At 44.5% G+C, this 288,358-nt stretch overlaps 1 protein-coding gene across 3 annotated transcripts; it reads right to left on the minus strand.

Moving 5' to 3' along the window:
* Positions 1 to 64,571: 64,571 nt before the first annotated feature.
* SLAIN1 (SLAIN motif family member 1) lies at positions 64,572 to 225,221 on the minus strand. 3 transcript variants are annotated; one of them, XM_069205224.1, is made up of 8 exons: positions 224,495 to 225,221; positions 202,912 to 203,051; positions 141,657 to 141,806; positions 124,318 to 124,467; positions 112,048 to 112,392; positions 107,686 to 107,862; positions 104,915 to 105,191; positions 64,572 to 67,436 (listed from the first exon to the last, which is right to left on the minus strand). In XM_069205224.1, exons 1-8 carry the CDS (start codon positions 224,974 to 224,976, stop codon positions 67,361 to 67,363), a joined length of 1,797 nt encoding a protein of 598 aa, XP_069061325.1. In that variant the 5' UTR covers positions 224,977 to 225,221; the 3' UTR covers positions 64,572 to 67,360. The 3 variants fall into 3 exon arrangements, with proteins under 3 accessions (XP_069061325.1, XP_069061328.1, XP_069061326.1); XM_069205227.1 differs by lacking the exon at positions 224,495 to 225,221 and adding an exon at positions 223,850 to 223,998; XM_069205225.1 differs by lacking the exon at positions 141,657 to 141,806 and having other exon boundaries at positions 66,311 to 67,436; positions 224,495 to 225,153.
* Between the last annotated feature and the right edge of the window lie 63,137 nt (positions 225,222 to 288,358).

The following is a 288,358-nucleotide window of genomic DNA, read 5'->3' on the forward strand; positions in this document are numbered from 1 at the left end:
ACCTGTGGTGGACTGCCCAAACCCATGTACAGCTGTCCAAAGCTTCTTGGCTGTCCTTGATGTTTGAAAGTATTTGTTGCCTGTCCACCCCCCCCACTCAGGCACAGGTGTAGGGTTATGAAAAGTGTACCTAGGACTGATGATCCAAGTTTAATACAAAGCCATGTAAATATGTAAGTCACTTGTCGAAACCTAGGCTAACCACTCATGATTAGCAACTGCATTCTATCCTGGCAATTCCATTTACAACTCGCAGATCTGGTGGCCCTTGATTGTCATCCAGAAGATAGTCATTAGTTGGCCTGTCACTGGTGAAGGACTTGCAGCATTTTTTTCACGTGACAAATGGCTGAACAATGATGCATAGGTCATTCAAGTTGTTACCCATCTTTAAGAGTATTGCTGTGCTGTTTGATAGGACATGTGTAGGCTGCATTGGCATGTACTTCCTCAGGGACAACCAGTGATCTGTATGATCATATAGGCTGTTTCTGGTACATTAGGCGTATTGTCTGATTTACTTCTGGAGCTATATCACACAATGAAGTACCTAATGTTTGGTTTTATATTTGTGCCAATATGAATCCCATCCAGATTCGGGAGTTTCAGCACAGGGCGATGCGTTACCGCCACATTCTGGATGTGGAGTCTGGCTTCCGAACATGCAAGGCGTTATCGCCATGAAAGAGCCTCCGGAGTGTGGAAGGCATTTGCCCAAGGGGGCCCTTCGATGTCCACCACAGCCACCAGCACCACCACTACCACCCAGGTGGCACCAACTATAGCAGGCACCTTTGCTGGACCATCAACCTCCACTGCTCCAGGACCTGTCACAGCACCACCTGCACCTCCTCCTACAGGCATGGCACCGACAAGTGGACATACATCTTCAACTGGCACCCAGACCACCCCTGCAGTCATTGACCCAGCAGATTTTCTGCAGATGCCACGGAACATTGACCGTATGTTGAGGAGAATGACCAGGCTGCAGCAGGAGGTGGTACAAGTTAATAGGAGGGTAAGTGCCATAAGGAAGACCCTGCAGAGGGTGATCTTGTAAACATTTTACCCTCAGCCATGATTCTCTCCCTCCTCTTTCCTGGTTCTTTTCATTAGTGGGTTTAGGGGGCTTAGTGTTAGGTTAGAATAGGCTGTCAGTTTAGTTAGTAGTAGTGGGTCGGGGAATGGGGGTATGATACTTTTAATATCTGTTTTATTATGTGTGTGGGTGCGTAGGTGGGGGTTGGTGTTTTAAAAAAAATATATATATATATATATAAAATATAAATATATATATATTTGTTTAGTATAAGATAGTATGTGTTTAGGTTAGTATATGTTGTCCTCCATGTGTCCCGTCTTATAAAGGGGGTGGGGAGTTGATGTTTAGAGTGTTTAGTTAAATGTGATAAGTAAGCTTAGCTTAGGTTAGTTAGGGCCAGTTGTGGGTAATGTGTAGTTAGGATAGGTTAGGTTAGGTAAGGTGTTTCCCCTGGTTTTAGCTTCTGTTTTTACTGTTAAATAAATATTTAGGTAACCCTTTACAGTATGTGTCACATGCTTGGGGATCAGGGCCTTGGCATAGTTGAATAGTGTCTCTTTAGTATTAGCTTTTGTGTCCCATCCTGCAACCAAATCCCAATTGAGGTGTTACATTGTCAGCTACACCAAAGCTACTTTGCTAAGATTTTACCATTCATTGCACCCACCACTCAAGGTTGCTATGCATCCCAAAGTGTTGTTAATTGTTGATGTATGTTTTCAATCTCACATACTTTGCGACCAGAATTGGTATTGAGGACACTGTGTTAAGTCTGCCTGCAGCCTGATGTCCAAGCGAAGTCTTATAAGGTGAGTGGTAGTATGCTCTCATGTAGTTTGGTATACATAACTCACACCTATCATTTGTTACAATGTTCAGCCAGGTTACATATTTGTATGTACACTCATACACATCTATTCATGCAGTATAGTATGTGTTAGGTACAATTTGGGTCAAATGTCACATACGTAAGGTTTGGCTTGAAGACAAAGTTGAAGGCAATAATATTTGGCGTAGACATCCCTTGAGGAAGCGTTATTCTGTCCAACACAGCATTATGGTGTATAGTTTCTATTTTCCTCAGAATTAACCCTCAGGAAGAGCAGATGATGGTACAATCCAGACCTCAGTGCATAGTTATCAGCCAACATTCTTTCAGGTCAGTTGTATTGACAATCTATAATAAATGACCTGAGGTAAACATTACTGATGGCTATACGGTTGATATGTCACATTACACTGAGACAAAGTTGTTGTGTAAGTGCTATTTATTTGAAAGTGTTGTAGTGCTATATGTACATTGTTCATGATTGTGAGTCCATTAGTGTGACACCTTCCATTGAGATCCTACACAAGTACAAAAGGACATGTCATTGGACATGATGGGATGAAGGTTCAGACAGTGCAGAGGGACAGGATTTGCCAATGAGTTAGTGAGAGACAATCACAGGGCAGGGTGACAAGATAAACACTGGGCTGAAGAACAGTGCTTGAGTGCAGTTGTTGCAAGACTGGCATGTTACAAAGCACAAGACCTTGGTCATAGGTGGCCATGTGGCAGGGACTAGTGCTACCGGGTACTCTTACGGGTGAAGGTGATCTGTTCCATGTCTTCATCTTCTGATGTGTGTGTAGTGTCCTCTGCCCTTGGAGGTGGTGGTTGTGAAGGGACAATACACACCTCAGTGTTTGAAGACGTGGAATCAGACATCCCGGTAGCTGCCAACTGTGGGGCTATTAAGGGCAGTACTGCAGCAAGGAGGAGCTGCTGGTTCCTAAGCATAGCAGCCACTTCACTGTGGTAGGCAGCCAGGTCGGCCCTGAGGGTGTCAATATTGCATTCTTACACGGGTTGACAGGATTGTTGTTGTAGGTGTAGTGTCAACTCTCTTACAGCTGTGCTGATTTCCTTCAACCTTTTTTCAAGTTCCTGCAAGACTGATGTTCGCCCTTGCATGGCTGCTGCCTGTTCTGCAGTTGACATCATGCACGAACGCACCCCCTCTAGGCAGGCTTCCATATTTTCCATCCTCACCCGCACCTCCTTGGCCAGCTCCCACTGTACTCCAACTACAGTCCTCTCAAAGCCGGTGCCAGTGTCGTCAGAGTCCTCAGCTGGGTTGGAGCTGGCAGGTCGTACAATTGGGGTGGTGGGTAGGTCCTCTGTGATGGCTGCTACTTCTGTGCTCCTCCTTGTGACTGAAGGTGGGGTCTGGAGGGTCCCAAGGACATCTTGGAGGGTCTGCTGGCTTATGTTTGTCAGCTCATCATCCATGTCATCATGGAAGTCCAGGACAGGCATATCCGCAGGAGAGCCATCGTCCTCTGCAATGAAATATGGTACAACTAGTGTGTCTGTGTTGTGGGATTTGTAATGTGACGTGCCTGCCTTCCTATTAGTTGCACATTGTGATCTTGGTTCCTGTTCATTGTTCCTGTCTTTCATATTAGCATTCTCCCAGGCCTATGTCCCACCTGCAGGTCACATGTATTGTGGTCAGTTTGGGGACTTGTCAGCATCACATCCTCTAGGTGTTTGTTCTGGCCAATTTGTGAAGTGCCACCTTCTTGTCCTACTCAACCCTCCGTCTACTTCCATTCTCATGGTGAGGCCTTTCACTGGCTGTGGGTGTTCTGATGGCACTTGCACCACACTTAACATTCTGAAACTGACCCACTATCTGATATTTCACATCCACCTATATGTTGCTGAGACCTAGCATATACTATGTATTGCATTGGCATAGCATGATACGGGTGTCAGCATTGGTAGTGTGTACTGCTGATGTTGATGTTGTGAAATGTGTGGTACATTGGAATGCACTGGTAGTCCTAGCAGTGTTCCAGTTCCTCCTCTGACTGTGCGGGTGTATTTCACTAACCAGTTACATATGTCCTCCCCCTCAATGCTGTTGTCTGAGCAGTATGACATTTGGGATGTTGCATGGTGTCATTGGAGCTATTGTGACCCTGGCATAGGGTGGACCCTGACATATGCAGCATGGGTATGACATTAGTGCTGTGTACCTCATAATGTTTATGACAATGGCTGATGTTTGTAGCAACTATGGACAATCACATTTGACAGGATTGGAACATTAGTATTGATTTCAGGGGATTGATAACATTGTCATCCTGAACCCTCCAATTTGGGTGTGTTTGATCCATGGGGACGTTACTGCCATTAGCTACTTGACCTGCACACACAGCAGAGGTGGTAGTGGAAACTGTTGTCAATGTTACATTCCACTTTTAGATATGGCCTGAGACTGTTAATTGAGCCCTAGTTCATGTAGGGAGAATACCAGCTGACATGTGACAGGAGGCCAGTTTAATGTTGTACCTTACCCTCCTGGCGTGGCTTTACCTTTCCAACATCCTTGGCATGGCAGCATACCCCCATGGAAAGGTTGTTGGTGTAGTGTAGTACTGTGCCCCAGGTTTCCTCTGAACGGGCCATGCCCCGTGCTGTGTCCCTTTACCCATGCCACTCCCTGAATATCATGATTTACAGGCATTGTGTAGTAGGTATGCCCCCCCCGCTTGCAGTTAACATTTGTGCATTTTAGTTTCCCATGCGACTTACCCTGCATCTCTGTTGTCTCCTGGTAGTCTGCGCTGTCCTGTCCTTGAATCCCTGAGACGATCTCCTCAGGGATGACGGCTGCTAACATCTCCTCCATGTGGTCCAGGGCCTCCTGTGGTGCTGGACTCCTACCTCCAGTCTGCAGTGCTGCCTTCCTGTTCCTGGCCATCTTTTCCTTGGTCCTGCGCTTGCAGTCATGCCAGCGTTTCTTGCACTTGATGACTGTTCTCCATACTTCTGCCACACTGTTTATCCTGTCACAAATTTGTTGTCATATTGCCTCTCTCCTACTGATTGGCAACTTTGAGGTGACAAACAGTTGGTGCTGGTGTTCTGTCACCTCTTTCACCAGAATTTCCTGGTCCTCTGCCCTGAAGCAAAACTTTATTTTCTTCTTTTCCCTGTCCTGGGTATTCTGTGGGTCCTCCTGGCTGGTTCCTGGTCTGTTGTCATCTTCCTGTGGTCTGTGCAAGCATCTGGGATCCATTTTGGCTCTCCTTAGCACATTTTGCTGTGTTTGCGCCGCTTTTTGACACAATTGCGTCAAAAAACAGCGCGTATCCGGTTTGTGACGTCGTAAACCGGCTCACAGTAATTTTCGCCGCGTTAACATAGTTTTTCTTTACGACGTGACGCATTGGTTTGAGTAAAAAAAATGACTCACACCAGTGGTTTGCGCCGCCGTGTGTTGAAGTATAAATTTGACGCCTCAGCGGCGCAAATAAATGGCGTTAGCCGGCGGTAAAAGTTTTGACGCAAAACTGCATTGGCGCAGTTTTACGTCAAAAAGTATAAATATATTCTATGTGAGCAAGATTGAAGTTTAAAGTTTCGTACTGAGTTGGAGAGGGATGTAGTGAGCCACCTGGCCTGATGCCGGTGTTCTAGTGACCCAGATTTGAATCGCACCCACCCGCTGGCCTTGTGTGGCCAGAGGTTATAAATAAAAGGGTCATAGACTGCTTGGGGTTCTTATACCCATAACGTATCTGAGTGTCCTGCGTGTCATTAGTAATTGAAACTATAGGCCATTCCACACTCAGGACTAATTTGGATATGGACATTACCAGAGTGGACAATAAAAGGATACACAGGAATGTGGACCAGAGTAATTATCTGTTCCAGGAAGCATTCCACTCACCATTGTTTATCCTCAATGACGACAGCATTGCTTGCTGTTGTTTTTCTGACTATTCTGGCAGTTACTGAGGTAATTGTTCTTGCTGGGGTGACAACAATTGTTGCTGGTGTGGTTACGGCTATAGTGGCAGTTGTTCTTGCTATTGTCCTTGCTGTGCTGTGGTTATAATCTTGGCTAATGCTGTTGTACCTTATTGACAGATGTTGCTGCTATTGTTGTCTGTGCTACAGAGTCAGATATGATGGTTGCTGGATCTATGCTGTGGTCACTGCTGATGCAACAGCTTTGGTATCTCTTGTTGTGTTGTGACAGTTGTAGCTGATTTTGTCTTTCTGTGGTAATAGCTACGGTTGCTGCTGGATGCTTGCTGGAGTTATGGCTTTGGTGTATGCTGCTGTGGCACCTGCTGCGGCATTGGTGGCATCATTTGTTACTGCTGGGGTACTGGTTTTGTGAAAGTGGTTGCTGTTGTTCTTGCTTAGGTGGCAGCGCCAGGCTTTGATGTTGTTCTACCTATAGGTGCTGCTTTTATCAGTGCTGCAATTACAGCTATGGTTATTGCTTTGGTCTTTGACATAGTTGTAGGTATGGTCCTTGTCATTACAGCTATGGTCCCTGATATGCTTGCAGTTATTGCTGTTGCTCTGGTAGTGGCTAATGGGACAGCTATTGTGGCTGCTGTGCTGACAGCTAACTGTAGATCGGTGTTGTGGCAGCTCTTGTTGCTCTTGTCCCTGCTGTGGTTACAATGTGATCACTACCTTGGTCCCTGACTTGCTGGCTGTGGTCTCTGCCGTTATGGTAACTATTGTTGCTGCTGCTGTGCTGGCACATGTGGTTGACGCCACAGTGATTACTGCTGTTGTTGTCTATCCCATGGTGGCAGCTGTGTTCTCTTTTGCTTCTTCTCTGGCGATTGCTGTTCCAAATATTCTCTCCCCTTCAGTTAGTACTGTGGGCCTTGTTATGGTTACACCTGTGATGGAAGCTGTTATCGCTGCTATGGTCTGTTCTGTGCTTGTGACTATTGTGACACAGTTGTTGCTAAAGTGGCAGTGGCTGTGGGCACAGCTGTTGTGGGCAGTGTTATGGATCTTTTCTCCTCCTTTTCCCCTGCTCTTGCTGTAGCTACTGTGGTTGGTTCTGCCATGGTAGCAGCCCGTTGATGCTGTAGTCCCTGCTATGGTTACTGCTGTGATCAAGGTCATACTTGTATCAGTTTTCACTGTTTGAGCAATTTCTGCAGCAGTGGAGCTGTTGTGGCAGATGCAGTGCACTCCATGGTAGCAGTGTTTGTCATCACTCTGGCTTCTGTTTTTGGGGGCAGCTGTTACCCTTTCCTTGCTGGAAGCGGTTGTTGCTGCAGTTTTTCTTGGCATTGTGGCACATGTGGTTGAGTTTCTATGACTGTTGGCAACTTATGTAAAAGGAGTTCTTATTCTAGGAGAAGGTTGACCTGTAGCTGGAGTGCCAGAGGGGAGGCATAATGTCAAAATGTATTGTGCCGTCCACAGTACTTGGAGATTCAGCCTACCCAGAATATACAGTGCCTATTCTTTAATTGTAAACTACGAACCCCTACATGTTAAGCATTCCCATGAGCATGTTCTATTTTTTTTATCAGCAAGCACTGGAGCTCTCCTACGGGACACTCCTCATATTCAAAGTTTTTTTTTCTTTTGAGGTATTTTCCTATATGCTCTAGATACCTGGAGTTTAGCCTTTTGCCCTCCTGTTTTGACTTGCATTGTGGATGATGATCCTCCCATGGTTTTTGGCATCCTGATTTTAGACCTGCCCCAGATCTAGCTACTTTGGTTCAGGTCAGTTGAGATTCGGACCTGGGCTGTTCTGGAACACAGGTTCTACCTGCTTAACTGGTTACTTTAAACTTGTTATTCTCGGCAATTGTGCACTATGTATATTCTTGTGGAGCTCTTGAATGTACACCTGTGACACGCCTCTTTCTGAGATTTAAAATGGACTGGACATAGGATTTCCTTATAAACCTTCTGAGAGGTATAATTACTTTTGAATTTACCATTACCGAAATCTTGCTTTACTGCAGCCTGGGGTGGTACATGTCCTGTGTTTCCTGCACGGTGGGAAGTTGTTTTGAAATAGTATGGGTCAGTCTCTGTAAATTCTGCCTGAACAATTTTAAAGAAGACGGAGAAGACGGTGCCAGCGACCTGACACAAACCCATAACTAATTTAGGGCAACTATATCTCATGGTGAGAACAATATAGCAAAGTCTTGTAAACATATGTTGAAGATAGTTTCTAGAACGTTTTTTATTCATGGGAAAAGAATAGTGCAATGCAGTATTTAAATCCTATATGTACAGGGAATATGTAGCAAATATTGAAAAATAACGACTTCTAACAAAACTCAAAAGTGTTTGTTCCACACTAAGGCCCAGATTTAAAAAGTTCTAGCACCACATTAGCATAATTGTTTTGACACTAATGTGGCATTAGGCTTCAAAAATTGCTGTGTCATATTTACAAAGTGGTGAAATGATTGCATTGCACCACTTTGTAACCCCTTGCATCACATTATGCCTGCACCAGTTAGGGGGGCTGAAAAAGATTTCTCTGTGCCATTTTTTGCTGCATTAAAAGGAGGCATATCATTATTTATAATGGGCCTCAATGGGCTTTTCAGGGTTAGTTCCCTAGCTACCGCCATGGTGCACCATATGTTAATTACGGCACACACATTTTGGCGTTAATGGGGCGGTAAGGGGCGCAAGAAAAGTGTTGCTACATTGGATGCAGCGCCACTTTTCTTAAATCTGCCCCCAATTTTTTAAACATTTGTGGGTACAGGCTTTCCCCAGTGATGTTATTATAGATGTTTGTAAGATCCCACTACAATCAACATGCCTATCCCCAACTCTGCATAGCAGACTCACACTTTTGTTCAATGTGCCTCTTTTTATTAGAAGTTGGTACTTTTTGTCTTAAATAACCGCTACATTGAAACATTTCTTATTTTTGAGGTCCTGTGAAGTGTAGAAAGCCTTTTTATCTGGCCACCGAACCTGCCACATCAGAATATGACAGTACCTTTATCACTGTGGTATGTGTTCTCTCATGTGACTAGATAACAATCAGCTACTTGCTGTCGAAATAGAAATGTGGGAGTGTATGGGGTGGGGGGGGGGTGGAGTGGTCACCATAGTTACCATAGTTGGGCAGAAAGAAAATAGTCTGCTAATCATGAAAGGGGAGTATAGTGCTTGTTGAAGGAAAGAAAAATAAAGTTATCTTTTCCAGGGTAGCATTGCTGCTGATAGATGATGGTCTACTTTCGTGCTGGGAGATGTTACAGAATGTGTACTATTTGTACTTAGGCTGCTATTTATGGTGATTAATTTTACTATATGATAAAAACGTTTTTTAAGGGAGCATTATTGGTAATACTTTGTATTGTTTCTTTTATCTAATTCACATGATTAGTCTGTATATTTATTGGTATTTGTTTACGTGTGTCTTTCTCGTTATCGGTATTCTTGTTTAGGTCTTTGCCCAAGTTTGGCTGTATCTAAAAAAACTTTGTTTTGTTCTTGTGACTCCACAGTCTATGAAATGTTTCGAAGTTCAGCATTTTTCTGAAATTCAGGAATATTATTGACTTCTTTCCTAGCATGTTTCTTGAAAAATCGAAAATGTAGTTACCTTTGTAATGACCTTTGCAAAATGTTAATGTTTCAATTCTAATTTGCACTGCAGCCCAAGTACGTATTAATTACTACATGATTTTGATGTCCTAAGGAGGACTGCTATGCCTATCAGTTATATTATAGCCTTATTCCCCAGTGTAGCCGGCTATTCCAGCTATTAAAGGCCTACTTTAGCGTTATGGGCTTGAGCTGATGGGGAGGAACTATTTCATCCGGGCTATAAGACTACTAGAACATTCCGCTCCAGGAGGGTGGAATCTTCTAATTATAAACTAATATCTCTCTGGAGACACATGGGCCCATATTAATACTGCATCGGTGCAGTTTTGCGTCAAAAATATCACCGCCGGCTAACGCCATTACTGTGTGCCGTACAGGCGGCAAATTTATACTTTGACGCACGGCGGCGCAAACCACAGGTGTAAGTCATTTTTTTTTAGGCACACCGCAGCGTCACGTCGTAAAGGAAAATAACCTTAACGGGCGGAAATGACTGTGAGATGATTTACGACACCGCAAACCGGATATGTGGCATTTTTGGACCCAGTAGCATCAAAATTCCCCGCAAAAACAGCCATTTCAGCATAGGAGAGCCAAAATGGATTCCAGATGCCTGTACAGACCCCAGGAAGATGACAACAGACCAGGGACCAGCCAGGAGGACCCACACAAGAACCAGGACAGGGAGAAGAAGAAAAGAAAGTGTCGCTTCAGTGCAGAGGAGCAGAAAATCCTGGTAAAAGAGGTGACGGAACACCAGCACTAACTGTTTGTCACCTCAATGTTGCCAATCAGTAGGAGAGAGGCAATATGGCAACAAATTGTTGACAAGATTAACAGTATGGCAGAAGTACGCAGAACAGTCATTGAGTGCAAGAAACGCTGGCATGACTGCAAGTGCAGGACCAAGGAAAAGATGGCCAGGAACAGGAAGGCAGCACTGCAGACTGGAGGTGGGAGTCCAGCACACCAGGAGCCCCTGGACCACATGGAGGAGATGGTCGCAGCCGTCATTCCTGAGGAGATTTTCACAGGGATTCAAGGACAGGACAGCGCAGACTACCAGGAAACAACCCACATGCAGGGTAAGTCGCATGGGAAACTAAAATGCACTAATGTTAACTGCAACCGGGGGGGGGGAATACCGACTACACAATGCATGGAAGTCATCATATACATGGACTGGCATGGGTAAAGGGGTACGGCACGGGGCATGGCCTGTACAGAGAAAATCTGGGGCACACCATAACACAACACCAACAACAGTTCCATGGGGGTATGCTGCCATGCCAATGATGTAGCAAAGGTAAAGCCACGGCAGGAGGGAAGGGCACAACGTCATACTGACATCCCGTCACACGTCAGCCACTATACCCCCTACATGAACTAGGGCCCAATTAACAACCTCTAGCCATACCGACAACTGGAATGTAACATTGACAACAGTTGCCACTACCACCTCCGCTGTGTGTGCAGCACACCCATGCTGCATATGTCAGGGTCCACCCTGTGCCTGGGTCACAATGCAACATCGCAAATGTCATACTGCTCAGACAACAGCATAGAGGGGGAGGACACGTAACAGGTCATTGAAATACACATGCACAGTCAGAGGAGGAAATAGGACACAGCGACGACTATCAGGGCAATCCAATGTACCACACGTTCTCCTACATCAGCGGTACACATTACCAATGCTGACATCCATATTGTGCCATAACAATGCTATGTATAGCATACGCTACATTTCAACTACATACAAGTGGATGTGAAAGATCAGAGACTGGGACAGCTCCAGATTGTTAAGTGTGCTGCTAGTGCCATCAGAGCACACACAGCCAGTGAAAGGTCTCACCATGAGAATGGATGTAGACGGAGGGTTGAGTAGGACAAGAAGGTGGCAATTTACTGTTTGGCCAAAACCAACACCTAGAGGAGATGATGCCGACAAGTCTAATAACTGACCACAATACATGTGACATGCAGGTGAGGCATAGGCCTGGGAGAATGCTAATATGAAAGGCAGGAACAATGAACAGGAACCAAAATCACAATGTGAAATCATCACAAGGCAGGCATGTCACATCACAAATGCCACAACACAGACACACTAATTGTACCCTATTTCATTGCAAAAGACGATGGAACTCCTGCGGATATGCCTGTCCAGGACTACCCTGATGACATGGATGACGAGCTGACAAACATCAGCCACCAGACCCTCCAAGATGTCCTTGGAACCCTCCAGACCTCACCTTCAGTCACAAGGAGGAGCACAGAACAAGCAGCCATCACAGAGGACCCACTCACCACCCCAGTTGTAAGACCTGCCAGCTCCAATACAGCTGAGGACTCAGACGACACAGGCACCAGCTTTGAGAGAACTGTAGTCAAAGTACAGCAGGAGCTGGCCAAGGAGGTGCGGGTGGGGATGCAAAATATGGCAGCCAGCCTTGAGGGGGTGCGTTCGTGCATGATGTCATCTGCAGATCAGGCAGCAGCCATGCAAGCACTAACATCCATCCTGCAAGGTCTACAACAAACCAAACTGTAAAGGAATTCACCACTGCAGTAAGGGAGTTGCTACAGCACCTCGCACCCCAAACCTTCCACTGTATGCACAAATGCAATCATGACCCCCTCAGGGCCGACTTGGCTGTCTACCATCGTAATGTGGCTGCTATTCTTAAGAACCAGCCGATCCTCCTTGCAGCAGTACTGCCCTTAAGACCCCCACAGGTAGCAGCTACCGGGATGTCTGACTCCACATTTACGCACACGGAGGTGTGTGTTGACCCTTCACAACCACCACCACCAAGGACAGAGGAGGCAACACACACATCAGAAGATGAAGACATGGAACAGATCACCTTCACACGTAAAAGTACCCGGAAGCTCTAGTCCCTGCCACATGGCCACCTATTACCAAGGTCCTGCGCTTCGTAACATGCCAATCTTGCAACAACTGTACTCAAGCACTGTTCTGCAAACCACTGTCTATCTTGTCAGCCTGCCTTGTGATTGTCTCTCACTAACTCATTGGCAAATCCTGTCCTTCTGCACTGTCTGACACATCACCCCAGCATGTCCAATGAATTGTCCTTTAGCACTTGTGTAGGATCACAATGGAAGATGTCGCTATAATGGATTCACAATCATGGACAATGTACATATAGCACTACAGCACTTTTCAATAAATAGCACTTACACAACCACTTTGTCTCTGTGTAATGTGACACATCAACCATGCATTAGACCACTGAATTTTGCCTCCTGTCAAATTACATAGCTTGTCAATACAACTGTCCTGAAATAATGTAGTCTGATAACTATGCACACTGGCCTGGATACATGGAGGACAACAGATACTAACCTAAACACATGCTATCCTACACTAAACAAATATATATTTTTTGTATTTTTGTTTTTAATTTTTTTATATATATTTTTTATTGTTTTTTTTAAACACACAAGAACCCCAACATTGCCCCCCACCCATCCACCCACACACTCAAAAAGAAACAGTAGAAATATTCAGGACCCCCCACCCACTAACACTAACTAAACTAACATCCTATACTAACCTAACACTAAGCCCCCTAAACCCACAAAGTATAAGAATCAGGAAAGAGGAGGGAGGGGAGGGAATCATGTCCGTCAACACTGCTACAGGTTGGCCCTCCGGAGGGTCCTCTTGATTGACCGCACCCTCCGGTTTACATGTCGCACCTCCTGCTGCAGTCGACTCATTTTACGCAGGACACGGTCCAATTTACGCTGCATCTGTACAAAAGCAGCAGGGTCAATAGCTGCAGCTGTGGTGGTCTGAGTGCCAGCTGAGGAAGTGTGGGGCCGTGTAGTGTCCATGGCTGTGGGCTGCCCTGCAGGTGGTGCTGTGCTAGGGCCTGGAGCACTTGCTGAGGTGGTTGCCGCAATGGTCCCAGCTGCTGGTGGTGCCACCTGGGTGGTAGTGGTGGTGGTGCTGGTGGTGGCTATGGTGAGAAAAGAAGGGCCACCTTGTGGGAATGCCCTCCAGGCTCCGGAGGCCCGTTCATGCCGGTATCTGTGGGCCATTCTTCGGTACCCAGACTCTACTTGAAGTATGTGCTGATACCTCATTGTCCGCCGTTGAAACTCCCTGACCTGGATGGGTGTCATATTTGCAGCTGTGAGGACAAATAGAAAAACTAACATTAGGAACTGCATTGTGTGAAATGGCACAAGAAGTAAATCAGACAATACATTTATTGTACTTCTAATAGCTCATATCATCATACAGATCATTGATTGTCCCTGAGGAAGTACATGGCAAGCCAGCCTACAAAGGTTCTATCACACATAGCACATCCAAACCCTACAAGATGGATGACAACTGGCATGATTTTGACATCATAGTTCTGCCAGTTGTCAGGTAACAATCATGCAGCACATCCTCCGCCAATGCCAGGGATACAAATGTCATTGTACAGGTTGGAAATCTAGGGCCACATGATCTGCAAGTTGTAAATGGACTTGCTAGTATAGTACTCATGTGGGAAAAATTAGTGTGTATACTAGGTTCAGACAAAAGATTCACTGATTTACATGTCTGTGTACCAAACTTGTATCATCAGTCCTAGATACACTGTTCACAAACTCATGCCTGTTTTTGAGGGTGGGGGGTGTACTAACAACTAACAATTTCAAACAACATGGACACCCAGGAAGCTTAGGAAAGCTGGACATGTGTTTGGCTCAACACACACACCACAGGTAAGGAGTATCTACAAATAGGAGACAGCAAACCCTTGACCAATCCCAGCACCACACATGTCTGGAAATGCAGACCTTTGCCCACATCATATACTTCCAGTAAGCAATGACTTACAACAAACACAGAGATGCAAGAACACCCCTGGCCATGAGTTGCATGCACACCTAGGCCATTGCACTCAAGTGCCCCATACTTGTAGCACTACATGTGGAGCTACATGCTACTAGGAAGTTCAACCTACAGTTTAATAAGTACATTAGTGAATTGGGAAGCGGAAGTCTGTGGGTAAGCATTTAGCAGCCCCATTCTGGGAGAATGTGGGTCTGACAGGCTGACTAAATCACAAATTAGGTCCAGTGCGACTCTTTCTGATACAAGTGTTATCCACATGACTCATCCCTATTCACATTGCGGGGCCTACAGGACTGACCTAGAATTCCTAAATAAGACAATAGGATAAGGATTGGCCCACTCAAAGATGGTGATAAAATGAACTTCCACTCATGGAACAAAACAAATGATTGGCCAGCACATCACACCTTGCTATGTGTTCAATACACAGGAGTCGATGACACATCACCAGCAAACACAACACATAACAGACATATCAACACTTACTGGAGTTGTCTGGGTCCTCGAGTCTAGCCACCTCACCAACAGTGTAGGGTGTGGTCCACCTGTAAGGCATGGAAGGGAGAAATGTGCTCAATTTCTGTGCACTGTCCAACTATTCCAAAGACAAATACTATGTGTAAGATTACATAAGTAAGTAAAGCCACTCAGACATGATGATACTGCATCCGATATAGCACGGCTAACATGTACATACCATGGGTCTCCAGTGAGTGTTACACACACATATCTGCACACATGCAGTGGCCCTAACTATCATGTGGTGGCAAACATGCTCCTTCATTAGTGAGCAGACATAAAATGTAGTGTATTCGTCTCATCATGTGCATCCAAGAGAGACATCCAAAGCCACTTTCCTTGAAAAGTGCATTACCAGTCAACAGGCCATTGTGCCCATGACAAATTTATGACACACAGGTACAATGTACAGAGGGGCAGGGACAGTTGTTAGCCCTCATGTTGTTACAGTTTCTTCATTTGATGTGGCCCAGCTATGATGAGTTGCACCAACCATAGAGATATGAACCCATGTGCATACCTTTGGCCAGCCATCCCTAAACGAAAGGTGGAACAACAAACACCAAATACCAGTCTAAGATGTTAGCTAAGGGCAGCTAGAACTTGTTCCCTATGTCTCCAAATCCAGATCTGACATGTATCCGAAATGAAGAAGGGCCACAATAATCCCTAAGATTTTGGGAATTTCCGTGATCGCTTTCCTTACACACAGAACCAGACACACATGAGACATATGTTTGGGCCACATTGCTATCATCAATTGACGTGAAGACTGCACTCATTTTCAGCCTCATGTAGTGTTTCAAAAGTCAGTCTAGCTGTTGCGTCAACAAATGTTGGCAATGAATTTTAAATTTCTATACCAAACAGGCAAATGTGACCTATATCTATACATAATTGGCTCCTGATTTGTGTTGCTGTTTGACACAAAGGCTGCACCAACTTACATAAAGCAAAAGTATTCAGTAAGTTTGCAGAGCTCTTGCTTCCTAACAGCTAGCAATTGTGATCCTTAACATAGTACATAAATGACCCTGTATGTTTCCAAAGCATTCCACACACTCAACAACATTGCCAACAGATATTGTACAAATCATCTGATCTCACTACAGAGCATTTAATCGTGCACATTTACATGATTTGTACTCACCAACAGGGCCACCAATCACAATCCCCAGGTGGTCCAGCAGATCTTGCTCTCTGGAGATGAGGTCAGCCCAGCCGTGCTTCACCTGATGGTCATTCCTTGGTGTCCAATAAATGTGTTGCAGGTGATGCAAGACCTTTGCCCACCGGAGCCTCCGTGCATCAGTGTGGTACCCCTGTATCACCCGCCCACCTACCTCAATCATAAGTGGGAGGAAATGGCACACCAGCCATATAAAACCACCCAGCTCCTCCTCACCCATCTTGCCAAGACGAGGCCTACCCAACATCTTAGCAGCAAAAGATAAATAGGGGATAAAGGGGAACAAAGGAGAATAGGGGGAAAGTAGTATATGAAAAACTTAAACTAAACAACTAAAACAGCCCAACTAGACACAAACTAACACTACCCACAAAAGGCTCCCAACAAAACAAAGACAATACTAAACAACACAATTGTACACAAGAAACACTCAGACAGTATACAACAACAATTTTGTATTCACAAAATGACAAGAAATGGACCACACAGGAGACAAAAGCACAATTTGACCAGACAAAACTCTCAACACAGCCACACAGTCAGGAAGTATCACAGACTGCAAAGTGAAAGTGAAAGTCAACCCACTGTACATAATCTGTGGACAGGATATCCTATTACATCACTTCCTGTCTAAAATGGCGTCCGTTTTTATCGTTATGCGTAAAAAAGAATTGACGCATACAGTCTTGGCATCATTTTTTTTGACGCACAGGAGTAGCAATGAGCCCCCATCCATATGTTTGGAAATAGTGTAACACTTAACCAATTTTCTGAGGTACAGTGTGGAAGAGTCAATGGTGTTTTCAGGGCATTATGCGTCATTTTTCGGGCATAAGTGTCATTTTTTTACGCGTATGTGTCAAACTTTCAGATCATTAACTGGGTTTGGGTCATATTACCATTTTAATGTTATGTTACATTTGTGACACAACTGAGATAGGCTGATTGCACCCACTTTGGTCACGACGGTGTATGGGCACATGTGAGACATCATACTACTGCGGACCATTATCCGCTACTTCATTTACAGGATTTTCATTCTTGACTGATGCACTAGATGGCCATATGTGTAGCCTACATATATGTATTGCACAAATTGGGCAAGTTTGGCGTCAGGAGAGGATAGCGATGTGATGCACATAAGTCCATTACCTCAATGCTATGGCTCAATGTGTGTGCATTGGCTACTAATGTAGTTGTTGACCCAGTGTGTGTGCATCACAAGATGCATTATTGCAAACATGCTTGTATGAATGTGAAGTCAATGTGTCCAACCTTCAGATGGAAGTCAGTGTGGAAATGAGAGATGACATGTGTTAGTCATGCATGTAGCAACATCTGTTGTATGCACTTCCTAGTTTTTGGTTAACGTAAACACCACAAATGACAAAACATGCCCCAGATAGATGGCAGATGTTGTTCATGTCAATGGTCCCAAACTTGCCCATCACATGTCCTGGAATTTTGGATACTGCTTCCTAGGCACTTGTTGGTGAACCCACTGTGAGTCAGGCACATGTACAGACTAAGTGGGTACCATGTTATTGACATGGAAAGCCAAAGGTGAACCACAAATTAAATATCATGCCACAGTTGTGGTCATATGACTGAGCCACAACTCTCCTGTGGCAGTGGTGGACCAGCAGATGAAGCAGCACGTGGCCCCAAATTTCCAGTGATCAATTGCACAGAGGTGCCTGGTTCATGTGTGTGGTCCAATGTTGATCCTGTATATTTTTAGGGGTCTATGTTGTCACAGTTACGTCCAGGTCTCATCATGAGTCAGTGGTGGCTATTCCTGTATCTACTGAGTATCCTTCGGAGATCAATGGAAGCAAAGCCAATGAGGACATAAGAACCTACATGGGGATGGTCCCACCCCGTCACTGCAGATGTGTTATGAGACTGTCAACAGGGCAATCTTGGTGTACTGAGTGAGATCATATCTCAGGAGTCATGTTCCGGCTGGTGTCATTACAACATTTGTACACAGGTTGGCCTGTAAAGTTCCCACTGCATCTGGGAACATCTTAGCCTCTGTGTTGATTAATCTTGCAGCTATTCAGCACGCACAGGCTATGAATATGTTGTGAGCAATGTGATTCAGCGTGTGAACTGTCAGGGTCCTAACATGTGTGGACTTTTCATGCACATTATTAGAGGTTGCTGGTTCTGCTGGAGGCGCCATACCCAATCCCTGCATAAGGGACACTGTCACACTTTGTCGCTCATGCACACATGAGACCCAGACAAGGGATAGGCCATGATTTGGGTATTTGGAGACAAGTTCCCAATTATGGTACAATAAAAAAGCAGATTATGCTATACAATGTATTTGAGTATGCATTGAGGAGGCACCTGACAAAATACCTCCAGAGGAATGTGAGGGTTGGGAAAGCAAGTATGCTACATATGTAGCCACAAGGAACCTTTAGGGTAACGCACAAACAGGTGCCAGTCAGGCTGACAGGATGCAGGGTCAATCAGGATCCAGCAATTTCACAAGGTACATACTCAGTGGTCTGACTAAGACTGGTCGGAGGAAGAACAAGACAGTTGACATGGAAAACTGTGTTTGTCCTGTGTTTTGGAAGGTGACACATAAACCCAAGGGCTGTGTTACATGGCTTATTTTTCTAGCAATGCATAACAGTGTAATCGACAAAATGGCAGCTTCTATGCTGTTCCAAGCATCTGCAAGGGCAGTTCATGTTCAAATGGGTGGTCTGCATGGAGGTGCTCACAGGTGTGTGCTGCATCAGTTTCTCACGAGTCCTGTAGGTGAGATTTGAGTTCAAATGGCCAACAGTACCTTTCACATGGGAAGCAATCTACAGGTGATAACAGGGCTTAGAGACTACAAGCCAGTACATTATTTAACCTGACGTCCATGCAGACAGATGTACTATGACTATGGCATACCATACTAAAGGGTGAAGCACACTGGATTACTATTGTTAGTCTGTGTGTGTGTAGAGGAGGGAATATCTGGGTACACATATTACCATTCCAGGGACCTTTTAAGACAGGTGGGGTGAGACCAGGAGCATAGGTGTGTCAGGAGTTAGGACATGGGCTGACATGTACATGGAATGTCATGTGCACAATGCTTGTCATAGGTGTGGCACTTGTGCTGTCTATTTTCTGCTTATATGGAACTATAGTCACAGTTAGTCCTTGCAAAGATAGGTGCTGTACGACTTACTGCTGTCAAGGGTCTGGTCATACATTCCTGTTACCAATACAACAGCAGATCCACTGCCTCATGTATGAGGCTTTTTTTTTCCCTTATTGACTGATGGTTTCTTAGTTGTGTGCCATATGCTGCGATGAACCACGTTGCCAACATGTATGTGTGAAATAGGCGTGGTCCCCTGCTATTGCCCTTCAAAGGTGAAATGTACAGGATATATTTCATTTACAGTGTGTTTGAATGTGACTGTTGTATAATGCGCATCACAATTGCTTTGGAAATGTCTGTGTCCTGATCCGTATGTCAGCAATGCTCCACGAGGCTACACTCTTATTCTGATAGTTAGAGAGAAAGGTGAGCAAAAATGATTACCCAGACCATGATATGGTGATTATTATTGGTGTTTATTTACATATGTTGATACAGTGGTGATGGTGAGCTATTTCAAAAGAAATTGTTCACAATATGTTGGCGCCTACGCAATCTAGCAGCCGTGTTTTGTTGTTCCCCCTCATGTTGCAGGCCAGCATCCTCCTCTTCCTCCTCTTCAGCCATTTGTGGCTCTGGTTCTAATAGGGGAATGTTCCTTCATACACAAATGTTGTGCAGGATGGCACATGTTAAAATGATCTTGCAGACCATTTCTGGTGAATATAGGAGGCTGCCACCAGTGATGTCAAGGCACCTGAATCTCGACTTGAGGATGCCAAAGGTCCTCTCGACTATGGTGCGTGTCCTTCTATGTGCCTCATTGTAGGCACGCACTGCTGCAGTGCTTGGGTTGCCAAATGGTATCATAATACATGGCTGGATCACATACCCCTGATCAGCTGAAAGAGAAAATGATTGGGATCATGGTGATGTAGCTTGCCCCATTAATATCACCTTGCATGGCAGTAGTTGTCTTGTGTTGTCTGTGACTCTTTTGTGTTATTGTGTTGATTCCTAGGCTTCTAGGATTTATCATCTGCATTGGGTTGTTTCCTTGGCTGAACGAGTGTTTGCCTGCTGACCGGTTGTCAGCAGTATGTTTTGGGATTTGCAGTACAGTGTGCACTCCCTAGCATTGTGACTTGTGATACAGGTGTTCTTGTGTCTTCACTGGGGGTGAGATGATAGTTCCATACACAGATTCAATTTGACAGTGGTGGTAACACATTAGCATCTATGTACCCTGGACATCCCATATCTTATATATGTGCAATGGATTAATTTAAACATCAGTGAGACACTTAAATTTTGCAAGGTGACAATTAGCCAAACCTCTCCATATGTTGTGATCATTGACATTAGACTGTACACTAATTTCAGATGTGTGACACGTTCACTGCAGACCTATCAAACATGCCTAGCGGTGTCACAACCTCAGTGTGTTCCTGTTCACATGTCCCTGTCGGTGTGTATGTGTTGTTTGTCCTAGAGGGTTGCAGTGCAGTGTGTATATAAGTAGGTTTATGTACTTACCAACAAGTAGTCCATTGCCATATCGTCCATCCTGGAAGTGTTGATTGACGGTACAGTGACGGAAGATGAATGAGTCATGTACACTCCCAGGATACTTTGCCACGATATTGGTGATCAATCCTTGGTGATCCACAATGGCCTGCACATTGATGGAGTGTGTGTGCTTCCTGTTGCGGTATAGGTGTTCAGTTGCAGCAGGTGGCACAAGTGTGCAGTCAATGGCACCAAGAACGTGTGGGAATCCATTAATGAGGTAAAACCCCTGTTTTGTCTCCTGCTGCTTCCGCTGTATGTTTGGGAAGCAGATGTGGCGGGGTGTAAGTCTGATGATGGCATTCAGTACTTTGAGCAGGCAGGCGGAGAATGATGGCTGTGATATCCCAGCAACCAGGGCACCAGTGGTTTGAAAGGAGCCACTTGCCAACATGTGTAGTACAGCTAGCAGCTTGGTTTCTGTTGGGATGGTGCGGGGTGTCAGCAAGCTGGGTGCCAACTGTGGCTCAATGTTGCGCAGCAGCTGCTGAATGGCTTGCCAGTTCAACCTGTACCAGGGTTGTCCTGGGGTGGAATATCCTCTCCTGCCTTCTGCGTTGCCTTTGGGGTCTCTGCTGGTGTTGTGGTAGCTGCTGTTGTTGTTGCTGTGCTCTGCATGCACGCTGGATGAGAAGCACCTCCATGTCTCCCTTTTTGCTGCTCTGCTGTTGCTTCTGTGTGTTCTGATTAAATACAGGTGTGTTTGCCCCATTTTAATGCCTGCCCTGACCCAGGTGTTAATTTTTTACGCAAATTGGGCTGTGCGTAATTTTCCGCCTCCGCCTCCCGGCCATGCAGGATTTTTGACCTGTAGCATAAATACGACGCACAGGCGTTTAAGTCATTTTTTGGACGGGAACACCTACCTTGCATATAATTAACGCAAGGCGGTTTCCCGCATCCAGAAAATGACGGGATAGTGACGTCCGCGGGCTCCGGCGTCAAAGTTTAAATATGGGACAAGGTTTGCGCCGAATGTGCGTCAAAATTGTTGATGCACATTCGGTCCAGACAGAGTATAAATATGCCCCAAGGAGTTTAAAACACCCATGGCCCTGAGGCTTCTTAGGCTTTGGTTCACAATAATTATTGTCTGCATACAGGGCCAGGCAGTAACTGTCAAACATGCAGAGTGGATACTGTGAAAGTGGGTAGCAGACAGCCTCAGATTCTCCTTGGGCTCTGCCAAATTGCTTTTTAGGAAAGTCGAGGGAGACTCAGGGAATGACGTGAATTCGTCAGTCCTTGCTTTGAATGATCTAGTGACACTGTGTGCTACAGGAGGAAGCCGGTAGGCTAAGTGTTTTATCTTTTCCACAGGCTATGCCTATCTCTCTCCTCTGAGCAATCCACATAGCCACGAAAGACAGGGGAAAGGGTGCGCCATAGGGTGTAAATTAGGACAAGGAAATATTCACAGCAATGGGCTTTGTGGAGAGACAATCAACTCTCCCAAACAATGTTGCTCTTTTCACCCTGGAGGCCAGGCTTGGCCTCCAGGTTATAAATAATGGAGCGAGCAGCCGCTCGAGGCTCTTGGCTCAAATGTGATACTGGTGTGGTCTGTTTATTTCAGGGCCAGCGCTGGGCTGCATGTGCGGCCTACTCTCTCGAGTGCCAGTAATCCTCAACACCCGCAATGAGGGCAGAGTGACCATATCACCGCCTGACACCTGGTATCCACCTCAGCAGCCCTGCAGTGCACCATGATACCACACTTGCACCTGCTGTTGGATTGGAGGTACAGAGCACCCACATCAATGGAGTGCAAATGAGGTAAATCAGCGATGACCTAGGGGCTGTATGCGAGGCTTCTGCAACAGTCCTGCCACTCAGACAGAAAAGCCCCAGGCAGTGACCACTCCCAAGCATGACGGCTACATGCCACCCCAGGACCAAACACTATGTGGTGAGCGAGGCCTCCAACATGCCTTGTGCGGCTGCCGCAGATCCCGTGACCCTGCCTTCAGCACTGATACCTCTCACTGGAGCGAAGCGCTCACACAGTGGTTTGGCCTTAAAGGAGCCCTGCTTAGGGCCCCCCCGGTGGTAGACAAACTGTAGTGTGAACCCCCAACTCCAGAGGTCTCTCCTCTCAAGGCCCCCTGCAGTATCCATCTACACTGCCTGAGGAAAAAAAAAAGAGACAAAGGCGGAAAGAACAATTAATGCCACTGGAGAAGGGGCTACAGAGCTCCCCACGCCTCACCTGAAAATAAACACACCACCATGAGCTCATTGCACCAACATGACCAACCATGCCCTGCACCCAACCCAGGAGCCCACTCATCTGTCACAGCACTATATCCATTCAGCCAACTGGTGGACTCTGTCACAGCTGTGCCATGATGGCACCAGAGCCACGATGGCACCAGTGCCTAGGCAGTCTGAGATACAACTTTCACACCACGAGAGAGACGGACGGCACTGTTCAAAGGTCGCCTATGATGCATTTTGGGGGCGACAAGCTCTACAAACTATCATGACTCTGAAAAACACCAGCAACGATTTTGAAGCAGCAGTTGCCACACTTAACTAGTACTTTCACCCCCAGCTCAACCCAGATTATGAGCAATTGAAACTGTGCCAGGCAAATCAAACAGACATGTAGTCAGTAGACGTTCTATAAGTGGCTGAGAAAACTAGCAAGCACATATGTGGGTCTCAACCGGCATGAAGAAATACGCACCCAGATAATCTAGGGATGTTACTCCAACCTGCTGCACAAGCTCACCCTGTGTCAGCCTGGCATTTCGCTCTATGAAATCCTGATTCTGGGCAGTTCGCATGAGCTACCAAACAGCCGGGCAGAAGAAATGGCAGCCGCTTTGGGATGACCTGCCACGATGGCAGGAACAGCAAAACAGGCCACAGTGAAAGAAGACTAAGTGGATGCCCTTCAGGGGTGCCGGAACCCCCGCACATGTCACACTCCCAAGAACCAGATGACAAAGGTTGTGGGAGCTGCAGCCTTGGATACAGAACACCAGGGGTCTGCCCAGTGAAGGGGAAGACCTGCTCAAGTTGTGGCAAGCCAAACTACTTCGCCAAGGTCTGCAGAGGGGGGAAGCCCATGCCCGCACAGGGCAGGCCAGGAAAGCAGAGGCAGCAGTACAACAGATTGCTTCAGACAACAGCGCAGGAGTGACAGCTCCAGAGGTCGGATATCTTCATTATGTCCTTTGCGGGAGGACAGAGCAGAATAGGCGGTCACCACCCATGTGCACAGTAAACATCAATGGTGCTCAGGTGACAGCTCTTATAGACACGGGCGCCACAGTGAATATCATGGACACAGAACAGTACAACAAGTTGTCACCCTGACCAACCCTCATACCATGAAATACCAAGATCTACACTATAGAGGCCAAGAACCACTGACTCTCTGTGGGCCGATCAAGGGGACCATCGTGAGCGCAAAGCGCTTGACAAAAGCAAAGTTCCACGTTGCAGAAGGAGACAAAGGAACCCTGCTGGGGTGTCCCACTGCCGAGGACGTAGAGCTTGTCTTCTTCGCACAGCAAATCCACAACTTATATGCTGATGCCATGCTGAAGGAGTTTCTGCAGCTTTTCAAGGGACTGGGCAAACTGAAGGGGAAAATGTTCAGCTTCACATCGACCCAGTGGTCAGACCAACTGCCCTGAAACACAGGCCAGTACCTTACCACCTGAGGCCCCTCGTGGAACAAGAGCTACAGACTCTCGAAGAGCAAGGAGACACTGAGAAAGCCATGGGCCACAGCCCATGGGTGTTACCCCTTGTGATTGCCCTAAAGCCAAAAGAACCAGGCGCCATCTACCTGTGGGTCAACATGAGGCTCTCCAACAGCGCCATCAAGCAGGAGCGGCACATCACCCCCACCATGGAAATAATTGCAGACCTCAAGTGGATCTCCAAGCTAGACCTCAACTCAGTACCATCAACTGGAGCTGGCACCAGAGAGCAGTAACATTGCCATGTTTTCCACCAATGAGCGGCTTTGATGCTATAAGCAGCCCAGCTTTGGGGTCTCGTCAGCCTCCAAAGTTTTCCAGAATTCAATCTGTGAAACGCGGTCAGGTTTAGTGGGAGTTCATAACCTTAGTGTTTACATCCTCATCTTCTCTGAAACTCTCTAGGATCACCACCGAAGGTTGAGGGCCACACTCCAAAGACTCTCTGAAGCTGGCCTCACCCAGCACAAGAAGAAGTGTGCCTTTTATTGAAACTCTGTCGACTTCTTCGGCTACATGTTCTCCCGAGAGGGGCTCCAGGTTGACCCAAAAAAGGCAGATGCGATTTGGAGGGCACTGATCCTGCAAAATCCCACCACGCTAAGAACCTTTCTGGGGATGGCGACGTACTGTGGGAGGCTCATCCCCACCTAGCCACAACAGCGGAGCCCCTCTGGCATCTCACATGGACAGACACGAAGTGGGAACGGGGCCCCAAGGCCGAAAAGGCCTTCCACGCCATCAAGGGGGCACTGCTGGACAAGTTCACAATGGCCTATTTCCACCCATAGAAGAGCACAGAAGTGATGGTTGACGCCAGTCCTGTCGTGCTGGGGGCAGTCCTGCTACAAGAAAAACAAAACCAAGAATGGACACCGGTGGCCTATGCGAGCCGGGCCTTCTCAGCATCAGAGGTGCTACTCCCAGATTGACAGAGTGGCCCTTGCCATTCAGTGGGTGTTCCAGCACTTCCACTTGTACCTGTGGGGGCATGATTTCTGAGTGGTCACGGACCTCAAACGCTGGTCTCCCTCTTTGCCGGCACCTCCCGCCTCTCTCCCCTGAGAATCGAGTGCTGGGCAGTATTGCTGCAACATTCCCACTTCCAGGTCATCTATCGCCCAGGCGCCAGCAATCCAGCTTACTACCTATCATGGCACTCCCTGCAACAACCATTGCACGACCCCAGCGAGGATGAAGAGGAGGGGACAGTGTGCTTCATCAACATGGTAGTCCAGATGGCGTTCCCACGGCCTTGACAATACCTGAAATCGTGGAGCCCACTGCCTGTGACACCATCCTACCGAAGGCAAAAGAAGCTCTGGCAATAAGACAGTGGAAGCACTGGATGGGGCCAAGGCCTTCAACCCCGAAGAGCGCATGGCAACGCAACTGATGTGGAGAGTGCAGAGCCAACTGTCAGAGAGCAACAAGGGTCTCCTGCTCCACAGACAGAGGATAGTAGTACCATGATGCCTGTGGGAACAGGTAATTGGGCTAGCCCACCAAGGGCATCAAGTGGCTGTTAAGAAAAAGGCTTGCCTTCAAAGCAAAGTTTTGTTCCTGGGGATGGATGTTCTGGTTGGCAAACAAGTGAGGAGATGCCACCCCTGTGCAATCATTGCCCGCGACTAGCTCTCTGCCCCAGTGCTGACTGAGACTCCAAGCACTTGGCTCTGGTTCTAGCTGAGCATGGACTTCGGGCGTTTTCCTGACAGCAGGCTAAGTGTGGTAGTGATTGACTCCTGTACTCGTTTCCCCATGGTCTAGATAGTCACATCAACTGCATTCAAGCACGTCAGGCCGGCACTGGAGAAGATGTTCATCCTGCTGGGACTCACCGACGAGGTCCGGACGGACAATGGCCCTCCCTTTCATGGTCAGGGATTGAAAGAATATTTTGTCTATCTTGCGATCTAACATCGAAGGATCACGCCACACTGGCCCCAGGCAAATGGGGATGTCGAACAGTTTATGAGGACCCTCAACCATGCCTTGCAGATAGGAGTGGACCAAGGAGAAGATGCTGAGTGGTGTCTCCTTAATTTCCTGAGGGCATTTAGGCAGACACCCCACAGCACAACCGAATGTGCCCCAGCTGTGCTACTGTTCATACAGCTCCTGCATGACTGCATTCCTGCTGATGTGAACTGGCAACCAGCCACCCTGGATGTCGAAGTGACCCAGGAAAAATGACAGAAGACCAACATCAAAGCCAGCGAAAAATGGCAAGTACAGCATTCTGGCCTTCGTGTGGGGTAAAAAGACTGACATCCGAGATGGAAGTTTTGAACCCCGTCCGAACTGGAAGTGTGGGAGGTAAAAGAATGAATGGAACCATGGTCACTGCCCAAAGGGATGGAAGATATGTCACCCAAAACATCCCGGTGAAGTGGAGGATGCTTCTTGTGGGTGGGAAGAAGGCGCTGCTGTTGGCCATCCATTAAGACCGGTCGCCGGTGGGGTTCATTCAGATCTCAGTGGTGGTGACACTCAGGAACAGCACAGGTCCGGATCCCAAGAACCGAGCATTGAGGGCCGGGAAGAACCTGCCAGCCGAAAGCAAAAGTACAATGTCCCAACTCAACTCCCAGTCAACGACTCTGAGACTTTATCTATTAAAGTAAAAGATGCCATTTGCGATGTCATGCCCTGTTCTCTCCCTTTTCTATTTTCTCTTTTTTCTTCCTTTTCTTCGTTTCTTCCTTTATTTTGCTTGCCTAGGCTCCTATTTGGTCTGTTCAATTAAAAGGGAGAGATTTAGAGAGCCAGTCTGGCTGTCCCATACAATGTTGCACTTTCCACCATGGAGGCTAAACTTGGCCCCCAAGTTATAAATAAAGGAGCGAGCAGCAGCGCGAGGCTCTCGGCTCAAATGTAATACTGGTGTGCTCTGTTTATTTTTGGGGCCACTGTTGGGCTGCATGTGCAGCCTGCACCTTCGAGGGCCAGCAACCCTCAATAGGCTATCCCAAGCCTGCTCCTGTCCCAAAATCTTCAATGGAACTCTCAACATTCCAATGTTCTAATTTTGAATACAATTATTTTCATATAGCAGGTGATTTTGTGTGTGTGGTGGGGCTTTGATTGTTTGCAGCAACTATTATTGCTTTTAGTTAGCAACTGCAAAGCATATGATTATTAGATAAAATGATAACAGATAGTTGTCTATGTCAGGCTCATGAATTCACTTATTTTTGGAGTATTTCATGTCAACTTCAATTAGAATTAAGACGCTAGAACGCTTAGATAAGAGAATTAGTAGACTTTTGAGGCCATAAGAAGTCTTGAATAATGAGCTAGTGGGTCAGGGGCCTGGTTGTTCTCTCATCCCTGCTCCAGCTGTCTCAAGCCAGTGTTGAGAGAGTGTATTATCTTGTCAAAACTCACTTTGATCGTTTATGATGCTTTCTTTGCTTTTTCTGATATTTCGGCTAGTCCAAAATCTGTCTCCCAAGTTTACTCACTCGTGATTTGTGCCTTGATGTTCTTATCCGATCAGTTTTTCCCCTTGAGTGATGCTCTTGTGAAACCTAATACAGGACTAGCTAAGATGATCTCATTGTTGCACAGCTTAACACTGCATTGTTTCAGTCAGTTATAAAATGTTGCATTAACATTTTTTTATTAGGCTGCTGATTGCATATATGATATGTGTGGCAGAATGAACACTGATAAAATATGGTCTGGGGAAGCATGACAGTTCAGATCAAATCCTGCACTATGCGAAGCCATTTAATCATGTTGATTTGATGCAAGGGGGTCAGTCAAAATCAAATTAAAAATTGTTTGTTCAAGTGAACAAACAGAGATAAAAGTCATAATTGCGGATACAGTGTTCATTCAAATTACTGATGTTTTACAAAATAACAAAGCCCATTTACCAGATTACAAAATTAATGTGTATGTCTCACAGCAGTTTACGGTCAGCATGGCCTCAGTCTAAAAGTATATCTGATTCTTGAACGGAGTTCAATAAACTATTCATCAGTTTAATCCTACCTTAAGTGTAAATCAAATTTTGTGAAGCTATTCTCAGAATGCTGTGCTAGGTTCAGACATGCTTGACATAACATAGGCAATATTAGCTACACAATGCATGTCTGAAACTGAAATAAGCAAATACATCAGGTTTGTGGTAATCTCTGATGCTTCAAGAAAACATTGATAGCTTGACAACATAAAATCTCAACCTAACTTGTGAGCAAATAATAAAGCACTTTGTTTCTGCCAACGCAGAGGTAGGTGGATCCAAAGAAGTCTGCATTTCTTCCAATAATCAAGGTTATGTATCGATTTAAGCACAAATGCTTATATTGAACACAAATAGGAAAAATACTAACATTAGATGATATGAACGAAAAAATAAGGAACCAGGACTTATGACTGTATTTCATTGAGACACCTATGAAAGCAGATGGATTATCTTTTCATATACAGGTACCTGGAATTATGAATTCAGTTTAAAGATAAAGGACCTTGGCCCACATGTACAAAATTAGTGGTTTGCGATAACCAAATAGATAATTTTTGTGATTCCCTATTTAGTAACCACAAACACCAATGTACAAATGTGTCATTGATACATTTTGTGAATCTCATTGGGATGCAAATAGACTTACCTCATGAATATTAATGAGGTAGGTCTTGGGTTGCGACGCAAATGGAATTGCTAAAATCACAGACATGGTGACCTGCTGTGGCCAGCAGACACCATGTCAGTGACTGCTTTTAAATAAAGCAGCTTGTTTTCCTTAAAAAACAAAACAAGATGTTTTTAAAAAAAATGGAAAGCTTTATTTTCATTTTGTAAAGAGTCAGCAGTGGTCTGTGGTCTGCCTGCTCTTGGAAAATGTTTTTACCTTTGGGGACCCCTTTTCATTTGCAAATGAGATATCACCTACTTGAAGTAGGCACTAAAATGTGAATAGGAAGGGACGTCTTAACACAAATTGCAATCCCAATTGGCTATTAGGTTACCGAATCACAAATAGGGCTTTGTACATATAAAAAAGCCTTTTTGCGCTTGTAAATGGGCGTATTCTGTGAATCAGACCATTTGCGATCACAAAAAGCCCCACGTGGCCCTTAATTTGGTAGTTTATAACCAAATTCAAGTTTTTTAAACATTCCAGAAACACCCACTTTTTTGAAAACGTGCATCAAAGTCATACAAACATAGATTTTAAATATCTAGGACAAGATATTGTGCAGACATCAGTTCCCAAAAACAATATTATTAATGAAGCAGCAAGTTTTTAGCATTTGTAGAAGGCGCAGCCTGCCATTATGGAGTGGACTAAGCAGTCTCATATATTACTTCTATTTGTGTAGAGGAAGAAGCGATATTCCGGTTTAAAAAAAAAACCCACATTCAAAACTAAACTATTGTTTAAAATGGCTAATTGATCTATTGAAGCATTGGACTTGGAATGTGATGTTTGCTGCTTCTGTAGCATGACTCATTGATTAGTATTAAACGTTCCTTTGATGGCCCGAGTTGTAATAAAAATAATATCCATGGCAACTACATGTCTCTGGCCATTAATCAAATGGAGGATGCAACATCAGAACACGAAAAGGAGGCCACCCTGGCCACCATATTATGTGGACGGTCACCGAGCAAGTCAAGAAGAGTTTTTGTATCACCAATATAACAAACACTTCATAAAAAGGAACAACTCTGGATTCCTCACCTTTGAAGGCATTTGAGAGTTCTGAACCATAGCGTATACTGGCATTGAAAGCAGTTGTTGTGATAAGTAATAATAGGTTTCAGGTATCATAACATTTTGGGGAGGATTTTATTTTCCCCATTTGAAACTCAAAATTCACCTATAGTACTCATTAGTAAATATTTCTTTGGCTCTAAGGAAAGCTGTCATACCTCTTCTTGGACCCACAATATGAGTGCCCACTTAAGTTCAACTCTGAGGGGAAGCAGTGATAACAGTTACTAGCCTCATTGGAATTATGAGAGCTTGGGGAACTATAGAGATCTATTACCTTTTACCTGGAGAATTTAGTAGTCAAATTCTCTGAGTGAAAGTCTGATCCAAACTAAGGAATTACCAGGTGAATCAGAAGTAGGATTAAGTGGTTCTTGGGAATTTATTATTTTTTAGTGAAACCACATTGATAAAACTTATAATCTGCCAGCCATCCCCCATTCCGGAGTTACTGGAACACCTTAGTGGGCGGTGTAATGTCCTGCTGAAACAGTTAAATGCAATGCACCGTTAATAAGCCCTTTTGAGTTGTGTCTGCCCCTTCCCAGTCTGTTATCGTCGTGTGTCTGTCTGCGTAGCATACGCTGCTTGCAGTTTTTCGAATGTTGATGAGGCGCTTGGGCCCATATTTATACTTTTTTAGCGCTGCATTTGTGCTGCTTTTTGACGCAAAAATGGCACAAACTTGCAAAATACAATTGTGTAAAAAAGTATAAATATGGACCTTGGTGTTATGGTGGTTGAGCGCTCACTCTGAGAGGGTCTGAATAAAGAAGTGTTATAACTTACTCCATTTTCTTGTCAGTACACTGTTAAATTTGGTGACGAGGACGAGAAAACCACCGCCAAAGCATTCGCTCTGCTTCTATAATCAATCGCTTAGAAGCAGCGCTTTGTCCAAAGTTTCAGGCAATCTTCTCAAAATTCATATTCCGGCATGGCAAGGTGGGAGGAGTGCTTATTGTCTACCGGCACCTCCCATTACATGCCAACACAAGCCTATGTACAGGCAAACAAAGATCTCTTGGCCCCACCTAAACCAGCCCATGGGAGGACTTCATTAACAGTACTGTGAGTTATTACCCATTTAATGCACTGAATTTAATAGAATGCTATACCCTAAACAACCACTGGAGGGAACCAGATCCTTAAAAGTGATATTATGGACTAGTACTAAAAGAATACTACAAACATAAGCATTTTGAAATGACTATTACATATAACATATCATAGAGCAATCTCAGTAGATTAATACCATCATGGATGGCATAATGAATGCAGTGGAAAAGCCCAGTACATTTTTCGAAGTGCCAGGACCACCTGCAGAAAGTTGGACACAGTGGATCAAATGTTTTGAAAAACACTTAGGGGCATATTTACAGGCCACTAGTACCACCTTGCGCCACATTAAAGTCATTCATTTTTACGCTAATGTGACCCAACAAGGACGACATCCCAGCACAGTATTCACAGGGTGGCGCAATGCATGCATTGCACTACCCTGTAATCCTTTGTGCTACATTATGCCTGCACCCGGCATAATGTATGCTAAGGGGACTTTACCCCGTTAGGGGTGCCAGAAAAATGGTGCAAGGAAATCTATGGGATTACCTTGCACCATTTAATTACATGCATTTAAAAATGCTTTATTAGTTAATAAAAACCATGAAACACATTGAAAAAATAAACAAAGTTAGCAATACCAGGAGTGATCTTGCCCATTCCCCCAAAACCCTCTTCTGTTGACATACAAAAGCTCTTATATTCAGTGAAATGCAAGTGCAAAGGTGTTGAGTAAACATACACATACTAAAAGAAACACCCAGAAACGGTTCTTAGGCAGAAAAATCCTACCATCCTTTTTGACATGGAGTATCACATTCAGGCCCATATTTATACTTTTTGACGCAAACCAGCACTGGTTTGATTCAAAAAATTTACCGCCGGCTAACGTCATTCCTACACACCATGCGGGCGCGTTATTTAAGAAATGACATTAGCCGGCGCTGCGGACTGGTCTGAGTAAAAAAAAATGGCTCAAACCAGGCAGCGCCGTCGTAGGGGAAAATGGGGGTTGTGCGTCAAAAAATGGTGCAAGTCAGGTTTGAGGCAAAAATCATTCCTCAAACCGGACTTGCGCCATTTTTTGATGCACAACCCCCATTAAAATGACTCCTGTCTTAGCAAAGACAGGAGTCATGCCCCCTTGCCCAATGGCCATGCCCAGGGGACCTCTGTCCCCTGGACATGGTCATTGGGCACCCCCTTGCCCAATGGCCATGCCCAGGGGACTTCTGTCCCCTGGGCATGGTCATTGGGCACAGTGGCATGTAGGAGGGCCCAAATTAGGCCCCCCTATGCCACTTTAAAAAAATAAAAAACTTACCTCAACTTACCTGTACTTACCTGGGATGGGTCCCCCCATCCATGGGTGTCCTCCAGGGGTGGGCGAGGGTGGCAGCGGGTGTCCCTGGGGGCAGGGAAGGGCACCACTGGACTCTTTCCATGGACAGAGACCATGGAAGTGAGCCCAAAGGTCCCTAAACGCCTACCCTCATCCAGGCGTTAAAAAACGGCGCACACAAGGCTGTGCGCCGTTTTATAAGGCACGCCCCCTCCTGTGCGTCAAAATGACGCAGGAGTATAAATAAGGCGCACAGGCCTTAAAGTAATTTTTTGGGTGGAAAGCCTACCTTGCATGTCATTAACGTAAGGCAGTTTCCCACATCCAAACAATGACGCACATGGAGGAATTATGACGTCCGCGGGCTCGGGCGTCAAAGTTTAAATATGGTGCACGGTTTGCTCCAAATGTGCGTAAACAATTTTGACGCACATTCGGCGCAAAAAGAGTATAAATATGCCCCTTAGTTTTTGCAAGCCAAGCTATTGTACTCACATTCCCAGAGTGCAGTACCCCATATTAGAAACACCTAAAATCCGCGGGTGATTCCTAGACTGTGATCCTAGTGTCCATTACGACCTTTAATATCACGTTTAGGCTTTACAGGCAGAACTGCCCGACATTAAAACAATAATTTGTCAAAATAAAACAACATGATCATAAAAACATCTCTATCCCTCACACTCCATGGCATAGGAAGACAGCCCCTGCTCCTTTGTTAGTGGGAGCAAAGGGGTAGAGACAAGGGAAATACAAATTCTCAGCCTTATGTTTAACTTTCCATTACTTGGGTCTAATGCTGACATGACCGCTGGCCTACAGGACCGAACTCCTAGAGTGTTAAATTCTCTTCTCAGTAGGTCCCTTCTCTGTCTTTGGAGAACTGGACATATACAGACTACATGGATCAATGTGTTTCTCGTCTGGTGGCAGAATCTGCAATCCTGGGTTTGTATCTCAGCCTCCTTTTTACATTTAGGTAAAAAAATCAAGGGTTCGAAGAACTCCGAATCTGTGCCATAAAAGCCTCTGTTCATATTTCAGGGGTAAGGGAGCAGACATACAAAAGTTTAAAACCAACCATCCATGAGATCTTTTGGATAGCTCTCCATATCTCCTAGCCAGCTTAAGATTTTGGCTAATTTATTTACTGCTTTATTAAAGGCAAAGGACGGCAGTGATTTACCCCATAATTCACCCAGCTCCAACTGTGCAATACTTTTTTCTAAATGCTCCTTGAAATTGCTATTACCCCTTTCCAAATTAATTTCCTCCCAGACTAGGTTAGCTAGTGTTCCCTCAGTAGCATGACTTAGTTTATAGCAAGCCATAGTAAAAGCAGCCAACCGATCCAGGGACTGCTTTACTAGGGAAAATTCCAATCTAATTTGGGCCGGCGAAGCTGATCTGGTTAGCCGAAAGACTTGCTTATACAATTTAATAAATAGCCTATCTAACAGGGCCACCTCCTCTCACCTCATTATTACTGTACCATAGGAGAGAGTAGGTAGTAATTTGGCTCTCATAACTATGGTCATCGGCTTGAGAGGGCCCCCGAGGATTGATTTTGCTAAATTCCCGAAAGCACGATTTAGCGCTTTGGCCTTCTCCCTAATTAGTTCTCTGTGGCTTGCGAATGCACCTTTTGAGTCAAACCTGAAATCCCAAGTATGTATATGCTGCCACTTCCTCTACATGGCACCCATTCAAATACCACTTACGAGATATAGAGGGTTTACGGTTAAGGGGAATTATTTTAGTTTTACCTTGATTTATTTCTAGATCATTTGCCTGGACATATCCTCCTAAACTGACCAGGAGCTTCTTTAGACCTACTCTGGATTTGCTAAAGAAAACCAGGTCGTCTGCGTAAAGCAGGTTAGATATTTGGCGGCTGCCAATGAAGGGGGAGTGGGCTGGCTGGGCCGCCAATGGAGAGGGAGCGGGCTGGCTGATTGCCTAAAACTGGAGATAAATCTGATATATATAGATTACAAAGGAGTGGAGCTAAAACACAGCCCTGCTTCAATCCAGATGAGGTCCTAATAGAGCTAGATAGGTGGGGGCCATCCCCTAGTTTTATTTTTACCCAGGTATTTGAGTAGAGCATAACAATGGCATTCAATAAATTTGCTAGAAGCCCCCATCGCTGTAATTTTGCCCACGGTTTGATTCGAGGGACACAATCAAACGCTGCTTTAAAATACACGAAGCACATATAAAGGGGCGTCCCTGTAGCCTTTGCTCTGTTAACTATTAAACTAAGAGCCATAAGATTAGTTAGGGTGCCCTGCTTTTTAGAAAAGCCTGTTTGGTTAATGGGGAGCATACCATTGTCCAAGGCCCACCGTTCTAAGTGCTGCAGGAGACCTGTAGCAAAATATTTAAGTTCCACATCCAGTAGGGCAATTAGACGATAGTTGGATGGTTGGGACGCTTTCCCTCTCTTATAAACAGGATGGATTATCGAGCCCCTCCAGCTGTCCGGGATTATACCTGTTGCCAAGATGTAATTAAACATAACAGTAAAGAAGACCTCCCATCTTGCTGTCAACTGTTTAAACAGAGCCTGCGGTAGACCGCTAGTGCCAGGTGCACAGTCTCTATGTGATTTTTCTATTATCTTTGTTAGTTCAAATGGGGTGAACGTGATGGACTCCTGGGCCTCTGACCCATCAAAGATCTTCTCCCATTGGACTTGGCCAGCATATGCCGAGGGTGCTTCCTTCAGGTGGGCTTTCAGGTATCCCACCCATAACTCCTCATTGATGTTTGCATTGATAGCTGCCCTGGGGCCCTTTTCAATACTATAAACCAATCTCCAGAAACATCTGGAATTTGCTGATGCATAATGTAATTTTGCCCTTAGAGTATCTTGTTTTGATTTTCTGAAAAGCCAAATGTCCTGTTTTAGGAGCTTCCTTTCCTCCCGTAGAGCTATTAAGATGGATCCGTCTTCTGGGTATTTCCGCAGTTGCCTCAAAAGCCTATTCACCACCAATTTTCTCAACCGTATTGCACAAGGCATACGTGTGTTGTTGCATTGTCCCAAATATGCATCCCTAGACCTTCCCTTTGCCAGAGATTGATTAACAAGGTTTTTTGAGAGAGTTTCCCATATGGCGACTACATTCCGAGGTTCGTTCACCAAGCTTTCCAGGGTCCCAACTGCTTCCTCCGCATGTTTTTTAACTGAACGGGAACTCCATTTTAGTCTCTTTAAATTTTCAGAATGGAGTGCACCCTTAAGGAGATTTGATTTTTCTTGGATATGTACTTTGCTCTGAACTGTGGTTATTTGCGGGTTATGGTTGCCTACCTGGATGTTCTTGTATTCTGAAATCACTCACAAAATGAAATAAGGAAGCGCTTACCAGGGTATAGTCTAGGTGTGAAGCCACCTTTTCTGAGGTTCTTGTCCAGGAAGGCAGAATGTATGACGGTAGCCGCCCATTCACCGCAAAGAGACCTACTAACTCACAGCTCTTAATAAACTTTTCACCAATTTTATCTTTCTTCCTTTGAGGAGGCAGAGTTTCAGTAGGCAGTGGGACTTCTATTTGCACATGATCCTCACTTGGTGTTGGAGGCTGGCCTGGCTTATAGTGGGTACCTTGTGGTACTTACACCTTGTGCCAGGTCCAGTTATTCCTTATTAGTAGATTAGAGGTGTTCTAGCAGCTTAGGCTGATAGAGGTAGCTATAGCAGAGCAGCTTAGGCTGAACTAGGAGACATGCAAAGCTCCTACTATACCACTTATATCACTCAGCACTATATCATAAGAAAACACAATACTCAGAGTTGCTAAAAATAAAGATACTATATTTTAGTGACAATATGCCAAAAGTATCCCAGAGGATATACTCCCTTAGGAGGTAAGTAATATACACAAAATATATACATACAAACCAAAATCAGGTAAGTAACAGTTAGAAAAGTAGTGCAAACAATGTAGAACACAATAGAATGTAATAGAGAGAAATAGGCCTAGGGGCAACACAAACTATATACTCCAAAATTGTAATGCTAACCACGAATGGACCCCAAGCCTAGTGTAGTGTGTAGAGGGTCACTGGGAGTGTAAGAAAACACTAAGGGTGTCCAAGATACCCCACCCCAAGACCCTGAAAAGTAGGAGTAAATATACCCTACTACCACAGAAAGTCAGTAAAGTCGAGATAGGGGATTCTGCAAGGACGATAATTGACTGCAAAACAATGAAGACGGATTCCTGGACCTGAGGACCTGTAAAGGAAGGGGACCAAGTCCAAGAGTCGCGCAAGTGTCCGGAGGGGGGCAGGAGCCCACTAAACCCCTGATGAAGGTGCAAAAAGGGCTGCCCCTGGGTGGAAGAAGCCAAAGATTCTGGAACAATGGAAGGTGCCAGGAACTTTACCTTTGTTCAGAAGATGTCCCACGGCATGCTGGAGGACGCAGAGTTGTTTCCACGCAGAAAGACCACAAACAAGCCTTGCTAGCTGCAAGAGTCATGGTTGAGGATTTTGGGTGCTGCCAGGGCCAAGGAAGGACCAGGAGGTCGCCCCTTGGAGGAGGAAACAGAGGGGGTGCTCAGCAACACAGAGAGCCCACGCAGAAGTGGGCAGCACCTGCAGAAGTACTAGAACAGGCACTTAGAAGATCTGAGGACAACATTCAACTAAGAACAACAAAAGAGGGTCCCACAACATCGGAGTCCAACTCAGCGAGTTGGGCAATGCAGGACCGAGTGCTGGGGACCTGGGCTAGGCTCTGCACAAAGTAAGTCTTTCAAAAGTGCACAGAAACCCAAGCAGCAGCAGTTCACTCAGTACACAGGATTACTGTCTGGTGTGGGGAGGCAAGGACTTACCTCCACCAAATTTGGACAGAAGGGCCACTGGACTGTCAAAGACACTTGGACCCAGCTCCTGTGTTCCAGGGACCATGCTCGTCAGGATGAGAGGGGACCCAAAGGACGGGTGATGCATAAGTTTGGTGCCTGCGTTAACAGGGGGAAGATTCCGTCGACCCACAGGAGATTTCTTCTTGGCTTCCAGTGCAGGGTGAAGGCAGACAGCCCTCAGAGCATGCACCACCAGGAAACATTCGAGAAAGCCGACAGGATGAGGCCCTATAATGTTGCTGGTAGTCTTCTTGCTACTTTGTTGCAGTTATGCAGGCATCCTGGAGCAGTCAGCAGTTGATCCTTGGCAGAAGTCGAAGAGGGAAGTGCAGAGGAACTCTGGTGAGCTCTTGCATTCATTATCTGGTGAGATACCCACAGGGGAGACCCTAAATAGCCTACAGAGGAGGATTGGCTACAGAGAAAGGTAAGCACCTATCAGGAGGGGTCTCTGACGTCATCTGCTGGCACTGGCCACTCAGAGCTGTCCATTGTGCCCTCACACCTCTGCATCCAAGATGGCAGAGGTCTGGGACACACTGGAGGAGCTCTGGGCACCTCCCCTGGGTGGTGCTGGTCAGGGGAGTGGTCACTCCCCTTTCCTTTGTCCAGTTTTGCACCAGAGCAGGGCTGTGGGGATCCGTGAACTGGTGTAGACTGGCTTATGCAAGGAGGGCACCATCTGTGCCCTTCAAAGCATTTCCAGGGGCCAGGAGAGGCTACTCCTCCCAGGCCCTTCACACCTATTTCCAAAGGGAGAGGGTGTAACACCCTCTCTCAGAGGAAATCATTTGTTCTGTCTTCCTGGGACCAGGCTGCCCAGGCCCCAGGGGGGCAGAAACCTGTCTGAGGGGTTGGCAGCAGCAGTAGCTGCAGAGGAGACCCCGGAAAGTTAGTTTGGCAGTACCCAGGCTCTATGCTGGAGACCCGGGGATGCATGGAATTGTCCCCCCAATACCAGAATGGTATTGGGTGACAATTCCATGATCCTAGACATGTTACATGGCCATGTTCGGAGTTACCACTGTGATGCTACATATAGGTATTGACTTATATGTAGTGCATGCATGTATTGGTGTCCCCGCACTCACAAAGTCCGGGGAATTTGCCCTGAACAATGTGGGGGCACCTTCGCTAGTGCCAGGGTGCCCACACACTAAGTAACTCTGCACCTAACCTTCACCAAGTGAGGGTTAGACATATAGGTGACTTATAAGTTACTTAAGTGCAGTGTAAAATGGCTGTGAAATAAAGTGGACGTTATTTCACTCAGGCTGCAGTGGCAGTCCTGTGTAAGAATTGTCTGAGCTCCCTATGGGTGGCAAAAGAAATGCTGCAGCCCATAGGGATCTCCTGGAACCCCAATACCCTGGGTACCTAGGTACCATATACTAGGAAAATATAAGGGTGTTCCAGTGTGCCAATCAGAATTGGTCAAATTAGTCACTAGCCTGCAGTAACAATTTTAAAAGCAGAGAGAGCATAAACACTGAGGTCCTGGTTAGCAGAGCCTCAGTGATGCAGTTAGGCACAACACAGGGAACACATACATGGCATACTTTATGAGCACTGGGGTCCTGACAAACATACATACAGTAAAAATGGGGGTAACATGCCAGGCAAGATGGTACTTTCCTACACTTGGTGAATGAAATAGATTAAGATTAAAATCACCTGAGACAAGCCAGTGGGCAACGTTGAATGAGTTTTTTATATGAAGCAGATGATCTAGAAGTTTATTGGCTTCCACCTTTTTCGCTTTAGGATTAACATAAATGTTAATTAAGATCAGAGGATCACGTATGTCTTTCACCCAGTCGTCCAAGCAAACTATCAAGAATGGCTGATCTCCTTTCTGCAGGTCTTGCATCTTGGCCTTCAGTCAAGTGCTCATGTAAGTTGCTAATCCTCCTTTAGCCCTTCCAAAAGTTTTAGACTTTACTGCAGGCTTACTGATTTCAACATACCCAATTAAAGGGAGACTTATTTGTGCCCATATTCCTGCAGCATTATAATATCAAAGGAACCCAAAAATTGAATAACCTCTAAGTCTTGCAGCTTGGACTCGAGCCCCCCTATGTTCCACGAGCAAATACTCAATGAGCCTTGCAGTTCGGGCGATTGTGGATCTATCGTTCAGCTTCTTAGTGGTGGCCTGGGAGCTAACGCCGTCGGAAGCCAAGACCATTTGTCTTGGGACTGGTCTTTTATCCTTGTTTGTCTGTGTATGACCCTTCTTTGGGGCTCATCTTCTTTGACTCTATTTCCAGATCTAGTTGTACTGTCATCCCTTCTCCAGTTACTTCTTTGACAGACTCACCAGTGTTATACTTCCTCTTTGCTCCTTGCAAAACTGACAAGGGCGTTACTTCCTTCTTTTTTAAGAGGCAGTCCTGCAATAGCAGAAATTGGTATCTTTCCCCTTGCACCATTTATTACGGCACTTTTAACGCCTGCTCATGAGCAGCCATTCTTTAGAACGGGCCCCTATGTACTCTGCAGGAGTAGCACCAATACTTTGGCACTACTCCTGCAAAGTACATCAATAGCGTCATTAAAAATGACACTATCGCCCCCTACCCTGCGCCATGGTGTACAATATTTAAAATACGGCGCACACATGGACACTTCTTTCATTTCAATTACCAACATAAATAGCCTCCTTCCCCTAGGCCCCCTCTTGTAATACCAATTGGAAATTGATTGTAGGTTCATAATTAGAGGGAGGGAGGGTTGTGGTCTGGGGAATGAAGATTGCCAGTAAGCAATAGAGTAATTAGCCCCTCATCTTCGTCCTACTCAACCCAGACCTTAACAGTGAGGACATATCAAGCCAGCCAAAACATACACCAACAAGTGAAGCTCAAACAAAACTTATTTGATCAACAATTATCCTTGCTGTTTTCAAAACTGTTGCACCAAAAGAACCGACTGAATCAGTCAGATACAACCTGCAGTGTTTAACAAAAGTTTGGTGGGAAGACCAAGTGGCAGCACAACATATCTAATATACAGACTGTGACGGGCTGGCCGGAACCCGCCCGCACACTCGACCTACTTGTGCTGCCGCTGCCTGTGGTGTGCCGGAACACCATGGGGCAGCCACCAATGTGAGAGGCGATGCAGGCTCGACGTGGGAAGGAGGAGGGACAAGAAGGTCGCCGTCGACACCACAGGGGGAGAAGGAGAACGAAGAGGAGAAGAACGGAGAGGAGCGAGTCGCCGAGGAAGAGGAACGAGACAGAGGAGTGAGGAAACGAGAGGACAACATGGAGAGTATCCAAGGCCGGAGGACCTTGGAGACAGGAGAGTGTTTTTTCCCAAACTGGGAAACCGAGATCGACGAAGCAGTTGACGGAGGGCGGAATACCGTGGCAACATGGGAAGCGGAGCGCAAAATCCTGCCACGCTTCTGGAGAAGCGTGGCATACCCAGGTGTGTAAAAGCGCCATATTTGAGGGAAGGGAGGACGGGAAGAGAGGATACAGAGAAGCAAGGGGGTTGTGGGCGGGGGTGGAGCAAAAAAGGGAAACGAGGGGCAAGCACTGGGGTACACTATATCCACGGTGAGGTGAGGGGTTTGTATAGAAAAGCATATATTAGATAATGCAGGTACCAGGTCACACCATTCATAAATAAAGGAAAGCATAGAACAGCATTCAACAGGACCTCAGAAGAAAGAGAACAGGAAGATAGAAGAAGACAGGAGCAGACTAAGGCAACACACTGACAGGAAGGGAAAGAAAAGAGGAGACTAATAGACCAGGAAAGCACAGAAAAACGCAAAGAGAGACCAGAAAAGAAAGAAAAAACATAAGAGGGAAAGCAAGAAACCGATAGATAAGGAGGAAAACAAATCACTTACCAATATTATTCTTCTTCTCTCCACGTGCGCTTCCCGGGAGATCTAAGAGACGGAGAGAACCAAGGAAGAGACTAAGAACCAGGGACCGAAATAGCCACAGCAGAGAAAGACGAAAGAACAAACAGAGAAAGCCAGCAGGCACAAAACCAATTACTACACAATAAGCATCACGTACCTACTTGACGGCCGACTCCTGTGTTGTTATTTGCCCCTTGGTCACCACACAGACTTTCCTTCTACTTCTACCCAAGATGATGCCGCCACCCTAGTGGACCAAAACTGGACATTCAATGGGATAATTTCCCCCAAAACTTATAAGCCTGGCAAATAGCTTGGCGAACCCACCTGCTAAGTGTCTTGAGTTGATATCTTGTTACCCTTGTTGGCGGACTCATATGACAAAGAAGGATTTGGATGACCTGAACTCTTTTGTCCAGCCCAAATAAATAGTCAAAGCTCTTTTTTACATCCAAGGAAGAGGAACCTCACTATACGAATCTGAAAGGAAAACAAGAAGGCCCATATCCTGTGCTAGGTGAAAAGATGAATGAACCTTGTGATTGAATTTAGGATTTATCCTCAGGACCACTCTACAGGAATGAACTGAAGATACAATAAATGAGCTATTAAGGAGCCCTACTCTCCTTATCTCTTAGCAGTATTAATAGCCATTAAAAAGGACATATTTTCCAATAACCGTGCTAGATTTGATGATTACAGTGGCTCAAAAGGTTTTAACTGCAAACTTCATAACACAACTGAGAGATCCCATGAAGGAAAAGGTTGAGGAGTTGTTGGATGTTTCTGCCTGAAACCTCTCAGTAATCTGGAGACCAATGGGAAGATGTGTGAAGAATCCATTTGATTATTCAGAGCCGTAATGGCAGCCCACTGAGAAGACAAGGTGGACGGGAATAGGCCCTGTAAAAACCACGTTCCTTTTAAATGTCAAGATCTGGAAGGATTTAATGGTCATAGTATTCTTGGAAGTCACCATCAAAGAAAAGAACACCAGTGTTTTTTTTATGAAGCTAATGTAGATGTGTGAATGTCAAGAGCAACCGATTCTGAGCGACCTAGTTGCTCCAAGCCTAGCCTTTAAAATTCATACCTGTCAATTTGGTGGTATTGTAATTTTGGGAACATGGAAACCAGTGAAGCAGGCATGATTCACTATAGGTTTGAGATGGAACCTTGCTCATGAAACCACCATTGTTGTGGCTTCCATTAAATCCTGTACCTTGAGCCAGATTCTTTCTGACAGACTGGTTTGCTGAATGAGATGGTTGTGGCTTGAACAGCAGCAATCCTTGAGATGGGAAGAAACACTCATCCCAAGAGAGTATTGAACTGGGTTCCAATGAACAGTCTGTCTTGTGCTGGTGTAGCTGAGACTTTGGACAGTTAATGATGAAACCCAGTCTCTGGAGTGTCACAATCTCCAGCCATACATGCTCCTGAGTCTTCAAAAAAGAAGAGGCAGATAATAACCAGTCATCAAGGTACGGAAATAAAGAAATACTTAGTAAATGCAAAACAGCTACAACAGGCGCAAGTATCTTTGTAAACACCCTAGGAGATGTCTGCAAGCCAAAAGGCAAGCCCTAGAACTGATAAATGCTCTTCCCCAACAGAAACACGAAGGAATCTTTGACTAGCTACAAGAACTAGGATGTGAAAGTAAGCATTGTGTAAGTCCAACGTGACAAGGAAATCACCTCTTGCCAATGATGGAATGATAGGCAGAAAATAAATCATCATGAAATGTTCCACCAAAACATATTTGTTGAGTACTTTGAGGTTCAACATGGGACACAATCTCCTGTTGGCTTTGGGAATCAAGAATATAACTAAATATAACCCTCTTAATCTGATTTGATTGAACTAGAATCACTGATCCTTTTTCCTACTATGGTTTGGACACCTTATATCATTGCATGTTGGCGAATATTGTCTCTTGACATGGGGGTAGGAAAACATTGGTCATGAGGGGGTGAAGTGAGAAAAGGGATTTGATAGCCTCTCTTGATTATCTCCATGACCCATCTGTCCTTAATGCACTCCTCCCACTGAGGACAGAAGTGACGTATCTTGTCACAACTTCCAGATAGTAATTTTTGTTCATGGACTGGACTATCTGGACTAGTAGCTTGGCTTTTGGTGCCAAACGTGCCCTCCAACCAAGGGCCCGGGCTTAAAAAAGACAGCTGTTCTGCTCCAGTTGCAATGATTTATGTGCAATGAAGGACTTCTTTCCTGCCACAAGCTCAAAAGGCTCAAGAATTTTCTTCTCTTCCGCTGCATTCTGAATCATCTAATCCAGTTCCGGACCAAAAAAGTTTCTCTCCAGTAAAAGAACGTTTTTGGATCCAAATCTGACTAGATTAAAGTTTCCATGATTTCATCTATATCATTCTCCAGCCTGCCACAGCAGAAAATGAAGCAGCCCAGAGACTGATAAATATGCTATCAGAAAGGAACTGGGCAAGGAGGTCAATGTAAAACAACAGAGCCATTGGATCTTCAGTACTCTAAACAGTGTCAAACAATGTGTGGAAGTTCTAACACAGCGTCTGAGTGGCTTAGGCTGAACACGTGTTAGCTCTAATAGAGAAATTGGCATTCGCATATAATCTTTTGAAGTATGCATCTATCTTCTTGTCTACCACCTTAGAAAGTGTAGCATCTTCAGGAGCTAAACTTGAAGTAGAAGCTATAGCTACTAATATTGTATTCACTTTTGGTGTTTGAGGGAATTGTTCATCAAAGTCTTTAATAAGGTATCTCTTATTGGAAAAAAAAAAATGGATTGCTTGTGAGGATCCTTCTACTCTTTATGGAGCATTATTTTAACAACATTGTGCATGAGTAAGTCATCTGCTTCCAAGTCACTATATTGAGCATAGAATCCATCTTCTTGTCTGGGTGCCTCTTCAAAGCCCAAAACCTCTATCAATATGTTTTCAGAGGTCTTTCACTTTGGGTGCCTTAAATATATTTGCCTCTTTGAACAGAATCCCGATCATCGTCACGTTTTCGTTCTTGGGCAGGGGATCAGGTAGAGCAAAATCAACAGCTTCCATAATTAGGGCATGAAGCTCAGCACAGGAAGTCTGAAGAACCTTGTCTTCTTCTTCAGCCTGTTGCTCAATAACATGTTAAAAAAAGTTCTCCTTAGGAGCAGCCTTTTTGCTTTCCATAATCAAAACCAGTAAGCGAAGTGCAAGGACACATCCTTACTGTTTGCATATTGTTGCAGGTGTCCAAATCTCATACTCACAGGATTTTGGCACCTCACAAATGTGCAGCCTGCCAGAGCCAGCTGCTCACTGACAGGAGTCAGAATACAATGCTATGTGGTTCCACAGTAACCAGAGCTCCAGTGCCAGAACTGCTCCCCTCAAACAGCCCAGCACATGGGTGTGGAGCACACTGGGAGAACAGTGTAAAAAGGCTCCTTGCATTCAGCACCCAGGAGCAAACAAGTAAGAAACAGAACCACATTAAAAAGGACAAGTATGGCTTATCTTTCATCCCAAGGACAGAGGAAATGCAGAAGGAGGGGAAAGAGAAGGGGGAGGGAGCTATTTATACTGGTAATAGAAATGAAAGAAGTCTGCATGCAGACAGGGTCTTTGACACAGGACATGGTATCACCTCTGTCGGAAATGTAGTTTCCTTATTGTTTAGGTCTAGGACAAGAAAGACAAAATGAGGAGTTAGGCCCCTGCAGCACCTTGTACGTGTCCCTTTATGCAAAGCAACAGAAGGCAGCGCATTGTCCAGATTTGCGTTACTTCTGTTTATAATCAAATGCAAATCGCAATTTGCATTGGATTGTACATACCAACTGTTGAAAATGGCCTTTTCTGCAGGGTTATCCCCAGACTTTTTGCCTTCCTCCTCCTCTTTTTTGCTGAATTTGTTGTTTCTTTAGGACTCTGGGTGCTTTATCACCATTAACCAGAGCTGATGTGCATGTGCTGTCTCATTAAAACGTGTTAACATTGGCTTATCCACAATTGACATAATTAATTTACTTATAAGTTCCTAATAAAGTGCACTATATGCACAGGGCCTGTAAATTAAATGCTACTAGTGGGCCTGCAGCACTGATTGTGCCACCCAATTAAGTAGCCCTTCAAATATGACTCAGGTCTGCCATTGCAGAGCCTGTATGTACAGTCTTAAACCTCCATGTAGACCTGGCAAGTTGACTCTCTTGTCAGGCCCTAACCTTCCTTTCTAATACATATGTCACACCTAAAGTAGGCCCTAGACAGTCCAAGGGCAGGGTGCTGTGCATATAAGAAGTAGGACATGTACTTTTTATGCTTTACATGTACTAGTAGTGAAAAACTCTTTAATTCATTTCCACTACTGCAAGGACTATCTCTCCCATAGGATAACATTAAGATGACCTTATTATAAGTGTAATTTCCCATTGGGAAGAGGTGGGACTCCCAAGTTCGGTTTCTCTGGAATCACAATTTAAAATCACAACTTATAGTGAAATCAGATTTTAAATTATAATTCAGAAAAGGGCATTTTTAGAAAGTTGCCATTTTCATTAACCATCTAGTGCCTTCTTCCTGTATCTAAATGCACATCTGGGAGGGTGACAGATGGGCTCTAGACAGCCACACACAAAGGGAGCTTAGCTCTGACTGGTGGACCATCCACAGCATGATGGGCTTACACACCTGAATGGACTGTGTTCTGATCCCACACAAAGTGCTGCATAACCCCCTGTAGTGAGTCTGAAGCCAGGATAGGAAGGGTTGGGACTCTGAATTTGAAAAGCATCTATTTGAAGTCTCCATCACTTCAAAGGCACAACAGGATATAAGTACTAGATCAACTTAGTACACCTCTGGACCTGTGGATACTCTGCCAGGAAGGACAGCTGTGCTGCTGAAAGGTCTGTCACTCTGCGTCACCTGCTGTGCTGTGCTGACCTGCTACCCTCCTTGCCTGGTAGTGAGAAGGACTGGACCGGAATCTCTCCACCCCAGAACCAAAGTGACTCCAAGGGCTTACTGGCTTGTTCTATTGAAGTCTCAGAGGCACCTCTTCACCAGCCCTCAGTCCTTGGAAGTGGGTATAAAGTACTGCAACTGCCAGAACCCACCGTCTTCATCAGAACCTGTGTATCTTCACCTTTGCATGGGTCAGAACCAGCGCATCCTCATCATTGAAGGATCGGTCCCTGCGCACCTCACTTGGAGCCAGCACATCGTCATCAGAACCGGTACATAGGAACCACAGCATTGCCGCCACTGCAGGCAGATGACTGACACACCCACTCAACTGTATGGAGAAATTCAGTGCATTAGCCTTGGAACTGGTGCATCTCGGAACCAATGCTTCGTCTTGAAAACCAACACATCGTCATTGTTAAATACAAAAAAATCTGCACACCTCTTCAACTGCAGAATCACCACCGACGCTTCACTCAGCTGCACCCCACATCTCGCCATTGCGACCAGGATCAAGGTACTTTTGTTCAACAAGCCTTGCATGGTCCCTCTAGCCAGGTCATGCTCCATCATGGCCGGCCTGAACTCTTGACTTTGCCCTAGTCTAGAGCAACCAGATAGCCCTGGTTGTCATACTAAGCTTTTAAGCACTACAATTTGTTTATTCTTTAATAAATCATATCTCAACTTCTGTGTATTGGAGTTTTGTCGTTTTGGTCTTATTTTGTTCATTAAATTAAGCCCTGTTTTTCTAATCAGGTGTGGTATCTTTTTGAGTGGTGTTTTCACTGCTTTACAGTTTGAAGTGTTGCACAAATACTTAACATATTGCCTATTAAGTTAATCCAGCCTGCTCTGTGCCAAGCTTTCAGAGGGTGAGAACATGTTAATTCAGGGTGTGTTGGTGACTTACCCTGACTAGGATTGTGGTTCCTGCTTGGACGGGGTGCATACCTCTCCAACCAGAAACCCAGTTTCTAACATCAACTTAAGATTTTGCATCAGGCTTGTGATAAAAAAAGGTAATGCAAACCTGTCGCAAACTCTTTGTAAATCTGGGCCATAATATTTATGGATGAAAATGCGAGTTGTGTATTACAATAGTTATAAAAGATCGTAGTACACAATGTACTGTTTTAACCCCTAGGGTGCCCAGGACGAGCTGATCTCGCCCTCGGTTGCCCGGTGCCAAGGACAAGACCAGCTCGTCCTGCTATAGGCCCCCGGGGGGAGCGCTAGCACTCCCTCCGATGGCAAAGCACCCCCTCACCTGGGCAGGGACTGAAGGGGAATCGCTTCCCCTTTCACCCCCGCCCCGACCCCCCTGTGGCGTCTGATGACATCAGCGTGCTAACGCGTGCTGACCTCATCAGAGGCCTTCCCCTCTGCACTGGAAGCTCAGCTTCCAGCGCCAATCGGAGGAGAAATGCAAAAGCATTTCTCCTCCGATCACGTGGAGGGGGCAGAGAGGCATGAAAGGAGTGGAAAGGTCTATCCTATCCTTTCATGTCTCTCTGAGCATTTCTGCTGCCCGATCGTGAGACGATCGGGCAGCAGAAATGCCACTAGACACCAGGGTTTTTTGTTTTTTTGTGTTTATGAAATAAGGGGAGCACCCCTTGGGCAAAGGCCGCTTCCCAAGGGGGAATTTATTTTTAGGCTATTTTATTTCTGTCCTACCCCCCCCCCCGGGGGCAGAAACCTCTAGACACCAGGGATATTTTTTGTTTGTTTGTTTTGGTTTTTTTTTTGTATGTGGGGAGCGACCCCTTAGGCAAGGGTCGCTCCCCTGGGGGCAAAATTAATCCTAGGCTGTTTCTGCCCCCAAGGCCTATTTTTATTAGGCCAATCTGCCCCTAAGGGGGGCAGAAAACACTAGACACCAGGGATTTATTTTTGTCAGTTTCACATGAGGGGAGCGACCTCTTAGGCAAGGGTCGCTCCCTTAGGGAGGCAAGTTTGTTTTAGGCAATTTCTGCCCCAAAAAAAAATCCTTGGTGCCTGGAGGTTTCTGATCCCCCATCAGAAACCTCTAGGCACCAGGGATTTTTTTTTGTTTTATTTTTTTAATATGTGGGGAGCGACCCCTTAGGCAAGGGTTGCTCCACTGGGGGCAAAATTATCTTTAAGCCATTTCTGCCCCCCGTAGGGGCAGATCGGCCTATTTTTATTAAGCCTATCTGCCCCTAAGAGGGGGGGGGGGGCGGAAACCACTAGACACCAAGGCTTTTTATTTTTCTGCATCAATTTCACGCAAGAGGAGTGACCCCTTAGGCAAGGGACATTCCCCAGGGGGGAAAATTTATTTTAGGCCATTTCTGCCCCCCTTGGGGGCATATTGGCCTATTTCTATTAGGCAGCTCTGCCCCTGGGGGGGCAGAAACCACTTAGGCACCATGGATTGGTGTGTGTGTTTGGAGGGGCAGCCCCTTGAGTAAGGGTCGCTCCCCATGGGGGCACATTACTGTTGGCCATATCTGCCCCGCTTGGGGGCAGATCGGCCTATTTTTGGAAGGCCCATCTGCCCCCAGAGACCAGGGAAGACTTTTTTTTCCAAATATGAGGGTGGCGGTATGGCCATACTCCCACCCCCAAATAAATGGGGCCAAAATTGTTCTGCCCACCAGTGGGCAAATGGGGCAATTACACCTGATCCACACCCCGGGGGGGGCAGAAAGTCTACTAAATGCCAGGGAATTTTAAAAAAATAGTGTGGTGGTGGCTACCAACCAGTATGGGCATGGTTATGACCCCACCACAACTGAAGGGGGTAACAGTCTTTCAGCTACCCCGCATACTAAAACATCTTATCTCACAGCAAGCAAGTGGACATTTGATTATTTGAGGTTTTAGTTTTATATTTGGGCCATGTGACCTTGGCTAACTCTCAAAATCGTCCCACTTGGAATGGTGAGGGCTGCACTTTTTGGACTTTGGGAGGCTGCATTGTAGGAAAATCCACAAGACCTAGACACATCTGAAAACTAAACATCTGGGTGAGTCCAAGGTGGTGTGCTTCACAATCAGCCCGCACCATTTTCTTACCCACAATGCCCCTCAAATCTCCATCTTTGCTGGAAATCACACATTTTTCCCCAATTTTTGTGATGGAACCTTCCGTAATCTGCAGGAATCCACAAAATTCCTACCACCCAGCATTGTCTCATCTATACTGATAAAAATGCTGCTGCACTTGTTGGTTCCCCATCAATTACGACGTGTTTTTGGCTCTTCCCTGTTACAAGCACTTGGCCCACCTACACAAGTGAGGTATCATTTTTACCGGGACACTGAGGGGAATGTTGGGTGGGAAATTCGTCCCGGTGCGGTGATCACACACAGAAATGTGGTAAAAATGTGATTTTTTACTAAATTTGAGGTTTGCTGAGGATTCAGGGTAAGAAAACTTTGGGGAATGATCCACGCAAGTTACACCTCCCTGGACTCCTTCGGGTGTCTAGTTTTCAGAAATGTCTGGGTTTGTTAGGTTTCACAAGATGGCTGCTGAGCCAAAAATCAAAAACTCCCTGCAAAAAACAGGTTGTTTTGTATTTGTCAACATCAGGGCAGTGCGCGCTCACCGGGCGACTGGAATGCAAAAACCCAGCACTTATGAGATAACGTAATTCATGCATTATGTTGATATGCTGTTGTTTAACCTTTTGCATTGCAGAGTTTAATCCTGACGACTTATATTCAAGGTGCTTGTAAATACTGTTCATTTGCAATGTATTGCTGCAGGCTTTCAGAGTGTGTCAGGGCGTGGTCCCTTTCCAGGGCGTTCTAGAAGCTTTCTCTGCAGCATGACTGGGTGTGGTTTTTGGGCTGGGCCAGACTCTATATAAAGGAGCCAGCCCAGTTCCACGTGCTCACTATTCAGAGGTCCCGGTGCAGAGCAGCAGCAATTTCCTGAGCTCCTGTTCCGGAGGCCTACCTTGATCTTCCAGGCCTTTGCCCTTCATTGTATTGGTGATTCTTGATCAGGGCGGTAAGACGGAGGTCGGGCTGGGCCCCTGATCCCATTTTCAAAGGCATTAGAGTTTTTGGGCCTAGTTTTCATGTTGGAAGATTTTTCCTTGTGCGTGTGAATGTACTCGTGGTTTCTCGCATTTACATGTTGATATTCGAATCGGCAAGACATGCAATTCATTCATGGCATTTGACTTTTGAGATTCGGGTCGGCAACAGTGAGCGCGACCATTTCTAGACATTTTCATATATTGACATTCGAATTGGCAAGACGCGCGATTCACTCCTTGCATTTAACTCTTGATACTCATTGTGCGCTACCATTTCTTGCCATTTACATAGTGGCATTCGAATCGGCAAGTCTCGTGATTCATTCCTTGCATTTAACTCTTGATACTCATTGTGCGCTACCATTTCTTGGCATTTACATGGTGGCATTCGAATCAGCAAGACGCGTGATTCATTCCTTGCATTTAAAACCTTGATAGTCACTGTGTGCGACCATTTCTTGGCATTTACATGGTGGCATTCGAATCGGCAAGACGCGCGATTCATTCCTTGCATTAAAACTTTGGCAATCATTGTGTGAGACCTTTTCTAGGCTTTTACATGGTGGTATTCGAATCGGCAAGATGCGCAATTCATTCCCGCATTTAAAACTGATGTGTTAGATCGCTTGCAGAGTGCGCGATCATTTCATATATCCTTGTTAAAATCGGCAGTGTGCGCGATTCATTTCCCGCATTTAAAACTAGGTGTTAAAATTCAAGATGTTACATTATATGTGCATATTAAGTCCTTATTACAATTCCTATTGTGTTCCAGGAAATGTTCAGATTACTTTTTGCCCTCATGTAAAAAGACCATGTTTGTTCTGAAAACATAACTCTAGAAGGTTCTTATAATCCTAGACAATGTGTAACATTTCATGAAAAGTTTCATTGAGAAGTTCTATTAATCATTCTTGATTCCTTCCCAGGTACCCAGATGCCTTGAGGCCTAGTTATTAGTCCTTTCTTAAGTTATCCATGGTTACAGTATGACAATGCTTAGAATCATAGTCTAGTGAAAATCAATGTGATATAATCTTGATAATGTGTGGTGTAGGAAGTTGGCTCTGTATATACTATTTCAAAGTAAGAAATAGTGTGCACGGAGTGCAAGGGTTCCCCTTAAAGGTAAGATAGTGGCAAAAAGAGATAATTCTAATACTCTATTTTGTGGTGGTGTGGTCGAGCAGTAGGCTTATCAGAGGGTAGTGTTAAGCATTTGTTGTACACACACAGGCAATAAATGAGGAACACACACTCAAAGACAAATTCCAGGCCAATAGGTTTTTAAATAGAAAAATATATTTTCTTAGTTTATTTTAAGAACCACAGGTTCAAGATTTACAAGTAATACTTAAAATGAAAGGTATTTCACTCAGGTATTCTAGGAACGTTGAATAATCACAATAGCATGTACAGTTTTGACGAAAATGGCAATAAGCTATTTTAAAAGTGGACACTGCAAAAATCAACAGTTCCTGGGGGAGGTAAGTATTTGTTAAGTTCACAGGTAAGTAAAACACTTACAGGGTTCAAAGTTGGGTCCAAGGTAGCCCACCATTGGGGGTTCAAGGCAACCCCAAAGTTACCACACTAGCAGCTCAGGGCAGGTCAGGTACAGAGGTCAAAGTGGTGACCAAAACACATAAGCTTCAATGGAAATAGGGGTGCCCTGGTTCCAGTCTGCCAGCAGGTAAGTATCCGCGTTTTCGGAGGGCAGACCAGGGGGGTTTTGTAGGGCACTGAGGGGGACACAAGCAGGCACAGAAAGTCCACCCTCAGCGGCACAGGGGCGGCCGGGTGCAGAGTGCAAACAGACGTCGGGTTTCCCATAGGAATCAATGGGGAGACCCGGGGGTCTCTTCAACGATGCAGGCAGGCACGGGGGGCTCCTCAGGGTAGCCACCACCTGGGCTAGGCAGAGGGTCTCTTGGGGGTCGCTCCTGCACTGGAGTTCTGTTCCTTCAGGTCCTGGGGGCTGCGGGTGCAGTGTTGGTTCCAGGCGTCAGGTTCCTTGAAGCAGGCAGTTGCAGTCAGGGGGAGCCTCTGGATTTCCTCTGCAGGCGTCACTGTGGGGGCTCAAGGGGGTCAACTCTGGCTACTCACAGGCTTGCAGTCGCCGGGGAGTCCTCCCTGTAGTGTTAGTTTTCTGCAGGTCGAGCCGGGGGCGTCGGGTGCAGAGTGGAAAGTCTCACGCTTCCGTCGGGAAACGTGTGGTCTTTAAAAGTTGCTTCTTTGTTGCAAAGAGTTGCAGTTTCTTGAACAGGGCCGCTGTTCTCGGGAGTTTCTTGGTCCTTTAGATGCAGGGTAGTCCTCTGAGGCTTCAGATGTCGCTGGACCCTGTTGGATGCGTCGCTGTTGCAGGTTTCTTCGAAGTAGGGAGACAGGCCGATGGGGCTGGGGCCAAGTCAGTTGTCATCTCCGTCTTCACTGCAGGGCTTCAGGTCAGCAGTCCTTCTTCTTCTTTAGGTTGCAGGAATCTATCTTCCTCGATTCTGAGAGCCCCTAAATACTGAATTTAGGGGTGTGTTTAGGTCTGGGAGGGGAAGAGCCAATGGCTACTGGCCCTGAGGGTGGCTACGCCCTCTTTGTGCCTCCTCCCTGTGGGGAGGGGGGCACATCCCTTATCCTATTGGGGGAATCATCCAGCTGCAAGATGGAGGATTTCTAAAAGTAAGAGTCACCTCAGCTCAGGACACCTTAGGGGCTGTCCTGACTGAGGAGTGACTCCTCCTTGTTTTCCTCATTATCTCCTCCAGCCTTGCCGCCTAAAGTGGGGGCAGTGGCCAGAGGGGCGGGAATCTCCACTAGCTGGGATGCCCTGTGGCGCTGTAACAAAGGGGGTGAGTCTTTGAGGCTCACCGCCAGGTGTTACAGTTCCTGCAGGGGGAGGTGAGAAGCACCTCCACCCAGTACAGGCTTTGTTCCTGTCCACAGAGTGACAACGGCACTCTCCCCATGTGGCCAGCAACATGTCTGGTGTGTGGCAGGCTGGCAAAAACTAGTCAGCCCACACTGGAAGTCGGGTATGTTTTCAGGGGGCATCTCTAAGATGCCCTCTGGGTGTATTTTACAATAAAGTGTAACACTGGCATCAGTGTGCATTTATTGTGCTAAGAAGTTTGATACCAAACTTCCCAGTTTTCAGTGTAGCCATTATGGTGCTGTGGAGTTCGTGTTTGACAGACTCCCAGACCATAAACTCTTATGACTACCCTGCACTTACAATATCTAAGGTTTTGCTTAGATACTGTAGGGGCATAGTGATCATGCACTTATGCCCTCACCTGTGGTATAGTGCACCCTGACTTAGGGCTGTAAGGCCTGCTAGAGGGGTGACTTACCTATGCCACATGCAGTGTGAGGTTGGCATGGTACTCTGAGGGGAGTGCCATGTCGACTTAGTCATTTTCTCCCCACCAGCACACACAAGCTGGCAAGCAGTGTGTATGTGCTGAGTGAGGGGTCCCTAGGGTGGCATAAGACATGCTGCGGCCCTTAGAGACCTTCCCTGGCATCAGGGCCCTTGGTACCAGGGGTACCAGTTACAAGGAACTTACCTGGGTGGGTTGTGCCAATTGTGCAGACAAAGGTACAGTTTAGGGAAAGAACACTGGTGCTGGGGCCTGGTTAGCAGGGTCCCATCACACTTTCAAATCATAACTTGGCATCAGCAAAGACAAAAGGTCAGGGGGTAACCATGCCAAGGAGGCATTTCCTTACATGTGGTTTAACCTTTTGCTTCCTACAGGTCTACTTCCATGCTGTTCCCATCCTAATCCCCTTTTCCCCCACTTGGACTCTCTCAGGCTCTGTGATTTTATCTATCGGAGTCTTGGACCTGTCTAGTGGTGGACATGTTTGGAACGTGTGCAGACCCCGAGGTACTTAATCTCGTGGAAAGGTTATGGCCCTGAAAGTAACTCATGGGTTTCCGCATCCGATATTCATGCTCTACTACTTGTGAGGCATTTTCATAGTCTCAATCCAGGCAAGCCAGGCCCTAGAGCGCGTCTGGGAGAGGGGAGTACTGTCAACATCAGGGCAGTGCGCGCTCTACGGGCGACTGGAATGCAAAAACCCAGCACACATGAGATAACGTAATTCATGCATTATGTTGATATGCTGTTGTTTAACCTTTTGCATTGCAGAGTTTAATCCTGAAGACTTATATTCAAGGTGCGTGTAAATACTGTTTATTTGCAATGTATTGCTGCAGGCTTTCGGAGTGTGTCAGGGTGTGGTCCCTTTCCAGGGCCTTCTAGAAGCTTTCTCTGCAGCATGGCTGGATGTGGTTTGTGGGCTGGGCCAGACTCTACATAAGGGAGCCAGCCCAGCTCCACGTGCTTACTATTCAGAGGTCCCGTTGCAGAGCAGCAGCAATTTCCTGAGCTCCTGTTACGGTGGCCTACCCAGGCCGTTGCCCTTAATTGTATTGGTGATCCTTGATCAGGGCGGTAAGACGGAGGTCGGGCTGGGCCCCCCATCCCGTTTTCAAAGGCATTCGAGTTTTTGGGCATAGTTTTCATGTTGGAAGATTTTTTCTTGTGCGTGTGAATGTACTCGTGGTTTCTCGCATTTATATGTTGATATTCAAATCGGCAAGATGCGCAAATCATTCTTGGCATTTGACTTTTGAGATTCGGGTCGCAACAGTGAGCGCGACCATTTCTAGACATTTGCATATTGACATTCGAATTGGCAAGACACGCAATTCACTCCTTGCATTTAACTCTTGATACTCATTGTGCGCTACCATTTCTTGGCATTTACATGGTGGCATTCGAATCAGCAAGAAGTGTGATTCATTCCTTGCATTTAAAACCTTGATAATCATTGTGCGCAACCATTTCTTTGCATTTACATGGTGGCATTCGAATCGGCAAGACGCGCAATTAATTCCTTGCATTAAAACTTTGATAATCATTGTGCGTGACCATTTCTAGGCATTTACATGGTGGATTTCGAATCGGCAAGACGCACAATTCATTCCTTGCATTAAAACTTTGACAATAATTGTGCGCAACCATTTCTTGGCTTTTACATGGTGGTATTCGAATCGGTAAAACGCGCGATTCATTCCCGCATTTAAAACTGATGTGTTAAATCGCTTGCAGAGTGCGCAATCATTTTATGGCATTTACATCTCAATGTGATATAATCTTGATATTGTGTGGTTTAACCTTTTGCTTCCTACAGGTCTCCTTCCCTGCTGTTCCCATCCTAATCCCCTTTTCCCCCGCTTGGACTCTCTCAGGCTCTGTGATTTTATCTATCGGAGTCTTGGAGCTGTCTAGTGGGTGGACATGTTGGGAACGTGCGCAGACCCCGAGGATCTGGTCTCCCTGACAGTATTTGATAATTTTGATGTGTCCAGGGGGATTTCCTGTTGCGAGCACAAGGCCTACCCACACAAGTGAGGTACCATTTTTATCAAGAGACTTTGGGAAACACTGGGTGGAAGGAAATTTGTGGCTCCTCTCAGATTCCAGAGCTTTCTGTCACTGAAATGTGAGGAAAAAGTGTTTTTTTAGCCACATTGTATGGTTTGCAAAGGATTCTGGTTAACAGAACCAGGTGAGAGCTCCACAAGTCACCCCATCTTGGATTCCCCTAGGTCTCTAGTTTAAAAAATGCACAGGTCTGGAAGGTTTCCCTAGGTGCCGACTGAGTTGGAGGCCAAAATCCACAGGTAGGCACTTTGCAAAAAACACCTCTGTTTTCTTTGGAAAAATGTGATGTGTCCAAGTTGTTTTCTGGGGCATTTCCTGTTGCGGGCACTAGGCCTACCCACACAAGTGAGGTACCATTTTTATCAGGAGACTTTGGGGAACACAGAATAGCAAAACAAGTGTTATTGCCCCTTGTCTTTCTCTACATTTTTACTTCCAAATATAAGACAGTGTGTAAAAAAGACATCTATTTGAGAAATGCCCTGTAATTCACCTGCTAGTATGGGCACCTCAGAATTCAAAGATGTTCAAATAACTACTGCTCCTCAACACCTTATCTTGTGCCCATTTTGGAAATGCAAAGGTTTTCTTAACACCTATTTTTCACTCTCTATATTTCAGCAAAGTAATTGCTGTATACCTGGTTTAGAATGAAAACCCCTTTCCAAGGTGCAGCTCATTTATTGGTTCTGGGTACCTAGGGTTCTTGATGGACCTACAAGCCCTATATATCCCCGCAACCAGCAGTTATAATGGTATTTTGCCTTCAAGAATCTGGTGTCGCAGAAAAAAGTTACAGAATAAAACGTAGAGACAAATGGATGTTTTTTTCACATCAATTTCAATATTTTTTTATGTCAGTTGTTATTTTCTGTAGGAAATCCTTGTAGGATCTACACAGATTTCCCATTGCTGAATTCAGAATTTTGTCTACTTTTCAGAAATGTTTAGGTTTCTGGGATCCAGCATTGGTTTCACAACCCATTTCTGTCACTAACTGGAAGGAGGCTGAAAGCAAAAAAAAATGTAAAAATGGGGTATGTCCCAGTAAAATGCCAAAATTGTGTTGAAAAATTGGGTTTTTTGATTCAAGTCTGCCTGTTCCTTATGTTTCTGTTTTACTGGGTCACTTGTAACATGCACTTTCTGAATATTTGCTGCAATGGCTAAAACACAACATACAAACTACACACCCGCCATGCATGGTTAGTTTTTCTTAAACAGTCTGTGGTTTTATGATAAATGTTTGAAATATTTAGATTTCTGGATTGATGATTTTGTTACAAGAATTACTATTGTATTCTTCTGATGCATTCAATTTGACTCTCATAAATGTATGTCAAGGAGGGCTCGTTTTGTTTATAGATTGGGGTAATGTTCTACACATCACATTTAAATAGCCACATACTCGTACAATCGTCCTGAAAGTGCCACATCGAATGCAGATCCCACAAATGCCAGAGCACGTTAACAACATTTAATTGTTGAGTATTCATGTTACCCTCAATGTTAGCCAGATTTTGGGTCCGCTTCAGAGACTTTTGCGTGCTTCTGCAGTGTATGGGTGACACAAGGAGTAGTACTGTTGTCTATTTTCCAGGAGTACTCCTGGGGTGGTGTGTGAATCTCCAAAGGTTCAGTAACCTACTTCAAATATAAGGGGAAATTTGAAATTGAAAATATCTTACATTATAAATTTGAGGTTATTGTATCTGTCGCTCTGTACTCAAAGTACTGCCATTGGAGACGCAACACTTCTTCAATGGGATTTTGCATAATAGATGGGATACAAATAAAGCAGAAATTACAGCATGAGGAGAGAAACAAAAAGCTGCATGTCAAGGCACAGATCACTATCAATATTAAATGATCTGCATGTATGAGCTTTATGAATTACAGTAGTTAGCTCCACATGGATCTCTGAGGCTTCAAACTCACTTTTATGTCTCGCCTGAGACAGCACAGGTGCAGTCACTTCCAACGATCTCTTGATTCTTAAAATAAAAAATAAAAAATAAAAAACACTCTTTAGTCCGCCATTACTCACTCTTATTATGTTATGCAGATTTAGAGAATGCCCTTCCACTCGGGAGGGTATCCCGGTGCTGACCAGGTTTTAGTCTAGCCAAACCTATGGTCTAGTGGGACTACTTGAAAAGCCTGGGCTTCAGCTTCTTTTGGAATTCAAAAAGTGAGGAGACTCTTATGTGTAGCAGTAGGACATTCCATGCTTTACGAGTGATGTGGGAGAATGCTTGTCCACAGAATCGGGTTTTCCATATGCATGGATGTGCACAAGTAGGAGTCTTGATGAGCAGAGGTGTCTGGAACGTTTGTGGAAGCAGATGAGATTGTTGAGGTAATATTGCAGGTGACAAGTTTGACCTGCACTTGTTTGTGTACGGGGAGCCAGAGGGGCTCTTTCAGGTGTGGTGTGATGGGATTGTGGCATAGGAGGTTGAGAGTGATTCTGGCATCCGAGATCCGAGTGGTCTGCAGCCTTCATGTGAGTTGTTTTTTTATCCCAACATAAGGTGAGTTTTATGTTGACCCCGACATAATGGATATTCCAGTAGTCCAGCTTTTTTGGACAAGGGTGTGAGTGTGATGGTTTTCCTACTGCTGATTGGGAGCCTTTTGAAAAATGTCCTCAGCATCTTCAGGGTATGGAAGCAGGAGGCAGCAATGGCATTAACTTGGGCAGTCATGTAGATATTAGTGTTGAGGCGGTCCCATGCTTATAAATTTAAATGAGAAAGACTGTTTCAGAGATCATGCAGGGGGTGATCTAGCTTGAGGTGGCCACTGGTGAGGTGAACTCCTTTACAATGGTAAAGATTTCTTTGCTACTGTTGATGCTGGCATCGATGCGGTCTGCCAGTGTAACGTATTTGTTGGTTGGATCATTTATTGGTAGCATCTCAGGATTCATTTGAACATGCTCCTGTCTGCTTTGTCCTGGATAATTCTCTATTTTGGCTCCAGTTGTTTGCCATGGTATTTCATCAGTTTGAGTTCCTCTGAATGCCAACTGACCTGGGGTTTAGATGTTGTATTGTTCTGTTTGAGAGGGGCTAGAGAGTCATGCAGGTGATCCAATTGTTGAAGTTCTTGCTGGCTTTGGGGAGGCTGTTACTTTACTCAAGTCGGTGGGGTATTGAGAGTGGTGTTCTAGTCCTAATAAGTGATTCTGCTCCTGTTGCAGCAGGATGGCTTTGATGGTTGTGCATGTGTGATGGACTAGGATGGGGATGCTGTCCTTGATCACGGTGCGGTCTATCCAGGAGGCTGGTGTGGGCTCTTCAACTCAGATGTTTTCTAAGGTGGTGAAAATAGGGCCCATGACGTGTTTGGCAACATGGGTAGGTTCCTTTACTCATAAGGTGAGGTCCAGGCTTCCAAAGGTCTTCGATGAGTGCTTTTAAGTTGGGATCTATGTGGTCTTCCAAGTGAAAGTTCAGGTCTCAAAGTAGGATGTAATTGATAGAATAGAGGCAGAGTGTTGTGACAAAGAGCATCATGGTGTTGGTGAAGTAGGCATGCAGTCTGGATGGTTTGTAGAAGACAGTGCCGCATAGGAGGAAGTTGGCTGTGACATGGAACTTGAACAACATGTGCTCACAGTTGGAGGATGATGTGTCCATGGAGGTGGTACAGCTGATGGGGTTCTTGCGGATGATGGTGATTTCACCTCCTTGCTTCTGAATTCAGTCCTGCCTGGGAAGCTTGTAGTTAGGGGGGATGGCTGTGGAGAATCCAGGTTCCGATTCAGGGTTCAGCCAGGTTTCTGAGGAAAGGTTGGTCCTGGGCATTGCCGTGCAGCAGGTCCTAGATTCCACTGGCCTGTTTGGTGAGCAAGCGGATGGTGATCAGCTTGTGAAAGTGGAGTGTTTTGTAAGTGGTTGAAGGAGTGTGTGAGAGAGTGGGGTGCTGTTGGTATGTGTGCAGTGAGTGTTGGGTGTGGGTAAATGCATGAAAACATGCAGGAAGTACAGAACACTCCCATATTATTGTGTGGTACACTGAGGCAGCAGCATGTAGAGCAGAGGTTGAGGACATAGACGATCGCTGTTGGGTAATGGTTGAAGCAGGGATGGCCAGTGTTCCTGGGGCTAGGCACGGTCCAGGCACGGACCTGTGCCAATGAGATTGCCCTTGGCACAGCATTGGTGGGTCCCCCGCTGTGGTTGCCAGTGAGTAAGTCCTGGGATAGTGGAAAAGTTATGTCACTTCCTGTGCAGATGGATGATAGGAAATCTAGTGACATCACTTCCATTGCAAATGGATGATGGAAAATCCAGTCCAGTGATATCACATCTTCTGCATATGGATGATGGAAAATCCAGTGATGTCACTTCCTGTAAGAGCTAGATTATGGGAAATCCAATGGTTACTTCCTGTGTAGATGGATGATGGGAAATAGAGTGATGTCACTTCCTGTGCAGATGTAATGATGGGAAATCCAGAGAAGTCACTTCCTGTTCAGATCTTATTTTCTTCTTTTTCTTTGAACAGCACGTTTGCACACTCTGGTCTCCCTTGGTTTATGTGTTTTTGTTTTCTACGCTGGGACATTGGCCAAGCACTGATTGGTTTCTTGATTAGTGTTCTTCCAAGCTGCTTGCGCTCAGACTGTGGTATTTTTTTTTGTGAGTGTGTAATGTTTGTTTCAATGTTTTTTTTACACACTCCTATGCTATTAATTTTTTTGCTGCTTTTTATGCCCCTTTGTTTTTGCTTTTTCAACGAGGGCTAGTCATTCCCCTCACTCATTGTTTGCTTTCCAAATTTTGCAATACTTCCCTTCCGGAAAACCTTTCTCCAGTTAGTCTTTTCCTAGATGCCTAACAACAAAATTAACTACATTTTAATAAAGTTACAAGTTGCAGCATTCAGTAAGGGTGAGTTTGTTTATGGCTCGTCCTCTTTTTGGTCACCTTCCTACCCAATTTGGGAAGGCCAACATAAGTTACATGTTTTTAAATTGTAACCACTGATGGCATCGGCGCTTGTCTAAATGCATGTGTAAGCAAGCTGGTTGCAGTTCATAACTTTAACACCTCAAGGATACTACACATATAATACAATAACACAGACCATAATATACATGCCATATAATACCAATCACATACCATATTATACAATAACATACCATACTACTCAATAACAGGCCATACCATACAATACAATGACACTCCATATTATATACCATATTGTACAAAACAGGGCATACCAGAACATACAATAACAGTCCATACTATAAAATGACATACCATACTACACTATATTAATCTGATCAGTGACAGGCCATGCCTTATCATACTATCAAATCAAGTCATCCTCACCTCCCTTTACCTCTACCAAACCCTGAACACTTAAGTCACCCTCACCTCCCTTTATCTATACTCACCCCTGAACCCTAGTCACCCTCACCTCCCTCTACCTCTACCCACCCATGAGCTCTCAAGCCACCCTCACCTCTTTACCTCTACTGCCCCTGTACTCACAAGTCACCCTCAACTCCCTTTACCTGTATCCACCCGAGCTGTCAAGCCACCCTTATCACTACCCACATCTGAGCCCTCAAGTCAACCTCACCTCCCTTTACCTCTACCCACTCCCTGAGCCCTCAAGTCATGCTCACCTCAATTTACTTCTACTCCATTTTTATGCACTGAACCCTCATGTGGTCCTCATCTCACTTTACTTTTACCCATCCCTGAACCATCAAGTCACCCTACTTCCCCTTTACCTCTACCCACACTTGAGCCCACAGGTAATCCTCACCTCCACTTTCCTTTACCTACCCAAGCCCTCAAGCCCTAAGTCACTTCTAACCTTTCTTTACCATGACTTATGCCTGAGCCTTCAAGCCTCAAGTCACCCTCACTTCCCCTTACATCTACCCACCAGCGAACCCTTATGTCACTCTCACCTCCCTTTACTTATACACACCCCAAGCCCTCAGGCCACCCACTCATTCCTTTAACCACTCCTAAACCCTCAATTCACCATCACCTTAATTTACTTCTATCCAACCGTGGACCTTATAGCCACCCTTACCTCCTTTACCCCTGCCCACCCCTAAAGTCACCCTCAACCTACCTTCACATCTACCCTCCTCAAGTACCATACGAAATATATTTGAAAAAAATACTCACCTGCATGGTAAAGAACTGCATGGAAAAGGCGCAAATAATTACATGAGTAGTACTTATCTGCATGGTAAAGAATCTGAATGGTAAAGGCTATTTCCTCCTCAGGCAGGACATAAATGTTTTGGGGGCACCCACTGTTGTTTTATGCCCTCCAGTATGTTTGGCAGACCTCTTCGCCTCTTTGGCAGGTTTGATGCCTCCTTTCTCCCATCCCACACACCCTATACTTTAGGTCACGCCTAAGACTACATATGTGCTGTCACTTGTGAGACATTTTGTTTACATAGGGGCTTAGAGCCTGCCCATTGCTTACCATTGGTTGGCTTAATCATTACACATTTCCTTGCTTTTCTAAAGGTCAGCAAGTGCCAGTTTCATTTGCTCGTCTCCACCCTGGACCATGGCCCAAGTTCTGCTTCCCATGCCCAGTGTCTTTCCACTGATTTCAAAGGTACTTTTCATTCCTTTTACTTGCAACCCCTTCCTTTCTCCTCCCTCCTTCCTCCTCCCTCCTGCATTGCTTCTTACTCTCCTCACCCCCCTCACCCTGTGTTGTTGCTTGTCTGGTTCAAACACTGTCCCCCTTCCCTGTTGTTGATTGCTTCATCCACCACACAACACCTTCCTTTTTGTTTCATGTCCCACTTTTGTTCCACAACGGGAAAAAATGCAAAAGTCACACCAGTGGTTATTAAGATTCTACAAAGATGCAAACAGCACTGCGCTCCCTGCTCTTCATGGCATTTTTTATGCTGTCTTCGTATGGGTCCAAAACAGTGAACTTTGGCTCAGATGTAAGATAATTAAACTTTTTTTGGGGAAAGTGGAGAATAATCACACACTAAGCAAAACGCATAACTGCCCCTTATTGTCAGGACTGGCTGTGTCATAGCTATTTCTTTTTCTAACTTTCAGCCATGCTGCAAAGCAGCACACTGCTGTATAAAATGGCTAAAAGAAATTGACAAAACCAATAGCTTTCCCTTAGGCTAGACTGATTAGCTTTGCGTATGCTTGTTTAATTTTCTTTCTGTGACTCTATTTGGTCTACTAGCGTAACAACATCAAACAGAGAGCACAATAATCTTTGGCCTCTCTAAGTTACATTAGACAGAGAACAATCTGAGGAGATTTCATGCAAAGAGCTGGTCTGCAGCCTTCAGCTTCATGTGTCTATTATTTTCTCCCCTTGACTGTATAAAGGTTGAATGAAAACAGACAAATAGTATGAATAGAACACACACAGTTGGGCCTTAGGTGCTTAGCATACTCTGTTTTAAGGTTAAACAATAAAGATACAGGTGTTTCCTGAAAACATTATGGTGCTTAATATAGGACTTAACTGCCAAACCTCCCGTTGGAAGAAAGTTTACCCTGTTTGAGACTCTAGTATCTTTGTGCATTAAACGGTAAAAACTAACATCAGACCCTTTTCTTGTAATAAACAAACAGTCAGAAATGCATGTGTATCTAAAAGATAATCCTATGCAGTGCACTCCAATGTATAAAGAAACAAGTATGGGGAAACCTGTGATTTGTAAAACTTTTTTTAGTTATTTTTTTAGTGTGGTATAGTATGGCCTGTCATTGTACTGAATGGTTGGTTATTGTATAGTATGGTGTGGCCTATTGTTGTATAGTATGGTATAGCTTGCCATTGTATATTGTGTATGGTATGGTTTGTTATTTAGTAATACGGTATGGCCTGCTGTTGTATGGTATGGGCTGTTTTTGTATAGTATGGTTTTGCCTGTTACTGTATAGTATGGTATAATTTAGTAGGGCCTATCATTGTATGTTACAATATAACCTGTTATTGTATAGAATGGTATGATCTGCTCTGACATTGTGTAGTATGGTATGGTATGGTATGGCCTGTTACTGTATAGTATAGTGTAGTATGTTGCGGCCTGGGATGGTATAGTATGGTATGTAATTGCTTATCATTGCATAGTGCGGTATAGTGTTCTATGGACTGTCATTGTATAGTATAGTATAGTTTCATATGGTCTGAAATAGTGTTATTGAATAATATTGTATGGTACGGCCCTTCATTTTGTAGTATGGTTTAGTCTGTCCTTGTTTAGTATGGTACTGGCTGTGATTGTATGCTATGATATGGTATTTTATGGCCTGTGATGGTATGGTACGATATAGTAGGGCTCATCATTGTATAGTATGGTATGTTATGGTATATTCTGTGTTATACACTATGGTATGGTAGAAACCGTCATTGTATGGTAAGGTAAGGTATGGTATGGCATGGCCTGGCCTACCATTGCAGTAGTATAGTATGACACAGTCTGTCATTGTAAAGTACGTTATGGTATTGTAGCGTATGTTATGGCCCGTCATTGTTTACCATGGTATGTTATCATATGGCCTGCCATTGTATAGTATGTATAGTATGGTCTGTTATTGAACAGTAAGGTATGGTTTGGTATGGTATGTGATTTAGCTTTATAGTATATTATGGTATGGCCTGTCAATGTACCACATGGTATGGTATGTTAATTGCATAGTATGGTATGTTCATTGCATAGTATAGTATAGTATAGTCAGTATTTCTGCTTTCCGTGCCTATGGTGTTAGTTCGGCCAAGAAGCACAGCAGAGAAAAATATTCAGGCACACAAACTGCTTTAATAAAAAGGTAAAACTACACATTGAAAAGAAAGAAAATGATTTTAAGCGTGAAATAAGTCTTTGGCTATAGTGTCACCCTGGGGATATAAAAGAAAGATTGTTTTAAAGATTACATTTGGAAATCAAACAAAGTGCTTTTAAACATTAAAAAAGTCTGTCGCTGCATTATAGCCCTGAGGCTTTTAACATTAATAAGTCTGTGGCTACAGTGTCAAAGTATATAAATCAGAGGGTGAATAGCAGAACCACACTATTGGTCCATGCTCCATTGACGAGAGAAACACAGAGAGAAAGTGAAAACGACATGAGGTGACCAGTGATGAAGATGTCAACCAATGATAAGTAATGAACAGGTTCCATGGCCCCCTTAGGTTTAAGTTAACAAAAAAGCTCTCAAAAAACCTATAAAAGACAGTGGAAGCAGCATACAAAAAAGTCAGTACCACATTGTCAAACCTTTTACTGCTGCAGCCAAGAACCATATGGTTCAATATCATCAGCAACGGCCTGGTGCTCTGAAATTATCACAATTAAATAGGTGCTTTTGGCAATAACTCTACCTTTTACACAAGAATGTTACAAACTTTATTTAAAAAAAATAACATTCAACAAAAAAGAAAAGAGGGAAAAAAGAAGAAAAGAGAAAAAAGTTAATTTGGATCAAGACAGAAAACTGAGGCAAAGGCAAGTAACCTTTCTTCTGAGTCCAGTCAATTGAAAATCTAGGATTCTCAGATGAAACACTGCATATGTTGGGTTTCTTCCCACTGCCAGTTTTCTACTGTTTGAACGCCAACTAATAAATAATTTTGTCCTTTCAGGAGACTCTAAAATCTCGCTCTAGCATCACAGAGAAATCCATGTGCAAATAAGGCTGTGACTCGTTCTTCATGTTCTTCACTCATGCATTCCAGCTTTGTGAAAGGAACCTTCCCAAGCGCTGAGTTAGCATTGGCAGGGAGTTCTTGATGAAAACATTTTTCCACTGCAATAGTACTACCTAAGAAACTGTATGACATGTTTTTTCTTATTTTGTCCCCACTACAAAAGTTTCCAAAGTAACTGGTTAGTTCCCCCTTCCATAATTAAAAAATATAGGCAGTAGCAGCATCTTCTCTTTCTTACAGTGTATAAGAGAGCCAGGCAAAACAGCACGTTGTGATCTAATGTTTGTTGCTTGCTCAAATGCTCAGGAGCAGGGTATTAACTATAATATATCAGAGTTATACTACATTATCCTACGCGTGACCGGATCCCTGCATCATGTATAGAGGATGAGGAAGGGGATGGCTTGGTGCTTGTATAGGAAAATCAATGTAAAATACACTGTATTTAAATACTGCTTTTCTGGGCAGTGATGTGTCCTTAGAATGTGGAATTTTTTACCTGAATTGCGTTATGTATTTTACAACATTTTTGTTCCTTTCTATTTATACAGGCTGCCTGTATTTATTTCCTTGCTTTTTTGTAACGGCTTTGCCAACAACATTACCTACGTACAGTTCTTTTGTCTGCCAAAAAGACAAACATCTGCATCCTCAAGATGTTGGTCACACTTGAGTTAATTAATTTAATTATGTCCAGACTAGGGAATATGTTTTTTTGAACTCTGATTAGGACATTATCGTGAACAAACACAAAGAAATATGTCAGATAATACCTTGGGTCACAAGACAACACACATTCTGATAGTACCACTCACTCTTAAACATGGCCGTATAATGCCGAAATAGAGTCTTTATTATTTCAACATTCCAAAAACAACAGTATACAGCTGTAATCATATATGAAACAATATACTGTTATAGGAAACATTCAATCAGTGCAATTCAGTTTTGTAAAATGTCTATCAAAAAGTTTTATTCTCATCAAAACCCATCTCATTCTCCAGTAATTGTTAATAAAACATTAGAGTTGCATTACTTTAAAATCATGAAAAACCAATTGTAGTGTATAGGCTGAAACGTTTGTAAGTGCAAAATGGATTATCTTTTATAAATACAAATAAAATATAGTCTGAAATCAATTTTTTATAAATTAACATTTAAATACAAAAAATGACAAATACAGAATGAGATAGCTTTGCAGCAAAAGGCAGGGAACTTTCTTTGCAGTTTCATTGTGCTTTTGCAAAAAACATTGTAGGTAGATATATTGCCCATGATGATGTTACGATTTGATATGTTCCTAGTGCTAAAAAAATAAATCACCCCATCACAAAAATATTGTTACCTATGGCACAAAAAGGATGCTGCGTATAATTCCGTAGTCATTTGAGCAAGTTAAAAAAACGAGTTACCAGAATAATTACCTTAAATTTTAGAAAAGCAATAAAGCACACCCTGTTCAAAACCGCTTTGTGAAATAATTAATGATAAAATTGCTAAAAGTAAACAGAAAAAGATTAAAATATGCTAAAAAATCAGCATGGTCAAGCGCTTGCAAAATGATGCTTAATAAAAATTACTTAAACCAAGAAAGGTTTGACTTAATTGTTCTAATGTCTTGCATATGCTAAATAACAATTTAGCCTAACTGTGAGAATACTGCATACATTGGTCTATCAACATCAAAGATCTTCATGCCCATGTGGTAAGCTTTTTACTTTGTGTTTGATAACATACAGGTTTTTAGCATTAGGAAAAAAAAAATGCATTCCATTAGAACCTCGAACAAGAAAATAATTTTTCAGTCCCGGATTTACCCAGCCAGCTGGATAATACAATACATATTATGGTGTCTGTCCCTTGTTTTGTCGACATCAAATTTCAATAGCAACCATCTCGCCAGTTCACATCCCGAAGAGCACTAAGTGAAGTAAGTGGTTTTGGAGGCTGAAGAAAACTGGAAAAAATAAATACATATGATAGTATGTTATCTTTTTTTAAACTTACTCAGAAGTACAAAAGGTTTTGGTCAAGTAAAAACAGTTTATAAAAATATGACAACATCTTGCATTACTCTGAAAGAAAAAAACATATTGCAAATAACTTATTTTAGAGTGAAGTGCCCAATAATCAAGTGGGTCAATAACAATTAAATTGCAAGAAAAACAATTACAAATAAATAAGATAAAATGTGACACATTTTTAAGGTGGAGTGCTTCATACCTCAGTGGGCATACTGTCTGCAGGATAAAGTATATTTAAATTATAGTTATTGCAGATGTTTCTCCTCTATGTGTTTATGAAACCATTAACAAAACTATGAATTTTATAGTCTGTTCAGGCCCGCATTTTAGTACATTTTAGCACTGTAGTCATTAATGACGGTGAAAGGGATCATTCTCAAAATATATTTACAATAAAGAGGTGAGTGGTGGTTAGATAAAGAAGGTGGGCTATACTTCTTGCCAAATAAGCTTCATGCAGTTATGCTGTCAATTGAGTTTACCAAATAAGAGTTGAATGACGAAAACTAGAAGCATTGTGTACCCAATATTTTTTTTTTATAATAATAGAGTTATGAGACATACACAACAAAGAGCATGAGGTACTCTACACCAGTGTAAAATAAAAATAAAATTGTCCAACATCACAGCTTCAGATAGGCCTGAGGTCAGCATAAACATTCCTCAAATCCTACTTGCAGTTAATCTTAGACGCTATAAAAAGACAGACAAATAAGGTCAGAAGAGGGAATTGCAGATTTTTTTAAATGATTATTTGGAATTTCAAGTACAAGACTTTGACCCTGAATAATTTTAAAACAGACTTTTGCAATAGTAAAACAATCACTTAAAGAATAAATAATCAATATAGGAAATGAAGTGAAGTGCTCCGTAAATTAGTGGGCGTATTATCTTCAGGAGAAAATATTACAATAAATTTAAAATTAGTGTATATGTTTCTCCTCCATGCCTTTAGGAAACCCATGAGCAGGTATAGGTATTCTACAGTCTGTACAGGCTCTCTTTTGTGTACATTCTAGTAGTGCTAGGGATTAGTCAGAAGCAAGAGGGCCTACTAAAATTGTTTTTTTGTTTTTTTGCAAAAGGTGGTGCTTAGATACAGAACACCTTAGCCAAACTTTAACAGAGTGGCTTCATGCAATTCTTCTAGCACATGATTTTAGAAGCACTGATGCAATCTAAAACAACTTTGGTATCCATTACATTTGCAAAGGCAGAACTATGAAATATCCACAAAATAGGCCACTACATACTTCACACCTGTTTGCAACATCCTATTCCAGACAACAGATTCTCTCATCATCACAGCATGGATAACCCTCACATGAGCAAAGACTTTCCTCCAATCTGTTTTTGAAGTTAATTTTAGAAAGTATAAAAAGATGGTCAAGTCAGAGTGGAAATGTATTGAAGTATTATTATTTTTTTTAATTAATAACTTTTGGCAATTTAAGCTAAAAGACTTTGGTCGTAAATTATTTAAAAAAATACATTTGCAACAGTAAACCAATTACTTGCAGAACTAATAATCAACACAGCAACTGGTTTAATTGTATGTTTCACATAAATCAAGAGAGATGCCTTAGTCTTTTAACTGCATCTAGCTTTGAGGCACTCAAATGAGGCAATCAGAGTCTTCTTTGCTGTCTAGGGTATACCTCAATGCCTAGCTTTCTAAACGGGAGAATACCATACATGAAGGATGCAAGCTAATTGAAAGGAATCAGGAGGTAAAAATGAAAACATGTACTGTTAAAAGAAGGATAAAATGAAAAGAAGGATGAGGATGCAGCAGATGGGGGTAATGATAGGGTATGGCCTGTGCACCTTCAATGAAATTAAGGGGAAAAAGAACGATAAGAAATAAAAACAAATGCAAAAATATTAATACAGAGCAATCAGAACAAAAATAAATAAATTATACAAACCCAAGAAAACACATTCAACCAACTGTGGATTAAATGTGCCCATTTGACCAAACATACTCACACAGTATCATTAAATGAACACTAACAAAATTACTTTTGTAAAAGGCACACATTGCCACTTGCACCATGAAACGACCTAAAAAAACAAAGAAATTGAATTGACATTTGTCCCATGAATTTTCATTAACCATTACATTATCTTCACCTGCTTCCAGCTGACGAAATACTGGATGCAACTACATCAAACATCTAAATGTCTGTGTTGTGGTGGGATGTGAGGTGCACAGAGCACCTCCTTTTCAATACATTATATGTATTGCCCCTTACGCAAGCTCAACAGGAAGCTTTTTCCAGCTCATGATCTAGCTATAGATAAATGGCAATTCACGCTCTGCAAAGGGTAGCTGCTACTACAATGGTACAGATTTAAGCCTTTTTATTCCATTTACTCTGCTTGATGTGTGAAAATGTATAAACTGACAGTCAAGTCAGCAAAGAAAATGCCCCTGTTCTAAAAACTGGGAAGCATTTCTAATGTCACTCTTGATGTAGCTGTCTTCCTGTTTGGCTGTTGCCGAGTTCAGAAATATTACTTACTGTAAGTACAATGAGCCCTATAGATAGCTACACCTACTTAATGGTGTAGTTTCACTGCAAATAAATCTTAGTTGAATTACTGCCAGTTTGACAAAAATGTTTTAATGATCCAAAACTTAGCTTATCATGACATTATTAGGCTATAGAAATTTGACTGAAATCAAACCATCCAACACATATATCATTAGATTTAAGAATAACAAGAGTAATGTCTTGTCCAAAAATAAGAAACTAAGAGATAAAATTATATTTATTCTAAAACACCATTGACGCGTAATAGAAATCCTTAAAGGTATATATTGCTGCCTCTCTTAGAATTTACACTGAATTTTCCAAGGATTCTATCCCGAGTAAAAAGGTTAAATAGCCTTCGATTGGTTTCATCAGGAAAAATGTCACATAGGTGCAATGTTCATCAGACGTATAATGAACAGTTGCACCACTGTAACCACATGTTTACTTCACTTTCACAAAAACATTCTCTTATTCTGGGTGAGATCCTAACAGTTATTTTCCTGTCATAAAGGAGATCCGATCCAAGTCTCCTAAGCCTCAGATTTGTTGCATGGCTAGGCAGAAAAAGACTCATCTGCTGTACTTTATGCATAATAAGTATTTAATAATGTTTGTCAGAGAATATATTGTTTTATCATCTTCAGGAATTCCATTGTACCCTCTACTGTGCCCCATAACAGTCACTGGCAAGAGTAACAGCTACCATCTTCTCCAAATTAGGCAGGAATTCTAAAGCCAAGACTGCTCTTGAGGCATCAAAATATTTCAGCTCAAGCCTATGTCTAATTGTCTGGACAACAATTGAGTGGTGAATGGAGAGACTGGTTTTCACACTGCTCTTTAACAAGGCTAAATAAAAGTACCATCTGTACAAAATAAGTATCAGGCTTATGTGTAAGAATATAGATGCCAACATGTCATCATATGATTGTTTAAGAGTCAGGAGACATTAAATCAACAATGGTATTGAAGCACCTAAGGGAATTAATTGTGGAGAAAGGTGCATATATATAGTCTTTCCAGAACACTGTAGTCATGTTCAATTTCTTTTAGCATTCCTTTGTATGATATTATTTTTGCACATCCTAACTGAAATACTGATATGTTTTCCTTTTCCTGCGGTTCTGTTCACAGTAACATTGCAATAGGGCAACTCCAAGCCTCCACTATTTACTACTGACTGATCATTTAGTACTTAGTTCAGAGAATGCTGAATCCAACTCCAGCTGGCATCCAGTTGTGTTCATTTTGAAAACACATTTTAAAAGCAACGAGACTGGTGCGTATTGAAAAGGTTGGGATCATGCTGTTCCAAAGATCCCTTAACTTTTTTGTATTTTAATGTTTTAAATGCACCAACTACAGTCTCTTCAGATATTGTTGTTGGATCACAGGGTAGATATTCCAATTGATTCTGGAAGGGGAAAGAACAACTAAATTCCGGAGCCATTAGCATCTTTAGAATGAAAACAATCTGCATTTTGTCGCAGAGATTGATCTGCTACATCAAAAACACTCAGCAGACCGGGTCTTACAAAAAACATGCCTTTATCAAGAAAATCTTGAGAACTTTATACAGGTAAGAAAAGGGTTAGAAGGTAGAGGAGATATGAACCTGCCATAAGAAATTGCAGCAATAATCACAGAAGGCATGATATAATGGCTTCACAGTAGGGAATTTGCAATTGCAGGTTTGAAGGGTAAATTCAATGTTTCTTACAATTGTTTTGCGATGGGTTTCTAGAAGGTTAAACTGAAAAGGGCCATTTAAGAGAATAATCTAAAGTTAAAGCCGGAGAGTTTCTGTTTTTACAAAATGAGGACCACACTTCCATTAGAATTAACATCCAATGGTTGCATGCATTCGCTACACTCACCTTTAGACCATCTGAATCTGAGCCAATACATTGAGTTTTCACAATAGCTGATATTACAAAAACTCAGAAATTTGCATTGAGAATTTGTCATGTCAATGCAGATGCATACCGTAGAATGACTCACAACCAGTACTTTCCACCTGATCTGCCCATTGCCTCTTTGCTCACCAGATTATATTTCTAACACTGTCACATAAGGAATGCCATCTCCCACCAATGCAATATATACTTTACAGACCATTTAATTTGACAAGAGGTCAGGAGCATCCATCACCGTTCTCACTACTCCATGGCAAAGAAGAAGCAGTGTTTTGAAGATTGACACTACTAATAAAGGTATTACTCCACCTTCAAAGTCTCTTGTTCACACCAGATGCTCATTTGGACCTTATGAAATCTTTAGACATATGCTTGGTGATATTCCATCATTTGTAGTCATTCTAAGAAGGTTTTCAGAAGGTTTGCAGACAGCTAGTTGAGCTCCATTAACAAAATGAATATATAGATTCTCTAATCCAACAAATTAGATTAGTAACCTCAGTCTAGATCCTTTATCATCTTTTTGGGAATATTGTTGTAACTCACAATACAAGGTGTTCCACAGATTCTTCTTTCTATTGTTATTACCAAATTAGTCCACAGAGAAATAAACTCCCCACAGTTGACCACAAACTTGATTTGGATAAGAATCAGGGCTCACCAAGTTTAAGAAATGCCTCTCCAGATTCCATAAAAATTCACATTTCCTCACATTTTAGATCTCATAAACCACCTTGCTTAAGAAAGTGGCCCAACCTGAATAATTGTACTATTAATTCAATTGCATTTTACCATGAAGATATTGTGTCCTCTACTAGTTAAACTGCATTTTATACAATTGCAGATCTGTTGCCAAACATATTGAGATTGTGGACTCAAACTTAATGGTAATCTTCATATGCTTTTCTTGACAGAAACATGGTTAATTGAATCCTCTGAGCCTGTTATGGATCTTATCACCATCCAAGATATGTGCAGTGAATGAACTGGAAGAGACAAATATATGAAGAGATCTGGTTATCATACCTATAATCACCACGGAAGTGTTCCTTAAGTGTGAGGCATCATCCCCTATTGATTGCTCCTATTTATGTATTCCTTTCTCTAAATACCTCTCTCAAAAGTGAAGATTGATGGCCAGCCTTAAGGACCGAAGTACAGGTTTGAACACACAAAACTCTTACAAATTTACAGAAAGATCCTCCTCTCAACTGCAAGTTCTACCAGAAGCCAAGAAGATCAATTATTTCATAGTTCATTGAATGAGACAGTGGGTCTGATTATGGCTTCGGCGGTCCCACCACAGGATCACCAAAGCCATGGGTAGGATGCCACCTCCCTGTTGGTGACGTTCCCACCCTAGCACATTACAATGTTCCTGCTGGGCTGACCAGTGGGAACATTGTATTGCACATTCCTGCCGGGCTGATCGGCGAGAACAGTGCTATGATATTGGTCTTGGCTCCCTTAAGGGTACTAAATACATAACCAGAACCAAGAGATTTCATCTGGCAGTGGCATTTTCTGGGGCTGAATATAATTTTGTGATTTACTGGTTAAGATAACCATAGATTAACTAAGCTTTCTGAATGATCTGTATTAACTTGGTTGTCTTTTGCACAGTCAGCCAATAGGGGGAAATGGGCTGTAGCCAAGACTTTGGTTCAGCCAAAATCTAGTTTTCTATTTGTTCAGAGAGCTTTTTGAATCTTGCATGTTAGCATCCTTAATGTTCCTGTTCTCTGACCTCCTACCAAGCACACGGGCCCTCAGCGCCACACAAATGAATGATAACTAAAACATGAACTACTGATTAATGAAGACCAAAGCAGAATTCCAAATGATTGCATCACCTCCTCCTCCTTGCTTGGATGAGGAGGGACAAAAGATGGAAAGGTAATAGAACGCCCCATATGACATGTAGAAACCACCTTGCGCAGGAAGGTGAGAAGGACCAACTTATCTGGATAGGTAACTGTGAAAGGCAGACAAATGGAGGGGTCCTGAAGTTCTCTGAACCAATGAGCTGAGGTTAATGCCACCAAAAATCATTCTTAATGATAAGACGCTAAACTGGTCCACCATGCATTATCTAGAATGGGATGCCATTATTAATGTTGACATGATGCAAATCAAACTGAGAAACAATAAACAAGTTACAATAAACAATTAAAGCAAACCTTTCAGAAAATGTGTCAGAAGTGGCAATCTAAAATTGGAAGGTTGATCAGGAAGACACATGAATGCAGACAGGGCACTCAAGTATCCCTTACCTGCCAGACATTATTCTGCAAGGGCCAAAACAAATCACAAGACATCCTAAAGGCAAGATTTTAAAGAGTTCACACCTTCCGACTTGCACCAATGAACAAATCTGTTCTAATGATCAATGTAAATGAATTTAGCTTTCTAGATGCCACAATGCCATCTGCAACTTCCACAGAAAAACAAAAGGTATTTAGGTGGCATCACTCAATTTCCACGCATACAGCCACAGTGTTTGTGGGACAGGAAGGGAGGACCTGACCATCCTCTTGCAAGATACGGTAAGTGTGGGTAAGGAAGATGCAGTTAAATGGTGTGCTAACAGATCAGTGTATTAGATCCTACAAACGTAATCAGGGGTGATCAGGATCAGCTATGCTTGATCTCCCAGAAGACTGAACAAAAGCGGAATGAATAGAAACATGTATTGCAGGTCACAAGACAAACTGAAACTGAAGGCATCTCGCAGAAAACTATTCAGAGGGAAGTTTAAAAAAGTGAAAGAACTTTCTGTAATAAGTCCAGAAATGCAAACCCCAATCTGTAGAAGATTGCCCTGTCCCTTCAGAGTGTATCTACCACTCATTGTTTTCCAGTTACAGATGACAATAAGCATCTACCCTCACACTGAGGGAGGTTTTTGAGGTAAGGCACCATCAGAAAGATTCCTTATAACTGTGACAACAGCAGCAAGGGAATCAATTTACAACATGCTATCCACAATACCAAACTGCCCTTTTTGTTGATATAATGGATGGTATAGGTGCTGTCCAAAAGAATATTAATGTTGACCATGGAATGGAAAATAAACAATGCAAGTCAGACCTCCCATGGCTCAAGCACATTTATGTGCTGGCATACCTCCAATGTGGACCAATGACCCTGCACCATTTTGTCACCCAAATGAGAAATTCAGTCAAACTATGATGATTCTGTGGCCATTTTGGCCTAAGCTCACGGAAGGCTGAAAGGACGACGGACATAAAGGTTGGAGGGGATAATCTATCAGTGTAGGCTTAAATGACCAGAGTGGGAGATCTTCACCTGAGTCAAGAGACTCTATTGCAATGCTGAAGCCTTTGTGACCTTAGGAGCCACTGAAGGGCCCTCATCCGCCATCTCTAATATAAAGGATTCACACCGCCTTGTCTCCAGGCAGACAAACCCTGCAGAACCAAGATCGGAGTATGAAAACTTGGAATCATCTCCTAAATGTCTGCAACTCATAAGGAGGAGCAAGATTCTTCATATGGGCCATGTACATATCACCTGAACGAAGGCTCTGTAAAAGAAGATAAACTTTTGGGGATTGATGGCAAGCTTCAAGTTGTGGAGGACATTCATTGTCTGCTGGTTGTATTCCTTGACGAGTGCTTGAGCTCTGCTTTCACCAGCTAGTCCCCAAAACACATGGATATCCAACCATCCAAGTGAAGATGCCAAACCCACCTGAAAAAATACATAGAGTGGTAATCAATATGAATGGTAGCTCCATGAACTCACAGTACTGGGATTCAACCGCAAATCTCAGGTAACATCTGTGAGTGGGCAGAATTGGAAGATGAAAATAGGTGTCCTGGAGTTCAAGGGTTGCCACGCAATATGTAGCATTCAGGGCCATCAAGGCATGGCTTAAGGACAGCATCTTAAACTTGCCCTGTCTAATGAACAAGTTCAGAAGGTAGACATTTGGTAAAGGTCTCACACCCCCATTGTTCTTGGCCAACAAGAAGAACAAATTACTTACCTTTGGTAACACTCTTCCTGGTGAATACTCTAAACACAGATTCCTCACCTTGGAATACTCCCCAGGTACCAGATTGGAACCAAAATATTTTGTTAGCTGTGTTCCTGTGCACCACCCTGTGGTGCTGTGCAGTTCCACACTGGCTTGATGCCAACCCAGAAGTGATGGAGCAGAGCTGTATGTGAGTGCCACCCCTGTATGCCAGTGTCAGTTTCTGTTTTTTCCATTTCTGTGCCCACAGATGTGGAACATGAAGAAATGTTGGTATTGGTGTGCTGAATACTAACTTTCAACCTTCTTAGATGCCACTCCACAAGAACAGGCAGTGGCAGTGTAGTAAGGAATCTGTGGCAGAAAGAACATTACTGTTCTTAAGAAGCATACTTCTAAATGCAGATTCATTCAGCTCTATTCTAACAGGTACCAAAGCACTATCTCCCCACATGGTAAGTCTTTGGGGTAGAGAAGACCAAAAGGTCTCCAGGACAAAGTCAGCAAAATCCCCTTCACACCTGTCCTGGCAACCGGACATATGCAAATGGCACCCATGTTGCAGCCTCACAGATATCAAGGGCAGGTACTCCACAAGCCGACGTGATGGTGCCCACTATTACACCTTCTGAGGCTCCTGATTGGCCATTGCACAGCAGATCTTAATTCAGAGGACTATCCACCTCAATAGGGACCACTTCTGCACAGTCTTCCCTTTCTTCACAATGGAGAACCACGCAAAAAGCTGTCTGTCCACATAGTGTTCTTTGGTATGATCAATGTAAAAGCTTTCAGTCCTTTTGGGGTGCAGACATTGAAGCCTTTCCACCTCTTTCAAGGGGAGAGGGCTGAAGGGGAGTAAAGAATGCTGACAGACTGATTGACGGTCCAAAGTGAAAGAGAGTCACAACTTTTGGCAATGATGCTGTTCGAGTCCTCCTCACCAATTTGGGAAAAGGTGGTGCATGAAGGATGCATTGAAAGTGCCGGGAGTTCACACACACACCGAGCTAACATAGTTGCAAAAAGGAAGACCTGGAAGTCAGGAGATGCAGCACGCAACTATGCATTATCTCAAAGGGCATTTACATGAGAAATGTCAAGACCAAAGGTTAAGGTCCCGCTGTGGCATCACAAACAGCTTAGGTTGGAACATGTGTCAAATGCTAAACCTCATCAGGTAATTTACACAAGGACAGTTTGCCTGGTAAACATGGAAAGGTAAAAGGGGCTTACAAATAATACTTAACAGTGTCCCTCGCTGTGCACAAGATAAAATAAAAAAACATCCAATAGCTTTCTTTCTAAAGGATAAGGATACACCACACCAGACACAACAAACTTGTCCAAGTAAACATCAGAAAAGGATTTTATGAAAAGGCTCCTGGAAGCAAGGTTAACACCCAACACCTCAGGCAGCAGAACAAACACAATCAGTTATTGTCACCCATTCTCCACAAATGTATATCTAGCTTTTCAGATCTGTGTGTATGACCCTGCCCTTTTGCGGAGACAGCAGTTCCTGCAGACTAGGTAGATTGATCAGAGTACAGATGCTCATGCATAGAATTTTCAGGTATCACACTCTAGTGGCCCGGACTGAAACCACTAGAATAATTTAGGCCTGATTGTCCTTGACCTTTTTCAAAACACGGAGCAGGATGTCCTTGCAAAAACTCCAATATGCAAAACTTTCAACAATGTGTGTTATCAATGGTGGTGAAAAGATCTAACAAAAGTTATCCCAACTGTTGGAAGATGCTCTGAGCTACCTTGGGATGTAGACGCCACTCATGATCTGCCAGATGTTGCCTGTTCAGGTCATTTGCTCATTCAGAGACCCCGCAAGGTGGTTTGTGATTAGGTAATGCCCTAGAAACTCCCACTAGCTTCAAAGGCACAGAGCCTTCTGGCACAGAACTGAGGACCCCACCATCCGTCCTGCTTATTGCAATACCACATGGCAGTAGTGTTATTCATGATAAACTGCACAAGTCTCCCATTGGTGGTCAGGAGGAAGGCCTTCAGAGCCAAATGAATAGCCAGCAACTTCAACCAGAGTATTTGAATCTCCTCATCCTCTTACAGATTACCCCCCCAGCCCAGCAGAGCTACATCTGCCACCACCGTCAGCTCTGGGTGGGGAATAGAGAGGTCAGTGTGACTATACTGACTGCATTTGAGCAGCCACCACTGCAGATCATGAGCTGCCTTCTCCAGACTCTAGATTTTCTTGATGCTGGCCATACTAAAACTTCAGATTCCATTGCAGAGTTGCATGTGCCATTTGGTGAAGTTGACAAGGAGAATGCTGGAGTCCAAGAGGCCAAGAAGCCTCAGGGCATCCCCCAATAAGGTCCAAGATTGTGGCTAAAACATTAGAATCATAGCCCGAATATCCTGAACGTGTTGAAGCACAATCAAGGCCCTGAACTGTACCGTGTCCAGGGTAGCTCCAATGAAAGGAAGCCTCTACAAAGGAATCAGGTGTAACGTTAGCTCATTGATACTAGACACTAACTATGTCAGGAGGTTTGCCATGGTCTGGAGGTGTTTTACAACAGACTATACTGAGCCCGCCTTCAATCAATCAGTTTTTGTAAAGCGCAACTACTCACCCATGAGGGTCTCAAGGCGCTGGGGGAGGTCTGGGCCTCATCTGAAGAACCAAGTCTTGAGGTTCTTCCTGAAGATGGCGAGTGATGGGCTTTGTCTGAGGTGCATGGGCAGGTTGTTCCAGCTCTTAGCTGCGAGGTAGGTGAATGATCTCCTTCTGGCGGTGGTTTTCTGTAAGTGTGGGATGGTGGCTAGTGCCTGCTGGGCTGAGAGGAGGGGTCTGCGGGATTATGGAAGGAGATGCGATGGTTCAGGTAGGCTGGTCTGATGTTTTGAATGGCCTTGTAGGTGTGGGTGAGTAGTCTGAAGATGATTCGCTTCTCCACTGGGAGCCAATGGAGGGTCCTTAGGTATTGGGAGATGTGTTCCTGGCGGGGGAGATTCAGGACGAGTCTAGGAATGACATTTTGGATGAGTTGCAGTTTCCTGATGTTTTTTATTGTGGTGCCGGCATAGAGTGTGTTGCAGTAGTCAAGCTTGCTTGGGACGAAGGCGTGGGTGACTGTTATGCAGCAGTAGACCAGGATCCATTTGAAGATTCCTTGAATTTGAAGATGCCTTCAATAGTGTTAACACCCAAGGTGAACTGGTGCGGCCTAAGGGGAGCAGGGCAAATTGGCATCCTCCTGGCCTATGTTGTTACACAGGTAATGTCTGTAGGACTGCAGGACTGGTATAGGAAAATACACTTCCAACAGATGAACTGACACAGTCCAGTCACCCAGATCCAAGCTGGATAAAATTTGGAGCAGCATAAGTGATATGAATGTATTTTTCCACAGAAAAGTGTTCAGAGATTGAAGTCCAAAATAGGCCAGAGATGCCCATCCTTCTTTGACAGAAGGAGGCAACAAGAATAACAACACTTTCCTCATTAAGAGTACAGTGCTCTCTCGATAGCACCTTTGGTGAGTAAGACTTGCGCCTCTTGCAGGAGAATGATAGCTGTTTTTCTGAGACTCTCTAATAATATTTGGTGGGTCATAAAGAAAAGGCAGGCAAATCCATGGTAAATGATTTGTAAGACACATCCGTCTTACGTAATGGTCCCCCACCCTGGGAGGAAATGACAGATCCTCTACCTCACTGGATCAGTATAAGCCACCAAAGGTTGGTGAGTTTTGCAGCAGAGATAAAAGGAACACGAGAAATGATGGCACAGCTAACCTGCTAGATCTGCATCCATAACCTCGAAGGGACTGGGGTGACTGCTATGCCAGTTGGAGAAACTGTCTCTGCCTACCAGAGCTCTGGAATAGCCTCTGAACCTTTTGAATTGGTCTGGAAACTGCTTGGCAGGAGTCAACTGATCCAAAGAGAATACCATGTCCCTGCCTTTATTAAAGCACTCCAATGCATCAATGTACATATATTTAAAGGTGGTCTGCACATTGCCGGAAAATCCTGTGGAGAGCATCCACATGTATTGTCCAAGTACAACATTGACAACAACTGCCCTCTGCAGGTAATCAGTAGAATCTAGACCAGCATAGATATCATATTCAGTGGTGTCTTGTCTATCATAAATTGCTTGATTCAGAGCAAGGGACCTTAGAGACTCTTCTGCTCAGAGCCAAAAGGATGATAGAGTCTCTGCTTGTGTGTACTCTCTGATGGCGGCACTTCTCAGAGTTAGAGTAGATGATGACTGGCTGCGCTTTTGTGATCTTATAGCATGACATTGGTCTAGATCAAGCTGAAGTTGATTTGGTGTCAGTAACTGTCCTGGATATTCTTGCAGAGTTGGAGCCCTCAGTACCGGCGCTGATGTGGAAGGGACCTGTTCAGATCTTGGAGTCAAAGCAGAAGCCTGCCCACTATCAGTTTGGGACCCAAGGCAGGTCTAAATGGGTCGGCTGGTGCAGAGGACAGATTCCCAGGAGCTAACCCAACTGGGGGCCCCTGTAGTTCATTCTGGCCCAAAAGCACAACAGAGGGAACCACACACCTCTCAAAAAATCTTTAGAATGGCCTCCTTGAAAGTTTCATTCTGCTGCGTTGTCGACTCAGGAAGCTTGGGGCATACTGGGATGGCTGAGGAATCTGCTCACCAACTGGCGATGTCGAAGATGAACAACTCACATCATCATGTCCTTCCACTTTATCTTTAGGTTTAGAGAGATGGGATGGTGTTGAGTCCACTTTGCACTTTAAATTTGACTTACCAGAGGACCATGAGCATGACGTTGACCACTCACAGGACTGGCTTTGAGATTGAGACATAGTCCATGTCCTGGTGCAGAAGCAGGACTCAGACAAAGGCTGCAACAATTGCTTGTGTTCAGAGATACACAGCTCATCCTCCCCGTTCTGAATCATCTTCAGTGAAAGAGGGTACGTTTATTGCAAGAGTTCAAGTTGTGACCTAACCCTTAACACTAGAGACATTTTGTTTGGGTGTGGGGCCGTCATCTGTTTTCTGCAGTCCTGGCATAGTTTGAAACCTATAGTTTTGGGTGGGAACTTTGTTCCCTAGATACTGGAGTTAATTTTTAGAAGTCATCTGAAGACAGAATGTTGGGGATCTGTGTTGGAAAGCACAAAAAGAAAGGAACTGATACTGCTCCGATCCATCACTTCCAGAGAAGTAAGGAGCCAATGCGAAGTTGCCTGGCACAATCTAGCTATGTACAGAGGCACTATTAAAAAACATTTCTGGATCCTGTCTAACTCCTTAGAGAGTAGTCTAGGACAAGGAATCTGCAGCCAAAAGTATTCATCAGAAGTAAAGGAAGCGGAATCCTGTGCTTCATTCTCCTGAAGTCACCAATTCTATGGCTCCTTTGTTTAGAAAGACGATAACTTCTGCCTCCAAACTTAAAGCATGGGCCAGACAGAACATGTTGACATAAGAAGTGCGGTGATGAAAAAGGGATCGGAAAAGTACACCATAACCCTTCTGGATTAACTAGATGAACCAGTGATCCATCATGGCTGTTTTTCAACAGGAGGAAATATGTGAGCCCCTCCCCACCACCTGAAGACAGTGGTTTAAGTGGGAAGTCTCAAAGGTTTGAGACAATAGTGTGAATGGAAGATGGTAGAGACTCAATCTGCTGCTGCTGTTCATGTTGGTGTGCCCTAGATCCAAGTCTGCTCCAAAAGAAGCTGCATTTTTAATGGGGTGTCTGGACCAGCTGAGAAAGGTGCCTCTGCAGGGATTAAACTGCCCTAGAACATCCCAAAGCTGCCAATATTGTTGATGGAATTGTGTTGCCTGGGGACAGTGAGCGTGCCATAGCTATGCTGTTTTTGAAGTGCTCCAGGGAGGATTCAGCCTACTCAGTCTAGCCGCTCGTCAATGAAGGACAAGTCTGAGTGTTTCCTTCGACATGTCCAAGAAGCAAGTGAGAAGCATCCAAAAACTTTGGTGCAGTGTAACCACTGTGCCCAAAGATGAGCAACGGTGTTCACAGAATCCAGGTGATACTTCAAGATCCATTTGGATGCATTCAATCTGGTATTGACCAAACCTGTAAATGGTGTTTGTGCTTTCCAGAAAGCTGACCACTCCCTTTTGCCAGCTCCCATAAAGCATGAACATGACAACCTAGAAGACAGGATGCATTAACTATTGCATGGTGAGGCTATCAGATGCAAAGTCTTTGCAGCTCAAAGTCAAGTTTCTTCAAGACTCTTTCAGGAAGACAGTAGCAAAAGCATTGGTGTTTTGTTTCAAGGAGGAAGCTTGAACTACCAGACTTTCCACAGAGAGATAAGACAAATTGGGGGATGGGGGTCACACGAAACAGGCACATGGTGTCTGTCTGTGGACTCATGGGCCTGAAAGTGGTTTTCAATTGCAGCCATACAATCCAACACAGTCTCAATGAATGGCAGCAAGGGATTTGCCACTGAGCAGTAGCAGCGGCAGCAGTTCTAGTTTGCAGTCACAATGTTAGACTACACCTTGGCATAGGGTAAGGTCAGTTCCAGGGCTTCACTTGCTTTTCTCTTAGAATTCTAATGGCAAGAGCCTGAATAAGGGCTCCAGACCCAAGTTCACTGATGTCAGTTCCTATTTTTCTTTGCAAAGACAAATAGGAACTGACATCAGTGTGCTGGTTGGTGCACAATATACTCTGGTGTGAACATGTTCAGAGTATGTAGACTCACTGTGTTAATTTGCCAAAGTGTCTCCCTCTGCACACCTTTTTTGTTCCCTAATGGGTTACAAATGTTCATTCAAAATACATCTACTGTGAAAAATAAGTGTATGCATATATCTTTCTTTTATTGAATAATTTATTGATGTTCATTTAATTGTTTTTTGCTTTTTTCACACATGTGAATTCATCACTAAAAGCTTAAATAAAATAAAACCTCAATGCTTTTCGGTCCCCCGATGCGTCATCAAGAGGTAATATTCACTGTGGAACCAGACTAAAAGCAGTGCAGACATTTTCTATCTTCATTATATGTGCCAGTATCTATGAATGAATGATAAAGATGCTAGGAATATCTTACCCACATTTTCTAGTTCCCATAATCTAAAATATCATGAGGAAAGTTTCAATCTCAATGACAACAAGATAAATACCAAACGGTCATTAACAACGTAAATCGCATGTGTATTGATGATCAAAAAAAAAAAAAAAGGTCACAATATCTTTTGAAGTTGACCGATGTGTGTATCCTAAAGACATTGGAACATGTTGACACCATATTAAGTGCCAGATTTAAATGCTAAATCAAGTATCTACTGTTCTCCAAAACATGAGTTAAAAAACATGAGCTTCATTCTAGCCCAATTTTCAAGGAAGATCTTCTCTTATTAACATCCTCATCTGATGTTGAGATGTTTCTTTGTGTTGTTTGAGACATTGGTTTCATCTGTCTCCTCCTGACCCATATGAAAGGAGGAGACAGATGACGCCAACGTCTCAAACAACAAAGCAACATCTCCACATCAGATGAGGATGTTAAAAGAAAGATCTTCCTTGAATCTGGGTTCAATCAATGAATGCGTAGTCACCAACAAACAAAACATTTCTCAGGCATCATCTACATCTACAGGAAGTACATCCACTAGCAAGGCCTTTTTTTTTTTTTTACAAATAAGCCCTACCTCAAACGAAAAACCAGAAGGGGAAAAGGCGGTAAAAAAAATTTGGCAGCATAACCAGGAGCCAGACGAAATGTTAACCGTTTACAATTTGGTAATCAACATTTGGCAGAAATCAATTACACTTGTACAACTATACATTCTTCAAAAGGGCACTTCTTTCATTCTCATTTATCATTCTAGTGAGCGAGAAGCTGACATACATGAGAACTTTGAGACTACAACACTTTTTTGAGCATGTTGTAGATGAACAGGAGTTTGAAAAGGAGACTAAGGATACCCTAAAATATCTGAAATCCAAGAGCACATTCCAAGCTCCCATTAACCATAAGGTGTGAGACACCTTTGAAACTCTGGTAAGAACTGAAATTAAGAATATATTTCAAGGCCGAAGACAAGGATCATCAAACTTAACAACTAAAGAACTAGGAATTATCAAAAAAATGGCTAAGGCTGAAACAATAGAATTTTGTAGGGCTAACAAAGGAGGGGCCTTGGTAATCATGGATAAACAATTTTACACAAATAATGTAAAGGATCACGTAACTGATACTTCAGCATACATGATTTCGGAAGAGAGTCCCACCAATAAATCATATTTAACACAGGCTTTTCCCAAGAACCAATCCATACACATTACCTAAACTTTATAAGGACTTGAAGAACCCCCCCACCCCCATTTTAGACCTATAGTAGCTACTACAGGATCCATCAATGAACCAGAAGAGAAATATATAGATCAATATCTGTAACCAGTGGTACAAAGCATGAGGTCATATGTGAAAGACACAACAGACTTTCTTATTAAGCTAAATGTGATTGTGATTGAGGAACAAGAACACTTATTGTTGTGCAATATAGGTGTAAAATCTTTTTATAATCTTTACCTCATAATCTGTGCCCGGCAGTGGTGGAATGAGCTTTGACCAACTGTACTTTAGATGAGAATTTAAAGATACTTTTATTATAGTTAATACATTTTACATAGTACCTAAGTACTTCCAAAGGGAGGACAAATATTACATTCAACTGTCTAGAACATCCAAAGGAAATTCTGCAATACATTGCTACGCAAATTTGCGGAGGTTTGAGGAAGAACATGTTTTTGCACAATGAGAAATGTCTCAACCATTAAGGACATATTTAAAATGAATCGACGACATCTTTGTGTTATGGAAGGGAACTAGAACAGAATTAGGAGCCATTGCAGTACTAAACAGTGTTGATGAAAGTAAACAATTTACACATGAGATTCATGCCACTAGGATCACATGTATGGATGTTGAAGTAACCTTGTTGATTGATCGTTTTAAGACAGACATATTTGTGAAAAAAATAAGATCAAAACAACTTATTACATTTCAAACGCCTTTCTCACAATTGCTGCAAATCAGGAGAATAACAGCAGACTCAACAACCTATCTCTCTGGCAAAGTCATGATTTGTGACAAATTTTGAAAAAGAGATTACCCACAAGATTTAATTAATGAAGTTGTAACAAGGGTTGAGAAAAGAAGCCAACAGGGAATTACTGACACACAAAACATGAACCAAAGAATCGACAAGAATGATTTTCATATCTAAATATTCCACCAATCAGAAGTGCAAGGTTTAAAAAAAACATCTTAAAATATTGGCCCATGTGACAATCTGAACCTGATTTCAAGGGAATCTTCAATCAAACACCAATGTTTGCATATCAACGGTCAAAAACATTGATAGAAATTATATATACCAAACCTACAATAAGCACTGATAAGAAATACAAAGGGTCCATAATGTGTTACAATTGTAACAACTGCCATAACATAATAAAAGGATCTGAGATCAGTCACCCATTCATGGGCAACAAGATTAAATTAAAGACTAATGCCTCATGTGAAACCAAAAATTATGTGTATATGTTCAAGTGTCCCTGTGGTTTGGCAAATGTTGGGAAGACAGAACGAAAAATTTAAACTAGGGTGATGGCACAAAAGAGCAATATAAGAGTGAAGAATGAGAAATCATCTGTGGCCACCCTTTTTAATTTATTGGGACACAACATTAGCCAACTATGATTCACTGTATTAGAAGAAGTACCTGACCAAGAGAATTCTGATGTTAGGAAGACTTTACTGCAAAGGGAATTCTATTGGATCAAAAGACTGAGGGGGTCATTACAACCCTGGCGGACGGTGTTAAAGGTGCAGTAATACCGCAAACAGGCCGGCGGACAAAAAAAGGGAATTTTGACCGTGGCGTAAACCGCCAACATAGACAGCCACTTTAACACTACGACCGCAACGGCGGTACAGACAAGCAGCGCGGCAGTCACCGCCAACAGACAGGCGGAAGACAATGTACCGCCCACAGTATCACAACCCGCCAATCCGCCACCTTTTCCGGGGCGGATTCACCGTGGATAAAAACACGGCGGAAACAGCTTTTGCAATGGGAAAACGCTCACCTTCTACACATCCCACGAGGAAGGAGGCCACCATGGAGCCAGAATTACAAATCCTACCTGCCCTTGTCTTCCTGCTCATTTATGAACACCAGCAACGGCAGCGCCGAAGACAACGGTGAGTACTGCACCTACGACATAGGGGAGGGGGGAGGCAAAAGTCAGGGGGACACACACGCAAACCACCCACCCCCACCCTCGCCCATTATAACACACACAGCTATGCATGTCAAAACATCACAGTAACAACCCACAACCCCCCCGGAAGAATGCAAAGACCAAAGGAAATCAGTCGAAAAATTGTAATGTATCAAAATACAGTTACCAAATATATACAGATATATATATATATATATATACACATTCAAAAGTATATACATTACGAGAAGCAGTGCAGGTATGCACATATCAATGTCCGTGCACCACTGGGCCAAAAATGCATGGGCGAGGCCCACACACGATACCTGTCCACAAACGGAGAGAACACTGCTGGGGCATCAGATAGAAATACAACAGGCACCTCAGGGGGAAGGGAAGGGGGGGGCACCTCAGCCGGATTACAGCACCACGCCAGATCCACGACGGGGCTCCATGCCCATTGATGTATCCTGGGGAGTGCAAAGCCACAGTCTCTCAAGTCTCTACAGTGGGTGGCTTGCCCACTGTTACATCCTGGGGAGTGCAAAGCCACAGTCTCTCAAGTCTCTACAGTGGGTGGCTTGCCCACTGTTACATCCTGGGGAGTGCAAAGCCACAGTCTATCAAGTCTCTACAGTGGGTGGGTTGCCCACTGTACCATCCTGGGGAGTGCAAAGCCATAGTCTCTCAAGTCTCTACAGTGGGTGGCTTGCCCACTGTTACATCCTGGGGAGTGCAAAGTCACAGGGGGTCATTCCGACCCTGGCGGTCATGGACCGCCAGGGCCGGGGACGGAGGAAGCACCGCCAACAGGCTGGCGGTGCTTCAGGGGCAATTCTGACCGCAGCGGTAAAGCTGCGGTCAGAAAAGGGAAACCGGCGGTTTCCCGCCGGTTTTCCCCTGCCCCAGGGAATCCTCCACGGCGGCGCTGCTTCCGACCCCCTTCCCGCCAGCCTGTTCCTGGCGGTTTACACCGCTTGGAAGAGGCTGGCGGGAACGGGTGTCGTGGGGCCCCTGGGGGCCCCTGCAGTGCCCATGCCACTGGCATGGGCACTGCAGGGGCCCCCTAACAGGGCCCCATTAAGATTTTCAGTGTCTGCAAAGCAGACACTGAAAATCGCGACGGGTGCCACTGCACCCGTCGCACACCAGCAACTCCGCCGGCTCCATTCGGAGCCGGCTTTATCGTTGCTGGGGCTTTCCCGCTGGGCGGGCGGGCGGCCTTTTGGCGGTCACCTGCCTGCCCAGCGGGAAAGTCAAAATGACCGCCGCGGTACGGTCTTTTGGCGGTCTCCGCCCGGCAGGTGGCGCCCGCCGCCCGCCGGGGTCGGAATGACCCCCACAGTCTCTCAAGTCTCTACAGTGGGTGGTTTGCCCACTGTACCATCCTGGGGAGTGCAAAGCCACAGTCTCTCAACTCGATGCATGTCTCCAACGGTTCTGGAGGGGGAATGGTGCCCACACTGCATTTAGCTCCCCGTGACGTCACAGTACCAGCTGTACATGGGATAACGATGCTTGATGTGGCGGTGTTTCCTTGTTCAGCGGTGCTATGCCATGGCGGTCTCTGATCTGTTCAGCGGTTCTCTGCCCTGTTCAGCGGTGCTGTGCCCTGTTCAGCGGTCTTCACCATGGCGGTGATTCCCTTGTTCAGCGGTGCTTTGCCATGGCGGTCTCTGATCTGTTCAGCGGTTCTCTGCCCTGTTCAGCAGTGCTGTGCCCTGTTCAGCGGTCTTCACCATGGCGGTGATTCCCTTGTTCAGCGGTGCTTTGCCATGGCGGTCTCTGATCTGTGCATTGGTGTGTGGCATGACGGTCCCTCATTTTCCAGCGGGGCTGTGGCAGCCGGGGCCCTCCTGGGCACTGACTCTGGCGGTGGTCTCCTGACCAGTGACGATACTCGTGCCCTCCTGGGAAATGACTCTGACGGTGGTCTCCTGACCAGTGACGATACTCGTGTCCTCCTGGGCAATGACTCTGGCGGTGGTCTCCTGACCAGTGACGATGGTGCTGGCGGTGGCGTCCCAGCCGCCGGGGAGGATGGCGCCCTTCTCCGCCGTGCTGCTCTCACCAGACTGTGCAGACTTACTCTGGCCCTTCACCACCTTTGGAGGAGTCACAGCTGACTCTGCAATCCCCCTGGGACCCTTGTGACCAGTTTTGCTGCCAGGATTCTTCACCCTGTCCCGTCTGCCACTTTCCAACTTTGGGTGCTTTACAGGGGGTAGACTGACAGTGCTTTGGCTCCGTGTCACACTGCCTGCCGTGGTGGTTGGTGCACTCCACACACCTGTAACACGCACCACTGGTACTGGAGTCTTTTTGGCTGAGGTGCTACTACGGGACTTATGAATTGGAGGGGTGGTGATGGGGGCAAAGAGGTCAAAGTTGCTGAGGGAGAGTTTATGACGAACACTGGGATGGGTAGCTGGAGGGGGTCTGGGAGTGGAGGAAGAGGAGGTGGTTGTAGGAGGTGTCACTTTAGGTGTTTTGGGTGCAGGTGCAGGTACTGGAGGCTGTCGTGAGGTGGATGGATGTTGGGTGTGTGGGTGCCCGCGTTTGTGTACTTTGGGAGGGGGCATCACAGACACACTGGGAGAGGACACAGGGGACGTGTAAATGGGAGTGGGGGTGGTGAGTGCAGGTGAGCGGGGTGTGGTGCTGGGTGTTCTGGTGCGGGTCCTAGTGCCTGTAGATGTACAGCATGCAGGTAAGAGTGTAGACGACACTGGGAGGGAGGAGGGAGACGATGAGGAGGGGGACACAGTGGAGGCAGTGGATGTTGCTGTGTCTGTATGTGTGTGATGCTTGTGTGAGTGCCTGTGGGATGTGTGGTGCCTATGTTTGCTTGAGCTACTTTTGTGTGTTGAGGTGTGTGCATGCTTGTCTGTTGGTGTGCTTGGGATAGGCTGGGGTACGGGGGATTGGGTCTGGGTGGAGGAAGTTGGAGGGGGGAGGCTACACACAGGGACAATGGCTGCCATCAGTGCTGAGACCAGAGATTGCAGGGTTCGATGAAGGGCAGCCTGACCAGAATGAATGCCCTCCAGGAATGCATTACCGTGTTGCAACTCCCTTTCTACACCCTGGATGGCATTCACAATGGTAGGCTGCCCAACAGTGAGTGACCTGAGGAGGTCAATGGCCTCCTCACTGAGGGCAGCAGGGGTGACTGGGGCAGGGCCTGAGGTGCCTGGGGCGAAGGTGATGCCCACCCTCCTGGGTGAGCGGGCACGGGGCGAATGCTGAGGGGCTGCTGGGAGGGCGGTGCTGGTAGGGGAGGTGGCGGCTGTACCTGTAGAAGTGTGGGGCACAGATGGTGCCGCCACCACAAGGGAGCTCCCATCGGCAGACGAGTCCGTGTCGCTGTTTGGTGATCCGGTGACCGACGTGAAGCTCCCCTTGCCCTCCGTCCCACTGGTGCATTCTGAGTCCATGGTGTGGCCCACCATGGCCATGTGGGATGCAGCTCACTCGTGCTCCGGTGCCACTGTGCCTCCGCCTGATGATGCTGATGCACAAAAGAACATGGAGAGCAGAAAAAGGGGGGGGGAAGACAGAAGAAAGACAGATTGAGTGCATGGCATACCGCTACCGTTGGCGGACAATACAGACACAGCAGCCCCCTGCACTACGCCGTGCTCCTGGCCTCTACAGATGCAATTCCTGGGATCTGGCCTACATGGCTATGGTGGACATCTGCACACATGGATGCCACAGGGGCATGTATACCTGTACTTGGCACTCTACTGCGGTGGGGTGGAGTGCCACATGGCCTGCATTACGGAGGGGCCTAGCCTATGGAAGTCGCCCTGGCCTAGGGAATCCCACAGCCCTCCTCCCACACCTAGACCCCTCAACTGTGCGCAAAGTTCCCAGAATGATTGTGTACTCAACCCCTTGTGTCTGCTGTGATGCCCTCAAGCGCCCATCCAACTCAGGGTAGGCCACCGCCAGGATCCGGAACATCAGGGGGGTCATGGGGCGACGGGCACCCCTCCCACGTTGGGAGGTCATCCCCAGCTGAGCCTCCGCCGTCTTCTTGCTCCAGCGGCGAATGTCCTCCCATCATTTCCGGCAGTGGGTGCCCCGTCTCTGGTGGACCCCCAGGGTCCGTACGTCCTTGGCGATGGCACGCCAAATGTCCTTCTTCTGGTGGGCGCTGACCTACATGACATGCACAGGGGAAGAAGAGAAGTCATTAGCAAGAGGACCGTCGAAGTGAGTGGCCCCCATCCCTGCCCTTGCCATGTGGCACATGCATTCACAGTCCTTCATGTTCACTGCACTCTGCCCCCTTCCCTCTTACAACCAGCACTCTCCACCCAGGCATAGCCCATACAACGTGCTCCCTGTGTACTTACCTGTTGGTCTGGAGGACCGTAGAGTAGCGTGTACTGGGGGAGGACCCCGTCCACGAGCTTCTCCAACTCCTGAGCAGTGAAGGCAGGGGCCCTTTGTCTCTTCCAGACCGAGGTCACAGCAGCACTTGCAGTGTAGGTCCTCTCCTGTCGAAGATCAGGTATCAAGTGATTGAACAGATAGAAAATGGCGGTCACGTCCGCGGCGGTGACGTCCGCGGTGGTGCGTATCATCACCGCCGGCGCACTTCATCATTGGCTCCTGGGACCCATAGGGTCCAATGTTAACCAATGCAGCTTTCCGCCGCGGTCTTCGCCCGTCTACTGCGACGGTGTACAACGCCAGCGCAGTTACCTCACATCCCACTGTCCCAGTTTAGAGGTCAGGCTGCCGCCATTTCGGGGGCCCAAATAGCTTAATTTGCAACTGCGTCACACATACCTGGGCCTACTGTCGACACACATACAGGAAGATTTTTGTCTTTGGTGTCGTGTTCTGTGTATCTGTGGGTACATACCAGGGATTTTGTTGACTCTGTGGTCGCTGTTGTCCTTCCTAGGCACTGTCAGCTTGGACATTTGAGAAGATGGTGGAATCCTCCGGTGTACCGACCGCTGGTGGACCTGTTGACAATGGAGGAGCGACATTTACTCATCACCTACAGGTTTGACCGTGCCACAATCCAGGAACTGTGTACCCAGTTGGAGCCAGACCTGATGTCACCAATCCGCCATCCCACAGGAATCCCCCCTCAAGTGCAGGTGCTGTCAGTACTCCATTTCCTTGCAAGTGGATTGTTTCAGACAACAGTGGCCATGGCATCAGGGATGTCCCAGCCTATGTTTTCCAACGTGTTGTCCAGAGTGTTGTCTGCCCTGCTGAAACACGTAAGGAGCTACATCGTTTTCCCTCAGGTGCAGGATTTGCCAACAGTGAAAGGTGACTTCTATGGCCTTGGACATATCCCCAACATCATAGGTGCTATTGATGAAACCCATGTAGCTCTGGTCCCCCCCCACAGGAGTGAACAGGTGTACAGGAACCGGAAGAGTTATCATTCGATGAATGTACAGATGGTATGTTTGGCAGACCAGTGCATCTCGCAGGTAAATGCTATGTTCCCTGGCTCAGTGCATGACGCCTACATCCTGCACAATAGCAGCATCCCTTATATGATGGGTCAACTCCAGAGGCACCGTGTGTGGCTATTGGAGGACTCTGGTTACCCCAACCTGTCATGGCTATTGACCCCAGTGAGGAATCCCAGGACCAGGGCAGAGGAACGCTACAATGAGGCCCATGGGCGGACTAGGAGGGTGATCGAACGCACCTTCGGCCTCCTGAAGGCCAGGTTCAGGTGCCTCCATATGACAGGTGGTTCCCTATTCTACTCACCAAGGAAGGTGTGCCAGATCATCATCGCCTGCTCGATGCTTCACAATCTTGCTTTGCAACGCCAGGTGCCTTCTCTGCAGGAGGATGGTCCAGATGGCGGTGTTGTGGCAGCTGTGGAGCCTGTGGACAGTGATGAGGAGGACGCTGAAGAAGAAGACATAGACAACAGGGAGTCAGTCATACGGCAATATTTCCAGTGACACACAGGTGAGAACAGTTTTCTTTTTACCATTACATTCACTTTCACAGTTCTACCTCTATCCTGTCTGTCATTTCATAGCAGTATTTGGTCACTGAGTTGTACCTTTCCTTTACGGTTTCACAGGTGTGGTTAGCAACGTGTGTCATCTGCGTGCATCCTTCAAGGACTTTGGATGTGTGACATAGGTATGTTGGCTATAAAAATGGAAAGCATGTTGACACTGTCATTGATTATACATATTTACCAAATCACAGACTGACTCCAGATTGTTTTGTGGTTCAAGGGTGTTTATTGTAGTGCTCAAAAATGGAGTGGGGTAGTGATATGGTGATGGGGGACGGTGGAGGAATGTCCATGGCAGAGTCCAGTCTATTAGTCTCACAGGTGCATTGCCCATATGGGCATAGGAAGTGGAGCTGGGGCAGTTCCAATCGGGACAGGGTAACAAAGTGAGACGGGGAGGACAATCAGGGTGGTCTCATTTCCTGGCGGGGGTCTTGCCATCTTGCTCTGTCCTGTTCCTGGATCTCAGGGACCGCTTGCGGGGTGGTTGTCCGTCTGCAGGAGGTGGGGTGCTGGTGTGGTGGTCCTGTGGCGGGGCGTCCTGTCCACTAGCGTCGGCGGAGGTGGTGGGCAGTTCATCGTCCATGCTAGTGTCAGGGGCCCCTTGGAGTGCCACGGTGTCCCTCATGGTCTTTTGTATGTCCTTCAGCACCCCTACGATGGTGCCCAGGGCGGAGCTGATGGTTCTGAGCTCCTCCCTGAACCCCATATACAGTTCGTCCTGCAGGCGCTGGGTCTCCTGAAACTTGGCCAGGACCGTCGCCATCGTCTCCTGGAAGTCATGGTATGCTCCCATGATGGAGGAGAGGGCCTCGTGGAGAGTGGGTTCCCTTGGCCTGTCCGCCCCCTGCCGCACAGCAGCCCTCCCAGTTCCCCTGTGTTCCTGTGCCTCCGTCCCCTGGACCGTGTGCCCACTACCACTGCCCCCAGGTCCCTGTTGTTGTTGGGGTGGTGGGTTATCCTGGGTTCCCTGTAGTGGTGGACACACAGCTGATTGACGTGTCCTGGGTACGGAGGTATGGGCCCGCTGGGTGGGTGCTATGCTGGTGTTACCAGAGGGTGGAAGGTCAGTGTTGGGCTGTGCTTGTGTGAGGGGAACCGACTGTCCCAAGGCCCCTGATGGTCCGGGCTGGTCATCAGGATCCAGTAGGGCAGAGCTGCTGTCGTCACTGTGGGCCTCTTCTGTGGGTGGAGTGGAGTTGTCTGGACCCTCCGGTGTGGTGACGTTCCGTAGTGGTCCTGCAGGGATATAAGAGCATGATTATTGCATGTGTGTGTGTTATGGTGTGCAATGGGTGGGTGAGCGTGTACCCCAGTGCAAGCATTCCTGTGTGGGGGCTTGTGTCATGATGGTTAGGGGGTTGTTATGGGTATGTGCAGTGAGCATGCTTTAGTGATAGGTGACCATGCTTAGTTGTGTCATGCAGGGCTTGGTGTTGGGATGTGTGGTTTGTGTTATGAGTACATTAGTGAGGAGTTGGAGTGATAGGGGAGGGGGTGAGGGTGGGGGTGTGTGATGGCATGCAGGTAGGGTGGGGGTATAATAGTTGAGATTTAACTTACCAGTGTCCATTCCTCCACCGACTCCTCCGAGGCCCTTTGGATGCATAATGGTCAAGACTTGCTTCTCCCATGTTGTTAGTTGTGGGGGAGGAGGTGGGGGTCCGCCGCCAGTCCGCTGTACTGCAATGTTGTGCCTGGAGACCACAGAATGCACCTTCCCCCGTAGGTCGTTCCACCTCTTCCTGATGTCCTCCCGATTTCTTGGATGCTGTCCCACAGCGTTGACCCTGTCCACGATTCTTTGCCATAGCTCCATCTTCCTGGCAATGGATGTGTGCTGCACCTGTGAGCCAAATAGCTATGGCTCTACCCGTAGGATTTCCTCCACCATGACCCTGAGCTCCTCCTCGGAAAACCTGGGGTGTCTTTGGCGTGACATGAGGTGGTGTGGGTGATGTGTGGGGTGATGTAAGTGTTGATGTGTGTGGTGATGTGTAGTGGTGTGTGGTGTATTGTGCGTGTAATGTTGTGTGGGTGATGGTGTGGTGTGCCTCTGTGTGGTGGGGTTGTCTATTGCTGTGCTCTCTCTGTCGCCTTCGTCTCTAATTTTTGGTCGTAGGGGTTTGTGGGTGATGTGGGTGTGTGTTTTATATTGCAATGGGTGTGTGGGAGTGGTGGGTGTATGTGTATCAGGTGTGTGTCTTTCGAATTGTCCAATGTGGCCGTGTTTTGGAGATGTGTGTGTATTTTGAGCGCGGCGGTGTGTACCGCCAATGGAATACCTTGGTTGAAAGACCGCCGCGTGGATTCGTGGGTCGTGATAGCATAGGCGTGTTTCTGTTGGAGTGACGGTGGAGGTTTTGTTTTCGCCAGTTTATCACTGACCTTTGGTGTGGCGGTCTTGTGTGGGTGTCTGAATTTCGGCGGATTCCGAGATGTGGGTCATTATAGGTGTTGCGGAATTCCGCAGCCGCGGCAGTGTTTTGGCGGTCTTCTGCACGGCTGTAAGCACCTTTTACCGCCAATGTTGTAATGACCCCCTAAATACCATGGCACCTACTGGATTAACCAATAGACTGGATTATTCATGCTTTATGATGTCTTTATTGAGAATTACTACACACGTCAAATTTATTTTATTGTTGCGGGAGAAGACCCAGTAAAACTCGTGAGGATATGTGCTTTGGACATTCAGTTATCATTAATTGTTTTAGGTCTTGAGCTCGCCCCCCACGTCCGCAGCACCAACCTGCTGTCTCCTGCCTCTGACCCCCGCCCACGCTGCTGCTAGCGTGTTCGAGGCTTCACTTGACCCGTGTGCCGTTTTTTCCGCCGCCCTGTAAGTGCTTTTTTATTTTCAGCGCCTTGCCTCTTGCGCTTCTGCCCCCGCCGTGCCCCTTCTGATTGTGCCACTTTTTGCCGCCCTGTAGTGCGCTTTTACTATTTTCAAGCGCCTCGCCTCCTGCGCTTCTGCCCCCCTGTGCCCCTCTGATTGCTGTGTCCCCGATTGTATTCTGTGCCATTACTGTATTTCTGTGACCGTTTTCATATTGTAACTGTTTTTTAAAATTGTGCCCGACTTTTTTGTGCCTTGTTTTTGGTGTTTTCGCCCCTTGTGCGCTCCCCCTCGCTCTCCGCTCCCTGCCGCTGCCTCCCTGCGGCCCCGCCCCCCTCGCACCCCCATTCGCCGCTCCCTCCCGCCTCCCAGCTGCTCCTCCCTCCCCCCTCCCTTCTTAATGGCTGGCGCTGCGCGTCGCGAGTGAGCGCCCTCTGACCTGTTTTAGGTCTTGAGCTCACCCCCCACGTCCGCAGCACCAACCTGCTGTCTCCAGCCTCTGACCCCCGCCCACGCTGCTGCTAGCGTGCTCGAGGCTTCACTTGACACGTGTGCCGTTTTTTCCGCCGCCCTGTAAGTGCTTTTTTATTTTCAGCGCCTTGCCTCTTGCGCTTCTGCCCCCGCCGTGCCCCTTCTGATTGTGCCACTTTTCGCCGCCCTGTAGTGCGCTTTTACTATTTTCAAACGCCCTGCCTCCTGCGCTTCTGCCCCCTTGTGCCCCTCTGATTGCTGTGTCCCCGATTGTATTCTGTGCCATTACTGTATTTCTGTGACCGTTTTCATATTGTAACTGTTTTTGAAAATTGTGCCCGACTTTTTTGTGCCTTGTTTTTGGTGTTTTCGCCCCTTGTGCGCTCCCCCTCGCTCTCCGCTCCCTGCCGCTGCCTCCCTGCGGCCCCGCCCCCCTCGCACCCCCATTCGCCGCTCCCTCCCGCCTCCCAGCTGCTCCTCCCTCCCCCCTCCCTTCTTAATGGCTGGCGCTGCGTGTCGCGAGTGAGCGACCTCTGACCTGTTTTAGGTCTTGAGCTCGCCCCCCACGTCCGCAGCACCAACCTGCTGTCTCCTGCCTCTGACCCCCGCCCACGCTGCTGCTAGCGTGTTCGAGGCTTCACTTGACCCGTGTGCCGTTTTTTCCGCCGCCCTGTAAGTGCTTTTTTATTTTCAGCGCCTTGCCTCTTGCGCTTCTGCCCCCACCGTGCCCCTTCTGATTGTGCCACTTTTCGCCGCCCTGTAGTGCGCTTTTACTATTTTCAAGTGCCTCGCCTCCTGCGCTTCTGCCCCCTTGTGCCCCTCTGATTGCTGTGTCCCCGATTGTATTCTGTGCCATTACTGTATTTCTGTGACCGTTTTCATATTGTAACTGTTTTTGAAAATTGTGCCCGACTTTTTTGTGCCTTGTTTTTGGTGTTTTCGCCCCTTGTGCGCTCCCCCTCGCTCTCCGCTCCCTGCCGCTGCCTCCCTGCGGCCCGCCCCCCTCGCACCCCCATTCGCCGCTCCCTCCCGCCTCCCGCCTCCCAGCTGCTCCTCCCTCCCCCCTCCCTTCTTAATGGCTGGCGCTGCGCGTCGCGAGTGAGCGACCTCTGACCTGTTTTAGGTCTTGAGCTCGCCCCCCACGTCCGCAGCACCAACCTGCTGTCTCCTGCCTCTGACCCCCGCCCACGCTGCTGCTAGCGTGTTCGAGGCTTCACTTGACCCGTGTGCCGTTTTTTCCGCCGCCCTGTAAGTGCTTTTTTATTTTCAGCGCCTTGCCTCTTGCGCTTCTGCCCCCGCCGTGCCCCTTCTGATTGTGCCACTTTTCGCCGCCCTGTAGTGCGCTTTCACTATTTTCAAGCGCCTCGCCTCCTGCGCTTCTGCCCCCTTGTGCCCCTCTGATTGCTGTGTCCCCGATTGTATTCTGTGCCATTACTGTATTTCTGTGACCGTTTTCATATCGTAACTGTTTTTTAAAATTGTGCCCGACTTTTTTGTGCCTTGTTTTTGGTGTTTTCGCCCCTTGTGCGCTCCCCCTCGCTCTCCGCTCCCTGCCGCTGCCTCCCTGCGGCCCCGCCCCCCTCGCACCCCCATTCGCCGCTCCCTCCCGCCTCCCGCCTCCCAGCTGCTCCTCCCTCCCCCCTCCCTTCTTAATGGCTGGCGCTGCGCGTCACGAGTGAGCGACCTCTGACCTGTTTTAGGTCTTGAGCTCGCCCCCCACGTCCGCAGCACCAACCTGCTGTCTCCTGCCTCTGACCCCCGCCCATGCTGCTGCTAGCGTGTTTGAGGCTTCACTTGACCCGTGTGCCGTTTTTTCCGCCGCCCTGTAAGTGCTTTTTTATTTTCAGCGCCTTGCCTCTTGCGCTTCTGCCCCCGCCGTGCCCCTTCTGATTGTGCCACTTTTCGCCGCCCTGTAGTGCGCTTTTACTATTTTCAAGCACCTCGCCTCCTGCGCTTCTGCCCCGTTGTGCCCCTCTGATTGCTGTGTCCCCGATTGTATTCTGTGCCATTACTGTATTTCTGTGACCGTTTTCATATTGTAACTGTTTTTGAAAATTGTGCCCGACTTTTTTGTGCCTTGTTTTTGGTGTTTTCGCCCCTTGTGCGCTCCCCCTCACTCTCCGCTCCCTGCCGCTGCCTCCCTGCGGCCCCGCCCCCCTCGCACCCCCATTCGCCGCTCCCTCCCGCCTCCCGCCTCCCAGCTGCTCCTCCCTCCCCCCTCCCTTCTTAATGGCTGGCGCTGCGCGTCGCGAGTGAGCGACCTCTGACCTGTTTTAGGTCTTGAGCTCGCCCCCCATGTCCGCAGCACCAACCTGCTGTCTCCTGCCTCTGACCCCCGCTGCTGCTAGCGTGTTCGGGGCTTCACTTGACCCGTGTGGCGTTTTTTCCGCCGCCCTGTAAGTGCTTTTTTATTTTCAGCGCCTTGCCTCTTGCGCTTCTGCCCCCGCCGTGCCCCTTCTGATTGTGCCACTTTTCGCCGCCCTGTAGTGCGCTTTTACTATTTTCAAGCGCCTCGCCTCCTGCGCTTCTGCCCCCTTGTGCCCCTCTGATTGCTGTGTCCCCGATTGTATTCTGTGCCATTACTGTATTTCTGTGACCGTTTTCATATTGTAACTGTTTTTGAAAATTGTGCCCGACTTTTTTGTGCCTTGTTTTTGGTGTTTTCGCCCCTTGTGCGCTCCCCCTCGCTCTCCGCTCCCTGCCGCTGCCTCCCTGCGGCCCCGCCCCCCTCGCACCCCCATTCGCCGCTCCCTCCCGCCTCCCGCCTCCCAGCTGCTCCTCCCTCCCCCCTCCCTTCTTAATGGCTGGCGCTGCGCGTCCCGAGTGAGCGACCTCTGACCTGTTTTAGGTCTTGAGCTCGCCCCCCACGTCCGCAGCACCAACCTGCTGTCTCCTGCCTCTGACCCCCGCCCACGCTGCTGCTAGCGTGTTTGAGGCTTCACTTGACCCGTGTGCCGTTTTTCCGCCGCCCTGTAAGTGCTTTTTTATTTTCAGCGCCTTGCCTCTTGCGCTTCTGCTCCCGCCGTGCCCCTTCTGATTGTGCCACTTTTTGCCGCCCTGTAGTGCGCTTTTACTATTTTCAAGCGCCTCGCCTCCTGCGCTTCTGCCCCCTTGTGCCCCTCTGATTGCTGTTTCCCCGATTGTATTCTGTGCCATTACTGTATTTCTGTGACCGTTTTCATATTGTAACTGTTTTTGAAAATTGTGCCCGACATTTTTGTGCCTTGTTTTTGGTGTTTTCGCCCCTTGTGCGCTCCCCCTCGCTCTCCGCTCCCTGCCGCTGCCTCCCTGCGGCCCCGCCCCCCTCGCACCCCCATTCGCTGCTCCCTCCCACCTCCCAGCTGCTCCTCCCTCCCCCCTCCCTTCTTAATGGCTGGTGCTGCGCGTCGCGATTGAGCGACCTCTGACCTGTTTTAGGTCTTGAGCTCGCCCCCCACGTCCGCAGCACCAACCTGCTGTCTCCTGCCTCTGACCCCCGCCCACGCTGCTGCTAGCGTGTTCGAGGCTTCACTTGACCCGTGTGCCGTTTTTTCCGCCGCCCTGTAAGTGCTTTTTTATTTTCAGCGCCTTGCCTCTTGCGCTTCTGCCCCCGCCGTGCCCCTTCTGATTGTGCCACTTTTCGCCGCCCTGTAGTGCGCTTTTACTATTTTCAAACGCCTCGCCTCCTGCGCTTCTGCCCCCTTGTGCCCCTCTGATTGCTGTGTCCCCGATTGTATTCTGTGCCATTACTGTATTTCTGTGACCGTTTTCATATTGTAACTGTTTTTTAAAATTGTGCCCGACTTTTTTGTACCTTGTTTTTGGTGTTTTCGCCCCTTGTGCGCTCCCCCTCGCTCTCCGCTCCCTGCCGCTGCCTCCCTGCGGCCCCGCCCCCCTCGCACCCCCATTCGCCGCTCCCTCCCGCCTCCCGCCTCCCGCCTCCCAGCTGCTCCTCCCTCCCCCCTCCCTTCTTAATGGTTGGTGCTGCGCGTCCGCGCCGCTGGCGCGCCGGAGGCGCGCCAGAGGCAAGCCCGTCTGCGCCCGTCCACGCCTGGACCGCGCCCAGCGCCACCCCCCCTGGTCCTCACGCCCCCCGCAACTCCTGCCTCCGTTACTCCGCCAGCGATCTCCTCGCCCTCAACCATGGCCCCTCCACAGAGTGCTTCCTGTCCACCCCGAAGCACACCAAAGGACCTTTTTCCTGCCGCACCTGCAAATTCTCCTGCAACAGAACAACGAAGCCAGCAACAACCAACACAAACCACCTACACTGCATCCTCCTCAACGCACGCTCCGCACGAAAACACGCCATCGAGCTCTGGGACTTGCTCGACACCACCGCCCCAGACGTGGCCTTCCTGACCGAAACCTGGTGGAACGACTCTTCGGCCCCAGACATCGCCATACCGGACGGATACAAGATCAGCAGAAGAGATCGAACCAACGGAATCGGCGGAGGGATAGCCATCGCCCACAAATCTACCCTCAAGATCCACACCCACACGGACGACACTCTCAAAACAGCCGAACACCTCCACTTCCAGATTCACACGGACCCCAACACTACCCTCAGAGGAACCCTCATATACCGCCCTCCAGGACCAAGAGCCCCCTTCAGCGACACCATCTCCGACCTCGCAAGCACCCACGCCCTCGCCTCTCCAGACTACATCCTCCTGGGAGATTTAAACTTCCACCTGGAAAACAGCAACTATGCCAATACCGCATCACTGACCACCAACCTCCTCAACCTCGGACTCCGTCAACTGGTCAACACTCCCACCCACATCGCCGGACACACACTTGACCCCCTCTTCACCTCAAGCAACCACATCTCTTTCAGCCACACCTCCGAACTCCACTGGACCGACCATCACTGCATCCATTTTACCTTCAAGAAAAACACCGAACACCACCGCATCCCTCTACCACATCACCGCCGCTGGGGAAAAGTCACCGAAGACCAACTAACCAGCACCCTCGTCAAAAACCCACCACCCGACCCCACCGACCCGAACGCCGCCGCCATCAACCTCCATCAATGGATCCTCGACTGCGCCAACACCTTAGCTCCACTCAAGAATCCCACCGCCAACCAAGGAAAGAAAAAACCAGCCTGGTTCACAGACGAACTGACCACCTCCAAACGCACCTGCCAGAAACTCAAGAAAAAATGGATCCTCGAGCGCACACCCGACAACCTTGCTACCCTCAAGGACACCAACCGCGATCACCACCAACGGATCCGACTCGCCAAGCGCGCCCACTTCAAAGAACGCCTCAACAACAACGCCCACGACTGCAAAGAACTCTTCGGCATTGTGAAGGAACTCTCCAACCCTAACGCCAACATCAACGACGTCCATCCCTCCCAAAAACTCTGCGACGACCTCTCCACCTTCTTCCACCAGAAAATCACAGCCATCCACGACAGCTTCAACACCACACCTCCGCCAGACCCCACCCCCGACGACTCCTCCCACGCCTACCGCCTCACCGCCTGGACCCAAGTAGACGACGCCGGAACCCTAACAACCATGAATTCCATCCACTCAGGCTCTCCCATGGACCCGTGCCATCATCACGTATTCAACAAGGCCGACGCCACCATCGCCCCCAAACTCCGCAAGATCATCAACCTCTCCTTCAACACCGCCACCTTCCCGGACAGCTGGAAGCACGCAGAAATCCAACCCCTCCTCAAGAAACCCAAGGCTGACCCCAACGATCTCAAAAACTTCCGTCCGATCTCCCTCCTCCCTTTTCCAGCGAAGGTCATCGAGAAGATCGTCAACGCACAGCTCACCCACTTCCTAGAAGACAACTCCATCCTAGACCCCTCTCAATCCGGATTCAGACAAAACCACAGCACCGAGACCGCACTCCTCGCCGCCACAGATGACATCAGACAACAAATGGACAACGGCGAAACCTCAGACCTCATCCTCCTCGACCTATCAGCCGCTTTCGACACAGTCTGCCACCGCACCCTACTAACCCATCTCCACGAAGCCGGCATCCAAGACAAAGCCCTCAACTGGATCTCATCCTTCCTCTCCGACAGAACACAGAGAGTCCGACTCTCCCCCTTCCGCTCCAAAGCCACCAACCTCATCTGCGGTGTCCCCCAAGGCTCCTCTCTTAGCCCAACGTTGTTCAACGTCTACATGGCCCCCCTCGCACAACTTGCCCGACAACACAACCTCAGCATCATCTCCTACGCCGACGACACCCAGCTCGTCCTCTCCCTGACCAAAGATCCGCTCACCGCCAAAAACAACCTCCACGAGGGACTGAAATCCATCGCCGAGTGGATGAACAACAGCCGCCTGAAGCTCAACTCCGACAAAACCGAAGTCCTCATCCTCGGACGCACCCCCTCTGCCTGGAACGACTCCTGGTGGCCCACAGCCCTCGGACCCCCACCCACCCCAGTCAGCCACGTAAGAAACCTCGGCTTCATCCTCGACTCCGCTCTCACCATGTCCAAACAGGTCAACGCCGTCTCCTCTTCTTGTTTCAACACACTCCGCATGCTCCGCAGAATCTTCAAGATGATTCCAACAGGAACCAGAAAGACGGTGACTCAAGCCCTCGTCAGTAGCAGACTTGACTACGGCAACGCACTCTACACAGGCATCCCAACGAAAGACATCAAACGACTCCAGCGCATCCAGAACGCATCAGCCCGCCTGATCCTCGACATACCCCGCCGATGTCACATCTCCCCCCACCTGAAGAACCTCCACTGGCTCCCCGTGGAAAAAAGGATCACCTTCAAACTCCTCACCCACGCTCACAAGGCTCTACACAATACCGGACCCACCTACCTCAACACCAGACTCAACTTCTACGTCCCCACACGTCAACTCCGCTCTGCCAACCTCGCCATCGTCCCCCGAATCCAGCGCAAGACCTCTGGCGGCAGATCCTTCTCCTTCCTCGCCACCAAGACCTGGAACTCTCTCCCCACCTCACTACGCCAGACCCAGGACCTCCTCACCTTCAGGAGAATCCTCAAGACTTGGCTCTTCGAACGCTAGCAGCACCCCCTCCCCCCCCCCCCCCACCCCAGCGCCTCGAAAACCCTGACGGGTACATAGTGCGCTTTATAAATTCTCTGATTGATTGATTGATTACACCAGCATCCATACAGCAGTGAGTTTTATTTGAATTGGAAAATCATACTGGAAGAGTACATAGCCATGAATGGTGTCATTTTGATAGTACATTTCCACTTAAGACACGGTTTTACTGTTATACATATAATTATCGTTTTACTGCGAGGTTAATCTTGAAGATACTAAGGTGTCATATCCTTTGATCTCACTAGTGTTAACATGTTTATCAAGAACGTTTTTGGGTCAAGTGGCCTAAGTCGCTTCTTCGTTCAAATTGATTTCAGGACCATTTTCAAATACAACCCCACAGGAAGGTTGTTACTAACCCTTCGAGCAGCACATTTCACGATGGGACAGCACAATTTGACTGATCCGATTACGACTATATCGCTTGGGGTAAGCGTAATAGCCCTACCTCGTTGTTTATCACATCGCGCTTTTAAAACAGGAAAACTAATATGGTGCAGCATCAGCTCGCCGGCAGGGCATTTTCATTTTGGGAGTGAGGTAAGCACACTGTGAATTTGTATTCATTGAATAACCAGGCACAATCAAGAAGGGTTGGTGTGCCTTTTACGTTGAGTAAGTTTCAACAAGATTATGGTACGATTAGCCATTTTTACCAAGGGTGAGCATGATATGTATGGGGCACGCTGGAGTTACGCATGACATGACATCATGGTCGAGAAACCACTCTTTAACCGTTTGTATGAATCACAGGTTATCATCTTTTTTATGAATTGCTGGGACCTTCATTAACCTACTTGTAACCTTTTATTAAGTATTAAGCAGCATGCTGGTTTGAAACTATATTTCTTGCGTTTTTGTTTTTGTACATTTGGCACTATAATGATGTTTAAACATTGACGCAAGATCGTTTTTCTGATGGGACACGTTTTCCAAATTGATGGGGTTGTTCATGTCACTTTCAGGAGTTTTTTTGCAGTTGAGTTTCGTATGAACATGGCTCGTATTTTGGTTTTGATTACGCCACCTGGAATGAAGCACCTTTTTTCAACTGCATGCTTTGGAGAACACTGGGTACTTGATTTAGCATTTAACTCTGCGCTTGATATGGTGTCAACACGTTCCAGTTTCTTTAGTCAACTTCAAAAGTTATTGTGATTTTTTTATCATCATTACACATGCAATTTACGACGCAAAGGACCGATTGTTATTTATCTTGTCATTGAGATTAAAACTTTCCTCATGATATGTTTGGATTGAGGGAGCCAAGAATTTTGGCTAATATATTCCATGCATCTTTATCATTTATTTATTCATATGTATTTGGACGGATAATGGGGAGATTAAATGCTTGGACTATTTTTTATTTTGTTCCACAGTGAAAATTGCCTTCTAATGAAGGACCGGGAGTCTGAAATGCATTGAGGTTTAGTTCTATTACATCTTTTTGTGATGAATTCACAAACATGAAAAAAGCGAAAAACAATTAATTGAACATCAAGAAATGATTTATTAAAAGTAAGACATTTGCATAAACTTTTTTCACACTAGATTTATTTTGGATGAATATTCGTAACCCGTTAGGGGACAAATAAGGTGTGGAGAGGGAGACACTGTGTCAGGTTAACACAGCGTGTCTACATACTCGTTGAATCCACAACCCAGATCAGGGGATGATATTCCCTCCCCCCCGCCCCCGAAACACTTGAAGGGTGATGACGCTTAGCTGAACTTGGAGTGCACTGGAACAATTACATGATATGCCCAGAGTTACAGCTGAAGCTACATGGTGCCCTGTAGCAGTGCTGTAGAGATATTGTTAGGGAACATTTTTTCTGCACCAGTATGAGGTGTGAAAGGGTAATTCATTAGGTGTGGAATCTGCAGATAGATGTAGCCATCAGAACGCATGCATTTTGGAAGGTAAATAGAAAGGCAACACCTCCTCTATTGATGTCTATGCATCCAGGCTGCCAGAACTCAGAGACACATCTGAATATAGTCTGCACACTCAGAAAATTAAATGAGGCCTCTATATTAGTATTTGTATAGCAACCACTGTCAATATTCCGCCTCCACAATTAGCACATTGTTTAACTTCACCCAAATGAAAAAACATATTCATGAATAAGTGATTTAATTGTGGTTATATTCCTGGTACTTCATTAGAAGGTTTAATGGATTATGGAGTATTACATAAACTCAACTATTTCCCTATAGTCAGCTAAGTCATGGCAACAGAATGACAGCTTAATTACCAAAAATTAATAGAAATAGCAATATATTACCTGCGGGGGGGCTGTGCAATTTTCGTCCGAGGTATGCTGCTGCCCAGTGCCGGTCTAGGAAGGCCACTGCGCCCCACACTTGCTTGGATCGTTGTCTTGTTTGGCATAGGGATACCACTGTTAGAGTGAAACTGGAGGCTGCTGGAGACAGGAATGCTGCTGCTGCTGCCTTGAACTGTAGGGCTCACGTAGGCTGTGGCTTTAAGAGGCTGTCTTGTGGGTACTGGAAAATGCCCCACACTGTGTGTTCTATGCTGAAGTTGTCCTGGAGCTGGAACTAGAAAATTGGGGGAGATAATTAAAAAAACAATCTGAATAAAATTAGCAACACCTATTAGACTACAAAATCTACTAGGCTATCAAACACGTCCTTAAATATGGGCCAGTAAAGAACTTATTATAAACATACTGTGTTTAATCTGTCTGTGAGATACATTTATTCAAACTGTGAAAGCCTTGTTATCTGATAACATTTAAGCAGAGGCCACAAACTAGAGAACAATTAATCAGTACCTGGTAAAAGAAATGCAACATCGTTAATGCTTTCCTTAAATAGTTGTAAGCAGGGATAATACGCTGCTTCCTTGGCAGGGATCCTTGGGCCCTGACCTCTCCAGCACAAGGATTGTGAAGATGCCTCAGGCTGCAGAGGAAGGGTGCAAGTAAGACAGTCAAGGGGCAACACTGGATGAATGTCGATGTTCAGAACCAGTAATCATTACTGGGACTGGGACTTCTTTTTTATCACAAGAGTTTGGTCAAGAGTGAGGGAGACAAAGACACTAGAGGCAGGGGAGGAGAAACAGGAAAAGAAGGATAAAGCAGGGTTTAAAAAGAGCCTGCAGGATTTAGATAAAGAGACAAGAAGTGTAGGGTGGTGGAAGAAAGATGAATGAGGTGGAAGGAATACGGCTCTTGTTCCACTGTACTTTCTTTGTGTGGTAATTCTTTATTGCGGTAACAACTATTGTATATGGAAAACAAGTAGGCCACAACAACCATCAGTAGCGGTACAACAATGCAGGGCTCAAACCTTGGTACAGCACGCAGAGGTAGGAAAGAAAGTCACAGCTTTCGCATGAAACCAGAAAAACAAATAGGAGCATCAGCAGAAACAGAAACACTGAACTTTTTTATATAACGTAAGCACTAATCATTGTAAAATGCCTGAAGCATTGGACAGCAAACGTGTTTGCAAAAAGACAGGCAACTTTACCATATTTGAGGTGGGGTAGGCCGGCATTAGCCAGTATCAAAACTTTCCTGTTCTAGAAAACATTTTTTTTTTATTTTTCAAATGATCCAGTTGTAGCAGCTGTAAAGGAAGCAGTGGACTACACAACAGCCAGGATGTGAAACTTGAAACCAATTGTCCCAATCAAGGTACCGATGAAGTGTCCTCCATTTTTCATAAGAGAAAGGAAGCTTGGATTTTTAGATTTGGAGTGAAGGGGCACGTCTTGAGAAAGTGAGCAGGGCATTCCATATACCAAGGGCATTTCTAGAAAAAAGGTACAGTTCAGAGAGGACATTTCTTTGGAGCAAGGTGTTTTGAGATGTTGCGGTCTTGGGGATGTTTTTATTGGCTAGGTGCATGGGGTTTTGTGCAGGGTAGGAGGGGATTTAGGTGTATGGGTTACTATGTGACATAGGCATATAAAGTAGAGCAATATTCCAGTGACAGTCATTTAAAGACCTTTAAAACTGAAGTGAATCTATGGAATTTTCTTGTGTGAGTGATCAGCCAGCTGCAAAATGGATAGCATTGAGATGAGCTAGACAGGATAGGCAAGCCAGTTAGTGATCATTCCTGCCCTCTAGAAAGAATCATCAATGCCTGAATAGCAAATTTAAAGTTATTTTCCGGCTGAGGTTCTACTGTTAAGGAAGATTCTGTTGAAATCTGTCTCTTTTGATGATGTCCGTGCTGTGGAGGTCCAGACTGAGAGATTTGTGCAATCTGAAGTTTAGAGATTTTGCAGATTTCATAATCTTAAATAAGATGTTTAGAGGCTGTAGCTTAGCAATCCAACCTTTGAGACGTTTAGTGGTGATAGAAGGAGCTTAGATTTTTATCTCGTAAGTACAAGGCTCATTTTGGGACATCTGTGAGCTCATATGAAATAGCCATTAGGCCTAAGTGTCAATGTTCTCTGTCCTATTGATCTGCATGTACAACTTAAGTATTTTCAACGTCCTGGTGGAAGTTGAGTCCAGCGCTAGAAAAAATTCACAGAAGGTACAACACGAAGGTTGAACAATAAAGAACCAGGATTGAGTCATGAAACTCCAAAAGGAACATTTATGGACTGAGATGAAATTACCTATTTTAACGTGACTTCCAACAATTTTAATACTGTGACACTGATACCCATATATTGGCATAACGTGTGTCAGAGGATGATGAAAAATTATCCCCTATGAGGCAAATGGAAAAAAAGTGGCGAGTTGGTGCAAATTGGTGACGTTATGTACATGGAGTTAAAGCCAGGAGGGCAAACAACAAAAAAGATTAGGAGGATTGAGGTGGTCTAGTAGGAATTAAATGAAAAGACAGGGTGACCCGTGGCTACAGAAAAGAACATAACATAGGAAATGAAGGGGCAATATTGTGAATGAATCTTAAAACCATGCGAAGGAAACAAAATGGACTATCGAGAGAAAATTGAAGCCAACAGAGAAAGGAAGAGAAATATAAAAAGATCCAGAGTTTGAAAAGAAGCATTGAATGAGGTCTTCAAACAAACCTAAACAAAGGAACAAATACTCACTGCTGGACTGTAATCTTGAAATCCCATTAGCAGCCCCATGCAAATTGGAATCAAAGCTCAGGCTGTTTCTTACAGTGATGGGCGAGACAATGGTGGCTGCTGGACTGTTGTTACTGCTGCTGATGTTACTGGTTACTGGAATACGAGCTAAATTAGGCATGCTTCTTCGGAGCTTGTCTGCAACAAAGAAAGACAGTGGTGAGAATCTACATGCATTACATGAGGCAAAAGATTCTTTGTCTCTTTCAATGCATGGCAAATAGGTTCAATGCTAGACAAATAAATCTCCCATAATAGGAATTTAGCAGAAAAGGAAAGTAAATTATTTATAGATATGAAGGATTTCACTTGAATGATTTGACATGCCTTTTATACCCTGCTGACACACGATAGAATTGCCACAAATGTATGCATTATATAGGATATCAAAAAGGTGAGAAATGGATAAGAAACTGCAATACACCGGTAAAGCATGAATACAACATGAATATAAATACTGCTAAATGAAAGAATGGATTAAATGAAGGCAACTAGGAGTAAAAAATATATATATTCTCTTTTTTGCTGAAATGTAAACCAAATAGATTTATGTTTGCCTTACAATTATACTCAATAAAACCTTAATACACTTTGAAATCGCCCAGGCTTTTAACAGATTTACTTGGTCAATGTGCCTGTACTTGCCTAATTGAGAAAGCAACTAAAGAATTGTTTTAGTCAAAATATACAATGGTGATGTTCATCAGACTCAAATCTGTGGTCTATACATCCCAGAGAAGGCAGATCACGAGAAGGTGGTGGTGCCTTTTTAGCTAATCGGATGATTTATCTGGTGTCAAAAAACACCTAGTGTATATTTAAACAAGTGGTTAGGGTTCATTTACCTCCATATTGCTGATGTAAAGTACACTTTGGGAGGTTATCCTTGATTAAACCCACAGTAGTATTTAAGTCTACTTATTTTGCGACAAATCAGACAAAACATTTTCACTGCTTCTATTTATGCCATATCACAAACACATTTTCATTTTCATTGATGCCTGTTCTGCCATCTATGTGGTGTGAAAATGGAAACCATACACATTTTGCACCCTGATTTATTAGAGAAAAGGATGAGGCTCATTCAAACCAATGTTCCGACAGCTGGGAATTCAATTCTTAGGAAGCTGTTGTTTCTTGATTTAATGGAATTAATATCCATGTAGTAGCACTGATTATTACATTTGTAGACTGTTAGACCTGACAGCCTTAGGGTGATCACCCCTAACTTTTTGCCTGCCTCCCTCCACTTTTTGGACACTATTTTTGCTGGCTTTTAGACTCTGCGCACTTTACCACTGCTAACCAGTGCTAAAGTGCATATGCTCTCTCCCTTAAAACATGGTAACCTTGAATCATGCCTGATTGGACTATTTAATTTACTTATAAGTCCCTAGTAATGTGCACTCTCTGTGCCTAGGGCCTGTAGATTAAATGCTACTAGTGGGCCTGCAGCACTGGTTGTGCCAACCACTTAAGTAGCCCCTTTTCCTTGTCTCAGGCCTGCCACTGCAAGGCCTGTGTGTGCAGTTTCACTGGCACCTCGACTTGGCATTTAAAAGTACTTGCAAAGCCTAAACCTCCCCTTTCTCCACATATAAGTCACCTCTAATGTGTGCCCTAGGTAACCCCTAGAGCAGGGTGCTGTGTGGGTGAAAGGCAGGACATGTACCTGTGTAGTTTACATGTCCTGGTAGTGTAAAACTCCTAAATTCGTTTTTGCACTACTGTGAGGCCTGCTCCCTTCATAGGCGAACATTGGGGCTGCCCTCATACAGTATTGAAGTGGTAGCTGCTGATCTGAAAGGAGTAGGAAGGTCATATTTAGTATGGCCAGAATGGTAATATAAAATCCTGCTGACTGGTGAAGTTGGATTTAATATTACTATTCTAGAAATGCCACTTTTAGAAAGTGAGCATTTCTTTGCACTTAAATCTTTCTGTGCCTTACAATCCACGTCTGGCTGGGCTTAGTTGACAGCTCCTTGTGCATTCACTCAGACACACCGCAAACACAGGGTACTCAGCCTCACTTGCATACATCTGCATTTTAAATGGGTCTTCCTGGGCTGGGAGGGTGGAGGGCCTGCTCTCACACAAAGGACTGCCACACCCCCTACTGGGACCCTGGCAGACAGGATTGAACTGAAAGGGGACCTGGTGCACTTCTTAGCCATTCTTTGAAGTCTTCCCCACTTCAAAGGCACATTTGGGTATAAAACAGGGCCTCTGCCCTACCTCATCAGACACTTGCTGGAGAAGAAACCTGAACCAGAAACTACATCCTGCTAAGAAGAACTGCCTGGCTGCTCAAAGGACTCACCTGTCTGCTTTCTACAAAGGACTGCTGCCTTGCTGTTGGCTTGCTGCCTTGCTGAACTCTTGTCTGGCTGTGAAAGTGCTCTCCAAGGGCTTGGATAGAGCTTGCCTCCTGTTCCCTGAAGTCTCAGGACCAAAAAGACTTCTCTTTTTCACTTGGACGCTCCGTGCGATGAAATTTTCGACGCACAGCTTGTTCAGCGGCGAGAAAAACGCTGCACACCGACGCTGATCGACGCAACACCTTCGGGACGACCGGAACTTCGACGCACGGCTTCGCAAGGACAACGCCGCCCGACCTCCAGAGGAGTAATTTACGCCATGCCTGCCGTGAGATCGAAATTTCGACGCGCAGCCCCGCAGAACGACGCGCAGCCGGAAAACAAGCAGGAAAATCCACACACAGACCCGGGACATCTGGTAATCCCCGCGATCCACAGAAAGAGACTGTCCGAGCACCGGAAAACGACGCACGACTTCCCCGCGTGAAAAATAACGACGCAAGTCCGTGTGTGCTGGGGAGAAATCGACGCACACACCCTTTTTCCACGCATCTCTTCTTCTGTGGCCCTCTGAGGAGATTTTCCACTCCAAACCAGATACTTTGTGCTTGAAAGAGACTTTGTTTGCTTTTTAAAGACTTAAGATACTTTATATCACTTTTCAGTCATATCTCTACAAATTCACATTGCAACTTTATTCGTTTTGACCTACAATTATCCTGATAAATATTATATATTTTTCTAAACACTATGTGGTGTATTTTTGTGGTGCTATATGGTGGTATTGTATGATTTATTGCACAAATACTTTACACATTGCCTTCTAAGTTAAGCCTGACTGCTCGTGCCAAGCTACCAGAGGGTGGGCACAGGATAATCTTGGATTGTGTGTGACTTACCCTGACTAGAGTGAGGGCTTTTGCTTGGACAGGGGGTAACCTGACTGCCAACCAAAAACCCCATTTCTAACATAGACATTATGACAAAAGGGTCTACGTCATTTTTAACAAATGTAATGAAAATAAAGTAATAATGTAATGGCCAGACATAGTTTGAGAAACGTTTCTTGTGTTTTTTGTACAACTAGGGCCATTGCTCCTGATGTAATGTTAAATTATATTTTTTATGTAGTATAAGTAAATTGTAATTGTAAGAGCTTTCATCAGGATCACTTACTTTGCAATGTTAAAGAGTTTTATGTAATTATTATAATCGCTTTTCATATCCTTCAATAATAAAGTTTAATCACCACTAATCAGATGATTTTATGCATGTTTTACATCCAGAGAGGCTAGTAAATGTCTAAAGTAAAATAAGTAATAAGATTTTTTCGAAATATTTTGCATCCATAAATCTTGAAAGACAAAAGGATCAATGATTTCTGAAGTGGAAAATACAAGGGACAAGATAAAGAACACGTGTTGGTTATGTTTTGGGGAAGGGGGTTCCGGCACCTTACAGGGTATGGAGAAATTTGTGATTTTTATACTTGGCTTCTTAGGCCGTTTGCCACTGGTAGGCAAACTGACTGTTGCATTTGCTCAACTAAGAGTTTTATGGAATTGCCACTTTTGACACGTTAAAAGTGTGTTATTTTTGTGCTGTGGCCAACCTTAGAAAAATAATTTATTTCATCTGACAAATATATGTATGCCACACGTTCAGTCAGTAATTTTGAGATAAGCAGTACGGGTCAGTAACATGGGTTTCTAAGGGAAAGGCATATTTGTCAACCTAAAGAGCAAGGAAAATCTCTCCCTTGTTAATGCTTAAGTTATTTCTGCACAGAGACGCAGGCATCATTGAACAGATGTAGAAACTTAATTTAGCTATGAGACAAAACATTCAGGATAGGTGAGCTTACTTCAGCCCCAACATATACTTCCTGTGAATCTCTGCCAAGACACCCATTTTTGAAAATTAACAAAAAATATAAAAATCAGCACCTGCTTCAACACAAAACAAAGCATGAAAAATTGCATCATAATATCAAAAGCCCTACCCGCACTAGTCCGGTTAGGTAGTTGTTCGGAGGTTTGGGACTGAGGAGAATAATTGTATTGCTGCTGAAAACTACTTAGATGCAAATAGGGGGAACTGGGACTTCTTCTGCATTCCCGTATACTGGAAAAAGTCTGGGAGTGAGGAATCCCCCTCTGTAGAGTGCAACGGGCTAGTCTAGGTTGAGGAGGTGGCAAGTTATCAAATTCTTCCTCTTCGTCTTCAAGGCTGTATCGATCTGACTCTTGGTCACTGTTACAAGTCCCTTTCTTTGCAGAATTTAATGACATACTAGAGCTGTATCTGGATATGGATGTTGAAGAAGAAGCATAGTCTTGCCTAAGACCTGTAAAATAAATTAATATATTTGTTATTCAAAGTGTGATTGCAGCACAAAGCAAGTACTCTACAATGCGCAGTGGACTTGTTATTGATGGTCAGAGGTTGGACCTGAGTGTATGAAACACTTCACAGTTTGACATTTTATGTAATATTTCACTTAAGAAGGCAAATTGAATTTCATCATAAACAAGCTTATATTTGATCAAAATATAACATTCATTTTTGCCCATCCTAGCAAACAGGCAATCTCAATAAAGCAAAATTACACAAATGTTCATTAATCATACAATCAGTTATTATTAAATTGTTAAAACTTTTAAGGAAAATTACAGAATGTGGTTGCATATAGCGATCTTTCAGGATTTATCTTTCCAGTTTTCTGTCGAAAGCAATAATCAATTCAGAATCTCTGCCCTGTGAAGCATGAGATGCACAAGTTATATTTGATATATGCCCCAAATGAAAACCACTCTAGTTACAAAAGTTATGAAGTGCCTTTAAAAAGCTGTGCTTCATTAAACACAGAACATCTTCTGCAAACTACCTGTGTGACTGCATGTTTGTCCAATTCCACAATTTGTGAAGTAAACCTTGGCACTATTACAATGGTCTGTGTTGCCAGTGAGGAAGGGGGGGGGCTTAAAGTTGAAAGCAGGATTCAACACAGCATACAGAATTGTTCTATGACTATGAGTCTAACATTGCACACACCAGGACCTGAAAGCACTAAAGGGAGGTAAGGCACAGAGAAGGGATGAGTCCAAAGGAGGCTGGGCCATGCAAACTGACCTCCAAGAAGGTCAGAGGACGTAGTGTGTATACACTACAGGCAGCTCCCAGGGGCGTAGTCTAGTGGGAGACGAAGGCTATTGGATCATTAGAGAGTGAAGACAAATATGGTTCAGATCCATAGTTTGTATTCAGTCAGGGAACAGATCTCCAAGATCACAAAGATTGAACCTGAAGAGATGTGAAAAGGTACTGTTAATTACAGCCATGGACGGAAGAGAAAGTAGATCACCAGGTGCTTTAAATCAAGCAGAAAACATTCTAATGGGTAGTAAGCAATAGCGCCTTATATCAGAGCCAGATTTAGGTCATATGCTGCACGAGGGCAGCTTAGAAGGAAGACATAGAAAAGGCCACATACCAAGGCTGCTGCTGTGGGTGAGGTTTTAGGGAGGGGGTACAACACATTCTGTGTTAGGAACAGGCAGAAAAGATAGAATTCCTCAATAACATCATGGATGAATATGTGAACTCAAAGGAATAAGTGATTAAAAGAAAAATTATACAAAATGTCAAGAAGGCTGACAAACAAATTGGACGTAATGGATTCCAAATTGCTAAAGTCATCATCTGATGTAGACTATAGAAGAAGAAAGGAGGGGAACAGTTAAGGTCAGTCTCAGGCTATTTAAGAGCACTACAGACAGGCAATGGAGAGGAAATTGAAAAGAACAGCTAGAGTGGTGTGGTAAAATGTATCATATCAAAAGGAGATCAGGACAAATAACTGTGCAAAGTCAATAAGAGCATGTCAGAGGCATCAGAAGGGGAGTAACTATTGGAAAATAGGTAAGACAAAGATCAGGACCATGATCAGACACAATGTACTGAAGTATATGGGAGTGCAAAGGAGAAAGACAAGAAAACAGAGGGCAAATGACTTGTAGACAGAATATAAGAGCTAGAAATAAGCCATGGTGGAAAAACAGGAAAGATATAAGGAGAAGCAAGGGTGCAAAAAGTCCCATAAGAGGCAAGCGTTCAAGGGAAGAAATGTTAAGTGAGAAACATGGCAACAGAGTGGGCAGGATGACGGAAGAGAGAGAAAGTAGGGAGCAATGACAGAGTGTTTCACAGATGCAGAAATAAGATGGAAAGCAGCAAAGGGGAAAAGAGAAGAGAGATGAAAAAGGCAGGATACATGAAAGAAAGGAAGGTAAAGGGTATACAAGGGGAGAAGAGGGAAGGAAGGAAAATGTGGGGTTTGTAATGAGTAGATGCTAGAGGTTCAATGAACAGAAATGCAGCAAAAGAATTGGGGGATGCACAAGGTAAGGAGGAACCTTGGGTCAGAGAAGTGTGGAACAGTGCCTGGAAGGTGTAGGAGTTAAAAGACAAGGGGAACAATAGCCGTGAATAAGGAAACTGCAAAGCAGAAGCATAGCTCATGTTCAAAGCAGTAATGGCAGCAGAAAGGTGGACAAAGTGGCACCCAACTCATGTTATTAGAATGTCTATACTAATTAGAAAATAATATCCAATTTAGACGTGTTTTAGTTAGCATGACTAGGCCAAATCAGCCTGCACTGTCATCTATTCAAATTTACAGAAATAAATGTGCACTTTTATTTTATGTGATGAACAAGCTTTTCAACATGCTTGTGTGCTCTGGGCTTTTCCATTTCAGGAAATCAGTGAATAGAAGCATAATCCATGGTCTCTGTATCAATAAATGGTATTCATTTATGTTCCTCTTGAAGAAGCCATGTTCAGAATGTTTTTGTCTTTGTGACTTATAAGGTCCTTTGCTAGAGCCTTTCATAAGGTCCATTAATTCAATGAACTGTCTATTGCATTTCTATAGTTCATATATCTCATGTCATATCATTCATACATCTCATTCATTAAAAGACAGTAGAAGTAGGAGTTTCAACGTGTATTTTATTGGATGTACCTTATGTATCATGTTCATTGGCTTACCAGAAAGATGCATTGCTAGTTCAACCCTATTATGTCACATCTCACCACTGCATGTATGTGGCTTTTCTGTCTAAAAAGATGATGTTTTTGGGATATGTGACAGTTATTTCTGAGTTTCCTTATAAGTCAGAATCTATACTGGTCTGGGTATTGGCTATAATACTTTGAGCTTTCCTTGTCTTTTAACTGTGGAAAGTATGTCAGTTCTCATACTGAACTATATTTAGGTCTGACTCTTTCTTTTCTTTGGAGGTTCACCTTATGTTGATCATCTCACATTATCTGATTTTGATTTACTATTTAGACACTGATTGCTACTGATTAACTAACCACTCATTGCCTTCTGTAATGTTCTTACTTTGAATAAACATATAAGCTTAAATGATTAGCCTTGGACTATGTCATATAAAGAGTCAGATAGTCCCAATCCTACGTTCGGCCCTCTTAAGTACTTAATTATGACATGGACAATGATGTTGAAGTTGTGGACTCAAAAGTGTCACAAATAGGAAATATGGGGCTGTCTGGCTAGTTCTTCAGGGCCTGTCTGACTCAAGGGACATTATAGATAATCCTTGTAATATGCATTGCCACTGTCCTTGGAAACACAGGAACTACTGTGAGCTCATTTAATTGCCCAGTAGCCCCTGCTGAGACTGACTTTCGGGAGTAATCTCAATCAATCAAGTAATATATGCATAATTTGTAAAAGGTATAATGCTAAAAAAAATATATAATTTTTGTGAAAGGTATACGACTAATTATTATTACTACTAAGGAAATGTGCATGGTCATTTTAATATGTATGCAAGAGGACAAGGATTACATTCCTTGGTGTAATCCCCAAATCAATAGCCATGTGCAGATCCCACTTGCTAATGCCAGAGTTAACATCAAAATGCGGTACCTGCCAGACTTTGTTAACTTTTTCTGCAGTAATGACAGGGTACATATGGGGATTGTACTGCCAGGCAGCAATCACAGTTTACTTTATATCACGAGCAGTGACAATTACAGTACAGGGCACAAGGGATGACTGACAGCGGTGGAGGCGTACACAAGACTACCCACTGCGCTGGCTATTTGAGGGTGGAAGGGAGTGTGAGCAGGTAGTGCAGGGTGGCGGTGAAGGCACACAGGTCAGGCATGCTTAAACAATTATTGTAATGTTAAAATGTTAGTAAAGCACTCGGTTACCTAGCAATTGTGTGCTACTGTTAACAGGGATCAGATTTCAGACAAAGGGAGTAGGGTTAAAACCAGAGAAAAAGTAGACTTCAAATTCTTGCCAAAGGCCGGATAATGGGACCAAGATTAAGTTCATCAGGCAAGGAATTCCAGTGCTTAATATCAAGAAGGGAGAAAGAGCATCCACCAACACAAGCAATACATTTTAATGCTGTGCTTTTAGGCGTGATGCTGTGAATGATTGTCAGGGCTCAAAGGCAACAGTCCCTTGAGGAAATGATGAGGTATCCAAAAGATGGATTACACAGACCATGAATAGTTGTCAGGACGCAGGTATACAAGAATCCCACTATCATTGGTGCTGATAGGAAACAGTGATGTAGGGTGTAGGTACATAGGCCTCTCATGATCACCTGGTGCTGGTGAAGAGGTTTCAACTCAGTACGCATCACAAGTCACACTAGCTTTGGGCACTGCATACTAACGATAAAAAAGCTGGGTACTACTGGCAAAGTTTAGCACCAAAAAAGTTTTTCTGATACAGCTGGTAATCCAGAGAGATACTCCATTCATTATTTTGTAGCTGAAGAAAATATTTCCTTTGAAAAATGCCTGCATCTGTGTTGCGTGCCATCCTGTTTTTGAATAGGTCAGCAAACTTTCAAATGAGACGGTGGTTTGAAAACTGAAAGGATGTGCTTTGCATTACCATGATGATTTCTTATTTGTGGGCAGGGCAGCCAAAGACAAATGCAGAGAACTGGACAAGGAATCCTACAGAATTGATAGACTGCCCTATGCATCCGAAAGGAGAAATTACCTGCCTTGTTCAGTCACAATGCATTTTATGATTTGTAGTTCCTGACAATTTGAACATTCTACTTTAATTCATGCAGACAGCATTTACAGCCATGTAGGTCTAGGCATGGCTAGAATAACTGTTAGTCTTCTGGGTTAGATGCATTAGCCTTTGAGTCACAATCACTTCCTTTACCTGCAATGATCTTGTAGTTAAGATGAGACTCACTTGGAGGCCGGGCAGGTCAGAATGCCCACAAGATGGCCACTGACCTTTAGCTGTATTTGAGCCCCGGACTTTCCAGATGGTCTCCTGCTGGATTCCCTCCTTCAGTGAAGTTATGGCAAGCTGTGGTGGCATCAGAAGATTTGAGGAGTGGTTTAGTGACGTTTTAGACCTCAGTAAGGTCTATAGCATGTTTCACACTATAGTGCTACAGCTCCATGCGCCTGGCCGCTGCCATTTTATGATGCTTTTACCGAGCAGACGCGCATCAAGATTGCACTTCACCACAAGTTGAGGGATGTCTCTTTTTTTCTTTGCAAATTTATAGCAATTTGAAGAGGAGGGTTTCCTATTTCACTTTGTTCTTAGGTGAACTGGACCACTTCTAAGTATACCTCGCCATATTTTCAGACAGAATATTGTGGTTGGTTCATGATGGTTGCCCTCTATATTTAAGAGGAGGAGGAGGAAACGTGCAATGTATTTTAACTGACTGACAAACAGCACTCTAAAAAAGACTAATTTAACTCTGAGCGCTTGTAGAGCATTTAGGACCAATGAATCCCTTACCTATACTCTTGTGAGGTAATATGAAGGTTGCCATCTTGTTTTACTGACTGATTCTGCAGACTATCCAACGTAAAAAAAGTGGTATGACTGTTCTCTCCTGGAACATGACCCTGTATACAAATGGAACTTACTATTAGAGGTTGTTGGTTCTGGCAACTTGGCTGTTGTGTCTGAGGTAACTTCAAATTCACAGATCAGTTTATCCTTCTAGGTGAATTTGAGCAGCCTTGTTTCCGTTTCCTAATGACGGCAAGAGGACAACCCAGCAATAGCTATGAATGGACCAAAGTGTCTCCTCAAATTTGGAATATATTACTTCATCTATACATATGAGTACTTCTCGCAAATACCACAATGGAAATCTCAACAGATGACAAAAGAAGAACCCAGTCTCTCTGACCAAGTCTCTTCTGCCACTTACTATAGAAGTTTTAAGGGATGAAATTAAGAATTTAAAACTTTTTGATGTAAAAACAAATGTCACCCTTCAAAGAATCGAAGAAAAATGTCAAACCTAGAATCTAAAGTTTCCATTATTGAGCAAAGAATAAGTGATTAACAAGATGTGATGAATAAGACTGAGTCAATGTCCAAGAAAATTTCTCCTTTGAAGTAACACACAGGAGATTTCGAAAATCGCAACTGATGAAACAATCTGAAAAATTATAGTATTCCTGAAGGCGCAGAGTGTTCCAACATGCTCTCCTTCCTAAAATTGTTCGTCAAAAGATGCCACTGATCTTAACCTACAAAAAGCACATCGGGTGGGCCCCAAATCCTCATCAGCATCCTCCTCAGTTGTACCTTGAGGAAAAATAGACCTTTTCTACAATACTGTGATCTTATGAAGGGTTTGTAGGCTGGTAAACAAAGAAAATAAATGCTGTGGTTGGGACACAAATTGTTCTTTACAGAGGATGTAGCTAGAGCAACAGTTATTAGATGGAAGGAATTTCTTTTATTGCACTGTTTTGCACTCCAACAATGCACACTATGGCCTTGTACATCCCTACATTTTAAGGTCACATACAAGGATAAAACTAAGTCTTTTGACTCTCCAGTTGAACTTAGACATTTTCACAAAGGAGAGGAGCTGGACCTTGGGAAAACATAATTTTTCACTTTTTTCATTAGTTGCCTTTAATAATAATACTTTTTGTCAGGATGATTCTCATGATTCTTTGTTTTCTTCTTTCTGCTTTCGACAGGTATTTTAATGTTATTCTATGGATCCCTGCACCAGGGTCTCCTGTGTTCAGTGTGTCCTTGCACCCTTGACCTGATGTAGAATAGGTTTTGTCCACATTTGTAACTGCTCCTCTTATCATTAGTGATCTGTTTTAAGTCTTGTTCTTTGTGATGCTGGTTCGTTCTCTTAACCTTCTCATATATTTCTTCAGGGTCTCTTTTGTCTCACCTACCGAATGCCCGCCTTTTTTGCATTTCCCCACCTCACCATTACACTGTTTTTTTCTTCTTTACAAATCATGGTTAAAGCCTCTTTGGCTTATCACAATCTCTTCTTTTACTATCATCTTACTCTTACTCTTCCTTTCTTCTCCGTTCCTTCACTTCCCCCATGTTTTTGTTAATCCTTTTTATCACCTTACGTACACCTTATTATTTCATTGCTACAATATTTGTATTTGAAATACAAAAATGTTCTCTTTTAAATTGCACATTATTTTTACTATGTATCCTAACAATTCTGTATACATGTGTAGGGTAACCTCCGTATTGTATCCTGGAATGTGAAAGGGATGCATCATCCTATTAAGAAGCAACGAGTTATCATACATCTACCCAGGTTAAGATGTCAAATTGCCCTTTTGCAAGAAACCCACCTTGCAGAGAAGGATAATAATGCTCTAAAAAAGAACTAGGTGGGCCACATTATTTGCTCCCCCGACAACAATTACAAAAATGGGGTTGTTGTTTTGTTCCATAAGTCTCTTCCTTTGGTAACTGACCAAGAAGAGAGGGATAAGGAAGGCAGATGGCATCTTATACACCTCAATATAAATAATATTCCAATGTCCATTTTGATGTATATGATCCCACGGACATAGATGTTCAGCAGATTTCTACTACGTTCATGCCATGTTGAAGTCCCAATCTTATTGTTGGGGGAGATTATAACCATTTTATGGATCCCTTCTAAGACAGAAGCTCAGTGGCACATTATGTCCCCAATAAAGTGTACAAAATGGTCTGGAAATCTATTTTGGCAGGGGATAGACAGATACATGGAGGGCTTATAATCAGGATGTACTGGAATACACTTTCTGTTCTGTGGTTCATCATTCAAAATATAGAACAGATTACATCTTCCTGATCCATAATTTACTTACTTCTTTAGTCAATGCTGAAAACGGGCCCAATTTTGATTTCAGATCATCCACCAGACATTTTTTATCTGGATCTACTGCCGGATATTTCCCATTCCAAAAGATAGTGTTTTAATAACAGTTTGGTAAGAGATCAAAAATTTGTGGAACAAATGGAAACATTTTTCAAAGTATTTTTGACACCAATATCTGTCCGGACACACCCTTCAATTTTGCATGAGATGCCTTTAAAGCAACAGCCAGAGGTTATAGTATAGATAATGTTGCCACTAAGAAGTAGAAAGCTCTTAAGGAATACTCCCTTCCTCTAGCTTTCAGTAAACGACTTGAACATGAATATTACACTTCCAACAGGGAAACCACTCTAAAATGCCTCATTCACGCCAAAATGGACTTTAACAAAAAGTCAGTTGCGGATATATCAGATGTGCTATCTTAAATTACAGTGAAATACTATAGTGGCCTCAATAAAGCAAGTAAAATGCTAGCCAACTACTTGAAAGTAAAGAAACAAAAGTAAAACATTGACATGATTACTGACAAAGAGTGCAGTAAACATTTCAGGGATTTGGAAATCTTGAATTGCCTTATGGAGTATTATCAGAGATTATACGCACCAGAACATTCTCCATCAGTAGAAGATTAAGGCAATTTTTTTTTTCTTCCTAAACACCAACACCAATTAGTAGATCTTTCCCCTTCAGAAAATGATATCTCTACTCCAGTGATACAGGCAGCCTCGTCAAACTACCTAAAGACAAAGCCCCAGGCCCAGATAGCTTTTTTGACGAGCTTTACACCCCCATTTCACACATTTTTCTACCATCATTCTTATATTTATTTCAGTATTGCTCTTCTGGAAATGAGGCAAGTGGTTCCTTTTTGGAAGCTATGCTTTGTTTAATCCCCAAGAAAGATTAAAATGTATCTAATTGTGGGAATCACATGTCAATATCCCTCAATAATTCTGATTGCAAGATTTCTGCAAAACATTTGGCCCTATGTATTAATGAATTGTCCTGGATTTGCTGGGAATTGAGCAGTTGGGCTTTGTGAAGGGAAGAGCGCCTTGCTTTGGACAGCACTGTCCCTGCTGCAGCCATAACATTAAATATGGAAAAGGCCTTCAACCAGATCGAGTGGAATTTTATGATGCAAGTTTTAAAATGGCATGATTTTGGCCCTGGAGTTTTAAATTACATCAACTTAGTATATGATGCACCACACATCTCTTATATTGTTAATGGTCTTCAATATCTGTATGTCAGCCTACATAGAGGCATGAGACAAGGATGTCCGTTGTCTCTGCTTCTTTTATTTTTTCCTTGGAGCCATTTTTAGAAACCCTTCATCAGTCACCTTCTTTTTATGGTTTCAAACAAAGATATAGATTTTAAACTCACTGCGCGTGCTGACAATGTCTTACTCTTAGTCTTGGACCCACAGTCCTCTATTCCTGATTTTTTAATCTGTTAAATAAATACCCAATATATATCTGGATACAAGCTTAATATTTAAAATCAGGACTCATGCCCTTAAATAAGTATTGCTTAAAGGAAATGTTTGCAGATCCTGGATTCACTTGGAATTTAAAAAATATCAAATGCTTGGGAATCAAATATTTTAACTCTATCCAAGAAACAATTCATATTATTTGACTGACGTTAACCATAAAATCCTCAGCATGTCAGAGAAATGGGCACCGTTGAATTTATCATGGTGTAGCAGATTAGACACTATTAAAAAGATGCTGCTACCCGTTGTTAATTTCTATTTATCAATGCTTCCAGTGAAGATACCTCAGACGTTTTTTAAAACCCTTAAAAGTAAACTGAGTACACTTTCATGGAACAAAAAAAAAGCACTCATTGCTACATGTATTACGTTAAGCCAAAGATTTGGGTGGGGTATACTTTCCTGATTTTCAGAGATATCACCCTGCTTTCGTGTTGAAGCAGATATGTCTTTTGTTGTCCACGGATGATGGTGCTGACTTCCCTGTTTGATGCAAATTATAAGACTCATTACTTCCCCTTTTACCTTTATAAGTGTAGTTTATTGCTTGCAGCCTGCAAAATCCTTCTTATTTCCTATTCTTAGCAACCCAATTCTCCAGGCCCACCCTCTTCTTACTAGGCTGCTATCACCCTTACAGGTATTTCTAGAATCCCCAATATATTTACAACTATTAAATGATCAAACTGATCAATTTTCTGAAAGGATTGGGCGGCAAATGGTATTCTGCAAGTCAAACAGCTACTATTGGGCCCTGAGCTTCTTTCTTCTACTGAACTTCAGCGTAGATATCATATTAGATTCTTTCCTCAAACATGAATTGTTGAAAATGGCAACTTCACAATACATGTCAGTTCTTAAAACTGTAGATATCCCTATTCCAAACAAGCCTCATTATATTTTACAGTTTTCCCCGGGTGTTAAAACTTCCTATATATACACACGTCTTGAATACCTTCCTACCAACCGATCCAAATCTAAAGTGGAATTATAATGGGAATCTGACTTAACCTGTACTTTTCACTTCAAAACTGGAATAGGAATTAGAGCCCGATTACAACCTTGGCAGAGGGGATTACTCCATCACAAAAGTGACGGATATCCAGCCCACCATATTATAAATTCCATTCCATACTATGGAATGCAGTGGACTGGATATCCGTCACATTTGTGAAGGAGTACTCCCCTCTGCCAAGGTCGTAATCTGGCCCTTAGTCTAAAACTAATTCCACCTCTTGTTCAGTTAGTACCAGAAAAACACTATACTATTTCTATAAAAGGAAATCTTGAACCCCTACCTCCCTTCATAAATTCAACCTCAATATCGATGATCAATGCTGGATGTGTGGAATTGTGATTGGAAATGTTATGCATTTTTTATCATTGTCCATCCATTAATCCATCCTGGTTGCGAGTTTGGGCAAAAGACTCAAACCTTTGATCAATTACTCTCCCCTTTGACATACTGCACATTTTATAGGGAGCTCTTCACTGATATGGTTTGGGAAATGTATTCTTGGAAAATGTGATGGCTATTTCATTGCTATTGCTCTGAAATTATCACATCCAGTTGTTAAGATGCCACAGTGGTCACTTTTTCACCACCATAGACTGGATAGAGCAAATGCGATTTCCACTCAACATCTAGTTAAGAAAAACTTATGTTGGCTTCTACTGTCTTCGTATTTATCTCCGCAACATGTTAAATTTTCTGATAGTGACATTACTTTCTAGCCTTCATGAATAATGTTTGTTTTATATTATATTGTCACTTCTGACTTTTACACCTGGCATTTGAATTGTTCATAGGATTTTAATTTCCATCAAATAAGGCTTTTAAGTTCTCTTAGTTTCCAATACTTGTTTTTTAATCCTCCTTTTGCTCTCTTTTTCCTTTTCTTTCTTCTCCTCTTTTCCTTCCTACAGCTTCTACACAAACCAAAAACTAAACACAAATTACAAAATGCTTGCTTCTCTAGACTTTAGTTGTGTATTTACAAATACTTTTGTTTTTATTAGAAGTATTATACTATGTAAAATACTATTAATTGCATGGTTTCAATCCCACTGTTCTTTTATGCCAACATTGTTGTTAATATTTTTGCTATAATGTTACATCTTCTATTTTCTCTCAAATTATTTCAATAAAGCATTTTTAAACATTAAGATGTGACACAATCTATCAGATCAAAGTAGTGCCCTCAAACAATGTACTTTGCTTCAAATAAGTAAAGGTCACTTAGGTGCAAGGTAGAATTCCGCTCAGCCAGGTAAATACAAAACTCACCACACAAGCTTTCAAACCTCATGTGTGAGAGAATACTAGAAAACACAGCATGAGTTCACTAAGGAAATAATGCTGATGAACATTTAAAGTACAAAAGCCAGAAATTAGGGATAACAATTGAGCATGAATCTACAATAGAGAAAACATTTTCAACAGAGTTCTAGCTCTATTTTTTTTCCAACAGTGTCAGAAGGTATCTGAAATGTTGTGACAATTTCATACTCTTGAGGATGAAAGTGGTCTTTACAGATACACATAAAATAACATAGAAACACAAAAGCCACATACTTTCTTCTTGGAGCCGAGCCACAATTTGAACATCTGTAAGATCCTGGAGTTTGTATCCCATGGTGATGGTGTCATCCTCCAGCTCCGATGTGCTGAGTTCACTATCTATTGATGATTGAGGGCTCAAAGGGGATCCCCTGGACGTGTAACCTGTTGAAGTGCAAAGATCCTTATTTGGAATATCGAAACTAAACAGGTCTACACATCTGAACACAAATTATATCTCAAAGTAAATATGGGGATGTACATCCTATTTTAGCTTGCAGAGATATGTGAGCTGCCCCAATTCTTTATAAGATCAAAACATCGATTTAGGAAGAGTTTTACAGGGTAGAAGGAACCTCACCTAAAATATCTCATATGATCTTCGTTATCCATTGCAGGCTTGAATATAAGCTCTTTCCCCTAAATTCCTAATTTGGGCTTTTAGTATGGAAATAAGCCTACTGAGAAGTAGAAGTTCACATTAATAATGTTTGCAAATTATGGTCTAAAATTGCAAAACTGGATAACAGAACTCAATTATCTTTTGCTTTTGTTATACAAGACATGACTTACTTATTAATTTTCCAGCTGTGGTGAGTTAGTGGGTTTGCTTCCTCTGGGAGATATCAAATTACCATGTGTGAATTGCATACCAGTGAACGTTTGGCTCTGTAAAGGTTTGGAGCATTTCTGCATAAAAACTAAAGATTGGAGACATGGCCGGAGTGGTTGTTGGTTTTTTCATGAGATGACATGGGTGAAAGATGCAAGTGGCTTTCCAATAGTTTCTTCTTTTAGCTGTGGGTCCCTCACAAGCCCTTTGACAGCACTTTCCAATGGAGTATCCTGTATGTGAAATTACTGCAAGGGTTTAAAACCCCTTTGTTAAGGAGAAAAGGTTACTGAGTTCACGAAAGGTGGGTTTAAGGATGTGGAGGACAGTGGTCTATGCAGTGTCCAGTCACAACACTACATTTGTACTACCAGGGTTAGAAAAGCAGACTTTGAGTCAGGGTATATATTTGTTAGGGTCCAGTTCTTTTAATTCCATTGCAACCGGCACAGCACATGTAGATTGGGCATGGTTGTGACAGGGACACTTTTACCCACTTCTCCAAACCTTAAAGTTGCTTTTGCAAATTAATAAACAAATGAAACTGGATGGGCTACCAATTTGTGGATACCATTAACAACAAAGACACGCACTTGCAAAGCATTGCAACACCAGATAAGAATTCCATCAATCTCAATGTGTTTGCAAATTTGCAACATAAGGCCTGCAGAAACAGTTAAAGCAGTTCCCACCATAACTGTACAAGTAAACTGAGAAAATAACTTTGAAGATCTTGTACTTTTAAATCCCTCCAAGCAATATCTTTGAATTATAGTTGAGTACCTAATAGATAGTCCTTTTTGTGTGCAGAACAGTGCTCCAGTTGTTGGCACAGACACCTAAACCTTGGTTACTGACTCATAAATTGTAAGAAAGTGGGACATATCCATTTTGGGTAACCTAGTCGAAAACAGAAGATTTTATGGAATGTGCCACAAAAAGATTCTAAACATAGATTTGATTTTGGTGCCTATTCACATATTAATAATTCATATAAAACAGGAGCAACCCATTATGCCAAGGAAAATGGATTATTAGAATTATGTAAAACAAAAGTTCACCAAAGACTCATTCAAATTGAAAATAATTAATATACACGATTAATGTTACTGGATAAATCAACAAATCACCAGCCTAGCCACTGTTTATGCAAACACCAATTTAATTAATGGCATTACAAATGCATGTAATCATCAGGTCCAAAATTTTTAAAACATCTCAATGTTTTTAATTATTTTGACCAGCCTGTTTGTGTGTGGATAAAAATGTGTGGCATGCACATCTGTCAGTGTTTTTTATGGGTGTTCAGGGATAACAGATGATTTAGGGTAGAATCAGGCTTGTTTCATAGCTGCTCTCACCAATATACAGAGTATCCTGGTTTAGGAGGTGATGTGGCAGGATTGGCTTTCCTGAAAGATGGCCTTCCCTAGGAACCATTGTTAAGGCTATGCTGAAACTGTTTGTAAAAGATTGACTACTACTTACAACTTATGGGTGCCCTTTTCCTCACCTTTATGTGAATACTTTCCAATTTTCCATGCTTACCTAGGTGCTCACCATCAGGGCCTGACAGGGACAAAAAGTAGCCCCAGGTACCAAAATAAAAGTACCCCATTAGCAAACCAGATATCTGAAAAACGTGGCTCACATTTGCACATCGGGCCAGTTTTGAACTTGTAAATACACACTTTATAGGTGTTTTGCAAGGTGTGGGAGATTGCATGGATTGGTGTTTGCTGCAGGCAATGCTTGTGGCAATATCAGAGAAATAAACAATAAAAAACAGACCACCTGGCCATAAAACCGGCCCACAAACTGCAAACAAATGACCCACACACTAGACTGTCAGACCAGCCCATCAGACACTGCCTGGTTGCATTATGGGCCAGTCTGACATTGCTCACCATTTTTAAACTTGTTCCTGCTTCAATCACTTGTACATCTTTTCACAGAAAAATATTTATTCTGCAGCACTTACTGCTATATCCTGTGGGTGTCTCCTTTCATTTATCTTTGTCCCACAAAGGTAATTTCTGAATAATTACCACACTACCTGGTCCAAATAGGTTTGGGGGAGGGTGTGTGTGTGTGTGTACACACATTTTCACGGATGACTGCGTGTGCTGCATCAAGAATCATTAGTGGCACCGAAGGGCCTTCTCTTTTTTTGCTGCGTTTGCTGCCCCGAGCTCAAGATCGTGTCACGCTGCGAGGGGCTGCCCGCAGTGGGACGCCGGAGCTGGAGGAGGAGGTGACGAGGGGGAGTGGCGACCATTGGAGGAGGGCAGCCCTTGAGGTGACAAGGGTTAGGACGTTCAGGGTCGCACTGAGATGGGCGACTGGGGGCAATCCAGGCAGAGGCAGCACCAGTGAGGAAACACTGCGAAGTGGACGAAAGAGTTTTGCGGCGGCAAGCACAGGAGAAGAGACACCTTCTTTTGTTCGTCCAGCAGAGGGGCCCATCTTGAAAGATAAGTCACATATATTTTTTCGGGGGGGGGGGAGAAAATATATCCTCAGGTACTACTGGACTGGAAAATGTAGGGGGATGCCCCTCTATCTTACAAGTGGAGGGAAAGAAGGGAGAGTCTGTTAATGAAGAGAGTGACTCTGCTTGTCAGTAGAGATTGAGGGAAAAGCCCTACAAAGAAGTTAAAAATGTTGCAGGGTGAAGGAAATCCCCAAGTCAGACAGTAAAGCGGGGGAGAAGGAAAAAGCAGTCTCCCCCGTGCGACAACAGAGGGTGACCCCCTTGCTAAGGTCCTACTTTAAAGCAAAATATTTGGCTGGGGTCATAGCTAACCCCCTGACTGACCCACATCTTAGTAGAGGACTGAATGCTCGGATGGAGGTCTCAGGTGAGGGGCAGAGAGACATAATTTTAACTCCTTCAATACCCCAATGTTCTAAGCTTACAGGAGAGGGTGTCTTAGTGACCCTGGATTAAGAATAATGAATGAGGATCTGGGTTCTGTTCAGGCTGCAAATTCATTGGTGCAGGAATTAAATAACCCCTCAGAAAGCTCCGGTGGAATGGACTCTGAAATTCTGACCCGATGGAGCATTTGGATGAGATTAATGTACAGGCTTTGCAGACGAGCCCGTTACAATTTCTGCTTCATTCTCTAACCAAGGAAGTTAGGCAAGGCTTTCTGGTGTCTCAGGCTAATCAGAAGGAGATTCAGGAAGTTTGTGAAGGTTTAGCAAACAAGTTAGATTTATTGGCCCAAAGAACCGAAAGTCAAGTGGAACAATTAAAAGAGGCCACAGTGAAGAGTAGGCAGGATAAAGATGATTTAAAAGGCAAGAATAAAGAAAGCTTTGAGAAACTGGAATCCTTAGAAAATAGTGTGAGAAGGAATAATATTAAACTAATGAGGATTACGGAAGGAAAGGTAGGTGAAAATATTAAGGCATTTGTGATGAGTCTTTTGATTCAAAGCGGAGCCTGGGAAGGGACAGAGGAGGTACTAAGTAGCGATACAGCGTGTGCATCAAGACCCTTTTTGGAAAACTTGAAATAGAGTTAAACCTAGGAGGATTCTCGTGAACTTTCTTACTTATACTGTTAAAGAAAAGGTTTTGTCAAGAGCACAAAAATTGGGTACTTTAAGTGCGAAAGACTGCTCCTTTGAGGTTAGATCAGACATCTCTCGTATTACCTCAAACAGACAGTGGGAGTTGGGAAAACGGATGGAAGACTTTAAAAAAATGGGAGCTACAGTTCAGGTGAAATTCCCCGCAACCTTGAGAGATATGAGGAATAATAAAATGTATAACCTAAGAGACTGTGAGGAAGCGGATACTCTTCTGGAGGAGTTTAGGGGCACATAGTATGAGGGTTCGGATGTCCTCACTTTCTTACTTGTCCGCTATTTCTGTTTTGCTTAAGTAGCAAGAATGTCTCTCTTCTTTCCTTCCGTCTTTTCCTTTTTTATTTCTTGAAGCCCATAAGGGCTCTAGTAGCCATTATGAAGAAAGGTAGGGTTCTCCAGGACAGGGGGATTATGGGGATAAGGGGTTAGAAGGGGGAGCACTTGGGGAAGAGGGGTAGGGATAAGGCAGTAACATATGGGGAAAAAAATGTGTACCTCATTAAAAGGAAGCCCGGCTAGTAGCTTATAATTTCGAGGATCCCGTAAAGGTTAACAAGGATATAAGGAATGCTCGGTAATAGGGTTCAACTTCTTTCCTGGAATGCGAACGGTCTTCGGGTTAAGCCTAGGAAGGATTATATTTCTTCAGTATTTTAGGACTCTCCAGCTCAGATAATAATGTTGCAGGAGTCACATCTCGCAAAGGCAGAGGCCCATGAAATTTTTAAATCTCAGAGGTGAGTGAAACATATGGTTTGCTCAGTGGATACGCTCCATTCTAGGGGAGTCCTGATTCTGATTAAAGGTCAGTCAAACGTCTCAATACTGCGTCATAGAGCGGATGTGAAGGGCAGATGGGTAGTGGCGGATATTAAAATAAATTAAAATAGCTATACAGTTATCTGTTATTATGGCACTAATTTGGATGATATAGGTCCCCTACAGGATTTATCCGGTGAATTGTTAGACACTCGGTATCCAATCATAATGTCAGCTGACTTTAATGCTGTGTTAAATGATTAATTGGACAAATCAACTGGAAGTAGATCGTTGTGGCACCAAAAGTCACAAGCATATATTAAGGCAATAATGAAACAATTTGCGCTTGTGGACATTTGGAGGGAAACTCATGGTCGAGACCGAGGTTTTACATTTCACAATAGGAAATATAAACAACACTCAAGGATAGACTATTTTTTAATATGCAGGTCACTGAAAAGGGCTGTTTTGGACATTCAGCATATTGCAGCGCACCTATCGGACCATGCAGCAGTTATTCTGATACTGGAGTGTACTACAGAATGCCATTTAAGAAGATGGACGTTGGACCGATCACTTTTAAATGATTCTAAGGTGGTGGAGTGATTGGGAATTGAGACTAAGGGGGTCATTACAACCCTGGCGGTACAAGACCGCCAGGGCTGGTATGACGGAAGCACCGCCAACAGGCTGGCGGTGCTTCGCAGGTCATTACGACTGCGGCGGAAGCGCCGCGGTCGCACCGCCAGGGTTGGCGGTTTCCCGCCACAATGGCCCCGGCGGTAGTAATCCGCCAGGGCAGCGCTGCTAGCTGCCCAGGGGATTACGAGTCCCCCTACCGCCAGCCTTTTCCTGGTGGCGGTATGGGGAGTAGCAGGGGCCCCCTAACAGGGCCCGTGCAGCTTTTCACTGTCTGCAATGCAGACAGTGAAAAGTGCGACGGGTGCAACTGCACCCGTCGCACAGCCGCAACACCACCAGATCCATTTGGAGCCGGCTCCTGTGTTGCGGCCGAGATCCCCGCCGGCCCAGCGGGGATCTCCAAATAGCCGCGGCAGGGTGCAGCTGCATTGGCGGCCGCCCGGCAGTCGTAATGAGGGCCTAAGTCTTTCTTTGAGCTTAATATGAATTTGGCGGCTCTTCATGTGGTGTGGGATTCCTACAAGGCTTTTATTAGGGGAATTTTGATCAGTATCTCTGGTGGGAAAAATAGGGAATATAGTGAGAAAATACAGGATCTTGAATATGATATAGCCCATCTAGAACAAGAACTGTTAAAACTATTGAAGGATGGGAAGAATGGAGAGTCTACATGGCCTGCATTGATATCTAAACGGCCTCCTTAGCAGCTGTGATAGAAGCTAGAGTGAAAGGAAGGTGGGAAGCAAGCAAATTGGCACATTTTGAGTATGGTGAAAGTGCAGGCAAATTGTTGGCCTGGAAGGTCAAGTCAGATTTGGCTAGAAATGAAGTAGGAGAGATAAGATGTATCACTACTGGGGAAGTTCTGAGAGGTTCAGAAGACATTGGTAATCTTTTTTTAATCTGTATATACTGAAGTTCTACTAAATATACTGGCAGATACTTTGCAGGGGCTGGAAGACTTACAAATGGAGAAACTTGATGATTTAGACAAGAGTTCCCTGGAGGAGGAGATTCTACTGGGAGAGATTGCTCAGGTTATTTCCAGAGGTAAAAGGGGGAAGGCGGCAGGACCGGATGGTCTACCAATTGAATTTTATGTAAAAATGCAAGAAGTAATAAATGCGGTCCTAATAAACCTCTTTAATAATATTCTTAAAGGTGAGAGTCCCTTGCCAAGCAGTGATCACTCTTATTTTGAAACCAGGAAAGGATCCCTTATTTTGTGAATCGTATAGAACAATCTCCTTGTTAAATAATGATTATAAACTATTCGCTAACATTTTGGCCAACAGGTTGAGTGCGGTGATGGGGGATTTGATTTAGGGTGATCAGAAGAGTTTTTAAAGGGCAGTTATATGCATGAGTTGTCTCATGACTTGTTTGGAGCAATTGATTTAGCAAAAGTGTACAAATTACCTTTGGCAGTAGTAACATTAGATGCTACAAAGGCATTTGATAGAGTAAACTGGGAATTTCAAAGTCTTATTTTAAAGCATCTTAATTTTGGGGTGAACTTCTGTGGGGCCCTGAAAAACAACTATAAAAGCCTGTCAGCTAGATTAGTGTTAAATGGGAATCGGACGGTGCCTTTTCCCATCACAAGAGGAACCGTGGGTAGCAGAAAGGTATTCACAACTCATTCACAGATTTTCTGATAAAACCAGGTATATGCATAAGTTAATGTCAAAGAATGCAAGGTTTGATTGGTGTATGGAATGTGAGCGAGAAGTTAAATCAAGAAAGAGATTGCATCAGCTCCTGTACTCAAGCTGTATGATACAAGTGACAAATGCATTCTGTGTACCAATGCCAATGCAATTGGTTTGTGTGCTGTGCTCTACAACAAAGGCAGGGTAAAGAAGTGACCATAGCTTATGCATCTAGACCACTGAGAAATGTGGAGTGGTTGTATTCCACAATAGAGAGAGAAGCTATGGCATGTTGGTGTAGAGTGAATTATTTTGTGGGGAACACAATTTTTGATTTGCACTGACCACCACCCCTTAGTTGATGTGTTTACCAACAGAGGAACCAATCAGACATCATCTGGAATTTTACACTGGGTGTTGAGGATGTTGGAATTTTCATATAATATAGAATATATGCCCCGTAAACAAAATGTGGTGGATGAATGTTTTTCAAGACTACCCACAGATGACCCTGGGGAAGATCATGGTAAAGAGGATACAGATTTAATTGCCAGTGTGCATGACATTACAGAGCGTCGCATAAGTCATGAAGAATGGCTACAAGCAGTCAAAGATGACGAAACATTACAAGAATTGGTAAGAACACCACTGAGGGATGGGAGGGTAGAGGAAGAACTTCTGAGAAAGTGGAAGCAGAGTGTTGTTAAGAGGGGAGTTATTGGTGGTACCGTAAGCATTAGGAGCACACATCGTATCCCTAACTCTGAAAGCCATGGTGGCATGAGTGCTACCAAGCGGAGAGTGAGTGCAGAATACTGGTGGCCAGGGCTAGATAGGGAAGTGGAAAGGATGGTAAGAGTGTTTGTTGTGTGCATGGTGCGATAAATTGCAAAGAACTAGGGTAATATCTCCCGTTGACGTAGAAAAAATTGATGCCACTTGGAAAAAAATTGGTTTAGATATTACAGGGTCGTACAGTGTCCTAGGTTCCACACCCAGATATGCAATGGTAGTTGCAGATTACTTCTCAAGATAGCCGGAATTCAAGTTTGTGGATCAAGTGATGACTCAAGATCTGATTACATTTTTTGAGGCATTGTGGGAAAGGGAAGATATTCCTCAGATCATACCTGCTTCGCTATCCTGAAGTGGCTTCGTAAAATTCTCTGGATGCTTCCTGTGGCTGCCCAAAGAACCGTGGTCCAAGCGCTGGTTATTTCTAGACTGGACTACGGAAACGTGCTCTATCTGGGTGCGAATAAAGAAGCACTACACAAACTTCAAGTTGTTCAGAACTCGGCGGCCAGGCTTCTTTGCCAACTTCCCAGAATCACTCCTACTTCTGGTGCACTTCGTGAACTACATTGGCTAAGAATTGAGAATCGCACCAAATTCAAAGCCCTATGCTATATGCATAGAATTAATACGGGCCTAGCTTCCAACTACCTTAAAATCTTGGTCCATCAATATCGGCCCTCTCGTTCACTTCGATCTTCTAATCAACAAAAATTCCAGGTGCCCAGAATCAGACGTGCCAAAATGGGGGGACGCTCTTTTGCTTTCCTAGCTCCCTCTCTCTGGAATTCTCTTCCTTCTAACTTACGTCATGAAAGGGTGTTCATTAGATTTCGTAAGGAGCTTAAGACATGGCTCTTTAACCAGTAACCGTCCAAGCTGCTCTCCTGAGCCTGCCTTTGTCTTGCATGGTCTTAAGCGCCGGGAAACCTCCGGGTAGCTGTGCGCTATATAAATCCAATAAATAAATAATAGTAAAAGATAATGGAGTGCAGTTTACATCTCACATAATAAATAATTTCCTAAAAAGGTACAGAGTAGAACATATAGGATTGTCAGTGTATTATCCACAAAGCAATGGTCTTGTGGCAAGGTGGAACAGAACCATGAAAGAAGGGATACAGTTAGCTTTTTGTCAAAGCGGGCAATGGAGAGTGGCAGTGGGAAAATTGGAATTGGCATATCGCACAACTCAAAAAGGTATTTTGCTGGTGACACTATTTGATGTCATGAGGGGAAGGAAATTTAGAGCATTAGTGATGAAGGGAGTTGTAAAGGAGAAAGGCAGTGAAATAAACAGCAAGAAAAGTGAAGGACCTTAAAGTAACAACTGTGAACAATTCAAGGAAGGTGATTGGTTACGCATAAGAAAAGGGTAGAAAGAGTGTAAGGGTCTATCAAAATTTTCTGATCCTTCGCAAGTTAAGAGGGTGAATCGGTTGTTAAGCAATGGAAATGTGTGGAATTAAAAAAGTGGTGAAGATACCCGATTGTTTGTTGAAGGGAGGAGTGACCAGTGAGGATCAAAGAATCCAAAATGATGGGGAAGCGATGACAACAAGACAGAGAAGGATTTGCCATGCTCTCGAGTGGTTCAAAGACACTGTCACGGATCATTGAAGAGCAAGCTATTTTTTAGTGGCATTTTATTATTTTTATGTTCTTGGGCCCATATTTACACTTTTTATACTTTTTTATATTTATATTTATATTGCGCATGGCCATTGGGCATAGTGGCATGTAGGGGGGGGCAAATTAGGCCCCCCTATGCCACTATAAAAAAATGAAAAAAAATACTTACCTCAACTTACCTGTACTTATGTGGGATGGGTCCCCCGATCCTGGGTGTCCTCCAGGGGTGGGTGAGGGTGGCAGGAGATGTCCCTGGTGGCAGGGAAGGGCACCTCTGGACTCCTTCCATGGTCAGAGACCATGGAAGAGCATACAGATCCCCTAACGTTTGCACTGACCCAGGTGTTAAAAAACGGCGCACATCAGGCTGTGCCCCATTTTTTAAGGCCCGCCCTCTCCTGTGCGTCAAAATGACACGGGAGTATAAATAACGCGCACAGGCCTTAAAGTCATTTTTTGGGCGGGAACGTCTTCGTTACATGTCATTAACGCAAGGTAGTTTCCCACATCCAAGAAATGACTCACACAGAGGAATTTTGACGTCCGCGGGCTCAGGCTTCAAAGTTTAAATATTGGGCAAGTTTTGCGACAAATGTGCGTCAATGTTTGACGCACATTCGGCGAAAACAGAGTATAAATATGCCCCTTAGTGTTTTTGCAAAGTTTATTATTGTATGTATTTCTATTATCAGAAAGTTAGAAGTCTCCCCTGAGGGTTAAAAGGAGAGGACTGTTCAACTTTGTATTTCTTTGGAAAGGGAGATGTGCTGCATTGCCAGTTTCTTGTGCTGTATCTCGAGTCATGGAATGCTGTAACAAGAGATATGTGCGAGGATTCTGATATAGGGACAAAGAGCGGACAAGAAGAACAGCTGCAAGATGACCGGTACCTCCTCTTCATTTTGTGATTAACTTGAAAATAAATATACATGCTAATACCTTCTGTGTGGCCATCTTTCCTTCATCCTGCCTTCCCAAGCATTGATTTCAGGAATCAAATGTTACTGGCCAATTAGCTAAGGCAAAAAAATGTATTCTCCATATTATATTTACCTATAGGTTCATTGGATACATCCACTTATTTATTTTTTAAACCACATTATTCAGTCTTTCAAACAAGCGTTTTTGAAATCCTACAATAGATGCATAATGATGTTTACACAAGAAAAATACAAAAGTCTATTACTGTATCCCACATAGGGCCAGAAGCTTCCCCTAACAGCTCAAGGGCACATTGCCAAAAATGGGTATTTGTTTATTTAGCCTGTATAGTGCTGCATGTTGCTATTTAGTAACCTTACAGTGATAACAGTTGTGTGGTACAGTTTAACTGTTGGAAGGTAATTCTCAAATGGTTGTCGGCTAGGTGAATGGTGGCCACCTTGCTCAGATTGTTGACCATTAATTAGTTCTGCTTGTCTACAGATCACTGTTTCATTCAATGAAATACAGGGACTAAACAAACAATTGTCAGTGGTATTTTCTGGTCCATTTTCAAGGTGGAAGTGGATTAGAGTTTTGTCAGCATATCTAGAGGTTCAGCTAGTACTGCTCAGGAAGGTCGTACAAGGGAAGAATGAAGATTTTAGTGGTAACTCATGAGAAGAAAAGATCCTTGGAGAAGGCACTGGGTGAGTAGATAATTCAACTCATCCAGTTTTGATTTTTTTGGCTACAGCCAGTGAACGATGATTTTACCTAGTGCAGAAACCACTGTACAAAGTTTGAGCCACTCCAGGACTATTGGGTGTATATCTGCGTCAAATGCTGCAGACAAGTCAAAGAGACTCAAGACAATTTCCTATACCTATCCAAGAAGAATTCTTCCCCCATGTTAGTGAGTGCAACTCCATTTCCTTTGGCTGCTTGAAAAGATGGTATAATATATTCTTGAAGTCACTTAAACCCTTCCTGTTCTTCAGCAAAATTATGGAGAGGAGGTTAGAAATAGGCAAGTAATTGAGCTGACACTTTTGAGCCAGCAGATTTTTTTTCCAGAAATCAGAGGGCGTGGAACTACTTCTATATAAATGGAGTTGTTGAACAGGTCAATTATGTCCATTACAAAGTGACTGAGGAGTTGCTTGAGGCATGAGGCCCACCATGGGTCCAGGGTGTGTTCAAAGACTTTGTTTTGAGGGCCAAATTGAGGACCGTGTTAGGTTCCAGTGGTTAGAATGCAGTGAAGTAAAATTCACTGGAATGGAGGTTGAATTTGGTCTTATCAACAGTACCAGAGTACTGCTGATGGAATGACCATTTTTGACAATTTTGTGTTTGAGAACAAAAAGGTATTCACAGCATTGATGTCATGTGTCTGTTTAAGATTCAAAGTTAGTGAATTCTAGGAAGATGGTACAGATTATCTTGGTAAGGATGGGAGTTTCACAGATGTGTATGACACAGTATGCCTTTTGCCTCTCTTGATTGCATTGTGGTAGTCTTGATGGGGTCACATGATTTTTTTGTCTTCTTCAGACTGAGACTTATACCATTTTCAATGAAAGGGTTAGGTAACACATTTGAGCTCTGAATACTCAGTAATACCATTTGTTGGTGGATTTGATGCCACCCTGGACTGTCTAAGGCTGACTGGAGCTAGAGGGACTGCCATGATTGCTAGTCAGTCAGAGGGGCTGATAGTTGTGAAGAGCACTGGGGTTGTTTGAATTAGGCTGGATGATTTTGACCACTGCATAAAATCACAACACATCAGTGCTAATGTTTCTTAAGTGTTTAGTGTGAATTAGGGAAGGCAGTTACTATGTCAGGTGGTTGATTTGTAGGTTCAGTTAATGAGGCAAAAGGAATGGGCAAACCATACTTGTGGTTGATTTCCATGTTGTGGGTCTCTAGGTTATACAACAAATGAGGTCTAGCGTGTGCTCTGCTAAGTGTATTGGTCCGTGCTCTATTTCATGAAATCAGTAGGCTTGCATGTTCTTGAGGAGGTCTGAGGAAGGATCAGCATCTGGGCTATCATTTTCCAAATTCAAATCCCCATGACTGCTAATTTTGTGTTGGTTTGGCCCTAATCTGAAGGGAGAAAGTAATTTCAAAGAACCTGTTCAGGAAAACTGGATTACATCCTGTAGGTGTACTTCACTGCCACAATAAAAGAGGAAGTGTCATTGATGATACAACCATAGGAAAGGAAGAGAATATGGACTTTGAGATTTTGAGCCAGGGCTATCCTAACCCCAAGTGTGCTGTCAGTTTTATCGGGTTTTTCAGGCCTTGTGAGAGGAAGTCATCAAAGGTTGCACTCATCAGCCATGTCTCAGTGAGTTCAGCCATATCACAGATAGAATCAGGAGGCCATGGGTCTCATGGATGTGCCTCAGGGCTGATCAGGTGTTAATTATGTCAAATTCTAGGAACAGGACTCACTGTTTTGGGTGTGTGTAGGAGGCTGGCCTGGCTTGTAGTGGGTACCAGAGGTACTTACACCTTGTGCCAGGTCCAGTTATCCCTTATTAGTGTAGAAGAGGTGTTTCTAGCAGCTTAGACTGATAGAAGATAGCTATGGCAAAGCAGCTTAGGCTGAACTAGAAGACATGTAAAGCTCCTACTATACCACTGGTGTCATATGCACAATATCATAAGAAAACACAATACACAGAAGTACTAAAAATAAAGGTACTTTATTTTTATGACAATATGCCAAAAGTAACTCAGTGAGTACCCTCAGTATGAGGATAAGTTATATACACAAGATATATGTACACAAATCAAAATTATGCAGGTAATAGCAAGAAAAGCAATGCAAACAGTGTAGAATTATAATAGATTGCAATAGGAGCACATAGGGCAGCACAAACCATAAACTCCAAAAGTGGAATGCGAACCACGAATGGACCCCAAACCTATGTGAGCTTGTAGAGGGTCACTGGGACTGTAAGAAAACAGTGAGGGTTAGAAAAATAGCCCATTCCAAGACCCTGAAAGGTAGATGTAAAGTGCACCTCCAACCCCCAGAGAGCACAGAAGTCGTGATAGGGGGATTCTGCAGGAAGAACAAACACCAGCAATGCAACAACAGTGGATTTCCAGACCTGAGTACCTGTAAGACAAGGGGACCAAGTCCAATAGTCGCGACAGTGTCGAGAGTGGGCAGGAGCCCACGAAATGCCAGCTGAGGGTGCAAGAAAGCTGCCACTCGTTGGAAGAAGCTTGGAATTCTGCAAGAAAGAAGAGGACTAGGAACTTCCCCTTTGGAGGATAGATGTCCCACGTTGCGATAAAGATTGCAGAGGTGTTCCCATGCAGAAAGAATGCAAACAAGCCTTGCTAGCTGCAAGGGTCGCGGTAGAGGTTTTTGGGTGCTGCTGTGGCCCAGGGGGACCAGGATGTCACCACTTGGAGGAGGAGACAGAAGGGGTGCCCAGCAACTCAGGGAGCCCTCACAGAAGCAGGCAGCACCCACAGAAGTACCTGAACAGGCACTTGGAAGAAGAGTGAACCGGGGTCCACGCGAAGTCACAAAAGGGAGTCCCACAAGGCCGGAGGACAACTCAGAAGGTTGTGCACTGCAGGTTAGAGTGTCGGGGACCCAGGCTTGGCCGTGCATGAAGGAAATCCTGGAAGAGTGCACAGGAGCCGGAGCAGCTGCAAATCACGCGGTACCCAGCAATGCAGTCTAGGGTGGGAAGGCAAGGACTTATCTCCACCAAACTTGGACGGAAGAGTCACTGGACTGTGGGAGTCACTTGGACAGAGTTGCTGAGTTCCAGGGACCACGCTCGTTGTGCTGAGAGGGGACCCAGAGGACCAGTGATGCAGTCTTTTGGTGCCTGCGGTTGCAGGGGGAAGATTCCGTCGACCCACGGGAGATTTCTTCAGAGCTCCTGGTGCCGAGAGGAGGCAGGCTACCCCCAGAGCATGCACCACCTGGAAACAGTCGAGAAAGCTGGCAGGATGAAGCGATACAAGGTTGCTAGTAGTCGTCTTGCTACTTTGTTGCGGTTTTGCAGCCGTCCTGAGCAGTCAGCGGTCGATCCTTTGGTAGAAGGTGAAGAGGGAGATGCAGAGGAACTCTGATGAGCTCTTTCATTCGTTATCTGGTGAGATCCCCAAAGCAGAGACCCTAAATAGCCAGAAAAGGAGGTTTGGCTACCTAGGAAGGAGGATTGGCTACCAAGAGAGGTAACAGCCTATCAGAAGGAGCCTCTGACGTCACCTGCTGGCACTGGCCACTCAGAGCAGTCCAGTGTGCCACAGACACCTGTGTTTCCAAGATGGCAGAGGTCTGGGACACATGTCTGTGGCACACTGGAGGAGCTCTGGGAACCTCCCCTGGGAGGTGCAGGTCAGGGGAGTGGTCACTCCCCTTTCATTTGTCCAGTTTTGCGCCAGAGCAGGGCTGGGGGATCCCTAAACCGGTGTAGACTGGCTTATGCAGAGGCCCATCAAAGCATTTCCAGAGGCTGGGGGAGGCTACTCCTCCCCAGCCTTCACACCTATTTCCAAAGGGAGAGGGTGTTACACCCTCTCTCAGAGGAAATCCTTTGTTCTACCTTCCTGAGCCAGGGCTGCCTGGACCCCAGGAGGGAAGAAACCTGTCTGAGGGGTTGGCAGCAGCAGCAGCAGCAGCAGCAGATGCAGTGGAGACCCCGGAAAGGCAGTTTGGTAGTACCCGGGTACTATACTAGAGACCCGGGGGATCATGGAGTTGTCCATGTCCACAATTCCATGATCTTAGACATGTTACATGGCCATGTTCGGAGTTACCATTGTGACGCTGTACATAGGTAGTGACCTATGTACAGTGCACGTGTGTAATGGTATCCCCTCACTCACAAAGTCGGAGGAATTTGCCCTGAACGATGTGGGGGCACCTTGGCTAGTGCCAGGGTGCCCACACACTAAGTAACTTTGCACCTAACCTTCACCAGGTGAAGGTTAGACATATAAGTGACTTATAAGTTACTTAAGTGCAGTGGTAAATGGCTGTGGAATAACGTGGACGTTATTTCACTCAGGCTGCAGTGGCAGGACTGTGTAAGAATTGTCATAGGGATCTCCTGGAACCCCAATACCCTGGGTACCTCAGTACCATATACTAGGGAATTATATGGGTGTACCAGTATGCCAATGTGAATTGGTAAATTTAGTCACTAGCCTGTTAGCGACAAATTTGGAAATCAGAGAGAGCATAAACACTGAGGTTCTGGTTAGCAGAGCCTCAGTGAGACAGTTAGGCATCACACAGGGAACACATACAGGGCACATACTTATGAGCACTGGGGCCCTGGGTTCTAGTCAATAGCTTGAACCGTGATAGCACTATTGCTATATGTGTTAATGTTATGTTTCTAGAGACCACAAAGTGAGGTGGTAGTGCCCAGTTTGTGGCCAGAGCAAATTTCTAACAGATTGTTCTTGGCAGGTTGAGACTGAAATTTCTCATGTCAAGATTCTGGGTTGGTGATGAAGAAGAGGAGGTCAGTCATTGGGATATTAGTTTTGATTATTTTTGCGTAGCTGTCAGCAGTGAGACTCTCTAGGCATGCTTCAATTGTGGAATTTAGTCATGTTTTTCTTCCATGTTTAAAAATAACATTGGTGGTTTTAGAAGAAAAAATCTCTAGGCACAGAGTGTTGTAGTTTTAGATCTGTGCTTATATTTGTTGTTGTTTAAAATATTTGAGGTGGTGAATGAACTATAAATAGGTACTGGTTCAAGTATTTGCACATTGTGGAAATCTATGGGAAAGAGCTGAGACAGAGCAAAAACATTGATATAATTTTGTAGATTACCTAATACTTATTTTGTATTCTGTAGGCCTGAGGAATTGTTTTTGTGTCTTTTTTAAGCGGCATTAGCTTTTTCAATTTTACTCTAAGCTTTTTGAATTGTACTCTAAGCTTTTTGAAGGTTTATGCCAACTGTTCTTGATCACAAAAGAGTTATACAACAGGCAATTCAATTGAGAACAAGGTAAGGGTAGAAGGAACCACAACAAAGATATTCACTCTTGTTTGCATGATATTTAAGATGAATGCTCCATTTATTGGGCTGCTTTCTCACATCTGTCTTTGTTATTTATTGAATGAAGCAGCAAGAAGGCCATCATCTTGAAGAACCTTGGCACGATTTATGTGTCAAGAGTGCCTGTTAATGTTACTCAGAAAGTAGGATGGGGTGCGCACTGCTCAGCCGAAGACCCATATAGTTAAGACAGTACGCATTGGGTGGGCAAGGAACAGGAGCCAACCTGCCCGAGTAAATACGACATTGCAGTCATCAAACCTTGGCTTGTGTGTTCTCTCAGGGAGATGGGGGTTACAGGAGGAAGAGGATTACTGAGCAGTGAGGTCCTTGGGAGGTAAGTGCGAGAGGGCTGGCCCTGTCAGTGTCTTGAGTTGGAGCAGGGGGTGGGAGGAGCACAGTGCTCCAAACCAGTGCCCCTCTCCACTCTGCTCACATTTTTCCAGCACCTATTGATGACCCCTTCCCATTCATACGAGACTGTCAGAACTTAAACTGTCATCTCTAGACGTCTTGACTCCATAGCTATGTGTGGCATGCAACAGAATCAAAAGCTAGCATGCACCCGAATGTTCCAATGCGTTAGGCATAACATTCAAAAGGTACATTGAACAGGATAACATAGAGATTAATTAGTTGCATGCTTATCAAGAATAATTGTTATGCATTACCTGCTTTTTCTGGTGTTAGTATTGCTTTAGTGGGATTTTTTAGGATGCTTGGAGAGTTTAAGCCATTACAATATGGAGTGAGTCTTGCAACAGGACTATAGGGAAAAGCCAAGGAAACCGGTGTAGAAAAGAGACTTCGCCAACGGCCAGCTGTTACAAGCCAGAAAACAAAATAAAAGAGAAATACACAAAATAAGATCAACATGTTTTTCAGCTGAAAGGGTTTAAAAAACACTTTTTACAGTAAATCATGTAGCTACAATAGCAATCGTTTTTTGGAATCTCTACCTGTGGTTAGACAATGATGACAGAAACAGTTTGAAAGGACATCAGAGAAAGATAATTCTGAAATGGCCAGGATGCTGGACATACACATCAGTTTTACTCTTACAGTGACACTCTGCAGTCCCATCATCAGCACAACCAGGCCTGCTTATTCTGCCTCCAGCTGATGGTGAGGGTATTTAGAGAGAGGAATGGTAAAACTAAAACTAATCTTGAGAGGAAGAACATTTCTAGGGTGAATTTGTGGATTACGTAAACTTGCAGTGTTGCAAAAATGAGAAAAAAATATTTTCTTCACATAAATGGCATGAGTATAATTGCAAACGGAACAAGCATGTTATGCAAAGACCAGAAATGGAGGAAATAAGAAATACTATAGGTTTTCTGTATTTAACAGTGTGACGACAAACAAATACAGTTTTCTACACTTTTAAATCATAAAATATAAAACTGAATTTGGGGAAAAATTTGTCTGTTCTATTTCTAATTAATAATGCGTTCAAACAGTGCACAACAAGTTTGCTTTCTTAAACGTTTATCATTATAAACTTACCCGAATGCAGCCGCACTGCTCCACTCCTCCGTCTCCTCTGCTTCGTCACTGCAGGCACAGGCTCCCACCATGCCCTGTGGCTAATCCTGACACTGCTCAGAGCAGCATCAGGATTGGCTTGGAGCGAACAGCCAGGGCACCCCCAGGCAGACCAGGAGCCTGTGCATGCTTTCTCCAGCCCGGCAAGTGTGTTGCAGGGCTGGAGAGAGCCTTCTGCGCGTGTGTGTTTGGCCGGCCCGAGACAGCCGACCAAACACACATGCGCTGTCACCCCAGTGGCCACGCCACTTTACAAGAAAACAATAATAAACACAGTTTATTATCGTTTTATTTTAAAGGTTTTGCAGTTGCCGCTGCTCGCGGGGGGTGATGTTCCTTCACCCTAATTGAGGAGCCGCCCCTGCTTCTGCAACAATCTGTCTGACAGGCTTTCGCCAAAAAGCAGCAACGACGCTGCATTTGCTCCCCTTACAATCTTTATCTAATCCAGCCCTGTGTCAGAGAATTCCTATGCATTATATTAAAAATTAGTTAAATAGTCAAAAACAGAAATTATTGTGAATTTTAATCACGTCCCCCCTTTGCTTATACATTTTTGTTGACATGTGCTTTACATGAGCTTCATCGCTTGCCCCCATAAGTAGCTGGGAGGGGTAACAATACGATAACCTTGTTCTGCTGTAAGTTGTCATGTGTTTTCGATTTGATAAAAGTTGAAATGCACAAAGGGCTATTTAAAAACGTGGAAAAACTACTTTTGTAGGTTATATCAGTGCCTAATTATGCTGGTGATGGGCTTCAGCACTATTTGGGGCCTGGGACTTATTTTGCATTACCAGGATCCGAGCACTAAAGACAGAAGGCAAAAAAAGAAAGAAGAGAAAAATCGGAAATCTGTGACAAACGGAGAAAACACAGATGAAAAAGAACCCTGAACAGGGTTTTAAGCAATGGGTTACATCCTAAATTTGGAGTACATTTCTGACCTTTTGGGAATTATGTTATAATGCGTCTCGCGGGTCCTCTGTGATGTGGGCCTCGAGGCAAGCCTGCATCAGAATGTTATTGTGGAATGCCGGTTACGGTGTTCTCTCCCTAGGCAGCAGCCTGCTGACCTCGGGAGAGAGAGCACCGCAATTGAGGTTCTGGCTTAATAAAAACACTTACCTGTTCCTGTATTGGATTCCGTCCAATTACTTCATTTTGGCGACGAGTTAGGCAGCAAGCAGAGGTGATTTTCTGCGACTCATCGTGGATGCTCAGGACCCACGTACCTTACAGCATCCACAGTCTTCACGCGGTTGGAGTTTACAGATACTTCATTAAGAAGACTTTTTACCTTATGTATTCCTGGATACTGACTTGTAATGATTTTATTTTTAGACGCAGGCTGTCTCGCATACGCGCCGTTAACGTTGCCTAGCAACATGGGCACGCTGCGCGCATATCTTCAACGTCATTTCCAAAGCACGTGCTGTTTCGCATATGCGCTGGTTATGTTGCTTAGCAACCTGGGCAAGCTGTACGTGCGCTAACAACGTTTTCTATTTTGCGGCCATTTTACGATGCCGCAGAGACCAGCTAGTGCGTCTATCCATCTTACGTTCTGGACGTCATGAGCAACTGGAACGCACACTGCCCTAGGAAATGCTTGTTTATGTGAATTTACACCGTGATTGCATCGTTGCCAAGCAACTGGGCACGTATCACGCTGCGTGGTGGCCATCTTTTTGCTTTCGGAAGAATCCCTTTATTCCGTATGCATGATAAGGTTAATGGACCCATGTTGAACAATTGAACAATTGGAAATTTGTACAATGGTGCACTTTAAATCTGGCCTTTAACGGTGATAGGCACACCTGTTCTACCTAGTTCTCCACACTTTTCCGCTCTTATTGTGCTTTTGGTGGTGATCGACACACTTTTCCTGGCACAGAAAAAAGAGATCCCTACATCTAAGACATTATGGATAATCCAGCAGCAGCAGTCAATTCTCCTCCTCTGTTTTTGATGCATCCAGGTGGTCCAGCAATAGAATGGGAGGAGTGGATAGAACTATTTGATAATTATCTGGAAGCGCTGGATGGGTCTGGGTTTTCTTCCAATAGGAAAAATGCCATTTTGCTTAGTTTTTTGGGCAATGAAGGTCATCGAGTATTTAAATACTTACCCAAAGCGTGTGATCAATCAGGTCAACCTATAGATGATGTGTTTGTCGAAGCTAGGTGTAGGTTAGAGTCAAGGTTTGCCAAAACTGAAAAAGTATTCTTGGGGAGATTTAAGTTTTACACTCAGTCGCAAAAGGAAGGTGAATCCGTAGACAAATTTGTTACTCACTTGAGGGAGTTGTCTATCAAGTGCAAATTTGGATCTATGACAGAAGAATTCATTAGGGGGCAGCTCATTCCACAATGCAGAAGTAGGAAAATGCAGGAAAGATTGTGGGCATCAAAGGATCCTAAGTTGAAGGATGCCATAGAGATTGCAAAGGTGGTTTAAGAGTCTGAGTCATGTATGAAACTGATGGAAAGGAGGGAGGTCAAACATTCAGATGAAGTAACATTTATTGAGGGTGATTTTGCTGTCACTGCTAGAATGTCAGTGGGTAAGTTCAATAAAGGTGTCTTGGATGTCGGTACGTTTGGCAATTAAAATGTGTTCTAAGTGTGGTAGTAAATATCACTCTTCCGATTCAAAAAATTGCTTTGCCATTGGGAAGGAGTGTAGGCGATGTGAACGTAAGGGACACTTTGCCAGGGTCTGCAAAGGAAAGGAAGCAGTCAAAGCGAAAGTAGCTGTGGTTGTTGACGAGGCAGAAAACTCTTACATGAGCGATAATGTTGAGAGAGTACTATGTGTATCTGAGCCTGACACCGGTCAGGTGGGTGTAAGGAGAATGCAGAGACCAAAAGCTGAGTTCATCATTAAGTACGTGCCTGTTAAATTAATGGTGGACTCTGGTTCCTTATACACAATTATCCCTAAACATTTGTTCCTTCTCAAGTGGCCTTCGACTAGATTATTACCTAAAGATATCAACCCGGGTGGTTATCAGGGAAAGCAAATTGATATTGTTGGCAACATACTTACAGAGATAGTTTTCAAAGGGAGGAGGGCCATGGGCAAAGAATATGTAGCTGAGTAAGGTCCTCCTATTTTAGGTTGGCAACATCAGTTTGATCTCTGCACTACAATTAATCTGTGTGCTCCAAGTCAAGTTATGGTTATTGATGATGTCTCATTAGAGGATATCTTGTGTGGAGCAAAGGATGTATTTAGAGAGGAAATGGGGGTACTGAAGGGTTATGTGCATGATATCAAATTGAAGCATGGTGCCATTCCTGTGCAACACAAAGTCAGGAAGGTGCCAGTGTCGGTCAGGGGTGAGGTAAAAGTACTTTTAAATGAAATGTAGATAGTGGGGTCATTGATCCAGTAGAGGCCTTGGAATGGTTGTCGCCCATTGTTATCTAAAAAAAAAAAGGATGGAAAGTTAAGGTTTTGTGTGGACTTGAGGGGTTTAAATCAAAACATAGTGACAGACAATTTTCCTTTGCCTAATATTAGTGAGTTGGTTTTGTTGTGCAAAGGGGCTAAATACTTCTCTAAGTTAGATCTTAAACATGCTTATCATCAGATAAGACTTCATCCAGCATCCAAAGCTCTTACAGCCTTTGTTACTATGGAAGGGACATTTCAATTTACCCGGATGCCCTTTGGGTTAGCATCGGCTGCGAGCCTTTTTCAAAGAATGATGAGCAACATTTTCAAGGGTCTGGAGAATGTTATGTTCTTCCAAGACGATATTCTTGTTTTTGGCAATTCCATAGCAAATCATATTGTCACCTTGAAAACGCTGTTGGACAGAGTTTCGGAGAACAGCTTGACATTGCAGCAGGAAAAATGTCAGTTTCTCGTGAAGGAAGTTGAGTACTTGGGTCACTCCCTATCTGAACATGGGGTCAAGCCAAAGAAAGATCTTTTTGGATGCAATTAGGTCTGCACCTGCTCCTAAGAATAAAGAACAGCTGAGATCTTTCTTGGGTCTAATAGAATACTACTCCAAATTTGTGAAAAACTTTGCAAGCAAAACGGAAAACCTGAAAGTTCTGTTACGTAAGGGAGTGAGCTTCGTGTATGGTGTGGCGCAGCAAAAATCCTTTCAACAAATCAAAGAGGCCGTGTGTGATGCTGACATTTTAACACCGTTCGATACTAGGAAGAGTACCATCATAAAGATTGATGCCAGTGCCACGGGAATAGGCACTGTTATGTCCCAGATGCATGGTTCCATTGAAAAGACAATTGCTTTTGCTTCACAGACTTTGACGGCTACTGAGAGACACTATGCGGTCATTGAACGAGAGGCATTGGCTGCAGCGTGGGATGTGGAGTACTTTTGCACGTACATTTGGGGTTGTGGTATCATTCTACGCACTGATCACAAACCTCTTGAAAATGTTGTTGCCTGGTGGAACTGGCAAAGGATCTGCAAGATTAGCTACCTGGCCTCACGTTTTCAAAAATACAACTATAAAAATGAATTTATTCCGGGTTGGAGAAACATACAGGCTGATTGCCTGTCACGATTAGCTCTTGATTGGCATGTGGTGGATGAGCACAATGTTCTGGAAAGCGAACAGGAAGGTGCTGTTGCATCGGTGTGTGAAGTTACTCATTGGAGTTGGGGAATTGTGAGTGAGTGTGAGTGGTATTTAGCACTGGAAGGCGACAACGTGCTGAAGAATGTTATACTGTAGACCTCATTAGAAAAGGAGGTAGGAGAGACAGCACTCTTCCTGTGTCGGTGCGGCCCTATGGTAAAGTATTGGAAGAACTCTCAGAAGTGAATGGCAGAATGGTTCTACGTGGTGATAAGATTGTCCCACCGATGGGTGTAAGAAAAAAATAGTTTGACATTGCTCATGAAGGGCATTTGGGACAGACATTCACAAAAAAAAGACTCAGGATGGAGTTTTGGTGGGCGGGCATGGACAGCAATATCATAAATTGGGTTGAAAAGTGTACTGAGTGTATACAGAGTGAAAAACGTCTGAAAGTTGGAGCACAGTCACAGGGTGGAAGTATAAGTGACCCGGGTAAGCCATGGCATAGCGTTTGTTTGGACTTTATTGGACCTCAGTCAGGGACAGGAAGGGGCAAGAATTTTGTGCTCGTTCTGGTGGATGTTTATTCTAAATGGTTGATTGTCAAATTTATGGCTGAAGTTACTACGTTAGCAACTATTAGTAAGTTACCAGAGAGTTTTACTGAGGAAGGTTTTCCGGAAGTGTTGATCACTGATAACGGCACACAATTGACGTCTAGAGTAATGAAAGAATATTTGGAGTCATGTGGAGTACGACATGCGCGTACTGCTTTGTACAATCCTCGTGCGAATGGTATTGTGGAACGAGCGGATCATATGATCAAAGGAGGATTACAAAGGAGGATTTTATAATGTGTCTCGCGGGTCCTCTGTGATGTGGGCCTCGAGACAAGCCTGCATCAGAATGTTATTGTGGAACGTTGGTTACGGTGTTCTCTCCCTAGGCAGCGGCCTGCTGACCTCGGGAGAGAGAGCACCGCGATAAAGGTTCTCGCTTAGTAAAAACACTTGCCTGTTCCTGTATTGGATTCCGTCCAATTACTTCAAATGACCGTAACAATTTCCCCCACAAGTGTTTCCTGTGCATGTATTTTATGAATTTTTGCTGAGCTCTCAAGCTGTCTCGTGAATTGTCAATGGTTCATCCAGTTCTGAGGTTTTTTTTCCCATTCAGGAGTTTTCAGTCTTGCATTTAAAATAGAAATATCAGAATTACAGCTGTCTCATGAATTGCCAATGGTTCATCTGGTTCTGAGTTTTTTTTTTCATTCAGGAGTTTACAGTCTTGATTTTAAAATGGAATTATCAGAATTACAGTAACAGATTACAAAGAGTAAAACCAAAAATGGTAAACTAGTCATACTTGGCAGGCAACAACTTCAGAGATCTGCTTCTGAAAGTTTTACAAAGCACTTTACAGGGGATTGTTGATGAAGGGAAATAATAGAGTTTGTATACAATTTTTGATTCACATTTAAAAAAACATTAATGTAACAAGCATTTGGCAAAGCTAATAGGTCTCCGCTATGTGAAATCTGTTGGCATTGCCAACGTCTTTTAGACCTGTTGTACAGCAGTGCGACTGTGTAAGATGGCTAAAAGTAAGAAAAAAAGAACCAAGATTGTTGGTCGCATCCTAGTGCTTTTTTTATGGTGTGAGACAGTGGGAAGTACTGACAACGAAAGGAAGGGTGGAGGTGAGCAACACAGATATTGGGGAGGGGTGGGAAAAGAAGCAACATGAACAATGGGAAGGTGGGAATAGGAGAAAAGAAGCAACACTGTTTAGGGTGGGGGTGCAAGGATAAGGGTGGAGGGTAAGAGGTTAGAAGCATCGTGGACAAGGGAGAAGGCGGGAAGAGAAGAGGCAACCCGGACAATGGGCAGAAGTGGGAGTGGAAGAAGCTACAGGGGATGGGAGGGGGGAAGCAATGGTGGATGCGGAGCAGAAGAAGAAACATAGATGGTAAACATAAATAAAACAGCACCTGAACCACAGCATGCAGTGGATGGCCAATGGAAGGAAACTAATCAAAGTAATTCACTCAGTATTTGGTCCACACTCTAAACAAAAGTACAGTATCGGCAAGCACAGGCCAATTAGGAGGCAGCAAGAGTGACAATGAAGTAAAAAGGGTGGTAAGCAATGGGCAGGCTTGAAGCCCTTAATAGTTAATATGTCTCAAAGCTACAATGCATGCATTGTTGGCAGGCAAGACCTAAAAATGGATGAGTGCGTTTAAGCACAATTTTAACCTGTCTTGCTGAAGAGCTTCTGAGATCTATTTGAAAACCTTTCTGGCCTTGCTTAGAAGCCAGGAAGAAGAGAAATGTCACACCTCAATTTCACCTCTTGTTCCCTGGCCCTAGACCACAGAGGAGATGTAAATCATTTGCCACCACCCACAATTTCAACCATTCTGCATCTTGCCAAAGTCAGTGAAGGGAAAGGTTCTATTTGCAGCTTTGCTTAAGGGCCAGGGAATATCCTGCAGAACCCTTGCCTTGGCCTTATACAAAATCTGGAAAGATAAACCCATTTTCAAATGCTCAATGAATGCTCCAGAGAGGATACTATCACAGTTTCGGCTATGGACATGATTAGTTTTCACAGCCTTAGGTGACAGGAGCAAAGGCCAGCTGCTCCATTGAGTAGAACGCAGGCCCTCAAGACAGGAGAACATGACAGTGAGAAAGTGGAAACATATAGCTATGTAGCCTTATCTCGAGCAATTTGGGGGAAACAAGCAGCAGAATGCTTTAGAAGACAGCCAACCCACCTCTGTACAAACCAAGGCCTATCTCTTCTGTGTGGTGGGAGCTACCCTGGCAGAGTATTGTCAGGAGCTCTCTAATTTAATTAAACACAGTAGCATCTTAGCTCACCTTGTGTGCTTCGTTGTGCATACTTAACTAAGATTTTCACCTGTATATTTCAATCACAGGTGGGTGGTCAGCAAGTTGGCAGGGAGAGTAAAGCCAAGCCAAGGCTGTGGCTTGGCTCTAAGAGCCCAAGCAAGAGCAAAATCCTGGAAAGGTTTGGCAAGTAAATCATGCAACAAGTGTCATATAAAAAGATGCTAAAGTCTCTTCAAAATTCATTAAAGTGTATCTAATTAAAAGGTGTAAGTGTTTCACCTTCGTATCTCGGATTAAATCACTGCATTGAGGGGTATTTATTAGAAGTGATGGTTTTTTAACATAATCTTAGAAATATTCCTGCCCATCCTGATTATAAGGCCATTAGTGAACAAAGTGGTAAGTAAGTTGTCATGCCTACCCTAAAAATGGGCTACGTTCTTAAACATGGAGCACACTGTGGTCTATCAAATAAAACACAAGTGATTTTTGAACAGCACACAACCTGAACTCTGAATGTGCACTCATATGCGGTGATGAAGAAAAAGGAGGCTCGTGAGAAGGTATTTGGCTAGGATCACACAATGTGCAAGCAGGGCATCCGAGACTGATCACTAGATTTCTAGTTTCACTATGTGCTGTTCAGCTCGTAGAGGGGCATCTTTTTCTGTCCTCCACTTTACATCAATAGTTAATGCTTTGTCTTCAAAATTAGGCGCAAAAGGTTAGAGTATGGTGGCTGACAGAAGCTACATTAAATAATGGTTGTTTTGGACTTGAGGGTCCAAGAAGACCTCCACATCAGGCATAGCCAGACAGCAGGCTCAGCTTTCAGTGGCTCGGCCACCTACAATTTTGATACCTTATGTGACTTCCTTATTGATTGATATTATTTGCATTCAGTTATTGTGTGATTACCTGTAGAACACCCCCAGAGTGGTGGCCCATCTCACTCTGCCCTGTGGTGTAGCTTCAGGTGAGTGTTTGGGGTGCTACAACACACCTAATCAATGTATTTTCTGGTAAATAGTTGGGTACGGATGCATTCAGTAGGGTATAGTGAGGGGCCTGTGGGACTTCACAAGAAATATCAGGGGTGTGGAATTTATTAAAATATATACTTGTCCATGGGACAGGTTGCTTCTTAAATCTACTTGTCCTGTAAAAAAATCTACATGTCCCTTTGGTACCATCTATGTGTGGCAACAAATTATAGCAGCAAACTCATTATGTAAGAGCTCTGATAATAGCCTCTCTGATTATGCCAGGTCTACTACTAAAGTATGCTTGCACACTTGCAATTTCAATCCCTACTATAGCAATTTTGCCATCATTGTGCAGACATACATACTGGGGCTGGAGGAAGAAGTAAGCAGTAGTTCCAGGGCAGGAATGGCTTTGAGTCCGAAAATCTACTAACTTGCATGTTTTAAGGATTTCCACCAGCTATCCTCAAATTTTTTCCCATAATGAGAAAGGTTGGAAATGTACTCCTGACAGCGGCAGAAGTAGAAGTTCTGGGAAAAAAGTGGTTAGAGGGAAAGTGAACTTGTAAACGCTCAATAGATTTTCACATGAGCAAATCTACACATGCATATTTGCTTGTGCTAAAATACAGTTCACAAATATTTTCTAGGAGTACACTTTTCTTGTCTACTTCTGTAAGTTCTTGTGAATTCATAAAAGCCACTATTTCAAAGACATATACCATGGGTACACTTTTGTGACTTTCTTTAAGAATTGGGTCCCTAATTAGGTAAGGCGTTAACAAAGACATTTTGGGCCTGATTACAACTTTGGAGGAGGTGTTAATCTGTCCCAAAAGTGACGGTAAAGTGACGGATATACCACCAGCCGTATTACGAGTTCCATAGGATATAATGGACTCGTAATACAGCTGGTGGTATATCCGTCACTTTACCGTCACTTTTGGGACGGATTAACACCTCTTCCAAAGTTGTAATCAGGCCCTTTATTTTTATTAAACTTCTATTTCTCTCTCTATTAGCTGGCTTTGTTGCGAGCGATCTCATTCTGCTATTCTGCAAAGAGCATATTGGCACACAAAGTGGTTTTGTTTAGTGCCAGGAACTATTGTGGCAATCAGTGGCGTAACAAAATTGGAGGGGGCCCCCTGCAAAGAACATGGAGGCCCTCCCCCCTCCAGACTCACTCACGACAGGTGCTGTGCTAAGGGGCATGCGGGGCCTTTGTTACACCACTGGTGGCAATGTGTACTTTTTGAGACCAAAAATATTTCTTTCTTTTTGCCAGTGTTTGTTACAGTGGTGAGGGCCTGGCAGCTCCCACAACAATAAAGTGTTACAAAAGCCATGTCAAAACAAGACATGCAATGACGAAATCAAGAGCGACAAAAAAAATTCAGATCAGTTGGCTTTGCCAGTGCTTGTTTATTTCCATGCTTCCCTTAATCGTGTTGAAAATGGTTACACTGATTTTCCATTACAAATATTTTTGGGAAATACTTAGCATGCATCAACACATTTTACTAAATGACGCTTCAAAGAAATAGCACCTAAAATTTCATGGTAGTGAAACTTTTTTCCCTACTTGCAGTTTTTTCTGAACAATTTATTTTGAAAGCAAAGAGTCATCACTCTTGCTTGCAAGCTTCTGCAAACATTTGCATCTAATCAGAGATGGGAGCATGATACTTAGCCTCATACCATTAAACTTTTCAAACATGGGTACACTTTTGTTTTTTAACTGGAACCACTGTCAGTAGTGCAGTGTGACCTTAAAACATTTATTTACAGCGCTCACACTAATAATGAAGGTTTCTCATTAATGAACCATAAATACAAGTTTGAACAGCATTAACATGTGGGCACACACATTACCTAAACTGCAGACAGTTCCCTTCTCTGTAAACTGGCAGCCAAAGGGTTTGTGTTGCTGGGGTTGGGCCTACTTGTCCCAAGGACAAAATAAGCATGAATACTTGGTACCCTTGACCCCAAACAATATGTGTGTGGTGTTAGGAATTTCACATCCCTGAATGTTTACATACATGGTGACAAAAACGCAAACACACACTCTACCTTGCTGTGTTTTGAAAGGCTTTCAAAAATGAAGTTAGTTTACAAAATCGTGTTTTCCCTCACTTAGTACACCCACCAATCTGTATTTCTCTCTCTTCCCACTGCCCCTCTTCTGTACCCTGCTTGTCATATAATGTATTTTAACATTATAGGCCAGCGTGATTGTCAGGAAATTTGAAGCTCACACCCACCAATCTTACTGACCAATCAACGCCCCTGCTCTGCCCGATCCACTGATAACTAGCAACTACAGCTTCACCTCAGCTCATTCCAGGAACTCTCCAGAGGAATTCCCAGACAGAGAAGAATGGGTTAGAGCGAGAGGGAGCTGCAGTGATAAATATCTCTCTGGGAGCATACTAACCTAAGGGCACTGGAGAGACTGAAGTTTTGAATCAATAAAGTGCCGTGGTTGAGATTGGCTCAAGGGGTTCAAAAGAGCACCAGTACACATAGTCTGTCCAGAGGCTCCTGGCAGAAGGTGGAGAGGAAAGCACGGTCTGGGTGGCACTTAAAGTGGACAAACACTACGACTCCAGAGAGGGGGTGGCACTAAAATAACACTCACTGTAATGGTTGCCCCCACTCAATGTACTGGCTGAAAAGAGATGCCCAAAAGATTATGAAAAAACACAGTCTAAAAGTGGTGGACACAGACAGGTTGATCATACATTGTCGGGAGCCGTAAAGTCAGAGTTTGCACATAATTTGTAAGGACTGGCCCACACGATGTACAATTAGTTCAGACCACCCTTGTCACCAGTGCAAATGCACCGTCTTGTTGAAGGATTAGGGACCACTGGTCATTTCTCATTGGCTTGCTAGAGAAGGTACTATATTCATAACTAAACCTCTCCCTCAATATGACTTTCCTAATTGCCAGGGCCGAGTTGCCACGTGCTTTAAGGCTGGACTCTGGGTATTGTGTCAGGCTTTTCTTTCCTGCAGCCTGTATTTGCACTGGACGCTTATAAGGACTGCAGCCTAAAGGATGCTTGGGCATGGCTGACAAATGTATGTAAAAAAAAATAAGTAAATTAGCACGTAAAGCACAGACTTTCTTTAAAATTCAAGCACTATTGTAATCTGGGCATGGGAGTAGATGTAGGCATCATTGGCCACTTTGTAATTGGGGAACCAGGATCAAGACTCTGCATCAGCTCAATAGCCTGTCATTCTGGGCAAATCACTTAATCTCCCCGTACCTATAAAAACAGGCAACAAAGAATGATTAATACCAAGGCAAGCAACAATTAACACTGGAAGTGGACACACGCAACAAAACACCTGGGGGGCAACGCGAAACAGGAGGGAAGGTAAGTTGGTGCAGTGGAATGAAGAAAAACGCGAGCAGCAGAAGGACACCAATAAAGGCATTAGTAAGTACTTGATCCATGCTCCATCTCACGGACGAACACACACAAGAGGAAGTAATGCCTACATACGCTGTTCAATGAGGAGTAAGGAACAGATTGATGATGAAGACAACAAATAGTAAATACTCGGTGGGCTAAAGACCCATTTTTAGATTTCTTCTTTTTTTTTAAGGAACAATAGATCATTGCCAAGTGATAGTGCATGCGCACTGCCTGAAGGTGAGTCCTAAAAATGTATGCATATCACTGTGCCTAGTTTTCAAAGGACGACTAATGCCATCTGCATATAACCCTTCGATATTTCAAAGCACCAATTTGATTTATAGCAAGATAAAGTCATCTAAATTCCCAACTCCTGGGCTTAATTTTTTTTTTAAATATCCCAGGCCCAAATTGTATTCAGAAGCAAGCTTCCAGCGGTGGTGAATGTCGGGTTGACCTATATTACTATGGTTTACTTTTTATTCCACCCCAGGCCCCTTCACTCACTGCCTTACATTCCCTGTCACTTAATCTCAATCCTGCAGTTTATTTTTAATACTTTCCTTCTTTCTCTCGTTGTCATTGTTTTTCCATCTTCATATCCTACCTGCTTTCCTCCTTTTCTGCCTTACGTCTCTTGTTCTGGGTTAAATGATGAAAATTCAGTCCTGGTCCCCAAAAAGGAGTGCCTCTGGGCCCCACCTGCAATCACTGGCGCAAAGTTACAACGGTCAGCTCCAATCAATTTCACTTGTATAGCTTCACTTGCCAGGAGTGGCGGCTGCTGAAAACTCAAATTAGCTAAAAACTTTAAGCTTCTTGGACGTGCAACACAATCCCCGCATATTGTTTTTGATTTCTTCCGCAATAGCATAATTGTCTGGAACTAACAGATAGAAACAAGCAAATATCCTACAAAGCTGGGTGGTCTAAAGACAGTTAGATATGCTACATGTCTACATTTCCATGAATTGTGGTCTTCATCTGTAGCACCAAAATCTTTTAGCAGCTTGGTTAAACATTTGCCGGTGGACAGCCACTTGAAAACAGTGGACACTGGAGAGTAATGTCAAGAGCGAGATGTGCCCCAGTTCTCCTCTGCGGTGCAATGTACGGCTGATGATGCTAGTCTGGCACTCATGCAGACTTCAGAAGTGAACAGCTGTGAGTATGGCCAGGTCAACCAGAAGCCAGATAAAGACTCTCCCTCATTTTCAAAATACCTGCACATGCTATGGAAATGGCACTCAAATACTAGACACAAGCCATCCTATGGCATGACAGGGAGTGATGGAAACCCAGCCCAAAATTGGTGAAGGTGTGGAGTAAACCAGAAAGGGACACTTATTGGATGGGAAAACTATGGGGGTCACTATGACCCTGGCGGTCATGGACCGCCAGGGCCGGGGACCGCGGATGCACCGCCAACAGGCTGGCGGTGCATCCAGGCCAATTCTGAGCGCGGCGGTAAAGCCGCGGTCAGAAAAGGGAAACAAGCGGTTTCCCGCCGGTTTTCCCCTGGCCTGAGGAATCCTCCATGGCGGCGCTGCAGGCAGCGCCGCCATGGGGATTCCGACCCCCTTACCGCCAGCCTGGTTCTGGCGGTTTTGACTGCCAGAACCTGGTTGGCGGTAACGGGTGTCGTGGGGCCCCTGGGGGCCCCTGCAGTGCCCATGCCAATGGCATGGGCACTGCAAGGGCCCCCTAACAGGGCCCCACCAAGATTTTCAGTGTCTGCATAGCAGACACTGAAAATCGCGACGGGTGCAACTGCACCCGTCGCACCCTTTCCACTCCGCCAGCTCCATTCGGAGCCGGCATCCTCGTGGAAGGGGGTTTCCCGCTGGGCTGGCGGGCGGCCTTCTGGCGGTCGCCCGCCAGCCCAGCGGGAAACTCAGAATTACCGCGGCGGTCTTTTGACCGCGCAGCGGTATTCTGACGGCGGTACTTTGGCGGGCGGCCTCCGCCGCCCGCCAAAGTCAGAATGAGGCCCTATGTCTGGTTGTGAGACTCTTCAGCACCCAAAAAAGAACTATCCAGGAGTAAATGCCTCTCATTTTACGATCCTCAAATCCAGATTGGTCTTCCAGCAGTGCACTCATTCTTACACCATACCAAGATTACTTCATCCCAAGCATCTACTGAGCACATCAACGCAAAAACACCAACATGAACCAAGGACACCGGCACGTTATTGGATGCTAGGCAGGCCATCCTTTGACTCATCTATTGCTTGCTCAAATCCTTTCATGAATATTTCTCTACAAAAAGATCCTACAAAAAAACTTTCCTTCTAAGGCCCTGTACTCTATATTTTTAGATTGTATTTTTTAATCTTAATTGTTTTCTTTCCAACAATATATTATTCTAATTAGTAATGGACTGATAGTATTTTTGTAATACCTTTTGGGCACCTTAGGCAGTACTGCAGTCAATGGCCTGGGGGTGCAATGGGCATTTGCACCACTTTCTTGCTTTCCAGGGGCACTTTAGTATTAAGGAAGGGGCCGCAGAAGCTTGTGTGGTCACTTCTATAAAATGGATTGTGCTGGTGCACATTTTGTGTCAGTGCTACCGTGAGGGGGCAATCCCTCATTTATATGGGAGTATGGCTCCATGCAATTGAGGTAACATCCTGCACCTGATTACAGACGTGGGTACAGAGGCAAATTGTCACACGGTGCACTGACTGTGCGCTGCTTTGTGGAAGTGCATAATAATGCCAAACTACCCCCTGTAGGCAGTCACTCCTACACTTGCGTGTAGGAGGGCCTCTGTCCCCCCTTTAAATTACAGGCCCGGTTGCACAGTAAAAAGTGGACCAGAAGCTTCTAACAGTTGGTGCCGTTCTCAACAATGTGTTGTTGCCAATGCAGGTGTGGGTTTGTGCATTCAGTGTAAGAGGGTGCACTGCCATGGTCTGAGCCTAGCACACCCAAAGGAGTCGCACATACCATGGTAATGAACCATAATTGTATTGCAGACGCTGGTTTGGTATGACTTAAGTTTTTCATTCTGCTTCTTGCTCGACAAGCGCATCCTGTCCCCTTTTTTTTCAGGGTTAGGCCATGGGCTCAGCCAAGCTACCAAAGGCACAGCCAAGGAGCTGTTAACAGATCAGTTTTCGGGTTGGGAAGTTCAGGCATAGTCACAGCATAGAAGAGGTTTTCTAGTGTCACAATTTTATTAATAATGTTTGCACTCTAACACAACACACACACATTTAAATACATAGCTGGAATATTTCACCCACAGTATGGGCCACAGACAAATGCCTTTTGTCTTTTGCTTCACAATGCAAGCAGTTATTCCACCCTTCACAACAAATGAAATGAAAATGAGGAAAGACCTATAATACTGATCAGTCTTTTACTTAATAACTGCATCTTCTGTACAATTAAATACAAATAAGCTTTATCTAAGAAAGGTAAAAGCAATAATAATGTTGCACCGTATTTCAAAATGGTGCCGGGTGGGCCGGCTTAACATACCACTGTGGACGTAGTAGGAACAGCAAAAAACATTGAGGGACAAAACAATGTAATTCATAAATTCAGCAAGGAAAGAGCAATTGCTTTGACTGCCCCCTCAACTTGCCTCACGCGAATTTCTCACCGACGTAAACAGAAAATACATATTCTAATGCAGTCAAGTGAAACAGAAGAGTGATTCTAGAATTTGGTGGGCTAGAGTGAAGGAACAAATTGCATGAAGGATAGAGGGCAACAGAAGAAAGAAATGGAAAAAAGATCATAGAAGTAACGACAAATAAGAAAATAACAAAAAAAAGTGACAGAGAAAACCAGTGAGAAAGAGAAAGGAAACGATTGAGAAAGAGAGAGCAAGAGGAAGGCAGAAAAACGTTGTTAAAGTTTTCTGCTAGTGAAGCAAAACATATAGTACAGTAGCAATTTCATGACCGGATGGCGGAACGGATACTTTCATGCTGCAGAGCACTAATGCGAGACAAATACCAGAATTTGGGCTATCATGTGTGGCACTGTATTAAGGCCAGCAAATGCAAGCATTCTACTCGAGACTAAGAATGGAACTCTTATTGTTAAACAGGTTATTAGCCTTCGGGAAAAGTAAAACCAAGCCGGGAAATAGTGGTTATTTCCAGTCAATTACTTTCAGCGAATGCACTGGACATTGTTAGAAATGTGATTCTATTAATTTAAAAGTGCAAAGAAATACTTTATGAATTTATCTTAAAGCTTTATGTTGTGCTATTTTACTAAGAAGGCAATAGGTACCTAACAATATATACGATATATACACTAGCAGTACACAGTTCAATGAAAGAATGGGCAAGAATGGCCAAAGTAACAGGACAGCCTAATTCAGATGTAGGCAAAATACATAGGCTTTGACATTCCACATGAATGTCATAAGCGAACTTAAATAAAATTCCTGAAAGTAGTAGACATTCCAGGTAAAAAATGATGTTAGGCTTGAAATGTTGTGAATGTTGGTACTTGAGCCATAAATCCAAAGGAAATACACATATAATAGTCAAGGATAAAGCAGAACACACGAACTACCGCGATCAAAAGTAACAAGTTAATATCCTGTTAGGTACTAAAGAAAAAAAAAGTCTTAATTGGTAATAGCGATCACTTATTAAGTGTAGGCCCCCAAAATATGGTCGCCATAAGGGCCATCAGGCCTGGCTCCAAATTCACAGGGGCGGCCTCAGGTTTACATTATAACTAGTAGTGATTTTAATTATGCCAGCAAAATTTGCCAAAATAATGAATTTCACATTGCACAAAATTTGTGAAATTTTACCTTACGTTAATTATTTCCTTTTTTTTAGAACCAGTGCATGCATCTCGTAAAAAAAATGTATTGGAAGATACTAGGAGAAGACTGTCATACAATACATTCTCTGCTCCAACCTGCCTCCTGACTTTTTCTTTTTTAACATGCGTTGCACGCTCAGGTGGAAAAAAAGTGAAGCGAACTACTGCAAACCACAACTGTCTACAAAAGTGCAGTTCTGCAAACCCTTAATGGGATTTTGTTAACATTAGCGAGAGAAAACTATCTGATTTTGAACACCCCAAATGTAACTATGAGTTATTGTTTTCTATAACGCCAAAATGATGGCTAATGTCTCAAAACTGGATGTGGTCCGGCCTCCCGTGAGGGAGCTTCTTTGGTGCCAGCATGCATCCCACAATAGAAAGGGAGGTATTATAATGGAAAATCATTGAGAGCCAGATGCAGTAAAAACTTTTGTGTCAAAAGCAAATATATTTTAACAAACCCTTCCAAGGCCCAGTATGATAAACTAAGACAGCAGATAGCATTAGCACGTCCAGATATGTGATTTTTAAAGTACCAGCTGTTAGCATTTAAAGTGGCTTCTCAGAGTGTATGTCTATGGGAAGAAATGCTTGTGTGCCATGGAATATAAGGGGCTAGTAACACTTTTATTTTCATACGAATGGACCTTTGTAGCCGGTTGCTTTGTTCTAGCAGATGATGCCATTTTACAAGTTTGATCATTTGCCAGGCAAACTAAATAAACTGTTTGCATTCTCTTACACACTGATGCAATCACCACAATGCAGCTTCAATAAATGCCATTCATTAGTCTGCACAATAGCTACTGTGAAGTGCCCTACAAAGAGACAGTCACTGCAGCTGTGACAGCACGAACACCAAGCTGAGAACACAATTAATCTGGGATGCCAAGAATGTTCAGCTGCAGCATGCTCTGCTCGGTGTACAGAAAATATCAAGTGCTATTTTTTGGCAAACGATTCAAATAATAGTTTTTAGCCATTTCTATTGAAATAGATGTGCTGCTGCCCCCTGTATCCTGTCAAACCACTCACTGCAAGTTTTCAGAGAACAAGTCGGCCTGAGAAAGATTTGGCATTTTACCAGAAATGCCAATTTCCTCATTAGAAATTATATGAATGCTTAAGATTGGGAGGAAGGAAAAAGATACAGTATGTAAAGAAATGTACCACACAAGAACATTTTCCAACATAGATTTTCCATGTATCGTTTAACATAAAAAAAAAAAAAAATCTATGTACAATTAGTCAATAATTACTGTCTCAACAAAAGTCACAGTACACAAAAATGTAATTGATTCGGCATCCCCACAACATTAGAAATCAAAAGGAACCAGCGACTCCTTTGCCTCACCTCCTTCCCTTCCACACACATCTTGTCTTAAAATCTAACGCTTCTAATGTCCCATTCACTCATGCAAGCTATACTGCCCTATTTCCTTATTCCGCCCTGTCATTCATGCTCTCTGCCCAGCTTGTTCAGTTTCATAGTGTTGCCTACCCCAGGGCCCAACATCCTATCACTAAAGATCCCTTCCCTTATAGTCGAGTTTTTCCATCAGCGGTCAAATCAAGGTTACTTCCGAATTCAAACATCCAATGACCCGCAGGCAGAAACTGAGCACTCGCTACCTGCATTTATGCCATAATACAGAAATTCTGGTTCATCTGAGAGGTTATGTTTCTATACATTCATTTATAATCTTCTACTTTATGATTGCTTTACAATCTTATAAGAGGAATTTATAACTTGTTAAAAGTTAAATTTGTAAAAAAAAAGAAGAAAAAAAAAGAGAAAATTCACTCATTGGTGGAGCACACTGAAAGTCGTTTGGGACGACTTCTGAATAGCTGGAGTCCGGTCAAACCATGTTTACTTGCTTTTAAATGATGGGTTTCATTGGGAATGAGGAAGGCATGCCTTAGAAGGCTTCCCTTGCAGAGAAGGATCTTCAAGACATACTTTGTCACTAACCAATTATATGCGAGGCAGCATAAAAATAAGCATCCAGACCTTTCTGTATTCCTCTAAAGAATTCTTAAGGGAGTGAAACAACTGTCAAGAGTTGCCTTTATAAAACAGTAATGAAATGATGAAGTGCAAAAACTGAACACTGTAATGTCTACAATTGTTATACACACCTGTAGATACGAAAGGGAAAAAAACAACTAAAGCAAAGCCTCAAAGAATGTGCACACATGAAAGACATTCGTGACTGCTGATTTGTTAAAGAATGGCAATATTCTGACACAAAGGAAAAGGCCAATTTTCACTCATCCTTCTTTCTACAAGGCCATGTGTGTAGCATTTGCTCAAAAATGAAGAAGGGCCAGTAATAGTCTGGTTCTCCCTCCAGTCCCACACCTTCCGAAGGCTGACACACTCAGCTAATAGAGATGCATTCCTGCACCCCAGTGACTGCTCAACTCCACAATCCAATACAGGCTCTATTCTGTGGTGGAAGCTTGGAACAGTTTGGAAAGTCTTCCCAATCTCTTTGAAGTACCAGGAGTCTGTTAGGAGCATGATTGATGACATACCTGTAATGATCTGAAACACGCTTGATGTAGTTAGTACCCATCAATTTTTAGGGTCGAGCACACGCAAGCGCTCTGGACCATGTTGTAATTTCTCTGTGAGCTTCTAACCCCACTCATGTAACCCCCATCACTTTCATTAGTTCGTGGGCTTGCCTTTTAAAAATTGATTGTTCCATTTGTGAAAGACATGCATACCTTTTCTGGTGTTTAGCCCTCCTTGAGCAGACCGGTGAACTACTGAAAACATACGAGGCTCCATGATTTCAGCTGGTTTCTGGACTACTTTATCTTCTCATTTCCTGCACAGCGTGATCTTGCTGGGCAGAAGTCGAGCGCTTTGCATGACACTGACCCTGTTACATGGATAATTGCACTTTTGCTGGTTACATGGATAATTGCACTTTTGCCGAAAAGTTTCACTGCAAGCGAATTTCTGTTTCCTTTTCTGTGTCCCCTTCACGCTCATCGGCTCACATTTGTGAAACCATTTTATTTTTCATTATTAGTTTATGTGGCAAGAAAAGTCCAGTTAGGAGTTTACAACACTAGTAGCTCTACATGAGCAAATGCGAGACACGTTGCATTGTAAATGCTTGTTTATATTTACTCCTTATAAGCAGGAACATCAGACAATGTGTTTCTGCTAGTCCCCTGGCTGCCTGTAGTTTTGATATTGGCTATCATGAGCTTTATATTGTCAGTGTTAGTAAGGCAGATTTTTCATGCCTGGGTTTGTTGGGGATGGTCATCTTGGAGTTTGAAGTGATATCTTACTATCCTGAAGTTTTGGCTGACCTACCGGTAGCATTTAAAAAGTTGGTTTTGTTGGAATAAACATTTAATGAATATATATTTTTTATCAATCAGGAGGATTTGTTAATATACCATGATCCGCAAATGTTGCAGACATTTTCCTTTCTTGATCCAGAGCTCCTAAGAATCAAGAATTGCTGGGTCAGGTGTATCATTCTGAAAGTGTGACGGGGCCGGACTGCTGATTTCTATACTTTTGTAAAGCTATCTACAGGTACTAGTAGAACAGACTGTAATGTTTATTTTCTTACATTTAGTGATGCTCATTTTCAAACCTTCAATACTGTTAGGCTGTTGGTCCACTGCAGAGGAGTGTGAGTGGTACTAGATGGTAGTCTCAGCATACAAATTAAATGAGACACTCACAAACAAGAAAGATGAATCCTGCAATAAATAGGGCTAAGAGATGTCCTTTGTTTTGTGACAGGGACAACATAAAGTTTTGAAGGTCGATATACAGAACCAAGTCCTAGGTTTCCCCAGTTTATTTGAAGATAGCCAGCATGATGTTTTTCGAGAAAACAGAAACTTTTAAGTTAAGTATTTTAAAAATGGCACAAGGGCTTCTGTTGGTCATGTATTGTATCAGTAGAGAAGATGTGTAGAGCTACTGAATGCCTTGGAGGGTAGAGAAATATTTGGAGATTTCTTCTTGTGAACAATGGGGAGGCCAACGTGTATTTTGTCTTGTCTGTAAAATGAATACCCCTTACAACTGGGAGTTCCACTTTTTGATTATTTATTTAAGCCATATGAAAGAGAGGGGGGCATTGTCCAACGTTCAGTTGTGAGGTATGAATTTTAGCATTATGCAAGTAAGGCCAGTCGTTTCTTTTTTTTGGTGGAGCTGACTACATTGATCATGTTTTCTTGGTTCTCCAGTTTCTGGACAGGGTCTGGGTGTTCTTGGTGGAGGTCTTGACATAGTGAGATAAGGAGAAACAAGGAATGATGCATCCATTTGGACAATACTCAATTGTGGTCCTGGGGTGACATCAAAATAAGCAGGGAATAACATGACACATGAGAAGGAAGAACAAATGCAAACACATTCAGGGATAAGAAGAAATATTAAAAACCTAATGTGGCACGGACAGAGAGGAAGGCAGAGTAAAGTCAGAATTTGCACTGCAATCTAAATAAAGATGAATGACAACCCCAGCACGTGTGAGTGTCTCTAACTGCTCGTGATGCTTGCTGAGAAATAACCAAGGAGTTTTCAGGTAAAAGCCGTTCCTATCCTTCTTATAACATTTCAGGATAAATACAGTAAGAGTACCTGAAAAATAACATCACAAGTTGCAAACAGTAGAAATATCACCAGGCCACAGGATTGTAACCACTCAAAGATTTGGTGTGCACAAAAAGGCTCATCACTAAACTAAAAGCAAACCATGCAGCCCACAAAGTGTAAATTCAACAGGGAACAAACTAAGGTATTATCCGTGATATGGGAATTTTCTTGAATATCAAGTTCAATTGCTTTCCTTGTAGACTTGTATCCAGATTGATCACATATACATTTGCATCTAATATGCACAGCTTACTGTGCAGTGTCACAGGAGAAAAAAAGATGTCCAAAGGAGAATATTGTAACCGAATTTAGGGAACTCTTGTAAAATAAACAAAACTGACTTCTCACCATCAAATCATGAACAAACTTGCTAACAATGTCAAGCTTCAGACTATAAAATGCAAATATTTAGCTAAAATGAATTCCACACTAATATTTGGGCGCACGAGCTTGGTCTCCCTCGATTTCAAAATCCAGGCTGATACTTTGGTAACCCATTTCAGCAAAATCTCTTCTGACTCCAATCCCCTAGATATACATCACGACCTGTCCTCTTCATCATCTAAACCTTATATTAATTTTTTAATTTGTTTTTAGAGCAGGACATGACATTTTAAACCAATGCCATAACCAACAGTTACTCATCAATAAATGTAGAGTTATCAAACAAGGATTCATGGAGCTGGCGTTCATTGCTCTTAGTTCAGTATTCAACCATGTCAATATGTGGTGAGTAAGCTATCTTTAGGGGTTGATAATGCAACCGTAAACTTCTTGTGCCATTCTCACATCAGTATCTCAGTGAGAGTTAGACATTGGATTGGGGAAGACTGCACTGATTTATTTCAAGTAAGCAGGGGAGTACATCAAGGCTGTGGCCAGGCACCATTCCTTTTCATTCTGTATGTAAACATATGTTTTGGTCAGCAATGGTTAGTAAATACCCAATTCCTGCATTGTATGTGGACAACCCTGTTAAGGTCTGATAATGGCCTGAAGAAATACCTGCAGTGTTGTGTTGCTCTTATGAATGAGTTAGAACCTGATACTAACTATTCAAAAATATTTAAAATGGTAATCAGGCCGAGGTCAAACTTCAGGATTAACTATAAAATCATTAATAAGGTCAACTCCTTCATTATATGGGTGTTGTTTTTCATCACCTCATTAAGTAGGAATATCTACAGACATTTAGGAGGCAACAATGTTTTAAATCTATTGGGGCAGTATCTAATTTATCCTCGAAGATTGGCTCCAAACTGTTAGGAGCCATGTTAAACATCTATAGAGCATAATGTATTTCCCTAGCAAGTTAAGGAGTTTTAGAGCTATATCACTGTCTCTAATCTAAAAACAGAAGAGAATATGTTCCTAAAACATCTCTTAGGCCTACCACCTATCTGTTCTGCATTTATTTAGGGAACTTGGGTTGGTCTATTTGGAGGATGTTATTTTGAAATTAAAACATGACACCAAGTTAGGAAAGTACATTCCAAATATAGGAACTAATGCCACTCGCTGAGGAAATTATATTCTGGCATTCTTGAACTGTATTCTTTGTTAAACTTGTACATAATTAAATACAAATTATATTTCAAAGTCAATTGATTTATATAATTGTTAATCGCATTTTAGTCCTTCTGTTCTAAGAACTGGGATGGTTTCAACTACCTACTGGTAAATCTCTTATTTTGGGTCCATTCCTCCTCTTTGATTCTTTACCATATGGGTCCAGTACACCTTGGTAGACAGGTATTCAATCATCCCTTGTGATGGCCCATCTTTGTAAACCATCTGGGAAGGAGAGTTGGCCTTAATGACTGGAACAAAAACAACTTGCAGAAATTATTTATCCAGAAGTAATTAAAACGTTATTTTCCAGTCAATAAACTACAAGGAAAATACCAAGCCAAATAACTCAAAGTGGGTGTGGAGCTTTGCAGTCCTTCCATGGCAAATCCAAAATTCAGAAACAATGAATCAGCTTGACTAAATAAAGGTACCCTCTTAAACAGAATAGCATAGCACTCATTACATCCATGACATGAAACAAAACCTGCTCTGAAGAAAGATTAAGCATGAATTCAGGTTGAAAAATGTCTTGTTGTAAATGAAAAGAAGAACCTACTTTCAAAATAAAAGACCTTAAGAAATGGAAAGCTACTAGACGAAGTCTTCAATTTAGAAGTCTCCTTGCTCAAGGCATAACAACAAGAAAGAATACTTTCTATGTCAAACATTGTAGACCCACTAATTCAAAGGATCAAATGTACGCTGGTGTAAAGCTCATAATCCAAGAAGTAAATAGCAAATATGAACCATAGCTCTTGTAGGAGGATGGGAGACTGCAAACCCTTTTAACAGTAAAATAGCTAAATGGACTTCATGTGACCTCATGTGACCTCAGGAAGCCCCAGAAGCCTTCTAACAGCCAATTGAAGATGAAAGGTAGCCATAGATAAGCCTAAGAAAAAAAATCTTCTGTATAAACCATTAGAAATTAACTTTCTCTGATGCGAGGAGACCGCCTATTAGACTTTTCAGTTTACGCAGGGTCATCCCCAATCTTTTTGCCTCTTGCTTCCTATTTTTTCTGATCTGTTGCTGTTGGCTTTTGAGCTCTGGGCACTTTACCACTGCTAACCAGTACTAAGGTGCATATGCTCTCTATGTAAATTGTACTGTTGATTGGTTTATCCATGATTGCCATATTTGATTTACTAGTAAGTCCCTAGAAAAGTGCACTAGGAGTGCCCAGGGCCTGTACATCAAATGCTACTAGTGGACCTGCAGCACTGGTTGTGCCACCCACATTGGTAGTTCTGTAATCATGTCTCAGACCCGCCACTGCAGAGTCTGTGTGTGCAGTTTTAACTGTAAATTCGACTTGGCAAGTACACCCACTTGCCAGGTCTAAGCTTTCCCTTTTCTTACATGTAAGGCACCCCTAAGGTAGGCCCTAGGGAGCCCCAAGGGCAGGGTGCAGTGAATGGTTAAGGTATGGCATATAGTAATGTGGTTTATAAGTCCTGACATTGAAATAATGCTAAATTTGTTTTTCACTGTTGCAAGGCCTGTCCCTCTCATAGGTTAATATGGGGGCTACCTTTAAATCTGATTAAAGTGTAGATTCCCTTTGGGAGCAGATGGACATTTGGAGTTTGGGGTCTCTGAGCTCACAATTTAAAAATACCACTTTTAGTAAAGTTGATTTTAAGATTGTGGCCCTCATTCTGACCCTGGCGGTCGGTGATAAAGCGGCGGCCAAGCCGCCAACAGGCCGGCGGTCTAAAATATGCAATTCTGACCCTGGCGGGAACCGCCAACACAGCCCGCCAACTTAACACTCCGACCGCCACAGCGGTACAAACAAACAGCGCGGCGGTTCCCGCCAACAGCCCGGCGGCAGACAATGTACCGCCCACCCTATTACGACCCACCAATCTGCCACCTTTTCCGGGGCGGGAGCACCGCCGATAAGAACACGGCGGAAACAGACTACGAACGGGAAAACGCTCACCTCTACGCACTCCACGCGAGATTCCGGCAGTATGGAGCCAGAGTTGCAGGTCATCCCCGCACTCCTATTCCTGCTCATATACCAGGAGCACGCCCGGCGGCGCGGAAGACATCGGTGAGTACTGCACCTACGACACAGGGGAGGGAAAAGATTACCGGCACACACCCACCCACCCACACCCACTACAACACACACATCAATGCATTCCCACAGATCACTGTCACAACCCACAAACCACCCCCCTCCGAAATAATGCAAAGACCAAAAGAAGAGATCATAAACGGGCAGATATATTGAAATATGTACACCAGTAATCCCAATTAATAAATAAACTATGTACAAAATATATACAGCTACTAAATGTAGTCCAACCACTGTCCGTGGATCACAGGGGTCCTGTGCAAAGGGGCAAGGCCCAGTCCCACGACAAGAACTCCACGGAGAGAACACTGCAGGGGCATCAGAAAGAAAATAGGACAGGCACCTCAGGGGGAAGGGAAGGGGGGGCACCTCAGCCACTTGAGTACACGACGCCAGATCCACGAGGGGACTCCATGACCACTGGCCCATCCTGGGGAGAGCAAAGCCACAGTCCAAACAGTCCATACAGTGGGTGGCCTGCCCACTGGGCCATCCTGGGGAGAGCAAAGCCACAGTCCATACAGTCCATACAGTGGGTGGCCTGCCCACTGGGCCATCCTGGGGAGAGCAAAGCCACAGTCCATACAGTCCATACAGTGGGTGGCCTGCCCACTGGGCCATCCTGGGGAGAGCAAAGCCACAGTCCATACAGTCCATACAGTGGGTGGCCTGCCCACTGGGCCATCCTGGGGAGAGCAAAGCCACAGTCCAAACAGTCCATACAGTTGGTGGCCTGCCCACTGGGCCATCCTGGGGAGAGCAAAGCCACAGTCCATACAGTCCATACAGTGGGTGGCCTGCCCACTGGGCCATCCTGGGGAGAGCAAAGCCACAGTCCATACAGTCCATACAGTCCATACAGTGGGTGGCCTGCCCACTGGGCCATCCTGGGGAGAGCAAAGCCACAGTCCATACAGTCCATAACAGACCCCACTGCCACTGGAGGAGGCAAGTTGGCCAGAGGACATCCTGCAGCCCTGCCCGAGATAGATCCTGCCCTGCCACGTCTGCCAAAGGGCCAGCGGTTCTTGCCCTGAAGGGCCCAGTTCAGCGGTTCTTGAGACGGCGGGGCCCAGTTCAGCGCTCCTTGCCTTGAAGGGCCCAGTTCAGCGGTTCTTGAGACGGCGGGGCCCAGCGGAGCGGTGCGTGAGACGGCGGGGCCCAGCGGAGCGGTGCTTGAGACGGCGGGGCCCAGTTCAGCGGTTCTTGCCCTGAAGGGCCCAGTTCAGCGGTTCTTGAGATGGCGGGGCCCAGTTCAGCGGTTCTTGCCCTGAAGGGCCCAGTTCAGCGGTTCTTGCCCTGAAGGGCCCAGTTCAGCGGTTCTTGAGACGGCGGGGCCCAGCGGAGCGGTGCGTGAGACGGCGGGGCCCAGCGGAGCGGTGCTTGAGACGGCGGGGCCCAGTTCAGCGGTTCTTGCCCTGAAGGGCCCAGTTCAGCGGTTCTTGCCCTGAAGGGCCCAGTTCAGCGGTTCTTGCCCTGAAGGGCCCAGTTCAGCGGTTCTTGAGACGGCGGGGCCCAGCGGAGAGGTGCTTGAGGCGGCGGGGCCCAGTTCAGCGGTTCTTGCCCTGAAGGGCCCAGTTCAGCGGTTCTTGCCCTGAAGGGCCCAGTTCAGCGGTTCTTGAGACGGCGGGGCCCAGTTCAGCGGTTCTTGCCCTGAAGGGCCCAGTTCAGCGGTTCTTGAGACGGCGGGGCCCAGTTCAGCGGTTCTTGAGACGGCGGACGGTCTATGGCCAACTGCTAATTGCCTGGTGGTGCCCTCCTGGGCAGCGGGGATGGTGCTCCTTCACTGCCCACCTGGGCTGTGGGTGGTGGGGCCCTCCTGGCCAGCTGGGCTGGGTCCTCCCTGGGCAGCGGCTATGGGGGTGGTGGGCTCTCCCGGGGCAGCTGTGCCGGTTCCTCCCGGGGCAGCGGCTATGGGGGTTGTGGGCTCCTCCTGGGCAGCAGGCCTGCTGCCTGACCTCTCTGACTTGCTGCCCTTGCCCTCCTTAGTCGTGGGCCTGTGGCCCTTTCCTCCCTTTGGAGCTGTGGCTGGTGACTGTCTCTGGGTGGTGTCCGGGGGGGATGTAGAAGGCGGGCTCCTGCGGCGACCCTTCCGCCTTCTGCTCCTCTTCCCAGGGGGTGGGCTGGCTGTCCCCTTGCTGCTGGGCGAAGATCCAGACATGCGGGCTGGCGGGCTCCAATACCCCTGCACCCTTGTCAAGGGGGCTGCAGGGCTGGTGGTGGCTGAGGTGCTCTTCTTACCCCGACGAGAAGGAGGGGGGGCTCAGGGTCAGGAAAGAAGTTAGTAGTGGCGAGGAAGAGCTTCTTGGGACAATGGAGAGTGGTAGGTACAGTGGGAATGGGAGTGGAGGGAGAGGATGTGGTTGTAGGTGAGTCACGTTTGCTGTCTTTGGGTGCAGGTGCAGGAGGGATAGGCTGTCGTGAGGTGGATGGCTGTTGGGTGGGTGGGTGGCTGCGTTTGTGTGGTGTGGAAGAGGGGGTGACAGACACAGTGGGAGAGGACACAGGGGACGTGTAAATGGCAGTGGGGGTGGTGACTGCACGTGTGCGGACTGGAGTGGAGGGTGTGCTGGTGATGGAAACACTGGCTGATGGTGAGGTGAATGGAGGTGTGAGTGTAGACGTCACAGGGAGGGAGGAGGGAGACGAGGAGGTGGGGGTCACAGAGGTGGTAGTGACTGTTGGCATGTCTGCATCGGAATGTTGCGTGTGTGAATGTCTGCGTGATCTGTGGTGCTTATGTTTGGATGAGCTTCTCTTGGGTGTTGAGGTGTGTGCAGGCTGGTCTGATGGTGTGGGTGGGACAGGCAGAGGAACAGGAGACTGGGAGGAGGGAGTTAGTAGAGGCAGGCAGGAGACAGGGACAATGGCTGCCGTCAGTGCTGAGGCCAGAGCCTGGAACGATCGCTGATGGGCAGCCTGACCCGAATGAATGCCCTCCAGGTACGCATTGCTGCGATGAACCTCCCTCTCCACCCCCTGGATGGCATTCAAAAGGGTAGTCTGCCCAACAATGAGCGTTCGGAGGACGTCAATGACCTCCTCACTGAGGGCAGCGGGGGTAACAGGGGCAGGGCCTGAGGTGCCTGGGGCGAAGGAGATGCCCGGCTTCCTGGCAGAGCGGGCACGGGGCGAACGCTGAGGGGCTGCTGGGAGGGCGGAGATGGTGCGCTGGGTGGCGGCTGTACCTGTAATGGCGGGGGGCACGGATGGTGCCACCCCCGCAAGGGAGCCCCCTTCCGAGGACGTGTCCGTGTCGCTGCAGGCTCCAGTCGTCCCCGTCGTGGAGCTCCCCTCGCCCTCCGTCTCACTGGTCCAGTCTGACTCTGTGGCATGGCCCTCCTGGGCCATGTGAGATGCAGCTCCCTCCTGCCCCGATGCCACTTCTCCTCCGCCTGATGATGCTGATGCACACAAGCACAGAAAGACAAACAAAAAGGGGGGGGGAGAGAGAAATAAAGGGATATTGAGTACATGGATCTCCGGTACAGTTAGCGGACATGACAGACACAGATGCCCCCTGCACTAAGTTGCGCACTTGGGGTACGCTACGCATTCCGTGGAACATGCCCTACACGCCTAGAGTTGACAACTGCACCCATGGATGACACGGCCCAGGGATGGCTGTACTGACAAACTACTGAGGGTGGTGGCTGGGGACACAGGGGCTTACGGGGGTGCCCAGCCTACAGATATCGCCCTGGCCTAGGGGGACCCCCAGCCCTCCTCCCCCACCCAGACACCTCCACTGCGCGACAACAGAGTAGATAATGCTTGTACTCACCCCCTTGTGTCTGCTGTGCTGCCCTCACGCGCCCATCCAATTCAGGGTAGGCCACCGCCAGGATCCGGAACATCAGGGGGCTCAGTTGACGGCAGGCACCCCGCCTACGTTGGGAGGCCATCCCCAGCAGAGACTCAGCGGTCTTCTTGGTCCCGCGGCGGATGTCCTCCCACCTCTTGCGGCAGTGGGTGCCCCGTCGATGGTGGACCCCCAGGGCCCGGACTTCCTTGGCGATGGCACGCCAAATCCCGATCTTCTCATGGGCGCGGACCTATGTGACACGTACAGGGAGGGAGAAATACCACGTTCAAGTTTCTCAGCATTTTCCTTTCCAGTGGCCCAACGCCCCCCATCCCCGCCAGGCGCCCCGCCATGCCCCCCGCCAGGCCCAACATGCCCCCCATCCCCGCCAGGCCCCCCGCCAGGCCCAACATGCCCCCCATCCCCGCCAGGCCCCCCGCCAGGCCCCCCGCCAGGCCCAACATGCCCCCCATCCCCGCCAGGCCCCCCGCCAGGCCCAACATGCCCCCCATCCCCGCCAGGCCCCCCGCCAGGCCCAACATGCCCCCCATCCCCGCCAGGCCCCCCGCCATGCCCCCTGCCAGGCCCAACATGCCCCCCATCCCCGTCAGGCCCCCCGCCATGCCCCCCGCCAGGCCCAACATGCCCCCCATCCCCGCCAGGCCCCCCGCCATGCCCCCCGCCAGGCCCAACATGCCCCCCATCCCCGCCAGGCCCCCCGCCAGGCCCAACATACCCCCCATCCCCGCCAGGCCCCCCGCCATGCCCCCCGCCAGGCCCAACATGCCCCCCATCCCCGCCAGGCCCCCCGCCAGGCCCAACATGCCCCCCATCCCCGCCATGCCCCCCGCCATGCCCCCCGCCAGGCCCAACATGCCCCCCATCCCCGCCAGGCCCCCCGCCATGCCCCCCATCCCCGCCAGGCCCCCCGCCAGGCCCCCAAGCCAGCCAGTGGCCCCAAATCCATATTGAATTAAACTCACTTGTTGGTCTGGAGGACCGTAGAGTAGCGCATACTGGGGGAGGACCCCATCCACAAGTTTCTCCAACTCCTCTCCAGTGAAGGCAGGGGCCCTTTCCCCAGGCGCAGCAGCCATTGTCCCTTCCAGACCGAGGTCACAGCAACACTTGCAGTATAGGTCCTCTCCTGTGAAAGTTCAAGTCGCAAGTGGATAAGTAGATAGAAAATGGCGGTCACGTCCGCGGCGGTGCGTACCGCGGCGGTGCGTCCCGCCGGCGCCCTTCGCCATTGGCTCCTGAAACCCATAGGCTTCAATGTTAACCAATGCGGCTTCGCGCCGCGGTCTTCGCCCGCCGCCCGCCGCGGTGTGCCACGCCAGCGCATTGACCTCACATCCCATTGTCACACTTCACAGGTCAGGCAGCCGCCATTTCCAGGGCCCACATGGCTCAATTTCAACTGCGTCACACAGGCCTAGGCCTTGCATAGCCACTCAGACACGCCATTCACTGCATAGAGAATCGTATACTGTGCTAGCTGTGAGTACGTACCTGTGGGTTGCTTGACTGTGTGCTCCATGTTGTCCTTCCTAGGCACCGTCCGCTGGGTTGGGCGAGGAGACGGATGAATCCTCCCGTGTACCGACCGCTGGTGGACCTGTCGACAATGGAAGAACGCCACATTATCCTGACCTACCGTCTTAACCGTGCCACTATCCATGAACTGTGTGCCCAGCTGGAGCCCGACCTGATGTCCCCCATCCGCCAACCCACAGGGATTCCCCCTCTGGTGCAGGTCATGTCAGTACTACATTTCTTGGCAAGTGGGTCATTTCAGACAACCGTGGGAATTGCTTCTGGGATGTCTCAGCCCATGTTTTCGAAGGTGTTATCCAGAGTGTTGTCTGCCCTGATGAAATCCGTGAGGAACTACATCATTTTCCCTGAGGTGGGCGAATTGGCTACAGTGAAGGGTGATTTCTACGCCCTTGGACATATTCCCAACGTAATTGGTGCCATTGATGGGACCCATGTGGCTTTGGTTCCCCCAAGAGACAGGGAGCAGGTGTACAGGAACAGAAAAAAATACCATTCAATGAACATCCAGGTGGTGTGTTTGGCTGACCAGTACATCTCGCATGTAAATGCCAAATTCCCAGGGTCAGTGCATGACGCCTACATCCTGAGGAATAGCAGCATCCCTTACGTGATGGAACAGCTACAGAGACACCGTGTATGGCTAGTGGGGGACTCTGGGTAACCCAACCTGTCGTGGCTACTGACCCCAGTAAGGAATCCCCGGACCAGGGCAGAGGAACGGTACAATGAGGCCCATGGGCGTACTAGGAGGGTGATCGAACGCACCTTTGGCCTCCTAAAGGCCAGGTTTCGGTGCCTGCATATGACAGGTGGATCCCTAATGTACTCACCTAAGAAGGTGTGTCACATCATCGTGGCCTGCTGCATGCTTCACAACCTGGCTTTGCGCCGCCAGGTGCCTTTCCTGCAGGAGGATGGTCGAGACGGTGGTGTTGTGGCAGCGGTGGAACCTGAGGAGAGTGACGAGGAGGAAGACGACGGGGCTGAAACAGACAACAGGGACAGAATCATTGAACAGTACTTCCAATAGGACACAGGTAACATTTCAAAGATAATTTAGTAAAAGTTAACTACTCTCCAGCATCTCTGCTGCCTGTCTATTTGCCCCAGTGTATGATGACTGAGTTTTGGCTTTTCCCTCCCTATTTCAGATCTGGGGTCCCCACTACGAGTCCTGTGCTTCGTTTCCCCATGGACTACAGCTTTGTGGCAGCTGTTTGTTGACTTCACCATGTACAAGGACATATTTGCACTGTCATGTCAATTACAATCTATTGAAATCACAGCCAGACTCCAGATATTTTGGTGCAAAATAGGTGTTTATTTAAGTGCTCAAAATGGGATGGGTGGTTTCAAGTGGGTGGGGGCTATGGTGAAGGAATGTCCATGGCAGAGTCCAGAGTAACAGTCACACAGGTGCATTGTCCAGAGGCCTGTGGAGAGATGGAGCATGGGCAGTTCAAGGATGGACAGGGTGACTATGTGGGACAGTGGGATGACATCAGGTGGTATCCATTGCTGGCGGGGGTCTTGACATCCTACTCTGTCTTCTTGCGAGATCTCAGGGCCCTCTTGCGGGGTGGTTCTTCTCCTGCAGGAGGTGGGGGTCTGGTGGGCTGCTGCTGTGCGGGGGCCTCCTGTCCACTAGCGCCGGCGGAGGTGGTTGGCTGTTCTTGGTCCAGGCTAGTGGCAGGGGCCCTTGGGTGTTGTTCAGTGTCCGCCCTGTTGTTGACGAGGTCCTGCAGCAGCCCTACCATGGTAACCAGGGTGGTGTTGATGGCTCTGATGTCCTCCCTGTACCCCCGATAGTGTTCCTCCTGCAGCACCTGGATCTCCTGGAACCGGGCCAGTACCGACGCCATCATCTCCTGGGAGCGGTTGTATGCTCCCATGATGGTGGTGAGGACCTCGTGGAGAGTGGGTTCCCTGGGCCTCTCCTCCCCCCCCTGTCGCACAGCTGCCCTCCGAGTTCCCCTGTTTCCCTGGGCCTCTGCCCCCTGGCCGGTGTGCCCACTACCACTGCCCCCAGGTCCCTGTTGTTGTTGGGGTGGTGGGTTATCCTGGGTGCCCTGTAGTGGTAGACACACCGCAGATTGACGCGCCCTGGAGACAGAGGCATGGGCCCGCTGGGTGGGAGCTGTGCTGGTGTTCCCAGAGGGGTTTGGGTCTGTAGTGGCCTGGGCCTGTGTGAGGGGAACCGACTGTCCAGAGGTCCCCGATGGTCCGGGCTGGTCATCGGTGTCCAGGTCGACAGAGCTGCTGTCATCGCTGACGGCCTCTTGGGTGGGGGGTGTGGAGAATTCTGGCCCCTCCGCCGCGGTGTGTTGACGGTCGGGTCCTGCAGGGGTATAGAGGTATGGTTATAGTTTCAATGTGTGGCATATGGGTGTATCTGTGGGTTCTCGTGTCCCCAAGTGCTGGCATTCGTGTGTGGGGGCTTTGGTGAGGGTGGCTTGTGGGGGGGATGTGTATATGCATTGGGCATGCTTTGGTGATGGGTGTCCATGCTTAGTGGACGCATGCAGGCCTAGGTTTTGGGATGTGTGGGTTGTGATGGTGAGACATTGGCGGGGAATAGGTGTGCTGGGGGTGGGGGTGAGGATGGTGGTGGGGGTGAGGATGGTGGTGGGGGTGAGGGTGGGGGTGAGGATGGGGGTGGGGGTGAGGGTGGGGTTCGAGGATGGGGGTGAGGGTTGGGGTCTGATTTGGCATGCAGGTGGGGGGGAAGCAGTATTGAAGCTTCAACTTACCAGTATCCATTCCTCCGCCGACTCCTGCGAGGCCGTCAGGATGCAGGATGTTCAAGACTTCCTCCTCCCATGATGTGAATTGTGGGGGTTGAGGTGGGGGTCCTCCGCCAGTCTCCTGCACGGCGATGTTGTGCCTGGATACCATGGAACGCACCTTCCCCCGTAGGTCGTTCCATCGCTTCCTGATGTCTTCCCGATTTCTGGGGTGCTGTCCCACTGCGTTGACCCTGTCGACAATCCTCTGCCATAGCTCCGTCCTCCGGGCAATGCTGGTGTATTGTATCTGTGTGCCGAACAGCTGGGGCTCTACCCGAACGATTTCCTCCACCATGACCCTGAGTTCTTCGTCTGTGAAGCGGGGTTGTCTTTGGGGTGCCATGGGGTGGTGTGTATGATGTGTGGGGTGGAGTATGTGTATTTAAGTGAGTTGAGTGTGGTGGTGTGTGTTGTTTTGTGTGTGGATAGTGTGTGGGTGATGGTGTTGAGTGGCTGTGGCTGTTATTTTTTGGATGCTGGTGTCTCGCTCTTGCCTTCTTGACGAATTTTTTAGCGTAGGGGTTTGTGGGTGATGTGGGTGTGTGTTTTATATTGTATTGTGTGTGTGGGAGTGGTGTGTGTATGTGTATCAGGTGTGTGGGATTCAAATCGTCCAATGTGGCTGAGTTTTGTTCGTTTGTGGGTATTCTGACCGCGGCGGTGTGTCCCGCCAATGGAATACCGCGTTTGAATGACCGCCGCGTGGATTCGTGGGTCGTAATGGGATGGGCGTATTTCTGTTGGCGTGGCGGTGGAGGTTTGGTCACCTCCACCTTTCCGCCGACCGCTGGTCTGGCGGTCTGTTGTGGCGGTCGGATTTTCGGAGGTTTGCCTTCTGCGGGTCAGAATGACCGTGGCGGGTTTCCGCGACCGCGGCGGGATTATGGAGGATTTCTGACCGGCGGTAGGCGCCTTTTACCGCCGAGGTCAGAATGACCCCCTGTGTGTTTGAAAATGCCACTTTTAGAAAGTGAGCATTTTCTTGCTTATACCATTTCTGTGACTCTGCCTGTTTGTGGATTCCCTGTCTAGTTCAGTTTGACAGTTGGGCTGGTTGCACCTCACCCTAGACAGTGACACAAAGGGAGCTGGGGTGTAGTCTGCATTTCCTGATGAGCCATCTGTGCTAGGAGGGAAGTATGGAGTGGTCAATCACACCTGAAAGGGTTGTGCCTGCCCTCACACAATGCAGTCTCCAACCCCCTGGTAAGTGTCTGGGGCCCGGCCTGGGCAAGGCAGTATTTCACATTCAAGAGAGACTTTGCTTTGAAGTAGGCCTACTTCAAAGGAGAAATTGGGTATAAGAAGGGCACCCAAAACCACCGACTTTAGAACACTTCTGGAAACCAAGAGGAACCTCTTCATGAAGAAGAGCTGAAGACCTGAGGAAGAAGAGCTGCCCTGCCTGTGACTGTGCTTTGTGGAGCTATCCTGCAGTTGCTGCTTTTGCCAGAGTAAGAGGGCAAAGACTGGACTTTGTGTGCTTTCCATCTTGTGAAGATCTCCAAGGGCTTGATTTAGAGCTTGCCTCCTGTTTGAAGTCTCAGGGACAGCAAAGACTTCTCTCTGCCAGCACATGGAGTCTTTGGAGAGACTCCTACTCTGCCCTGTGTTGCCCATCCAGTTCCTGGGACCCTGAAAGGAGAAGCTGGCAGCCTAAGAGGAAGAAATCCACCCTCAGAATGCCGTGTGGGGAAAAGGTCAACGCGACTCCGATCTGAAGCTGGGAAATCGACACACCGCCGGCTTTGCGGCTGAAGATCGACGCTCGCCTGTAACGCGACCAAAGAATCGATGCACGGAGCTCGAGAAGCGACGCGCAGCATCACTGACAGAGGCTGGGAGATCGCAACCCACGCTGCGTGTTTTTCGGATCATCGTGCAGCTGGATTTCCGACGCAAACAGTGCTGGGTGTGTAAAAACAACTTAAGGACCCGAGAGTGCTGACCGGATCGACGCATCGCTCTCCTGCGGAGAGAAGAAACAACGCGCCCGATGAAAGGAGAAACGACGCACACTCACCCGTGCTGGGTTATTTTTGACGCACCCAAGGTACATTTTCACGCTAACATTGTTTGTGTGTGTTTAAAACTACATGCAGACTCTTTTTGCATTTTAATTGATAACTTGACTTGTGTATTTTTGTCATTTTGGTCTTGTTTTGTTTAGATAAATATTTTCTATTTTTCTAAACTGGTGTTGTGTCATTTTGTAGTGTTTTCATTAAGTTACTGTGTGTGTTGGTACAAATACTTTACACCTAGCACTCTGAAGTTAAGCCTACTGCTCGTGCCAAGCTACCAAGAGGGTAAGAAGGGGTTAGCTGAGGGTGATTCTCTTTTACCCTGACTAGAGTGAGGGTCCTTGCTTGGACGGGGGTAACCTGACTGCTAACTAAAGACCCCATTTCTAACACCACCCTTTGCTGACACCACTTCTGAAAGGTGCTCCAGTGATTTGGACACAAATGCAGGGTGTACAGACACACAGAAGCATCCACAGCTACTGGTAACTATCTGGGCACATCCCTTTTCTTTATGCCTATCTCTCAACTTTAAGCCAACAAACAGGTGTGCTACCAATGAAAATGGCCAGGTTCGGAGAGAGGAGGGCTGAAGGAACGATTTTAGTTCCCCCGCTATCAGAAAAAGGGATGAAACCAAGATGGGTAGGGATAAGTGAGAATGATAATGAGCACTAAAGCCCTCTCCTTGATACTTGCCAGAACTTTCAGGATGAGAGGAAAAGAAGGAAAGGCATAAAGAATGCCTATCAGCTAAGTTTACAACAAGGCATCAGCCCATCCACTTATGATATGGAATAGAACAGTGAAGCAAGAGCCGGCTTATGGTCCCCAAATAAATCCATTAAAAGCAGTTACCATCTCACGTCACACTAAACATTTCTGAATTCAGACTTTACTTGTGAGTCAATGTAAAGTCCATGTTGAGTCTCCCCATTTCCGCATTCTTTACTCTTTAAATGTCAATGGCAAGGAATAAAAACAGCCATAGAGAAGCCCACTCGACATTCGGTATGGCAAAGCCCAATGGGGATCCACTGTCATGCAAGTCTGGAAATCCTGCCAGGGTGGCCTCTAATGTCAGCAAATGGTGAATCGTAAGCCCTAGTTAAAATAAGCCCTAAGGAAGCACCATGCTGTAATGAAGCTGCAACTGAGACTGCACACTGGGACATTTCAGACAAATATGGATGAAATATGCATGTGTAGCTTGGACATTCTGACATCCAGTGGGCTTACAACGTCTAAAGCCTTGTGTAATCTGGCCCTATTAACTTCATGCGCTGTGAAAGTTACAGTTTTGGTAAATGGAAAAGAAAGCCATGTTTCCAAACTATGTGCAGTACTTGTAGATATTGAATTGGCTGTGTTTGTGAAGGAGAGTGAATCAGCCACTCAACCCAGTATAAACATGGTTGAATGCCCTTATTATGTCACTGACTGACTGATCAGGAAATCTCTTGATAAAAACTCTTGGTGCAACTTCAGCTCAAAAAGGAGAGCAAAAAGATGATGACGCGAGCACATTGTAATATGCACATATTTATCCTGGAGATCCAGAGCTGCCAAAAACTCCCTTGGCTCTATCATTTCAATGGTCTTCTGCGGAAAGTATATCTTGAAATAAATTGTAGGTCCCCACGAGTCCAAGCTCTTCAATCTAAGACAGTGTGGCATTTTCTACTACAAAAAGAACAGACCACATTCTTCTAACTGTACTGGAAACACTGCCCTCTTCTGGACAAAGTCCAGGCTTCAATGACCTAAATATTTCCACCTTAACCTTGCACCTTGGGGTAGTAGTTGTGATGAAACCCGATTCTAGAGATGAGTTTGAATCATAGAGGGTATGATACAGAATTCTTCAACAAAACACATAACGATCTGAAGCTTTGGCCTCAATGCTGATAGAAAGCCTTGGGCATGACCTTTACAGGCCCCTGAACATCCACTAAACTCCAGGAGTCAGGAGCATTGAGATTTCTATCCTGAAGGTAAAATGGTTAGAAAAGATTTCTTCCCTGACTGTCAAGGTGAAAAATTCTGCTTCCTAGCTTTAGATGACTGGTGCAGGTGCTTGTAATTCTTTTGAGATCCTGATGTTTCAGAAAGAAGAAACCACACCATTGTTAGGGATGACATGATTAATTTCTTTGAAAGTCTTGAATACAATCTGTTATACTCGGTCTTCACTGCCGCCATTGCTGGTACTTCCACTTTCCAGTCTATCAGCAACATATGACATTATATTATACTTAATAGAGCCATCATCCACCAAAGCAATAGCTCAAGGACCACTGAATGCGTACCAGACAGGCTTGCTGTTCCATTTGGGCTAAAAGTTCAAAGTAGTCTTCCCCTCTCTGCATAGCCTATGCCAGAATGACAAACTCCCTCACAAAGGACTGGTAAGTTTAAGCTGCATATGTGGATGCCAGCAAAGTCAAATTATTTGCTTTATATGCTTCTTTCAGGGAACTCTCAATGCTCATGCCCATGACATCTTTGGGTGTAAATTATTTGTGCTGACAGAGGTTAGCCATTCAGAATTGGCAAAACGGAATACACCTTTGAAGTGTGCTTTAGGACATTCTCTGCATCCTCGAATGCTCTGTATAACCTGGAATGCCATATGATAAAATCATACTATTCAGCGAGAGTGAGTGACCTAATTTTTTTCCATGGAAAGGGAGAGTGAGTGGCCTAATTTTTTTCCATGGAAAGGGAAGCAGAAGCTGAAGTTCAAGACAGGTAGCAGCTTGTGTCCTGCATTAGGGTGAACCCAAGCCATAAGATAAGAGTATATGGTTACAACTAAAAGAAATATGGACTATTTCTCTGAACACAGCTGACCTACATGACCATGACTGCCTACAGAGAAGACACTCAAAACAGGATGTATTCAGGGCAGGTGCCTATTGTATCCATGCATAGCAGACGGGGAGGGCTTTACATTTAAGAAATCAAAGTAGGGGAAATGAGTGTCTCACTAGTGAGGTAGACTTACCTCAGAGTAATGAGTAGTGACTACAATAAGGAAGGGGATAAGATAATAAACAATTCCATGCTTGATAAAAAATATCAGGCAAAAATGCAAAGTTTATTGATTTCCTGGGGAACTGAGATTATAACTTACACTATAAGCACACAATGTAAGACGGTAGGTAAAACTATTACCTAATATTTAAAAAATAAATAAGTAACTAAACAGCACAAGAGTAGAAACAGGGAGCATTAAATTATAGAAGGGAAATGGTTGGAATTTTTTTTTAAATTACAATGTATTGAAGAAAACACACACTAGAGGAGTAAAGTATAAGCTATGTGGATCGAAACAAACATTCAGGGCGGAGCTCGGTTAAGGAATACCATATTTAAATTTCTTAAGTTGGGTGACATAAGAAATGCAATGGCATTCTTGATTGTGTTTAGCAATCCAAACGTTTATCCAGAAAGCTGAGATATGCAGTGCAAGAATAAACTAAGGCAGCAAAATAGGTCTCTTAATCAACACCACCAACATGGGTGCAGCTGCCTGCAACTTCAGGCAATGGGTTGACACCTGTGTCAATACTCTCGCCCCAATCAAGAATCCCTCCAACAGACGTACCGAAAGAAAGGTTTACCACCGACCTCCACGAATCTAAGCAAACCTGCCAAAGACTCGAAAGAAAGTGACACCAAGGTCAGACTCTGTACAACCGCACAGCCTTCAAAAACACCATCCGCAGACATCACCAACTGATCCGAGCTGCCAAGAGAACCACCTTCAAAGACCGAATCAACAACAACGCACACAGCCACAAGAAGCTCTTCAACATCATGAAGGAACTCTCCAACCCCAGCTCCAACGCCAACATCCCGCCATCCCACGACCTCTGCGACTCTCTAGCCTCCTACTTTTGATTGCAGACATCCATGACAGCTTCAGCACCTAGACCCCTCCAGCAACCACCAACACCACAGATTCACCTCCGACCAACCTCCTGCTCTCCTGGACCCCAATCAACGACAACACCATCGAAATCATGAACACCATCCACTCCGGCTCTCCATCTGATCCCTGCCTTCACCATATCCTCAACAAAGCAAGCTCCGTCATCACACCCCAACTACAGAAGATCATCAACAGCTCCTTCGAATACGCCACCTTCCCGGAGAGCTGGAAACATGCCGAGATCAACGTCCTCCTCAAGAAACCCAAGGCGGACCCAAAGGACCTCAAGAACTTCCGGCCTATCTCCCTGCTCCACTTCCCAGCAAAAGTCATCGAGAAGGCTGTCAACAGACAACTAACTTGCTTCCTTGAGGAGAACTGCACCCTGGGCCCTTCCCAATCTGGATTCCGCAGCAACCACAGTACCGAAACCTCCCTCATTGCAGTCACTGACGACATCAGAACCATACTGGACAATGGCAAAATCGCAGCCCTCATCCTCCTGGACCTCTCAGCCGCGTTCGACACCGTCTGCCACCACACACTATGTTCACGCCTCAGCAATGCAGGAATCCGCGACAGAGCCCTGGACTGGGTCACCTCCTATCTCACCGGCAGAACCCAGAGAGTCCGCCTTCCCCCATTCCACTCAGAGGCCACCGAAATAATCTGTGGCGTACCCCAGGGTTCATCCCTCAGCCCGACCCTCTTCAACGTCTACATGGCCCTGCTAGCTAACATCGCCCGATCCTACAACCTCATCATCTCATATGCCGACATCATCCAGCTGATCCTCTCCCTCACCAAGGACTCCGCCAAGACCAATCTCTACGAAGGAATGAAGGCCATCGCCGAATGGATGAAGAGCAGCTGCCTCAAACTCAATTCCGACAAGACGGAAGTCCTCATCTTCGGCATGGGATGACTCCTGGTGGCCTGCCACTCTCGGAGCCGATCCGTCTCCCACCGACAATGCACGCAACCTAGGATTAATCTTGGACTCCTCATTATCCATGACCCAGCAAGTCAACGCCATCTCCTCCTCCAACACCCTCCACATGCTCCGAAAGATCTACAAATGGATACCCACCGAAACCAGAAGAACAGTCACCCAAGCCCTCGTAAGCAGCAAACTGAACTACGGCAATGCCCTCTACCCAAGAACCACGGCCAAACTCCAGAAGAGGCTGCAACGCATCCAGAACACATCCTGGACATCTCCCGCCACGACCACATCACGACCCACCTGAGAAACCTGCACTGGCTCCCAGTCAACAAGAGAATCACCTTTAAACTCCTCACCCACGCTCACAAAGCACTGCACAACACCGGACCAGAATACCTCAAAAGACGGCTCTCCTTCTACACCCCGACCGACCTTGTACTCGCAACCGTCGCACGTGTCCGCAGAACTACAACCAGCAGTAGATCATTCTGGCACCTCGCCGCCAAAATGTGGAACACTCTTCCCACCCACCTGTGGGAGACCAAAGATCTCCTTACCTTCAGGAAACCCCTCAAGACCTGCCTGTTCGAGTAGTAGTAGCAGCACCACCCCCCCTCTTCGACCCCACCCCCTCCTCAGCGCCTTGAGACCCTCACGGGTGAGTAGTGCACTTTACAAATTGCTGATTGATTGATTTATTAAAGTCTTTGAGCAATCATTGCAAAATGATGAACAAGAATATGGTTGACAAGGTTAACAAAAATATAACAAGCATTTACAATGCAATGGGTCCCGCATTTCCTCGAGTTAGAGCTATTAGCGTTGTAAACTCCTAACCAGACTTTTCTTGACACATAAATTGAAAATTAGAAGTAAAACAGTTTCACATAAGCGAGCTGATTCACAGCGTCACGGCCACCATGAGCAACAGCGTGACGAAACACACAAAAGGAAAAATACGTTTGCTTGAAGTCAAAATTATCGGCAAAAGTGCAATTAGTCATGTAACAGGGGCGATGGCCAAGGAAGTATTAAAACATCCCCAAGGAGGGACAAATGTAAACCATTTACCGGTGTCATCAAAGGATTTTTGAAGGGCAAGCCCACGAACAAGTGGTAGTGATGGGCGTGAGGTGGGCGTGCGAGATACATACCAACACATCGGAAAAGCAGCGCTTGTACGCTGCAATGCTCAGCCTAAAAATGACACCACAATAAGGAAAAAAGCAGCAATTCCTAGCATATTGTTTAATCTACATCATTAAAATACATCAACTTACCTTAATGCACGATAGGACTTTCACAGAAGGGGCAGCAAAATAGATTTCAAATTAGACAACAACGGGTAGTGTGACGAAGCTACTTAAGGTAATTAAAAATGTTCAGGGTGAAATGAGACCACCCAAGAGTTGCTAAGAATCTCATTGCATTTTTACCAAACCCTTACATGGTAAATAAGATATTGCATATATATAAGTCTGTGCTAAGGGTGGAAAGGGCAGTATGTAACTGTGTTTTGCAGTCTTGAAGGCCTACAGAATGCCCAAATGAAGGAGGGACTATTCGCACAGGAACCTCAGAAAAAAGAGCACAAAGGGATCAATGAAAAAAAGATTGTTTGGAGAGGGAGTGAAGAACTTCGGGATATTTGTAAACAAAGAAAAAATGACCAGCTAAGCATTTTTCAAGAACATTCATAAAGGCTAATCAGGACAGTTGAAAAAACAGCACTGCCTAATCAGGAGGGGCTTACTGTTGGTGATGCAAGTGAAAATCTCTAGCAGTGAATAGTGGAGTCATGTTTTTGGGTTGACAGGTACCTTATAACTTCATGTTGAACATCCATTTCCTACATCATCAAAGTGTGCAAAAAGCCAACAAAGGGGAACAGTCCTTTTTTGAAAGGCAGTTCGAAAAGCACTATGAATATTTGTTGCAAGGTTAGACCAGCAAAAACGCTATCTTGTCAGTATTGCTTAACAAAATGCAAAATCCCTAAATAAAAATTCTTTCTCTATCACAAAAAATAATCCAATTGTCTTCAAAAAATTCCTTCATCGAAAAGCTAATTAAAAGCAGTCAACAGGTTAAGAGGTAAGTGAGCTGCTGACAATAGGTCAATCCATCTGCTACTCGCTAGCCTTATCCACTCCAGATTTATTAGGTATTAGAAACCCATAGAAGGATAGCATGCTATTTAAAGAGAAGCTAGTCTCAAGTAGTACCAATTCAAAACCATGACAGAAAAATCATACTCTATTAAGTACTCTATAGGATGCACTCAATGGCAATGTCAAATTATTTTTCGGCTACATGTGAAACACGTCATACCACATTTCAGGTTCTACAAAAAGTTTTTGCCTCCAGTGAAAGTACTTTTGTTACCTGTCAATCACCAGATTCACACCCTAAATTACATCCTCAGTAGACAAGCCGTGCCTTCGCTACTCACAACCTAATGGAACTTAAAGATACATACTCACTCACACTTCACAAGTGGATACTTGATGCAGTATGCTTGAAAGCATGGCGAGACTTGGTTAATTACTTTTTCATCCAGTGACATTTTCTCTCCCTTTAATGCCTTCTTTAATAAGCTCCCTCTGCCTATCCACAATCTGTCATAAATCAATGAGAACACTCTAAAATAGCTGCAAGGAAGTAAATACAAACAGGGAAAAAGCATCTTTGACGAGGGGTCAGAAATAAGTTAGTAAAAAAAAAGTGCTAGGGCGCTGTGAACTGTATACCTCTCTCTACAATGAGAGTATATGGAAGTTAAAATAATACTACATGGAGTACTTCATTTTTTTTTTTAACTGCAGAGGCCCAAAGTTTTCTGATGAGTCCCAGGCTGGGGCGGAGTTATTAGTCAATGGATGTCAAGTGTGCATAGTTTGTATTGAACATCATGCCTCTTTTTCCCTAGCAATCGACAATTTATCTCTTTATCTCACTCTTGAAGGTTCTTCGTCATCTCTGCTTTCTACCTTATTCATTATTTACATATATTTTTCTTTCATATTCTACTTTTCACTCTCTTGCTCTTCGTAAATGCCTTATGATACATATTAAGTGAAGGTCCCCAAAAACATATGAGTGTGCCCACCATCTTCAACCAACAGCACAAACTAAGCTCTAACTAGATGGCTTTTTAAGAATGAAAAATCAAATCCATCCATGCTTTATGTCCAATCTCTTGTAAAAAGTTACATTTCTGTTGAACCAATTACCCATGGAACAAACCCTTTGCACAACTGTACTTCCAAAGCGAGACAAACGCTAGGTCTTTATCCGTAGACCAGACTAACTAGGGCATAAAACAGAGGAATGCCAGTTATATTTGTATTGTGTGCATTATCTTAATGTTTCAAGTACTAACGCAACACAAAGGGTACACATGAACTGCCAGATGGAGGAAAACAAACACCACAGGAAGGGAGATTGGTGACATATGACAATATTATAGAATCAGCAGTACTTTTTTATACTAATGGGAGGGCTCAGAATGTGAACCAACCACCTTGAGGTGTAGTGAAGATACAGAGACTCATCTAGTTCACAGGGGTATTGTTCCAAGACAAATTTGCTAATGGTAGTGACAGACCTTAGGTGGGAGTATTTCAATGTTTCAATGTCAGGACGGAATAGTAACTGTAATTTGAGGCGTTGAGGTGAGTGAACATAGTTAATAAGGTATTGTTGACTTTACAACAACAGGGCTGGCTCCCAATGGTCCAAAGGAAGATGAAAAGTGCAAGGGTAAGTTGTTCAAGGCAGCTTATAGATATGAAGCTCAGAATGTAAACTTTGACAGAGCTCAGTGGTACAAGGAAAGTTGATTTTGACATGACTAGGAAAGCTAGGAAGAAATAAAGTTATATTTAAGGGGTTGAGAGGAATTGTGAGGAGGGCTTGGAGGGAGATGTTGCCATAGCCAGCTCAGTGATTTGTAGAAAATGAATAGGTCCTGACACAGGGGAAGGTCAGGTGGAAGCACAGTGCTTAATTTGTAAAACAGTAAGTGCCGGGACCCAAGGTTTTTCTCAGAAGCCAGCTGCCAGCCCTGCAAAATGTTGGGGGTTTTGAATATCAAGCCTGTGTAGTCTTGCTTCCACATCCTGCCTCTTCCATCCATCACCCTACACTGCTTGCCCCTTTAGCTTACTCTTGCATTCCTGCTTTTTCCCTTTGATAATATTTTCCCATCTTTCTCTTCCAACTCTTTTCTGCCTTTCTCTCTTTTGTACTGGCTCAGAGTCCAACGAAGAAATGCCCTGATGCCCAAAATAAGAGTGACACTGGATTCCACCTGCAACCACAGGTCCAAATTAAGCACTGTGGAAGCAGACATTAATTAGATAGTAAACACTGGCTCCTGGCAGGTGCCCATCATAACTCTATTGTAAAAACAAAAAACTCCTATGCTTCTGGTCCTTTGGAAATTCCCTAGTTCCTTCCTCCCTGCCTGAGGCCTGCTCACTATTTAGGAACACAGCAAATCAGTCTTTACAAGACTGATGATGGACCTTTCACAAAGCTAATAAAACAAGAATTACCACGTTGAGCTATCGTTATTTTGCTGAGATCTTAAACAATTTCACATTCCTAGGAATATTTTGTCAGTTGGTGCGACATAAACTTACTCAATGCTAATGTGCGGTCTGCACAACATATTTTATTTCTGTGATATGCCTTCTAGTTTCAAATGACATCTAAATATTCAGGTACCCAGTAAAGCTGAAAATCCATAAATCTGATCGTAGATTTCACTCAAATTACAATTACATGAATGATTTAAGTAACCATTACTTGAAAGAAATAGTAGTATTTTCACAGTCCACCAATGCATCTGCAGGGCCAGGTTTAAATATACTGTCAAGTAGTAAATGAGGCGGACAGCGAGATTTCATATAAAAGTCTTCTGATTCATGGGCTGCTGCTTCCAAGTAATTCATATGATCAAAACCGGGAGAGCCAGTCAAGCATTAAGAACAGAAGATGAATGTGAAATGGAGCCTTGTACAGCTCCCCCAGGACAGACAGAAACAAGACAAAGATGATCAAGAGATGTGCCTGACTGCTGAAGCACATCTGCGAAGATCAACGCCACAGGGGATTCTCTGCTAAACCCCGACTTCAAAATCCATTGGTAACGTAATGTCCAGAATTGGTTTGACACAAAACAGCACAACAAAAATACAGCCATCATCAGCAATTAGAAAGGAATATTTTAAAAAGATATAAGGAAAGGATGCAAATTTCAATATAGTATTATATCCCGCTACGAAAGACAATGCCAGTCGATAAAGGCCCCCTTCTGAGTTATCAGCCCCAGGGGATACAATGAGAAAGGGGACCTTTAACAACTGAAGGCCGAAGCCAAAGGGCAGTAATTATATTATAGCATTCCACGGACTAAAGGTAGAATTTTCTAAATTAAATGACATGATGAAAGGCAAACACTAGAATGTTGGTACAGAAGGTTTATTGCAGTGGGTATTGGCCCTCTGCTACTCCATTGTTTTCAACGAAGCCCCCAACACCCTAATGTCTTAACATACAATATAGAAATTATAACCCAGTAGCAAAGGCCTGACCCACAGGCGCGGGTCTATAATGAGGATCATGGCCTTTAACAACTGATATAGCCTGAGGCAGAAGGGCTACAAGGCTATAGGAACATTCCACCCGCAGAAGATAGAATGTTCTAAACAAAACGGGGAAAAACAGAAAAACAACCATTGGAATGATGGAGCAGAAGGTCTACACCAGCCATTTTTGACTCAGAGTCTCTCTTAGATCTTCAATGGAACTCTCAACATTCCAGTATTCTAATAGATATTTTCTTTTTTTGCCTCATTTTAGTTTGAAGTGTGATCATTACTGTTCTGTGTTAAAAAAAACTATTGATTATTCTTGCAAGAAAATGACAGTCAATAAAGAAACCAAACAAAATACCACATCATTACAATGCATAGTGTGGTTGAAACTGGCACCACCCAGGCAGTTTATGAAAATCAGCCCTGTGTTTTTACATGGAAGGAATGATGCAACATCTGAGGTAAGCGTTTTTGTATGTTAATTGTTAGAAGTCCGCCTTCAAAATATGGACTCGTGATACAGCTCATCTAGACACAGACGTTGCCTCAAATCAATCCTTAGAAGACCAACATACTACTATGTGATAAATTGTGACATGTAGTTCTATACCTTTTGGCAGAAGGGCCCAACCTGCACACAATGGCTCTAAGAGTACAAGCACAGCAGTTGACCTGGCATAGCAAAAATAGGTGGATGCCTAGTCTGTCACCAGAAAGGGGTTTTGACATGTCTAATCGAGCATTGAAAGGTTGCTAGTATGCTAGGGTATGCAGATTTGGAAAAATGTCATCTTTACAAAGGTAAAAAAAAGACATTCACTTTATTTGGAGCAAGGAAGAACAGATCTGCTCCTGGACCTGTGGTACCCAATGAAACCCAAGAACCATCTATGCATTTACCCTTTGTGAGCTCATGAGGTGGCTAGTAAGAAGCAATACTTGTACCATTCAAAAAACAAATATAAGTAGGCAAATTTCCTCAGTCATTCTAAACTCTAACAAGCACTGGCAAAACCAACAGCATTGACATTTTGCCTGGCGTGTGGGTTGGGCGTGCGCATGTCTTATAAACCAAGCCTATTGTATAAAATCTCAGGCACAGCATTGGTAAAATAGATGAGGTGGAACAACAAAAGATTAATTTTTTTTGCTTCCGTCAGTACTCACTCCCCAATGTTACCGGACTGCTCACTGGCTGATTTCAGATGTAAAAAAGACCATCATGAATTTCGTAGGCAGAGGAAGAACACATCCAAAAAGTCAATAGAAAAAAAACATGATTGAACTAAAATACTCCTGTGGGATTATCCAAGATTTGATCAACACTACCTCAAGCCAATGGATGGAGGTTCCAGACAGTGCTTAATTTGTAAATAAAAACGTGTTAGTGCCCACAGCCCTCCTATTAAACACGCAGCTGCTGCAATTAAATGTGGGAACACGGAATACTGAGACAGCTTAATCCTGAAGCCATCTCGGGCCTCTACAATCCATTTAAAGCTACTCCCTGCTCTTTCAGCTCACTCTTGCAGCTTTCTGCTCTCTACCATTGTAAAGCTTTTTCGTTTTATTGTTTATCCATCTTTCCCATTTGTGTCTTTTGCTCGCAGTAAATGCTTGAGGCAGAAGATTAAGCCCCGGCCCTCAAAAATAAGTGCCAGTGCTCCGCACCGGAAACAGGCAGCACAAATTAAGCACTGGTTCCAGAGCAAAAGAAGCTAGTGGCTGAAAAAGGCTTCCTCAGAGTCCCTTAAAGTAAGTATAGACCACAATATGATCGCCATGAACAGTGCAAACACCATACAACTGAAACCTTAAGGGCTAAGGGGGTCATTCAGACCCCGGCGGGCGGCAGCAGCCGCCCGCCTGGAGGGAACCGCCATATGGCCGCTCCGCGGTCGAAAGACCGCGGAGGCCATTCTGGCTTTCCCGCTGGGCTGGCGGGCGACCGCCAGCAGGCTGCCCGCCAGCCCAGCGGGAAACTCCTTCCCACGAGGAAGCCGGCTCCGAATGGAGCCGGCGGAGTGGGAAGGTGCGACGGGTGCAGTTGCACCCGTCGCGAATTCCAGTGTCTGCTGAGCAGACACTGGAATTCAAAGTGGGGCCCTCCTACGGGGGCCCCTGCAGTGCCCATGCCGGTGGCATGGGCACTGCAGGGGCCCCCAGGGGCCCCACGACACCCCTCACCGCCATCCTGTTCCTGGCGGTCGGAACCGCCAGGAACAGGATGGCGGTGAGGGGGTCGGAATCCCCCATGGCGGCGCAGCAAGCTGCGCCGCCATGGGGGATTCCCAGGGCAGCGGAAAACCGTCGGGAGACCGCCGGTTTTCCTGGTCTGACCGCGGCCAAACCGCCGAGGTCAGAATGCCCTGCGGGGCACCGCCAGCCTGTTGGCGGTGCTCCCGCATCCCCATCCCCGGCCCCGGCGGTCCTTGACCGCCGGGGTCGGAATGAGCCCCTAAATGTCTTGCCTTAACACAGTCTGTACTTCACAATAACACAACATATTTAACACAGCATCATACGTTCAAGTGACCTGTTGCCATATGGAACTTGGTCAGGTTTAGTACAGGGTGATACAGAGAGACAGGCCGAGGAAAGTACGGGATTTACAAAAGTCGGAATCATAAATAAAGACGAGACTGATGATTGCATGACCTAAGCACAAGGCTTATTATCCGTGTACCAGCAGGTTTGCACAGTAAACGTGACATACGGGTAGTAATTACAGCTGTACCCATCGTCAGATCCAGGTAATACTCCCACTTGGTAAATCGCCAGCAGGAGTCCGAATATTACTTAAAAATAAATTGCCACCCCTTTGTTAATAAACCACAGCAGCAGAAGTTTCGTCAGGCCGGTGAACCGCACCCAATAACAGGCAATTTATATCTGTAATTTATATGCTTAAATTAATTCATGTAGCTTGTCAACCAGGGAACTGCAACTTGAAGAAACTGAAATCGAGTCCTACTTTTCATCCTTCTGTATCACAGAATATTCTGAAGAACACGATCATCAGCGGGGTGATTACTTGATATTATCACTATCAGTCCAAAATGTTTCCCCTCTTTCATTACCAAAAGTGAGTTGTCTTCACTGCCTGCTCTGGCACAGTGGGCCAAGCTACCATTTAGAAGTAACTACCCCCTTGCTAGCCACCATCGAACCCAAAACTCACCTGCTCAAAGCGCACCAAATATGTGAGGAAAAGATTTGTTATAGAGTGTAACAAAAGATGTCTGTATGGGACCCTTTTTTGGGAGAGTGTGATAAAAGTTTATTGCTAATCCTGCTAAGCATTCATAGCTTTATCAGAGAATATTTTTTTGCCAAAATATCGAACAGTGGCAAAAAGAACACTTGATGGACGGAAATGGAACGTTGAACAATGCAAACATTCACCCTATCACGCCACCCCAGTTTGGACAAGGCCATATGCAAATCGGTATTGAACCTGCATGAGCAGTGGCTTCTTTATTTCAAACACAAGCATTTAAAAAGCCAATATGTCTCGTCTTTGCAGGAGCTATTGGATTTGTAAATGTATTTTAGCCATGTTGTACAACTGCGTGGCTGCTGTTGAGCACGGCTAAAGGTCTGTAGTGTAGAGAACAGTGACAAGTGGAGTGGTGTAGAGGGGAGTAGAGAGACAGTGCGGAGTATCGTGGATTACAGCAGAGTAGAGTGGAGTGGAGTGGTGGGGATTAGAACACAGTGTCGTGGATTAGAGCAAAGTGTTGTAGAGTTAGGTAGAGTGGCATAAAGTAGAGCGGCATAGAGTGCCATAGTGTGCAGTGACGCAGAGTGGAGGAACATAGACTGGGAAAGCACAGAGTGGAGTAAAGTCCTGTAGAGTGGAGCAACATGTTCAGTAGTGGAGCAAGTGTTCAGTAGTGGAGCAAAGTGTCAGAGTGGAGATCTGTGGAGTGGAGTGGTATAGAGTGAACTGGAGTTCGTAGACTGGAGTGTCAGAGTGCTGGTGAGGATGGTAATAGAGGGTCCAGAGTGGGGTGGACTGGAGTGTCAAGAATGGAGTAGAATGGTGTAGAGTGGTGCAGAGTGGAGTAGAGTGGCACAGAGCTGCATTGAGTAGAGTGGCATAGAGTAGAGTGGCACATAGTGAAGTGACACAGAGAGGAGGGGAGTAAACTGGCAAAGCACAACGTGGATTACAGGGTTAGAGTCGAGTGGAGAGCCGTAGAGTGGGACAGAGTGAATTAAAGTGTGAAATTTGAGGGTCAGAGACGTGGGGGGATCGTAGAGTAGAGGGTCTAGAGTGGAGTGGCCTACAGTGTCACAGAGTGGAGCTGAATGAAGTAGAATGGCATAAAGTAGAGTGGCATAAAGTAGAGTGGTGTAGAGTGGCATGGAGTGTTAGGTGGTGTGGAGTGGTGTAGCAGAGAAGAGAGTTAAATTTCAGTGTCTAGTGGAGTCTTGTGTTATAGAACGGACTGGCAAGGAGTGTTGTAGAGTGGAGTTGCATAGAGTGGAATATGCATTGTGTGATAGCACATTGTCATTACAGACAAAACATTTTTAATTGAAATAGCCAATACATTTGTACAGGCGTACAGTTTTACTCATAACCAAGTTTACTGATTTGTTTTAATTGTATTAACGTATATGCTTCCAGCAAGCTTCAGAATCATTTAAAAGTGTGTTTCATTTGTGCTTCCCTAATTCCGATATAGTCTGAAATATTTGCACAGTTAATTTACAGGCATTTACATTTTGTTGAGTGCTACAACAAATAACCTCTTATAGCTTTTCATCTCACATAGGTACCCACTAGGATTGCCTCATAAATCTTCTCACATTGAAGTCAGAGAAAGAGAAGTAAACAGCAAACTCCCTCGGGAAGACAGTCTGACATTTGACCTCTGTTTCTGAATGCACAGCAAATGTGACAAAATACAAAAAATAAAGGCCAGTTTACAGAAATTAAGCACTCGTGGAAGCTTTTGTGGAAGGATACAAGGAGCCCTCCTAAACAGACAATGCTCCACAGGATGGACTAACTCAAGCTGGACAGCCTAAAATAAATAAAAACAGCAAATAGAAAGCGCGCAAATGTGATTTGCAAACTAGAAAGCCATTGATGAGGAATAAGTGGAATGCATTCCCAGGGAAGCTTTCCGAATGTTCCCAAGAGGTCTTTAGTAAACCAGACAGCTGCACTGTCTGGTAGACTTCAAACTAAAAAAGGACTGCATAATTCAATTCACCAGGCTGGAAATTTATGTATACACATGCTGGAAATATTTCAGCATGATTGTGATTTGCTGGCAAAGTGATGTAAACGGCTGGCAAGTAGATTACAAATGTTGTGTCCTAAACATACTACAAGCAAACTGATGTGGAGATTGTGCATATGGAGAACGCTGGTATTTTAATTCTAACAAATTGACTATTCCTGGGGGATAAAAACTGTGGATTTTAAAGATGGAAGAATGACATTTCCACATTAGCAACCCGTCTTATTAATTAATTTCATGTACTTGAGACTTTTGTTTTCAAATATAATGTTTGTGGTTGCATACACTTGTTAAACTTCACAAAACCTGATTATTATTTACATAGGTCTCCCAAACCATTGTCTATACTATCCCAGTGCCTTTCCCTCCAGGCTTTCCATTATAACGAACCTTGCTTTAAATTCACTCAATCAGTAATGATAGGAACACCACCCAAGGAATACATAATTGAAATGTAGATTGCGTCTGTATGTGCTGGGGAGGGCACACGCTGCCTTTGGGTGAAGCGCTCTCTTATCTTGTCTCTATGCAAAGCCAAGATCTGGCAGACCAAAAAGGGGGTTTACAATCATCATTTCAGTAGGAGCACCCACACCCCCAACGGTTCATCTTCATCTTTCTATGCACCAGGTTCCTAGTTTCCAGTGTACAGATCTTATGTAAAAAACATATTTCCTCCTGCATTTAGGGGCAGTCACAATCTGCACCTGCCTGTGGGATCCCCTTCGTAACAATAGTCCTGGTCTACTTCCAGTGAAAGAAGGAGCTGTAATTTGAAACCCTGCAGTATCTGTCACCAATCCAGTCTCCCCTGTGCATGCACACACAGTCAGATGGTACACGGATCTGTGCATTTAGTTATTCTGATATGAGCCACATTGTGCCGGTCTGCACTGGGGCACTCAGCCAATCGTATTCCGCAGTTCAAACAAAGACACTGCACCAGTGCTTTACTTGTAAAATAATAAGTGCCGGTGCCCAGAGCTCTGCTCTGAAACTGCACCCAACATGTAATTCAGTGCCACAGTTGCACGCAGTTCTCACAGTTTGAAACATGTAATAGGTCGTCGATCACTAGAGTTGACCCAGTAAAATCCATTGGGAAAACATAGACTTTAATGGAGCATTGAGTTGTTATTGTAGTTAATATCTATAAAAGTTTCCTGTTGGGAGGAGACTTTATACTTTCATACCTAAACTGGAAAAAAACATAAATTTGCACCATGCACCGATGTGCATGTCTTTCCGCTCCAAATTGTTTTAATTTGGTGAAATGCAAGTTCAGTGGATCAGGCATAGTCACCCCTTGCAGTTTAGATTACAAAGACTGGTCAATATGGGACTAAGAGTAGGCCTTATAATATTGTAGCAGCAACCTGATAAGAGAGGCCAAACATATTGGCTCTCATTACTACTTTCTATATAAACTTAGATGTAATTTTTAAGACAGTGGTTGACAAGGTACAGCCATTTGCTTACTAACCCCAAGGCTTTGACTTCCTTATGTCAATAAGCACATTTGAGATGCTCACTCAATGTGTCATAAATAAGTGGAAGTGGAAAAAAGAGGAGTGATGGGCCAACAAGACAAAGGGTGTCAAATCACAAAAGTCTTGCAATCGCAAGACCAGTTCAACTCACCTGTGAATGTAAAGTCACAGTCAATGCACAAAAGTGACAATTGTGTCACAAGGGTAACGGGGTGGCACTGCCCAAAAGTTATGCCTCCCTCTACTACAATCCACAATGTCTTTGCAACCACTTTTGTTAAACTTGGAAAAGTTTAGACAATGGAATGGAATGGTTTGCACCAGGCGAGGGCAAGTGATAACTACTCTCAGAGTATATATTTTCAAACGTTGACAGCTTGCATTCTGCGTCAGCCACCTGCAGACATTGGGAGATGCAGACACTTGCCTCAAACCATGGCATGCATTCCCCGATGTCGCAGTCACAAAGAACCACCATTTGTTGAAATAATAATACTGGCCCTTTAAGGGACAGCGGGCAGAATTGCAAGCGCATTGCGATCGCGAATGCCAGTATGAAGGATTACAACTTTTCACAAAAAGAACCTCAGTGTTGGAGGGCTTCATGGCGTGAAGCTAATTTGCAATGCAAAAACCGCTGCAATAGTTTCTTGGCTTTTTTCCAGGCTTCACTAGTCAAGAGATGTTAGGCTGATATGCAGGATTTATATTTTAAACTATCAGCACCAGCTTTTTTTTACCCCTTATCTCAGTTCATACTTATAGTATACTCACTGAACCACTTCACAGTTGTTTAACAGTTTTTGATTAGTCCTAATGGTGCATCATCTAAGTTCTTGACAGCTGACTTAGCCAATTTATAACTTATTGTCTTCTAAAACCTCTGTGACTGAAGAAATACTTTTACCTACTGCAAGTTAATTTAATAAAAAAACCCTTTCCTCACTGAACTAATGCCAGCCATAAAGAGTCACTGTTATTGTGATCCCAGACATACCAGACTGTGTGTTGACCGCAACACCTTTTTTAGTAAAGAAAAACAGGACAGGGATAAAAGACAAAGGATGTTTGGTTGACAATTGGCCTTACAAACCCAGTTATGCACTAATCCAGCCTACTATAAGTCACCTACCTCCACTGGGACAACGTTTATTTAATAATGTCAAAGGGACCCCTTCTTTCCATATCATATTACAATTATCTTTTTCTTTAGTTTCAATTCATAGAAGTCTTGGTAGAGCATATTCTAGATGTCGTAAGCGGAAAGCATACCACAAGCAGCTTCATTCATAAAGATGGGCTCTGCCTCGTTTTGGGATCATTTAGTTTGGTGATTGCTTCTTCTTGGAAGTCCATGTGTTGTTTTGTCTGCATGTTACAGTTGAGGGTGCACCTCATCTGGCCTCGTATCTGTTGGACTGTGATATTTGCAAAAAAGGCACCCAACATTCTGGAGGGAAATTTCGGTAAACTTACATTAAAACACAATTGATCGCCCTCTGAGATTCACTTTCATTTTTCCGTTTTCAAGATTAAATCATTTATAACCTTCCCTTAACAGTGGTCACACCCACACTTCAAAGTACAGGCTCAGGGAACTTCCTTTCAAATAAAGTTGTTTTCGTTTCTCATTAACCCATCAAGGTGCCAATATAAAGGTGAACAACAAAACAACGAAAGAGATTTTAGGGCAGTTTTTAAATTTAGCAATGTTGTTTGTATTGATTTCCGTTCAACCCAACGCCTGAAGTTGATATATGAATCATTCAATGTGTTTAAAACATACCCGAGTTATGGAGTCCATAGGGAGGTAGCTGGGCCTGAGCCATGATAATTATTTAAGCGTACTATGTAATTTTTCAAGCAAGCCGGTTAACACGATCTTTCAATGAAATATATTCTAAATGCTCCTTCGCATGTATGTAAACAATACCAGGAATGAGGCAATATATTCTGGAACTGGTTGAGACTAACAGGATCTGGGTATCTGCACCCTATCCCATTCACAGCACACGGGTCTTTTGCACATAATTTCTCATCTTCCTCTCTCAAATATTAAGTCCCACTGACTTCTGGGAAAAAGGGATACTTCAAAGACATGCTGAGGAAAGTGATTTCCATCGCTGACCCTGCCAGTCTGGAGAACAAAGGACTTTGTCTAGAGCGAGGAGCTCCCTGCATAGTGGCTAATCGCATATCAACATTGTTATTCATTGGAAATCCAAGGATGAGTTAAGTTGATACCAGCATATGTTGCAATAACAGAGTAAAGAAATGTTATGTTTTTAGCAGCAACCAGCTGACAAAGACAATAAGATAGTAAAGCAGCAAAGTAGAATTCTAAGACTATGGTTACATTTTAGTTTGGTAGCATCTCTGCTGAAGGAGTAATTTAAAAAAAATTATAAGGCTCTTCCGAAAACACAAGATTTCTTTTCAGTGGAGACTTTATACTTTTTAAAGGAGGGGTACACAAGGGGCCACAGATAAAACTGGTGGGATCATCTACAAAGGTGGCTATGAAGACTGTACACATATGTGCTTTATATTTATATTGACTGTATATTACACATTACTATGGTCTGAGGAAGGGGCAAGGCCTTTGGAGTGTCTCAATCACTCCCATTCTCTTCCTCAGTCTCCATTAGATATTTACACTCTTTCTCCTCACATCTTTCTGAAACACTTAGGGGACCATTATGAGTTTGGTGGACGATTTTTACCCTGCCAAACTTCAGATGGGGAAGTTGCCACCACACAGGCTACCTTCCCGCCGGCCCCACTGAGAGTTTCCTGCTTTCCACCCACCAGCCTAGCGGGAAACTGGTTACAGAACTGTCACTGGCTCGTAATTGAGCTGGCGGCAATGCTGCAGCAAGCAGGGTGCACCAGCACCCTAGCAATGTTTAATGTCTGCAGTGCAAACAGTGAACATTGCAAGGGTGCCGGCCAGAGCAGGGGCCCCCTGTGGCCCCCTGCATGGTGCTACCGCCATGAAAAGGCTGGCAGATAACGGGCTTGTAATCCCCAGGGCAGCATTGCTTGCGGTGCTGGCATTTCCCTTGCGGTCTGATGGCCAGGGTTCTAAAAGTATATGTCTATAGAACGCCACACTCGTAATGAACCCCTTAATCAGCATGTTTCCCACCTCCACTCTTTCCTCTTCAGCAATGTTTGCCCTATCAGTATGTTGACAGTTGTGTACCTCCTTCACACATATTTGCAAATAATCACAATTAGCACCCTTAACCATTGTATTGCGTGCTCTGCAAAGCAGCCACGGATCGAATTATCATGGTTTCTGAACCCCTTTATGACCCACTGACAGGCACTGTGAGAAATTTGCACTGTGTACAGCCTGAACTCCACAAGTCTCAGTCATGGCCCAACAACAACGCAAACTCAGGCAGCTACACTGGAGCAAGTATTTTTACACTATGCACAAGCAATATGTAGCAAAAAAATAAATAAAGAAAAACACTATCCTGGAAAAAGCAAATACTCTTATAGGATGGAAGAGTAAAGTAAAACAAGAAATTTAAACCAAAGATCTCTGCCCATAGGCTGAGGGTGTGTGTGTTTTTGCTGGATGTGGCTGCCACCGGTGGTGGGGCACTAGCCCCACCAGGTCCCCATAGCGATGTCACTATTTTAATCCGATGTGAAGTAGATGTATAGAAAGGTAAAACATCTTCTTTCAGAACATCAATTAGATATCTGCAGGACTGATAAAACCTTTCTAAAAGCTGTGCTGCGTGTTGGCTACAATCTATGTTGAAATCTGGATTAATTAATAACTATATTTGAAATATTCACTATTAGCCCAAACAATTGTGCTTTCAAACAGTTCCGGATCTTCTCACCTTGCCTTTGAGAGCCTCTTAGAAGTAAACAAGTAATTCTGCCCAAGAACATCATGGAAACCAATACTCAAATCCTCTAATGCCAGTTGTCATTCCTCTGAGTATTAGGGGCCCAGCCAAGCAAAACTGGGTTTCAAAAGCCTTATGTGAAGCCATACAACACTGATGAGCAAGGAAAATGAGTCTTGGCAAATCAACGTAATATTTTGGTGCCTAGTAACTGATGGCTGTCACTACGTTGCTTCTGTAGGATCTTTTGCCGCTGCAGAAGCTCTCACAGGTCGCCAAAGCAATTTGTCTCACCCGTACCTGAATAAAAACAGCTGCTTGTTTTTCCCGCACAAATACGTAGAAGCCAGATGGTATACAATTAACATTCTCCAGGCCAATTGTGTTTTTTTCAAAGTAATAAAATGCCTATGAAGGGGAGACTTAGGGTAAAACACATTCCAGACATCTAGTCAAATCGTAATTTTTATATGTTCATTGGTGATGCAATTTGAGAAGAGTCTGAACAATAAAAAACATGTGACAGGTGTCCATGCCCGCTCTTGACACCTGGACACCAAAGTTACATTGCTCCACTACTCTGCAAGCTATTCCCTACAGTGTGAGAAAACCTAAGCTTGCTAAAAACACACAAGTTCAACGCCAGAGTCCATTTAAATAAGCTTTGCATTTTGTAGTAAAAATCATCTACAATTGTATATATTTTCAAACATTTGCAAGGGGGTACCACATACAAGTGAACTTAAAAAAACAAAAAACATCCCCAATATAAACCGATCATAGTAAATGGACTGTGGTTTTGGTGTTTCATTTGTTCAGTTGGTTGGAACCGGCACTTATTTTTTGAGAGAAGGATTTATTTTTTCATGATTACTCTTTGAACTAGAACAAAAGTGAGAACAGGGACAAAAGGGGAAAGAAAAGGATAAAATACACAGAGAAGGCAAGGATAAAATAAGAACCTGAGATAAATAGACGGCAGCTTGGGGTGGTGGAAGCAAAGTCATGAGGTGGTATAAAAAAAGGCAGCACTGGTATTCAGCAACTCTAGCATTCAGCAGCAATGGTAGTAAGCTCCCATGAAAACTTTGGGGTTCTGCACCTACTTTTATTTATTTAACAAACGAAACAGTGATTGGCATACAACTAGTCTGCAACCACTGGGCCATTTGAAGGATTTGCATAATCAAATGACATGACTCCCAGGGGGTATAAACCCTTTGGGTGGAAGTGAAGAACAACTTACATAAATTAACATGAATGATACAATTCCAGTGAGGAGACTGAAGAAAAGAGCGATGGTAGACATCAAAAGGAACATTTTTTAAGTTTTGCACATATAAATTAGATTCACACAAAAGAAAATTGGTGAAGCACGAGAGCTAGTGATACACAAAATGGCGAGCATAGCAACTGGGTACAAGCAGCACAAGCCACTAAAATCCCAGTAAGCAATGCTCCTACATCAGCTAAATACAGTACGTAAATAGGCCACAGGTGCCTAGCGCTTGGGATGAAGCATTGTAACACACTACTTACTATGCTTTGACTCCCAGATTCACAAATGTAGTCGGAAACGTAGTCACTTACACTCACACCAGTGTTTACAATACATTTCTATTTGTTAATTCACAAAATATTCAGTTTCTGCAGGACTCCTGACACCCTGCAACTGTTTTGGAACTGAACTGGATCTTCAGGGATTATACTGAAAGACCAGGGCTCAGAGTTTTAAAAAGTGTGATAAAACTTTACATAACTAGTTTTAGAGACAATGTGGCTCAGAAAAACTGGCATATGTAAATCGTTCCTCACGCTAAAGTGCACTTGCTAACTTTCATTTTTCCGGAGGGAATTTTTGCCCCTGTGGAGAAATCCATTCCACTGCAGCCCTAGCAATTATGACGGTATTAACCATGCCCTCCAGGTCCCACTGTCCTACTATGGGGAAGTGTAACTTAACTCTTGCCTTTGACACAAGTAAAAAGGTTATTTCTATGGTGATGGCAGCAGCAAATTTGAAAACATCCCCAAACGTCCAAAAGAATTGCAACTTCGTAGGTGTTCACATGCATCCCTAAAGGGGATCACTCATATACCAATTGAGGTGTAGGACAAAGGATTTTTCGATCCAGAAAAATGTTTTCCAAGTTGAAAAATCTGGGAAAGAAGGTCCAGATGTACATTTCCCCTAACGCTAACCCTAAACTTGTGCATTGTCGCTTGGAGCCAATCTGCAACAGATGTGTTATGATAAAACAGATATACTCCTTATTCGTGAATCTGATATCTTCTATCGATCCTGAAAATCTACGTAGTAGTTATTTAAACCAAACGGCAGACTTAAAAAAAGAGCTTGAAATGAAGTGTAATATGAGAATGGTTTCAAAGAAAGGGGGTTATTTAGAGCCACCTTCTCAAGTAGAAATAATGATAAAAGGGTCTTCAGGAAGTCAAGCAGGGCTAGCTAACATGAGATTTGGGCTAAACAAACAATTTCGACGGCAGGTCAAGTCGTAAATACTGCGGAGTGACAAAAGCATGGAGGTTCCCATGGAAGACGGCATTCTACTTTTTGTCCTAGGCCTTTATTGGGTCAGCAACCTCTTAAGATAACAGTCTGCTTTCCAGGGAACGCACCATCACTCCAACTTGTTAAACCGTGGGCAGTGAACTGGATGAATAGGAATTATATTGAAAGGCCAGGGCTGAGAGTTTAAAGAAGTGTGATAAAACTTTACATCACTAGTTGTAGAGGCAGCGTATAACGTAACGATTTAATAAAAAATGGAGCAATAAATCGCAGAGGTTAGAAAATATATAAATCCACACCCAAACTCTAGAGGGCAGAGAAATTAACATTTGAATAAAGACATGCCATATACTCATGAAATTGATGCACCGAAGGTAATAAGGGCACTGTTATCACACGAATAAGATTATATGAACCAATCGCTTAGAAATTAAGTGACATATGAAAGTTATCTGCTAGGCAGATCGGTGAATGTTAGTACATGGACATGGTTCAGATAAACAAGAATATTAAAATGTTAAGGGAATCTATTTACTTAGAAGTCTATAAAGCTTAGCCTTACTAAGCAGGTTAGACAAAGCAAGAAGATAGTGAATGGAAAAGCGAGGTAGAAAGAAAAAATGAAAAGGAGAAATAGGAAAAAGAAAGAATGAGAAATAGAGGAATAGGGGCGGCGGAGAGACCACGCAAGATAGTTACTGAAAGATTGAGAAAGAAGGAACAGGCAAGATGTGCATAGGTAAATAAAAAGAAAGAAGAAGGAGAAAAAAAGCAAGTGAAGAAAGATGCCCACAAAAGTATACTGAAGGGTCAAACATGTTGGCAACATACAAATACAAAATATTGAAATTACTGTTAAACAGGATGAATGATGAATTCTATTTAAAAGCCCCCAAAAAACAACTTTAATTTGCCACTTCTGCTTAAGGTCATCCTGAGCACCTAGGTCACAGGATTTGGGAACACCCCAATAAGGTTAAAGATTAATGCCCAGCAGGTGTGAAATCCTTACAACATATGCGGCAATGCTTCCTATTTCAGCAAATACAGGGACTGTTTGGATTGTTTACCTTCAACGAAAGAGTTCAATTAAGTACTTGTAAACTGATTTTATTGATATCAAAATAGCCCTGTTCCGAGCACATCTTGTGAAGGTTATGTCAAATTCACATTTCACTTTCAATTGTTTTGAGTGCACATTAAAGTTGCTGTTTGATGATACTTTTTTTTATCCTTTTTGACGAAGACATGCTTATGCCTTATAAAAAAAGCCTGCAATGTGATTGGGAGGTTAAGAGAAAAACTATGTGTGAAACATTATTTATGAAATAATTCAAACACATGGAATATTTTCCACAGCCCCTAACAGAAGGGAAGGTTGTGATATTGGTGATCCAAAACACACAATATAGTTATCCATTGGAGTTATCAGTGGAAAACATCACTTCTGTCAATGTCATATGTAAATAGATTCATACTTCATCTCACTAAGAAAAGAAAGGCGAGAACAACTGGGAGAACACATGCACAATGGTAGACTTTCATTTGTCTGGAAATAAGAAACATTAATTTCCATCAGTAAGTACTGCCATTACCTTGTTCTAGTCTAAAGCAAAGCGATCGTTTTGCAGCCTCAATCTCTGGACTTGGATGATCCAGTACTTGTCGACACCACTGCAAAGGGCTCATGTGAGTCGCTGAAGGTCTTAGTTTCATAGATGGTGATGAATACAACCTAAAGAAAGTGAGGTCTATGTTAGCAAGCATATTTGTCAAATATAAATGATGTTAAAACCCCCATCTTTTCATTTTATACCTATTATTTTCTGCACTTCTATTGATACAGTGATCTCTGTTCATTTACAAATCTGTAACTATTTCATTTAGCTTCATCTCAGTTGCTTGCTGCAAAATGTTGAATATTATATTGTAGCTGCATTTGACTGAATCAGGCTATCAAAATAAACAAATTGACCTGGGAAAATTAAGATGCAAGTAACAGCAATCACTGCATTCATTGACATTTTTGTAAAGGTCCTTTTGTCTTGTCCATCGTACACAGCAAGCATTTTTAAGGCTACAGACCCTGTGACTTTGGATTGCAGCAAATGAGCAAAAGATTACTACATGAAATCGATCTAAGACCAAAAAGCTCAAATTAATAGGATGGACCCAAGACCTTCCTCAAAATAGTCTGTAATTACTGTATATGACTGTGCGTCAAATCACTAGCGATGACTAGCATGACTACAGAAGAAAGAGGTGGGGGCATTTTACTATTTTAAGAAACAATGGGTCACAAAAGGAACTTCTCATTCACAGTTAGGGAGGGCAGAGTGACAGAGTAAACCAAGGTCTTCATTCACCAAGTTGAAGAGAAAAATCCTAATCTACAGAAATTGCACACTGACACACGAAAAAGTTAATTTTTTGCTAATACACATATTTAGGCATTAATTATGTGCAATACAAGCACTAAATACAGCAGTGATTAGTAATCATGTAGCTTAATTAATAAAAAATCACTCTTTGTAATCCTGAAGTAGTGTAATGTACAAAAAAATACATTATGCATACACAAAGTTTAGAATATGCACCACTACCGTGTTTATACTTTTCATTTCTTTTCCCATTCATTATGTTGAGGCAGCGTATAACGTAATGATTTAATAAAAAATTGAGGTAAGAAAATATATAAATCCACACCCAAACTCTAGAGGGCAGAGAAATTAACATTTGAATAAAGACATGCCATTTCCTCATGAAATTGATGCACCGAAGGTAATAAGGGCACTGTTATCACACGAATAAGATTATATGAACCAATCGCTTAGAAATTAAGTGACAGATGAAAGTTATCTGCTAGGCAGATCGGTGAATGTTAGTACATGGACATGGTTCAGATAAACAAGAAGATTAAAATGTTAAGGGAATCTATCTGCTTAGAAGTCTATAAAGCTTAGCCTTACTAAGCAGGTTAGACAAAGCAAGAAGATAGTGAATGGAAAAGCGAGGTAGAAAGAAAAAATGAAAAGGAGAAATAGGAAACACATATTTAGGCATTAATTATGTGCAATACAAGCACTAAATACAGCAGTGATTGGTAATCATGTAGCTTAATTAATAAAAAATCACTCTTTGTAATCCTGAAGTAGTGTAATGTACAAAAACATACATTATGCATACACAAAGTTTAGAATATGCACCACTACCGTGTTTTTACTTTTCATTTCTTTTCCCATTCATTATGTTTTCTATGCATGCTGCCATGTGCTGCATACTTTTAGACAAAATTGTGTAGACTGGTTCACTTTTCTTTACTTTTTGCACACCCTGCAGCAAATCCATTCATGTCTAAGTTTAGGCGCTCAGTTCAGTGTTGAGGGTGAGAAAAAAACTACTCTTTTCTAGCTTCTTGGTGGTTCCAAAAGACTCCCCGGGAGGTGAACGTCATGTTCTATAAATACGCAACAAGCACAACATTTTCAAATATGAAAAATAGAAAGTTGCTGCTACAAGTCTGTACACATATAGCATACATAGGGCATGCACATAGACACACAGTAGGCACAACACTCACACGTCTACAGGGCGAGCACGACCGTGGGTAGGTGTCTCGAATTGAGGACGCCTTTAGAAAAAAGCTATAGGCTGGATCGTGCTACTCCCTAAGGGGACCCCCAAACGCAGAGGGCGGGGCGACCTTTTTTTGTTTCAGACTATTGACGAGACAGTTTACGTAAATGCTGTAAGTGACTGCTATTTACCTCTCATACATGTAATTAGATAGTGTTTTCTTGTGTATACAGCCAGGAGAAGTCTAGTTTGTTATAGGTCCTGATGAAGCGTTAGAGGATCTTTCACGAGCAATATTACGCGAAACATGTTGACCAGACCCTAGGGGGCAGGTGACAATTTCCCAGTACTCCAGGCTTTCTAAAGTGGTTGAGCATCATTCTCATTTCCCACTTAATTATGTTTTTAATCTTGATCGTAACCCCTCTGGATAGATATTAAATTAAAACATGTTCAGGGGTTTCTAATCAATCTTAATTTTATCACTCTCCTGCCATTCAGAGTGTCTGACCTTCATAATTCAACGGCAGCCAACCCATATCAAAAAGATCTCCGGCAAAGAGCCCCCGAAAGGGGAGCCCGTCAGACATTGACCAGCCGGTCTGACGAGGAGCTTCCCAATGATGAAGCATGACACCCTTTCGGGTGTGTGAGGGTTTTAGCTCTTAAACTTTAACTGTTCACCCTAGAGTTAGGAACAGTGTACTTTTCGTTATTGACAACACTCACACCAACACAGGAAAAAAGGTCTGGTTAGTATCATTAATCAGACAATGGTACTCTGCCACAACCACTTAATGTGTACATCCCAGGACATAGATACATATCGAGTGTGCTTGATGCAGACCTCAGAGCCATGCCCTGCGTCTCCTGGTCCCTCATGCTTGTTACAACCCTCTAGACCTTAGAGCAATGCCCTGCGTCTCCTGGTCCCTCGTGCCTGATGCAACTCTCTAGACCTTAGAGCCATGCCCTGCGTCTCCTGGTCCCTCGTGCTTGATGCAACTCTCTAGACCTTAGAGCCATGCCCTGCGTCTCCTGGTCCCTCGTGCTTGATGCAACTCTCTAGACCTTAGAGCCATGCCCCGCGTCTCCTGGTCCCTCGTGCTTGATGCAACTCTCTAGACCTTAGAGCCATGCCCTGCGTCTCCTGGTCCCTCGTGCTTGATGCAACTCTCTAGACCTTAGAGCCATGCCCTGCGTCTCCTGGTCCCTCGTGCTTGTTACAACCCTCTAGACCTTAGAGCAATGCCCTGGGTCTCCTGGTCCCTCGTGCTTGATTCAACTCTCTAGACCTTAGAGCCATGCCCTGCGTCTCCTGGTCCCTCGTGCTTGATGCAACTCTCTAGACCTTAGAGCCATGCCCTGCGTCTCCTGGTCCCTCATGCTTGTTACAACCCTCTAGACCTTAGAGCAATGCCCTGGGTCTCCTGGTCTCTTACAAGGCTTATGCCTCAGCAAAAATGCAGGACTATCATATGTACTAGGTCAAAATAAATGGCAGGATAACAGGTAATCTACTGCTGTGGTCCCTCAGTGTATGCATGTATGTCTGTTCTGTCATACGGAATACATTTCCCATCCGAACAAGAAAAGTCACATCAATTCTCAAATCCAAATGATTTGCTGATTTAGTGTATTTTTTGCTTGAGAGACGCAGTGGGACCAATTACTTGATAAGCACAATTTAAGAGGAAGCTCAAACATGGACTGCAGGGGCATCCATTGACAGGTATTTAACACTTTAACACCCCCTATCCCTCATAACCCACTACTGCCATTCCATTTCGGACTGTACCATGCCCCTAACCTTACACACACTCTTTCAGTGATAATCTACTGTGAATGTTTCCTCTCAGAATCTACTATGCTGTCCCCCTAGTCCAGTTACTTTCATAAGGCCTGAAAGGCAAAGGGCAACACGCTGTCTCAACCCACTCCAGCATCACAGTGCACCACCAAGATGATAGCTGTACCTCTTTAATATTTTATTGTTATTATTTTTGTAATTTGTTTCAGCAGACTAAGGTTTATGTTGAGGAATGCATGCATGCAATGTTATTCGTAACCTAGACTGTTAATTCTAGTTCTTGATAGCTCTAGATGTTCTGTTCAAATGCCTCATGGAAGGAAGCACAAGTTCATTTACACTTCAGAAAATGGTTATTGCTGATAGTTACCAGCATCTGATGCGAAGGTGATTTATTTTCTTTTTGATTTACAATTCCAAGATGGCAGACATCCATCTTGGAGCAGTATATTATGAAAATATAAAAAAGTGCAAAAGCACCTTATTCACAAAGTAGGAGCCTGCCAGCAAATTACAGCCACCGAGTCCTCCACAAATGACAAAATAAATTAAAAAAACATAAAACAACACAACCGTGAGAGGCACAACAGTTGACTGGTTAGGCACTGCAAGTAAAAGCCACAGACCGGCTGGAGTAACAGGGACATGAAGGTGTGTGGTATTAACAGTGGAGCTGTGTGAGAGGGGGTTAAAAAACAGAGGAAGCTGAGTGGAGAGGGGTGGGAGAAGCAATGGACAAGCTTGGGAGTGAAGCAACACTGAGTGTGTGTGTATGTGGGAGGGGTAACAAACAAATGGGTAAATTTGAGTGCAGAAAGAAAATGAAAATAAGCATTAACATGCCACTGTATCTGGCTTGCACCCCAGTAGAACCAATTGTGGTGGGGTGGAAATTACCAAGCCGTCTCACTGCTGATCTAATGGCAAGGGAATAGTGTGTATCTTTCCACAATTAAATGCTATACTGTAGGAAACTTGTTATCATCTGTAGACAGCTGAGGCTGTCTGTAAACAGATGCTAAAAATTAGTTCCTTGGTGTGCAACAGTGGAAGGACACAAGTTATCCAATCAAATGGATGTTAGGTAACCTATGAAATAGGGAAGAGGCAAACACGGGAAGAGGAAGGCTAACAGCTGAATTAATCTTAAGCAGATATTATGAACAAAAAGGCAAACCAAGTTTAAGCAATGGGCTAACCAACAGCCCACTGTCTGTATTGCTGTTGTACACAATACTTCATCCACAACAAACATCTAAAAGTTGTATGTAGGGGAAATCTAAAGGAAAATGGAGAATACAGAATATTTTCCTATTTTAGGCTTCATCTCATGCCAAAGAGGAATACTGATAATGCTTTTATAGAGGGGTGGTCAGTTTGGACGAGTTAAGAAGTATAGGAGCTACTTTGCATAACATACTCCATTGTTTAGTATGCATTAAGGTCCAGATCAGCCATTTATGAGTATCTTATGTTATGTTACTTAAATTTGTAGAGTCCACATACACCAGACGGTTTCATGGCGTTGAAGTAACAGACATATTACAACATTGAACACTCCATAATATTCAGACATAAACTAATCTGAAGAGCAAAGTCTTCAAGAGTTTACTTAATTTAGAATAGCAGAAGACAGACCTGATATCAAATGGGAGGGCGTCCCAAGTGCGGGGGGGAAGTAAAGAGAATCTGGAGCCTCCAAGTGTCTTTTTTTAATGAGGGAATAGTGAGGAGATTCAGATGCGAAGAACTCAAATTACGGATGAAAGTGCATTTTTTAATACGAACAGAGGTGAAAGCCGGACCACAACTCTGTAAAGATTTAAAAATAATGCAGCAAACCTTAAAAATAGAACATTGTTCTACTGGCAGCAAGTGCTGTGCAGTTCTCTCAACAGGGGGGTGATGTGGGTTGTTGGTACAAAAGCTTGGCTGCCTGATTTTGTACTAGTTGAAGTCTGCGATTCAGGCCGTTGGGAAGGCCCAAGAAGAGGGAGTTAGCATAGTCTAATCTAGAGATGACCAATGCAATGATAACCTGCGTAAGAGCCTCAAAGGAGAGAAGTTTGCTGATCTTTCTGATTATGCGAAGTTGTATGAAGCAAGATTAAACAATAGCCCCTAATTTGGGTCTCCTAGACAACTTTGTGTCAATCAGTGGTCCGAGGCTCTTGACTGACTTTTTGCGTTGAAGGGGGGAAATCCATTGTGATGGGTCAAAATGCAGAATTCCATAAGTCAGGTTTTCTTCCAATAATAAAAATTTCATTGTTATCGGAAGTCAGTTAAAGTTCATTACTGTTCGTCCAGTTATGGATAAATAACAGTGTTTTGAAACAATATTTTGGATTTCAATGAGATGTCGATGGAGAAAAATACACTGCACATTATCTGTGCAGTTGTACGCTTTGACCTTCATTTTATTCAAAGCATGTACTAATGGACATATATCTGAATGCTACATGCTAGAAGGGTTTTGAAGAGAATGAAGAAATCATGTAGTATCCAGGCTTGGGCTGATTTAGAGAAACACCTCCTGACACTAGATTATCCTGCTTGCTAGATCTGCTCCTAGAACACTGAGGTACTAGGGCAAAAGAACATATCATGCAGTTTTTCACTATGTAGTTCTACACAGTATCAGGAAGTAGACAATCTGGCAGGCCTCCTGTGAATAGTGCATAATGATTGTAAATAAGAAAGTGCATACTTTGGCTGACCTCCCAGTTTTTTTTTCTATTTACGTTCAATACCTGAGTCAGTGTGGGCAAAGGAGTATCATCAGTTTGCCCATATGCCTTGCTTTTTGAAAACTGAAGCAAATGGTGCAGATATGCTCTGAAAGCAGGGCAGGAGACCAACAGTTTTTAATAGAGAATTAAAAATGAAGCACTAGGAGCAGCATCCAGTGACACCAGGGGTGACGGAGAGGGCATAAGAGGACCAATACCATCTTCTTGTCTTCCTATAGCCATAGCATGTTGAATAACATCTGATCTAAGAAGCCAAGTGTGCTGATGCCTAGTTTGTACTTGGATGAGAGCCACTTACAAAACATCAGGTGGTTTAGATATTTTGCCATACACTTGTTGCAAGTGGTGCTCTTCCCAATACTCTTCCGTGCTCCTCATCTTCTGTTTTTTTTTTTTTTTTTTTAATGATCTGATGTATGGATTTCACAGTCTACTTGGGCCACAGTTTTGAAGAGAAACGTTGGGCTTGTTTTTACTTTTAGCCACAAATTCTGCCTGCTGGCACTTGAGCTGCCAAAAGGAAGTAACATCTACCAACCGAGAATTTTGGAAACTTAAGCTCTGTCACAAATGACAGATCGCACAGTCAAAGGCTGATGAATGCAGTCTGATTAATATGTGACTGACATTAACTACAACCAATGGCTGAATAGGGGTGGGTGGGCAAACATTTACCTTGCCCTCTTTCTCTTTTTACGTTGCACAATTTTTGGCCTACATGGGAAATGCCTCAAGTGACATTAAAAAAACAAAGGAATGAAGTTTCTGCTCACCAGTGCTTTGTGTTCACCTTTTTTTTTTAGATAAAGTTTACCAGACACCAAAAGACCTTGTGAACTTACAGTAAGTGGGCTTACAACTCACACATCGCTTACCATTTATTGGCTTACTCTTTTTTGCTTGCTTCTTATTACATGCCTTGCCTTCATCTTCTATTTTGTCCCTCCCCTGGAGCACAGACTATTTACGATCCTTTTGACTGGCTGGCTGGTATCCTTCCATTGCTCACATTTAGGAAACACATTTTTCTTGTTCTTTCAGCACTCCAGGAGCGTGCCTGGTTTTTCTAGACCTCACCTCCCCTACCCCCCTTATGCTGTGCTGCTCCCTTCCCCTTCCAGCTTACCTGCAAAAACACAGCAACAGGGATAGGATTGCTGGGTTAAGACTTAAAAGCAGGCTATAACGGTGGTTTTGTTTTGCCTGCTTTCCACATAATGCATGAAAGCACAAGCTTTGGTACACAAATGCTTTTATGACACTCCAGGAAGTGCTATCCACTACACTCACTAAGCTGGTGTCTAAGGCAGAAGGTGTATTTAGCATGAAATTTCTCCTGAGCCCTATAATTCTGTTCCAGGAATAGTGCAGAGGGCCAAATGTGTGAATCCTGTGGAAAATGAATTAGGCCTTGTCAAACATTTCCCTTTAAATTCTGACACTTTCGTATTATTTTAAGATTCTGTTTGGAGCTCTCTGCGAGATTTAAAAAAAGAAAAGAAAAAACACAAGCCATGCCATTTATAAAGATTGAAAACATTGAACTCAATGTCCCATTTTGAGATACCATAAGATATGCGCTTGATTTTTCTCCAATATTTTGATTTTTTCATCTTTTACTTTTTTTAAACAATACTTTAAAGCCAAATGTTGTCATAGCTAATAGCTCGCCACTCGTTTACTAGTGGTCCTATTTCAAGGCAAGTTCAGACGCCATCATTGGGGGGATCAAGGCCCATATGTATCAACACATTTCACCATAGACAGAATGGGTAAAACCCTTGATACATAGGGTCCGCAAGTCCCATGTCCGTTGGCAGAAAATCAGTATATTGTGAGAATTTCACCAAAAAAAGTTATGTCGAAATGCTATTTAAATCTACATTATCAGAGAGTATGTGTTCTTTGGGCCTAAATAACCGAATATACCACCTTTCTATAAATATGCAAGTAAATCAAAACGAAGTAGTGCAAATGGAATTTTACCCAACAATTTCAAAATGTAAATTTCAAGTTAATGATGTCAACGTCTCAATTATGGGTTTCCAAATAGCAGCCCTCGCACAGATCAATAGTAATAACACGTTTTGAGTTTAAACCAATTTGAAGGTGCAGATTATTTTTCACCATGTCAGGCATACTTGACACCACATAACTGAACAAAAATGCAACATCAAATTACTGTGTGTAATGAAGCCCGATTTAAAAATGTGTGCGTGGTATTGCCTTATTAGCGTGGTATGCGATTCTTCACGTGTGTCCATGATTACTTACAGAGCTTCCCACAATATTCGATAGTTTTTCAATGCTATGTAACAGTATAGTGCAATTAGTTGTTCTTAAGGGATTATATATTAGGGTTCAAACTGAACACACTGCAATGGCATTTATTTCACCGAATCCAATCTTCTTTCGTGTTGTCCACGCACATGTCTGAGATTTACAGAGCACCTTCTGTGTTCAGCAAACAGCCTAATAGCATTTAAGAAAAGCTTTAACTTCTTAGCAAAGCACAGTGGTACAACGAGTACCAGATCTAGGGCAGGGGTTGTAAACACCCAGAGAAGAAGAAAGAGCCTTTCTTATTCGCACAAGAGAAAGGAATCAGGAGTACATAAAATAATAACAGTTAACAGGGATACTGTTGTATGCCTCCTCGAGTCTTATAGTTTAGCGGCTAGTTTTCCTGCAATCTTGTTAATTACTGAAAAATAAATGCACGCGTTTTATTCAGTTTCTGCCATTACATTAATTACAGATGCCTCCCCGCAGGGCTGACAGTAGGAACAGTGGAGCAGCCAGAAAAATAAAACAATCCCCTCTTTGAACTATACCTGTAGCGTCAGTGGGTGAGCGAATACCAACCCTTCCGCAAAGAGTTTCTTTCACCCTCCCGTTTTTACCCATCAATCCTGTACCCCTTCCTTCCAGTCACATATCCTTTTCTTTTATCCCTCCTACAATCAGTTATCCAGTCACACATCCTTTTTTTTTATCCTTCCTACCATCATTCTTTCCTTTCACCTTTTCTCGAGTATACTCTTCCTTATACCCTTTATTTGTTCATTATTACCCTTCTTGTTCACCATTTTTTCTCTACCTCTTGGCTCGTCTTTATTTGTATGTCTCCAACCCAGTATATCCCCCCCTCCCTTTGCCTCGTTTCTTGGTCTCTGTGTCTGTCACTGAATTTAGCAGCCCTCAGGCCCCACCTCTCTGTTCTGCAGTGGTATTCCAATACAGTATTATCCATAGGCTTTTGTCTGCTGACAGAAGTGGCTCACTGGAAAACCAGCCAACATTTTAGAGTGACCCAGCTTAGCAGAACATCATGGCCAATCACAAACCCCACTTTAGTTGCTATGGTGAAGGTTTTCATCGCCACAACAAGATACAGAGCAGGCTACTGGGTAAGCAGAGTATCTCTGGTGTCTGATCTGCACCCTACCAGACATTGTATTGACAGGATGAGCCCAGCAAAATAAAGTTCCAGTCTGGTGTCTAATAACAATAGATCAAAGAAGGCACTCACGACCAAGGGTAATGTAGCTCAAAGGAAACATTGTTTGGTATAGCTATTCAGGTTAAGACCAGTGGTCCTCTAGCAGAGGTGCCAGAAGCTCACCCGATTCACACCCTTTTTGCAGATGCCACCACAGACACCTTGTTTAGAAGGAGGAGTTATCTGCATAAGTTGTCTACGACTCAGTTTACATCTCAATCATATCCACTTAAGGGATCATAATTACCCAAAACCATTCAGATGTAAGTGGTTCTCCCTAAACCTGGGTGGAAGTCCACTGCGGCCACAGCAGATTTTTCCCTTGCAGGTGTTGTGGATAATAACTTAGATGCAGTGCTGAAACTGATGCAATGAATGATCCACCTTGGTGCCCCAAGCCAACTACTTGGCTGTGTGCAAATGAAGTGGGTTGGTTGGAAATAGTTGCGAAAAGCAAGAGACCAGCAAGTCTGTATTAGTTCCACCCATGCTTTAATGCTGCCAGTGGAATCTGCTGTATCCACTAAATCTTTATTATAAAAAAAACTTCCTCAAAAAAGGAAAGGACTTATTCTGTTATGGGAAAGTTTGCCCAAGCAAAAACATATTTATCATAGGCCCCTAAAACTGTATTCCAGTGTCAAAAAAGAACCGACCAAGGAAAAGGCACCCATCAGACTCCTACAACTTTTCGCCAAGTGTTGGTTGCTACGAAACACATTTCTTCTTAGATTTTCTAACTTTTTTAGTTGAGTGAGCATGTATGGCCTCCTCAGGAATAGTTTGATACACTCTACTGGACAGACTTCCTACACAATTCATTCAAAATACATAAAATAGTAAAAATAAAAAAAACTCTAAAGCAGCTTAACTCCAAAATGCATTCCAATTGCATGAACTCACAGGTTAGCCAACAGATAGGAAGGAGTGGCAATGGCAAAAGGATGCCCTGCTAGAACGAGAAGCCACCTGATGCATGACAAGGATGGAATTTGGGACTTCGACTCCAGCTGACCATAAGGATTACGATGGGTGTCTTCTAGGACAAAGGTGCTATGCCCCTTGGGGAAAAACTGAGATCAGAGCTGCTAAGGGACCCTAGATGGGTTCCCCTGGACCCTCAGAGGACATGCCTTTCAAGAAGCCAATAGGCTCTGGAGCTTAAGGAGTGTGGCAGCAAGGGTGTTTTGCTGGCTGACTGTGGAGGGGCTACACAGGATGCTCGCACCAACAGAAAAAGAGCACCAGGATCCAAGCAGAGGGCAGGTCTGGTGAATGGTGCCTACCAGAAAAATCCAGCTCCCAACAAAAAGTATCTTTAGAAGCGAGGAAGCCTGAAGAAAATGCTCCTGGGGCCTTTTACTGCACACTATGAGCAAAATCAGCCAAAGGTCATTACAATCGGTTCTGTAATCATTCTATAATGGGCCTGCTGAGTCCAGGAATAAAACTAAAACAATGAGCTCAAAGCACTTCTCCCAGTTTCCTTCAAATTCCCCTTGGGTGGATGAATCCAGCGGGTCAGAGCATTTTGATTCATTTTATTCCCGATGCTGACGGGGCATGCCTGGGGACCCACCCCTGGATTCAGTGCGGCCCAGGTGCCCCCAGTATTTGCCCAATAAGTGTATTTTCTGTTCAAAAGTTGGGTAGAGGTGCTCTCAGTCGGGTATGGAGAGGTGTCTGTAAGATTTCACAAGGCATTTTCCCATGCACACAGAAAAAAACGCACATGCACTCACTCACTCTCTCTGTTGTGAAAGTCTTCAAATATGTTGGTTATTTTACCAAACATTGGATTTTCTCTCACTTAGTACCCCCATCAATCAATTTTCTTCCTATTGCCCCTAAAGCCCCTCTCATGTGCCCTGCTTGCCTATAATGTTCGTTAACAAGATATCCCTGAGTGACTGTAGGGAAATCTAAAGCTCACACCCCCAATCTTAGTGACTCCTGTCTATGTGGTACCCCAAGAGGGGCAGGGGCACCACACCATTTGTCCAGCATGTTTGGGGGGCAGCAGAAAGTGCAGCGGCCCCCAAGGAATGTATGTTTATGAATTACTCCAAGTCTCCTGGGGTCTTAAAATTATGACCCCAGGAGATGTTTTCATTGATTCTGAGCACCTAAGAGCTGGACCTTTCTTCTTGAGCTCTGGAGTGTGTGCCCCTTGTGCTTGGTCCTATTGCTACAGTGGCAGTCTAACAACAGAAAGACTGATACATGTTTTGAACTGAAATGCCTTATTTAAACTATTGTAGTTGACAACACATTGCTTAACATTATAAGGAGTTATTGTGAATATTGCTACTGTTCCCGGTGATAGTTAATGGTGTTATAGTGTTACATTATGGATGTGGTTGCTTTTATTAATGTGATGACATCCTGACAAAGCCAGTAGGCCCACCTTATTAATAATGCCAACATCTGATATTGCAAGATTGCTTCTGGTATTGTGGATATGGGGTTCAGGATCACACATGAGTGTAATGTGATATGAGGGTGTCACTAAATGTATTGGCAATAGAGCACAGAGGGAACCCCCCAACAGTATTTTTTAAGTTTGGGAAAGGGGGAAAACAAATTCAAATAATAACAAACATTTCCACTTAACCTTTATTGCTTCTAGCCCAGATTTAATCAAATGATGCTTGATTACATAACTGTATTTTTATACATGTATTGAATTTATCGCTATTTTTCTCTTGTTTTAAAATACATTTTCAATATAAAGTGCATTATTACTACATTTCATCATATTACAAAAAACACAATTGTCAAGCATTTCTTATACAATAATATCATTGTTCATTCCATTTCAAACCCCACTTAACCCCAACACTTCACCTGCATATATCCTTCACACAACTCATACAGAGTCAAAACAATCATTCACATACTGTATGGTCAGCAATTACTGTGTAATTAAATACTGGCTACATGCAATACATGTTAAGTGGGAACATTTGTTGTACCTGATGTATCTTTGTAATTTATTGCATAATATTTAATAATGTGTGTAATAAATATATGCTTATATGTTTCCTTTATAAAGGAAAACAGCTCTAACTAGATAATGATTTACTGAGTGTTGTTGTGTAACAGCAAGCTGGGGTTACAAACCCACGCTACCTCCCATGTGTAGACCTCGCACCGCTCTGCTTCGCTACCCTGAAAGAGTCAAGTGCTACAATGGGGCCCTTGGATCCCAGTAAAAAGAAAATTGCTGACTTATTATTTGAGAAGGACTCACCTGCTACACAACTAATAAACCAATTTCTTACACTGTTCACGGGCTAAATGCTCATACATCATGTGCAATCCCAAATTGTACACAGAAACAATCTCAGGTATCCATGCACTGTATCTCTGATAGAATAGAAGCTAAAAAGATAAACATAGTGTATACAAGGCTCTGCCCCAGTTTGAGGAGCGGAGTTTCAGTTGAAAATATTTCAGTGCTGTTCGAAGCTTAAAGTCAAGTGCAAAACCCCTTTTAGCAGACTTGCTTCATTCAAAATGGTACCACTAACGCAGAAAACAAAACAGGTGTACTCACAGGGAAGGAAAACATCAATGCCACAAGACTATAACCGTACACCCTTATCAATCTGTATGTACATTGTAGGCTTCTCTAGCCTAGTGACTCAATGACAATGATTAAATTAAGTCACACATCATAACCAAGTTCCACGTCACTCATCCAGTGCTTACTTTGTAAAAATTAAAACATGAGGAACATTAATTATAAGAGCAGTAATATTAGGGAAGAGAACGTCTTTTCCTAATCGCAAAAATAAACTATTCAGCTTTTTGTGGTCACCAAACATTCTACTTTAGCTTGCTTGAACAACACTTTTTCTCTCTCTTAGTCAATGTTTTGAAGTCTTTCCCTTCTTCCTTCTTTAGCCCTTTTCTGTCTTACTCTCTCTTGCGCCGAGTCTGATGAAGAAAAATAAGTTCACTTTGCAAAAATGACCGCCGGCACCCGCTACCAGCAGCCACAAGTTCAAATTACGCATTAAAATGAGGGCATCCGGCAAAATACGGTGAGGTCAGAGCCAGCTCTACAGCAAAGCAACGCAGGTTAAAGGAAATAATTGATGGCACAAAAGAGAGGACAAAAAGTGTAGAGTGGACAAAATTTTCAAACAAATGAATTTGTTCATCTGTAATCACAAACAAAAACATGTGGCGCTGGCATCCTACATATTAAATGGATGTTTCCTCCACGCCCACACCAGGCCTTGAGTGCACCGGCACATGGGTATATTTTCAAGTGGGCTATGCCTTGTGTGACATCCAGAGAGTTATGACTTTTTGCATCACTTTGCCTTCTGGGATCGATAGTTTGTTTTTACAGTAGACATAGGGTTTAAAATCCCAGCATCTGAAACGTTTTTTGCTATAAACCCTGGCTGGATAAAGGTGTCAGTGATAACATGGGGTCACTTGCTGCTTTCAGAGTGGCATGTATCTTTGTGTATGTATGAGTGCCTGTGTGTGAGTTGTGTGTGAATGTATGTGATCCCCTGTGTGCTGTGTTAAAGGATGCCTGAATATTTGTTTTACCCTGGGATGGGAGTTTTCGATGCGTATGGGTACATGTATGTATGTATGTATGACTGTTAATTCTTCACGTATATTTGTATGTGGAATGACCTGCATGCACATAGAATCCTTTAATAACCTTGCTGTTTGCATGAATGCATGTTTTCCTGTAAGGTCTAGGTCTGTTAGTGTGTGCAATATATGAAAGTGAAACCTAGTGGTGTAACCACAGAGCTTGTAGTCACATAAACACCAAGAGTTTCCATTGGAGCGTTAACTGCACTTTATAAACAAACACATACATAAATAAATAAGCAAATAAATAAATAGTGGCATTTTGGCATTTGGGTGAAGCATTTTACTACTTAACAATAAAGCCCAGGATTCCTTAACTCATAAACAAGGACCTGAAATGGAGTCAGATCCCATGTGTGGCTAACACTCCCATACGTTTCTGAAGAAACCACTCTTAGACACCTAGTCATTAAAAGAGTGTACGGCATAGACGTTTCCCAGTGGTGAGCCTTTCAGAGCCTGTCTCCAATGTTTAGACAAACTAAAGATGGCCACCTGCTGTCTAATATGCAGCAGAGGGAGCGGGAGCACTCGGCTATCACAATACACTGCAACTCTTAACTGACTGACTGCCGCTGAGGTTGAAGGAACATTGACCAAATCTCATCCCATTTCCTTCATTACAGGTTTTCACAGTCCTCTCATTGACGTGGCTCATTTTACCTTAAATATCCTAATTTTGAATAGTAGTGTGACCATTGATTTTAGAATGACAACTTAACTAAAGCAATTGCAATTAAACATTGATTGTTTATGTCCAAACTTGGGCCCTATCACTAAACTGGAATTGGTAGTATTAGCAAATAGTTCTTTCACAGCCTTCTATCTCTGGGTCTTTACTAGACTTTTTTATGGCTATTACATTACAACCTCACCCTCAGCCAAAACAAGTATACTATGAACAGAATGTACCATTCATTGCATATGGGACAGGCTGCTGTACCAATTCCCTGATAGTTAAAGGGTAAACATTTATCTTCACACAATATTTTACTTCACTGCAAAGCCTTTTCTCTCACCACAGTGCAAGAATTTCCCTTTCTGTGAAGTTTATGGGACTGGTTCTGGACCAATTGTCATTGGATCGCCTTGATTTACACAACACAAGCTGCATAAATCCACTACTAAAGACAGGAATTGTTTTCAACAATAACCAGGTGTTTTCTAGATAGCCAATATGTATATGTACAAGTCACCTCTTACTGAGTCCTCAGGAGATCAAAGCATAACTCAGATTCTGAATGATGTATACCTTTCCAGTGTTACAGAGGGGCACAATTCTACTCTAACTCACCGAGTGACAAAACGGTGTGAATACCGATGTATGAAAAATAATCTGGTTTAACAGAGGAGAATAAAGACATAAAGTAGCATACCTGCCCCCCTTCCACATCTATCGGAGACAGGTGAAATAGGCCTCACTCAGCTCACCCTGGCTCACTACTTGGTAACATCGAAATGAGATCTATCACAATTAAAATCTGGACAACATATAAATATGCATTGTTCAAAAAATAAAATATAAAGTAAACAAATAAAACCTATCTAACTAGACATTAGGAATTGTAAACATCCCTCAATGAGAATAAAAAATAAAAAAAACTGACCAATGGAAAATTAAAGGTTGGATCCTCTGAAGATAGTTAATTCCAAGAGGATGTAAAAGAGAGAGACATTTGTAAAACATTTTCCTACGTCTACATCAGCCTTAGAAGGATACACTTCTGGCACCATCATGAAATGCATAAGATCGAACAAGTTAGCAGCAGAAATAGGGTTGCGTGACAAGGTAGTCTTGAAAGTTTTCTCAACCAAAAGATATCATAAAGAAGTGAGGAGTGTTGAGGCATGGAAATGATGGAAAGTCCTCAAACCAGGGGTTTTATTCAAACATCTTTGCTGAAAAAGTAGTGAATCAAATATGCATTTTCTGCATGGTTTAGACATGGTTAAATTGGCTTACACATGACTGACATGTTTAACTTGCCAGTATGTCTCTAGTATTTGGTGTAGGAAATACACCAAGGGCCTTGAAATTAAATGTTACATGCTGACTGCAGCACCTATTGAGCTATCCATAGTGTGCGCCTGTGAAAACATGGCTTCAGACCGACCCTGTGTAGCACGACTGCAGCAGCCTAAAATCCTGCTGTCAAACCCGGTCAAAGTAACCATTTTTGAAATTAGGGAAACCCTTCTTTTGAAAAATAAGGCACCCTTAAGTACACCTTGGAGCCCACAACATAGAGTGTATGATGCTTAGAAGTGGAATATGTGTGAGAATATTGGTATTCCCCCAGTGACTAGACTCCAAAAGCCATTTTCACTGGCAAGGTTATAGCTGGATCATAGAAAATACCAAAGTACAGATTAGAAACTTTAATCTGTAATATTTGAAATGAAACTGCTAAACAGTCTTCCAAACACTAGTGTACATATGTTGTAATCTATTTAATCTACCGGGATTCGATTTTTAATATGTATAAGTTCCTTTTGGCTGCCTGAAGCTTCTGAAGGCCAATTTGCATTAGCCTACCAGCAGCTGCCCAGCAAGTGCTTGTTCTTAATGAGGTGTGAAAACTTTTCCTGGAGCAGAACAATGGCTTATTCCTGGTGACATGATGGACTGGGTGTGCAGTGTTAAATCCCTATCAGCCCAGGGAGGACAGCTGGAGTGCACCCAGGAAATTGATTACACTGAAAGGTACAGAGGAGGGCCCTGCTCATCCAAGCTTTAGTGCAAGGAGAGGCCTGACGAAGCCAAAGCATGTGTTCCCATGGCCAAACTAGCCAGGTGGGGTCTAAGCTCACTAGAGTAGAAGCTGCCACCAAAACTGGCTAGGAGAGGAGACAGGGGAAGGGATTGTTTATTTCTTCAACCACACCTCTGGGTGTACATAAGCCCTCTGCACAAGATAGTGTTTCCCAATCAAGGATTTTAGAGTGAGGGGCACTATGGAATTGACTGCCATAGGGCAAACAGGAACTGCTGCAAAAGTAAAATGGGCTGCCCCTGGGAAAATGTACCTATTGGTTAGGGAGAGGTCAAGGATTACCCCCAACTAAATTTGGCACCGCAAGACACCATCCTCAAAATGCTTTATGAAACTGCAGAAGTTAAAATGACATTGGACCTGCTGACTATGACCCGGCCCCTGTTGTATCAAGGACAAACAAGTAGACTCCAAGGTTCAACTGGTTGACCTCCTGTGTCATAACAGGAACTTAACATGCAAGCTGCAAGAAGTCCTTTTGTTGAAGTGACCACTACCAACTGGACCTGGACGGAACCTCGCTTGTCACCTCTGCTGAAGAGTCATGGCCTCTAAACGCTGTCCCTGAGGCCTCGGAGCCTTAGAACCGACCCACAGAAGCTGCTCCTGAAAGCCTGAAAAGTGGGACCTAGACATTTTTTTGTACATCCAAAACCTACGGAGCCATCAGTGGGACATCGCAGCAAGTGTGTTCGATTCAGTGCTCCAGGTACAACTTCAGGGTTTACTATAATTTTGTACCGCGGTTTAGGATTTTTATGTTTTACGGTTTTTACTTTATTGCAGTTTTGGTGCTGCATAAATACTTTGCACACTGCCCTAAGTTAAACCTCTCTGCTCTGTGCCACAGTTACAAGAGGGTTGAGCTCAGGTCAATTTAAATGACTTCGGAATTCAGCCTGGCAAGTTAATATTATTAACTCTTGAAGTGAGTGACTGCCCATCCCAAATAATAATACACATAGTTACGAGCAGCCTCAGAGAGGGAGTGCCTCGTGGAGAAGAAACATCAGCTTGGTGGTGTGCTCGACATGAACGGTTCGTCAAGGGCACTGAAATGCTTACTGGTGAATCATCTTTTGCAGACGGCGTTTCACTGGCACACACCTCATGGTGTTGTTATGTCCTTATTAAAAATACCATTTGGTTGAATTTTTGATTATTCATTTCCGCATTGGGGGCCACTGTTGATTTAATAACTACTAGTATATTCAGGGACACTGCAATTATGAGTGTTGTTGCATTTTCCGCATTTATGGATTTACTGTCCTTGTTACATAGTCCACTATCTTCAGCATAGTTAGCATAGTGCAACAAAAAGGTTGTTTCAAAGTCAAACAGATCAAAGAATACTTAAAAGTGCTTATGTGGCACCGCATAGAGGCAGACCCTTTGGAAAAGTTAAATGGTCAGATTTGAGTTGCTGTTCTAGATGTTACACTCTGGGATTCGAGTGCGATGGGTCCTGCCAGTGCTCAGCGCCAGAAGAAATTAAGAAGAGACAACGAAGTGGGTCCCTGTCAGGCCTTCATTTACACTCACTGCATTGCAAATAAACAACACCGATGTCTTTTCTGGCAATGTGTTCCATCATATAGTGATCTAAGTCAGTGACGCAGTCCCTGTGACAGTTCACGTTTTTTACTTCATGTTCCATGTCATATATGTCCCTTCTGTGTGAGTTGCGAGTATGAAAGGACGTGGATGATGCAGTATTATTAAATACTCAAGTGTTTAAACTAAAAGCACTGCAAGTTTCTCCGCGTTTGTCGCTGGGCCCTAGGGGTGTTTAGACTACATGTTCATCCAGTGTTTGGCCTCTCAGCACAGCACACACACAGATGGTCATATATGGACCGTTTGTAAGGAAGATGTGTGACGGGTGTACACAGGGGGTACACATCTTACGAAATATTGACAGTACCAATAAATAATGCAGTGAGCATGTGTGATAAAATGAGGGGAAACAGCTGATGAAAGGAAGTTCTTGTAGAAGCAAATAAAGTGCGAGACGTGCAGACGTATGGATTTCAAAAACAGGTGAGTGGAGAAAAAAGTGCAAACAAATAAGCAAAGAGGGATTGCACGGTAAAATCATGTCAAGGGAAGAATATGGGCTGGGATTTATGTGACACTAAATAAAAATCAGTACCAACAAGCACTGGTAAAGGCAACACGTGAGACTTGCTTTAGGTATATGTGTTTGTTGTTGTGTCACTTATTTGAATACATTAAGAGAAAAGAGATCGAGGCACCCAAATACTGATCAGGTGGCAAGTGCCATCAAACACAACATCCTCATTCACATACGTTATGCCACACTCCCAATTACAGAGTCCATGTCCCTTCTTAAGCATTTCAAGTTATTATTCATTTGCCTCCCTCCCCACCCTCCACTCTTTAAAGACGCTCCACTTTTCCTCCCACTTAAAGAGATGATTAAACTGGCACAAATGTGAAACTTTCTGCTAGACACTATTTATGACAAAACAGCGAAAGAAAACTACCAAGAAATGTGCCCCATTACCTCGCATAATTTGGATTTTCTTGTCGCATAATTTAGTTCACCGATTTGGCAGAATAATTCTTCGCGCCCGTGATATAAATGGAACTAGCGCACCACTTCTGAGCAGGGCTGGGAAACACCGTAAAAATGCTCGCTCAGGGGAAAACGGGATTAAGAGATCAGAAAATGGAGACACGAGGAGAGGAATTCTATAGACAGAAGGGATATATGCCATGCTGATTTACTTGGAATTATCGCACCTAAATAAATGGGAGGCTAGAGTCGATTTAAAAATAAGCAGAACAGTCGGCTCACGAGGCTAATGCTCGGTGCTGAGTCGCGTGCATCTGGAGGGGGCGGGGTGCAGTCCTATTGACTGCATTAGTTCTTCATTAAAGCAAGGAATGTTGCATCTGCAGTCGGGGCACGCGGCAGCAGCAGTCTGAAAATCCCCAGCTCCGGAACCCGTTAACTGAGAAGAAAAGGAATAGGCCAGGCACGGACATCTTCAGGACTAACAACATCTGCGTCTCCAAGCAGTCTATTGACATTTTAGGCAACCTTGTCTGGTAGCCTGATAAAATCTCATTTTAAAATATAAAATCTAAAAAATGTGCTTTGGTAGAGGGCGTAACGCCCAAAGCAACCTGAATCCGAAATATAAGTGGAATCAATTTGATACATCGCGATACATTTGACGGCGCCTTGACCTTATTAAACTCAATGTAGTAAGCACTATACTAATGTTCATTTACGCACGTCATACCGAGCGTGCGCTTTAAAGGAGGAGATGGTATGATCTAACTTAATTGTGGCATTATTACACCCAGTTTAAATGCTAACAAGGAACAAAAGGAGTCTTGTTATGTAGCGCCCATAAACAACACGTTGAATTGTGGGCGCTACATAGCTCTCAGGGATATATAAGGACACGCCATTTGAGAATATCAGCTCAATGAATCGCAAAAGGGTAAAAACATACGTACCAGAGACATCGCAGCAATAATATGATTACAGTTACAGGAGCACCGAGAATTCCCCAAAAATACATCCGTGGCCTCGAGAAGAAAGCGAATCCAACTGAGGCCCTAACCCACAGAATTAGGAAGCAGGGTTGCAAGCGACAGGTGAACCACTGCTTGAAGCTTACTGGCTGCGTGTGGTGGGAGTCATTATGAAGCAAACGGCCACGTGGTCTGTGCCAGATCATTACAGCAATGTACACACCTGAATTTGAGCCACTTTGGGGTTTGCTAGGAAAGGATTTGCTCATACTGATATCGGAAAGCCTGGCCCTATTTGACCGGGTGGGGCCATGGAGGGTGTAGGTCCATTTGACCTTCTTTATATAGATTGCTCCGCTATTGTGAAACACATTCTAATTAGCACATAAATGCACACATAAATTAAATAACGCTAACATATTCAGCTGGCCTGTGAAGAAACATGGACGAACATAAGAAATTCTCTATTCCGATAACAGGCGAATATATCCATATCACGAGAGCCCATGTATGGGAAAAACAAACTAAGGCAGCCAGATTCGGGTAATTGGATTCTGCGACATATGGTGCACCTGCAGATCACAACACGAGAATCAGAGAGGTGAGTGAGGTACTTAGCGTCGTTACCATGTGTCTTCGTCACCGCTGCCCTCAGCATCCTCCAAGTCCAGGACCTCCACCTGGTCCAGCAGGGATGCAGTGGTACAAGTGGGGGAGGCTGGGGGTGTGGGTGGCTCCTCGCCTCCAGCACCTGCAGCCGGGTGGGAGCCACCTGCCGAGAGCTGCTGCTGGAAGAAGGCGTACGGCTCAGGCTGGTACAGCAGGCCGCCTGTCGTGCACAACAGAGTGGGTACCGGGCTGGGCATCACGCAGAGCCCGGGGGCTGCCACCCGGTACCCGTGAGCTGATGGAGAGGCGGGCGGCGGCTGGTGCAAAGCCGGCCGGTGCAGTGTGGGGGTGTGCTGGGCGGTCTGCGGGCTCCCCCCGCTAGCCGCGCTGCAGTTCTTCCGGAGCTGCTCGTTCTGCCTCTCCAGCCGCCTCACCAGCTCCTGCAGCTTCTTCACCTCCAGCTCGGCGCTGCCGGGCGCCATGCCCCTCACCTCCGCCATCCGCAGCTGCAGGAGGGCAGAGGCTGCGCCGAAGCCCCGCCACCTCTCCCGGGCTGTGGCAGCCTGCCTTGGCCTGGGATGTCCTTTCCCTGGACCGCGCCGTGTGCCAGCCACCGCCCCCGCGGACCCTCGCCTCCCCTCGGCGTGGTGTGACTTGGCTCGTCTGCTGCTGCGAGCTGAGATTGGCTCCCTCGCCCGAGCCTCCGTTCCTCAGTCTTGCGCCTCCTGTCAGTGACGAAGGACATGGGCAGGGCCTTCCCCACCATGCAAAACAGGGAGCCACAATAGGAACAAAGAGGCGGCGCCGCTGGTGCCTTCTACACCGGGAGAAGTGACTAGCAAGCACTTGCGAACCTACTCTCTGTGGGCTGCAGTTTCATGGGTTTGCAACTAATTCGATTAAAACTCACCAAGATCGTACCTAAAATTATGATCTTTGGCCATTTTCACGAAACCGAAATTAAGCTGCACCTTCTTAGCGTCGAGACACAAAAGTACAAGGAGTCCATCGCGAATCTTCCTAGAGGGTCCTGGAAATTAGCCCTCTAAAACTCATGTGATTCCTCAGACAGCTCTAATCCTCTCGTCACGTCGTGCTACTAAATGAAGGCTCAGGGAGGCAGTTCATGAAGCAGCCAGACGGCCCCAGCCGCTCATGGACACACACAGTATGTGTAAACTTGAGAGGCGTCTGAGCGATACCTGTGGCGCTTGGCTGGATACAGCTCATAAGAGGCAGTTCACTTGGACTGGGTAAAATGATCAGTAATGATATCAGCCATGCATACTCTTTAGTGCGCAATTGAGTGCATCACAAGAATAATCTAATCAAGAGTACATGCTGTGCTTTAAACGGGAAAAAATAAGCGCAGGTACTCACCCAAATAAGAAGTGAAGCTTGAAGGGTGAGGGGAAGGGGGGAGGGCTCAAGTGTAAGCAGTTAATGGGCTTAAGATATAAGGTTGGTGAGCTGAGTACCATCAATACTGGGTAATAGTAACATCTGTTATTTACAGTGCTTAGATGAGGATGACGAGTGAATTTAATTCATTAGAGGTGACTATGTTCACTAAATTATGTAAAAGTATACATGATAATGTTTCCAATTTTAAATTAACTTTTACCAAAGGATAGCTGTGATATTCTCAACTTTGTCGCTCTTCTCTCGTGCTCTTGCCCGACTCTTTTCCTCTTCCGCAGTCTGTCTCATGTCTCTTATCAGCTTTCTGTTTACCATGCGTCTTTTTCTTTTTTTCACCTGAGCATGTATCCACTGGTTTGTCCCTTATCTATCATGTTTTCTATCCCTCCCCATACCATGTCTCATCTTCCTTCCATGGCTGTCTTTCTCTCCATGTGTCCCCCTTTTCTCTCCCAGGTTCTCCTTTCTCTCTCTCTCATACCTTTGCTAACGCGTCCCTTTATGACTAATTTACTCACTTTGGGACTCGTTTTAGGCCAATGAATCTTTTGACCCTGATTGAAGACACCTTAGGACGAGATAACTAATCATCATGTCAATTAATATGTCAATAACGTCATCAATATTTACAAGAATAAGACAATTCAATTTCGTCAGAGACATTAATAAAACTCAGAAACCACCATGACCTTGGAGTCATGAATAAGGACACCAGTTTAGTATAAGTTTTGTGATATTTATTCCCTATTGATTACAATTCTACTAGCAAATTTATTAATCTAAAAACCAAGAAGCACATTAGCATAGTCACGATATGGCAACTCTGATAAGATTTCATCAAAGCAAGAATCACGAATATTAGAACATAACACGGCGTCAACATAGGTTATCCTTAGCAGAGTATTATTATCACGTTATTCAACAAAGCATAGATTCAGTCATTTGTCTATTTTTGTCAGTTTAGTGAACCCTTAACTAACCTTGAATTAGCATTGGCATGGAGGCCTTCATGCAAAACAATTTGGCAACACCAATTTAGAAAACATCTAAACTATGGTCTCTGTCAAAAGAAAAGCCGTTGGTACCTAGAAAGGAAAAGCAAACAGACAATCACAATTTCATTGTCATATAGTTACCCTCCGTATTAGGTCAGCACTCAGGTTCAGTCTTCGTCCTCAGGACATCAGTTGATTCGCCATCAGTCAGGAATTCAGCAAGTCGGGTAAAGGGGCACTTCCCTCATAAGGAGGTAAAGTGTAAACGGGCAATGTAAGGCAAGAATGGTTTTAAGAACCAAACAGCAAAGTCTCTATGCAGAGTGACAAAGTGTCTGGGTCATAGAAAATTGCATCAGCATCTCCCCCTCTCCTAGTCTCCTATTCTCTCCTGTTCTCTAGTCTTTTCTACTTTCTGGTGTCAGGGTTTTTATCCCATTTTCGTTGTACAATCCCCTAAAATTTGGTTGGACAAGGGGTTGCACCCCACTATCTTTAACCAATTGTCTTCAAATTAACTCATCGAATTTGTCACCCTATAACAGTTCTCACGTATTTTATTGGTCCTTATGATTGACGTCTTCGGCGGGTGGAATGTCCGGTATGATTTCATACTCTCGTGGTCCTTTGCACATCTTCAGTCAGTGGCTCCATTGTCTGTACCGGTTCAGGCGACCGTGTACCTGCTAGTGGTCTACAGTGTTGCATTCAGCTAAAATGTTTCTAAAAGCAAGTCGAATTTCATGAGAAAGGATCTACTACAGTTACATTCAGCTTCTAGCTTTTGGAAAAACAAGAGCTCATGTCCTTCAGCAAGTCAGCACATTGCACGTTAGAAAAACACATTTAATATGAGAGTCAGGCAGCTAGGCATCGACTCATGCTAACTAAGGCCTAATGATTTATTAGCAAAACATTAGCATATAGGTTTTTATTATTAATGCAAAATTACATTCTATCATAATATTTCAATATTATTAGTCAGTTTCATTAGTCATTGTATATGGTGGCGGCCACTCCCCGTGGGCACATTTCAAGCATGCGTTTAGCAAAAAATACATTAATACATTTTCTATGCTGCATTATCATACATTAGTTCATAGTCTTTTCATGTTAATATTGATAATATAAGCTACGCTCTCTCAGTCCCTCCTCTGATGACACTTGTCATCACACAAACCTTTCCCTTTTCAACCTTTCACTTTTCTCATTATGCGCATTTCAACATCTTGCCCTTTGTGTGAGCTTTCCCAAATTTCATTGAACATTTTCTCCCTTTCATTTTCTTCATTTCTTTTATTTCGTTTTGTCAGATTTCTTTTAATTCTTTCATTAACTTTGCATGATAACCATAATCCCAATAAACAAATCAGGACAATCAATAGACCCCCTAATAGTTTTGCAAGAACCCTGTTCCAAATATCACTAAATCAATTCCCTACTCTGGTTATTCCTCTCCCACCTTTCTCCCAAACTCCAGGTTCCTTCAGCTCCTTCAAATCAGCACTATCTCTTGTTAGGTTAGTAAGCATACCTCTAATCTTTTTGCTGTTATCAGGTATGAACGCACAACAATGGCGCTCATTAAGCATCTTACAGACTCCGCCACTCTTTGCTAAAAGAATGTCTAAAGCAAGCAGGTTTTGAAGAGTCATAGCTCTTTCCGCAGCAAGTTCAGTATCTATCAGGAGTATAGCCCCTGTGAAGTTTGTCAGCATGTTATCCACAACAGTAGACAATTTTCGAATCTTTATGGAGTTTAAGATAACCCCTACTGAAGGAATTATGGCTCCAAATATGTCACCGACAACAGCAGCCGCAGTCTCTCTCTTTTGTCTAGCATGTTGTAATTCAGACATTTTAGGAATTTGTTTTAAGTCATCAATCTGATAAATCTTTGGGAAGACTATTCCCAAATAACATGTCCCATACCATCCTTTAGGAAGACGGTAATAAGCATTAAGTCCACATATATTATAGATCCCAGGGATCGCTGGATCCTGTCCCTTTAACATGAATGTCCACTTACTCTGAAACAAAAACACATGCCTGCACTCACTCGTTCCCACAAATAAAGTGTCAGGCTCAGATTTCGGCCTATATATACAAAGCCTACCTACATGTAATGCATCTATAGCTAATTTGCCCTGTGTCTTTATTGCGGTGTAAGCATAATCATTTGCAAACGTGCGTTTCTCTAATCCCTTTTCTAGCCTTTCCATTAATGCCTTTCGTCTATCATCAGTCTGATCTAAAAAGCTCTTTTCTACAGGTGTTAGTAAGCAGGTTAGATTATTGCAGTGCGCATAAGCTGCTCCAAATGTCAGTGTCAGCTCAAAGAATCCCCTAACTAATTTAATGCTGTGTTCTTTAGCTAATTTGTTTAGAAACTCAATCACAGGCACAAAAGAAAACACTCCATCTAAGTTAGAGTAGAGGTATTGCACATGTTCTTGATCATAGAATCTAGTTAACAGCAAACTACAGCTGATCCCATATGTTAGTGGCAGACTATGGTAAGTAACCCCTTCTTGTACTGCTGAAGGAATCTTTGTGCATACATAACAATTCTTCGCATCCATTGTGTCAACATACTCATTCAGCAAGCGATAGAAGACGTTAGTAGATAGTTCCCCCTTTGAAAGGTTCCCTCATGCAAGTGTTTTGTGTCCTGCTCACATTTTTCCCATGGTGTTAGTGTAGCAGTTTCAGAATTTGAAGCATGGTTAGTCACTTATTTATCCATCCATTGCATTCCCACAATCACACCTATAATTATTATTGCACACACAATACCTAAAATAACACTTAACCAACCACACATCCTACCCTTATTACTATTACTTTTAGTGTAGTGTAGCCCATGATCTGTAAAGAATCAGGCAGCAAAATAATTCAAAGCAAACAATCAACTTGAGGATGATAAAAAGCTCTTTTTTTTTTTTTTTTTCTTCAATGCAAAGTCTCTTTCTCTCTGCGAATATTTACAGCGTTTCACTCACTCCAGGATCCTTTTGTCAAATCAGGTTAGCAGCTTGTCATAATCGTTTTTTCAGAGTCAATTCAGGTTAATAGTGTCACATCCGGTAATTTATCAGTCTCTTTTCTCAGCTTTTCAGCTTTCAATTTCAATTTCAATTTAACACAGTCTCTTTCTAAGGCAGAATTCAGGTGCCGTAGTATTGACCTGGAACCTCTCGATCAAAACAGAATGCCAAGAATTCTTGTTGCCATTCAATCGATGTTGCATATGCCCATTCAGGACCTGCGTATCTTCTGTTTGCAACTCTCTTTCTTTTCAGTTTGCGTTCACTTCACTGAAATCCTCTTTTCTGGTTGTGTCAACGTCTTCCTCTATTGTATCACAAGGGACCACTTTCTCTCTTGCAGCTTGTGGCTTCGGTCAGTTATCCCTGTTATGTGTTTTCTTTCTGCTTGGCCTTTCAGGACGTTGAACAGCGCCCTCCTCTTGTGCTATGGTGTTTTCTCTTGGTGGACCTGCAAGCGGCTCAGGAACAGTCAGAGCACCTTGACCTCCCTCTGTCTCCTCCCCTTCGCCTTCAGGGTCTGTTACGGGCTCAACTTCAAACCCGTATCCATCTGTTTCTGGGAGAACCTCTCTTTGCGTCGGTTCCCCTGTTACCTCAACTGAGATAGGCTCACTGTCGCCCCTCTGGAACTCACTTTGAGTGACTAAGCCGTCCTCAGCGGGCTCTCCTTCAGTCTCAGTTCCCCTTTAAATACTCTCCGGCCCTGAGATTTCCTTTTCTGCAGCTGTTGTTTTGGACACTTCAAGTTCCTCATTAGTCGGACACGTCACCTTCTTTGTGTGACTGGCATGTATCCAACTCGGAAGGCCTGCACATTTCACAGCAGTAGTGGTTGTCAGTATTACTTGATATGACCCCTTCCAACGTGGCTCCAAGCACAACTTCCTCACGTGTTTCTTGACAACAACCCAGTCACCGGCTTTCAGGGTGTGACCTGGATCACTTATTGGTGGCAATGTGGTAGCCTCCACCTGGTGAGAAAAAGAGCAGACCACAGCAGCCAGACACTTGCAGTAGTCCAACACCATATCATCCGTGATATCCACAAGAGCATTTTCAGGTACTGCGGGCAATCGCAGAGCTCAGCCCATTAGACTCTCGTGTGGGGATAGTCCTGTTTTCTTATTGGGTGTTTCTCATTGACATCAGCACTAAGGGCAATGCATCTGGCCACTTCAAACTGGTAGCTGCGCACATTTTTGCCATTCTTGACTTCAAGGTACCATTCATCTCTTCCACTAGTCCTGACGCTTCAGGGCGATAGCTACAATGCAGCTTCTGTTCAATGTTTAATGCGGCACACAAGAGCTTAATCACCTCATTGTCGAAGTGTCTGCCCCTATCTGATTCTAAAGAGATCGGGAATCCGAAACGTGGTATCAACTCCCTAAGCAACAGCTTTTCTACTGTGAGACTGTCATTCCTACGAGTAGGGTAAGCTTCAATCCAGTGACTGAAAACACACACAATCACCAACACGTACCTCAAGCCTCCACACACAGGCATCTCAATGAAATCCATTTGCATCCTGCTAAACGGACCGCCAGCTCTCCCAACGTGGCTCATATTCACCACAGTCCCTTTTCCTGCATTCATCTGCTGACAGATGATGCACATGTGACAGATAACCTCTGCTGCTTGTCTGAATTTTGGATTGAACCAATCGATTTTGAACAACCTGATCATTGCGTCTCTCCCAACATGTGCCTGTCCATGGTAAAACCTTGCAAACTGTGACAAAAGACTGTTTGGCAAAACCATTTTTCCTTCCTCTGAGACCCATAAGTCATCAGACCTCTGTACACATTGCATTCTCTGCCAGGAGCGTTTTTCCTCTTTGCTGGCCCGTCCCTGCAGTGATTTTAGCACATCTAATGTGTCAACTACCCTTAATGCAAAGTTCAGGCATGTTTCATTTTCAGTTTCAGGTAACAATTCCCACTGATCTCGAAACGATGTACAGTTCAATGAACAAAACCTTGCGACTTGATCTGCATATCCATTTCCCATTGACACAAAGTCCTGTGACTTAACATGAGCAATGCATTTCACCACGGCAATTTCAAGAGGTAACTGAATCGCATGCAACAAATCCTTAATCTTTTCACCATTTTTCACTGGTGAACCAGAAGAGGTCATGAAACCCCTCTGTGACCATAATTGGCCAAAATCATGTACAATTCCAAATCCGTATCTGCTGTCAGTATAGATAGTGACTTCCAGGTTTTCAGCTGCGTGGCATGCCTTAGTAAGGGCAATTAATTCAGCCACTTGAGCAGAGTACAGTCTTTCGAGCCAGGAAGCTTCTAAAATACCGGTGATTGTCCACACAGCATATCCAGCTCTCAGTATTCCTACTGAGTCTCTCAAGCATGAACCATCAACAAACATAATGTAATAATTTTCTTTCAATTGGGTATCTTTAATGTCAGATCTTGGTTTGGTGCATAGTTCTGTTACCTCAAGACAATCATGTTCTACTTCGTCGGTATTATCAATGTCTGCAATATCAATAGGAAGTAAAGTTGCCGGGTTCAATACAGTACATCTCTTAAGGGAAACATTAGGTGACCCCAGTATGATTGTCTCATACTTAGTCAACCTTGCATTTGTCATATGCTGTGTCTTGGTTCGGGTTAACAGAATTTCAACTGAATGTGGAACCACTACTGTTAAGGGGTGTCCCATCACTATGCCTTCACACTGTGTGAGGCTTTGACCAACTGCTGCAACTGTGCTCAAACAACCTGGAAAGGCTGCTGCGACTGGGTCCAAAGTAGCTGAAAAATATGCTACTGGGCGGTTTGCACATCCATGGACCTGTGTTAAGACAGACACAGAACAAGCATCACGTTCATGACAAAACAGTAGAAAAGGCTTCATGTAATCAGGCATACCTAAAGCTGGTGCCCTGCACATGCTTTCCCGCAACTCCATGAATGCCTCCATCTCTTTCTCGGACATGGTTATGGTACCTAGGTCATCTTGAACTTCCTTAACTGTCAATTTCACTAACGGTTTAGAGATAATCGAGAAGTTGGGAATCCACTGACGACAGTAGCCCACCATTCCCCAAAACATCTTGACATCTCTCTTTGTTGTCAGGGGATTCATCTGCAGTATGGCTGTTACTCTTTCTTTGGATATTTTTCTCGACCCTTTCTCAATCAGGTGACCTAAGTACTTCACCTCTCTTTGACAGTATTGCAGCTTCTTTGTGGACACCTTATGTCTGTTATTTCCCAAATGGTTAGGTAAGGCAATTGTGTCATATCTACAGTCGTCTTTTGTTCTTGACGCAATGAACAAATCATCAATGTACTGTACTAGAGTCAAACTGAAAGGCAGTTCTAATGACTCCAAGTCCTTCTTCAATATCTGATTGAAGATGGAAGGTGACTCAGAAAACCCTTGAGGAATTCTGCACCAACTGTAAACCTTATCCAGGAATTTGAAACTGAAGAGAAATTGGCTGTCCTCATGAAGAGGCACCGAAAAGAATGCTTGAGACAGGTCCACAACTGTAAACCATTCTGCATCACATGGAACCTGAAACATGATCACTGCTGGATTTGGCACTATGGGGCAACATTTTACCACAATCTCGTTTATTTTTCTTAAATCCTGCACAATTCGAACCTTCCCACAAGGCTTTTTCAGACCCATTATTGGTGAATTACACGGGCTACTCAGCACTTCTTTCAAAACCCCCTGCGATTATTTGCGCTACTTGAATGAGGACATCTTGTGCCATGTGGTACTGCGGTATCTGGGGAAACACTGCATTTTGGCTTTACCTGTACTTTAACCGGTTCTACTCCCTTTATCAGTCCCACTTCTTTTCCTGTCAGATCCCACACCTTTTCTGTCACTGTTCCCTGTAGCTCAGGTGGTAAGTCAGTTACTGCAAGCATCGGGAATAAGGTTATCAAAGGGTATTCCTCATATGCGGTCTCCGTCTCTAGTTCTATAAACAGACCCTCGTCCCATTCATCATCACTGTTTGTCTGCACTTCAATCCCTTCATTGGAACAGGTAATTGAACACCTCGTTTTGCACAGTAGGTCTCTTCCCAGTAGGGATACGGGATTCGAATCACAGACTACAAATTTGTGTAATCCCTGGAAGTTGCCAATTTCAACTTGGACCGGATCAGTAATCGGATTTGTCAGGAACTGATTTGCTACTCCTACCACCCTTATGGTACGTCCAGAAAGTGGTAATTTCAGGACCTCTGCATTTCTAACTGTGGAGCGTGTAGTTCCTGTATCGACTAGGAATGAAACCTTGTGACCCATCACCTTTCCCTCTACATAGGGACCCCTTTGATCTACCTCTAGGGACACTGCAAGCCTGCACTCCTCACTGTCTGAACAATCATCTGACCATTCATCGTTTATTCCATCCTCACCATGCAATGGGAACTGTTGTACTGTGTTATTTTGACTCATTGTTTGGCCTGTGACCTGTTGAGGAAGCATCCCCTGTTGCTGTTCCATTGGAGCTAATGGTATTTGCATTTGCTGTCTAGGTACCCTGGGAATCTGCTGTTGTACCTGCTGCATCTGTGCTGGTTGAACACGCAGCATTTGCATTTGCTACACAGGCTGTAACCCCTGCATCTGAACCATTTTATTCTGGAAGTTCTGATTTTGTCCCCTCATTCTTGGACCCCTCACATTTTGAAAGGTACCAACATCATTGCTTTGTTGAACAACACCATCCTGCACCACTATTGGGCATTCCCGCTTCCAGTGCCCCACGGCCCCGCACGCGTGACATGGTGACACCTTTTTCATCCCCTGCACATCATTTTGAACCACAACAGTATTCAAGTCTGGGCTGCGGTTCACAAAACCTCCTCGACCTCTCGGTTTGGCCTGAAACATGCCATTTCCTTGCGGTTGCTGCTGTATCACCTGCTGTACTCCATTTCCCTGCATCCCTGCTTGCGCTGCCTTAAGCGGCATCACCATCACTTTCTCCTTCAACTTTCTCTGCTTTAATTCAATCTCGTCACTACAGTATTTTCCATACTGCAACACCTCATCAATCGGCTTTGCTTGCCAACAGATCAAATGGTTCTTAATCATCTGGCTAATCTCTGACCTCAACCCTTCAACAAACCTGAATACAAGATGATTCATGTCTTTCCGCTCAATGACCTCAGTGCCACTGTAATGTTTGAACGCTTTCAACAATCTCTCATAGTAAGCATGAATCGACTCTTTGGCTTCCTGTGAGGTTCGATCGATTTTCTGCCAGTCACTCACTTTCGGTGACAGTTTCTGCTTCAAAAACACAATCACTTTATGATAATACTTTATCACCTCCTCAGATGGTGCTCCAGTCACCTTATCCCTTGCCGGTTCCTGTGTCGGCCAGTCCACACCTCTCTTGTACTCAAGCCATAAGTCAGGTGGAACTATAATTTCAAACAGGGTATTCAAGTCCTCCCAAAGACATTTCACAAGCTTCACAAACCTATCTGTCTGCTGGTACCATTCTATCGGCTTCTCCCTCAACCTGGGATAATCATTTGTGAATGACAGGGTGTCTCCCCTAGACCATGGTACATGGACTAGAACCCCTCTGGCCGTGTCCTGTGCGGCTTTAGCCTGTTTTGGTTCCGGACCATCTCCTTTCTCTTTATCTCTTTTCTTTGCCCATCTGCCTTCCCATTTCTCTAAGGCTCCCCAGATTTGCGCACTTTGCAGTATTTCTTTAAGATGCGCTTTCATTCCGGTAGATCTCATGTGATCAAACTCTTTAGAATCGAAGTCTAATCTATAGCATTCTTTTCAAATGTTTAGTATTCTCAATATCTATGCCGTATTTGTCTGCCAGGTTTGCCAACCTCTGATGCACCTTGCTCACTTCTTTAGTGATTTTGGGGCACAAATACCTAAATTCTGCTTCTGTATATGACTCTAATCTGTTCACCCCCATTGTTCCTTCCACTAGTTCCATGGTTTCTACACCCAGTCTCACAAAATTTAAGTATTCGTCTCTCTCTGACCTCTCTGCGGTCACTGCAGTAGTCTGCGAATTGTTGAGCTTTTCTAACCACTCATTCAACTGTTGCGCGCAAAAGCTTTGCAACCAAATGTTTCCTGACTGCATCAATGGTGTCTCTGTCATATTTGTACTCACTATCTGTGGGGTTAGCACATCTAACCCTGCTTGCCTCATGGTCTCCAAAGGAGCCCCAATCAGACTAAAGTCTGACAAAGACCTGAGTCCTTCTGCTGTCTGTTCTCTTGGTGTCATTACTTGGGGAGTTCCTGTGAACCCTGCTCTTATTGCCTCTTGGGTCATTATTCCCTAATCACACACGCCAGGCTTACCCTGCGCATACAGCGGTACTGGTGGACCGATAGTAATTGGCAATGATAAAGCAGCTGGTGACTGTCCAGATCCCAAACCCTGTGGAGCATTAACTCTCATAGCTTGATTCATCATAGGTGCTGTAGCTACTGACTGCGGTCCTGCGACTGCATTGTAACTCGGAACCAGCTGTTGTTGCGGCTGGGGCAGCAATTACGGAGTTGGCTCAATCTGCACTAGCTTTGATCTCGTGTATATTGGATCAGGTGGCACCATCAGACTCGTATTTGTCTCTAGTACTGGGGCGTCTGGATAAATCCTTTAAATCTGTGGTGGATGCAACTGTATCTGTGTGTCTGGCGCAGTGGGTACACTGACATCATTCTGTATCAAAACTGTATCACTTGTCTGCACTGTACTTGAGATGCCCTTACTCTGTGCCTGGTTTCCAGAACTCATACTAGTGCCCTGTGCATTGTTATTTATGGCACATGGTGGTGGGCGATCATGGAACAACTGATTAAGAAACTCTTCATCGTCTGAGTCATCTTCATCTACCCAAGACCTCTGAGTCTCTTTTGACTTACAAGAGCCTTTGTCTGTCTTACAGGTGGCTTTCTTTTCCTGTGTCTCATCTTCCTGGGTTATTGCCGGGAACAATTTAAGTCCATCAACTATTCCCCTTCTCCACATCCTACTCTCATTGTCCCATCTAGCCTCGGCTAAAGTCTTTTCTGCTCTTTTCTGCTCTTTTCATTTTCCTTTCAAATTTCTGCTGTCTTTGTCGTATGGCCATTAAATCCCAGATTGCTGATGCCTCATACTGAGCTTGTCTCGGAGGCGGCTTTTGCACACTTAACATCCACTTCAAATTCTCTAAAATTCTTGTATTAAACGTTCCATGCTCCGGAAACGCTAAACATCCCTTCTTCTCTGTTAATTTGTGCCACTGCTTCATCCAAAGACATGGCGCGACCCCCTTTTCCTCCATTACGATATAAGCTGGAGTACCCTCATGTGGTGTAGGTTCCCCTTCACTCGCCATAATATATGCATCTCCTTTTAAAGCACTCTTTAGAGCCTTGAAAAACTTCATTTTTTGCGTCTTTTATTTTGTTTAGAATCTAATCAGAAAGTGACTTTAATTCCCAGAACACTCTTCACCCACCTTTCTCAACCTATTGCCTCTCACGGACGGCTGCCAATCCGTGCGCGACCCCTCCCGGCAACTGACCTATCCCAGCGCGGCACCACTGACATCACACTCACACACACTGCAGCTGACAAAGTCTTGCAGCTTGTCCTCCTCACACAAAATTAATGCAATATATTGCGAGCACCTTTAACAACAACAACCCAAATTTGCCAGTTTACTACAGGAAGGGTAACACAATCGCTTCAGAACTTTACAGAGATTTCACTTGAAGCCTCGGCCGTGACTCTCTCCTTCTCAGCTCCCGCACTCGCAAGCAGAATTCGACCCGCAAATCCTACTCTCGACTTGTCAATGGTTCGTTCTAGTGCACTTTAGAACTTGCCAAATCTCCATCGAAGGTTTCACTCACACACTTTGATTCAAACTCGACTTGTCAACCACGCCCGATTGACCTATTAAAACCGCACAAATTACAACATAAACCCAAGTGTCTCCTACACTTGTCAATGTACTCCGGAGAATTAGACCACGACGGGTCCGTACATCACCAACAACCATGTGGATAATTTTTTAGCACAAAGCGCTACACTCATATGAAGTTCGCCGACTTCCCTACTCTCATACTGCGGAGTACGCCCACTCCTACTAAAACAACATTACCTGGCCTAAATCCACACAAACTTCACAAATCATCTGCAATAGGCATAAACTGAGCAAGTGCAAATTCTACACCACACATACTAAAACGCAGAGAACATACCCAACTCACTTAGGCAGGCTCCTAGATTCCGGGAAAGTCATGGGGAATTTAGAAACACATCATACCTCCAATTTGCATTATCTCAGAAAAACAATTTAAACAATAATCCTCCGTCCTAGGGCCCCAAAGGGCCTAAACCGTCGCTCTGCTACCAGAACTGCTAACGCGTCCCTTTATGACTAATTTACTCACTCTAGGACTCGTTTTAGGCCAATGAATCTTTTGACCCTGATTGAAGACACCTTAGGATGAGATAATTAATCAGCATGTCAATTAATATGTCAATAACGTCATCAATATTTACCAGAATAAGACAATTCAATTTAGTCAGAGACATTAATAAAACTCAGAAACCACCATGACCTTGCAGTCATGAATAACCACAACAGTTTAGTGTAAGTTTTGTGATATTTATTCCCTATTGATTACAATTCTACTAGCAAATTTATTAATCTCAAAACCAAGAAGCACATTAGCATAGTCACAATATGGCAACTCTGATAAGTTTTCATCAAAGCAAGAATTACGAATATTAGAACATAACACGGCGTCAACATAGGTTATCCTTAGCAGAGTATTATTATCACGTTATTCAACAAAGCATAGATTCAGTCATTTGTCTATTTGCATCAGTTTAGTGAACCCTTAACTAACCTCGAATTAGCATTGGCATGTTGGGCTTCATGCAAAACAATTTGGCAACACCAATTTAGAAAACATCGAAACTATGGTCTCTGTCAAAAGAAAAGCAGTTGGTACCTAGAAAGGAAAAGCAAACAGACAATCACAAGTTCATTGTCATATAGTTACCCTCCGTATTAGGTCAGCACTCAGGATCAGTCTTCGTCCTCAGGACATCAGTTGATTCGCCATCAGTCAGGAATCCAGCAAGTCAGGTAAAGGGGCACTTCTCTCATAAGGAGGTAAAGTGTAAACGGGCAATATAAGGCAAGAATGGTTTTAAGAACCAAACAGCAAAGTCTCTATGCAGAGTGACAAAGTGTCTGGGTCATAGCAAATTGCATCAGCATCTCCCCCTCTCCTAGTCTCCTATACTCTCCTGCTCTCTAGTCTTTTCTACTTCCTGGTGTCAAGGTTTTTTTTCCCATTTTCGTTGTACAATCCCCTAAAATGTGGTTGGACAAGGGGTTTCACCCCACTATCTTTAACCAATTGTCTTCAAATTAGCTCATCGAATTTGTCACCCTATAATAGTTCTCACGTATTTTACTGGTCCTTATGATTGACGTCTTCGGCGGGTGGAATGTCCGGTATAATTTCATACTCTCGTGGTCCTTTGCACATCTTCAGTCAGTGGCTCCATAGTCTGTACCGGTTCAAGCGACCTTGTACCTGCTAGTGGTCTACAGTGTTGCATTCAGCTAAAATGTTTCTACAAGCAAGTCGAATTTCATGAGAACGGATCTACTACAGTTACATTCAGCTTCTAGCTTTTGGAAAAACAAGAGTTCATGTCCTTCAGCAAGTCAGCAGAGTGCACGTTAGAAAAACACATTTAATATGAGAGTCAGGCAGCTAGGCTTCGACTCATGCTAACTAAGGCCTAATGATTTATTAGCAAAACTTTAGCATATAGGTTTTTATTACTAATGCAAAATTACATTCTATCATAATATTTCAATATTATTAGTCAGTTTCATTAGTCATTGTATATGGTGGCGGCCACTCCCCATGGGCACATTTCAAGCATGCGTTTAGCAAAAAATAGATTATTACTTTTTCTATGCAGCATTATCATACATTAGTTCATAGTCTTTTCATGTTAATATTGATAATATAAGCTACGCTCTCTCACCTTCATAACGTGGATCTCTCTTCCTTGTCTCTTACTGTCCAGTGCCTATTTTACAACCTCCTGCCATCGCTCTTTCTATCGCATCCCTGCCTTTCCCTCTATTCTGTCCCTCCTTGGTTCAGTGTCTGATCAGGGCCTCCTGAAAAAAATGGAGAAGATGTGGCTTACATTCACCCTTCCCCTCACACATCCTGACCTGCTTTCTGAAATACAATTCACTTGTTGCATGAAGTATTGGTCTGAATGCTACAACACTGGAAAAATAGGTGGGATTTACCCAGCGACCCATCACCCCCAGCATGACAAAGTTTACACACAATGGGTGGGATCAAGTAATAGCAGGTAGCATACAAGCAAGTACAAGCCATGTCCAGAGCTGTGTGCAGACCTATATTTCAAAAAGCACAATCCAAGCTGCACACAGGCAGAGACCACCATAGCGCTACTGAGGGCCCAATTGCAACTTTTATTGCATGGGGCAACTCTCACCCTTCCACACAGCTGCACGCACCATATCCTCCAAGCCCCAAGTGTCTGCTCACTTTCCTGTGGTTCAACTGTTTCCTTCTAGATGCTTCACTTCCTTCTCTAAAAGTTTCACATTCATTTAGCGCTCTAAAGACATCTCCTGCACCACTGAAACCTGATTTGCACTGTGACAGCCATTCCCCTTGATAATAGTGAGGGTTGTCACCCACCACCAAAACTCACCACTGCAAAAGCATTTTACTTGAAAAACGTATTCCATTGATTAATAACCTGTATGAGTGGAAACTAGGCCTAATCAGAAGACGCATTTAAAACTGCATTTCTTTTCCAAACTTTGCAAGACCTGTGTTTGCTTGACTTGATTGACTTGCTAACGTTAACAAATTCCAGGATGTTTCAACTCAATAGAAATGTTTCTATGGTAACATATGCATGGCCTACGCATGACGCAAATTTCCTTGTAAAACAATGAAAGATATATTATTTACTCCTTTCTATCTGACTGCCCTGCTTTGGAATTTCAAAACTTGCAGAATTAATCTAAAACCTTGCTTCTTTTTGAGTATGCTTATGGTGTGGAAACGTATGAGAGTGGAAATTATGAAATTGGAATGAATTAGAAATTCATTCAAGTTACTTGTTTTTCAGAGAGCAAAGCATATGTGAATATTCTGACATGTAGCCAGAGTAACTGCAAAAGCAATACATTGTGATACACTCTAGACTGCTCTTTGTTTTGACTGATATCTCAAACTGAAGCTGTTCCATTTACATTGTCAACTCAACCAGAGATTAGCTGTTCAATAATTTGGTTGGTGGAATTCGATATATTGTAAATGTATAAAAATGTCCCAAGGAAAGTATGAAGAGTCTAGACTAAACATTCAGAGTTATTGTGGCGATGATGACTCTCTCTCAGATTCAGAAGCCTTGAACTCTTGATACAGACAGACAGCTCTCTGTCTAGACTATTTTTCTATTATATTATGTTACAGTATTCTTCATGAGTACTGACAGCTTCTCTGACTAGACTATTCTTTGAAATCTTGTTCTCTCTTTTTGATAAAATGTAACTAAGCATTTACACTGGTATAGACAACTAGAATAGGAGTAGATTTGGGGCATTCGTCATGCGATATTATGTAACTATTGAATGACTAATAAAAACATAAGAACTTATGAGGAAAATAAATCTTTTAAAACTTAATCAACTCTTATTATTGACTCCAACGTAAAATAATTTGATTATTAATTTACTGATTTGAGAAACTTTAACTTACACTTATACCTGCTCTCAAGATCATCTCCTGTGAGCAGAGATGATGAATACTTCATACATTTTAGGATTCTCCGCTCTGTCTAAACTTTGGTAGCAGAGTTATATTTAAGATGGTTAGGGAAATGAGCTGCAAAAAAAAAAAAGCCCAAAAGTTAGACAGAAAGTTTGAGAGACCAGAACCTGACTGCGAAAACTGACTGCGAAGACTGAGGTGTGGTTTCCGAAGCAGTTGCAGATTGCGGTTGAAGAGTTGGCAAAATTCAACGGGTGTGAGTATCAATAGCATTGATGCATTGAAAAATGCATATTGTGATTTGTATTGCACTGTTTTAATGATTGTTTGAATTGCAATTGTTATGGTTTATGTTATATGTGCATTTTTAAAGAGATAAAGAGGTTATTGGGCTAAGAAGTAGTCTAAGATCCAAGGATAGATACAGAGAAAAATAAGGTATTCTGGTCTGGTAGGAGAAGTGTAGGTTGTGAAATGTCATCAACTCTACACACAGATTAGAACATAATAAAATTATTGTGATTGTATTAATATTAATTGGTGTTGGTGAAACCTGATGCGCAAAGTTGAGACAACACTGATTAGATGATTTTTCCACAGGTCGAGAACTCATCATGGTGAAAGGTGAATTCCTTTGACTGAGAATCGGAAGGGATAAGAAATCTTATTCTGGTTGTTGAATCGTGTTATTGTTTTCTTTAAAATAAGCAGACAAAGATTGATGTATTTTGTGTTGCTTAGTTATTAGATTTGTCATTTGTTCGTTTTGAAGAGAAAATTGTAAAGGAGGATGAGCTTCTGCAAAGAGCGTGTTGTGCCACGCTGGTATCAGTCAGTTGGTGTAAAACCGTGCTGTGACTGATTGAACTTTGGCAAGAGATGCAAAGTCATTGGTTGATTGTTTTACTAAACTGCATCGTGATTTGATAAAAAAGGTTCTGCGTTCTGACGTGAATTAAACAATTTCTAAACATTTACAATGCTGTGATTTAAATTTTTGAATTGTCGATTCAAATTTGTAATAATGGAGTTTTTTCAAAACTATACAGAGTTAGGTGATGTAGTGGTTCCAGTTAGCGAGGGAGAGGAAGCACCTCCTGAGGATATGCCTGTATATGAAATGATGTTTAAAGAAGAGTCATATACATATGTTTGGCTTCGTCAATGGTGCAAGATCGCTGAAAAAGAAGGCTCATTGAGGTTCCCTAGATGGAGAACATTTAATTTAAGAATAATTGGCAAATTACGAGAAGCATTACATTAAATTAAGTCAGACCTACACGGTTAAAAGCACTTAGTGCATGGGGGAAAGTAGCTCAAAATAAAGATAGGGAAATAATTCAAAGGTGAACAAAAAGAGCAGTGAGAAAATATACAGATGCAGTATGGGATGAAAGAGCACAAGTGCGGAGGAAGCCTATAGTAGAAGGTGCTACATTATATCCCGTACCTACAAAAGAAGAAAATGTAAAAGAAAAAGATCCTGAAAAGCTTGTAACAAAAAAGATTAAAAGAGCCAATGAAGTAAAGGCTGAAGCAAAATATAATTCTAATTCGGGTGATATATTAGAAGAAATATTGGCTATACATCCACCACTATATCTGGGCCCTATGCCAAATTGTGAAGCTCAGTTGACAAACAAAAAGACTATAGCTACAGCTCCAACAGAGCCAGCTGTTTCACAAATTACTAGTCAGATACAAGCAGTACAGCCTGCAAGCGAACAACCCATATTGATGCAGCCAAATTTACTATATCCACTAGTAACTCAAATGGATTGTCGCACAGCCTATTATTCTACAGCCAGTATCACAGCAAGCAGTTGCCGGTGATCCACCACTAATGAGTACAACTCAAACAATAGCTCAAACTAATGCTCCAGTTACTGTGATTACAACAGCACAGGTTACTGAATTGGTTACTCCACAAACAGTGTCTGCACAAATTATTGAGACTATAGTGGTTCAGCAACCAACTGGGGCTACACCAGTAAATGGAGTTATCCGGACGTCACATAATTCACAGATTGTGGTATGGACACCACCCCAGACTATTGAAGCATTAGGAGAGGGAAGGCGATTTGTATTCAGAACACAAACTGTGCCAGGTGAATGTAATTTAGAAGGTGATTTATTTCCTCCTTGGTTTGAAGAAGCAGCTAGAAACTGTGATAAAATTAAGGATGCAGAAAGACAGAGTACTATTTTGAGTTCAGAAGTCAGTCCAGCTTCTGAAGAGGAAAAACCTTTAAATGTGCCTCAATAAAAAACTGCAACTGTTAATGGTAGATTAACTGAATTAGCAATCAAATATGAGGTTATTTCTAAAAGCATACCATTAGAGAGAAGTTTTCAAGTGCAATTAAATGACGAGGAAATCAAAAACATGCATCCTTTAGGAATGTAAACTCACCTAATAGAATTGATTACATATTTATGCAAATTAAGTTAATTGGTCAGATTTGAAAGCAAATGGTCACAAACACATGAAAAGAAAAAGAAACAGGCAAAGTAGGCTGGGGAGAAAAAAAAACATCTCATTTAGAAAAGGAAGAGACAACAGCAGCTTACCCTTTAAAATAAATGCCAAATGGAGGATATGTACATGTCCTTTGGAGAAGGGGAGATCTTGCAGCATTTACGAATAATTGTCCAAAACTGAAAAAAAGTCCAATGCAGTGGTATACACGAGTTGAGAGATTTGTTAACATTTCAAAGGCGTTATGGAAAGATTTGGATGTGTTCTTTGATACTGTGATTCTGAGTGATTTGTGGGCAGAATGTAAGATTGGTGTTTAATGGCCAAATACAGAACTAACGAGAGATCCTGTTCCAAATGCACTTCCACTTGTAGTGATGACTAAGTATAATGAGGCAAGTTATTTCTGAAAAGTAGAGTTCCACCTAAAGATATGAATTATTGGAAGTAGCATCAAATGCAGCAGGAAGTCAGGGAAACTGTGCATGAATATTATGAAAGGTTGATGAAAGCATTTCAGCAGCATATAGGACAGACATGTCTTGACCCAACAGGTACGGGGTTATTTCACAGTTTGTGCTTGGCTTGAGCCTTGGAATTTGTCAGAACATACAGCAGAATGTGATTTGCTATGTATGACATTTTGAGATATGCACAGTATTGCAGTGATCAGCAGGAAATGAAACTCTGTAAGACGAAAGAAAAATTCATGTTGGCACAGACTAAGTTTGCCCAGCATGGTTTTTCGAATGAGCCGTTTGTTGGAAATGGTGGCTTAACTCAGGAAATGATTGGAATGCAAACAGGTGGTTTTCAAACAGGAACGCAGGGTGTACACTAAGGAATGATGGTATCCCAAGGTAGAGGAAGAGGTGCTCCAATTGATTAGAGTATAAGTGTTGATGTTGCAGCGCAGAAGTAAATCACACCTTGTCACCTGTGCAACAAGATGAGGCATTGGAAGCGCAAGTGTAGGCTTAATCCAAATGGAATTGTCAATAATCAGATGCAGGGAGTGACTCAAATGCAAATGCCAAATGTACCTATGAGACTACAAATGCAGATGCAAAATCAAGCTCAAATGTTAACCCGTGTGTTAGACCGGCCCCATTTCTAACACTGTGCCATAAGCTTCTATGGCACAGTCCAATGTAAACAGTGTCATATTGAATCAAAATCAGTTGCCTAAAATTAATCAAAATGTAATGTAGGTTCAAAATCGGTATGCAGTTTCTTATGTTTTGGTAATTTTGAAGTGTTAAATTCAGGCACGTCTCAATGACCGTGCCTGAGAGGGGAGGCAGATTGCTTGCTTGGCACAGTCTTGAAGGTAGACCATGGTGGACCATTTGTAGAAGGTGAGGTAAATGGCAACCAATTTTTACTTCTGATCAACACATGAGCTACCTGTTCTAGTGTGGAAGTACCAGACCTACCCCTCTCGGGAAAAGAGACCAAGTTGTAGGAGTCACAAATAGACAAATGGCTAATCCAATTTCAAAACAAGTACCTGTAAAGATAGGATCCGTTGAAGGAAATCATCAGTTTGTGGTGTGCATTTCGAGTCCTGTTAATGTGTCAGGGAGAGAGTATTGTGCAAGTTAAATTACACCATTTATTGTACACCACAGGGAGATGAATTTCAGACCCATTGTTAACAGCTGTGGTGAATCCATTTTAGTTTTCCATTGGGACACAGGAGTCAGCTTAGCCTTTGGCCTACAGGCCTGTGCCCCCGTCAACTAGTGACCTTTTACCTACTTAACTTGCTCTGTTATATTTCATTTATTTTATTATTTCTTTTAGCTTTCGCCATATGCTTACATTTTACAAGAAATGTTTTGATTTTCATTATCAGTGCCATTTTGAGAAGGCATCATTATTGATGTCACTATCAGTGATACACATAGGTGTTGTCATCATGTCCCTTTCCCACTTACGTGAGATAGGAACATCATGCGCACTTGTTTGGAATTGTTTATGCAATTGCCGACAACAAGTCTGCCACATTATCAGTTGTTTAGGAACATGCCTGTCAGGGATCCTACAGGTTCTGTATAAATACACCTCACACGGACAAGGTCATTAGAGGTTTTTTTTCCAGATGCAATCTATGCTGCATGTCAACTTGCTGCAGAACTCAGCCTTGGTGTCACCATGCAGTCTGACTGAGAGACCTCATTCCAAGGTACCAAGGGTTGGGGGGTGCTTCTCATGGATATGGTACTGGCAGATTAGGTTTATCATAACTAGCTCTCACTAGGGTAGCGAATTAGGCTTTCTTGGGTAGGGATTTTATATCTCATGTTTACTATAAGATGGTGGGGGTTTTGTATTCAAAACTCTCATCTTCACAAGTCTGCTTCTGTTACTGTTCATTATCCTAATCATTGCAGCACATGCATTTTATAATAAATTGCAGTAGTTTCAATAAATCTATTGAAAACTCTCCTGCATCTCCTTCACTGTCTTTGTGTGCATGAGACTTGTTGCTAATGAGAGAAAAGGGTAACTTCCGTTCCATCAGGACTTCCCTGAGAGGTCTAATCTAGAGCCCATGTGTAAGGCTGCCAGAAATCACCTTTGCTTTCTGAGTTTTGGTGAGCTCCTGCTTGTGAGCTGGGATGGTTGGGCTGGCAGCTGCGACTTGTTGTAGGAGTGACTCAGTCACCTGCAAACCAAAGTGCTTTCATTCCTAAACCAACAGTCTTGCATAGAAGCAAGAGTCCAAATACAACACAAAAAAAGATTTACCTGCAGATCTAGTTTAGAAAGTGAATCCAGAGTGTAAGGAAAAGCCTCCCTGGCATGGTTACCCCCTGACTTTTTGCCTTTGCTGATGCCAAGTTATGATTTGAAAGTGTGCTGGGACCCTGCTAACCAGGCCCCAGCACCAGTGTTCTTTCCCTAAACTGTACCTTTGTCTCCACAATTGGCACAACCCTGGCACTCAGGTAAGTCCCTTGTGACTGGTACCCCTGGTACCAAGGGCCCTGATGCCAGGGAAGGTCTCTAAGGGCTGCAGCATGTCTGATGCCACCCTAGGGACCCCTTACTCAGCACGTACACACTGCTTGCCAGCTTGTGTGTGCTGGTGGGGAGAAAATGACTAAGTCGACATGGCACTCCCCTCAGAGTGCCATGCCAACCTCACACTGCCTGTGGCATAGGTAATTCACCCCTCTAGCAGGCCTTCCAGCCCTAAATCAGGATGCACTATACCACAGGTGAGGGCATAAGTGCATGAGCACGATACCCTACAGTGTCTAAGCAAAACCTTAGACATTGTAAGTGCAGGGTAGCCATAAGAGTATATGGTCTGGGAGTCTTTCAAACACAAACTCCACAGCACCATAATGGCTACACTGAAAACTGGGAAGTTTGGTATCAAACTTCTCAGCACAATAAATGCACACTGATGCCAGTGTGCACTTTATTGTAAAATACACCCAGAGGGCATCTTAGCCATGCCCCCTGAAAACATACCCGACTTCCAGTGTGGGCTGACTAGTTTTTGCCAGCCTGCCACACACCAAACATGTTGCTGGCCACATGGGGAGAGTGCCTTTGTCACTCTGAGGCCAGGAACAAAGCCTGTACTGGGTGGAGGTGCTTCTCACCTCCCCCTGCAGGAACTGTAACACCTGGCGTTGAGCCTCAAAGGCTCACCCCCTTTGTTACAGTGCTACAGGGCGTCCCACCTAGTGGAGATGCCTGCCCCTCCGGCCACTGCCCCCACTTTTGGCTGCAAGGCTGGAGGAGATAATGAGTAAAACAAGGAGGAGTCACCCCCCAGTCAGGACAGCCCCTAAGGTGTCCTGAGCTGAGGTGACACTTACTTTTAGAAATCCTCCCTCTTGTAGAAGGAGGATTCCCCCAATAGGATTAGGGATGTGCCCCCCTCCCCACAGGGAGGAGGCACAAAGAGGGTGTAGCCACCCTCGGGGCCCGTAGCCATTGGCTACTGCCCTCCCAGACCTAAACACACAATTCAGTATTTAGGGGCTCCCAGAACCAAGGAAGATAGATTCCTGCAACCTAAATAAGAAGAAAGACTGCTGACCTGAAGCCCTGCAGTGAAGACGGAGACAACAACTGATTTGGCCCCAGCCCCACCGGCCTGTCTCCCTACTTCGATGAAAATTGCACCAGTGACGCATCCAACAGGGACCAGCCTCAGAGGACTGCCCTGCATCTAAAGGAACAAGAAGCTCCTGAGAACAGTGGCCCTGTTCAAGAAACTGCAACTTTCAGCAACAAAGAAGCAACTTTAAAGACCCCACGTTTCCCGCCGGAAGCGTGAGACTTTCCACTCTGCACCCGACACCCCCAGCTCGACCTGCAGAAAAGTAACACTACAGGGAGGACTCCCCGGCTACTGCGAGCCCATGAGTAGCCAGAGTTCACCCCCCCGGATTCCCCACAGCGACGCCTGCAGAGGAAATCCAGAGGCTCCCCCTGACCGTGACTGCCTGTAACAAGGAACCCGACGCCTGGAACCAGCACTGCACCCGCAGCCCCCAGGACCTGAAGGAACCGAACTCCAGTGCAGGAGCGACCCCCAGGCAACCCTCTGCCTAGCCCAGGTGGTGGCTACCCCGAGGAGCCCCCCCTGTGCCTGCCTGCATCGTTGATGAGACACCGGGGTCTCCCCATTGATTCCTATCTGAAACCCAACGCCTGTTTGCACTCTGCACCCGTCCGCCCCTGTGCCGCTGAGGGTGTACTTTCTGTGCCTGCTTGTGTCCCCCCCAGTGCCCTACAAACCCCCCCTGGTCTGCCCATCTGAAGACGCGGGTACTTACCTGCTGGCAGACTGGAACCGGGGCACCCCTATTTCCTTTGAAGCCTATGTGTTTTGGGCACCACTTTGACCTCTGCACCTGACCGGCCCTGAGCTGCTTGTGTGGTAACTTTGGGGTTGCCTTGAACCCCCAACGGTGGGCTACCTTGGACCCAACTTAGAACCCTGTAAGTGTTTTACTTACCTGTGAACTTAACAATTACTTACCCCCCCAGGAACTGTTGATTTTTGCACTGTGTCCACTGTTAAAATAGCTTATTGCCATTTTTGTCAAAACTGTACATGCTATTGTGATTATTCAAAGTTCCTAGAATCCCTTAGTGAAATACTTTTCATTTGAAGTATTACTTGTAAATCTTGAACCTGTGGTTCTTAAAATAAACTGAGAAAATAAATTTTTCTATATAAAAACCTTTGGGCCTGGAGTAAGTCTTTGAGTGTGTGTTCCTCATTTATTGCCTGTGTGTGTACAACAAATGCTTAACACAACCCTCTGATAAGCCTACTGCTCGACCACACTACCACAAAATAGAGCATTAGAATTATCTCTTTTTGCCACTATCTTACCTCTAAGGGGAACCCTGGGACTCTGTGCACACTATTTCTTACTTTGAAATAGTATATACAGAGCCAACTTCCCACACAGAGGGATAGGGATTTCCCTCGAAAGGATATTAGACTAATAAAAGGAGTCGAACCTGTAAAAATTATTGTGAGACTAGATGTATTTTTCTCTAGAACACCTCCTTATCATATGACACCTGAAGTGACCGAAGGAATAACACCCTTGATTAATGATATGTCAGAGAAAGGCATCTTGAGGGAAATAATTTGGAGTCCATGGAACTCACCAATTATAGGATTACGAAAACCAAATGGTAAATTTAGTATAGCGCAAGATTTAGGAAAGGTGAATGACATCGTAATCACATGCTGTCCTGTGGTACTGAATCCAGCTACCATACTTTATCAGATTCCATGCACAGCTAAAAGGTTTTCAGTGATTAATCTCTGCAAGGCTTTCTTCTCGATCCCATTACACGAAGACAGTCAGCATTTATTCTCTTTTGTGTTCCAAGAGAAAATATTATCATGGTGTTGTGTCCCACAAGTGCAGACCAAGAGTCCTTCTATTTTTAATCAAATTGTGAAAAAAAAATTGAAAACACTGAGATTGCCCTGAAGTTCAGTATTGGTGGAGTACACTGATGATCTGCTCGGTGCATCGAGGGCAAAAGAATCTTGCAAAGTTGACACCATTGCATTGTTTAATCATCGGGCAGAAATGGACATAAAGTGTCACCAAACAAACTGCATTATTGTCAAATATAAGTATTTCGGACATATCATTGAGAAAGGAATGAGAAAAGTGTCACGAGAGAGAGTTGAGGCAATCTTGAAAATTAGTGTGCCTAAAATGCAGAGAGAAGTCAGGATGCTTTGGGGAACGGTTGGCTACTGTAGACAGTGGATACCCAACTTTTCCTTGGTGGCAAAACCTTTGTTGAGATTAGCACACAAAGATGTACCTTATTAGATTCCATGGGACAAGGAATTCATGGAAGTGTTCCTAGAGCAGAGAAAAAGTCTCTTTCTTGTCCCAGCAGTGGGAATGCCAGATTACACAAAACATTCCATAATGTTCTGCAGTGAGAGGGAGGGCTGCTCTCTCTGTGCTAACTCAAATCCATGGAGATACCAAAAAGCCTGTGACATACTTTTCGGTGACTTGATCCTGTAGTTGCCACTTTGCCTAGCTGTCTTAAAGCAGTAGCTGCAGTTAGTGTGAGTCTCAAAAAGTGAAAACGTTGTAATGGAATATCCTTTAATTGTTATGGTTTACACTCAGTTGAGGTATTGCTTACTAGAACTAAAACCCAGCATCTCACCAAGTTAAGGATGACTCAAAATGAGCCGCAAATACTGGTGGGAAACAATGTTGTGCTGAGAAGATGTCAGGTACTGAATCCTAGCACATTGTTGCTCATCCCTGATGGAGAAGAATCTGATTGTTTTGAACATGATTGCCTTGATGTCACGGGCTTATGCACCAAACCCAGATCAGACATAAAAGATAAGCCTTTAATTGGTCCAGATTATATTTTATTTGTGCATAGCTCATGCATAAAAACAAATGAAGGTTCCCTGAGAGGAGCTTATGGAGTCTGCACAATTCAAGAAGTGATAGGAGCTTCATGGCATCATGGAGTTTGTTTGGCTCAAGTTGCAGAATGAATTGCCCTTACCAAAGCTTGCAGCTTGACAGCACAAATAAGCAATCAATTAGCAGTTTTAGAGGGCAGCACTATCACTCCTTGTGAGTATCTGGGCACTATGGTGTAAGTCTTCATTGAAGAGCCAGGTCTTAAGTTTCTTTTTAAAGTCTGCAAGGGAGGGTGCTGTTGGAAGGTGGAGGGGCAGGTCGTTCCAGATCTTGGTGGCGATGTAGGAGAAGGAACGCCCACCACTGCAGCTGCAACAGCAGGGGTCTGCACAATGACTCATGAGGAGGAGCAGAGGTGCCTGGTGGGTTGATGGAAGTTATGTTGGTAGTTGATTTAAGCTGGTCCTTGATCATGTAGGGCTTTGTAAGGGTGCACAAGGATCTTGAACTGGCATCTCTTCTGAATGGAGAGCCAGTGGAGGTTTCTGAGGTGGGGGTGATGTGGGTCTGTTTGTGGAACTCCAGGATGAGCCTGGCTGCGCTGTTCTGTATGGTCTGGGGTCTTTTGAAGTGCTGGGTGAAGATGCTGAAGTAGAGTGTGTTACCATAGTCAAAGTGTCTTGTGATGAGGGCCTAGGAGGCAGTCTTTCTGATGCTGACTGGTATTCATCCGAAGATTCTGTGGAGCATGTGGAGGGTATGAAAGCAGGAGAAAGCAACTGCGTTCATGGTCAGGTCTCTGTTGAGGATGATGCCGAGGTTGCATGCGTGGTATGTTGGCATGCTGGTGGGTCCAAGTTTGGAAGGCTACCAGCTGTGGCCCCAAATAGATGTATTTCACCTGAAGATCAGTACATCTGTTTTGTTGGAGTTGAGTCTGAGGCAGTTGGCTCTCATCCAGAGCCTACGTTGGTCATGGCGTTGCAGAAGTTTGTTCTGGTGGTGGGGGGTCTTCGGTGAGTGAGAGGATGACCTGTGAGTCATCTACACAGGATATGATGTTGAGACCGTGGGATATGACAATTTCAGCTAGGGGGGTCACGTAGGTGTTGAACAGTGTGGGGCTGATGGAAATTCCTTGGGGCACACCGCATATGATGTTCTTTGGTTCGTAGGTAAATGGAGGCAGCTGGATGCTCTGAGTAAGTCCTGCAAGGAAGGAGGTGATCCATTTGAGGGCGTTGTCCTGTATTTCGATGTTGTAGACTCTGTTGATGACAGTTTGGTGGGAAATAGTGTTGAATGGTGCAGAGAGGTCGACAAGAATCAGGGCGTTAGTTTCTCCGTGATCAAGGAATGTTCTGACATTGTCTGTGGCTTTGATCAGCTTGGTCTCCGTGCTGTGGTTGGATCGGAAACCTGATTGAGAGATGTTGAGAAGGTTGGTGTGTTCCAGGTATTCGGTGAGCTGTTGGCTGATGGACTTCTAGAGTACTTTGGCGAGGTAAGGAAGCAGATGGATTAGTCAATAATCTTTGAGTTCACTGAAGTAGGTGGAGGGTTTCTTTAGGAGAGGTATCAACTCTGCGTGTTTTCATTTGTCCGGTAATACAGCCATGGTTAAGGAGGTGTTGAGGATGCTGGAGAGTTCCATGCTGGTGTCATTGTATCCGATTTTGAAAACGTGGTGGGGGCATGGGTTGGTGTTTTTTTTGGAGTTAATAGATGACATGATGGCCATGGTGGATTGTCTGGTGAGTAGTAACCAAGCAGTCTTCATTTGGCTGGTGTATGCTGGTTGATCAAGTCTGTTGAGTTTGAGGACTGTGGGTTGGGGGTCAAAGTTCTTGTATATGATAGCAACTTTGCTGTGTAAATAGTCGGAGAGGATGTTGCAGAGTTCTTACGAAGGGTGGATGGTGTTCTCTGTGGCTGCCAGGTTGGAGAATTCCTTGACTATTGTGATTAGTTCTTTCACGTGGCTGGCTGCTGTGTTGATTTGGGCTGTGATGGCTGCTCTCTTGGCTCCCTTAATTTGCGGGTGGTTGTTGCTGACAGCTGCTTTGTGGGTGGCTCTGTCGGAGAGGTTCCTTCCTGGTGGATTACCACTACTTTTTGAGTTGGTTGCAGCTGCGCTTGGTTGTTTTGAGCGCCAGAGGGTACCATCTGGCTTGTCTGGAGTTTGTGTTGGTTGTTGCAGGTTTCATAGGGGTGAATCTGTTGGCGCATTTGGTGATCCAGGTGGAGAAGTTTAGGATGACCTGTTCTAGGTCTGATGAGCCTTCAGGTTGGGAGGCACCGAGGACTTGGGTCCACTGTGTTTCAGTTACCTTGACCCAGCTGGGGTGGGGGGGAGATATGGTATCTGGGGATGGTGTGCTGTGTGCTGGAAATGGTGAAGTGAACAATGCTGTGGTCAGAACAGGTGAGTTCTGAAACATGGCTGAATTTTAGTCTGTTGCTGGAGGTGAAGATGGGGTTGAGTGTGTGTCCAGCTTTGTGCGAGGGCTTGATGACCAGTTGGGCAAGGCCAACATTGTTCATGTTCTCCAGTAGAGTGGTAAAGTTGACATTGTGGGGTAGTTGATGTGGATATTGAGGTCACTAAGTAGGATATAGTGATTGGACACAATGGCTAGTGGTGCAATGATATTAGGGATGGTATCGCAGAAGGCCGGTCAGGGTCTCAGCCTGTCTCTATGTTAGGGTGCCTCTTACTGTTGTCTTGGCATTGGTCTGTAATTGGAAGATGAGGTGTTCAATGAGAAGAGTAAGGTCGTTGTCAGTGGTGGTGCATCGGATGGTTTCTTTGAAGACGATGGTGATGCCTCCACTATGTTTGTTGATGCGGTCCCTGTGTATCATTTTGTAGCCGTCGGGTGTTGCAGTGGCTATATTGGGGTTCGAGGAGGGGCTGAGCCAGGTTTCTGTGATGAAGGCTACGCCTGGGTAGAGGGTGGTGATGGTGTCCCAGATTTCCATTGCATGTTTTCAGAGAGGTCCGGCATTGAGCAGGTTGCACTGGAGCTGTTCCGGGTTTGTGGTCTTCTGGGCGGGTGTAGTGCAGGGTCCTGTGTCTCCTGGTGGTCCTGTGTTACAGGTGAAGCAGTGACAGCATGTGAAGGGTCCTTTTGGTTGCTCAAGGGGAGGAGGTGTAACATCTGTTGTTCTGCCTGAGATCTCTGGCCAGGAGCTCCTCTGCAGTGTACCAGTGGGTGGGGGAAGAGACAGAATTCCTGGTACTGGGTGTGGTCTAGGTGCAGACGGACACGGATGGGCTTTCCTTTAGCACACCATCAGCACACCCGCTGCATGCGTCTGCGACCTCCATTAAGTAAGTCCTGGGGGAGGAGGGAGTGCGCTTGGTGGCGGGAGGCTGGCAGGAGGGGAGGGAGCAGCAAGGAAAAATGGACAGAAATAACCGAAGAGACAAAAATAAGCAGAAGTGTCAGGAAGCGAATAGGGAAAAGAGACTGGGATGAGCATAAGTGGTGAGAAAGGCAGAAACGAGCAGAAGTGGAGATAAGCAGAAGTGGCAGAAGTAACAAGAAAGGCAGAAACAAGCAGAAGTGGTCAAAATGGTCAGAAGAAATGAAAAAAGGCAGAAATGAGTAGTAGTCAAAATGGTCAGAGGTGTCAAGAAAAGCAGAAACAAGCAGAGGTTGTCAAATGGGGAGAAAAGACAGAAATGTGACAGTGGCAGAAATGGGGAGAAAGGCAAGAACGAGGAGAGGTTGCAGGAGGTGGGAGATGGTGAAGTGAACCGAATGGGGCAGCAGGGGGCAGTGAGCAGGAAGTACAGGAGAGCGAACTACGATACTGGTTGGAAGACCTGTTGTAGGGGAGCTGGCACAAGGACCTGCTAGTAAAAATAGTGACAATATTTACAGATAGTCAATATAGATTTAGTGTTGTCCGTGGTTAGAGACAGTTGTGGCCCCAGAGAGGGTACATGACATCATCTGGTTCACCCATTCAAAATGGGTAACAGGTTAAGAGCCATCTATAACTCTGCAACTTCCAACTGAAATTGCTGTGTTCAAATGCGCAGCACACAAGAGTGATATCACAGTCAGCAACAGGTATGATGACGAAGTGGCATGCTATTTTGCAATTGTGGCCTGCACATTTAATAACTCATTTACCAATGCAAATCCAGGTGAAAATGTCATTTCCATGATGGGAATGGTCAACAATTGGGATAAATTGAGAAGAATGCAAGAAAATGCACCAAAGACAGAAAAACAAGGCTGGATCAGAGCAGGTTGTGTAATAGATTAATACAATGATTTGGTTTCAGTAGATGGCGGACCAATATTGGCAGTCTGCTATCTCCATTGACAAGACATTTTCATGGCCAGACTCATTTGGGTGGAGATGCATGATATGCACCTTTAACAAGTTCTGGGTTAATCCTTGAGTCAGTGCACAAGCAGATGAATTGTGTCATCTGTGTGACATGTCAACAGATGAATGTAGACAAACAAATGCAAGTTACAGTGAGTCATGTAGGAAGGACCTTTTAATGGGAGGCAGATGGATTTCATTGAAAGGACTACTTGAAAAGGTGATTGTCTGCATTTTCTCCAGGTGGGTGGAGGCTTATTCAACCAGAAGAAATGATAGCCTTACTGTAGCAAAGTTGCTATTGATGGAGTAAGTACCAAGATATGGCATGCCTTTCTCTCTAGAGTCTGATCAAGGTACTCACTTCAACAGTGAGATTTTAAAAAGTGTAATGGGCAGCATTACAAGTTGAACAGAAGCTCCACTGCGTTTATCATCCAGAAGCTTCAGGCATCATGGAACAACTAAATGGGACAATTAAATCAAGGTTGGCAAAAGTTTGTGCTTCCACTTCTTTGAAATGGGCTGATTCGTTACCTTTAGTGTTAATGAGTCTACGAAGTACACCTGGCAGAGACTGGTTTATCGGCATATGAAATCCTGATGGGTAGAGCAATGAGGCTATCTGCAGTTCAAGCAAATTCACTTGTGGATATTACAGATGACATGATTACTCGATTACTGTAAGGGATTGGATGATGTGGTACATTCTGTCTCTTGACCAGTTGAAACTGTTAACGCAAATCCAAAACAGGAGCAGTGCCATGACCTTAGTTCTGGTGACTGGGTCCTAGTCAAAAAGTATGTGAGAAACTCCTGTCTAGAGCTGCGTTGAAAAGGTCCCTATCAGGTGATTCTGACCACAAATACTGCAGTCAAATGTGCTGGAATTCCAAACTGGGTGCATGCTTTCTGAGCCAGAACCAAGAGCACTGGTGCAGGTACCACTGCATGTTGTACAAGAAGAAACTCAAGAGAGAAAAGACTGCAATCAGAGAAAGCAAAGAGAAGAAAGGGGCAAATAATCTCTAACAGGTGAAGAGGTCCAACTGTAGACTCACAGAGGGAAACTGCAGAAAAGCTGGTAACACAGTCTGACAAATAATTCCTGAATCTGCTTTAGAGCAAACAGAGAAGTTTGACAATCTAGGAGACAGAACAAGTTCTGGGATAGAGACAAGAACTGATTCCCATAGTGAAAAGTGGCCAAAAGCTTACAGTCGAAAGAAAAGAAGATTGAGTGTGTCAACTGAATCAATACCACCGACAATTGGAGAAGAAACAGAGACCAGTAGCATAAGTGACGCAGAAGGAGAACAAAGTACACTCAGAAGATGAAAAAGATCTAGAGTACCTTGTTGAAGATATTCATCACCTGAATGGACATATTATGTGAGCCAAGTTTTGAATGTTCCAATACCTGATCTACTTGATTGGGGCAAAAAACTGCCAGAACCACCTTGAAGCTTTTGATTGAAAAATAACTATTGAGTTGGAAGAAGTATAGTAACTGAAAAGTTAAAAAGACTGACATTTATTTGAACTGCTATGCAGTAAAAAGTCTGCTAAAACAAATTGAGAAAGAAGATAATAGGAGTACAGAGTGCCAAGGGAGCAACTGAACAGTAGAGATAACATTTTAGAAGAACACAGAGTGGGGTTATGAGTTAAGGATTGTCTATATGAAGATCGTATTATCATTCACAAAACAAAACAAAAAAAAAGAACAAAGAAAAATCATTAAACAGAAAAGACTAATTCATAAGAAAGACTAACCTGAAGAAAAAGCATATGGATATTGTTCAACTTCCACAAGCTAAAGTTGCTGGTACAAACAATTTATTGGTAGTAGATCTGATTTTAGAGACAATGTTGTGTAATGCTGATAGAACTAGGTGCAAGATTTTTTTAGAACATTACTGATACATAGTTTTAGTAGGAATAGCAACAGTATTAGTTATACACTTTACACCTGTTACAGAGAGAGCTGTAGAATGTATTGAGAAAATTAGAGGATGAATTTAAAAAGAAAATATCTGTACCTTAATGTAAGTTAGACAAAAGACACAAAGGGAAAATATTTGTGTTTAAAAGAAGAATTAGTGGAAGAAAGACTCAATTGCAAAATAGCAATTGTGAGCATGTGTTTGAATTATCCAGAGGATCATAGCAAATCTGGCAAGAAGACGACCCCACTAAACCTGGAGTATATTTTATATATGGAGGGAATGCATATTGTTGATTGCCAGCTTATTGGGAGAATATTTGCCACTTAGACTTACTATTTCCAAAGATGTATCACATACAAAGCTTAGAAGCATTAACAATGACAGTACACAAAAGATACTCATGCAGTGTAAATAAAGGGGCACAGTATGAATTATCCAGAGGATCATAGCAAATCTGGCAAGAAGACGACCCCACTAAACCTGGAGTATATTTTATATATGGAGAGAACGCATATTGTTGATTGCCAGCTTATTGGGAGAATATTTGCCACTTAGACTTACTATTTCCAAAGATGTATCACATACAAAGCTTAGAAGCATTAACAATGACACCAGTACACAAAAGATACTCATGCAGTGTAAATAAAGGGGCACAGTTACTAGGGGGGTATATGTGGAGCAATTATACCTGCTGTAGGAGTCATTTTAAATGCTGAAAATATTAAAAAGCTTTCAACTGTAGTTGATAGATTGGCATCTAGACCTTCTGGAGCCTTACTGGTAGAAAACATTGAGCTTGAAGCAATTCGATGTATGGTTTTGCGGAGTAGATATGTGTTAGATATCTTATTAGCTGAGAAAGGCAGAGTATGCAAGATGTTAAAAATTAAAAACTGTTGCTCTTATGTACCAGATTAGAGCAGCAAGATTGTAGAATACTCAAAGAGTAAATCTGATCCAAAACTTGATCTTGAACTTTTAGAAACCACTAGTATAGTTCAAAGCTTTACAAAGGGATTCACTACTGTAGCTAGTTGGCTTAAGGCAATAGAGGAGGGAATTCACAAAACAATATTAGTACCCATATAAATGGTGGTATCTTGCTTCTTGTCTACATTAGCTATATACAGCCATTAAAAATAATAAGGGTGAAAAAGAGAGCTAAAGAAATGAATAAGAGAATGGAGAGAGATTTGGAATTGAGTGATAAAGTGAATGAAGAATAGAAGAGATTGAAAGAGAAATGTGAAAAGAAAAAGATGAGACACCGAAGAAGAAGATCAAAGCGTACTTTGACAAATACATTTGTGAATTAATTGTGATGGTTCCAAACCATCAAAAAGGGGAGGTTTCCAAAGCTTTTTTTTATAAAATCAGTTTCAATGAATCAATAACCCATAAGAGTGGAAACTAGGTTTAACCAGACGCTGCATTTAAAAGTGGACTTCTTTTCTAAACTTTGCATGACCCCCATTTGCTTCACTCAATTGAATTGCTAATGTTAACAAATGACAGCATGCTTTAACTAAATTCACCTTTGTGTGGCCTATGCATGACGTTAATTTCCTTCTAAAACAATGAAAGCTATATTATGCACTCTTTTCTATCTGACTGATCTGGTTTGGCATTTCAAAACTTGCAGAACTAATAAAAAATTGTGCTTCTTTTTGAATAAGCTTATGGTGTGGAGACATATGAGAGTGGAAATTATGTAGTTGAAATGAACTAGAATTCATACAAGTGTCTTGAGCTTCAGAGAGAAAAGCATATGTGAATATTCGGACGTGCAGCCAGAGTAACTGCAAAAGCAACAAATTGTGATACAATCTAGACTGCTCTTTGTTTCACCTGATATCTCAAGCTGAAGCTGTTCAGTTCACATGGACAACTGGACAACTGATTGGCCGTTCAATAATTTGTGTGATATAATTGGATATATTGTAAATGTTCATTATAATGTATAAAGATGTCCTAAGGAAAGTATAGAGAATCTAGACCAAACGTTTGGAGTTACTGGATTGTTTAGGACTTGTGTGATTCTCTCTCTCAGACTCAGACACTTTGAGCTCTTGATACATACATACTGCTGTCTTCCTAGACTATTTTTCTGTTATATTCCGTTACAGTTTTCTTCATGAGTACTGATAGTTTCTCTGACTAGCCTATTCTCTTAAAGCTTGTTCTCTCTTTTTGATTAAATTTAACTAAATATATACACGGATTTAGACAACTAGGATAGGGATAGATTTGGGACATGCTTCATGCGATGTTCTGTAACTATTGATTGACTAATAAAAACGTGAGAGCTTATGAAGAAAATAAATCTTTTAAAACTTAATCAACTCTCATTATTGACTCCAAAATAAAATAATTTAATTGTTATTTTACGGATTTGAGAAATTTCAGCTTACACCTATATTGGCCCCTGAGAATCCCCTCTTGTGGGCGGAGATGCAGAGTATTTTAGAATTTTTGTGTTTCTCCGCTCTGTCACTAGTGGTTCACCTTCTCCTGACCAGCCCCTTGCTTCCTTGTCTTTCTAACTTGTTGTCTGCCGATGCTGGTGCAGGGCTTGCACAGCTGGACTTGTAGGCTGCATGGGGGTGCACTTGCATCATTTTGATACAGGTGGGCACTGGACGCACAAACACATTTCATGCTTGCAAGCCTACACCATGCTGAAACATTCAGACACTTTTGCACAGCATTCAATCAATTTGATACATTTATATTTGATGAACAAGTATGTTTCGGCTGGTGGAAAATGCTCTCTTTTGTCCCTTTGACCCTCACTTGCATCTACCATCTTCACCACATCCTTCTGAAATCAGCCTGATCACAGAAAGGTGAATTCATCATTTTATCTGGATACACCGAATGGAACAAGACGCATAGGGGGTCATTCTGACTCCCGCCGGCCGCGGTAACCGCAGGGCCGGCGGGAGCCGCCAGAATACCGCTGCGCGGTCAGAAGAACGCCGCGGTTATTCTGGGTTTCCCGCAGGGCTGGCGGGCGACCGCCAGAAGGCCGCCCGCCAGCCCAGCGGGAAACACCCTTCCATGAGGATGCCGGCTCCGAATGGAGCCGGCGGAGTGGAAGGGGTGCGACGGGTGCAGTTGCACCCGTCGCGATTTTCAGTGTCTGCATGGCAGACACTGAAAATCTTTGTGGGGCCGAAACCGCCAGGAACAGGATGGCGGTATGGGGGTCGGAATCCCCATGGCGGCGCAGCAAGCTGCGCCGCCATGGAGGATTCCCCAGGGCAGCGGAAAACCGGCGGTACACCGCCGGTTTTCCGTCACTGACCGCGGCTGTACCCCAGTGGTCAGAATGCCCATGGGAGCACCGCCAGCCTGTTGGCGGTGCTCCCGCGGTCCCCAACCCTGGCGGTCTCGGACCGCCAGGGTTGGAATGACCGCCATAGTGTCATCCACTGTACAGGGCCTATCTAGATCCCCTCCTGTTAATCAAATTATGATGCATGCCGCCTCAAACAACTGCAGTCTGGGGAAAATCAAATGAGCGCTGCTGAAGTCTTCAGTAGTGACTCTGCATAAGACTATTTCAGAGGCTCAGTGCACTTTAAAGCTCCTTTGAAGCAGAGCGGCACCTGTCGTGGTCGAGCTACCTAATCTGAGCCTGTCATGCCGTCCATCTGAGTACCAGTACTTTCTCTGGCTAAAGAGAAGGTTTGGTACTGATGACTGGAAAATTCAGAAGAGCTGGTACTCAGTACCAGTGAATACTGGGCCATTCAAATCACTGAGTACTTGTGTCTGGACTGGAAAGGAACTATGTAATCCTGTAAAACCACAACAGACTCATGCCAGATCTATTAGACAGTATTATGGTCTCCTGAAAACTGTTTTCAACCACCCACAGGTGTGCACAGTAGGCTTTATTTAGGGAAAGGAGTAGAAGGTGTAGATGTCTTATACCCACTAGTGTTATTCAGTGCATGTGCCAGTGTAGATCTAGAGGTTCGATCAGAAAAAAACCTGTCAGAAGGCTTACTTAGCAACCAATCAATACTAAAGAATATCATTCTTTGTGATCCGCAATTCAAATCTATATAGGAAAGTATTTACATCAAGAGATGGCAAATATAAAGAAATATGTAGCTAAACCAGTGCTTAATTTGAACTGGTGGTTGTAGGTAATGCCCACCGCCAAACATTTTTGGATACTGGATCTAATGTTTTGTCAAACAAAAACTTTGATTTAGAGCAAGAGGTAGAAAAACACAAAAAGGGAAAGAAAGACAAAGAGAAAAATGGAAAAATGGTGACCAATAGAGAAAGCTGGGGTGACAAAGAACCTGCAAGATTAAGCAAATTAAGATAGAATCATGGAGTGTCTGGTGCTGGATTAAAGAGGCATAAGGTGGAATCAAGACAGTTCAATTCAGGTTACAGTAATTCGAAGCCAAGTGTACCTTTTCTTTGTGCCAATAAGAATCATATTAAAGGCTCTCTAAACCTGTTCTAAGCACTCTTGCTCGCCATAAAGTACCCGTACAGTCCTAGTAAGATCATATTCGGTGGTTGATTTTTAAAAATGTTAAACTCTTATTGTAAGTACTTGGCTTCTAGCTTTAGGAGGTGGTGTGTTTTTGTTTTCTTATCACTGTTTTTGTAGCACGTTTGCAATAAAAAATAACGAAAATGTATAAGTTGGACCAGCTCCGCCATTGTTTGTTAGAAACAATGTTGGGATACCCCCACACACTCACACACACACACACACACACACACACACGCTACCCTTCACTCCAGCAGTGGCTAAACTCTAGGTGTTGTATTTGACTCTTCAGGTCAGGCTATTCCTCTCCTGGTTTGCATATAAATACTTTTCCAAGGGTATCTGACTGAAATGATCATTTTTTTAAAGGCGCAGAGGCAAATGTTATGCTGCTTTTATTTTACAGAGAACCAATAGCTGCAAACCAGTTAATGATATAATAAAAGTGATAAACACATTGGCCTGTGTTAGTAGCAGAAACTGCAGGAATAGTCTAGCAACCAGGACTATATGATATGCAATGGATAATTGTGTGACCTGTTCCCCTCTCTTTATTATCTTCTCGGATTTATCATTCTGCAGAAGCCTTAACTACCTCAAAAGGAGAAGGGGAATATTAAATGTACGGCATCAATTTAATCAGTACCTGCTATTTTTTAGACGCTCTGGAAGAAATTAGAGCAGAAAATATGTCCTATAAAGGAAGGGCCAAGTAAGCAGAAAGATGACAAGGTTTGAAGGACATACTTTATGACTTTTTGGCCAGATTATTATATTTACATGCCATCTGTCTTCAACCTTTTCCATAAGGAGAGCTAACTCTAATCAATTAAAATCACCCAAGCTACGAACAAATATTATCACTGTTACAATTGTGACCTCAGCCAATTGGATTAAAACCGTGGCTAGTCCATGCACGATTACCAGTAGTGACCAACCCAACACATACAATGGCATCACAGTAATGTCAGAAACATCTTTATCAATACAATGTGCCTACTGAAAATTTGTCAGTTACACTAAGAGCGGCAAGTTGGTAACATTAATAGTATAATGGTACATTCTCTAGGTCCATCTGAAGGTTTTGTAGAATGTTTTATACATTCTGAGCGGAATCATTTGAAGCCTTGCACCTTTGACTAAATAAGCATGTTGCTCAGAGGGGAAGGAAATGGAAGCCCAAGGCTTCTCAGTGTAAATCGTGAACTGAGAGAAAGAAACCTGCATGAGATGTGCTGGTCTAGTTCCACATGGCCATAAATTTGTTATCAAACAATGATTGGGATTGTAGAAAAAAGTGGAAATTACTTGCCCCAGAAAGGCAGAATTGTTTTCCATGGAAGTCAGTTGTGGGATACTAGGTGCAGTAAGTGCTTACCCTTTGGTTCTGCTTGTGACCTCTGGCATCCTTCTAGTAACCCTGTATATTAATCAATATTTCTCTGAGCCTTTCAAACATTTGACAAGTTGTGAAACATGGCTATACATAAACTGGCAAAGGAACTATGGCCTATGACAAGTAAGCAATTACTTCATAGCAATTAATCTAGAATAACCTATTGTAGGGAACTGCCACAAAAACATACTAGGCTATCCAGTGTCTATATGTTTGTAGCTCTAAATGTACTCAATATGTCTCTTAAGTTACTGCCTTTCACTTGTGATATTTATGGCTTCATGTGCATCTGTCTGTTAAATATTTAGAACATTACCAAATGCTTTCCTTTCACACATCTATCCATGAACCACATGGAAAAGGTATTTTGCAAAGACACACACCCTGCAGTCATTTTGTCACTCTGTCCCAGACTCCCTATGTTTGTTTTTCGGCTGATTACTTTTATGTATTTAGGTGCAAAGGGACTTTTATGTATTTAGGTGAAAAGGGTGGGAATACATTATGAAGCCTGCAAAGAGGAAAATTAAATTCTCCCAATGATGCAATTGTTCAAGATTCTGTCCACAACGTTTGACAATGAACTATTGCTATCAACTGCTGGACCAGGGATCTTAGTTTAAATATTGGTTTACGAGGTAAGGATTACTGACTCACCAGAAAGAAATCCCTGGTACTGAGCAATGGATCTTTGTCAGGAGCTGTACATCAACAATAAACCATCATTACAATTATTTGTAGTCTACTTTCAGTCAATAATGAACATTTAGTGATGTTCAAAGGGTTTCATTAATTTAATCTTTTAGTATTTAATCTTTATTATCAAAGCAGAACTAAAGAGAGGCTCAAAAAAGCTCCATGGAGTCTCTGCACGAGCAGTGTGCTCTGTGAATGGAGAGGGGCAAGTGAAGGCAACCTACTTTAGGAACATGCATTATAAAACATCATAATCTAAGCTTTTGCAGCATGTTATTTCTTCTTTCTCCAGTCAGCCAATCACCTCTCGATGTCTTCATGGGAGCAGGCTTGTGCATCATCTTCCCATCAAGAATACAATAGTCCACAGGCAGCAATACTGAATGAAACAATTCTTATCAAGCATAAAGTTATTCTACTAAACATTCCCACAATGCACTACCATTAGAAATACTGCATCATCAAATATGAACTTCTTCATTACCTCACTAAATGCAAGCCGCTTTATTCAATAATCCTACAGTGTTGTTTGTGTAAGTAGAAAGATTTGCAGCGCTAAATGAAGCATTTAAACATCTACCGCCTAAAGGAAGGTCAGGAAAATAAACATTTTACATTCTTAATCCAGGTCAGATTGTCCGAAAATACTGATTCAGCTAGTCAGGCCTGGTGTGTGTGTACCTATAATGGCCTGCTACAAATATATATTAAAAGCTCTTGTTTTCATTAAAGCTTTGTATGTTAGTTCTGCACATTATTATTATTATTATTAAATGCATTATTTTCTTGCATTTATACAACCGCTACACCAATACAAATATGTTACGTTATGTTGGGCCACCCACCTGGAGCACTTATCCACACTAAATTTTTTATTTTAATTTCAATTTATTTATTTCAAGATTTGGAACTCTACAGAGGTCCACATGTTCACCCAACATTTAAACAAAGGAATAAATAATGCGGTCTATATCAAATATATACAAACCCATCTTAAGTACTATATAAAAGAAAAAATAAATAAAACAAAAAAAGTATTTCAGTATGAAGTAATCAGGTCACAGCCCAACATTTGTAAGTTAAACATCATACAGTATTTTCATAAAAACACTTTTTGATCACCAGTTTAAAATAATAAATAAAATACCAATTAACAGGAGAGTTGATGCCTACACCCATACCAAAGGGCCTATCATACGTCCCAAAATAAAAATACCGAAACATTCAAAATTGTGACTATAACTTATAAGTACAGGGTGAGTGCTAAAGTCAATAAAAATTTAAAAAGGCCTTAAAAATGTAAACATCCTAAAACAAAATATTTAGTTCAGAGGATTATACATGGATTTCAGTACCCCATCATAAGAACATATGTTGAATTTCACACATAACGGTTTCAACCATTTTTTCCTTAACTCATCTAAGGATGGACAAACAAATAACACGTGCATAACATTTTGTATCCCTAGCTGGCAAAGATCACAAATATTCGAGGAACCATCCTGCTTAGCAGTTACATCTCTCAGAGGTAATTTGTTAAATCTCAACAGGATGAGGAAACGTTTTACTCCATGGGGTAAATTCCACCGTAAATAAAGTTGTGGATAATTAAATATCGCCGAATTTGTTAGTGCTCTTTACATCCACTTTTTAATGCAGAACTCCATGTCCAATAAGAAACTTTTTTTCCTTCTAGCTTCTTTTAGACTCCTTTTAAATGACAAGGGTTGTTGAGATAACAACGAATGAACATCTAACTGAAGAATTTGCATAGCACGGTTAATATTTCTATAAAAGTGAGAGTTATCTCTTAGTGAGCCAAATATTTTTTTATAGTCTAGGGATCTTAAGGATTGTGCTGTACTCTGGGCTAAACAGTTGGCTCTCCGGATTACTGCAGCTAGGCCCTCTATATAAATACTCTGACAACCAAATTCTAACCTTAAAGCTTCCACAGAAACTGAATTATTACAGGCAACCAGGCTTCTTAGAATCCAGCCTTCAATTTTATTCAAAAACTCCAATTTTGAAATGTTGATTCCCTCAATGGCATACAGGATAGAAGACGAACTTTTTACTTGATAAACAGATAGTAGTTACAAGAAGTGCCGCCGGCCCACAGCTTTGTGAAAAGGCTAATATCCCCTGAGATTGAGACACAGCCTTACTGCTGTTCTTACACATGTGGTCTCGAACACTAAGGGAACAGGACAGGGTTTTTCTAAAATAAACAGTAAGATTTCACCCGCGCCAAACTCTGCTGACCCACCAACCATATAAAGTTAATCTTTTTACGGGATTTATTCCCCTGGAAGTATACTACTTGGGACTTTAACACATTTATTTTTAGGTAAGGCTGATTCGAAAAATCATGTAAGGCCGGGAGTCGCATATTGAGACCTTTCATGGTGAGATCGAGCACGACAATATAGTCGGCATAGAGAAGGCAAGAAATGGAGTGCCTCCAATTATGGGTGCAAACCCTTGGGTGTTCCCTAATACAGATGGCAGGTCGTAAATGTATAAGGAAAAAAGAAGAGGTGCCAACAGGCAACCCTGTTTCATACCATTTTTTGTCTCAAATTTAGAAGAAAGACCCTGCTCTCCACCTAGCAGTATTTTACACCATGTTGAAGAGTGCAAGTCTATAATTAGGCGTAGCAAATTTAAAGGAACGCCCAATTTTGATAATTTCTTCCATAATATCTTACACTCTACCCTGTCAAAGGCTGTAGAAAAGTCAATAAAAGCAGCGTATACCACCCCACCCTTAGGCTGAACATACTTTTCATTTATGATCTGCATTAAAAGAATATTATCTAGAGTGTTATGCTCCTTCCTGAAGCCTGTCTGCTCAATAGGGAGGATCGAGTTTTCTTCTGCCCAGGAGGTTAGATGTACGAGAATGCTTTTAGCGAAGATCTTAACAACAGCATCCAACAGGGCTGTTTGCCGATAGTTTATCATTAAAGATTTATCGCCCTTTTTATACAAAGGGACAATGATACTCCCTGTCCAAGACACCGGGATAATACCATACAAATAGCAAGAGTGGAATACCGGGTTAAGGGTCTTTGCCCAGAGCGAGGGCTCTTTTTTAATTACTGCCATGGGGACTTGGTCTGGCCCCATCGCTCCCGAGGCCCTCATCGACCTTATATACCCCTCTATCTCGAGGACTGTAGAGGCACCGAAAGCATCGGGCTCTAACCAACAACCGGTCTTTAGGTCCAATTCATTTAATTCGACGACCTCATTTTCCACATTCAGGGAGAGGATATAGTCCCTCCATTCTGACTCAGCAATTGGTGGTGCTGAGGGAGTTTTACGAGACCCACAACCTTCAGAAATAAGTGACCAGAATTTATGACTGTCTTTCACCCTGGCTGCTTCCCGCAGAGCAATCCAGCGCTGATCTGCTTCCTCCTTCCTTATTCTCGCCTTCATCCGTACTCTTCTCCTCTTGAGAAGGGAAATTCTTCTACCCCTCTCCTCCAATTACCGCCCATACTGTAACCTAACCAGTCTACTAATTTCCCTATTCAATAGGAGAAGAGGGAGCCTTAATTTCTGTTGTGGAGGTTTGATGCATTTTGACTGGATTTTCTGAATAATATTTCCCATAAATTCAGAAAAACATTTTAGTGGATCTTTATGCCAGGCAACAATATTTCTTAACACTATTTCAAGTAATTCCATTAAGGACGGAATTGTCAAAGGTGACCAATGCATTTGACCCGTTATCGCATTAAAGTTCACATTTTGACTCTTAAGGTTCCATGTTTCAATAGGAGACAATTGGAGTTTTAATGAGAGGCTCAAAATCTTATGGTCACTAAGTGAGGTATCCATAATCAACATATCATCCACAATTTGTGCTAGGGGGTAGGAGGCCAGAAAATAATCAATGATAGAATTACGCAAGAGAGATTTATGAGGAAAAGCTGCAGGGGAGTCCGACTGAAATCGGCCATTCAAAATTATACAGCTAAGTTCCCTCAAACCTTTTAGCAGAGCATACCCCCTTTTGTCTCTCCTAATTCTGGGAGGAAAATGAATAGGTGGAATATTGAGGAGGGATTCCCTTTCTATATCACTAAAGATCGAGAGGGATGCATTTGAGAGTTTGCAATTTAAATCCCCCACTATTAAAACTTCAAATAGTTTCATGTGAACTTAAAGAAGAAGAAATACAATTCAACATATGCAATAACATCCTATCATGCTCCTTGTCAGGGGGAATATAAGTATTTACCACTAAAATTGGCATTTTTCTACCATCCTTCAATATTGGCACAATTCCAATTATCTGGTAAGAATTGTGTAGAGTCGGAATGATTTCAAACTCCCATCTGTAATAATCTCTTAAGAATATTGCAGTACCCCCTTTTGCATGTCCCGACTTGGATGGCTGTGCTTTTTGACTCAGGACCGTGTACCCCGGGCAAGAAATATTAGTTAAGCTCCAAGTCTCCTGGATGCAGATTAAGCCCGCTTGAAGAGAGCAGATATGGTCTAATTTACCTATATAATTCTCTAATCCTGCAGCATTCCAGGAGACCACATGGAGGTTATGGTTAAAAACCAAGTTGAGGGTAATTCCCCTTCACCTTATTATTATTTAAAGACCCTGCAACCAGCTCCAATTATCTTGGGATGGGCTCTGCGAGGGAGACTGAACCTCTTTAATGAGCTTCACCACTCCTCCTCCCTGGGAAGGCGAGACCTTCATACTTTCCGGGGGAGGAGCCGGAGACCCACGTCCAAGAGTGATGTTGCTTTTATTCATGCCGGGGGGACTGGATTCTATGGAAATGGGGGTCCATCTTCCTAACTGGGACCACATCTATGCATCTATGCTGCAATTGTTCACATTTGACTAAGATCAATTTTGCAATAGTTTTGGAGTAAAACCAGACTCTTAATTTTGCAGAATCGCGACCCTGCATTAAAGATACATAAGCAATATCACCACTTTCAATGAAACTTAACTCCGGTGTATCTGCAAAACATGATATTAAAAGAGAACGATTTAAAGATACATTTTAGTCAAATAAAATGCAAAACTCAAGGCATGACATTGACCCAGAAAAATTTAAAGGATTCTCCCTCTCTCCATTGGAAACTCCACCACCCAAGATGTCAGGAATTAATTGCAAGGTATTACAGAACACATCTGCATGTGGATTAAGGGAAGAGGTCACCTTCTTTACACTCAATAGTTCATTGGGTTTCTCCACAGGAAAATCCCAAAAGGGAACTAAATCGAGTTCTTCCTTAATGGAGGAGGGTATTATGACTTCCTGGTCTGCAAAAACATTCATCCTCTCCTCAATTGGGTCTCTATTGATAACATCCAAGGGGGAGAGATTCCTAAAGCAGTTACCTTTCTCGGTTTTCTTTTAGAAATCCGCCTTTTAGTTTTTCTTCCCTGCTTTTTCCCTTTTTGTGATTTTCCCATATTCCCTTCATTGGCTACGTGCTTAATCGATTCTATCCTCTTGTTCTCCACACTTGGACAAATGGAGAGTAACTTAGACTGAGGTCAAAAGATAGGAAATGGAGCCATGGACGAGGATGATTTTAATTCCGAGTTTACTGACACAGGGATATTCGGCTGTGGAGGTGAGGGAGAAAATTACTTTTCTAGGGAATAATCAGTACTTTCCAAGTCAAAACTTTCCTCACACTTCATCAGAGAAGGGGACACTTGTGGTTTCCAAGCCTGGGTTCCTCTGGAAAGCAAAACAGATGGTTTCATTGAGTTTGTGTGGAAATTTGCATCCTAGGAGTCCTGAAGTATACTAGGACAACTACCCCCCAATTCCTTGGAGGCCTTCTTTACAGTAGATGGATTTTCCTCAATTGGGGTTAAACCCTCCATTTTGTGACCTGTTAGGACTTTCAATATAGCCAATAGAGTATCTTGCGAATGATCAAAGCTATTTATCGTTTTTTTTTTTTTAAGCGCTAAGATAGAAAAAAGTATTTTCCCTAGCCATTTAAAGGACTCTGATATTAATGTATGTTGATCCAGGGGGGCACTTGGCAAATTTCTAGAGGACAAAAACTCAGGAGTAAGTGAGGGAAATCCTGGCGATAAAGACAGATCCGAAGGTGTACTACTAATAAGTCTTAGGCAAGGGGATTCCTCTTTTCCCTCCAAGGGCGGAGATGCCTGATGAGGAGACAAGCTCTTTGTGAGAAACATCCCTTTCACCTCAATGTCCGGTAGGGTGAAGTCTTCCACATCTGGGGGAGCACCCATGTTAAAAGAAGGGAGAATTGTGTTCTCTAGATCGCCCCCGGCAATAAGCGACTGACTAAAAGAAGAAGGTGTGGCCAGAACCTTCCCGGAGTTATAGAGATAATCAGAACCCACAGGGTTTGCAGGGGCTTCCTCATTGGGGGGGGTCACCAAAAGTTTCCTTTTGCAAAAAGGGAAGAATTGTGCAGGAGTTTTTAGTATTCGAATGAGACATAGGCCCTCATTACAACCCTGGCGGTCAGTGTTAATGCAGCGGTAATACCCCAAACAGGCCGCCAGAAAAAAAAATGGGATTACGACCGTGGCGGAAACCGCCAACATAGACAGCCACTTTAATACTCAGACCGCCATGGCGGTACAAATAAACAGCGCAACAGTAACCGCCAACAGACAGGCGGAAGACAATGTACCGCCCACCCTATAACAAGATGCCTATCCGCCACCTTTTCCGGGGCGGAACCAACGCGAACAAAAACACGGCGGAAACAGTACACAGAAGGGAAAACACTCACCTCTCCACACCCCACGAGGAACCAGGACGCCATGGAGCCCGAATTGCAGATACTGCCGATGCTGGTCTTCCTTCTCTTCCATCAGGAGCTCCAACGATGGCGGCGACAACCACAGTTAGTACTGCACATACAACTCAGGGGAGAGGGGAGGGAAAATAGAGTGACACACAGACGCAACGCGCAACCCCCCCACCCCCACCCACAACACCATGCACACAAATACATGCAGCAACAGTACACATACACCCCTTCACCCCCTGGAAGAACGCAAGGACAAAAGGAATTGATTTGAACAAATGTAATCATGTGAAATCTCATTATCAAAGTTCAAAATCCAGTAAACGCAATTATGTACCAACTACACAAGTCCGGTTAGTGCATCATTCATTGTCCGTGGACCACTGGGCCCAAAATGCATGGGCGAAGCCCACACATGATACCTGACTGGAAACAGAGAGAACACTGGTGGGGCATCAGATCGAAATGAAACAGGCACCTCAGGGGGAGAGGGAGGGGAGGCACCTCAGCCAGATGAACGCACGACGCCACTGCTGCACGAGGGGGCTCCATGCCCATTGATGTCTCAAGTCTCTCCAGTGGGTGGGTTGCCCACTGCTTTATCCTGGGGAGTGCAAAGCCACAGTCTCTCAAGTGGATGTCAGTCTCCACTGGTTCTGGAGGGGGCTTTGGGCCCAGAGTGCTTCATTCTGCCAAGGACTGAGGTAGTGGATGCCTTTCTCCACTGGTTCTGGAGGGGCCTTTGTGCCCAGAGTGCTTCATCCTGCCAAGGACTGAGGTAGTGGATGCCTTTCTCCACTGGCTCTGGAGGGGGCTTTGTGCCCAGAGTGCTTCATCCTGCCAAGGACTGAGGTAGTGGATGCCTTTCTCCACTGGCTCTGGAGGGGGCTTTATGCCCAGAGTGCTTCACCCTGCCAAGGACTGAGATAGTGGATGCCTTTCTCCACTGGTTCTGGAGGGGGCCTGGTGCCCAGAGTGCTCCACGTGCAGTGTGGCCGGTACAATTCCCTCACCTGGGTGTGTGTGCCACGATATTGCCGAGGTACAGGTAGCATGATACACCATGGAGGCAGCGACATACCCCACACTGCTGCGGCTTCGCATTCCACCTGCAGGTGACAACAGTGATGATAGTAATGCTTCATGGAAACTGCCCAGGATCCTGGAACTCACCACCAGCCTCGGATGACTGACCACTGGGGATGGTAGGCATGTCAGCGGTGGTGCCACTGTCCGAGGACATCTCGGGGCCGCTGGCGGTGCTTGCGGCGGTGTCTGTCGTGGCGGTGCTTGCGGCGGTGTCTGTTGTGGCGGTGCTGGCTGCGGGGTCTGTGGCGTCAGTTCTGGCTGTGGAGACTGTGGCGGCGGTGCTTGCTGCAGGGTCTGTGACGGCGGTGCTGGCGGCGGGGTCTGTGGCGGCGGTGCTGGCGGCGGGGTCTGTAGCGACGATGCTGGCGGCGGGGTCTGTGGCGGCGGTGCTGGTGGCAGGGTCTGTGGCGGTGGGACATGTGTCAGCACCTGCTGAGGGAGAAAGCAGGATGTCTCCTGCAGCCTCGGATGGCTGCCCACTGGGGAAGAGGCTGGGGACTGTCGCAGCAGCTGTAGGTGTGCCGGAGGCGGTGCAGGTGGCAGTGCAGGTGGCGGTGCAGGTGGCGGTGTTCGCCGCCGTACAGGTTGGCGTGGACGTGGACAGATGGTGTGACACTGGTCCCTCAGTCTGTGCCACCATGCCCTCTCCTGACCTGCCCTTCCGGTTTTGCCCCTTCCCCACCTTTGATGGTGGCGCAGTTCTCTTGCCACTATCCCCTTTCGTTTTCGCTGACCCCTTGATGGCTGGTGTTTTCGGCTTCTCCCTCTGGGATGTGGGCACCTTTTTCACCTTGGCAGGTGGCGGAATGTCCTTGCCCTCGCTACGTGGCACACTGGCAGCCCTGATGGTTGGCGCACTCCATGACCCCGCAGTTTCTGGCACCACTGTGCCTGGGGATGTGGTGGCTGAGGTGCTGGGCTGGGACCTGGAAATCCTGGCCCTAGGGAAAGGACGGGGGGTGAAGGGAAGAGGTCAAGGTTTGACAGGAAAAGTTTTTTAGACACACTGGGATGGGTAGATTGAGGGGGTTTGGGGGTGGAGGAAGAGGTAGTGGTTGTAGGAGGTGTACGTCTGCTGAATTTGGGTGAAGGTGCATGGGCTGGAGGCTGTTGTGAGGTGGATGGCTGTTGGGTGGGTGTGTGCCTGCGTTTGTGTACTTTGAAAGGAGGGCTCACAGACACACTGGCAGAGGACACTGGTGATGTGTGAATGGTAGTGGGGGTGGTGAGTGCACGTGAGCGGTGTGCGGTGATGGGCGTGCTGGTGATGGAGGTAGTGGCTGAGGATGTAGTGCATGCAGGTGTGAGTGGAGACGAGACTGGGAGGAAGGAGGGAGACCTGGAGGAGGGGGACACAGTGGAGGAAGTGGATGTTGGTATGTGTGCATGGGTATGGTGCTTGTGTGAGTGCCTGTGGGATGTTGGGTGCTTATGTTTGCCTGAGCCACTCTTGTGTGTTGAAGTGTGTGCATGCTGGTCTGATGGTGTGCTTGGGATAGGCTGAGGTACAGGGGATTGGATCTGGGTGGAAGAGGTTAGAGGGGTGAGGCTGGGCACAGGGACAATGGCAGCCATCAGTGCTGAGGCCAGAGCCTGAAATGCTCTCTGTTGGGCTGCCTGGCCAGAATGAAAGCCCTCCAGGTATGCATTTGTTTGTTTCAAATGCCTCTCAACACCCTGGATGGCATTCAGAATGGTAGACTGCCCAACAGTGAGGGATCTCAGGAGGTCAATAGCCTCCTCACTGAGGGCAGCAGGGCTGACTGGGGCAGGGCCTGAGGTGCCTGGGGCAAAGGAGATGCCCACCCTCCTGAGTGAGCGGGCACGGGACACACGCTGAGGGGCTGCTGGGAGGGCGATGCTGGTAGGGGGGTGGCGGCTGTACCTGTTGATGCGGTGGGCACAGAGGGGCCCGCCACCGCAAAGGAGCTCCCATCAGAGGAGGAGTCGCTGGTCGCTGGTCTCTGCTCCTGTCCCCGCCGTGGAGCTCCCTTCGCCCTCTGTCTCACTGGTGCCTTCAGACTCCGTTGCTTCACCCTCCAGGGCCAAGTGGGATGCAGCTCCCTCCTGCTCCGGTGCCAATGCTCCTCCGCCTGATGATGCTATTGCACACAAGAACAGGGAGACCACAAAAAGGGGGGAAGACAGAAGAAAAACATGTTCAGTGCATGGAACACCACTACCGTTGGCGGACACAACAGACAGTGAGCAGCCCTCTGCACTACGCCATGCACTTATAGTTCCTAGATTAATCACATGCCCATGGGGTACGAGGCTTAAGCCCAATTGCTGCACACCTGGAAGTCACAGGAGCCTGACTAGGTGTAGATGGCTCTAACCACTAGTGGGGTTGGGGTGCCACATAGCCTGCCTCACAAGGGACCTTGCCTACCAAAATCGCCCTGGCCTAGGGGAACCCACTGGCCACCTCCCCCGCCCAGACACCTCGTAATGCGCGCAAAGTCAGCTGAATGAGAGTGTACTCTTGTGGCTGCTGTGATGCCCTCAAGCACCCATCCAACACCGGATAGGCCACCGCCTGGATCCGAAACATCAGGGGGGGTCATGGTGCAACGGGCACCCCTCCCACATTGGGAGGCCATCCCCAGCTGGGCCTCCGCCGTCTTCTTGCTCCAGCGGCGCAGGTCCTCCCATCTTTTCCGGCAGAGGGTACTCCGTCTGTGGTGGACCCCCAGGGTCCGGACGTCCTTGGCGATGGCACACCAAATACCCTTCTTCTGGTGGGCGCTGACCTAGAGGAATGGTACAGGGGGAAAGGAAATTACTTATCCATTCGGACCGTCATACTCATTGCCCCCCGTTCCCACCCTTGCCCTTACGCACATACACTCACCATCCGCACATGCAGGCCTCAGCCACCCACCATGTATCTTCCGTCCACACTACTCAAAAAAGGCATTGCCCATGCAGCATGCTCACAGTGCACTCACCTGTTTGTCTGGAGGACCGTACAGTTGCGTGTACTGGGGGAGGACCCCATCCCCTAGTTTCTCCAACTCCTCCGAAGTGAAGGCAGAAGCCCTTTCCCCACACACATGAGCCATCATCGCTTCCAGACCAAGGTCACAGCAGCACTTGCAGTGTAGGTCCTCTCCTGTTGAATGTCAGGTATCAAGTGAGTGAACAGACAGAAAATGGCAGTCACTTCTGCGGCGGTGCATACCGTCACCGCCAGCGTACATCGTCATTGGCTCCTCGGACCCATAAGGCCCAATGTTAACCAATGCAGAATTGCGCCACGGTCTTCGACCGCACACCGCGACGGTGTACAACGCCAGCGCAGTTACCTCATATCCCTTTGTCCCACCTTACAGGTCAGGCAGCCGCCAGTTCAGGGGGCCACATGGCATTAATAATAACTGTGTCACACCTATATAGGCCTGGAATACACACAGTTACAGGCACATTGCCGATTAATAAATTTGTGCAAATGACATTTTGGGATACCTCAGTGTTGGCTGACTCTCTGCTCGCTGTTCTCCTCCACAGGACACGATTGCTGGGGCAGGTGATGAGATGGCGGCATTCTTTGGTGTACAGACTGCTGGTGGACCTGTCGACCATGGAAGAGAGACACATAATAGTCACGTACAGACTTGATCGTGCAACAATCAAGGAACTGTGTGCCCTGTTGGAGCCTGACCTGATGTCAGCTATCTGCCATCCCACAGGGATATCCCCTCTAGTGCAGGTCCTGTCGGTACTCTATTTCCTAGCAAGTGGTTCCTTTCAAACAACAGTGGCCATTGCATCAGGGATGTCCTAGCCAATGTTCTCTAACATGTTGTCCAGAGTGTTGTCTGCCCTGCTGAAATACATGCGCAGCTACATCGTGTTCCCTCAGGTGGAGGATTTGCCCACAGTGAAAGGTGACTTCTATGCCCTGGGACATATCCCCAACATCATTGGTGCCATGTGGCATTAGTACCCCCCCCGCAGGATTGAAAAGGTGTACAGAAACCGGAAGAGTTACAATTCGATGAATGTGCAGATGGTGTGTTTGGCAGACCAGTACATCTCCCATGTGAAGGCCAAGTTTCCAGGCTCAGTGCATGATGCTTACATTTTGAGGAATAGCAGCATCCCTTATGTGATGGGGCAACTCCAGAGGCACCACGTGTGGCTAATAGGTGAGGCCTAGGACCCAATACAGTGTGAATAGGTGCCCGGGTATGGGGTTGTCCCTACGGGTTAGTGTGTGTCTAACACTTGTCCCTCGATATTTGCAGGTGACTCTGGTTACCCCAACCTGTCATGGCTACTGACCCCAGTGAGGAATCCCAGGACAAGGGCAGAGGAACGCTACAATGAGGCACATGGGCGAACTAGGAGGGTGATCGAACGAACCTTCGGCCTCCTGAAGGCCAGATTCTGGTGCCTCCATATGACAGGTGGTTCCCTCTACTACTCACCAAAGAAGGTGTGCCAAATAATCGTAGCCTGCTGTATGCTGCACAACCTGGCTTTACGACGGCAGGTGCCCTTTCTGCAGGAGGATGGGCCAGCTGGTGGTCTTGTGGCAGCTGTGGAGCCTGTGGACAGTGAAGAAGAGGAGGCAGAAGAAGAGGATATCGACAACCGAAACAACATAATCATGCAATACCTCCAGTGAGACACAGGTAAGAAGATGTCACTGCCTCCCACATCTAATACAATTTCAGGAGCTAGCATAAGTCTGTCATTTTCACTCAGTGTATGGACCCTGACTTGTCACTTTGCATTTCCATTTCACAGATGTGGGTCCCACTTTGTGCCCTCTGCTATATTTCCTCCAGGTCTACAGCTGTGTTACATCGGTATGCGCACAAGTAAATTAACATTGCTATATTCCATGGTTATTGCAATTACACATTTGTGAAAGCACAGACTGACTCCAGATTGTTTTGTGATTGAAGTGTATTTATTTCTGTGCAAATAAGTGGAGGGGGTTGTAAAATGGGCTAGGGGTGGAGGAATGTCCATGGCAGAGTCATGTCTATTTGTTTCACAGGTGCATTGTCCAAAGGGGCATAGGAAGTGGAGCAATGGCAGTTGAAGGATGGACAGGGGGACAAAGTGGGACAGAAGGGTGACATTCAGGGGCGTCTCATTTCCTGGCGGGGGTCTTAGCAATGTTCTCTGTCTTGTTCCTGGATCTCAGGGACCATTTGCGGGGTGGTTCTCCATCTGCAGGGGGTGGGGTGCTGGTGTTGTGTTCCTGTGGCGGTGCCTCCTGTCCACTAGCGCCGGCAGAGGTGGAGGGCTGTTCATCATCCAGGCTAGTGTCAGGGGCCCCTTGTTGTGCACTGTGTCCCTCCTGGTGTTGACAAGGTCTTGCAGCACCCCTGCAATGGTGACCAGGGTGTTGTTAATGGACTTCAAGTCCTCCCTGATCCCAAGGTAGTGTTCCTCCTGCAGCCGCTGGGTCTCCTGAAACTTGGCCAGTACCGTTGCCATTGTCTCCTGGGAATGATGGTAAGCTCCTATGATGTTGGAGAGTGCCTCGTGGAGAGTGGGTTCCCTGGGCCTGTCCTCCCCCGTCGCACAGCAGTCCTCCCAGCTTCCCTGTTGTCCTGTGCATCTGTCCCCTGAACCGTGTGCCCACTGCCACTGCCCCCAGGTCAAAGATTGTCCTCTGTTAGTGGGGTTGCCTGGGTTCCCTGTAGTGGTGGACACACTGCTGATTGACGTGTCCTGTGGACACAGGGATGGGCCCGCTGGGTGGGTGATGTGGTGTTGTTTCCTGAGAGGGGAGGCTCTGTGGTGGCTTGTAACTGTGTCAGAGGAAATGACTGTCCCGAGGTCCCTGATGGGCCGGGCTGGTCATCTTGATCCAGTTGTGCAGAGCTGCTGTCATCACTGTGGGTCTCTTCTGTGGGGGGACTGGATATGTCTGGCACCTCCTGTCCGGTGACATTGGGTAGGGGTCTGTGACGGGTCAGACCGTTCCGACCCGCACTCAATGGCGCCTAGTACTGTCTCTGCCTGGGTTGCCCCGGAAGCAACCCAGAGGGCCGCTCTTCCTATTGGCTACACGTGGGATACGCGGGACGAGAAGGCAATAAAAGGGGAGGTCCCAGAGTGTCAGGAGAGATTCGTCCGGAGCAGACACCTACAGGAAGGAGTTAGCGGAGCGGACCGAAGGAGCGAAATGACCAGGGAGGAGAGGAGTCGACGATCATCAGGAGTTCCTGGAGAGAGAAAACCCGACTGGAACCACGAGCCCTCACAGTCCCAACCCGGGACGGAGATCGCCGGCCCCGGGAAGCAGGCGCCTAGGACCCGCCACGCTTCAGGAGAAGCGTGGCCAAGCCAGGTACAGAGCTAAGGACAGGTAGGGAGGGCGGGAAGCGGGAGGAGGAGGTGGTATACGGGAAAATAATACGAGCATGGGCACGGGCGGGAGGTATATGGAAAGGGGGGGGAAGGGGCGGAGCACAAACTAGGAGGTGGATTAGGAAAGAAATCGTGTCAATCGCGACAGGAAGGACCAGACTAGAGAAAGTACAAAAATACAGAAAAGAAAACTTCAAGAGCCAAAGAAGAAGGGAAAACAACAATAAACCATACTTACTGTACAACACAATCATTCTGGTGTACGTGATATCGGTCAACCTACGACAAAGTGGTGTCAGAAGTGGGATTTGAAAAAGAATTCCCAGTATGGAGGAAAAACCCACCCTGGCCGACGTTATAGCGCAGTTAGCGGAAGGACAACGTCACCTCCAATTAATGTGGGAACAACAGATGAAGGAAGCACGAGAGGAACGCGAGGCCCTACAGACAGCCCTTATGAGCCAAGCCACAATCATGGCTAACAACCAACCAGTCCATGAAACAGCCCTTGGAAAGCTAACCGACACAATAGCCCACACTAAGGTACATCCCAACGTACCAAACAGGGTCTTACAAAAATATCAGGACCAGGAAGAGCCAGACTCCTTTTTCCTCAACTTCGAAAGAGTGGCAAGCACGGCTAGTTGGCCAGAAGACAAGTGGGGGCAGTATATTGCCCCATTGCTGACGGGGCAACTTCAAGCAACCTACCAAGCTATCAATCCTAGTGGTAATCTCCCTTATAAAGAAATAAAAAAGACCATCCCAGAAAGGGTAGGACTTGATAGTGAGAGCTACTGGTCCAAGTTCCGCCATATGAAGTGGCAAGCACAGGAGAACCCGCGTACCCTCTACTACAGGGTACAACATGCTGCTGGTCGATAGTTACATCCCACCGAAAAAAACAGAGAAGAGATGTTTGATGTAATCGTCTTGGAACAATTTTTAGACGCCCTGCCCAACTCTACCCGTAATTGGGTTCGCCAACACCCCGGGTTGACCAATGAGACAGCCATTGAACTAGCTTGCGCTTTTCACAGGAGTCCAGACTTTAGAACAACCTCCAGTAGAACCCCAATCCCCTCCCTGGTGCGGCCCACTATAGGAAAAGGAGCAACCCCAAGACCTCTGGGGACGCAAGATCCAGAAAGGATACGGATACCCCATCCTCTACCATCGAAGTTCCCCACTACAGGACCTCAGTGTTCCCACTGCTCGGAGTGGGGTCACATAGCAAGATATTGTCCCCAGAAAAAGGACATGGAAAAACCAATGGAAATTGGAGTGGCGAAGGGAAGGGTCTTCTGGGCCGGGGAACCCAAACCTACATATACCCTCCCTATCCTTCTCAATGGCAGGAAAAGGGTAGCGCTGGTGGACTCAGGATGCAGCCAGAGTGTTATCCGTCAGGAATTGATCGAGCCTGGTCAAGAGTTACCTCAGGCACAAGTATTGATTGCCTGTGTCCACGGGGACCAGCGGTACTATCCAGCAGCAGTCATTAACTTTCAGTGGAGAGACGATAAAGAAACTCTCAAGATGGGTGTGTTACCTCACCTGGAAGAGGATATTATCATTGGGACTGACTATACGGCTTTTTCCCCTTTATTGACAAAAGCAGGACAAGAGCATACTTTGAAAATGTGGTGGAAAGAGGTCCCCTATGACGCTGGGGAGATAGTTAGTCAACAACCTAAAACTCAGCTAAGTAAACAACAGAAAAGGATACAACGACAACAATACTCAGTAAAGGACTAGGAAGTCAGCAAGATGGACCCCGGAGCCACAGGCAAGGTATATACGGTGGCAGGAGACTTTAGACAGAGTCAGAGGGACGATCCTTCCTTAAAGAACGCATGGCAACAGGCCTTACATCACGAGGAACATGTGGTAGGTCCAAAATTCCTCATCCAGAACCATCTCTTGTATCGAATTCCCCAGTCTAATGATGACAGGCAGAAACAATTGATAATCCCCAGTAGTCACAGACAACAAGTCCTACAATTGGCTCATGGGGACACAGGGGAAGGGCATCTAGGTAGGGAGAAGACCGAGGAGGCCATACTCTGACGGTTCTACTGGCCCGGGGTTTTCGGGGATATCCAGAGATATTGTGCGAATTGTCCGAAATGCCAATTATATATCCCTAGCACACACCCACCTGCTCCATTACAGCCCCTCCCTATTATAGAGACCCCTTTTTCCCATGTAGGCATGGATATCATCGGCCCTCTCACTCCATCCAGTAGAGGTAGACAGTATGTCCTGGTATTGGTTGATTATGCCACCCGATATCCAGAAGCAATTCCCCTCCCCAGCATGCACACGAAAGTAATCGCCCAAGCCATGATTGAGTTTTTTCAAGGGTGGGTTTTCCTAAGGAGATCCTAACCGACCAAGGTACACCTTTTATGTCCAGACTCATGGGGGAAGTAAGCAAGACCTTGGGAGTAAAACAGATCAGAACATCAGTGTATCATCCACAAACTGACGGTCTCGTGGAAAGATACAACCGGACCATTAAGTCCTTGCTTAGAAAAAGCATCACGGAGGATGGAAGGGATTGGGAAAAGAAACTACCCCTAGTATTGTACGCGATACGCACGCATGTTCAATCGTCCCTAGGCCACAGTCCATTTGAATTGTTCTTTGGCCGGCCACCCCGAACCCTTCTAGAAATGCTGACTGACGATGAGACAAAAGACCTCCTTATTTAGACCAAGGAATTACGGGGGAACCTACAGGCAGTGTGGGAAAAGGCCCACACCGCTCTACGCGAAGCCCAAGAAAAACAGAAGAGGGGGTATGACACCAGGAGTGTACTCCGTAGTTTAAAAATAGGGGACAAGGCACTGGTCCTCCTTCCCAATAGTGAGAATAAATTATTGGCACGATGGCAGGGACCCTACGAGGTGCTTGAACAGATCAACCCCACCACTTATAAAGTGGCTCTTCCCCACGGCCACGGTAGGGAACAAATATATCACAGAAACATCTTTAAAAAATGGCAGGGACCCGTTAGTGCCCAACTAGTCCGGTACATCTCTAATAACAATACAGAAGATATCCTGTACCCAGCCTTTTCCCTCCCACATGGTCAGGAGGACTCTAGACCCCAAACTAATCCATCCCTCCCAGATATGCAGTTGGTCTCTCTCTTACAGGTTATGAATGCGTATAGGGATGTTTTTTCTAAACAGCCCGGACATACCCAGTTGGCTGAACAAATCATTTGCATTAAGAATTAGTCTATATCGAGACAAAGACCCTATCATATCCCAGAGGCAAAAAAAGCCTTACTAGAACAAGAGGTCCAAACTATGTTGGAAGCGGGAATCATCGAACCCTCCAACAGCCCATGGTGTTCTCCGGTAGTATTGGTCCCAAAACCGGATGGGAGCACTCGGTTTTTTGTAGATTACAGGAGGGTCAATGAACTGACTTATTTTTATTCCTACCCAATGCCCCGTATTGACGAGCTGTTGGAAAAATTGGGACAAGCCAGGTTCATGTCCACCCTGGATTTAACGAAGAGGTATTGGCAGATCCCCTTAAGAGCAGGTGACAAGGAAAAGATCGCCTTCGCGGCACCATCCGGCTTATACCAATTTACTGTTCTTCCCTTCGGGTTGCATGGGGCCCCCGCCACATTTCAAAGACTAATGGATAAGGTACTACGTCCCCATCAGCCATATGCACCCGCGTATCTTGATGACATAGTGATATACAGCCAGACATGGACTGATCATCTAGTACACTTGAGGGCGGTCTTCCAGGCATTGAGGGAAGCCCATTTAACAGCTAACCCAGAGAAATCCAGACTTGGGTTTACAACAATCAGGTATTTAGGGTATATCTTGGGGGAGGGAATGGTCCGTCCCCAAATAGAAAAAGTAGACGCGTTCCAACAGATTCCCGTACCGAAGTCAAAAAAAGACATACATGCTTTCCTCTGCCTTGTAGGATATTACAGGAGGTTTATTCCACAATTCTCATCAGTGGCCGAACCCCTCACCAACTTACTTAAAAATATTACTCCTAAAACCTTCTCCTCACTTCCCGAAGCTGCCCATCGCAGTTTTGTCCATTTAAAACACTCCCTGACCACCAACCCGGTATTATGCTGTCTGGACTTCCAAAACCTTTTTTTTGTGCAAACCGATGCATCTGATGTGGGACTTGGGGCTGTGTTGTCTCAAACTCAGACGGATGGGTCCATCCACCCTTTATTATACATCAGTAGGAAGCTGCTCCCGAGAGAAACACACTACCCCACCATTGAGAAGGAATGTCTGGCTATTAAATGGGCTGTTGAAGCATTGCACTATTATCTCAGTGGGCGAACCTTCACCATACTTACGGACCATGCACCTCTCACCTGGCTCGCTCGCAACAAAGACTCAAACGTTCGGGTTCTAAGATGGTTTATCTCTTTGCAACCCTTTTCTTTCCAGGTGCTACACTCTCCGGGCTGCCACATGTTGAATGTGGATTACCTGTCCCGTCACCCTGCTCCTGAGCGTCATCGACAGCCGATATCTAGGGGGACTGTCTGTGACGGGTCGGACCGTTCCGACCCGCACTCAATGGCGCCTAGTACTGTCTCTGCCTGGGTTGCCCCGGAAGCAACCCAGAGGGCCGCTCTTCCTATTGGCTACACGTGGGATACGCGGGACAAGAGGGCCGTAAAAGGGGGGGTCCCAGAGCGTCAGGAGAGATTCGTCCGGAGCAGACACCTACAGGAAGGAGTTAGCGGAGCAGACCGAAGGAGCGAAAGGACCAGGGAGGAGAGGAGTCGACGATCATCAGGAGTTCCTGGAGAGAGAAAACCCGAATGGAACCACAAGCCCTCACAGTCCCAACCCGGGACGGAGACCGCCGGCCCTGGGAAGCAGACGCCTAGGACCTGCCACGCTTCAGGAGAAGCGTGGCCAAGCCAGGTACGGAGCTAGGGACAGGTAGGGAGGGCGGGAAGCGGGAGGAGGTGGTATATGGGAAAATAATACGAGCACGGGCACGGGGCGGGAGGTATATGGAAAGAGGGGGAAAGGGGCGGAGAAAACACTGTGAGCACAAACTAGGAGGTGGATTAGGAAAGAAATTGTGTCAATCGCGACAGGAAGGACCAGACTAGAGAAAGTACAAAAATACAGAAAAGAAAACTTCAAGAGCCAAAGAAGAAGGGAAAGAGGAGAGAGGTACAGGAGAGAAAAGACAACGGTCAGAAGAAACAGACAGGTCTAAGAAAAGACAGAATACAGGAGCAGGAAGGAAAGACCAGAAACCAGGGCTAAGGAAGAGACAGTAAGAAATGAAGAGACAAGAGTGGAATATAGAAAAAAAGGGAAAGAGAAAGTAGAGAATAAAGAACCTAAAAGTGAGAGTAAGAGAGAGAGAAAAGGAAAAGAGAGCGTTGATGAAATCACTTACCGTGCCTATTCTTCTTCTGTCCCCACATGCTTCCCGAGGGGCCTATGGAGAGAAAAGAAAGAAGAAGACGAGATTAGCACACCCAGACGAGAGGAGACATCTACAAACAACTATCTCAGACTTACTCATCAGAAAGTATCCTGTAAAACAACAATAAACCATACTTACTGTACAACACAATCAGTCTGGTGTACGTGATATCGGTCAACCTACGACAGGGTCCTTTAGGGGTGTAAAGGCATGATTATTGCATATGTGTGTGCTGTCGTGTGCAATGGGTGAGTGACCCTGTACTCCAGTGCTTGCATTCTTGGCTTGGTCCTTATGTGATAGTTGGTTTGGGGTCTGTGTGGGTATCTGTAGTGGACATGCTTTGGTGATGGGTGTCCATGCATTGGTGTTAAATGCAGGGCTTGTTTTTGGGATATGTGGGTTGTGTTGGTGGGGTATCTGTGGGTTGTTGGGGTGATAGATGTGAGGGTAAGGGTGGGGTATGTGATGGCATGCAGCTAGGGTGGGGGATAAAGTAATAAAGACTTGCCTCACCAGAGTCCAGTCCTCCTGTTACTCCTGCGAGGCCCTCAGGATGCAGTATTGCCAAGACTTGCTCCTCCCATGTTGTTAGTTGTGGGGGAGGAGGTGGGGGTCCACCGCCAGTCCTCTGTACTGCAATGTGGTGTCTGGGGACCACGGAAGGCACCTTCCCCCGTAGATCGTTCCACCTCTTCCTGATGTCATCCTGTGTTCTTGGATGCTGTCCCACTGCGTTGGCCCTGTCGACAATTCTGCGCCATAGGTCCATCTTCCTTGCAATGGAAGTCTGCTGCACCTGTGATCCAAATAGCTGTGGCTCTACCTGGACAATTTCTTCCACCATGAGCCTGAGCTCCTCCTCAGAGAACCTGGGGTGTCGTTTAGGTGCCATGATGTGGTGTGGGTGATGTGTGAGGTGGTGTCTGTTGTGATGTGTGAGGAGATGTGTTGGTGTGTGTTGTTTGAGGTGCATGGATGTTGTGTAAGTGATGGTGTTGTGTGTCTGTGGATGCTGGTGTTGTTTTAGGTAGTGTCTCTCTGTGGCCTGCTTTCAAATTTCTGGTAGTAAGGGTTTGTGGGTGATGTGGGTGTGTGCTTTATATTGGATTGGGTGTGTGGGTGTGGTGTGTGTATGTGTATCAGGTGTGTGTATTTCAATTTGTCCAATGTGGTTGTGTTTTGTAAGTGTGTGTGTATTTTGAGCGCGGCGGTGTGTACCGCCAATGGATTACCGCGGTTGAAAGACCACCGCGTTGATTCGTGGGTCATGATACTGTGGGCGTATTCCTGTTGCCGTGACGGTGGAGGTTTTGTTATCGCTAGTTTATCACTGACCTTTGGTGTGGCGGACTTGTCTGGGTGTCTGTATTATGGCGGATTCCTGTCGCGGTATTCCGCAGCCGCAGCAGTATGTTGGCGGTCTTCTGCATGGCGGTAAGCGGCATTTACCGCCAGGGTTGTAATGAGGGTCATAGTCTTGTTTCTTAAGGAATTCGATTTAGTCTTTTTGCAGGCGTGTGAGAAAAACTCGGCCTATCCTTAAGCATTTGACCGTCATAACCCAAGAAGGGATTAACTTAACAAACTGGACAACAGTTCTTTTTTCTCTCGGCCCCTGCAGCCAGAATACTCAGACTCTTTGACTACAGGCGCTCCTCGTGGTTTTAGGTTGCCGGGCAGGAGACTCCCAGAAGTTATATTTATGGTTGTATAGGCTATTTCAACAATGTTGTCCTTATTCCGGATTTCCCAGGGTTTTCATGTAGCTGGTTCTCCCGGGGTGGGCTATGAACGGGGACGCGGCAAAGGCCGTCAATCCTCCAGCCCACTGCAACAGTACTTTAAGCTGAGTGCCCACCAGTACCCACGGGGTGAAACCAGCCCCAAAACTGAGTGGGGCGGCGAGGGGGTTTCTCTATGCCAGAAACCCACTCCCTTGCACCCCCAAATCAATTGCAGCTCGCACTCACCAGACTCACAACACCACCTGTCAGGTATATATTATTATCCACCACCAGCCGCCAGTGTTGCCCCAAGTAGGACCTGTACCTGAGTGCTCCTTCCTTCCTTCCTGCATCACCCATTCAGTCAAAAACACCAGCTGCCTTTGTCGCCGCACCCACTCGGCTCCAGGCACTTTTAGGGGCCCGACCACCCCGCTGAATTCCTCGGGCTAGGGCTAAACGCCCGACCAAGAAAAGCTGAGGGCCGCTGCCAACGCTGACCAGGCTTCGGGCTATGGGCACGACCACGGAACCTGCCTATTTCCTGGGCAGAACGCCCATCAGGGAGGGCCGGAGGACCGGGGGACCGAAGGCCAAGCAGGGCCCAGCAAGAGGTGAGGAGACCGGGAGCTGCCTCTGCCGTAGCCTCGCCGGTCGCGGCTGAAAACGCAGACCTCCCCTGACAACCGTCACAAAGGTCTTGTGAGGGGTGTGACACACACAGCGAGTCACCCAGCAAGGGCGCCAATCTTTTCTTTCCGTCTGTAACTAACTCACTCACCTTTGACGCAGAGACTGATCAAGGATGAGACCTGGTGTCAGGTACTGCCCAAGAAGGGAAGAGGGTGGTGGGACAAAATAATAAAGAGAGAGAGTGACTTGCATCTCTGCTGTGGAGTCTGGTTCGGATTCACTAGACTTCCCGCCAGAGCGCAGGTACATCCAATTGTAGGTGTGCATCTACTATGATACCTTATGGGTGACTAGGAGTGAACAAACATAGACCCTGTGCTTTGCGTTTTACCTGTTACATATCCAAAAAGACTGCCTTTTGTATGCAACACACTTACTGCAATGTCTTCTCTCAGTAAATCAGTACAATTCACTGTTTTGTACAAGCACAGAGTTAACATCACTCCAAGAATCAGTGAACACAAAATAACCAGCCACTACACATTGGTTTCATGTATAGCGCGTCTGCATTTAACTAAGTTCATGTAAGAGGAACTCCTGATTTTTCTTGTATAGATTGCCACAGTTTTTAAGTCTTAACTTTCGGACGCTGTTAGAAGTGTTCTTCTTGTAATTCTGGCAGCATTTGGCAACTGATACTGTTCTGAACTAAGGACAGTGCACTAACCTTTCTTGCACTACTGAGCCCTTTCTTCTTCTTGTTTTTTGTAGGAACTGACGTTAGCCACTCAAGACAACAATTAGGGAAGACACAGGGACCAGAGGACAGAAGTCGCCCCCAAAGAAAAACTGAGGCCACAGAAGTCAGGTAATCGGGATGCTGGGGGGAAAGTGGTTGTGAATGGATGGTAGTGTGAAGTCTGAGTCCAACGCTGATGGGCAGGGTGAGGTCCTGCTGTAGCTGGGCGAGTAGTAGAGGCTCCTGGGGAGGTTGGGCCAGATATCCTTGCTGTAGCTGGGTGTAGCTCAAAAGCTCCAGGGGAGGCTTGACACGAGAATAGATCTCTCCCAAAGTCAAAATCAAGTGCTGACTGATGTTTTGCCAGTGGTATTTATAGCTGTATTCCTACATATTGTTTACCATGATATGGATAATTGGGAACAGCTGCCACAGAAACATCACGCATTTCTTCTGAGTCATAAGCATGAGTCATATTATTACAGCAGCATGACCAAGTGTGGTGAATGTTTATCGCTAGTACAATAACATACATGAATTAACCCATTCCCCGCCACGGACATAACAGTTATGTCTTCGGCTGCAGGGCTGAAGTGCCAAGGACGTAACCATTACGTCCTGGGACCAGCTCATGGGGGGAGTGCTAGTGCTCCCTCCATGAGCCTAAGGGCAGGGTGGAGGGGGAAGCTTCCCCTTCCACCCCGAGTCTCCCAAATCTAATGACATCAGCGCGCGATCATGCGCTGACATCAGAGTGTGCCAGTCGCGCTGGAAGCCATTTGTTTCTTCTCCAGCGGGGGCGGAAGGATTGCAATGAAAGAGGCACCAGGGGAAAGGAAAAGGTTTTCCTTTCCCTCAATGTCTATTTCAGCATTCCTGCTGCCCGATCACAATGTGATTGGGCAGCAAGAATGCCCGCTAGACACCAGGGATTTCTTGTTTTTGTCGATTTCACTAAGGAGGAGCGGCCCCTTAGGCAAGGGTCTCTTCCCTTAGGGGAGGCATATTATTTATCATCATTTCTGCCCACCTTCGGGGCAGACCGGCTTGTTATTTTAGGCCGATCTGTCCCCCATTGGGGCAAAAACCACATGAACGCCAGGGATTATTTGCTTTTGTATTTTGTGTGTGGGGGGGCAGCCACTTGGGTAAGGGTCGCACCCCCCAAAGGGGCACAGCACTGTAGGCCATTTCTGCCCCCCATTGCCCAGTTCGGCCTATTTGTTTTTGGCCCTTCTGCCCCCAAGCGGGGTAGAAGGCACTAAGGCACAAGGGGTGGTGTTTGTTTCATTTTTTGTGTGTGGGTGTGGCCCGTTAGACAAGGGTCACTCCCTTTTGGGGCCAATATATCTGTCACCATTTCCGCCCCTCTTCGGGCAGATTGGTCTATTATTTTAAGGCTGATCCGCCCCCAAGAGGGACAGAAGCCACATAGGCACCAGGGAATAATTGTATTTTTTTTTTGTGTTTGGGGGTGGCCCCTTGGGCAAGGGTCA

The sequence above is a fragment of the Pleurodeles waltl genome, chromosome 8, assembly GCF_031143425.1.
Source record: "Pleurodeles waltl isolate 20211129_DDA chromosome 8, aPleWal1.hap1.20221129, whole genome shotgun sequence".
Lineage (NCBI taxonomy): Eukaryota > Metazoa > Chordata > Amphibia > Caudata > Salamandridae > Pleurodeles > Pleurodeles waltl.

What these genes read in the sequence shown, in the direction of transcription:
- SLAIN1 (XM_069205224.1), bottom strand. Translation starts at nt 224,976, where the DNA reads ATGGCGGAGGTGAGGGGCATGGCGCCCGGCAGCGCCGAGCTGGAGGTG. An exon ending in TTGCTTTAGACTAGAACAAG is followed by an intron (nt 141,807 to 202,911) that starts GTAATGGCAGTA and finishes GGCTTGTAACAG; the next exon opens with CTGGCCGTTGGCGAAGTCTC. An exon ending in GGCTCGGCTCCAAGAAGAAA is followed by an intron (nt 112,393 to 124,317) that starts GTATGTGGCTTT and finishes TTTATTTTACAG; the next exon opens with GTCTTAGGCAAGACTATGCT.